At 41.9% G+C, this 258,798-nt stretch overlaps 4 protein-coding genes across 9 annotated transcripts; 2 read left to right on the top strand and 2 right to left on the bottom strand.

Moving 5' to 3' along the window:
* Positions 1-46,060: 46,060 nt before the first annotated feature.
* Positions 46,061-94,535, bottom strand: txndc16 (thioredoxin domain containing 16). 3 transcript variants are annotated; one of them, XM_035743419.2, is made up of 20 exons: positions 94,414-94,535; positions 94,004-94,206; positions 93,111-93,193; positions 92,547-92,620; positions 92,300-92,374; positions 90,570-90,691; positions 90,141-90,231; positions 83,622-83,784; positions 83,111-83,277; positions 82,495-82,555; positions 78,700-78,811; positions 78,204-78,350; positions 74,148-74,207; positions 73,529-73,703; positions 72,601-72,737; positions 72,435-72,519; positions 68,072-68,210; positions 59,224-59,399; positions 58,632-58,822; positions 46,061-47,359 (listed from the first exon to the last, which is right to left on the bottom strand). In XM_035743419.2, the coding sequence occupies exons 2-20, from the start codon at positions 94,158-94,160 to the stop codon at positions 47,103-47,105; spliced, it is 2,472 nt and encodes an 823-aa protein (XP_035599312.2). In that variant the 5' UTR covers positions 94,161-94,206; positions 94,414-94,535; the 3' UTR covers positions 46,061-47,102. The 3 variants fall into 3 exon arrangements, with proteins under 3 accessions (XP_035599312.2, XP_052366585.1, XP_052366586.1); XM_052510625.1 differs by having other exon boundaries at positions 94,004-94,534; XM_052510626.1 differs by lacking the exons at positions 90,141-90,231; positions 90,570-90,691 and having other exon boundaries at positions 94,004-94,534.
* Positions 94,536-94,868: 333 nt separating this feature from the next.
* On the top strand, positions 94,869-133,409 carry LOC118362800 (G protein-coupled receptor 137Ba-like). 2 transcript variants are annotated; one of them, XM_052510634.1, is made up of 7 exons: positions 94,869-95,586; positions 109,529-109,578; positions 110,812-111,064; positions 111,435-111,584; positions 117,522-117,647; positions 121,465-121,589; positions 126,205-133,409. In XM_052510634.1, the coding sequence occupies exons 1-7, from the start codon at positions 95,200-95,202 to the stop codon at positions 126,428-126,430; spliced, it is 1,317 nt and encodes a 438-aa protein (XP_052366594.1). In that variant the 5' UTR covers positions 94,869-95,199; the 3' UTR covers positions 126,431-133,409. The 2 variants fall into 2 exon arrangements, with proteins under 2 accessions (XP_052366594.1, XP_035599313.1); XM_035743420.2 differs by having other exon boundaries at positions 94,875-95,586; positions 126,202-133,409.
* An 8,183-nt stretch (positions 133,410-141,592) lies between these two features.
* On the top strand, positions 141,593-249,918 carry samd4a (sterile alpha motif domain containing 4A). 3 transcript variants are annotated; one of them, XR_008121519.1, is made up of 14 exons: positions 141,593-141,797; positions 142,857-143,474; positions 189,355-189,939; positions 195,750-196,088; positions 202,681-202,790; positions 203,362-203,448; positions 206,443-206,698; positions 207,174-207,259; positions 208,589-208,707; positions 211,709-211,931; positions 214,035-214,161; positions 216,098-216,181; positions 222,844-223,453; positions 249,791-249,918. XR_008121519.1 is itself a non-coding variant. In XM_035743421.2 (13 exons), exons 2-13 carry the CDS (start codon positions 143,279-143,281, stop codon positions 222,870-222,872), a joined length of 2,241 nt encoding a protein of 746 aa, XP_035599314.1. In that variant the 5' UTR covers positions 141,593-141,797; positions 142,857-143,278; the 3' UTR covers positions 222,873-227,884. The 3 variants fall into 3 exon arrangements, 2 of the variants coding, with proteins under 2 accessions (XP_035599314.1, XP_035599315.1); XM_035743421.2 differs by lacking the exon at positions 249,791-249,918 and having other exon boundaries at positions 222,844-227,884; XM_035743422.2 differs by lacking the exons at positions 195,750-196,088; positions 249,791-249,918 and having other exon boundaries at positions 222,844-227,884.
* Positions 233,855-257,051, bottom strand: LOC118362802 (GTP cyclohydrolase 1-like). The gene is made up of 6 exons (XM_035743423.2): positions 256,387-257,051; positions 249,871-249,980; positions 247,846-247,901; positions 236,078-236,109; positions 235,624-235,708; positions 233,855-234,111 (listed from the first exon to the last, which is right to left on the bottom strand). The coding sequence occupies exons 1-6, from the start codon at positions 256,748-256,750 to the stop codon at positions 233,985-233,987; spliced, it is 774 nt and encodes a 257-aa protein (XP_035599316.1). The 5' UTR covers positions 256,751-257,051; the 3' UTR covers positions 233,855-233,984.
* Between the last annotated feature and the right edge of the window lie 1,747 nt (positions 257,052-258,798).

Genomic DNA, 258,798 nt, shown 5'->3' with positions numbered 1-258,798 from the left:
ATACCTTCTTTTTATACATTTTTTGACTTATTTTGCTATGCATGAATGTGTTTCTATGGGCTAATAGCAGCAAGGTCAGAGTCAATGTTTCATCAAATACATCAAACTACATTTTAGGGGTCCTAAAATTCTAAATTAAATAGCTAAATGATCCATGGTATGATCATCTTAAAACAATTCAATGTTTGCTGTATTAGTTCTACTAAGCTATCAGCCAACAAGTTAATACATTTAGAGGGACATTTAACAAGTCCACGAGCTTCACAGCCACTGACTAGACAGTATGGTAGTTAGTAGTCAATGACCACCATGTTTAAATCTGAAATCCATTTTTGAAACCAGTAAGACAAGAGAGAAATGAATTGCATGTCCACTCATGGAGTTCACAAGAGTAATTCCAACAACTAAGCAAGTACATGCTTAGAGGGCATGTCACATGTCCAGTCATGATGACGGAATTTAACATGTGCAATGGAATTTACATTGGTGACGTATCACCCGTCTTTCTCATGTTGAATATAGATGCATCTAACATGGAGGTGAATTTCATTGGTTTACACCCCAGTACCTCCTCAATGGAATGCTTTTGACTCCTAATTAAACAGGGAACAAGCTTTAGGGAGGACTCTTGAGTCTGAGATAAGATCAGGCTCATGTCAGGACAGAACTCCCCTAGCTCCCATACTTCTCTCTCCTTTTGAGAGCGTCAGGTTTACGCAATAATGTATACTAGATGACTGATAGGGGGCGCTGTGCTGAAGCTAAACACGCTTCCATCTTGGTACTCCTCAGAGTAAAAAAAATATTTTGGAATCTATAGAAATGCATTTATTAATGTCTACATTAGTGTTTGCCATATGTATTCTATTACAGACACCTTAATGCCTACTTTTAAATTATATTATGTGAGCTAAACATACACATTTAAAATATATATAACCGATTACTAATGTTACTGTCCCCAGTACAACAAAAACATACTTAATAAATACATGTTATTTTGTCCTTGAAACATTTAATTGAAATACTGTAGAATTCCATTAATTCCTATGGAGGACTGCTCCTACTGGGGAGTGCCAATATGGCCGACCGGTGGCTTCAAAGCATCTCAATAGACAACAGAGGAAGTGGCAAGGGAACTAATGTGGGTTAGAGGGGAGGAGATGCTGTGTATTAATGTGGGAATAGCCTGAATTGTAACCTCTCCTCCCCTCTTGTCCCCTTTCCGTCTCCTCCTTTCCTCCTGAGAGGATGTCACTCTTCACCCAGTGGTCCAGTTGCCTTATTAATGGCTAAAGTAAACAGATATTTTTAACATGTTGTTCATGCATTATGATACATAAGGATATAGTAAGGATATAGTAATATAATATACTATATAATATAGTCATGATGAATGAGTAAATGCATGATGATTAATGAATTAATTCCTACTCATGTTAACATAATTGATTCCTTATTACAGACAGTAATAAGTGTGACAGTACCACTTCCTCAGGAGGTTATAATTCTTTACCCAGTGCTCCAGTGTTTTCTTGGGACGTGAGACAGTTTGTTTGTCTGTCCGGATAGACCTCTCAACTGTATCCTGTAGGACAGTTCAACCTCCCCTCAAGAGACAGTACTAATTTAGAATTTTATACGTCCCAAGACAAAACATGTCCTGAATTTGACATCTGATTTATGATCAGAGAAATCTTAAGTAGCTCACGCTCTCTTTAAGGAATACACAACAAACCAATAGGACAACATTCCACCAGGTAACATGACAGCACTCGTTCGTCGTTAGATTTGATGTATGGTTTGCCAAAACCACTGTGTAACAAAAAAATATATTACTGACCGAATAAGAATGGATTTGCTTTTATGCGCATTCCTCCAATCCTAGAATTGGGTGGGCTATAGGGTGGGGGTAAATACAGGGATAATGCTAGGAATAAATTACAGCATTTTTTTAAATGGGAGGACGCTATTGAGATAGAGGGCACACATAAAACAGCACTGTAGTCAGGGAGGAAGATAGCGAGATTGAGGGAACACGTACCCTCTATACCCTTGTCGGAAGATTAACAGGCATGTGAAAATACACAGATTGCGCATTCTGCGTGTGATCCAAGACTGCACAGGTAAAGACATGTGGCAATTCTATGCCAGAAATTATTTTTTTAGAGGGGAGTGGATGAAATTCAAAGGACTGTAGTGGCTCATTGAATTAAGGATGGGTGAGAGATGGGTCGAACAGCTTTGACATCAAAACTTAATCACATGCCTTCTGCTATCTATCATCGTGACTCCGACACTATACAGGCATTGTGGTGCCATTTGGGATGGAACACAAATCTTTATAAATAGGCTTTGTTGTCTTTCCAACTAATCTAGAATGATGAACGGTGGAGTTTTTATTCATATATTAATTTATTTTTCGTCATCAATGAGTATGTTTACATGCAAACTAATAATTAAATATTCATTTGGGGGGCATTGTTATTTTTTTTGCCTATTTGTCTTATCTCGTGTTTTTCATTTTGTGCTGTTTTGGTTACGGCCTTCGGAACAACTACCTGTGTCAGAAGACCTGAGTGAGGCCCCCTGAGTGGCACAGCGGTCTAAGGTACTGCAGAGCTTGAGGCGGCACTACAGATCCAGGTTCGATCCCGGGCTGTGTCGCAGCAGGCCGCGATCGGGAGAACCGTGAGGCGACACACAATTGGCCCAGCGCTGTCCGGGTTAGGGGAGGGTTTGGCCGGCCGGGATGTCCTTGTCTAGCAACTCCTGTGGCGGGCCAGGTGCATGCATGCGGACACCTTCACCAGTTGCACACTGTTTAATCAAATCCAATTGTATTAATCACATGCGTCGAACACAACAGGATACAACCTTACAGTGAAATGCTTACAAGCCCCTAACTGACAGTGCAGGTACTTTAACAAGTAGTTAAAGAGGAGCCGTAAAAAATAACAATATATATAGTAGGGTGCCAGTACAGAGTCAATGTGCAGGGGCACCGGTTAGTTGAGGTAGTATGTACAGTACATGTAGGTAGAGTTAATTAATTAATTAAGACTATGCATAGATGACAACAGAGAGTGGCAGTGGTGTGGGGGCAATGTGAATAGTCTGGGTAGCCATTTGACTAGATGTTCAGGATTCTTATGGCTTGGGGGTAGAAGCTGTTTAGAAGCCTTTTGGACCTAGACTTGGGTCAAACGTTTTGGGTAGCCTTCCACAAGCTTCCCATAATAAGTTGGGTGAATTTTGGCCCATTCCTCCTGACAGAGCTGGTGTAACTGAGTCAGGTTTGTAGGTCTCCTTGCTCGCACACACTTTTCTGTTCTGCCCACAAATGTTCTATAGGGTTGAGGTCGACTTTGTGATGGCCACTCCAATACCTTGACTTTGTTGTTCTTAAGCTATTTTGCCACAACTTTGGAAGTATACTTGGGGTCATTGTCCATTTGGAAGACCCATTTGCGACCAAGCTTTAACTACCTGACTGATGTCTTGAGATGTTGCTTCGGTATATCCACATAATTTTCCTTCCTCATGACGCCATCTATTTTGTGATGTGCACCAGTCCCTCCTGCAGCAAAGCACCCCCACAACATGATGCTGCCTCCACCGTGCTTCACGGTTAGGATGGTGTTCTTCGGCTTGCAAGCCTTCCCCTTTTTCCTCCAAACATAACGATGGACATTATGGCCAAACATTCATATAAAAAGTACAATCTTTGTCCCCATGTGCAGTTGCAAACCATAGTCTGGCTTTTTTATGGCGGCTTTGGAGCTGTGGCTTCTTCCTTGCTAAGCGGTCTTTCAGGTTATGTAGATATAGGACTCGTTTTACTGTGGATATAGATACTTTTGTACCTGTTTCCTCCAGCATCTTCACAAGGTCCTTTGCTGTTGTTCTGGGATTGATTTGCACTTTTCTCACCAAAATTCATCTCTAGGAGACAGAACGCATCTCCTTCCTGAGCGGTATGACGGCTGCGTGGTCCTATGGTGTTTATACTTACGTACTATTGTTTGTACAGATGAACGTGGTACCTTCAGGTGTTTGTAAATTGCTCCCAAAGATGAACCAGACTTGTGGAGGTCTACAATTTTGGCTTGTGGAGGTCTTGGCTGATTTATTTTTATTTCCCCATGATGACGCACTGAGTTTGTAGGTAGGCCTTGAAATACATCCACAGGTACACCTCCAATTGACTCAAATGATGTCAATTAGCCTCATTTTCTGGAATTTTCCAAGCTATTTAAAATTAAGGTCAACTTTGTGTTTGTAAACTTCTGACCCACTGGAATTGTGATTAAGTGAAATAATCTGTCCGTAAACAATTGTTGGGAAAATTACTTGCGTCATGCACAAAGTAGATGTCCTAACCGACTTGCCGAAACTATAGCTTGTGGAGTGGTTGAACAACTAGTTTTAATGACTCCAACCTAAAGTGTAAACTTTCGACTTCAACTGTAGGTAAAGGTAAAGTATGCATGGATAAGCCAGGCCTAATCTGTAACGGATATCGTCCTCCTCTTCTGAGGAGGAATAACGAGAAGGATCAGAGGACCAATTTGCAGCTTGGTAAGTGTTCATGATGTAATATTTAATGAATCAAACTGAACAGAACACTGGAACAAATCAGTAAACGTGAATAAACTAAAACAGTCCTGTCTGGCGACATACACAAAGACAGAAAATAACCACCCACAAAAGACAAACAGGCTAGCTAAATATGTTTTTTTTTCACCTTTATTTAACCAGGTAGGCTAGTTAAGAACAAGTTCTCATTTGCAACTTCAACCTGGCCAAGATAAAGCATAGCAGTGTGAACAGACAACACAGACACATGGAGTAAACAATTAACAAGTCAATAACACAGTAGAAAAAAAGGGGAGTCTATATACATTGTGTGCAAAAGGCATGAGGAGGTAGGCGAATAATTACAATTTTGCAAATTAACACTGGAGTGATAAATGATCAGATGGTCATGTACAGGTAGATATATTGGTGTGCAAAAGAGCAGAAAAGTAAATAAATAAAAACAGTATGGGGATGAGGTAGGTAAAAATGGGTGGGCTATTTACCGATAGACTATGTACAGCTGCAGCGATCGGTTAGCTGCTCAGATAGCAGATGTTTGAAGTTGGTGAGGGAGATAAAAGTCTCCAACTTCAGCGATTTTTGAAATTCGTTCCAGTCACAGGCAGCAGAGAACTGGAACAAAAGGTGGCCAAATGAGGTGTTGGCTTTAGGGATGATCAGTGAGATACACCTGCTGGAGCGCGTGCTACGGATGGGTGTTGCCATCGTGACCAGTGAACTGAGATAAGGCGGAGCTTTACCTAGCATGGACTTGTAGATGACCTGGAGCCAGTGGGTCTGGCGACGAATATGTAGCGAGGGCCAGCCGACGAGAGCATACAAGTCGCAGTGGTGGGTGGTATAAGGTGCTTTAGTGACAAAACGGATGCGACTGTGATAAACTGCATCCAGTTTGCTGAGTAGAGTGTTGGAAGCAATTTTGTAGATGACATCGCCGAAGTCGAGGATCGGTAGGATAGTCAGTTTTACTAGGGTAAGTTTGGCGGCGTGAGTGAAGGAGGCTTTGTTGCGGAATAGAAAGCCGACTCTTGATTTGATTTTCGATTGGAGATGTTTGATATGAGTCTGGAAGGAGAGTTTACAGTCTAGCCAGACACCTAGGTACTTATAGATGTCCACATATTCAAGGTCGGAACCATCCAGGGTGGTGATGCTGGTCAGGCGTGCGGGTGCAGGCAGCGAACAGTTGAAAAGCATGCATTTGGTTTTACTAGCATTTAAGAGCAGTTGGAGGCCACGGAAGGAGTGTTGTATGGCATTGAAGCTCGTTTGGAGGTTAGATAGCACAGTGTCCAAGGACGGGCCGGAAGTATACAGAATGGTGTCGTCTGCGTAGAGGTGGATCAGGGAATCGCCCGCAGCAAGAGCAACATCATTGATATATACAGAGAAAAGAGTCAGCCCGAGGATTGAACCCTGTGGCACCCCCATAGAGACTGCCAGAGGGCCGGACTGCATGCCCTCCGATTTGACACACTGAACTCTGTCTGCAAAGTAATTGGTGAACCAGGCAAGGCAGTTATCCGAAAAACTGAGGCTACTGAGTCTGCCGATAAGAATATGGTGATTGACAGAGTCGAAAGCCTTGGCAAGGTCGATGAAGACGGCTGCACAGTACTGTCTTTTATCGATGGCGGTTATGATATCGTTTAGTACCTTGAGCGTGGCTGAGGTGCACCCGTGCCCGGCTCGGAAACCAGATTGCACAGCGGAGAAGGTACGGTGGGATTCGAGATGGTCAGTGACCTGGCCTAACACAGACATAGAAAATCATAGACAAACTAACATAGACAACCCACCCAACTCACGCCCTGACCATACCAAAACAAAAGACAAAACAAAGGAACTAAGGTCAGAACGTGACGTAATCGCCCAACATCAGTGCCCAAACTCACTAATGCTCCTGTGGCTTCCACAGCCATTTAAGTCACATAATAGCCAGTGCTTTTTTAAAAATGAGTAAATAATGAATAGCTAGGCTACCTCTAACTTCCATCATGTGCACATTCAAATAGCCTTGTCCAACTAGGTCTACTATCCCCTCGTATACCTTAGCTGGCAAAAGTGATATTGTGGCAGATAGTAACCAATGCCAGCCATTGTTAACTATATAGGCTATGAAGCCTTGGCTACAGGTTAAACATATAATAATAATAATATAATAATAATAATATATGCCATTTAGCTGACGCTTTTATCCAAAGCGACTTACAGTCATGTGTGCATACATTTTACGTATGGGTGGTCCCGGGAATCGAACCCACTACCCTGGCGTTACAAGCGCCACGCCATGTTACAAGCACCATGCTCTACCAACTGAGCCACAGAAGGACCAAACAATATACAGCTCTATTTTTCTCCCCCATAATAACCATCAAGGAGAGTAAATAAAAGTGGTTTCCTTGAAAAGAGGAGAATGAGCTTTCCAAAAATGCTAAAAGTACTATTGTACTCCTAATATTCAATAGCACTCGCATTTGCCGACCGTTGTGCGAGAGCAGCAACACAGATGACTGAATAACATTGCACATGGGAAAAGAGCTTCTGATGGGATCAAAGCAAAAAAACATAAAAGTAAGAGAGAGAGTAAACGTGTTTGTTTCTAGTTGAGGTTACTTACAAGTCAAGTGTCTTGGCTTCCCATCAGTTCAAAAGATTGACAAATCACTGAAGTGACTGCCTGGGAGCTGAGTGGGAGAGCCAGGCAGATCAGTTCATTCAGACCATGCAACTGAAAGATGTAAATTCTGCCAAAGTGAGGACCGAATGAAATACAGTATGCATGCATGCATGCTTCGGATTGGGCAAAACTGGTCGAAAGGAGCTTCAAGTCAAATTAATGTATATTAGTCTCATGTGAAATTTGCGTCTTGTGACATTTGCTTCTTGTCAGTAATTTCTAATAGTTAGCGTTTTTTACACAGGGCATCTTGTCTCGTTATTGTAGTTGACAAGTATTTTTCGCCATAGCCATTGTTGATGAACTAAACAAACTGTACACATCATTCACTTTTGGGAAAACTCATCCAGTTACTTGGTAGATAGCGATCATCAGTTAAATTAAAGCAAAATGATGTACAAATATGAAAGCGCAATTGTAAACTATAAAGTATAAACCTTAATTTCTGAACGAGGTCCCAGAGGCAGAAGATTTTCGGTTGAACGTGGTCATGCATGGGACAGTCCTTGCACTTTGAAACCCACCCTGATGTATAGCACTGGCCACCGTGCCAAATAATGTGAAAAGAGTGGTCGCATACCTCTGCTCAGAAATTGCATGCATCAACAAATGGTTGCGTGCCACTTAATTGACTGTGTCATCGACTGAGAGATTGCTATAGGTCTGGCAGGCATCTTTTACATCAGTAGCAGTCAATATTTAATCGTCACTTTATTTAGTCTCATCTGAAAGATGGAAATTCTTGGGTTATCTTCACAAACCCTGGCTAACAAGTTGAATCAGCAATACAAAATATGATTTCATTATTTATTTACTAAATAATCACACAGAATTAAATCTACACAGAATGGATCATACATTGATTACAAATTGCATTTGTAATGCATTCTAAATTACCGGCCATTTGAAAAAGGAAAATGCAAAAATATTTACTCTGAGCTGCGCTTCTGTAGATTGGTCATAGATAGTAGGCCGGGTTGCCCAGCAGGGATCTCTTGTCCTTTGAAGAATGTCTCTGGTGGTAAACTGGATACTTGGTAGTAACGTCGTCATGCGGTAGGCCGTCTTCTCCTAGCCCAAGTCTACAGTTGCTGCGCTAACGCAATGGCTAGGAGGTATCACTTCTTTAGTGAATAAGGGTTCAAAATTCATACCAAGTTGCCATGCTATATGCTCATGCTATATTCTGGCTGGTATAGACGAAATTCATCCTTCCGGCGTGTAGGTCGTCACCTTCACATTGAAATTCGATGCTAATTTTGTTAGGTTCTTGCTGAGGTTGGCTTAGTTCTGTAGGTGGTCTTTATCCGTTAAACGTGGGGACTGAAATTCCTCACGTCCTTGGAACAGGAAGTTACATTTTCGTAAAGGGGTTTATATAGGGTTGGGAGAGAGGGCCGTGTTTCATAGTTTACAACCGATGTCTGTTCACATGTGGCGGGGCCACTGAGTTGAGCATAGTTCACTCACGAAAACCAATTCTCTCATTTAGAAGCTAAAATTACATTTCATCTTTTCACAAATAGTTTCATATTTAAAAACATTTAAATTGCACAACAATTCCATGTGAATCTGGTAACTAGAATGTGTAGACTTTCCAATATACAGTTTATGTTGTCCTATCATCAGTAATAATGTCTCAGACTGATCTGATTTGAGGAGGGTTGTTCTATGACATCAAATTCATGAAGTACCGACGTATATTTTCAACTGGTTGGATTACCGAAATACGGTTCCGTTTCCCACCTTTTGATGTTCCCAGACTCTCTATGTTAACAAAGGGACTTTCAATATCCATATCGGTAGAGTAGAGAGGGAAAAAAGGGGAAAGGTATTTATGGGGGTCATAAACCTCCCCCAACAGGCCAATGTCATGACACTGTCGAGCTCGATTTGCGATACGGCTTATGAAAAGGATGAGTCTAGTTCAGCGGTTCCAAAACTAGGGGTCACTGATTTGAAAATGGGGTTGTGGGAGAATTTCTAAAATCCTGGTAAAAATCATAGTGGTTGATGGTTTTTGCGACTGCACTTAACTTCTTGGATATAGGGGGCGCTATTTTAATTTTGGGATGAAAAACGTTCCCGTTTTAAACAAGATATTTTGTCACGAAAAGATGCTCGACTATGCATATAATTGACAGCTTTGGGAAGAAAACACTGATGTTTCAAAAACTGCAAAGATATTGTCTGTGAGTGCCACAGAGCTGATGTTACAGAAAAAACCCGGATAAAAATCCAATCAGGAAGTGCCGCATTTTTTAAAACCGCCTCATGCCAATGACTCCTTATATGGCTGTGAATGGGCCACGAATGAGCTTAGGCTTTCTGTTGCTTCCCCAAGGTGTCGACAGCATTGTGACGTATTTGTAGGCATATCATTGGAAGATTGACCATAAAGAGACTACATCTACCAGGTGGTCGCTTGGTGTCCTCCGTCGTAATTATTGCGTAATCTCCAGCTGCAGTATTTTTCCGTTTGCTTCTGATGAGAAGCCAACTTCCACCACTGATATATTATCGAATAGATATGTGAAAAACACCTTGAGGATTGATTCTAAACAACGTTTGCCATGTTTCTGTCGATATTATGGAACTAATTTGGAAAAAGGTTTGGCGTTGTAAGTGACTGCATTTTCCGGTCTTTTTCTTAGCCAAACGTGATGAACAAAACGGAGCTATTTCGTCTACACAAATAATATTTTGGGAAAAAATGAACATTTGCTATCTAACTAAGAGTCTCATCATTGAAAACATCCGAAGTTCTTCAAAGGTAAATTATTTTATTTGAATGCTTTTCTTGTTTTTGTGAAAATGTTGCCTGCTGAATGCTCGGCTTAATGCTATGCTAGGCTATCAATACTCTTACACAAATGCTTTTGTAGCTTTGGTTGAAAAGCATATTTTGAAACTCTGAGATGACAGTGTTGTTAACAAAAGGCTAAGCTTGTCTTTGAATATATTTATTTAATTTCATTTGCGATTTTCATGAATAGGAAACGTTGCGTTATGGTAATGAGCTTGAGGCTATGATTACGCTCCCGGATACGGGATTGCTCGTCGCTAGAGGTTAAAGAAACTTCCAAAGTTCTTGAAATGTTCCGTATGGTCTGACATTCATGTCTTTGCTTATTTGAGCTGTTCTTGCCATTATATGGTCTTGGTATTTTACTACATTAGGGCTATCTCCTGTATATCACCCCTACCTTGTCACAACACAATTGATTGGCTGTCATCAAGGCGAAGGGTGGCTACTTTGAAGAATCTAAAATCTAAAATATATTTTGATTTGTTTAACACTTTTTTGGTTACTACATGATTCCATATGTGTTAATTCATAGTTTTGAATGAGTAGGTGTGTGCAAACGTTTGACTGGTTTGTATGTATGTATTTATTTATGTATTTTATGATGTGTAGCCCAACGTGTGCAATGATGTGCCAAATCGGTGGTTTAGTGCATTTGTTATTGGGTAAGCATTAGAATAGGCTGCCTCAATATTTGCAGCCGTAGGTGGTAACATCTCTCTAGGAGCTGATCCGTTGTCAGTATTGTGAAATAATTATAATGTTAAGGAAAGATTTTAAAAGAGAAAGCTGATCCGAGAGCAGCGCTCCCTTTATTTCGATCCTATCAGTATCCACATATGCTCAGACATGACAGACACTTTAGACCCCAATAGACTTCTAGAATGCTGATGTAGATTACTGAAAATGTTCAAGATAAAGCTCATCTCATTTTCTCACACATTTCAAAACAAACAAACAAACAAGCATAGCTCAAAAACAAAGAACAAATGATAATTAACTTAGTTTTAATATGGCACCATATTCATGTCAATAAGAATGACACTCATGTTGTCTTCCATTGTGTAAAAACACTATGAAAGAATTAACACTCAACAACAAAAAACCCTAGAGTATTTAAATTGTAGTACATTTGACTAAATTACTCACTCAAAATGTACCAAGTATAATATATTATATATATATATAAAATATTTCAAAATTATCAAAAAATAATTTGACCAGAGGACAACATTCAAAGTATTTCAAAACCCACACAAAGTAGGTTTGATTTGATTGACAATGATTCTTACTTCTGTAAAAATTAGACTTTAAAATGTAGATAACCTCTCTCAATAAGATTTAGTACAGACTAGGCCTGACACAAAATGTTGAAATAGTGTTCTACTTTGACAATTCAGTGAATGCAACAAGTATGAGATAGACAGATAACAATAACAGAGACAATAAAAGATTTTTAGGATAAATTCAATGTTTACATTTAGCCTACAACATGTCATGGAACTTCTGGATGCACAGCTCCATCCTGCAAAGTGGCACAGAACACATGGAGCACCCAAATAAGGTTTCTACACATCTCCACTCTTTGCCCTGCATCCACAGCACACACCCTCTCTTCCGCCCTTCAAACTTCACCTGCTTTCAAATGAGTTACATCTCAGTCCGCCCTGGCGCCAGACTCTTGGCTCACCTCTTCCTGCCACTGTAGCCATATCACAAAGTGAAGGTATTTTGAATGCCTTCAGAGATCAGCGCCAGTGGCATTTGGGAAGGAGCCAATGTACGCATTTATGATGGCAATGTTGAGCATCCCCCAAAACACATGCTTCCACCATTTTCCACCTGTGTGTCCAACATTATAATAGCTCCACAATTGGTCAAGATGGTCAACCCAGCCATTGTCTTGTTGTAATCCATTACAAGCTCTGGAACAGATATAAGTTTCTACCACTTTTAAAAACAACTCCTTAACCCCTGTCACTGTCACTTTAGGCCTAGGCTGTGTGGTATAAGGGTGAATGGTGGGACTTGGTGCAGACACACTCCATGGAAACGTAAGCTCCCCTCTCAGGTGTGCTCTCCCATTTTCCCTCCCTCCTTCGCTCCCTCTGCTTCCTCCTCCTCTCTCTGTTCCTCTCCATCCTCTTCACTCTCCTCTTCCTCTCTCCCTCCACATTTCTATCCCTCCAATCATCTCTAACTCCTCTTATTCCCTGCCCTTTGTTGCTGAACCCTGACTGTCCACATCACTTCCTTCAATTTCACTGACCTAGAGGAACAGAATAAGAGGGAGAGGAGAGGAGCAATAAATAGGATGCAATTGTGGTCAGGAAGATAATCTCTCTCTCTCCCTCACACACTGTCTGTGTCTTCTTTCCTGTCTTTCTTTTTCTCAACTATATACACTCTAATAACAGGTTTCCATAATAAATTGTGTGATACAGTTACCCACCTCCCATTCCACACACACACCCTCTCTCCTCAACTCTTTCTTTCTTGCCTGACAGACTAACTACAGAGTTCACCAATGTTAGCTGATTAGTTACGAGGCTGGGCAATCGGTAGAAACAGGACAAAACAAGCAACTTGTTAGCTGGCTATGTAAAAAAAATATCAACTCATGAACTCCACAGGCAGCTACCCTAACACAACAGCTAAGCTTTCAAATAAATAGGAACACGAGGCAATATATAGCCTATGTTTTCACCTAGCAAACTTTACAAACCATAATCTAAGCCCAACAGATAAACACAAATTACTCTGGCCTTAATTTCGATGGCGAGTTAGCTGGTTGTCTGTAGCATAGGATGACCAGACGTCCCCGATTTCCGGGGACAGTCCCCGTTTTTGGTGGCCTGTCCCTGGCTGGAGCTGTCCCCGGAAATGTCCCCATTTTTAACTGTGCATTAAAAACAGACCGCAAAGTGAAATATTTTACTTGGCAAGAAAGACCGGGCAGCAGAGCCTACCGGTTGACATCTCAATCACGTTGTGCTTGTTTTGTCCAGCAGAGGGGGCTGCTCGCTATAGCAGCTTCATTCACTCTTCTTCTACTAACTAGTTGCTCACGATAGTTTTAGAGAAACTGCTGTGGAAAACTCAGCCAAAAGCTAGCAAGTGTCAAGTGAATGCACAACATCACCACAAACATCTTTTCAAGCCAGGTAAGTTACAATCGTGTGAGATACTAGCTAGTGATGTTATGTCACAATTTATTATATAGATAGATGATCTGCTCTAAGGTTTTAAATAGATTATGCTAGCTAATGTTAGCTATGTAGACTAAGTTAGCTAGCTACTGTTATAGCTAGGTTAAAAAACGTTCACATGTAAACATGCAGTGGACGGGCTATTTTCAAAATTTGATTGTATTAAACAAATGCACAATTAATTTTGAGAATATTTTTGTAGATTACAATCTTAATGGTTTGGCATTATAATAAGTAGTGTGAAAATATTGTTAGAAATGTTCATTGATAACATTAGCAGTGTCACGATCGTCGTAGTGAGGAGACCAAGGCGCAGCGTGATATGAATACATGTTCTATATTTAATGAAGAACACTGAAACAAACTTACAAAACAAACGAACATGACGCTATATAATCTAAATGTGCAGACACAGGCAACTAGGCATAGACAATAACCCACAAAATATCCAAAGAATATGGTTCCCAATTAGAGACAACGATAAACAGCAACCTCTAATTAAGAACCAATCTAGGCAACGATAGACATATAAACACCTATATAGTAAACAACCCTATAAACCTACAAAACCCCTAGACAGTACAAAAACACATACATCACCCATGTCACTCCCTGACCTAACCAAAACAATAAAGAAAACAAAGAATACTAAAGTCAGGGCGTGACAAGCAGTGGAGAGGAAGGAGAGGAGGAATACTGGATAGGAAGAAGAGTGAAGGAGACAGAGTAGGAAAGGTAAAGATATGATTACAGAGCCTGCCAATTTATTATTCCAAACAATATTTCTGAGATAAAATACAGAAATCATGTAAAGCTGCTGCCAATAGTAGTCAGATATGTAAGATATATGATGGCAGCACATCTGTGGAAACAAAATGGCTTGATTTTGTTGAATTGAATGGAGAAACAGCAGAGAAAATTGCAGCTGAGGTCCTGGTGGTCATCCAAAAATGTAACCTGGAAAACATTCTCAGTCGACAACAAATACCAACTTTGGAGGACTGAATAGGCTGAGGAGGGTCAATGTCCATACCAAAGTAAAAAATGCTCTGCAGGGGGAGGTGATTGGCTTAGGTTGTCCTGCTCACGTCATTCATAGCACGGCCAGAACAGCTTTGGATATGATGTCGAGTACCTGCTCACAAAGATATTTGGAATATGTTCATATTTTCACCGTCAGAGTAGAAAGACTGAAGGGCTTTTGTGAGTTTGTAGCCCAGGATTACCATAACATTTTAGGACACAGCAATGTTCACTGGATATCCATGCTCCCTGCTCTAGAAAGAGTGCTGAAAATGTGCCATTGAAATCCTTTTTTATTTCTGAAGACAAATGCCCTGTTGTCCTGTGAACAATGTTCGAAGATCCACTGACTGAACTTTGGCTGGCCTTTGTCCATGGAAACTTGACTGTATTCAGTGACACAATCAAGATGCTTGGAGGCCAGGACCACTGTGCTGTGGAGTCCGCTGCAATTCTGAGAAACGTTGAGGCAAAATTGACTGCAAAATTGACTGATGAAACTTCATTCCAGTTTTGGTCAGAGGACTTTGAGGGAGCTAGATGAAAATGGAGCCATGTCTAAAGAGAGCTTTCTCAAAACATCCCAATCATTCTTCACCATGGCTGTGAACTACTTGCAAGCATGGGGAAAGCACATAGATAATCTAAAAGATTTACATGGTCTCCTTTTAAAAAGGCAACCTCTGCGTGAAGGCAGCAGGCACACCCAATGTGACCATCAATGAGGATGCATTGTGTGACGAGGTTACTGGCCTGCAAGAGTTCCTAAAGGAGGATCACTTGAAGAATGGAAAACATCTGAGACACCACTCAGTCAAAGATGGAGCATGGTGGTTACCGACTTCAAAGAGAATGACATCCCACACACTAACCTGGCTAGATTAGCGTCTGTTGTCATGTGCTTACCTGGAAGTAATGCACCAGTCGAGAGAGTGTTCTCCCAAATAAATGCTCTATGGACAGCAGCAAGAAATAGGTTCACTGCTCCTACCATCAAGGCCATGCTTATTGTGAAGACAAGCTTAAACCTCCCCTGCCAGGAGTTCATGGAGAAGCTGGCCAAAGACAGAGCAATCCTGAAGAAAATACATTCTTCTGAGAAATATACAGATTAGGTTGGTATGTTATGTAGTTACCAATCTCATCAGCATCTGATTTCTTTATTATGTTAAGTATTTCACATATACTATTGTCTGTTTTTTTTCAATTTTGCTCATGTTCTCTTCTGCTGTTATTCTACCCAGACTACCAGGACCACTGAATACAACAACGTTTGTTAACAAGTTCATTTTGCGATATTGACACAGATATTTTTGTTAGAATAACAAGGCCATTCGCAGCCCTATAGTAATTCAAAGAATGGCCATCAACGTCCGTTATGTGTTCTAAAGAGTTAACAACGTTCTCTCTGCGTGGTGTTTTGGGAAACACATGCCACATATTTGGCTGTTGTAGGAAAGACGCATTGTTAAAGCACTCATAAGCCTAAATTCCATTCCTATCAGGAAAGCGGGCCCAAAGCCTAATTACACTTACAGTTAATAAAGTGTTACCAAACAAAGTTCACAGGAGGATTCCACCGAAGATGACCTTATAACCCTCTCTCCAGTCTCAGTCATTCTATAACAAAGGGAGGTTAGTCTCAGGGTACTTGCATTACATTTACTAATAAAGGCTTGTTGATTACAGGGTGTTGAGCAAGGAATTCATTAACTGCCAGAGCTTGAGGTTTCATTTTATTAAATGACCCTGTCTAAACAACCCTCCTCTCAGTTTCTGTTATTTCGAGGGGTGGAAAAATGTTAACACAAAACTCCCACTGAAACCCATCCGCTTCTGCTTGTTAGAGACGGCCGTAAACATGCAACAGACGTGAGGGCTTGGCTTCTGCTTTTGTCCGTACCATACCTCACATGCTCACCAGACAGTCCGTGTGCACCATCCCGCGCATGTTGATTTTGTCCACCCACACCAGACGCGATCAGGACACACAGGTTGAAATATCAAAATGAACTCTGAACCAACTATATTAATTTAGGGACATGTCGAAAAGCATTAAACATTTATGGCAATTTAGCTAGCAGGCTTGCTGTTGTTAAGATAATTTGTCCTGGGATGTAAATGTTGGGTTGTTACGTTCTGACCTTAGTTCCCGTATTATGTCTTTGTGTTAGTTTGGTCAGGGCGTGAGTTGGGGTGGGCAGTCTATGTTCTTTTTTACATTACATTTTACATTTACATTACATTTAAGTCATTTAGCAGACGCTCTTATCCAGAGCGACTTACAAATTGGTGCATTCACCTTATGACATCCAGTGGAACAGTCACTTTACAATAGTGCATCTAAATCTTAAAAGGGGGGGGGGGTGAGAAGGATTACTTATCCTATCCTAGGTATTCCTTAAAGAGGTGGGGTTTCAGGTGTCTCCGGAAGGTGGTGATTGACTCCGCTGTCCTGGCGTCGTGAGGGAGTTTGTTCCACCATTGGGGGGCCAGAGCAGCGAACAGTTTTGACTGGGCTGAGCGGGGTCTTTGTTCTATGTTCTATGTTGTGTTTATGTGTTTGGACTATTATGGTTCTCAATCAGAGGCAGGTGCCGTTCGTGGTCTCTGATTGAGAATCATACTTAGGTAGCCTGTTTTCCCCATTTTAGTGGTGGGTGATTGTTTTCTGTGTTTGTGTTTCCTCCATACAGAACTGTTTTGTTTTTCATTTCTGTCTTTCACTTTGTTATTTTGTATTTTCGTGTTCAGTGATTCTTCATTAAAAATGATGAACACTTACCAAGCTGCACATTGGTCCGATCTCTCATACTCCTCGTCGGAGGAGGACGAATCGCGTTACATGGGTTGTTTTTTTTACCTGAAATGCACAATGTCCTCTACTCTCTACAATTAATCCACACAGAAAAGGTTAAATCGATTTCGTTTCTAGTAATCTCTCCTCCTTCAGGCTACTTCTTCTTCTTTGAACTTTACATGACAGTTGGCAACAAAATTTAAGGTGGAATACCACCACCAACTGGACTGGAGTGTGGACCTCAGTTCATCTTTCAATCACCCACGTGGGTATATGCTCCTAAAAACCAATGAGGAGATGGGAGAGGCGGGATTTGCAGCATGTCAAGCGTCACAAATAGAACCAAGTTCTATTTTAGCACCATGTTACATGCTGACCACACTGCTCGCATCATGTGCGTTGAAGAATAAATGTACACATACATGTTATTCAATCATGGCACCCACACTGCTCGTATTTTCTCCACATGCCCAGATGTCTCGTGTAAAATGATGTCACTGGTTAAGATGCTATTGACTCACCCATGTCATCATACATCATGACTAATGGTTTATTCACATGATTACCAGAAACGCAAACACTTCATAATTAAAGAACGTACTCCCACACAGGACTCTTGATTTTCCCCCTGGGTAAATCAACTGACATATTGACATTTGACCCTTCAGTCCCTATCACCAGAGAGAAGAAGGGGAACGAGAGAGAGTTTACTCCATATCTGGCCATGAAAATAAGATCACGAAGTGAGGAATTTTTTAATGGAGATCAATGAGTGTTGAATTTGGTCAACAAAAAATGTAATTGCTAATTTGATACGTGAGGCTTATTTGATCTAATATAAGTTTTTTAATAGTTAAGTTGTTATGAATGCACTCATGTAAGTACAGGCTCATGGCCTTTCGGCAACTTTGAAAAATCCGACTTTATATCAGAGTTGTGCCTGTTGGTCACACGCATATCTGCCCTCTCATTGGCTAGAATGATCCCACCTAATCTCGTCTCCTCCTGCATGCCTTCCATCTTTGAGGATGGAATTTCCATGTATTTCCATTGTTTGAGTGGTCACTTGACTATCTTGTCAATATAATACATAATCTTTGCTATCGCCTCATGGCTATGACCTCAATCAGACAGTAGTGCGGTAACAGGACAATAACATTTGCCAACATCCTCTCTGTCTAAAGCGGTGCCGGATTCTCCCTGGAGGTAAGTATTAACACAATTCTTCTTTGTTTGTGTAGAAAAGTATAATGTTGAGAGCCTAGGGAGATGTCAGGGAAACGCAGGACAACAATGTTCTTAGTTTGCCATTTTTCGTACCAGGTGAAATAATCAGTTTCAAAAATATTTACAGTGAAAACTCGCACAATGGAAAAATGAAAAACAATAAAGAATAACTTTACCAAGTCAGCCTGAAAACATTTATAGTTTACACAGCACATTTGAATCTAGCTCATGAGTTAGCTTTGAGTTGGGACAGAGCTTTAACAACATTGTGCTGCTCAACGTCCTGGAGGTCTGAAATTAACTGGTTAAATAACAGAGTGAGGCTGCCTTTCCCTCCTTGGGACTATGCAGTCTTACAAACAGCAGAGGACTCAACTTCCCCTACAGTAGTAAACAGGTAAGTTCAACACAATTACACATAATCAATACAATAATAATTGACATTCAGGTAAGCATATCCAACATTACCAGACTGTAATAATTATGGAAATACCTTTAGTTGGCATAATTAATGACGTTTTACAGAAAGTGATTATGTCACCTTCCCTATAACCACGTCATCTAGGTCATGTCTAGATGGGATAAAGCTTTTGTCAAATTGACATCAAAAGTTGATTTATTTAGCATTTTAGTTAACCCTAACCCTTTTCATAACCATAACCTAATCTCCTAACCTGCTAAATGAATTTTCCTACCCTGCTGTGTAAGTTCTCCTAAACCTGTTACGTAAAGTACATTTTGTCAAAACCTCCTCGACAAAACCCTGCATCAGACCGGCGGCCATGCATTTAATATTCACGGTGGAGGCTACCAGGAAGTACAGTACCATTTGGTGTCACTTAGAAATGTCCTTGTTTTTAACATCGAATTGATCAGAAATACAGTGTAGACATTGTTAATGTTGTAAATGACTATTGTAGCTCAAAACGGCTGATTTTGAATGGAATATCTACATAGGCGTACAGAGGGCCATTATCAGCAACCAATACTCCTGTGTTCCAATGGCACATTGTGTTAGCTAATCCAAGTTTATCAATTTAAAAGGCCAATTGATCATTAGAAAACCCTTTTGCAATTGTGTTAGCACAACTGAAAACTGTTGTTCTGAATTAAAGAAGCAATAAAACTGCCCTTCTTTAGACGAGTTGAGTACCTGCAGCATCAGAATTTGTGGGCTCGATTACAGGCTCAAAATGTCCAGAAACAAAGCACTTTCTTCTGAAACTCGTCAGTCTATTCTTGTTCTGAGAAATGAAGGCTATTCCATGTGAGAAATTGCCAATAAACTGAAGATCTCGTACAACTACTCCCTCCATAGAACAGCGCAAACATTTACATTTACATTTAAGTCATTTAGCAGACGCTCTTATCCAGAGCGACTTACAAATTGGTGCATTCACCTTATGACATCCAGAGGAACAGCCACTTTACAATAGTGCATCTAAATCTTTTAAGGGGGGCAAACTGTCTCGAACCAGAATAGAAAGAGGAGTGGGAGGCCCCGGTGCACAACTGATCAAGAGGACAGTCTAGTTTGAGAAACAGATGCCTCACAAGTTCTCAACTGGCGGTTTCATTAGTACCCGCAAAACACCAGTCTCAGTCTCAGTGAAGAGGCGACTCCGGGCTGCTGGCCTTCTAGGCAGAATTACAAAGAAAAAGCCATATCTCAGGCTGGCCAATAAAAAGAAAAAATATTAAGATGGGCAAAAGAACACAAACACTGGACAGAGCAAGATTGGAAAAAAGTGTTATTATGGACAGACAAATCTAATTTTAAGGTGTTCGGATCACAAAGAAGAACATTCGTGAGATGCAGAAAAAATGAAAAGATGCTGGAGGAGTGCTTGACACCAAGGTGGTGGTAAAAGTGGGAGATTTGTACAGGGTGAAAGGGATCTTGGGATGGCGCTTAATTGGAGCCAATTCCCTCCTACAACAGGACAATGACCCAAAGCACAGCTCCAAACTATGCAAGAACTATTTAGGGTAGAAGCAGTCAGCTGGTATTCTGTCTATAATGGAGTGGCCAGCACGGTCACCGGATCTCAACCCCATTGAGCTGTTATGGGAGCAGCTTGACCTTGTGGTACGTAAGAAGTGCCCATCAAGCCAATCCAATTTGTGGGAGGTGCTTCAGGAAGCATGGGGTGAAATCTCTTAAGATTACCCTCAACAAATTGACAACTAGAATGCCAAAGGTCTGCAAGGCTGTAATTGCTGCAAATGGAGGATTCTTTGACGAAAGCAAAGTTTGAAGGAAACAATTATTATTTAAATGAAAAATAATTATTTATAACCTTGACTATAAGTCTTGACTATATTCCCTATTCATTTTGCAACCCTTTTTATGTTTGTTTTCATGGAAAACAAGGACATTTTTAAGTGACCCCAAACTTTTGAACGGTAGTGTATATGTTTACTATAGTGAAATACATTGGCTGTAAACTTTAACAAAATAATACATTTGGACTAAGCCTGTAATTGTGTCTGTGTGATTTTGTGACTGTGACCAGTAATATGAGTAGGATGTACCAATGTTGACAAACTAGGATGAACGGAGCTAGTGTGGTTCGTAAAGCTAAAGTAAAATGTAGCAATGTTACTACGAGCACACACAGAATGGAGCTGACGGCCATCCCTCAGGTAAGTATACAGGCGTTCGAGTCTAGGTTAAGGAATGGCGTGAATTAATGAATGATAGTGGTCGCATTCCCTTGCTCAGACGTTGCATGAATCAACCAATGGTTGAGTGCCACGTCATCGACTGTGCCGTCAGGCACCAGATTGCTATAACATAATATGTTACGTGGTTACCTGGTACGTAAAATACCTATCCAGGTGTAGTAAGATCTGGCATGCATCAGCAACGCCTGTGCAGAGGAACGTGCCCAGTGTTTGTGTATGTGTGCATGCCTGTAGGCGTGGGTTTTAAAGGAAATAGTCACAGTGCGATGTCGCAGAAAAGCCTCTTCATCACAGTTTGCCTCTCTAAAAAGCCTGTAAATCATCTAATTGGGCCTGAAATTACAGGGTTTGGGACAATTATAGGAGAGTAGAGGTGGGAAAAAAGTCACAGTGTAAATTATGAATAGTCATTGACTACTCCTTGGGGATTTATAGTAGCATTTGAACAGTCTCCAGGCTGCTTTAGCCATTAATATCTCTGACATTACATTTTGGAAGACGAAGGGAGGACAGCAGCTGGAAAACGTGGTTTTCCCAGGCTAAAGTGAGGTTAGCCACAGGAAGAATAACAGTACTAATGTCTCGTTCTGGAAATGACAGGGATTCTCCAGTCCAATATTCATCATCACAGTGAGTCAACATGGCTGTCTAGAGCAGGGGTGCACAGTTAGAATTTAAAGAGGTCCAGTGACTAACATTTTCTTCCCCAAAAGGCCCAAACCATTAAAATGTCTAATGTGCGCTATGATTTGGGGGCATATGTGTTCTTGTATATGGGTAGCTAATAAACAAAGTACTACATTTCAATAACATTTCAACAATATTCATTGCACATTTTTAATGCAGACACATTAAACATGAGGTAAAATAAATATGCAGCCAAATCGTAAGTGAAAGTATTTCAAGCAAAACAAGACAGCATCTTCCCCCAAAAAATAACATGTGCCTGTTTCTGAAAAAAATATTTTTTTACAAATAAGAAACCACAGGTCTAATATTTATCTTTAAGACTCTCTCCCACTTCACTTCTCCATCTCTCTTCTTTAGTGAGAGAAATGGGCTGTTGCTTGCCCTGCCAGTAATTTGAACCTTGGCTGGAATGGAGTCAGTCAGTGCCATTCTCATGCACATATGTGGTGAGTCTAGAACAGTACTCATTTTTAATGATGTCCATAGTGGAGAAAGAAGACTCACAACTGTATGTGGAGCCAAACATGGTCAAGGTGTGTAGTTCTACTTTGGTTAGACCAGGGAAAACAATCTCAGACACAGCCTGCAGCCAGAAAGGGTCATGATCAGTTAGTTGAAAGTGCTCTCTTAATGCAACATTTGCTTGCAGATCAATCAGTTCCATCTGTAGAGATCCAGCATGTGCCCACTTGAAGGTCTGTGTCACCTCTTTTGAAAATCCCCTGACATCTGTGACGAGGAATGGATTCTCAATTAGAAGAAGGAGCTGCTGTCCAAGGCTGAAGCTGTCAAAGCGATTACTGAAGTTTCCAATCAGCTTATCAATGAAGTCAACATGAGGAGAAACATCTCTCTCACCCTGAATCTGTTCCTGCAATTTTGGGAAGTGTGCACAGTCTCCTTGAAGATCTTCATCGAACACTTCCAGTTTGCTCTGGAAGGAGAGAACAGATGTCATCAAATCACAAACGGAATTGCTCTTGCCCTGTAGTTTCACGTTGTGCTCATTAAGGTGTGATGTGATGTTTACCAAAAAAGCAACAATATCCAATACTCTTGAGCTGTACTAGGAAAGCTGTTATTTCCTTTTGAATGGACCAAAAGCGTTCCAACACCCTATATTTACTGAGCCATCTTACGTTGTTGTGCAGCAGTAGGTAATTTGCATTTGCCTCAACTTCTTTCAGGAATTCTCTCAGCAGGCGATGTTGATGAGATGAGGACGCCCTGAGGAAGTTGATGAGTTTCATCATTGTATTCATCACTTCAGCATACTCTTCTGACAGATTGGTGCACATGACAGACTGATGAATGATGCAGTGGTACGCTGTGAGATCAGGGTTGTCCTCTTTCAGCCGTACCGCAGCTCCTCGCTCACTTCCTATCATGGCAAGGGCCCCGTCTGAGGTGGGAGAGACCACTTGTTTTAGACCTATCCCCCTCTTTCTCAACATCTCCTTTATGGCCATGAATATGTCCATTCCTCTTGTATGTGTCTCGAGTGGTACCTAACAGGTCTTCACATAATTCCTTCTTCCCTGTGTGGTAAAATCGAACATTCACCACAAGCTAGGCATTATCACTCACATTAGTAGATTCATCAACAGCTAATGCTATGCATGGTGCATTCCATATAGCTTCATCACGCTGTGTTAATACATCCTCTATTAGTATTTCACTCTTTCTTGTTGTATGTGACATTGGGATTTGCTTGATCTTTTCACACAGCTCGTCTTTTTGTTTTACCGTCAAGTAAAGTTTCAGCAACAGCATTCATGCACTCCATCACCACTCCCCTGTCAATAAATGGCTTTTGGTGTTGACCCAAAATCCACGCTATTTTTAGTGAACATTCGTTTGCATATTGTTGGGCAGTGAATGCATGGGAGAGGACTCTGGTGGACCAATTATACTAGGCTTTGAGTTTGTTTATTTTGCGTACCCTCACCTCAGACTGCTGTGGGTATGTTTGCTCAAAAGATCTGTGCTTTGTCTCGTAGTGGCGCTTCACATTGGCACTTTTTATCAGAGCCACAGTCTCTCAACATATCAGGCAGAGTGGTTTGACACTCGCTGCAGGAAGGATAAAAGCACATGTCTGTCCACTCCTCTTTGAAAGCCTGATTTTCTGTATCGACTTTCCTGACTTTTGACCACACCATTCTATAATTTATCCTCTCACTTCCGCCTTTACTTCTCTCGCTGTCTCTCTCTCTGACATTTTATTTATTTATTACCTTTATTTAACAAGGCAAGTCAGTTAAGAACAAATTCTTATTTTCAATTGACTGCCTAAGAACAGTGTGTTAACTGCCTTGTTCAGGGGCAGAACGACAGATTTTTACCTTGTCAGCTCCGGGATTTGATCTTGCAACCTTTCGGTTACTTATCCAACACTCTAACAACTAGGCTACCTGCCACCCCAGACATCAGTCTCCTAACAGGCATTGTAAACATTTGCTTGATTGGCTGAGTTTCAAGAAGTGATTTAAATAATGCACGTGATTGGACAGTATGGGGCGTTGTCTGGGACCTTCCCAGCTGCGCTGAGCCAGCGCATATGTGTACATTGAAAAAAAGGGTTGTTTCATCAGTATTTAATTTATCAATTATTTGTGAGAAATGTGTCGAGGTCCAGATAGAACCTTCACTCGGTCCGAATCCGGACCGAGGTCTGCCAATTGTGCACCTCTGGTCTAGGGGGAGACATTGGTTGCATCCCAATAATCTCTCCTTTCTCCCAAAATGTGCACTTGTTCAGTTGCCTTGATTGATTTGAAAGGAAATAACTGGTGTATGGAAACTGCATCTAGCCCGTCCAGGAATTGCTTGCTGTCAACTCCTGTCTTCCTACGTCCTTGTTTCCTCTATTGATTTCAAAGCGCATTGGAGGAGAGGATCCAAGGTCCCTCCCTCGGACATGAGCTTGGGAGGAATTGAGGAAAAAATAATGAAGAAAGCAAGGATTTGACAGTTAGTAAAGTTTTCAGACACAGCTCAAATCCTCTGTGATTAAGCCACACTGACCACACGGGCAGGAAGTGACATCATTTTATGTCTATTTGCACTTGTCCCCTATGAGCTCACTGAAATAATGTCCAGATTTCCATTTACTGTACCCACACAGCCACTAAGTCTCGAAGCAAGGCTCCTCACTAGGTACCCACCTGCATCCCTAGAAGTGGGAGTCGGTGACGTTTAAGATGAGGGAGGGCAAAAAAAATGAAGAGCATTGACTTATTTCTATTACAGCATATTGGATGACTGTCATTCATATTCCATTCACCCAGCTTAATGTAACATTGATAGGTTTAGGCTACTATACCCATCATAAGGTTTGTACATACTAGCCTATGATTGAAAGTTTACAACGTAGGTGCACATGACGAGAAAAACATTGGAGTACTCAAGGTGGCAGAACGTGACATTTCCAATACCGCCTTGCACACTCTTGTCTGCATCTAGGCCATCTAGGGTGTAATCATCAGTCCAACAGTTGCAAAAGAGTTCTATTGGACAAATGTAGGTATGTTTCTCTGTTTCATTCCGTTTGCTTCGGTTTAAGAAACATTTTTCAACAGAATCAGCGGAAGTCTATGGAAGGCCGTGAGAACCATGAGCCTCCTAGTTTTTGTACTGAAGTCAATGTACCTAGAGGAGAACAGAAGCTAGCTGTCCTCCGGCTACACTATGGTGCTACTCTACAGAGTGTTGTTGAGGCTACTGTAAACCATTGCCAAACAGTGTGTTTTACGCAATTATTTGTAAATATATTTAGCATAATTTTATCTAAAAAGGATAAGCTTAATGTTTCTTTAATATTTCTATTTTTATGAAATTCACTGAGGAGGATAGCCCTCCCCTTCCTCCTCTGAGGAACCTCCACTGATCCCTAGGTATTGTGTTCTCTTTCCCACAATTGCGTGCTGCTTACCCAATAAAAGATGTGCTATTAGACACACAAGTGCACACACAACTGGGCCTAAGAATGTCCTCTCAATCCTCATTCCTTAGTTTGAACCACAGATCTATAAAAAGCCCTATGATCTCCGAGGTGACATACTGTAGGATGGCCTGAGAGAAAACAAAGAAACTGGGGTGTCATAGCCTGACTAAGAGCTCTATTCAATCCGTATCGCTGAAGCATTACAGACCACTTGCTCCTACCTGACACGCAGGCGTCCCATCTAGACATCTGGAAATGCAAATGCGCTACGCTAAATGCTAATAGTACTAGTTAAAACTCAAACGTTCATTAAAATACACATGCAGGGTATTGAATTAAAGCTACACTCGTTGTGAATCCAGGCAACAAGTCAGATTTTTTAAATGCTTTTCGGCGAAAGCATGAGAAGCTATTATCTAATAGCATGTAACACCCCAAAAGACCCGCAGGGGACGTAAACAAAATAATTAGCATAGTCGGCGCTACACAAACCGCACAAATAAAATATAAAACATTCATTACCTTTGACCATCTTCTTTGTTGGCACTCCTAGATGTCCCATAATCACTATTGGCTCTTTTTTTCCGATTAAATCGGTCCATATATAGCCTAGATATCGATCTATGAAGACTGTGTGATAAACGAAAAAAAATAGCCTCTTATAACGTAACGTCGTTTTTTTTAATTAAAAAAGTTGACGATAAACTTTCACAAAACACTTCGAAATACTTTTGTAATGCAACTTTAGGTATTAGTAAACGTTAATAAGCGATCAAATTGATCACGAGGCGCTGTATATTCTATAGGGGTACGTCTAGAAATAATGTCCTGGTAAATCTCAACCAAAATATCCGGTCCGAGACCTGAAGAAATGGGCTGTCTCTTCTTCGTTTGACCAAGAAACAAAGCCTAGGCAAATGACAAGACTGTTGACATCGTGTGGAAGCTGTAGGAATTGCAATCTCGGCTCCAGGTAATTTGCTTCCCATAGACAATACATGCAAGTGGCGCATTGATATATTTTCCAATTTTCAGTGATCAGATTTTCCTGCGCTTTTCGATGAAACGCACGTTCTGTTATAGTCACAGCAGTGATTTAACCAGTTTTATAAACGTCTGAGTGTTTTCTATCCACACATACTAATCATATGCATATACTATATTCCTGGCATGAGCAGCAGGGCGCTGAAATGTTGCACGATTTTTAACAGAATGTTCGAAAAAGTAGGGGGTAGGAGTAACAGGTTACAGATTGTGCGATAGTAATTTAAAGGTAATTTCCAATTGAGCCGACATATGTAGTGTTTACCTTGACTGCAGTCTCCTTAAGCGTGGTAATATTGCCTTTAAATTCCAATCTCGCTGTAACACTGACCTTCCGCGATATGGATTAAATAGAGCCCTAATACTACTTACATGTCCAGTATGTTTCTCTAAATACCATAATGGACCATCACATTTACCATAAAATGCCCATTGAACCGATTCATCGCAGGCTCTTTTTACAAGTTCCTAACCAATTGTGCTATTTTGTGTGTTTTTTCGCATTGTTAAAATTATTTTGTACATAATGTATATGCTACTGTCTCTTGTGACCGCAAAGAGCTTATGGATATCAGAACAATGATTACTCAGCTCGAACTGGTCAAAGAACCAGAAACTTACTTACAAGCAGAAACTAAAGCAGAAAGCACCAGTGACTCGCTCAATATGGAAGTGGTCAGATGACGCAGATGCTACGCTAGAGGACTGTTTTGCTAGCACAGACTGGAATATGTTCCGGGATTCATCCAATGGCATTTAGGAGTGTACCACCTCAGTCACCGGCTTCATCAATAAGTGCATCGACAACGTCGTCCCCACAGTGACCGTACATTCATATACCAACCAGAAGCCATGGATTACAGGCAACACCCGCACCAAGCTAAAGGCTAGAGCTGACGTTTTCAAGGAGCGGGACACTAATCCGGACATTTATAAGAAATCCGCTATGCCCTCAGACGAACCATCAAATAGGCAAAGCATCAATAAAGGACTAAGATTTAATCCTACTACACTGGCTCTGACGCTCGTCGGATGTAGCAGAGCTTGCAAACTATTACAGACTACAAAGGGAAACCCAACCGGGAGCTGCCCAGTGACGTGAGCCTATCAGACAGGCTAAATGCCTTTTATGACCGCATCGAGGCAAGCAACACTGAAGCACGCATGAGAGCACCAGTTGTTCTGGACAACTGTGTGATCGCGCTCTCCGTAACCGATGTGAGCAAAACCTTAAAACAGGTCAACATTTACAAGGCCCCAGGGCCAGATGGATTACCAGGACGTGTACTCAGAACAAGCACAAACCAACTGGCAAGTGTTTTCACAGACATTTTCAACCTCTCAGAGTCTGTAATGCCTACATGTTTTAAGCGGACCAACAAACTCTACACCCATTTCAATTCGCATATCGCCACCGGAAGATCCATAGATGACGTAAAATGAATCACACTCCACACTGCCCTTTCACACCTGGACAAAAGGAACCCCTATGTGAGAATTCTGTTAATTGACTACAGCTCAGTGTTCAACACCATAGTGCACACAAAGCTCATCACTAAGCTATGGACCCTGGGACTAAACACCTCCTGCAACTGGATCCTGTACTTCCTGACTGGCCCCTCAGGGGTGCGTGCTCAGCCCCCTCCTGTACTCCCTGTTCACCCACAACTGCGTGGCCAAGCACGACTCCAACACCATCATTAAGTTTGCCGATGACACAATGGTGGTAGGCCTGATCACCGACAACAATGAGACAGACTTTAGGGAGGAGGTCAGAGACCTGTGGTGCCAGGACAACAACCTCTCCATCAACGTGAGCAAGTCAAAGGAAAAGGAAAGGAAAAGGAGGCCCGAACATGCCCCCATTCACATCGACGGGGCTGTAGTGGAGCGGGTCAAGAGTTTCAAGTTCCTTTGGTGTCCACATCACTGTCATGACATTGCCCTCTTTGGGTACAGCAAGCCCCATCCCCCTCTCCCTGCCTCCCCCTGCCTCCTTCAACTAGGCTGCTGTGGTCAGAGAGAGGTCGTAAATTCCTGAGGAGAAGACCCTGCCTCATGGCCACACAGTATACGAGACAGAGTGAATTTTCATAGAGAACAAAGGAATTTCTTCCACCTCACAGAACTTGAGGTCCAAACAAATTTCATGTTCCAGAAAAGGTATAAAAGATTGGTGAAGAATCCAATTACGAACTGGTCCGTTTGTTACAACTTGGGGAAGCTCATGGGAGACAGTGTGGCCACATTACCATAACGCTGTTTATATAATAGCCTCAGATATGAGGTTTACATCTAATTGTTGTATAAGATGAATAAGTGAGTATGATACTGTTTACACAATTTTACAATATGATTTTGGACTGTTTAATGAAGGAAACTCCAATTCCCTTTTGAGTTGAACTAAATCAGAGGATCAGGCATCCTGGGACAGCCCCTTTTCTGCAATTCCGAATAAAACCCAACTTTGAGAAATTATCACCAGACCGTGTTTCTCTCAATCATGGTAGTACAAAGGTTGCAGACCATTGCTGAATATTTTAACCATACCACGTGGTTAAACTATTAGACTACCGATACCGACAGAATAAGAACAAGTCTTTGATATTAATTACTAGTCTGCAGCTAGGAATTCGGTATCATTGAACGCGAAGAACGACAACCGCCGAAACATACATTCTATAACGAATGAATGAATGTCACTCTGAACAAACCACTCTAACCACAACAGACGACAGAGAGAGAGAGAGACAGACAATTCTACAAAAGAAACAAACTTTTCAACAGCGATGAAGACACACTGAGCGTAAATATATTGATTGATTGCAATTGTTCCCGAATGAGTGAGCGTTCATGTGTAAAGGATTAGCATTTCAATTGTTAGAATTATCAACTCTGTAGTGACTTCTCAGCTGACCTCCATTCCCCGTTTTGTCCACCATGTTTATGCATTTCTGTGAATTACTTAGTTCGTAATACATAAATGGTTTAAGACAATTGATGTATGGATGACTCATAGTGAAGACTGGGTTCGTGTAGATAACCAACAATTTGGAATCAGACTAACGTGGAACGAGACTAACGTGAGGTAAAGTAAATAATTAATTAATCAGAAGTCTTATTTGATCAGATATAAAATATCTGAAAAGTTATTTTAGGAAATGATAACTTTGTAATCTGAATATTTTCCTTGGTGCCCCGACTTCTTAGTTAATTACAGTTACATGATTAATCAGTTTGATCGCGTAATACTAATTACAGAGAATCTTTGATAAAAACTAAGTCTTCAATTTAATGATAGTAAAGACACGACATCACCAACAAACTATCATGGTCCAAACACATTGTTTAGAGGGCACGACAATACATTTTCCCTCCTCAGGAGACTAAAAACATTTGGCATGGGTCCCCAGATCCTCAAAAAGTTCTACAGCTGCACAATCGAGAGCATCCTGAACGGTTGAATAACCACCTGCTATGGCAATTGCTCGGCATCTGACTGTAAGGCACTAGCGAGGGTAGTGCGTACGGCCCAGTAAATCACTGGGTCCAAGCTTCCTGCAATCCAGAACTTATATACTAGGCAGTGTCAGAGGAAGGCCCCAAAAATTGTCAAAGACTCCAGTCACCCAAGTCATAGACTGTTCTCTCTGCTACCGCATGGCAAGCGGTACTGGAGCGCCAAGTCTAGGTCCAAAAGGCTCCTTATTTAAGTTTCCCTGCATTAAATTTCCCGGCCACTAGGAGTGCCGCCTCTGGATGAGTGTATTCCTATTTGTTTATGACCTTATACAGCTCATTGAGTGCGGTCTTAGTGCCAACATTGGTTTGTGGTGGTAAATAGATCGCTACGAAATATACAGATGAAAACTTTCTTTGTAAATAGTGTGGTCTACTGCTTATCATGAGATACTCTACCTCAGGCGGGCAAAACCTCGAGACTTCCTTAATATTAGATTTTGTGCACCAGCTGTTGTTTACAAATACACCACCCCTTGTCTTACCGGAGACAGCTGTTCTATCTTGCCGATGCAGCGTAAAACCCACCAGCTGTATGTTATCCATGTTGTTGTTCAGCCACGACTGAAACATAAGATATTAATTTTTAATGTCCCGTTGGTAGGATATTCGTGATAGTAGCTTGTCTATTTTGTTATCAAATGATTGTACATTGTCTAATAGGACTGATGGTAGTAGAGGCAGATTACCCAGTCGGAGTCGGATCCTTACAAGGCACCCAAACTACTTCCTTGATCTCTCCGTCTCTTTATCATGCAAATTACAGGGATTTGGGCCTTGTCAGGTGTCTGAAGTACAGTGGGGCAAAAAAGTATTTAGTCAGCCACCAATTGTGCAAGTTCTCCCACTTAAAAAGATGAGAGAGGCCTGTAATAGGTACACTTCAACTATGACAGACAAAATAAGAAAAAAAAAATCCAGAAAATCACATTGTAGGATTTTTAATTTATTTATTTGCAAATTATGGTGGAAAATAAGTATTTGGTCACCTACAAACAAGCAAGATTTCTGGCTCTCACAGACCTGTAACTTATTCTTTAAGAGGCTCCTCTGTCCTCCACTCATCACCTGTATTAATGGCACCTGTTTGATCTTGTTATCAGTATAAAAGACACCTGTCCACAACCTCATACAGTCACACTCCAAACTCTACTATGGCCAAGACCAAAGAGCTGTCAAAGGACACAAGAAACAAAATTGTAGACCTGCACCAGGCTGGGAAGACTGAATCTGCAATAGGTAAGCAGCTTGGTTTGAAGAAATCAACTATGGGAGCAATTATTAGGAAATGGAAGACATACAAGACCACTTATAATCTCCCTTGATCTGGGGCTCCACGCAAGATCTCACCCTGTGGGGTCAAAATGATCACAAGAACGGTGAGCAAAAATCCCAGAACCACACGGGGGGGCCTAGTGAATGACCTGCAGAGAGCTGGGACCAAAGTAACAACGCCTACCATCAGTAACACACTACGCCGCCAGGGACTCAAATCCTGCAGTACCAGACGTGTCCCCCTGCTTAAGCCAGTACATGTCCAGGCCCGTCTGAAGTTTGCTAGAGAGCACTTGGATGATCCAGAAGAAGATTGGGAGAATGTCATATGATGAAACCCAAATAGAACGTTTTGGTAAAAACTCAACTCGTCGTGTTTGGAGGACAATGAATGCTGAGTTGCATCCAAAGAACATCATACCTACTGTGAAGCATGGGGGTGGACATCATGCTTTGGGGCTGTTTTTCTGCAAAGGGACCAGGACGACTGATCCGTGTAAAGGAAAGAATGAATGGGGCCATCCATGGTGAGATTTTAAGTGAAAACCTCCTTCAACTTCAATTATGTGATGCCTTGGTTAGTGAACTCCCCCCAAAGTTGCCTTCGCATTACAATTTAATATACCCATACTCTTCCCAGTCCCTATGGTTAGCTTTCATTTGACCAGATGACGCAGACACTACTCAGCATTGATGCGACCTTTCTGTAAGTACAGCAGCCACCTCAATTTGACTGATGAAATAATCCCATTGGAAATGGATTGCTCCCCTCAAACTCCACCACAAATGTAATGGTCCATTTTAAAGCATAGTTCACCCCTCCCAATCGTTCATCATTTCATAGACCTTACGTGTGAAATTAAGTGTTATCCATTAGCCTCAAATGTTCAAGTACCTCTATCCCAGAGCACGTATTTTTAAAAGTCTTGTGCTCAAAGAGATGCTTCCCTCAAACTATAGATCAAATCACACAGACAAGCGCTATTACTCAATTTCATATGATCATTATATGATAGAGAGATACATAACACTGATGTAGTCTGTCACAGAGACCCGGCATCAAATCACCGCTCATCTGGTCTTCATTGGACGGGTCCGGGTGGAAATGAGATGTCCTGGAAATGGGTGTTAGACTATGTGGCCATGCATAGTACATGACAGTGTGTGTGTGAAAATAGAGTCATACTTTGAGCACATGTACAGTATGAACGAGAGAGAGAGAGAAAGAAAAAGAGTGCGTAAATGGGAGTCAGACTATGTACAATACATGAAAGAGTGTGTGTGTGTGTGTGTGTGTGTGTGTGTGTGTGTGTGTGTGTGTGTGTGTGTGTGTGTGTGTGTGTGTGTGTGTGTGTGTGTGTAACACAATCTTAGACTGTTTTCCTGCAATTCTGTCCAACACTCTGTTTTGCCAGTGTCTGATCTGGCTGTCATCTCTCATATCTGACTAGCCTCCACACAGAACCATCCAGAAGGTTTGGATTAGACAAAAGGGGCCTGGAGAGAGAAAAAAAAACACACACAGTCTTGGAAAACAATTCACTAAATGAGGGCATTGCAACAAAATGACAATAGAATCCAGGCATTGACCGACTCTTTAACGAACACCGATTGGAGTAAGAGGATCATAAGCAATGTTACCTATCAAAACAATGGCTGAAAATGGAGGTCCTTGATCTGAGCATACAAACCAAAAGGATAACTTATTTGCTATTTTTCCATTCCTTTGAAAAGGCAAATACTATCTTTAGAGCAGAGGCGTATTCCATTAGGAGAAGCAACAATGTGCCCATAGGAGCACTGTAAAACGTCTGGAAGACAGAGGGTTGCTGCCTGTCAGACAGAGCCTAAAAACAGTATCAAGAAAATGGTATTTCAGATAGCATTTCAGACCCAGACAGCATTTCAGACCCAGTGCCCCAGCAGAGAGGACAGACAATGTTGTGTGATAGATGCTGATCTTGGGTCACTTTTGTATTTTCCCCACTATTGGTTATGGTTATGATTGAAGAAGAGGAAGCTGGTCTTAGATCTAAGGGAAACTTTCCCCTAGAGCGCACTCAACAGGGTGGGTAATGTGTCATGTTGTATCCACTCAACACCTCCTCTGGTTTTACAGGCTCCTAGGTTAACACTCATAACTTTATGGGCTGCTTTCCCAGACTAAGCATGCTCGTGGACTAAAAACCTTTACTTAATCTGTGAAATGATTCAGAGTAGGGCAGAGAAAGCCTATCTAAATGCTTGCTTGCTGTATACATCATGTACTGTATACATGTGTGCCCCACAAAGGTGCGTGCTCAACGGTGCAGCCTATTTATTTCATGCTATCTTGGCTGAGCTCCTATGTCAAACACCGGGAAACGGACTCCAACATCTCAGAAGAGGTAAGGTCTTGTCTTTTTTGTTTAGCCAGTTGCTTGTAAATAGCTGGATGGCTATAGAGATTAGCCCTGAATCACTACGAGTGGTGAGGTGCAGACCAATTTATTGGATGCGTATGAAAGCTCCCCGAAGCATGAATACTCTGACTTCTGTGAAGGCCACATGTCAGTAAAGGCTGACCATGCTGAACCAGTCAGCCATGTCACAATATAGATTCAATGTTTGGAGGAAAAAGAGGATTTTACTAATCTAACATCTCATAAGAGGATTAATACCACAAGTGTGTGCGTGTAAGTGTAAGAGAGGAACCGAGCGTGGAGGCATGAATACTCAATAATTACCACTCGGCACTTCTACTTCTCTATACTTGGTGTAGCTCTGAGGTAAGACTGTTACAAATCGGTTACCTTGAACCATGATTGTGTTCGCATGTCCAAATCCCACAATCACATGCAGGCGGTTTTAGTCTTCATTAATCTCAGAAACTGACTGCGTAATTTCACAGAACAACCAGTGAGTCTACTGGACGAGGCCAGGTTTCTTTAAAGCCACAATCAGGAGTTTGTGTTTTCAACACAGCGGCAGCCCTGGCCGCAACTTGGTTTGAGGGATGGGGTCTTGAAAAATGGGTGGAAAACCCTCTTAAATGTTTAGACTGAACTATGGATGCAAGAAAGGACAGGATGAGATCTATATAAAAGTTCTTAACATATGTTGAAGGTACATCTGGATTGCATACAAAGACCCAACACCAAAAACATTGTAGAGTTATACAACCCTAAATTTGGGGTTATGATAGGTGAAGATTGTTGAACCATACATTTCAGTTCTTCAAGAGTCAATAAGATTATCAGGAATTAAAATGACCCTTCATTGCCCCAATGGAAATACATTTTAAAACTTTGTTAAGCTCAATGATTTTGAACACATTTTATCCACATGTTGTGGAATTGTGTTTTCAAAACCCTTGAAAGGAATGGGAATCTTACGGATTGTGGTTTAAATGGCAACTGTGTTTTGTACACACACACTTTAATGTGACGGTGATTGTTAAAGTTAATGTGAGTAACCAAATACATAGGTCATTTTCCTGCTGGTAATTGGCCCGACCCTTACATATCCTTTCCATAGCACAGACACTCTGGAATGGAAAGGAGAATGGTGGGGAAAACAGCCAGAACCAATAAGAGGACATTTATATGACACAAAATCTCAGAATGGATTGATACTTTTGATCATTAAATAGAGTACAAAACAAATGTGAGGAATGTGTACTCACCAGTACTCACCATTTGTTTTATATTCTATTTGATGATCTATCATTATTTTTTACTCACTGAGTAGTCTACATACGTACTTAAAATAAAATGCATGAGGTTTTGGAAAGACACAAAACACAGTAGAAATTAAAGAGGAAGTTCAGGATTTTGCAACTTGATGTTTTCTCAATCTGAAAGTAGTCTCCTGGGCCTGAAGAAACATTCATCCATGGTTTGGTTCTTTAAACAGCTGCTACAAACTTCAGCTGACTTTAGTTACCATTAGGTAACAATCAATTTGAAGTGAGTGGGGTGTGTGCATGTTATTTTTAATGGCCAAATAACCTTTAAGTAGCATCCAACCAAATTTCAAATCAAAAAGTATATTGGTCACGTACATAGATTTTTAGATGTCATCGCAGGTGCAGCAAAATGTTTATGATTCTAGCTCCAACAGCACAGTAATATCTAGAGGCAGGGGCACAACTTTCACTGGGGACAGGGGGGACATGACCCCCACACATTCTGAATATGCATTTTTGTCTCCCCCAGTTTTATCATTGCACTGTTATATAAAAAGTGGCAACAGTGTACTTTAGGACCATGCAGACATCTCAGAGCGGTTGGGTAGGCTGTTTGACGGTTTCAACCGGCTGGATTTAGGACTACACAGACACCAAAGGGTGTGTGAACAGAGGCAACTGTTGTCTGTGTGTTTTATGCTTTTTCTCCAAGCTGTAAAAGGAAGCAGAGCAGAAACTGTCTACTCTTTATTTGACTGATGTAGCTGGCAAAGTAACTGGGGTGGCAGGGTAGCCTAGTGGTTAGAGCATTGGACTAGTAACCAGAAGGTTGCAAGTTCAAACCCCCGAGCTGACAAGGCACAAATCTGTCATTCTGCCCCTGAACAGGTATTTAACCCACTGTTCCTAGGCAGTCATTGAAAATAAGAATTTGTTCTTAACTGACTTGCCTAGTTAAAAAAAGGTTTAAAAAAACTGCTGTTTGACTTAAAGTATTTATTTCTAGTGCTAAGCCAGTAGTGTAACTGACATTTCGACTGAAGTGAATAAACTATTTAGCTAGCAAGTAGCTACCACAGCCAGTTCATCTGTCAGGTAGCTGTTGTGTGGAAATGTTTTGCAGCCTTTGTTTTGTCCCATTTCAACAGAAGTAAATTCACTTGGCTAGTTTTCGCCGGTTGATGAAGCTACCATTAGAGCTAGCTAGCTCACAATCTTGAGCTATTATTTTTTACCTCAATCACACTAGACCTGAATCAAATAATGAAAGCAGCGGCCAAACATTGAAAACCGATATTCTGACAACGCAATGTACGTTTTTATTAGAGTCAGTATAGCGTTGTAACGTTAATGATCTGTCAGTTTCCCTTGGTAATTCCCTACTTTTCACACTGACACAGTTTATAAACAGCTCTACAGGCTTCACTGTCATGGTGCACAGTCAGTACACACCACTATGCCCATCATAAGAGGATCTTAAGAGGATCAGATGGTGACAGGTGTCCCAGCAGGGTCAGACATCCAGGGAAGACCAGTATACAGAGCTCAGGTGAATTTTGCAGTATATGAATGGATACAAAGTTCCACCTTGAGTTGATGGTAGGCTACAGTCTGGGATGTGGGAATAATGGTCATTACAATTATTGAACCATTGATTATATTATTGGATAATATAATGTATAAATAAACACCAAGGTAATTCTTTGTCATGCCTCATCTGAGCAGGATCAGATGGTGACAGGGGTCTCAGCAGGGTCAGGAAACCAGGGAAGGCCAGTCTGTGAGAGCGCTGAGGTAAACTTTTGCAGATGCAACAGTTTATTCTCTCTGTGCAGTAAACACAGGAAAGCCAGAAGCTTCAAAGATTGAAACTATTTTAAGGCAGTCTAACAAACCTCTAAAAATTGATTTCCAAACTGTATCAAAGTTTGATAGAGGCTTTCCCTGATGACACAAAACATGTCAAAACAAAAATGTGAGTTCGACCTGGGAGACACTATTGACAAGGATTAATGGATACAGATGTGTTTGAATGCCAAGTCATGCTCTTAAATCTCAGACATAATTTACTGCAGTTTAATACCATCCACAGAACATACTATACTGAACAAAAATATAAATGCAACATGTAAAGTGTTGGTCCCATGTTTCATGACCTGAAATAAAATACCCCAGAAAGGTTCCATATGCACAAAATGCTTATTTCTCTCAAGTTTTGTGTACCATTTTGTGTACCAACAGCTTGATCATTACACAGGTTCACCTTGGACTGGAGCCAATAAAAGGGCAATCTAAAATGTGCCGTTTGTCACAACACAATTCCACAGATGTCTCAAATGAGTGAGCATGCAATTGGCATGGTGACTGCAGGAATGGCCACCAGAGCCTATGGCAGATAATTTAAATGTTTTTCTTCTCTACCATAAGCCACCTCCAACTTCGTTTTAGAGAATTTGGCAGTATGTCCAACCGGCCTCATAATCGCAGACCACGTGTAACCACGCCAGCCCAGGACATCCACATCTAGCTTATTCACCTGCGGGTTCGTTTAAGACCAGCCACCCGGACAGCTGATGAAACTGAAGAGTATTTCTGTTTGTACAGTATGTATGTATGTATGTATGTATGTATTCGGAAAGTATTCAGACCACTTGACTAACATTTTGTTAAGTTACAGCCTTACTCTAAAATTGATTATATAATTTCCCCCCCTCATCAATCTACACAAAATAACACATAATGACAAAGCAAAAACTGTTTATAGAGTTGAAATCGGAAGTTTACATACACTTAGGTTGGAGTCATTAAACAAATTTTTCAGCCACTCACACATTTCTTGTTAACAAACTATAGTTTTGGCAAGTCGGTTAGCACATCTACTTTCTGCATGCCTTTAAACAGCTTGGAAAATTCCAGAAAATTATGTCATGGCTTTAGAAGCTTCTGATAGGCTAATTGACATCATTTGAGTCAATTGGAGGTGTACCTGTGGATGTATTTCAAGGCCTACCTTCAAACTCAGTGCCTCTTTGCTTGACATCATGGGAAAATCAAAAGAAAATCAGCCAAGACCCCAGAAACAAAATTGTAGACCTCCACAAGTCTGGTTCATCCTTGGGAGCAATTTCCAAACTCCTGAAGGTACCACGTTCATCTGTGCAAACAAGCGTACGCAAGTATAAACACCATGGGACCACACAGCCGTCATAGCCCTCAGGAAGGAGATGTCTCCTAGAGATGAAAGTACTTTGGTCGAAAAGTGCAAATCAATCCCAGAACAACAGCAAATGACCTTGTGAAGATGCTGGAGGAAACAGGTACAAAAGTGTCTATATCCACAGTAAAATTAGTCCCATATTGACATAACCTGAAAGGCAGCTCAGCAAGGAAGAAGCCACTGATCCAAAAGCAGACGGTTAACTTTAGCTAGCTATGACAATCGGTTTGTATTGCTAGTACTCTATGGATTGGGATTATAGTTTATTATTTAGCAAGCTAACTTTACATGTCTAAATAAAAGACCCCCAGTTAAAACTTGCTGCTAGCTAGCTAACGTTAGTTGAGGTTAGATGGCTGGCTTGCTAGCTAACATTAACTTACGTGTATGACCTGAGTTTAACGTTAGTGATGTTTTCTCAGAATGGAATTTTGTATTGCTAGTTACACCCTGTTAACTAGCTAACTATCTAATATTGAACCAATTTGGTTAACTTTAGCTAGCTATGACAAGCTTGCTGTTAGCTAGCTAGCTGACATTAGATGGCTGGCTGGCTTGCTAGCTAACATTACGTGTATGAACTGTGTGTAGGGATGTTCTCAGAATGCCATTTCGCATCAATTGTATAATAATGCTAAAATATTTGTATATGGAATTTGTCTTTCAGCATCAGTAGAACACGCCTGACTCTCCTCCACCAGTCATATTACCAGGACGCCACCCAGGACACAAACACTTTGGTGGAAAGCTGCTGCCATCCCATGTGACAATAGCAGCAGTGTGGCGTCTCCACAAGGAATCGATGGCAACACTTGGTATGTAAAGCATAAACATGTTTTGATTATTTAATTGATCTCCAACATGATTGGCACTACTTTTATCGATCTCACATTATTTCCTTCAAGAATCTGTGGAGAAAATAGCTGCCCTGCATGTCAAGAACTAAGCCCAGGACAGACCTGCGCTGGCAGTGCCAGAGGAACAACTATCAGGCCTTCAGATCTGCCGGAAGCTGTTAAATCAGCCAAGCTGAAGAAGCAAGAGCAGCATCTCCTGCTTGTTAATAGTGCGAGGTCTGTCTACCAGAATATGGTTGTTGACTGCAAGATCACCTATCAAGACCTACAGTTGTCTCTGGGGGGCCCTACTGAACCAGCAAGCAAAGACATCTGGATGCATTACAGCTTTGATTTTGCTCAACAAGTAAGCAACATTTCCTCCTTTATACTGATTAAGGACATAGATGGATAGATATACACCAAAAAAATGTTAGAATATACACTGCTCAAAAAAATAAAGGGAAAACTTAAACAACACAATGTAACTCCAACTCAATCACACTTCTGTGAAATCAAACTTTCCACTTAGGAAGCAACACTGATTGACAATAAATTCCACATGCTGTTGTGCAAATGGAATAGACAGGGTGGAAATTATAGGCATTTAGCAAGACACCCCCAATAAAGGAGTGGTTTTGCAGGTGGTGAGCAGACCACTTCTCAGTTCCTATGCTTCCTGGCTGATGTTTTGGTCACTTTTGAATGCTGGCGGTGCTTTCACTCTAGTGGTAGCATGAGACGGAGTCTACAACCCACACAAGTGGCTCAGGTAGTGCAGCTCATCCAGGATGGAACATCAATGCGAGCTGTGACAAGAAGGTTTGTTGTGTCTGTAAGCGTAGTGTCCAGAGCATGGAGGCGCTACCAGGAGACAGGCCAGTACATCGGGAGACGTGGAGGAGGCCGTAGGAGGGCAACAACCCAGCAGCAGGACCGCTTCCTCCGCCTTTGTGCAAGGAGGAGCAGGAGGAGCACTGCCAGAGCCCTACAAAATCACCTCCAGCAGGCCACAAATGTGCATGTGTCTGCTCAAACGGTCAGAAACAGACTCCATGAGGGTGGTATGAGGGCCTGATGTCCACAGGTGGGGGTTGTGCTTACAGCCCAACACCGTGCAGGACGTTTGGCATTTGCCAGAGAACACCAAGATTGGCAAATTCGCCACTGGCGCCCTGTGCTCTTCACAGATGAAAGCAGGTTCACACTGAGCACATGTGACAGACGTGACAGTCTGGCATTTCTTTGGGGGGCCGCACAGAGGTAGCCTGACTGCCATTAGGTCTGAGATCCTCAGACCCCTTGTGAGACCATATGCTGGTGCGGTTGGCCCTGGGTTCCTCCTAATGCAAGACAATGCTAGACCTCATGTGGCTGGATTATGTCAGAAGTTCCTGCAAGAGGAAGGCATTGATGCTATGGACTGGCCCGCCCGTTCCCCAGACCTGAATCCAATTGAGCACATCTGGGACATCATGTTTCGCTCCATCCGCCACGTTGCACCACAGACTGTCCAGGAGTTGGCGGATGCTTTAGTCCAGGTCTGGGAGGAGATCCCTCAGGAGACCATCCGCCACCTCATCAGGAGCATGCCCAGGCGTTTTAGGGAGGTCATACAGGTACGTGGAGGCCACACACATTACTGAGCCTCATTTTGACTTGTTTTAAGGACATTACATCAAAGTTGGATCAGCCTGTAGTGTGGTTGTCCACTTTAATTTTGAGTGTGACTCCAAATCCAGACCTCCATGGGTTGATAAATTTGATTTACATTGATAATTTGTGTGATTTTGTTGTCACATTCAACTATGTAAAGAAAAAAGTATTTAATAAGAATATTTCATTCATTCAGATCTAGGATGTGTTATTTTAGTGTTCCCTTTATTTTTTTGAGCAGTGTATTTTTGGCAAATTTCCTTCACTACATTCCGAAATAAAATAATGTACTTTTTACTCCATACATTTTCCCTGACACCCAAAAGTACTCGTTACCAGGTAAGTTGACTGAGAACACGTTCTCATTTACAGCAATGACCAGGGGAATAGTTACAGGGGAGAGGAGGGGGATGAATAAGCTAATTGTAAACTGGGGATTATTAGGTGACCGTGATGGTTTGAGGGCCAGATTGGGAATTTAGCCAAGACACCGGGGTTAACACCCCTACTCTTATGACAAGAGCCATGGGATCTTTAATGACCTCAGAGTCAGGACACCCGTTTTAACGTCCCATCCGAAAGACAGCACCCTACACAGGGCAGTGTCCCTAATCACTGCCCTGGGGCATTGGGATATTTTTAGACCAGAGGAAAGAGTGCCTTCTACTTGCCCTCCAACACCACATCCAGCAGCAGCTGGTCTCCCATCCAGGGACTGACCAGGACCAACCCTGCTAGGCTTCAGAATCAAGCCAGCAGTGGTATGCAGGGTGGTATGCTGCTGACATTGTGACAGAAATTGTCCAATTCACACATTAAATCAAGAGAACATCCCTGGTCATCCCTACTGCATCTTATCTGGCAGACTCGCTAAACTCAATTGCTTAGGTTGTAAATTCATGTCTTGAGTGTTGGAGTGTGCCCCTGGCTAGCCCGTCAAAAAAAATGGTGCCGTCTGGTTTGCTTAATATAAGGATTTTTTTTATTATTTATACTTTTACATTTTAGCAATTCCATGTACTTTTGATACTTTATTTTTAGAACCAAATACTTTGACTTTACCTCAAGTAGTATTTCACTGGGTGACTTTTACGGGAGTAATTTTCTATTAAGGTATCTTTACATTTACTCAAGTATGACAATGTAGTACTTTTTCCACCACTGGATGTGGCTAGGGGTTATAGTATTTCTTTCACATGACCCATCAATTTAGACAAGTGTGTCTGAATGTCATCTAATATTTATAAAATATTTTCATCTGGACACTTTATTATGTGGAACTTATCCTTATTGTAGGCTACTACTTTTACCACTTTTAGTCTTTACTACACTACTCATTGTTTAGCACATGACCTCACATGTGAATCCTTAAAGCAGTGGTTCTTAACCTTGGAGGTACTGAACCCCACCAGTTTCACATGATTTTTACAAATTCAAAACATAGGTATATATTTTACTGGTGCACAAAATTAACCGTGCATCAACATCACTGTGTTCAAAGAACAAAATCATCAAAACATGATTTTCACACAAACAAAAACATAATAATGAATATTTACTGCAAATCAGTGTGACTTCTGTTGTTGCCTTTCAGAGACCAGTTCAGAAATGCGCGGCAAAACCTTGGCAAGTGCCATTCTCATGTCATTTTCTGTTCCTTTTCTTCATTTTTATGTCCAGTATCCTCAAAGGATTGCTCGCAAAGGTATGTTGTAACAAACGGTATGAAAATCTCCAGAGTTTTCTTAGCAATAACAGGGTACGTTACCATTTGTTGACACCAAAACGTTGAAAGCGTTGTTGTTCTGAAGAGTTGCTGTTGAACCTGGCTCTGCTGAATTTCAATGATTTCATCTAGGTATTCATCATTGACATCTGTCTCAACACTAAACGTGAACGGCTGTCTCACTCATGCTGGATATGACTCTCTTGTAGGGAAGTATCCGTCGAGAGACTTTGCAAGCTCATCTAAGTGCGTGGCAATTGCTTGCTTCAGTTCCGCGGGTACAGAATTGTCTCAGATTCCAGATACATCTTCGATCTTACTTACACAGTCATCCAGCAGGGGAAAGTTTGCGAAGTTACCGTTCTCTGTTCGTCGTTTCCATAACGGTAGCTTTTTTTGAAAAGCTTTCAGGTTTTCCTCCGTTTTGATGATGTTGACTCCATCGCCCTGCATCTTTTGATTGAGAGCTGCGAAGAAAATCAGCCATGTACGCTAAAATGAGAATGAACTCAGAATTTTTGAAGCAATCTGCATGACAATGTTGGTGCTCTTGCAAAAACAGGGCTAATTCCACACGCACTGCAAAAACACGATTCAGCACCTGTCCCTGGGATAACCACCGAACGTTAGAATGGTACAGAAGTACCTCGAATTCAGAGCCCATTTCTTTACACAGCTCACTGAAGATGCGGTGCCTAAGAGCATTAGTTCGCACATAGTTCACGCATTCCACTACAATTTTTAATACTTCTGCCAGTTTTGGAGGCAAGGTTTTTGTTGCCAACGCATGCCTGTGCAGAATACAATGCGTAACAATGATGTGTGGTGCATCGGCTTTCACTAGCGCACCAAAACCAGACTTTCTTCCCAGCATGACTGGAGTTCCGTCCGAACAAACTGCAGAAACCATATCCCATGAAAGATTGTTGTCTTTGAAGAAGTCATCCACAAGTTTCTTCACATCGGCTGCCTTAGTTGTTGTTGCAAGAGGCTTACAAAATAAAAAAATCTTCATTTATCACGTCGTCTTTCACATAGCGCACGAATACAGCAAGCGGGCATAGATTGGAAACGCCTGTGGTCTCGTCGAGTTGAAGGTTGAATTTTGCCAGGCTTGAAATCAGATCTGCAACTACTTGAGCCAAAATGTCTTTGCTCATGTCCTCTATTCTGTCGCTGATGGTGTCATTTGAAAGAGGAATTTGGGATAACTTAACTTCAGCCTCTTTTCCCAGCATGATATTCGCCATCTTCAACACAGCTGGTTTTATGAGTGTTTCACCAATGGTTTGCCCTGCTTTGCGATCAGGTAAGTAACTTCGTACGATGCTGTGAGGATCGGTTTGTTGATGGGTACAAAGCCGAGAATAGGCAGAATAGCCTTTTCATCGAATCTGGCTCTTTTCACCTTGAATTCAGCGAGCGTTGCGTTCTTGTATTTTCCATCTCCATGCAGCTTAAGGAAGTGTTCTCTTAGTTTTGCCGGTGCTAGACTAGAATTGCTCAACTTGGCATTGCAAATCATGCAGTTAGGACGCTGACTCCCATCACGTTCCTTTATACATGTGAATCCATATTGTACATATTCGTCCGACCACTTTCTTTTTTTTTGCTCGACATAGCAAGTATGAAGGGATTAAAATATTAAGAAAGAAATCACAAGACGTACCATCACAACAGTCACAAGTCGACTACTGAACGCACCAAATTCCCTGAAACACAGATAGGCCAAGCGATGTAGCGTGATCACCTGCAGCCAATGATGGCCAAGCGGGGCGTGTCATCACGAATCATATGAGTCGGATGTGTGTCTTGACCTCCGCCGAACCCCTGAGACTGACTCACCGAACCCCTGGGGTTCGATCGAACCCAGGTTAAGAAACACTGCCTTAAAGAGATGGATGGGGCTAGCTTAAAAGGGTGTAGACAATGCTGAATAGGTGTAGACAATGGAGAGCTCTCCAATAGGTACCAAAAATTCCAAGGCCCTTTTCTCAAAAGTGAGTTTACAAGTTAATCTATTTTCAAAGCAGAATTACTTTCCCATTGCATTTTTGAGCAAGTGTGTGATATACCAATTTGTAGCTCTGAGTCTACTTTTATCCAATGTAAAAAAACACAATTTCTAATTTTGCAACATAAGACCGATTTGAGCCAGTTGGTCACATTTGTGCATCCATAGCTTTCTCAGTCATCATTATTCACGCTTCATTCGGGATTATCCTTAATCATGGTAGCATCCACATTCATGTGGAAGTGTTTAGAAACATTCTATTCTTAATTACAATAAGTGTCCCCAAAAGGACATATGTAGATTGTGTATAAATGCAGGAAATGAGCTTTAGTTGCCCTCCAAAAATTTGAGGGAGGACCCCCAGACAGGTTATGTCCCCCCCATTTCTAAAACCAAAGTTGTGCCAGTTTAAAAACATTATTGAAAAAATAATGATTGATTGTTCACTAGTGTAGTGAACGTGAGTGTTTAGAGAAAAAACGTACCTTACTTTCAGGGTGAGCAACCGTCTAACATCAAGTTGTAACATAATTAACTATTCCATTAAGTATAAATACAATCTGTGAATATATATACATTCTGTGAATATACAAACTCAGCAAAAAAAGAAATAGCCCTTTTTCAGGACTCTTTCTTTCAAAGATAAAAATCCAAATAACTTCACAGATCTTCATTGTAAATGATGTGATGGTCAGATTCGTATTTATCGTCGAAGGAATGAGCGTTACACCGAGGCGTGTACTCTGGAGCGGGATCGATTTGGAGGTGGATGGTCTTTCATGGTCTGGGGCGGTGTGTCACAGCATCATCGGACTGAGCTAGTTGTCATTGCAGGCAATCTCAACGCTGTGTGTTTACAGGGGAGACATCCTCCTCGCTCATGTGGTACCCTTCCTGCAGGCTCATCCTGACATGACCCTCCAGCATGACAATGCCACACTGCTCATTCTGTGCATGATTTCCTGCAAGACAGGAATGTCAGTGTTCTGCCATGGCCAGCGAAGAGCCTGGATCTCAATCCCATTGAGCACGTCTAGGACCTGTTTGGTCGGAGGGTGAGGGCCATTCCCCCCAGAGATATCTGGAAACTTGCAGGTGCTTTGGTGGAAGAGTGGGGTAACATCTCACAGCAAGAACTGGCAAATCTGGTGCAGTCCATGAGGATGAGATGTACTGCTGTACTTAAATGCAGCTGGTGGCCACAACAGATACTGCCTGTTACTTTTGATTTTGACCCCCCTTTTTTTTTTTGTTCAGGGACAAATATTTCCATTTCTGTTGGTCACATGTCTGTGGAACTTGTTCAGTTTGTCTCAGTTGTTGAATCTTGTTATGGTCATACAAATATTTACACATGTTAAGTTGGCTGAAAATAAACGCAGTTGACAGTAAGAGGACGTTTCTTTTTTTGCACATACATAATATCAGTCAAAAGTGTGGGCACCTCATTCCAGGGTTTTTCTTTATTTTTACTATTTTCTACACTATGAAATAACACATATGGAATTATGTATAAGTAACACCAAAGTGTTAAACAAATCAAAATATATTTTATATTTGAGATTCTTCAAAGTAGCCACCCTTTGCCTTGATGACAGCTTTGCACGCTTGGCATTCTCTCAAACAGCTTCACGAGGTAGTCACCTGGAATGCATTTCAATTATCCATATCTGCAGCACTCTACCAATCAAGCATTTATGATAGAGTGGCCAGATGAAAGCTAGTCCTCAGTAAAAGTCACATGAAAACCTGCTCCAGAGTGCTCAGCTGTGGCTGGGCCATTCAAGGACATTCAAAGACTTGTCCTGAAGCCACTCCTGCAATGGGGTAAAGTTTCACCTTCTAACAGAACAATGACCCTAAGTACACAGCCAAGACATTGCAGGAGTGGCTTCAGGACAAGTCTTTGAATGTCCTTGAGTGGCCCAGCCACAGCCCAGACTTGAACATCTCTGGAGACCTGAAAATAGCTGTGCAGCGACACTCCCCTTCCAACCTTAAAGAGCTTGACAGGATCTGCAGAGAAGAATGGGAGAAACTCCCCAAAATGCAGGTGTGCCAAGCTTGTAGTGTCATACTGTACCTAAGAAGACTGGAGGCTGTAATCGCTGCAAAAGGTGCTTCAACAAAGTACTGAGTAAAGGGTCTAAATATTTATGCTAATGTATTTTTTGTGTGTGGCTATAATGTCTAAAAACCTGTTTTTGCTTTGTCATTATGGGGTATTGTGTGTAGATTGATGAGGAATAAGGCTGTAATATAACAAAATGTGGAAAAAGACAAGGGATGTGAATACTTTCCCAATGCACTGTAAAACAGCTAAACCACATACTAGGAGGCTCAGTGGTTCTCACAGCCCATAAAGCCATCACTATCTAATAGCTTCAGTGTAGCTTATCTGTTAGAGGTGATTTTGATCAAAGCAGTCATTGGTTTCCTCCAGCTTTCAGAGGTCAGGGCTGCTGCTCTATCCCCCCTCATAGCTCAGAGTGGTGGTGAGATGTCTGTGGAGGCTTGGTGGTGGGTGACCCTTGGGGGTTGTTTGCTCCAGTTCGGGCTTGTCTTTCACCACCACCACTGCTGCTCTTCTCTTTCTCTCCCTCTGCTCTCTCAATCCGGTTTGTTTTTGTCTTAGCGCTCCTCTGGGAGGCATAGCCCGGTACTTCCTGGTCCATGACGGACAGGAAGTCGTAGAAGGGCATGGAGGGCATCCATTTCTCATCCACAATAACACCTGGGTGGGGGAGAGAGAGAAGAACAGAAGCAGAACCTGTTTAGAAAGCACCATACTCAAATAGTAGAATAACAGAAAAACCTGAAGGAACAGAAACAAGAAAAAGCTCAAGAAAAACAAGACAAATCTGTAAAACGGTAAAACTAACCCATTAAAAGACGTGCTAGAGGTTGTTTTTTGACAGAGCATACAGTAACCTTATAATATAACAAACTTATTCAGGCTGGTATAGGCAGACTATCACATTCCACCAATACAGTAGCCCATATATCCTATTTAAAAAAGGACTGAATACAAACAGATAATTTGGTTCCATTTCTACCTACCTACATACAGTTGAAGTCGGAAGTTTACATACACTTTGGTTGGAGTTATTAAAACTCGTTTTCAACCACTTCACAAATTTCTTGTTAAACAATAGTTTTGGCAAGTCGGTTAGGACATCTTAGTGCATGACAAGTAATTTTCCAACAATAGTTTACAGATTATTTCACTATCACAATTCCAGTGGGTCAGAAGTTTACATACACTAAGTTGACTGTGCCTTTAAACAGCTTGGAAAATTCCAGAAAATGTCATGGCTTTAGAAGCTTCTGATTGACACCATTTGAGTCAATTGGAGGTGTACCTGTGGATGTATTTCAAGGCCTATCTTCAAACTCAGTGCCTCTTTGCTTGACATCATGGGAAAATCCAAATAAATCAGCCAAGACTTCATATAAAAATGGGTAGACCTCCACAAATTTGGTTCATCATTGGGAGCAATTTCCAAAGGCCTGAAGGTTCATCTGTAAAAACAACAGTACTCGAGTATAAACACCATGGGACCACGCAGTTGTCATACCGCTCAGGAAGGAGACATGTTCGGTCTCCAAGAGATGAATGTACTTTGGTGAGAAAAGTGCAAATCAACTGCAAAGGACCTTGTGAACATGGTGGAAGAAAAAAGGTACAAAAGTATCTATATCCACAGTAAAATGAGACTTAAATCGACATAACCTGAAAGGTCGCTCAGCAAGGAAGAAGCCACTGCTCCAAAACCGCCATAAAAAAGCAGGAATACGGTTTGGAACTGCACATAGGGACAATGATCATACTTTTTGGAGAAATGTCCTCTGGTGTCGCTATTCGATATCTTCCCAATTAAGTAGCCTAGTTTTGTTTGGCTACTTGAAAATAACTATGGCCCATCATTCACAGCCCACCTCTTCCAATGCAGTGGAAAAGTGTGCATCGAATTCTACTATTTGATGAAGAGCTGAAATTAGTATAAAATCCTGGCATTTAAACCATACTCCATTTTTGAAAATGCACATACTATTCTATTTTCACATACTGAGAATGCATCATGCACGATTGTATTGTTTCCCCACATATATTTTCGAAATGTCGCATACTACTTTTCCACAGTCAAACGGCCTACTATTTAGGACACAAGTATGGGTGAAAAGTATGATGATCCCCATTATCTGTGTATAAGAATATACAGATGAAGGCCCTTATTTGGGGAGAGTGAATGTTTGTTCATACATACAGTACCAATCAAAAGTTGACGTACCTACTCATTCCAGGGTTTCTCTTTATTTTTTACTACTATCTACATTGTAGAATAACAGTGAAGACATCAACTAACAAATAACACATGGAATCATGTAGTAACCCAAAAAGTGTTTTATACATTTATTTTAGACTTCAAAGTATCCACCCTTTTCCTTGACAGCATTGCACATTCTTGGCATTCTCTCAACCACCTTCATGAGATAGTCACCTGGAATGCATTTAAATTAACAGATGTGTCTTCTTAAAAGTTAATTTGTGGAATTTCTGTCATTCTTAATGCGTTTGAGCCAATCAGTTGTGTTGTGACAAGGTAGGGTGGTATACAGAAGATAGCCCAATTTGGTAAAAAAAAAAAAGAGTCCATAATATGGCAAGAACAGCTCAAATAAGCAAAGAGAAATGACAGTCCATCATTACTTTAAGACATGAAGGTCAGCCAATCCAGAAAATTTCACAAACTTTCAACGTTTCTTCAAGTCGCAAAAACCATCAAGCACTATGATGAAACTGGCTATCACGAGGACCACCACAGGAAATGAAGACCCAGATCCTCTGCTGCAGAGGATTGCAGCCCAAATAAATGCATCACGGAGTTCAAGTAACAGACACATCAACATCAGCTGTTCAGAGGAGACTGTGTGAATCAGGCCTTCTTCGTCAAATTGCTGCAAAGAAAGGACACCAACAATAAGAATAGACTTGCTTGGCCAAGAGACACGAGCAATGGATAGACTGGTGGAAATCTGAGATTTTGGGGACTTTTGGTTCCAACCGCTATGTCTTTGAGACACAGAGTAGGTGAATGAATGATCTCTGCATGTATGGTTCCCAATGTGAAGCATGGAGGAGTAGGTGTGATGACGTGGGGATGCTTTGCTGGTGACATGGTCAGTGATTTCTTTTGAATTCAAGGCACACTTAACCAGCATGGCCACCACAGCATTCTGCAGTGCTACGCCATCCCATCTGGTTTGTGCTCAATGGAACTATAATTTATTTTTCAACAGGACAATGACCAAACACACCTCCAGGCTGTGTAAGTGATTTTTGACCAAGGAGAAGCGTGAGGGAGTGCTGCATCAAATTATCTGGCCTCCAGATAATCTCAATTGGGTTTAGGTCGGGTGATTACCCGACCTAAACCCAATTGAGATGGTTTGGGATAAGTTGGTCCGCAGAGTGAAAATCAGCCAACAAGTGCTCAGCATATGTGGGAACTCCTTTAAGACTGTTGGAAAAACATTCCTCATGAAGCTGGTTGAGAGAATGCCAAGAGTGTGCAAAGCCGTCAAAGGCAAGGGGTCTAAAATATATTTTGATTTTTTTCAAGTGAAATAATACCATGCTATTGTTTGAGAGTGTGCAGTTTTGAACATGAAAAGTTAAACAAATTAGGCACATTTGGGCAGTCTTGATACAATGTTTTGAACATAAATGCAATGTTTCATGCTGCCATCTAGTGGGCAAAATGTAATTTGCTGCTGGGCTGGAATAATACATTATGGCCTTTCTCTTGCATTTCAAAGATGGTACAAAAACAAAACTTTTTTTCTCTCTTTGTATTATCTTTCACCATATCTATTGTGTTATATTCTCCAACATTCCATTCACATTTCCACAAACTTCAAAGTGTTTCCTTTCAAATGGTACCAAGAATATGCATATCCTAGTTTCACGGCCTGTTAGATTTGGGTATGTCATTTTAGACGAAAATAGAAAAAAAAAGGGGTGGATCCACTTTTTTGGTTACTACATGATTCCATGTGTTATCTCATAGTTTTGACATCTTCACTATTATTTACAATGTAGAAAACAGTGAAAATAAAAAAAACTTGAATGAGTAGGTGTGTCCAAACTTGACTGGTACTGTATGTAGAATACTTAAGTACCTTTTTTCACTAAATAGATGGAGAAGGAACACCTGTGAGAAGGGGAACGGTTCTAGCCTATGTACCAGTCGGTTTCTGCCCTCCTGTGAACTACTTATGGAATTGTCATGCCAAATAGTCTGGCCTTTTGGCAATCTCATCATTCAATACTGTATAAGAGCTCAAATAAAATATTTAGCTGTGACTTATGTGGATGATGTTAAAAATATGTATTGGTCTGATGTGATTAACAAGGAGCATGCCGACGCTGCACTTGATGCATTTATGAAATTGCTTCTTCAAATATTGATAAAAATGCACCTGTTAAGAATCTGCCTGTTAGAACTGTTAAGGCTCCATGGATTGATGAGGAATTAAGTCTGGATGTACATCTGACTGGCTTACCTACTGCAAATTGAGAGATTATGTGACTAAACTCAACAAAAACAAGAATAAACTGTGTTATGAAGCCAAGATCAATGATATAAATAATTATGGAAAACAACTTGAGTAGTTTAAATTGAATTATGGGCAGAAAGACAAATTCAACTGCTTCTTTCATCAAATCAGATGGCTTATTCATCACACAACCATTTGATGTTGCCAATTATTTGAATGATTACTTCATTGGCAAAGTGGGCAAACTTAGGCAGGAAATGCCAACAATGAGCAGTGAGCCATCATGCATAAAAAAACTAATAATGAAAGAAAAGCATTACAAGTTTGAATTTTGTAAAGTTAGTGGGAGAGGTGAAAAATGATTTATCGATCAACAATGACAAACCTGCTGGCATTGACAACTTAGATGGAAAGCAACTGAGGATGGTAGCTGACTATTGCCAGTCCTTTATGTCATATCTTTAATCTGAGCCTAGAAGAAAGTCTTTGTCCTCAGGCCTGGAGGGAAGCCAAAGTAATTCTGCTATACCCAAGGGTGGTAAAGCGGCCTTTACTGGCTCTATCAGCAGCAGACCTATAAGCCTGCTGCCAGCTCTTAGCAAACTGTTGGAAATAAATTGTGTTTGACAAATTTTAACAGACTTTCAGCATGCTTATAGAGAAGGGCACCCAACATGTACTGTTCAGATGGCTGATGATTGGTTGAAATAAATTGATAAGAAGATTTGTGGGAGCTGTACTGTTAGATTTCAGTACAGCTTTTGAAGTAATTTGTTGAAAAGAACTTGTGTTATGGCTTTTCAACCTCTGAATCCATGATATGGCAGCGCTATCTAATAGAACTCAAAGGGTTTTCGTTAATGGAAGCTTCTCTAATGTCAAACCTGTAAAGTGTGGTGTACCGCAGGGCAGCTCTCTAGGCCCTCTACTCTTTTCTATTTTTACCAATGACCTGCCACTTGCATTAAACAAAAAATGTGTGTCCTTGTATGCTGATAAGTCAACCATATACACATCAGCAACCACAGCTAATGATGTCACAAACCTTTAACAAATAGTTTCAGTCCATTTTGGAATGGGTGGCCAGTAATAAACTAGTCCTGAACACCTCTAAAACTAAGAGCATTGTATTTGGTACAAATCATTCTACGTTCTAGACCTCAACTGAATCTGGTAATGAATGGTGTGGCTGTTGTGACAAGTTGAGGAGACTAAAATCTAAGGTATCGCCAAGTAATTTAAAAAATGTCATGGTCAAAACATATAGATTCAGTGGTTGCAGAGATGGGGAGAGGTCTGTCTGTGATATGTTTTTTTGACACCACACTACAATAACCAAGTTCTGCAGGCTCTAGTTTTGTCTAATCTTGATTATTGTCCAGTCATGTAGTCGAGTGCTCCAAGGAAAGACCTATTTAAGCTGCAGCTGGCCCAGAACAGAGCCGTCTTGCTCTTCATTGTAATCAGAGGGCTGATATAAATACTATCTATGCATGCCAGTCTCTCTTGGCTAAGAGTGGAGGAGAGAGTGACTGCATCACTCATTTTTATAAAGAAACATTGTGTTGAAAATCCAAAATTGTTTGCATAGTCAACTTACACACACCACACACACACACACACACACACACACACACACACACACACACACACACACACACACACACACACACACACACACACCACCAGGGGTCTTTTCACAGTCCCCAAATCCAGAACAAATTCAAGAAAGCGTACAGTATTACATAGAGCCATTATTGCATGGAACTCCGTTCCATCTCATATTGCTCAAATAAACAGCAAACCTGGTTTTTAAAAAAACAAAGCAAAACCTCAAGGCACAACACATCTCCCCTATTTGGTCTAGATAGTTTGTGTGTATGTATTGATATGTAGGCTACGTGTGTGCCTTTGACAAAACATTTTTTAATGTAGTTCTGTCCTTCTGAGATGTTCTGTATTATGTCATGTCTCAGGTTTTGTGTGGACCCCAGGAAGAGTAGCTGGTGCTTTTGTGACAGCTGATGGGCATCCTAATAAAATACCAAATATGCAGCTGGATTTTAGTGCAAGGTCACGGATAGGTTGCTGAACATAAGGAATAATTCCATGACAACATGTGGAACTTCAATTTAGAATTAGATTTTCCACTGGCGCTCCGAAATAGATACAGCCGAAGAAACAGTCTAAAATGACCAGCAGGATCAAACACCAGATCTGCAGTGCACAGTTAAAGGGATAGTTCACTTAACATGCAAATTGCATCACAGTTTATGCTCTGTACTGAAAGTTCTCCATCTTTAAAACTTGACTACTGACATGCACACTTTTTTAGGGTTGTATTAACAACAAATACTAAAATCGTCTTTGAGTGACCTATACCTTTAAGAGAGAAGGGTACAATTCATGTTAATAATAACACCACCACATTGTGTTCTAGAAAAGTGCTATATACACCCAAAGACACTTATGTGATAGCCTGTACACTTTTGTAGCACTAAAAGTAAGGGCTTGACCCTTCAGAGATAATACTCATGATCTATATATACAGTCAGATCCCAAATTATTGGCACCCTTGATAAAGAGGAGCAAAAAATACTGTTCAAAATAAATAATACAAATACTGAGCTATATTGATTGTATGGTCAAAAACATGGGAACATTATATTTTATACTAATTAAATTGCTCAGAGATTTTGTTCAATAAAATTTATTTTTTTAATCTAGAAAATATATTGGCACCCGTTTTCAATAATCTATAACCCTCCCCTTGCGGATAAGGGAACGGGGGATACCTAGTCAGTCAGTTGTACAACTGAATGCCATCAACTGAAATGTGTCTTCCGCAAGAATCAGAGAGGTGCGGGGGGCTGCCTTAAATCGACAACGTCTTTGGGGCCCAGGGAACAGTGTCAGCTCAGATAACAGACCTGGGTTCAAATACTACCAGGCACCTCATTTACCTTTCATTAAAATGTCAAAACAAGTATTCAGATAACCTTTATATGTAAAAACATATAAGCAGTTGAATATTGAAATGCATTTGAAAATAAAATGCCATGTATTTACAATTACTTCAAATACATACAGTATCGTTGGAAGTATTTGAAAGAGATTTTTAAAAATAATACTTGGTATGTATTTGAAAATAGTTCTGAATGTACATTATTTCAAATGAAACCAACAACTGCGTGGCCTAAGAGCTCGATTTTCATGTCATCTGACCATATCAGCATATAAAAACAATACCTCACATCTACTGTAAAATTTGGTGATGGATCTTTGATGTTATGGGACTATTTTGCCTCCACTGGTCTTGAGGCCCTTGTTAAGGTCAACGGCATCACGAACATTACCAAGTACCAGGACATTTTAGCCAAAAACCTTTATTTAAAAAAAAACTTTACTTGACAGGGCAAGTCAGTTAAGAACAAATTCTTATTTACAATGACGGCCTACCCCGGACGACGCTGGGCCAATTGTGAGCCGCCCTATGGGACTCCCAATCACAGCCTGGATTTGAACCAGGGACAGTAGTGACGCCTCTTGCACTGAAATGCAGTGCCTTAAGGCTCCCGAGTGGCGCAACGGTCTAACAATAACCCCAAGCACATCAAATGCTTACCTGACCACAAAAATCAACGTTTTGCAATGGTCATCTCAGTCTCCGGACTTGAACCACATTGACAACCTGTGGTTTGAATTGAAGAGAGCAGTTCAGAAGTGCAGACAAAGGATATCAATGACCAGGAAAGATTCTGTATGGAGGAATGGTCTAAGATCCCTCAAATATTCTCCAATTTCAAACATTTTAGAAAAAAAGCTCAGTGTCGTTATCCTTGCAAAGCTAGGGTGTTGGAGTATTGGAAACAGGTGAGCCAATAATTGTGGTGCCTATCTTTGAGATTTGTTTTATTATTTGTTAAACCAAAATCTAAGCAATTTGCATTAGTATAAAATATTCACTTTTGTTGTTGCATACAATATAGTTCAGTGTTATTTATTTTTGTATTTTTGCTCATCTTTATCAAGGGTGCCAATCATTTTGAACCAGACAGTAGCTTTGTCTCTCCAGACAGGAATATTGCATTATATACAACTTATGCTTTTACAGCAGTTACTTAATATGGGGCCATTTCCATCTTCCATTTCCATGCTTACAGAGCGTGACTAAGACACTTTGTGGCTGTCTCAAGGAAATGGACAATAAAGTAATCATCTTCATTGTGTGGTGAGTGGAATGCATAAGCCGTCAATGTGTAGAGAGGAGTAAACATGAGCCAAAAATCCACTCTACTGTCATTTCAGGCTTTAGTGGGATTAGTCGGCTGGTCTTTGACAGTAACCGTCTGAGCACATGACATTTACAACAATATAATGCTTGAATTACACAAAGTCAGGTTGTGTACATTATCACCTGGTCGACCATGAAAGGAGTCATTTTGTCACCTTGCCAATGGGTGCAGATCCTAGACGTGAGAGGCGTGGCATCAACCAGAGGGTTCCCGTTTCAAATCACAGGTCTGTCTGAAAAATGTGTTGGTTGCTGGTATCAAATCCTAGATGCCATCTCCTGCATTTGTGCCCTGCTCCAGGCTTTACTATGGCTGACCCTGGGCTCAAAACTCTTCTCGCTGTGTGTGTGTGTTTTTCAAAGAGTTGGGATGAAGCAGAGTCAAATTTTCAGCTCTGTGATAAAATGGACAATGATCATCGTGTGGAGAGTTGAATGCATTAGCAGTTAATGCGTAGCGAGAGAGGGGAGAAACATGAGCCAACACACTACTGTCAAACAGGCTTTGGTGGGATTGAGCTCATCTTTGTAAGTAACTGTAAAATGTCATGTACTTAGACAATGAGTCAATGCTTGAATTACACAGAGTAATGATGCAGGTTTTGTGCATTATTGCCTGTTTGACCGAAAGGTCAAATTTACAGTCGGAATTGATACAAGCCACTTTGTCAACCTGCCAATGGGTGTAGATCCTAGAGGTTAAATAGGTGTGCCAGCAACAAGAGGTACTGAAAAAAATCTACTGGTAGGGGTAGCTGGTATAAAATCCTGAAGGCCATCTCCTACTGTTGTTCCCTTGAGCAAGACATTTAACCTAAACTGCTCCATGGTCTCCTTACCATGACTGACCCTGTGCTCCAAACTCTCAAATGTGAGTGTGTCTAGAAGGGGTTGAAATAAAACAAGACATTCCCATATGATATGGCATTAGCCATCAATGCAGAGAGGAGAGAAATGTGAGCCAATGACCCACTCTACTGTCAATTCAGGCTTTAGTGGGATTGGGCTTGCCTTTGAAAGCAACTGTAAATGTCATATACTCAGACTGAGACAATGGGTCTGTTTGAATTACACATAAATGAGGAGAAGCCAAGATACATGCACAGGTTGTGTGCATTATCACCTGGTCGAGCTTGAAAGGAGTCATCTGCCATACTCTGAATGGGTTTGGATCCCTCTGGTAAAATGCAAGCAGTTTGGTGGGAAAGACCTCGGGATTTGTTCGGGAGGGTGAAATGTTACCAAACGTCCAGACATAAATGTATTGTATAGAGCAGACTGGTTCACAGTCTGTGGAATTGGGAGTAGTGTCAGCTCTAGACATTGCAGCGCTATCTGCAACAGTGTACAGAACTTCGGTGTATAGATTTTCTCAAAACGATATTTCCACATTTCGTAACTGAACAAAATGTTAATATGGATCAAACCCCAAATCAAAATGTAAGATGCAGTAAGCTTGGTATAGAAACACGAGTATCATAAGATGTCCTAACAGTAAATGTACCTTTCCGTCAAAGTTTAACAACCGTATTACTGAACCACTGTAATTGATGTTTATAGGGTTTCTGATTATGATAGATGAATAAAAACTCGAGTCAGCTCCAGAAAATAAAAAACATCAACACGGTCTAAACGTCGAACACTTCAAGTTGACGAATGATGTGCTTCTCCAGACAGACAAAGCGCAGGTGTTCATTAGTGCACGCAATGCAAAACATTAACATTTTGCAACAGTAAACAAAAAACAAGCGTTTATTGGACAACTCTAGGTAGGCCATCCCTGTTTCAGTCTGTTTTCTTCCATTGGATGCCTAATGAACACAAACCAGAAAGAGGGGGCATTAGCCTGAAAAGAACCCCAATCTATGGTGAGTGCTGTATGATGACAGGACTATAACTGGCAACCATCAGACACAATTAAGAGATACAGTTCCCTCCAGAGATAGAGGAAGTGGATTGGAAGCGTCTCAGGAAAACACCCTCCTTCCTCGACTGTACTTCCATCATTTCAGCTCCCTCTGTCACTAGAAGTGGAATAACTGAAAGAAAAACCTGACCAGTCAATGAGCCTCGTCTTTGGAGGTTTGTCGATGAGTTTGCATTTTGGGTAGAAACCAGCAAGGCATACACATATACAATACTAATCCGCCCACAAAACAAAAGCGATTGGATTAGCTCAAAAAGGCACTGGAGAAAGAGATTTGAATGAATGAATGAATAAATAGAGGTGATCTCATGAATGGTGGTGACAGATGGAGCTGTTTTTATTTTTTTATTTGACCTTTATTTAACCAGGCAAGTCAGTTAAGAACATATTCTTATTTTCAATGACGGCCTGGGAACAGTGGGTTAACTGCCTGTTCAGGGGCAGAATGACAGATTTGTACCTTGTCAGCTCGGGGGTTTGAACCTTCCGGTTACTAGTCCAACGCTCTAACCGCTAGGCTACGCTAGGCTACTATACTCAGACAGGACACCGCCACCTGAGATTACAGACTCTTGGCAAAGACTCAATTGACAAAAAAAGCACATAGAGTACGTGCACAGAATGGCTTGAATGACACAATCAGGAAAAAGACCATAAGATCGGACTACTCCATTATTCACTGACCCATACAGTAGAGAATGGGAAATGTATGTGATTATGTTGATTAATAGGTTGTGTTGACATGATTACATAGATTATGTGTGTGATCTGGAGCATGTGATGCAATGCACACTTCTGTGCATGAAGACAAAGTACCATCTCATCTCAACACAACCAGATATGCCTATATTTGCATATGTAGCACAACACTTCTATACACAAGTAATACTTATGGGCAGTGGTGAATGAAATAACTGATGTTGGGAATGTGCAAATAGGAGATGGTAGTCAGAGCCTTCAACTTGCAGCCATGGCAGCAGGGCTGTGCCCCCCTGAAAGGCCAGAAACTGCAGGTGCAAATGCAGCATTCGCCAATCATCATAGAGTGCACTTCCATATGTGGAAGCAAAGTACAAGTTTAAAGTTATTTTTCTTTAATTGTTCTTTTGTTCTTTGCTGATAAAATTATTTCTAACAGTGGTCATTTTGGTCACTGTGTAAATCAATGTGTAAATCAAGGAAACACTGGACCAACCAAAAGTACATTAACAACCCCCCCAATACCTGCAGGTGGTTCTTCACCATCCTCCACTCTCTGCAGCCACTGCAGAATGGCCTGTACCATGAAGGGTCTGCCAGTGGGGTAGTGGAAGACCTCTCCTCCTGTGGCCAGCTGGGAGACCACCAGGGCAGGAAGGAGGGGCAGGAAACCCAGGTATGCCTCCAGGACAGCCTTACCTGCAGGGGTACGACCCCTGGAACACACAAGATACCCCTCAACACAAAAATACACCCTGCATTCACTGGTTTTTCCATCCAACCATGACTCAGTCAATGAGCTGAGATTCAATTCAAAAGACAAAAATAAAACACAATCCGTGTTGAAAAGTGGGTCATTGGCAGAAAATAACAGAGTTGAAAAGACAATGGAGTTATAAAACCTCAATTCTGAATCATACTTTGCCTTGAAACAGTATATTGAAATGTTCCTCCCAAGTGGACGACAAGATAAAGAAAATGATGAACATTTAATGCTAATGCATTAAACCTTTCTGTTACATATATTGGCCTATGGCTGCTTTGCCCTGAACTGTGTGTTCCCGACACTCTGAAACCTACTGCAACCCTTCATTGACGTGGGACACGTAATACATACAGGTGGATCCAGCAGGGCAGGTAGGGGTTGAGCAGTCCTGTGTTCAGCAGACTCCTCATATCATCCAATACTCTCTTGTTCCCTTTCCTCCCACTCTCCTCTTCTCCCACAAAGAGCAGCAGAAGTTTTTTTTTTACCTCCAGATACAGGGGCAGGTTCTCCACTGTCAATTCTGGCTGGAAGGGGTACAGAGAGGGCAAAAAAAGGTGATCAATGATAAATACAGTGTGTTGCAAAAGTATTCATCCTCCTTGGATTTTATTTTGTTACAAAGTGGGAATAAAATGTGTGTCATTGTTTTGTCCACAATCTACACGAAATAGAATTTAAAAAAATATTAATAAAACTATATCACACACACACATACAGTTGATGTCGGAAGTTTACATACACCTTAGCCAAATACATTTAAACTCAGTTTTTCACCATTCCTGACATTTAATCCTAGTAAATATTCCGTTTTTAGGTCCTTCCTGAGCGGTATGACGGCTGCGTGGTCCCATGGTGTTTATACTTGCGTACTATTGTTTGTGCAGATGAACATGGTACCTTGAAGCGTTTGAAAATTGCTCCCAAGGATGAACCAGACTTGTGGAGGTCTACAATTTTGTTTCTGAGGTCTTGGCTGATTACTTTTTATTTTCCCATGATGTCAAGCAGAGGCACTGAGTTTGAAGGGAGGCCTTGAAATACATCCACAGGTACACCTCCAATTGACTCAAATGGTGTCAATCAGAAGCTTCTAAAGCCATGACATTTTCTGGAATTTCCCAAGCTGTTTAAAGGCACAGTCAACTAAGTGTATGTAAACTCCTGACCCACTGGAATTGTAATTAAGTGAAATAATCTGTCTGTAAACAATTGTTGGAAAAATGGCTTGTGTCATGCACAAAGTAGATGACCTAACCGACTTGCCAAAACTATCATTTGTTAATTAACAAGAAATTTGTGGAGTGGTGGAAAAATGAGTTTTAATGACACCAACCTAAGTGTATGTAAACTTCTGACTTCAACTGTACACACATATTAGTCGTTGCACAACTATTCAGCTCTTTTGTTTAGGCCTAAATTTTGGCTTATATGGAAAATGATAGAGGTTGAAATGATTTTTGAATGACAGAGCATTTCGAAAGCCTCAAAAGGTCAGCCATTGGTAGATGGGTAACAACAATAACAAATCAGACATTGAATATCACTTTTTTTTACTCCCTTTAACTCCCCAATTTCATGGTATCCAATTGGTAGTTAGTCTTGTCCCATCGCTGCAACTCCGGTACGGACTAGGGAGAGCCGTACGTCATCCGAAACACAACCCAACCAAGCTGCACTGCTTCAAGACAATGCCCACTTAACCTGGAAGCCAGCTGCATCAATGTGTCGGAGGAAACACTGTACACCTGGTGACCGTGGCAGCGTGCACTGCGCCCAGCCCGCCACAGGAGTCACTAGTGCACGATGGGACAAGGACATCCCTGCTAGCCAAACCCTCCCCTAACCCGGATGATGCTGGGCCAATTGTGTACCGTCTCATGGGTCTCCGGGTCACGGCCGGCTGCGACAGAGCCTGGACTCGAACCAAGAATCTCTAGTGGCCATAGACCACTGCGCCACTCAGGAGGCCCTGAATGTCTCTTTAAGCATGGTCAAGTTAATAATTGTGCTGTGGATTATGTTTTAAACTACCCAGACAAAGGTAGCCATCCTTCTTCACTGAACTGGATAGGAAGTGAACTGGATAGGAAGTAAACTGCTCACGGATGTTACAATGAGGCCATGGGTGATTTTAAAACAGAGTTCAATGGCAGAAAACTGTGGATGGATCAACATTGCAGTGACTTCACAATAAGTACATACATTTTTATTTATTTAACTAGGCAAGTCAGTTAAGAACAAATTCTTATTTTTACAGCCTAGGAACAGTGGGTTAACTGCCTTGTTCAGAGGTTTTAGATTTTTACCATGTCAGCTCGGGGATTTGATCTTGCAACCTTCCGGTTACTAGTCCAACGCTCTAACCACTAGGCTACCTGCCTACCCATGACAGAGTGAAAGGAAGAATACAAATATACAGGACATGCATCTTGTAAGCAACAAGGAACTAAAGTAATATTTTAAAAAAACAAAGGAATACACTTTCTGGCCTAAATGCAAAGCCTTATGGTTGGGGCAAATCCAACACATCACTGACTAACTGCAGCCTTATTTTCAAGCATGTTAGTGGCTGCTTCATGGGATGGGTATTCTTAACTTCAGCATATCCAGGATAAATAGAAACGGGATGGCACTAAGCAAAGGCAAAATCCGAGAGGAAAACCTGCTTCAGTCTCACTTACACTAGACACTGGGAGAGGAATTCACCTCTGCCGGACAATAAATCAAATCAAATTTTATTTGTCTCATACACTTATTTGTCACAATTCCAAAACTACTGTCTTATACACAGTGTAAGGGGATAAAGAATATGTACATAAAGATATATGAATGAGTGATGGTACAGAGCAGCATAGGCAAGATACAGTAGATGATATAGAGTACAGTATATACATATGAGATGAGTATGTAAACAAAGTGACATAGTTAAAGTGGCTAGTGATACATGTATTACATAAGGATGCAGTAGATGATAGAGTACAGTATATACATATGAGATGAATAATGTAGGGTATGTAACATTATATTAGGTAGCATTGTTTAAAGTGGCTAGTGATATTTTACATTTCCCATTATTAAAGTGGCTGGAGTTGAGTCAGTGTCAGTGTGTTGGCAGCAGCCACTCAATGTTAGTGGTGGCTGTTTAACAGTCTGATGGCCTTGAGATTGAAAAACAGCTTCTGTCTCTCGGTCCCAGCTTTGATGCACCTGTACTGACCTCGCCTTCTGGATGATAGCGGGGTGAACAGGCAGTGGCTCTGGTGGTTGTTGTCCTTGATGATCTTTATGGCCTTCCTGTAACATCGGGTGGTGTAGGTGTCCTGGAGGGCAGGTAGTTTGCCCCCGGTGATGCGTTGTGCAGACCTCACTACCCTCTGGAGAGCCTTACGGTTGTGGGCGGAGCAGTTGCCGTACCAGGCGGTGATACAGCCCGCCAGGATGCTCTCGATTGTGCATCTGTAGAAGTTTGTGAGTGCTTTTGGTGATAATCCGAATTTCTTCAGCCTCGAGCCTGCGCCTTCTTCACGATGCTGTCTGTGTGAGTGGACCAATTCAGTTTGTCTGTGATGTGTATGCAGAGGAACTTAAAACTTACTACCCTCTCCACTACTGTTCCATCGATGTGGATAGGGGGGTGTTCCCTCTGCTGTTTCCTGAAGTCCACAATCATCTCCTTAGTGTTGTTGACGTTGAGTGTGAGGTTATTTTCCTGACACCACACTCCGAGGGCCCTCACCTCCTCCCTGTAGGCCGTCTCGTCGTTGTTGGTAATCAAGCCTACCACTGTTGTGTCGTCCGCAAACTTGATGATTGAGTTGGAGGCGTGCGTGGCCACGCAGTCGTGGGTGAACAGGGAGTACAGGAGAGGGCTCAGAACGCACCCTTGTGGGGCCCCAGTGTTGAGGATGAGCGGGGTGGAGATGTTGTTGCCTACCCTCACCAGCTGGGGGCGGCCCGTCTGGAAGTCCAGTACCCAGTTGCACAGGGCGGGGTCGAGACCCAGGATCTCGAGCTTGATGACGAGCTTGGAGGGTACTATGGTGTTGAATGCCGAGCTGTAGTCGATGAACAGCATTCTCACATAGGTATTCCTCTTGTCCAGATGGGTTAGGGCAGTGTGGTTGAGATTGCATCGTCTGTGGACCTATTTGGGCGGTAAGCAAATTGGAGTGGGTCTAGGGTGTCAGGTAGGGTGAAGGTGATATGGTCCTTGACTAGTCTCTCAAAGCACTTCATGATGACGGAAGTGAGTGCTACGGGGCGGAAGTTGTTTAGCTCAGTTACCTTAGCTTTCTTAGGAACATGAACAATGGTGGCCCTCTTGAAGCATGTGGGAACAGCAGACTGGTATAGGGATTGATTGAATATGTCCGTAAACACACCGGCCAGCTGGTCTGCGCATGCTCTGAGGGCGCGGCTGGGGATGCCGTCTGGGCCTGCAGCCTTGCGAGGGTTAACACATTTAAATGTCTTTACTCACCTCTGCTGCAGTGAAGGAGAGTCCGCAGAAGGCCAAATCTACACTGGAATTGTTTACCAAGAAGCAATGGTGTAATGTACTTAAGTAAAAATACAAACAAAAAAAGGTTGTATCTGTACTTAATTTATATTGGACAACTTTTACTTCACTACATTCCTAAAGAATGTAATGTACTTTTTACTCCATACATTTTCCCTGGAACCCAAAAGTACTCATTACATTTTGAATGCTTAGCAGGACAGGAAAATGGTCCAATTTACACACTTATAAAGGGAACATCCCCAAGGTGTCTGATCTGACATACTCAAAAAACAAATGCTTCATTTGTAAATGATAGTGTGTCCCTGGCTATCCGAAAAGAAAAAGAAACTTGTGCTGTCTGGTTTGCTTAAGATGAGGAATTTGTAATGATTTATTACTTTTACTTTTGATGCTTAAGTATATTTTATAAATTACATTTACTTTTGATACTGATAGGTTTGGTTTCTGAGCTTTATATATTATTAATCATTAGGTTTAATAATGAAGGGAGCCATCGGTAAGCTTGGGAAGGGCTGAGTGCAGGGAAAACAATCACAAGTAGCAGTACTGATAAGGGGAGGAACCGTGTAAGGCCCATATCACTCAGCTCTCTGCAATAATGATGCAATGTTTAGTGATAAGGAGGAGACTCCACCTAAAGTGTTGCATGTATACTACCACGAGTAAAACCATGTTTTTGTCTAATGCAGCTGTATTGACCCTCTGGGCAGAATAAACTTTGTTTAAAGCTTTCTTAGGTTCCAATTTTCAGAGTACAAACTCAACAGACCCTAACAATACTTAAGTACATTTTAAACCAAATACTTTTACTCAAGTACCATTTTACTGGGTGACTCACTTTTACTCAAGTATAACAATTGAGTACTTTTTCCACCACTCCCAGGAAGACATTGCATTTTCCAAGTTAGTTTTGACTTAAATCTGATGGAAAATGGAAAGACTTGAAAATTGCCATAAAGCCACAATCCAACAACAACAATCCAGTTTTGAATTAAATAGACTTGAAAATTGAGAAATTGAAAATTGAGAGTCGACTCTGGGATGCTGGTCTTCTAGGCAGAGTTACAAAGAAAAGGCCATATCTCAGACTGGCCAATAAAAAGAAAAGATTAAGATGGCTAAAAGAACAGACACTGGACAGAGAAACTCTGCCTAGAAGGCCAGCATCCCAGAATTGCCTCTTCACTGTTGACATTGAGACTGGTGTTTTACGGGTACTATTTAATGAAGTTGCCAGTTGAGGACTTGTACATTAGTGTCTAGTTTGAGAAACGGACCCCTTGTCCCCTTGCTCATTTGTGCGCCGGGGAATGCCACTCCTCTTTCTAATCTAGTTAGAGCCAGTTTGCACTGTTCTGTGAAGGGAGTAGTACACAGCGTTGTACAAGATCTTCAGTATCTTGGCAATTTCTCACATGGAATCGCCTTCATTTCTCAGAACAAGAATAGAGTGACGAGTTTCAGAAGAAAGTTATTTGTTTGTGGCCATTTTGAGCCTGTAATCAAACCCACAAATGCTCAGACACTCTATTACTCTAAAGAAGGCCAGTTTTATTGCTTCTTTAACTTATTGGATATAGGGGGCGCTTTTTAATTTATGGATAAAAAAACGTTCCCATTTTAAACAAGAAATTTTGTCACGAAAAGATGCTTGACTATGCATATAATTGACAGCTTTGGAAAGAAAACTCTGACGTTTCCAAACCTGCAAAGATATTGTCTGTGAGTGCCACAGAACTAATGCTACCGGCGAAACCAAGATGACACTTCAAACAGGAAGTGAGCCAGATTTGAGGCGCTGTGTTCCAATGTCTCCTTATATGGCTGTGAATGCGCAAGGAATGAGCCTACACTTTCTGTCGTTTCCCCAAGGTGTCTGCAGCATTGTGACGTATTTGTAGGCATATCATTGAAGATTGACCATAAGAGACTACATTTACCAGGTGTCCGCCTGGTGTCCTCTGTCGAAATTGGTGCGTAAGCTCCAGCTGCATGTATTTTCCCCATGTGATTCAGAGGAGAAACAAAACTGCCACGAATGACTTATCATTGAATAGATGTGAAAAACACCTTGAGGCTTGATTCTAAACAATATTTGCCATGTTTGTCGATATTATGGAGTTAATTTGGAAAAAAGTTTGGCGTTTTGATGACTGAATTTTCAGGGGGTTTTCTCACCCAAACGTGATGAACAAAACGGAGCGATTTCTCCTCCACATCTTTTTGGAAAAACTGAACATTTGCTATCTAACTGAGTCTCCTCATTGAAAACATCCGAAGTTCTTCAAAGGTAAATGATTTTATTTGAATGCTTTTCTTGTTTTTTTTGTGAAAATGTTGCCTGCTGAATGCTAGGCTTAATGCTATGCTAGCTATCAATACTCTTACACAAATGCTTGTTTTGCTATGGTTGAAAAGCATATTTTGAAAATCTGAAATGACAGTGTTAACAAAAGGCTAAGCTTGAGAGCCAATATATTTATTTAATTTCATTTGCGATTTTCATGAATAGTTAACGCTGCGTTATGGTAATGAGCTTGAGGCTATAATTACGATCCCGGATACGGGATTGCTCGTCGCAACAGGTTAAATACATTTTCAGCTGTGCTATCACTTCAAAAGGGTTTTCTAATGAACAATTAGCTAATCAAGTTTATCATTTTAACCTCTTAAGCCCACCCAACACGCAGGCGCCCCATCTAGCAATCTGGAAATGCAAATGCACTACGCTAAATGCTAATAGCACTCGTTAAAACTCAAACGTTCATTAAAACACACATACTGGGTACTGAATTAAAGCTACACTCGTTGTGAATCCAGCCAACAAGTCAGATTTTTAAAATCCTTTTCGGCGAAAGCATGAGAAGCTATTATATGATAGCATCCAACACCCCGAAATACCTGAAGGGGACGTAAACAAAATAATTAGCATAGCCGGCGCTACACAAAATGCAGAAATAAAATATAAAACATTCATTACCTTTGACAAGCTTCTTTGTTGGCACTCCTAGATGTCCCATAAACATAACTATTGGGTCTTTTTTTCCCGATTAAATCGGTCCATATATACCCTAAATATCGATCTATGAAGTGTGATCCAGGAAAAAACAGTTTTAAAACGAAACGTCATTTTTTAAAAATTAGTCTACGATAAACTTTCACAAAACACTTCGAAATACTTTTGTAATCCAACTTTAGGTATTAGTAAACGTTAATAATCTATCAAATTGATCACGAGGCGATGTGTATTTAATAGCTCCACGTCTTCAAATCATGGTCGGAAATTTCTCTTCCAAAACTTCCTGTCGGAGACCGGAAGGAATGGTGTCTCTCTTACTCGTTTGACCAAGAAACAACGCCCAGGCAATTGACAAGACTGGTGACATCGAGTGGAAGCTGTAGGACTTGCAATCTCAGCCCCATATATGCTGTCCCATAGACAATACATGCGAGCAGATTAGGGCTTTCAGGAGGAACGGAAAATCTAGTACAGCTAATAAAGTATTTTTTTAATCAATTAGTATATTTGAGTTTAACCACAATATTTGTTGTATTATTTGTTCTGTCTTTTCTGGTGGATTAAACTGAAATTGCAACCAACTTTCTATGTCTTGTTTAAAACAATATTTTGTTTTCAAATAACCTGAAATGAACGGGAAAAAGGCCATTATTCAATATGGGGTTATTTACTAATTTGTAAATAAAGCCAGTTTGTTATTCTGCTTTTAGAGGGAGAGACACCCGCAAATTACCTCTAAATCTCACAGCATAATCTTTTAGTTGAGCAACCACTGTAGGATGGCCGGAAATACTCTGTTAAGTACTCGTAAATGAGATGCCATACTGGGAACGCTTTTGTAATCTTAACAAATGGTTTGTGTGTGTCAAAACATTTTCTGTGATGTGTCTCATATCTGGTAGTGAGAAATTGTTATTTCTTACGAATATGTGGTGGCAAATTGTAATCAAAGTGTTTCTACGTTTTTAATAAAATCAAATAAATATTTACACAGTAGCGGTTTCTGTTTTGTTCAGAGGAAGATGTTACACTCATCCTGGTTCATCAATTCAAATTATTACAATGACCAAAAATATTATATTTTAGAAGGACGCTGTACAGATGAACACACGTATAGACGGGCAGACAGACACCCTAGTATGAAAACACTGGCGTACCCCTTCATTTTTTAGGTCCATGTTTCTTAAATCCTGGTCCTGGGGACCCAAAGGGGTATACATTTTTGAACTACACACTTGATTCCACTAATAAAATCTTTGAATCAGGCCATCATATAGCCCCTCTCTTTCTCTGTCTGCACATACAGTATGTGTACATGTAAAGGATGTGAAATAGCTAGCTAGTTAGCGGTGCGCGCTAGTGGCGTTTCAATCGGTGACGTCACTTGCTCTGAGACCTTGAAGTAGTGGTTCCCATTGCTCTTTTTTTGTGGAGCGATGGGTAACGATGCTTCGTGGGTGTCAGTTGTTGATGTGTGCAGAGGGTCCCTGGTTCACGCCCGGGTATAGGGACAGTCTAAAGTTATACTGTTACACACACACACACACACACACGTTTTTCAAATAGGCTTTTTTAACTATATCCATTCAAATGTTTGATGGATTATTTTTGGGGGATGGAATTTCTATCAACCTGTGATACAAACACAGACTTACAAATGTATCCAGTAATGCTCTCTGGATGTGTGTAACCAGTTGGTCCGGCATGGAGAGGTTGAGAGAATGAGCCTCAGTTTGGCCTGTAGGTCCTCGTGACACCAGAATGGCAGGCAGCGTCACAGAATACTCCACAGCCCTGAGAACAGAAATACATTAGAATAACTTTTTCCCTCCCAGAAGGAACATCAATTTTCATTATATTACAAAAAAAGAAAATCACTCACACACACCTAGTGGTTAGAGTGTTGGACTAGTAACCGGAAGGTTGCAAGTTCAAACCCCAAAGCTGACAAGGTACAAATGTCGTTCTGCCCCCAAACAGGCAGTTAACCAACTGTTCATAGGCAGTCATTGAAAATAAGAAATGTGTTCTTAACTGACTTGCCTAGTTAAATAAAAGGTATAAATAAATACTGTGGTACAGACATCAAGCCATTTCTGGTACATACAGTACCTTCCCTCCAGAAGACCGAGAGATGTGGTTGGATATCTTTTGCAATTTCCAGAGGAGCCCACACACCCTAAATTTGCAATGGCCCTTAGAAGACCAAGGATGTATGCCTATACCCAAATAAGCACCCTATTACAGATAAATATTTGGTGAGGTTGGCATATCTATTTTACATTCATTGTAGTCTCTTGCCACAGTCGCCGTATGAGTGCCATGATTCGAAGTGAGACTAGTACATACATTTGTCATGACATCTGATATTTGCAGTCTAGTTGGATCTTTTGACTGGTGACCGAAAAGCATTTCCACGTTCTATCTCCGTACTGCTTGTTGTGACTTGGCTACCTGCTCAACTTTTTCACTTTTCAACTCCGAATAACTTATTTCATCAAACTCTGTATTTAACACAACAAGGTCCTCATTTTGTCTTTTTAATTCAATGCCTTAGATCTGCAGGGCCTCCTCTGGACCAAAAAATAAAAGCTAAGTAACATTATGCTTTCTGATTGCAGTTGCTGTACTCGTAATACAGTGCCTTCAGAAAGTATTCAGATACCTTGACTTTTTCCACATTACAGCCTTATTCTAAAATGTATTTATTTTTTTCTTAGCAAATCCACACACCCCCTCCCCAAATAACAAAGCAAAACAGGTTTTTAGAAATGTTTGCCAATTTAAAAACAAAACTTATTTACATAGGTTTTTAGACCCTTTACTATGATACTTGAAATTGAGCTCAGGTGCATCTTGTTTTTAATGAACATACTTGAGCTGCGTCGACAACTTGATTAGAGTCCACCGGTGGTAAATTGAATTGATTGGGCATGACCTGTCTATACAAAAAGGTCCCACAGTTGACAGTGCATGTCAGAGCAAAATCAAAGCCATTATGTAAAAGTAATTATCAGTAGAGCTCCAAGACTGTCGAGGAACAGATCTGGAGAAGGGTACCAAAATATTTATGCAGCATTGAAGGTCCCCTAGAAAACAGTGGATTCCATCAATCTTAAATGGAGAAGACCCTTCCTAGAGCTGGCTGCCTGGCCAAACTGAGCAATCGGGGAAGAAGGGCCTTGGTCAGGGAAATTACCAATTACCAGAAGGTCACTGACAGAGGTCTAGTTCCTCTGTGGAGCTGGGAGAATCTTCCAGAAGGACAACCATCTCTGCAGCTTTCCACCAAATCAGGCCTTTATGGTAGAGTGGCCAGACGGAAGCTGGTCCTCAGCCAAAGACGCGACAGCCCGCTTGGTGTTTGCCAAAAGGCACCTAAACACTCTCAGACCATGAGAAACAAGATTCTCTGGTCTGATAATAATAATATAATAATATATGCCATTTAGCTGACGCTTTTATCCAAAGCGACTTACAGTCATGTGTGCATACATTCTACGTATGGGTGGTCCCGGGAATCGAACCCACTACCCTGGCGTTACAAGCGCCATGCTCTACCAACTGAGCCACAGAAGGACCACTGATGAAACCAAGTTTGAACTCTCAGTCCTGAATGCCAGGAAATGTCTGGAGGAAACCTAGCACCATGTTTTTCAGGAGCAGTGACTGAGAGACTAGTCAGGATCGAGGGAGATGAACAGAGCAAATTATACAGATCCTTGATGAAAACAGGTGAATCTTCACCCCAACAGGACAACAACCCAAAGCACGCAGCCAAGATAATGCAGGAGTAGCTTCGAGACAAGCGTCTGAATGTCCTTGAGTGGCCCAGCCAGAGCCCGGACTTGAACCTGATCAAACATCTGTGGAGAGACCTGAAAATAGCTGTGCAGCAACACTCCTCATCCAAACTGACAGAGCTTGAGATGATCTGCAGAGAGGAATGGGAGAAACTCCAAATACAGGTGTGCCAAGCTTGTAGCATCATACCCAAGACAGTGAACGCTGCCAAAGGTGCAGCGTTAACAAAGTACTGAGTAAAGGGTCTTAATACTGATGTACATTTTATATTTCAGATTGTTAATACATTTGCAAGAAAGAAAAAAACAGTTTAAATAAGGCTGTAACGTAAAAAAGTGGGAAAAGGAGTCCGAATACTTTCCGAATGCACTGTACACAGGAGAACTATCGCCTTGTGGTGAGAATAGACGTGTTGCAAGCTCCGCTGCAGACACAAATTATTAGGCAAGGGCAATTTAAGTGTAGGAAAGAAGGATCCAGCATCTGTGCCACCAATAAATACAGGTAGTGTTAATTCCTCTGCACAGTCCCCGCAGCTAGACCGTATTCCCATGACTCCTGGAAAGACATGCTGGTCGGCATGCTCAACAGGTGTCGCTCATTCAGACGATAGACACATTCAACCGGTTTCCCCCACTAAGCAACTAGCCAGAGCCAGCCTTCTCAGGTCTGTATTAAGCGCAGGGGTGGGCAATTCCAGTCGTCGGGGGCCTCAGTGGTGTCTCAGCTTTGCCCCAGCTAACACACCTGACTCCAATCACCTAATCATGATATTCATTTTAGAATGCAACTTGATTAAAATCAGCTGTGTTTGCTAGGGATGGAGAAAGAAAAAGTGCTACACCAAATCAGGCCCCTGAGGATTGGAATTGCCCACCACTGCTAGTGGGGTCTGAAAACAAGTCATTGGAGACTCCATTACCCAAAATATTAGACTTAAAAATAATAATCTCGCAATCATACATTGTTTACCATGGAAAGATGGAGCCAAATACAGGACCATTCTGGAAGAAAACCTGATGGAGTCTGCAAAAGACCTGGGACGGAGATCTGTCTTCCAACAAGGCAATGATCCAAAACATAAAGCAAAATCTACAATGGAATGGTTCAAAAATAAACATATCCAGGTGTTAGAATGGCCAAGTCAAAGTCCAGACCTGAATCCAATTGAGAATCTGTGGAAAGAACTGAACTGCTGTTCAAATGCTCTCCATCCAACCTCACTGAGCTCGAGCTGTTTTGCAATGAGGAATGGGAAAACATTTCAGTCTCTCGATGTGCAAAACTGATAGACATACCCCAAGCGACTTACAGCTGTAATCGCAAGCAAAAGGTGGCGCTACAAAATATTAACTTAAGGGGGCTGAATAATTTTGCACGCCCAATTTCAGTTTTTGATTTGTTAAAGTTTGAAATATCCAATAAATGTCGTTCCACTTCATGATTGTGTCCCACTTGTTGATTCTTCACAAAAAAATATAGTTTTATATCTTTATGTTTGAAGCCTGAAATGTGGCAAAAGGTCGCAAAGTTCAAGGGGGCCGACTACTTTCGCAAGGCACTGTAACTTTATTGTTAATGCCAAGTGCAATATCAATATCTTCAATATGTTGGCTGGTTGTAAAAGTAAACTATTGTGGTGAGTGACATTCATCATGTGTCAACCTGACAAGATAACTCTTTAGGTCATAACTCAAATTAAATACGGCAAATGTTTAAATGGATGTTTAATGTCCCAGCGAAGAAAAAGCTGAAGGGTAGGGCTTTGAGGAGTCTTTACCAGAGTGTGGAGAGTGAAGAAATAAGTCACGTATCTACATTGCCCAAGATGACCGCTGCTGACCAAACCAGTTTCCATCTCCTTCACTTCCTTATTTGTATAATTTCAAAATTCTAATAAACATTCTCTACTAAAGAGGACAAACATTAGGTGTACAGATTTGTTGAATATGTGGTGTTTATGTTATTGTAGAATTACAGGATATTCCAAAAGGCACACGTATTAAACTCCAATACATACATAAGCAAAATCCATGGAGAAAAAAAAAAAATGCTAGGAGTATGATACACTTTGAGAAGACTGAAAAAAAAGTCCACACTTGGATAAATAAATACTACTTTTAGTTCTTATGTTCCTGCACCCAAACTAGCTTGTTGGGTGTGATAGATTCCTCCAGTATGATATACACACATGATTTTAAATTGGCACTGTACCATATTTCTGCTTGTCTGTCAGCAAACAACCCGACCATAGTCTCTCCTCTGAGTGCTTTTGCTGCTTCCTTGAACACTGGCACACCTGAGAGACACACTATGAGACGAGATAATTCCATTTTAATTCATGATTGTTTTATTTGTTAATGCCACACACATACGCTACCTGCGTCTGCTGTGGAGCTGAACAGGCCTAGTACTGTGACAGGGGCGATAGCTGCATGTCGCTGGTACAGGTCCCCCTCCAGGAATGATGTCACCTCATCAGGAGAGGACAGGAGGACAGGGGACACCAGACGACTCCTGGGTCACACACCAAAAGAAAAACACAGACATGGTGATGTGAAGTCCCCATGGTTTGACAGTCTTATCACATGTACGCAACCACTCAGACAGGGGTTTGATCCCTTTCTCCACCCCTTCCCACCAAACTTTCTCCCCCGCTCTTTCGCAAAAATGCTTTAAAATCTTTATGAAAGAAAACATGGCTGGGCACCCTTTATAACAGTGTTTCCCCCCCAAAAAAGTCACACACACACTCAACAAAGCACTCGTCTTCCAGATGAGGAAAAAATGCACCCGTTTTAAGAACAAATGGATAAATGTGCAGAAAAGGGTGACATTTGACAAAGGTAGGTAAACATGTAAACAAAGCATGAAGGTAACATGTAATAACACACTACCATGTCACTTTGTTATTATAATATGTAAATGAAGGCATTACGGTAACAAGTAAATTAAGCTAGAATTTGATTTATTTATTCTGAGCACCTTCAAAGTTCGACTGCCATTGTAACCTCACAGCAGCGATTCTCATCCTTTTTTCTCTCTACATAATGGCCTTTTAATAGAACATGTAAATGAAGGCATTACAGTAACATACATGTAAATGAAGGAAGTTCTAGCTTTAGTTGTTTGAGCCTTCCTTCGAGGGTAAACAATATATCTACTGTACACAACACATTTATAGCTGAACATTCTACAACTTTGAACCCACCTGAACTGGCCCCATATACCTAGTTTGAAGGAGATGTCCATAAATGCAATAGAATATTCTATATGTTCTATTTTACTTTAGTGGAGGTGTCACTCACAGCATGATGAACCTGTTCAGGCTCTCAGTACCCAGCATGCCTTGGTAGGGCTGGCTAGGCTCCTGTGGGCGGTACAGACGGACGGTGGGAAAGGAGCGGATTTTCTGAGCGCTGCACACGTCAGTCCACTCCCCACAATCCAGCACAGCCAGCTCCACGTCGCTGATGTCAGCGTCTTATAGATACATCCGGATAGACAGGACACGTTAGATACATGCATAAAGTCAACTGACACATTGATGTCAAATGGGTAGGCTACATATACAGTTCACCGTCACATTCCTTAAGATGCCAAATAGATACAATCAACAGATCTGGATATCAAATACATAAAGATATACAGACAAATGGCATAAGTATCCGACAGTCAGGCATATTGATCTGACGGACCAGATGAAAATAGTTCTATTGACCGAGCCTAAATTGTCTTATCGACCACAAGGTCTTTGTAGGACTCGTCTTATTGACAGAGCCCCCCAAAAAAAGGTCATATTGATTAACTGTCAAGATTATCAGGGAACTTACCTAAACCCTTTTGCTTCAAGTACAGTGATTTACAATAACATTGAAAAGGAGAACTGCTGAATCAACCATTCAAATGCATGTCTTAATGCATTACCTTCTAGGGATTCTGACACCTCTATGTAGGACTGCATGAAAGCCATGGAGACAGCATCCCCTGGTGGAGAAAAATAGAACGACTTACATTTCAATACAGAAATGTAGTGTAATCGTATCAGAATTGTAAAAGTAGTAAAATAAACATGTTATGGATTCCACATAATCTTAAATAACAGGACCGAGGGGTGTCTTTTACACTAGCCTGGGCACCTGTCATGCCAAACAAATGTTTGGTATGGCAAGGAGTTGACATGATAGCACAAACAAATCTGAAACCATGCTACTTGTACACTGATTGGCTTATACAGAACTGTGTGAGACTTTCTTTGCCATGGCAATTCTGAATTATAAAATACATTTGAAAATTATAATCAAAGGAAAACTAGTAGAATGATTTGCACCCGTCTCGGTGGACTAATCCATTGAGGAGGCCACGGGGATAGCACAGTCCATTTTAAGACGTGATACTGAAGAGGTATATGGTTATATTAAGTGAAAAATAAAATGGTGCAACACTAATAAATCCAATGTTATTCTATAACAAAATGTGCTTTCTACCACGTTGGATATAGTCGCTGTCTGGGGTTCTGAAACAATCTTCAGAAGAATTGCCGCCTTTCCCTACGTTGCTATGTGCATAATAGCAAAATTAACCGGCATATTGAGATTGAGAACAATGCAGCAGAGGCAACAGACGAGGAAACAGCCCTAGTCGGACGGGATTAGTTTTACTGGGGGTGGTCGGGTTATGCAAAAATGTGCACAAGCACAAACCACCACATTGGTCATTTTAGTCCTATTCGCATATGCCATGTCAGTCATTTGTACATGGCAGGAGTAATAATTCCAGACGGTTTAGCGAGTTCAGTGTAGCCCTGTTATAGCCTGTACTTTATTTCAAATGTTATTATCACTATTTACATTCTACCCCTCCTCAGCCTATGCTGGCGGCCAGCTCGAGTTTGAGAATGAGAGCAATACTGGGAAGTACAAGCTCAGAAACATAGCCATGGTCCGCTGGCATAGCCAACACCTGTCTGAGCAAGGTTATTATAGTTTTGGGATTTTATATTAGTTTTAAATTTCTAAATTTTAAAAAAATTCAGTATTACTTTTCAGACAGGTTGTGCTCATTTTTTATTTAGTTACATAAAACTATTTCTACACATACAGTGCATTCGGAAAGTATTCAAACCCACTGTTACACAACAGCCTTATTCTAAAATTGATTAAATGAATGTTTCCTCAATCTACACACAAAACCCCATAATGACAAACGGAAATATTTTTGGCAAATTTAAAAAAATAAAAATTACATTTACATAAGTATTCAGACCCTTTAGCACAGATTACAGCCTGGATGGTGCCAGGTTTCCTCCAGACGTGAAGCTTGGTATTCAAACCAAAGAGTTCAATCTTGGTTTCATCAGACCAGAGAATTGTTTCTCATGGTCTGAGAGTCCTTAGGTGCCTTTTACTGAGGAGTGGCTTCCGTCTGGCCACTCTACCATAAAGGTCTGATTGGTGAAGTGCTGCAGAGACGGTCATCCTTCTGGAAGGTTCTCCCATCTCCACAGAGGAACTCTGGAGCTCTGTCAGAGTGACCATTGGGTTCTTGGTCACCTCCCTGACAAAGGCCCTTCTCCCCCGATTGCTCGGTTTGTCCAGGCAGCCAGTTCTAGGAAGTTTCTTGGTGGTTCAAAACTTCATCCATTTAACAATGGAGGCCACTGTTCTTGGGGACCTTTAAAGCTACAGTAATGTTTTTGAAACTTTCCCCAGATCTGTGCACAACAACTCCTTCGACCTCATGGCTTGGTTTTAGCTCTGACGTGCAGGGTCAACTGTGGGACCTTAGATAAACAGCTGTGTGCCTTTCCAAATCATTACCACAGGTGGACTCCAATCAAGTTATCAAAACATCTAAAGGATGATCAATGCATAAAGGATGCACCAGAGCTCAATTTCAAGTCTCATAGCAAAGGGTCTGAATACTTATGTAAATAAAGGAATGTTAAAATTATACATTTGCTAACATTTCACTTTGTTATTATGGGGTAGTGTGTGGATGAGAAAAAAAAAAAAAGTTAATCAATTTCAGAATAAGTCTAACGTTAAAGGAGCTATTTGGGTTGTATAGTTTATTTAACTAGGCAAGTCAGTTAAGAACAAATTCTTATTTATGATGACTGCCTACCAAAAGGCCTTCTGCTGGGACAGGGGCTGGGATGAAAAATAAAAATAGGACAAAAACACATCATGACAAGAGAGAGACAACACTACATAAAGAGACCTAAGACAACATAGCATGGTAGCAACACAAAACATGGTAAACATTATTGGACACAGATAACAGCACAATGGGCAAGAAGGTAGAAACAACAATACATCACACAATGCAGCCACTGTCAGTATGAGTGTCATTGATTGAGTCTTTGAATGAAGAGATCTAGGCAGAGTTCCTCCGTCCAGTGTGTGTTCCTTTTGTCCATCTTAATCTTTATTTTTGTATTTATAATTTTTTTCAATTATTATTTTAAAATCGGCCAGTCGGAGATATGGCTTTTTCTTTGCAACTCTGCCTAGAAGGCCAGCATCCCGGAGTTGCCTATTCACTGTTGACGTTGAGACTGGTGTTTTGCAGGTACCATTTAATGAAGTTGTCAGTTGAGGACTTGTGAGGCATCAGTTTCTCAAACTAGACACTAATGTACTTGTCCCCTTGCTCAGTTGTGCACCGGGGCCTCCCATTCCCCTTTCTATTCTGGTTAGAGCTAGTTTGCGCTGTTCTGTGAAGGGACTAGTACACAGCGTTGTACCAGATCTTCAGTTTCTTGGCAATTACTCGCATGGAATAACCTTCATTTCTCAAAACAAGAATAGACTGACGAGTTTCAGAAGAAAGTTATTTGTTTCTCCAACACCTTCGTGGGAATTTGTGTTATAACGATGCACAGTAAGTGTATATTTTGTATTTGTAAAATCATTTTTGGGGTGCTAGGAATGTAGAATTTCTGACGTTCCAAAACCTTATGGCATGCGGTGGTTATTAACGCGTAGACAGAGTGTCGGTACAGTTGCGGACATTGCCCCCGCTGTGGTCAATTGTTCAAATGAGAGCATTATGGCTGTATGGCCTTCGGTTCGAGAGTTAAAGTTGAAATTATAAAAGTCAATCTCAATGTGACTTGGAATTAAAAAAGGGAATAGAGAAAAGACTGGTGCAAAATATATGGAAGGAAGGAAACACTCACACCCATGTTTAAACCAGTTGTGGAAAAACTACCCAATCATTATTAAGCTAAAGTCACCCAGTAAAATACTACTTGAGTAAAAGTCTAAAAGCACTTGGTTTTAAAATTTACTTGAGAAAATCCTTTCACATTCCTTATAATTAAGCAAACCAGACAGCAGTTTTTTTTTTATGTACGGATAGCCAGGGGCACACGCCAACACTCAGACATCATTTACAAAACAAAGCATTTGTGTTTAGTGAGTCTGCCAGATCGGAGGCAGTAAGATTGACCAGAAATGTTCTCTAGGTAAGTGTGTGAATGACCATTTTTACTGTCCTGCTAATCATTCGAAATGTACTTTTGGTTCTCAGGGGAAATGTATGGAGTAAAAAGTACAATATTTTATTTTGGTAATGTAGTGGAATAAAAGTTATCAAAAATATGAAATAGTAAAATAAGGTACAGAACCACAAAAAACAACTTACGTAATACTTTAAATTATTTTTTACACCTCTGGTTTAAACCAATCCAATGCTTTAACTTTAGTAGTACGTGTAAGAATCAAGTTGGCCACCAAGATAGATATTTTTAAACATCGACAAATATCCTGGCCACATTTACACGTCAGATTCCATAGTTTAAGTTGTCCATTTTATAATACAAATAAATCATATTTTAAGTGTCGTTGAATGTGCGTGCACGCGCACACACACACTTTAATTCTAGCCTCATTTCATCCTGTGGCCACAGGTGATAAATAAAATAACAGATTACACATTAAAACCTCACACAGAACGATATAAAAGCAACATACTCACATTTCACGTAAAACAGCACCACCGTGTAGTCACTCTCTGCCACTGCTCTGTGGAACGTGTCAGCAGTAAGTTCTGTGACAGCATCCATGTCCAGACTCTGGCCCCTGGCTCTGTACACAGACTCCGCCACCTCATCATCAAGCACATCTAGTGACAAAGAAGCAGTCAACCAATTGTACAGTGGGAGCAGAGTGCTATAAACATTTAATTTAATGCACACTCATAAACAACCCACTTCTATCTACACACCTGCCTAGGCAGGGGCTAGACACTTCTACAATGCCCCTTCTAATTTAATATAATGAAAAGTGTTTAGGGTTAATGAAAAAGAGCGCCCCCTGAAAGTGAAATTTTAAAATGTTTAGTGTCACCATTTAAATTCTGTGATCTGGTTTCTTGTTGGCATTACAACACATGTACAATTTGTTTATGATGTTGACCTGAAACAAGGAAAAGGAAATAATAAAAATATATCTACAATAAGACCCCTTCTTACCAAGAGTGGCCCAATTATCATCGTCCTCTTCCTCCTCCGGAGTGCTCTCATCTCTGAACAGGTCGATAACCTCCTCTAGATTGTTTAGAATCAGGTACTTGACCTCTGAACCCTGACAAACAGAGCATTTTGTTAGTGTCTAAGTGTGTGTGTGTGTATGTAACTTTTGAGCTGTGGAAAGAATTTCTCCGTGAAGGACAACAATCAATATACTTCTGTTGAAAATGAGGCCATTTTGATTGTACACTACAGTGGTAATAAACAGGACTTCTTTATACCACATACAGTGAGCGCCAAAAGTATTGGGAGAGTAGGCAGGTTCATGGGAGATTAATTTGTCGAAAGCATTTGTCATAAACATTTTATCCATTCGATGGTTGGATTTTTCTTTTGTCAAACTTTCTTTGCGACAAATGATAGAAAGTGTTTCTCGAATAAATTATGGTTGCTGAATGCTTTTGAAGGTACGCAGAGCACTGCACATTTAATTCTAAATGCTTAGTGTACTTCTAGAAAAATACATTTATTTTTGGGAGAAAAAATAATAATAATAAATAAATATATATATATATATATATACACACACAGTGCCTTGCGAAAGTAGTCGGCCCCCTTGAACTTTGCGACCTTTTGCCACATTTCAGGCTTCAAACATAAAGATATAAAACTGTATTTTTATGTGAAGAACCAACAACAAGTGGGACACAATCATGAAGTGGAACGACATTTATTGGATATTTCAAAATTTAACAAATCAAAAACTGAAAAATTGGGCGTGCAAAATTATTCAGCCCCTTCACTTTCAGTGCAGCAAACTCTCTCCAGAAGTTCAGTGAGGATCTCTGAATGATCCAATGTTGACCTAAATGACCAATGATGATAAATTGAATCCATCTGTGTGTAATCAAGTCTCTGTATATATGCACCTGCACTGTGATAGTCTCAGAGGTCCGTTAAAAGCGCAGAGAGCATCACGAAGAACAAGGAACACACCAGGCAGGTCCGAGCTACTGTTATGAAGAAGTTTAAAGACGGATTTGGATACAAAAAGATTTCCCAAGCTTTAAACATCCCAAGGAGCACTGTGCAAGCGATAATATTGAAATGGAAGGAGTATCAGACCACTGTAAATCTACCAAGACCTGGCCGTCCCTCTAAACTTTCAGCTCATACAAGGAGAAGACTGATCAGAGATGCAGCCAAGAGGCCCATGATCACTCTGGATGAACTGCAGAGATCTACAGCTGAGGTGGTAGACTCTGTCCATAGGACAACAATCAGTCGTATATTGCACAAATCTGGCCTTTATGGAAGAGTGGCAAGAAGAAAGCCATTTCTTAAAGATATCCATAAAAAGTGTTGTTTAAAGTTTGCCACAAGCCACCTGGGAGACACACCAAACATGTGGAAGAAGGTGCTCTGGTCAGATGAAACCAAAATTGAACTTTTTGGCAACAATTCAAAACGTTATGTTTGGCGTAAAAGCAACACAGCGCATCACCCTGAACACACCATCCCCACTGTCAAACATGGTGGTGGCAGCATCATGGTTTGGGCCTGCTTTTCTTCAGCAGGGACAGGGAAGATGGTTAAAATTGATGGGAAGATGAATGGAGCCAAATACAGGACCATTCTGGAAGAAAACCTGATGGAGTCTGCAAAAGACCTGAGACTGGGACGGAGATTTGTCTTCCAACAAGACAATGATCCAAAACATAAAGCAAAATCTACAATGGAATGGTTAAAAAATAAACATATCCAGGTGTTAGAATGGCCAAGTCAAAGTCCAGACCTGAATCCAATCGAGAATCTGTGGAAAGAACTGAAAACTGCTGTTCACAAATGCTCTCCATCCAACCTCACTGAGCTCGAGCTGTTTTGCAAGGAGGAATGGGAAAACATTTCAGTCTCTCGATGTGCAAAACTGATAGAGACATACCCCAAGCGACTTACAGCTGTAATCGCAGCAAAAGGTGGCGCTACAAAGTATTAACTTAAGGGGGCTGAATAATATAATTTTGCACACAATTTCAGTTTTTGATTTGTTAAAAAAAGGTTTGAAATATCCAATAAATGTCGTTCCACTTCATGATTGTGATCATGATCAACTTGTTGTTGATTCTTCACAAAAATAATAGTTTTATATCTTTGTTAGTAGCCTGAAATGTGGCAAACGGTCGCAAAGTTCTCTCTCTCATATATATATATATATATATGCAGGACAAGGACAGTGGCCCAAAAATCTGGACAGCTGGAGAGTTGCAGACCTTAGTTGAGTCTTGTGGTTAGAATATCTGCAAAACTACAATCAGATGCCACCTACATAACCACAAGTTGTTTGGGAGGGTTGCCATAAAAAAAGCCTTTGCAGTCATCAAACAAACTGAACTTGTTAGGACACATGGTATCATGGACTCCAAGTACCAGCAGATATTAAATCAAAACCTGACAGCCTCTGCTAGGAAGCTTAAACTGGGCCGTGGTTGGATCTTCCAGCAGGACAATGATCCAAAGCACACCTCAAAAACAGTTCACTGACGATAGAATCAAGGTTTTGCCATGGCCATCTGAGTCCCCTGACCTAAACTCCATAGTAAACCTGTGGAATGAGCTTAAGAGACTCCACAAGCATAGACCTCGGATCTGAAGAGATTCTGTATGGAGGAATGGTCTCAGATCCCTTGCCATGTGTTCTCTAACCTCAACGCATTTAAGAGAAGACTCATAGCTGTTCTTGGCAAAAGGAAGTAGCACAAAGTATTAAATGAAGGGGTGCCAATAATTGGGGCACACATTCGTTTATGATAAGATCCACCAGATAATTTTCTTTAAATGATTTTACTTAAAAAAAAAGTTAGATGTGTGAATATTTTGAATAAAAGACCAAGAGGATAAACAATACTTTTTTTTACAGCCCGTTTTGCTTATATTTACCAAGGGTGCCAATTAGTGGAGGGCCCTGTAAATAATGTATTGTGCAATTTGAGTCACTTATTTTAAATAAGAATAGAATACATTTCTAAACACTTCTACATGAATGTGGATGCTACCTTGATTACAGAACCCTGAATGAATAGTGAATAACAATGGGTAAGAAAATTAGACGCACAATTATCTCACCATTACAATAACAGGGGAAATTAGCATTTTTGGGGGGTATGATATTTGTGCTTCCATAGCTTTCGAACTCCTCATTATTCACAATTCATTCAGGATTATCCGTAATGGTAGCATCCACATTAATGTAGCAGTGTTTAGAAACATATTCTATTATTATTTACAACAAAAGTGAATCCAATGACAACACAATTTACCATTAATTCTACTGGGCACAAATTAATCTGAAACACAACCAAAACAAACAGTAAGTGCATCCAACAAGTTTGTAGAGTCACAACCTTGATGTAGTCATTGCATGCTAGGAATATGGGACCATATACAATAAGTTTTATTATTTTAATATACACAAGTGAATTTGGTCCCATGAAATGGGGTAGACTATGTATAAAAAGTGCTGTAATTTCTAAAACGGTTCACCCGATATGGTGAAAATCCCCTCAAATTAAAGCGGACAGTCTGCACTTCTACCTCATTGTCATTGTATCATTTAATTACAAAATGCTGGATGGAGTACAGAGCCAAAACAACAAAAAGTGTCACTGTCCCAATCCTTTTGGCACTCACTGTAACTAAGCATGGTGGTATAGCCATCACAAATAATATTTTGTTGGGAGAAATGGATTGCTTTCTATAAAGCAATTTGTGTAACTTGCTAAATAATAAAAAGGGACTCACCTCTCCTGGTAGTCTGTAAGCAGCATTGTATTCCAGTGGGATTTTTACATCAGGACTCTCTCTGCCACAGATCAGAAAGAATAGTCAGTTTACTCTTTGCTTGTGTTGTTGGAATAGATTACATGTCAATTCAATGGTCATGTCAAGTACATCTGAAAGGATTGAATAGGTACACACAACACAGGGTGGGGGTCCAGTGCCAAGCTCATCAGAACTACTACCATATTGCTCACTCTACAAATCCTTTCAGATCTTTATGAGTGCATAGGGGCTAAAGATCATGGACCAAGCCATATTGCAATAGGTAGGAACTACCAACCCATGATGACTATAACCAGGGTAATGTTAAATTAGGTAACACTGAAGCAAAACGTTTCAAAATCCCCCGTTTAAAAAGGGAACGACGTCGCACTGGATAAGCGAGTCTGCTAAATTACTAAAACGTAAAACATACAAACAAAAACAGGCATTTCTTATAAGACACACAGATAGTACCCCTACTACCAACCCGTTTAACTCAATTTCAGACTGTTTTCTTCCATTTCATAACAAATTAACACATCCCAACAAAAGGTAGGATGAGCCAGTATTGTCATGGCCCTCCACTGGTACTGACCTGTGGATGAGCACCAGGCCCACCTGGCCTCTCAGCCTCCAGGCTAGAGTTTGGGCAGTGACCCGGTCAAGGGCCACCGTGTGGGGCTGAGAGAAGAGGAAGAGCAGGGGCACCTGGAGGTGGCTGTGGACCATGTTCACCTCTGAGGGCTCCACTGAGGCCTCACTCTGATAGGGAGGGAGAGAAATTGTATAAACTTTTTTAATCCCAGACATGAACAATAACAAAAAGATGGAGCAAAATCACGAGAGATCCACCAACAAGGGATATATGTATTCTGCCTGTAGCCTAAGAATCGCTAATCAAACTGTTGTCTTAGCAAGAAGGCTGTTTTATTTGCTTGTTTTGAATTTTGAAGTTGTCTTTGAAGTGAATATATTGTTGACAATGGACGCAGACACTGTGGCAGGGACTGCCAGAAGGAGGGTGGCTCCAGTATTCACTCTGTCTGAAATCAACCACCAGCAAGGGAGTAGAGACTGATTTGAGACTGGACAACCTGGCTTCTCACCACCAGTGGGGCTTCCATCAGCTGGAGGAAGGTGTAGATGTGGAGGGTGGTGAGGGCTCTCCTTAGGGCCGTGTGTGGACAGGGGTCTGAGTGCTGGGATTGGGATGCACCCTTACAGTGCAGGAACCACAGACCTGCTGTCAGAGATGAAATATCCTCCACCCTGCAATGTAGCACAAGAGGAAGATGACACCAATAGTCGTAATATGCCGAATTGTAAATTGTGCCCTTTTGTGTGATCTGAAAGAAAGGTAAGTGTAAGCAATATTGGAATAAGTATATTTAGGCTATAAAAGTCTCAGGTATCCAAACATTCAGATATACACAAAATGTCTAGGGGTCATTTGGGAGCAAAAGTCTAAGCAATAGATCTATAGAAAGAGGATTCTAGTTACCTTGTCATGGTGTAGACCCATTTGGTCATACATTCCATGCATACCAAACAGGCATCTATCCAGGACTAGACGTCTGACTTTCACATTTCATACAGAAGAGGGAATGATATTTCAATAGCATATTATTTTATACACCGTATCATCACGGTCATGTTCAGTAGAGAGAAAACTGTTTGAAATTAGAGTGAAAGGGGATGTACATCCTGTATTTGGCCAATATTTCTCTTTTTCGTTAGACCTGGGTGGTATCTAGATTCATACCGACCTTGTTCCATCCCAGGATATTTGGTAATACAGACACTGAACACAAGGGGCACTATTTTCAAACCCCACTGAGGCTCTGTAATCTGAAGGTTAGCAATGCTAACAAGTATACGTATATTTCCATAGCTAAATGCTACTGAGCGCATTGCGAGCATCTTATTCAGTCTGAAACTACACTGCTCAAAAAAATAAAGGGAACACTTAAACAACAATGTACCTCCAAGTCAATCACACTTCTGTGAAATCAAACTGTCCACTTAGGAAGCAACACTGATTGACAATACATTTCATATGACGTTGTGCAAATGGAATAGACAACAGGTGGAAATTATAGGCAATTAGCAAGACACCCACAATAAAGGAGTGGTTCTGCAGGTGGGGACCACAGACCACTTCTCAGTTCCTACGCTTCCTGGCTGATGTTTTGGTCACTTTTGCTGGCGGTGCTTTCACTCTAGTGGTAGCATGAGACGAAGTCTACAACCCACACAAGTGGCTCAGGTAGTGCAGCTCATCCAGGATGGCACATCAATGCGAGCTGTGGCAAGAAGGTTTGCTGTGTCTGTCAGCGTAGTGTCCAGAGCATGGAGGCGCTACCAGGAGACAGGCCAGTACATCAGGAGACGTGGAGGAGGCCGTAGGAGGGCAACAACCCAGCAGCAGGACCGCTACCTCCGCCTTTGTGCAAGGAGGAGCGCTGCCAGAGCCCTGCAAAATGACCTCCAGCAGGACACACATGTGCATGAGTCTGCTCAAATGGTCAGAAACGGACTCCATGAGAGTGGGTGGGGGGGGTTGTGCTTAAAGCCAAACACAGTGCAGGACGTTTTTCATTTGTCAGAGAACACCAAGATTGGCAAATTCGCCACTGGCGCCCTGTGCTCTTCACAGACGAAAGCAGGTTCACACTGAGCACATGTGACAGAATCTGGAGACGCCGTGGAGAACGTTCTGCTGCCTGCAACATCCTCCAGCATGACCGGTTTGGCGGTGGGTCAGTCATGGTGTGGGGTGGCTTTTCTTTGGGGGGCCGCACAGCCATCCATGTGCTCGCCAGAGGTAGCCTGACTGCCATTAGGTATAGAGATGAGATCCTCAGACCCCTTGTGAACCATATGCTGGTGCGGTTGGCCCTGGGTTCTTCCTAATGCAAGACAATGCTAGACCTCATGTGGCTGGAGTGTGTCAGCAGTTCCTGCAAGAGGAAGGCATTGATGCTATGGACTGGCCCACCCGTTCCCCAGACCTGAATCCAATTGAGCACATCTGGGACATCATGTCTCGCTCCATCCACCAACGCCACTTTGCACCACAGACTGTCCAGGAGTTGGCGGTTTATTTAGTCCAGGTCTGGGAGGAGATCCCTCAGGAGACCATCCGCCACCTCATCAGGAGCATACCCAGGCGTTGTAGGGAGGTCATACAGGCACGTGGAGGCCACACACACACTACTGAGCCTCATTTTGATTTGTTTTAAGGTCTTTACGTCAAAGTTGGATCAGCCTGTAGTGCGATTTTGCTGTCAGCACATTCAACTATGTAAAGAAAAAAGTACTTCATAAGAATATTTCATTCATTCAGATCTAGGATGTTATCTTAGTGTTCCATTTATTTTTTTGAACAGTGTATTTGCAGGTTAGACATCCCAGCTCATCAAGTCATACAAGTAACTAAAAAAACTCTACTCATAAAAATAAATAGACAGCAAGGCTCTTGACCCATGAGGGGGTTCTCCGCTGTTACTAATCAAAGCTTGATTTTGAAAGAAGCTAACCAGTTAAATAATGTAACTACTAAGTCAGCAAACCAAATGCACAACAGCAGAGCATTTAGCAGATTTCAGACAGTTAACCCTTGTAGTTACAAGATATCTAGTTGGCAAACAGACTGCAACTATATACAATGGTTGCTCCACTAAACGTTTTGCAATTATTCTGCGGGAATTATAGAGGTAATTTGTGGTTTAGTACTTTACCCTGCGTCACCACTTCATTGCTCCAGACCAGCGCAAGGGGGAGTTGGACCGAAAAGTATCATCAGTGCTCATACTGTGTCTGACAATGAATGGGCGACAAACCTAAATAGAAAAACTGATAATTGTGCACGATTTCAGAATTACTTACCGGTACTAAAACTGTTGTTACTAAGGTTATTTTACACTTAAACCCACTCCCGACCAGTCATATTGTACAGTGTCTGAGTGGCGCAATGGTCTAAGACACTGCATACCGTGCAACCTGTACATAACCGTGCCGGCCTTAACTTAATCCTCGCTCAATTTAAGTTATTTGAAAATGAAAACTCAAAAATAGTAATTTTTTTAAACAAAGCGATTATTATAAAAGCCCATTGGATATTCTCACAGATATCTTAATAACCCTGTTATTAGCAGGACAATATATATTGGTCATGGATCCCGAGTGGGGCACAATGGGATTGCCTTGCAGTTCTCCAGCTGTATCCACTGAACGCGCGCAAGGTTCGAGGGGACGAGCAGCAGAGCTGCGCACAGAAGACCGACCTAGCCCACAGGGAAGGGAGGAGGAGGGAGGGGTGGACCCCCACCCTGGGTAGCACAGAGTAACAGGTTGATTACACCACTCCAGTCGCAAAATACATTTTGAAATCTATATTATTCAATTATTGAAAGTTTCCAATCGCGATATAAAGTCAAGAGAAGAAAAGGCCTGGAAGGAGAAGAGATGACTAGAAACAGTTCGGTTGACCGTTTTATGTGTGGATTAATTGGAGGAGTAGAGGACCTTGTGCATTTCAGGTAAAATAACAACTCAATGTTTATATCCCAGGACAAATTAGCTAGCAACAGAAGCTAGCTAAATAGGACAATTTAGCTAGCAAGTGCAAGCTAGCTAGCTTGCCATAAATGTTTAATGCTTTTCGACCTGTCCCCAAATTAATATAATTGGTTCAGAGTTTGTTTTGATATTTTAACATGTTTGTTGTGGGGGGACAAAATACAGTTATGCAATGGCACATGTGCACAGTTGGTTTGAGTTCCGTGCAACACTTTGAGGGGCATTGCACTAATAATTGTGCTGACTAAACATTCCCCCTGTTCTGTTCTTAGTGCCAGTCTGCACGTTCAAACTAATACAACGTAGATCAATTCAATTTTTCACTGAATCTCTGTTTGGGTATTGATTAGACTACAATTATACAATAAAAATGTTGTGCTCCTAGTGTAACCTTTATTTAACTAGGCAAGTCAGTTAAGAACAAATTCTTATTTTCAATGACAGCCTAGGAATAGTGGGTTAACTGCCTGTTCAGGGGCAGAACGACAGATTTGTACCTTGTCAGCTCTAGTAAGAAGTCTAGTAAGAACAAATTCTTACTTACAAGGACAGCCTACTCCTTCCTCCCCGTCTGGGAATTGAACCCCGGTCTCCCACGTGCCCAGTATGGGGATTCTTTAGCTAAATAGCCCAGTACTGTACTCCCGACCGTCACACTGTACAGCGCCATATTTTCAGAAACGGAAAGGAAGAGTTTTTTTCATAGAATAGAAACACCATAATATTACAATTTCTTAAAATCAGTCCCAAATACTATGTGCTTAAAAAAATGTTAAATTCTCTAGTACAGCCACTATTGAAGGCTATCAAATGCTTCTCAAAGATGCCCTCTGGTTGTCAAACTAGCACTAACTCGCATTAACGGTACCAGTGGTTCACGCTTAAATAACGTGCCATAGAATTCTGCAGCACCCTGCGCCACAGTACACTGCAACTTTTAACGGATGAACCACTGTAGATCACCTGGCGCACAACCGTGACTCCGCGTTTACACTAGGAAGCAGCATAGCATGGTGAAACATTGGATCCATTCATTTTCAATGGAAGGAAAGCGAGAGAAGCAGACTGAGCTGGGAGACCGATTAGCAATTCGAGCATAGGCGAGGGAGCTGAACAGGGCAGGATTAAAGTTTATTCAAATCCTCCGATGTGACGCGAGTGACCAATCAAAGCGCACCATAGCTTCCAACCTCAACAGCATTGTCAGCTAATCCAGTAAATAAACTCAGCAAAAAATAAATATACCTTTTTCAGGACCCTGTCATTCAAAGATAATTTGTAAAAATCCAAGTAACTTCACAGATGTTCATTGTAAATGGTTTAAACAGTTTCCCATGCTTGTTCAATGAACCATAAACAATTAATGAAATTGCACCTCTGGAACGGTCATTAAGACACTAACAGCTTACAGACGGTAGGTAGGCAATTAAGGTCACAGTTATGAAAACTTATGACACTAAAGAGGCCTTTCTACTGACTATGAAAAACACCAAAAGAAAGATGCCCAGGGTCCCTGCTCATCTGCGTGAATGTGCCTTGGGCATGCTGCAAGGAGGCATGAGGACTGCAGATGTGGCCAGGGCAATAAATTGCCATGTCTGTACTGTAAGACATCGAAGACAGCGCTACAGCTGATCGTCCTCACAGTGGCAGACCACGTGTAACACCTACACAGGATCAATACATTCAAACTTCACACCTGCGGGGCAGGTACAGGATGGTAACAACAACTGCCAGAGTTACACCAGGAATGTACAATCCCTCCATCAGTGCTCAGATAGCCCAGCCTCTCACCCGATTATGGACAGAGGGCTTGTAAGGCCTGCTGTGAGGCAGGCCAGACATCACCGGCAACAACGTCACCTATGGGCACAAACCCACCGTCGCTGGACCAGACAAGACTGGCAAAAAGTGCTCTCCACTGACAAGTAGTGTTTTTTTCTCACCAGGGGTGATGTTCGGATTTGCGTTTATCGTCAAAGGAATGAGCGTTACACCGAGGCCTGTAGTCTGGAGCGGGATCGATTTGGAGGTGGAGGGTCCGTCATGGTCTGGGGCGGTGTGTCATGGCATCTTCGGACTGAGCTTGTTGTCATTGCTGGCAATCTCAATGCTGTGCGTTACAGGGAAGACATCCTCCTCCCTCATGTGGTACCCTTCCTGCAGGCTCATCCTGACATGACCCTCCAGCATGACAATGCCACCAGGCATACTGCTTGTTCTGTGTGTGATTTCCTGCAAGACAGGAATGTCAGTGTTCTGCCATGGCCAGTGAAGAGTCTAGATCTCAATCCTATTGAGCACGTCTGGGACCTGTTGGATCAGAGGGTGAGGGCTAGGGACATTCCCCCCAGAAGCATCCGGGAAATTGCAGGTGCCTTGGTGGAAGAGTGGGGTAACACCTCACAGCAAGAACTGGCAAATCTGGTGCAGTCCATGAGGAGGAGATGCACTGCAGTACTTAATGCAGCTTGTGGCCACACCAGAAACTGACTTATTTTTTATTTTGACCCCCCCCTTTGTTCAAGGACATATTATTCCATTTCTGTTAGTCACATGTCTATGTTACTTGTTCAGTTTGTCTCAGTTGTTGAATCTTGTGATGTTCATACAAATACTTACATGTGCAGTTTGCTGAAAATAAACGCAGTTGACAGTGAGGCAGTGAGAGGACATTTCTTTTTTTTCTGAGTTTAAGTAGAACTACCTAGCACCCACATTAGGAGGAGTGACGCTTGTATAGTATAAACGGACAGTAAGTGACTCGGGTCTCTTGTCATTGTGTGCTTGTAAACAAACACCATGTGACTGGGAATTACCGGTGAGCGTCATAATGAAAAAGTTCAGGTGTTTCACTTAAAAATATTCCCATTCATAAAAACACTTTTCCAAATAATACACGGTCTACTGCACAAACCTATTTTCCTTTAAATTGTTTTGCCACACTGTTCCCTACTGAACACAACCCAGCATTATCTTGTGACTGGGGAGAGGTGGCCTCTCCCTGGGGTTCCCGAGGGGACTATGGATGGAAGAACACTGACCCCATGTTCGTCAGCACTGGGCCTCCTGTGGTCAGCACAAACTGGTACTTGACTCCGTACACAAATGCTGTCTCCATCAACGCTCGGTGCTCTGGATAGAATGACAGGGACGTGAAGGTTACACCGAATGACAAAACTCAGAGAAGTTGGTACAAAGTGTTAGGCTGTACGAAAATGGAACCAAGGGGTTGAATAGCGAAATCATTTTCTATAGCTTTGGATATAAAGAAATGTATGATATGAAAACTACATTCATCCTTGGCAACAAGTCAATAGTCAAATGGATTTCTCTTAAATCTAAAAACCCAGGCTGGGTGAAAGCAATATGCCCTCTGAGATGAGGAAACCTGAGACTAATTGAGATGCACCTTTTGTGGTTTCCTTCCTTATTATTAACCTTTTAAGGTAGTGTGGGAGACTGGACCTTACCTGGTAAGCCCAAGACCTGGACATGGCCTAGCACAATATCAGCCTTGCCTTTAGCTGCCCTCTCCACTGACTGTAGCTCAGCAATTGTATGGACGTACCTCACCTCGTCAAAAAGCACAGTGCTGAGGGAGGGACAGGTCACATACATACCATTACATTACATATATGGCCATTCAATAAATAAATTCCCTCGCCTAGCAGGTTACGGTAGACAAATGAGTGAAATGCATTCGTACATGTTCATGTTCCATTGTGCAACAGTAACCAAGATTTACTCAACCCTACAATAGTTCAAATTAATTTAAAAAGTCCCTTCATACAGTGCTTTCAATGGGTATTATTTATTGACTGTGTGTCACAAAATAGCACAATCAATAATAGAGACTCTGCAAGCAAAGTGTGTGGGAGGATCTATTCATTATGTACACACAAATGAAAAATGGTATGTCATTTGTTAGTGTACTCTATGTCATACATGTTCAATTAAAGAGCAACTGGCCCTAAAAACCAACTTATAATATATATATATATATTTTTATAAACAGCCTAGAAGCATTTATTATACTGTCAAAATTGACTAAAGTGTAAATAGGATAATATTGGTCATAAAGTCAGTCTCGTCCAAAACAGTTGTGAGAATTGTGGTTGTGACTGCATCACAACGTAAATGAAGGTTGGGTTAGTTTCAAACCTGCCCACAGCTGTCAGCACACAAGTAAACATCAATTCAGATGACCCAATCATAATGTGTTTGGTAAATTTGGGTTGCCTTTGGTTAATGAACCAAATCTAAAACGAGGCCAAATACAGAAGTGCAGTCACCCTTTAAAGTGACCGGTCATTTGTTGATACACTAATTTTATTTATTTAACTTTGGGTTTACTGCCTTGTTCAGGGGCAGAACTACAAGATTTTTACCGTCAGCTCAGGGATTCCATCTAACAACCTTTTGGTTACTGGCCCAACGCTCTAACCACTAGTTTACCTGCCGCCCCGGGTCTGTCATAGGTCTGTCAAAGCCTCTTCCTAGCAGTGAGGCTACAGTGCTTCTGCTGAAGCGAGGAGCTGCCTAAAGCCTAGCTCAAAGTATGGATTAGCTTAAATAACCCATCAGTTGTCTCCATTATTTGTTAATTGGAGACACCATCTACAAAGACACTGACTCGGCAGGCACCGACTGACTGAGTTGCAAGAGTTCCAAAGGTGAGAGTTGTACATCGATTGACCCCTAGGTGAGCTACTGCGCTCCCAGCTCAAGGTAGAAGTCGCCCCTAACCACAGATCTAGGATCAGATTACCCTACCCTTAAAGGGCCAACCTGCAGTTGAAACAAAGCGTTATCCCCGTCACTGTTTCAGTAAAAAGCTGAGAGATGGGTCTGGAGAAATGTAGTCACTGAAATTCAGTCATGAAAGGACAATTATTGTTTTAACCATATTTTGAAGCTATACAGCATTTTTTTATTTGATTTACAAACATTGGAATAGAAGCTTATTTTGATTTGTATGGATACAACAGTTAAAAACTAAGCTCATGAGGCATTTATAAGTCATATTCTTCAAGAATATAAGAATCAAATGGGTACGTACTGTATCATAAATGTTTACAAATGTCCAAAAATGGATGTAGCAAGCAACTGCTGATTGCCCCTTCAACCACTACAGAGGTTATACAATATCTAACCCTGTATCAGTGTTTAGGGGAAATGTTAACAAACTCTTTATACTCACAAGAGAACGTGAGACACTATGGCGTTCACGTCGAAGACTGTGTCTGTGTCGAAACTCTTCAGGACATTGCCACCCCTGCAAGACAACAAATAATATAATAGTTGTGTTCATTTGTGAGAAACATCTGTACATCTTAAACCATAAGATGCATTCTAAAATGACATTGTATTAGGTGTAATATGCATGTACTGTTAGCACAATATTTAATCAAGCTGCTTAAGATCCACAATGGATATACAATACACACCTGAACAAATAAACTTTTTTCATCAGCTTCTCTCCAGTGCAGTACTTTGCTATGTGTTCATTAGTACAATTTACCTGCAAACATGCATAGACAATGAAAACAATTCATTCTAAACAGATGTTTGTTTACTTTGCTCTTCACATAAGTGAACTTGTAGTGCAAAGTTGATCAAAAAGTGGTCAAAGAGAATACCTGAAGTCCGGGTCTCTCTAACAGGAGGCCTTTGGCAGCCAGCAATGCATACTACAGCCGACAACAATAGTCCTTTCAAAAACCCATACTATTTCTTATCGTAACAATAAGCCAGTGAGGATTTGTCTTACTTGTGGAATGAACAAAAGTTGCTCCAATTTGCAAGTAGAATCAACAACATGCTGTGTTCTCAAACAATCCAGTACTCCAGTGATGTCAAAATAAAACTTTATAAGACAGATATGAAAATATATCTAAATACCACTACAACCTCCCAAGGTTCCCATCAATATCTAATTTCTCCTTGTGTAACATTAACTCAGCAAAAGCCAGTGGTGCTTGGAGTAAATCAAGGGATAAAGATGTGGTTACCTTAGCAACTGAAATACCGTAATCTTCTAGAACATCTGCAGACTTCTCCAGCTGTTCAATGAAGAGACCTAAGGTTGGATTGACTTGTAATCAAAAAGAAAAATAAATTGAATTAGTCTGTGGGGTTAGAAGGCACCAACGTTAATAGTAAACAATTGTGTGAAATACATTATTCAACTGCACTTCAAAAAGGAAAACATACTGTAATGAAACAAGGAAATAGCACAAAGTAAACAAGCAGTGAACCCAATGACAAATGCCCTAACCAATAGTCACAATCCCAGTTATATATATATATGTATTTTTTTTTTTCAGGTATCCCCATGGGGAAGGTGGTATGGCAATTATTAACTAGGGTCATTACAATATATATGCCATTTAGCAGACGCTTTTATCCAAAGCGACTTACAGTCATGTGTGCATACATTCTACGTATGGGTGGTCCCGGGAATCGAACCCACTACCTTGGCGTTACAAGCGCCATGCTCTACCAACTGTGCTACAGAAGGACCACAGTATTTTATTAACCCATACCTAGGTAGGCTCATTACAATCTCAGAGCGAGTTAAGCCTATTAGAGCAGTGGCTAGCAGGTTTGCCTGCAGGCTGAGAGACCCTGGTTTGAGACAAGCAAGTGCAATTGTGTTGCACTATCGAGGGCCTCAAGGGTTCCATCCAACTCCTGACACCAATTTAGCAAATGGTGCTAGTGCAACACCCCTTGCAAGTCTTGAACCCGGGACTTCCAGACACGTTGGGGAGATTAATGTCCCTACCTGAGCAAGGGTCGTGAACTGCAATTGTTACGAGTATTCGGTGCAATATGTCCACCAGCAAGTCTACAGGGCATCTTGGGGGGCTCATATTTTTCCTCACCTGTTAATGTCACTTACCTTGTTTTCCAAAGTATATAAAATACATCTTTCCTGATTGCATTTTCTCGAAAAAATGGGCAGCTGTGTGTTCAATGAGTTTTGAGGCATTTCCAGTGGTGCATTGCTCACTTTTTGAGCAGAGCAAAAGTATGACGACACACATGAACCATGCCATGGTCGATGAAGGATCGAACCTAACAGTTCAATTGAACCGACAAAATCTAGTAGAAAAGAATGGACTAAGTTACATTCGCCGATGCAAGCTGGGCAAAAGTCTGTTATGGCATAACGCGTTGGCTACGTTAGTCAGCTAACGTTACCTAGCTAAAGTAGCCAGACAAAGGCCATTTTAAATTCCATGACCATGATATGGGCACTCTTAATACATTGCAGAAGCATTTTATATAACTAGCTTTTAGACAACTTACACGACCTGGTAAACGAGCAGTTTTTTTTCACTTCAATTATGTAGCTAAACTACCCAAATGAAAGAGGGATGCTAGAACATTTTTGCTGTTTCATCTTCCTGTGTCCCACCTAACTAGCCAATCAGAGTGATGGATTTTTAAAAGCAGTTGACAGCCAATCGAAAATTAAGGGGCCTGCGCCTTCAGAGCTGACATCATTGCAAGCCAATCACAAAGAAGGATTCTGGAGGGTTGGGTACCATACTACCCAATGTTGAAATAGTGGGTGGAGAGAAAACTCTATACAAGGCGACATGGACTGAAAAGGACACCATTGTGGTTCTAAAGCGAGGCATTTCAGTGATTTCAACACAATGTGTGATGGAAAGGGAGCCAAGATGGCGTTGGAAGAGAGCTAGTTCAAGGCTGCAGCTTATTGGTCAGTAGGCGGGCTCTAAAACTGCAGCTTCACTCAGCTGATCTCTCTCCCTTACTTCACGTCCCCTTTTTTTCCTGAGTTGTTTTTTTGCACAGATGAGCTGCTTTGCTGGAGGGTTTTCTTGTTTATCTGTTTTATACCTATAGCTGTTAAGTCATCCGTTCTGTCGTTAACCCTCGGATTTATGTCGGTAGGTGGTTAGTTAGTTAGTGTAATCAAGCTCGTGCATTTGTTTTTGAGTGGACATCAAAAAAAATAATTATACCAAATTCGTGGAAAATACATCAAAAACTGGATATTCTACTATATTAGAATAAAACATTAGATATGCTTATTTAAGTCGTTGTTGTTACACTTATCCGTTCGCTATGTTGTTGAAAGAAAACCAGGTCAGCTTAAGTGTTTTCACGTCTGTAACGGACTCAAGTGATGAACCGATTCGAGCTGCGGTTCCTCCGTCTGTGGAGCTCGGACTCACCATTGTTTATACCATCCTATATTCGCTACTCTTTGTGTTTGTTTACTTGCAACTTTGGCTCATTTTGCGTTATGAACACAAGCGCTTCAGCTACCAGAGTGTCTTTCTTTTTCTCTGTTTGCTGTGGTCAGCGCTAAGGACTACATTATTTTCATTCTACTTCAAGAACGTTGTCCAAGCAAACCAGTTGCAGCCTTTGCCTTACTGGCTGTTGTACTGTTTTCCAGTATGCCTCCAATTTTTCACTCTGTGTCTGCTCAATCTTTATTTTGCACAGGTAAGTGATGTTGATACATTTTCTTATGTTGCAAAGTCATGTTTTTCATGTACACACAATCTGTCATACGTCATTTTATTATAGGCCTATCAACTAAACATGTTTATCATGTTTTTTTGTACGTGTAATTTATCATGCTACATTTATGAGTAAAGAGTGTGTCTCCAGACAATATGCCTATAGGGCCATTTCCATGTAAAAGGACCCATGAGCACCAACATGTAAAGTTCACAGAGGCGCATGACAAATTGGGTGTCAAATGAAAGCTGAGTCTGTATTTTTGTGAAATTAAGGCAAATATACATTTTTCAACTGTTTTCCATCCCAAAAAATACAAATAAGAAACGGTTTTGAATTCTTGTCAGACAGAAGGAAAAGGAGTCTTGTAAAAAAAATACCACAAATTTTAAAAGATATTAGAAATACATCAAAACATATCTTGAAGATATTGTCTCATTTATCTCCCTCGTGAGGAGGGAGGATAATGAAAGTGCACAGAAGTAAAGGTAGACCTATCAATCAGTTCTAGTGTTTTTACTAATATCGACTTTGTTTATTAATTAGTAAGTGATTAAAATCGGTAACAAAATTTCCCGAAAAATTGCTAGCTACAATGGGAAGTCACAAGCCAAAGTTGGGCCATCTACTTTCCACTGGCATAGTACTGTCATGTTCAACCATTTTCTTTCTCTTTCTATCATCTGATGGTCAAAGCAAGAGTGTGAACAGTCTAGACAGCCCCTCTCTCTAATTAATGCCACCTCTCCCAGCTCTTTGGTCAGTCCGCCCTGGCCTTGATTCCAACATCCAAGGAACGTCTGGACCGGGCTTCATTTGGCCCAAACATCTATGTCAACATCTAACGTCTATGTTTCACAAGTATGGACAATAAAGTACAGTAGAGTAGAGCGCAGTACAGCACATGAAAGAAAAGTATAGTTCAGTACTGTACCATAAAGAAAAGTAGAATATAGTTCAGTACAGTAGTGTAGAATAGAGTGGAGTACAGTAGAGTTGAGTATACTATAATGTACTGTAATGAACTATACTTTACTTGACCTTCCTGTACTGAACCCTACTGTGCTGTACTCTACTCTACTGAGCTCTGCTGTGCTGTACTTTTTTAGTGGTGGAGCTCATTAAAATATTAGAAAGTGTGTAGAATAATACCCAAATATACAAAGGAGTATATTGCATATTTCTACCTTTGTCTACCTATTTAGGATACATCACTATCAACTGGAAAAATAGTCTCAAAACTAACCTATAGTCATTTGCAGGAAAATCCAGTTCAAAAGAGTAGGTCTCCTTTGCAGACTAAAACCAACCCTGCTATCATGACTATTCACCTGGTTCCCACAGCCTCAAACCCTATCTTGTTTGTCTAAATTTGACTCTTATCACATCTGAAAATAGTTTGATGCTTGCTTCCAATCAGCTCTTCTTCACACTGTAGGCTACAGCAGTCACTCTCATGCACCCTTTCTCTTGTCTTTGTTCCACTGTGTACTGACTCACTACGCACAGCAGCAACAACCCTCAAACCTGTAAGACAATCCCTACTGTGTCCCAGAGCAGTACTGGCATCCTCTATGTGGCATATGTCCATCGCTTGGAGAGGAGCAAAGAGTGTGTGAATATTTTTCTCTCCCCAAGTCTCAGCAAAGCGAAGCTTCTCTTGCTCGAGTGAAAGGCTGCAAGTGCACTGATACCGCCACAAGGTGGCATTTAAACATGGTAGCCAATCAGAAGCATAACATCACCCCTTTCTTTGTCCTGTACTATTCCAGTCAGACAAAAAGGGGTTTGTAGGCAGCGAGCAGTATAGGAGCAAAGCGCTCTAGCCTTCTGCCTCACATATAGCATAGATCATCTGAAGTCTCTCAAATGATTCTGCCAAATATAGACCCTTTCTTGTAAAGATGGATAAGGGTGGTCATAGTGTATTGGGGGGGTTGTTGTGTGAGGGAGATGGGGGAATCGCACCTGGAAGCATCCCATTACCTTTGGCAGTGACCTTCATCATCTGTTCAATGTATGTTCGTCGTGAGTTTATGAGGACAATCAGTGGGATATCCCTTGGTACCTGCTGTTGCAATTTTCAAATAACACATGCCCCAATTAGTTGATGATTTGTGTTTACAGTCTGTATGGTGCATCATGATGACAGTTCTGATGGAAATAGGTCATCTGTGGGTAACACTATAATATACCTAGGTAATTGTAGTAATTCAGTAAAGTTGGTGATTTGCTCATTTTTTCTTTGTTCTGACATTAGGGCCGGGACGATATCAGTATCGCGACAAGGAAACAAAACACGAAGTGTATTTAACTTCTTTAGGAAAACAGCCCCTAATGTCGGAAACACACTTCATTATGTTCTCATCCAGAGTCAGTTATTTATTTTCCTGGTTTTGAAGGACCAAAGAGTTAGGTCTGCTTCGTGTTTTCTTTTTTGCCATGGAAAAAATATTGCAGCACTGGTATCGTCACAGCCCTATCTGACATGGCATTCCATCAAGGGGAGGCTAGGTCTGGAGTTGTTGCCATAAGGTGTGTGTGTTGACTGTTTCACAGACAAGTCAGGTGTCAAGGCTTTTTTGTCCTCTTTTCCGATGACACAGCCATGCATGAGGTGTCATGTGCTTTTGTATTCCCCTTGTAAAAGTCTACCTACCTCCATCCATACTCCCTCTCCCTCCTCCCCTCCCACCTCATCCCAGGAGATGGGGGTGAAGTGATAAACAATTAATTTGTCAGATTACACTTTCAGCAACTCTCCTGGTTGCGTGGCAGAAACACATTATGGCTTGCTGTGCCTTGAATACCAACTGTTTACATTAAACAACCATTCCCCGATGCATGTGATCTGTGCAAATTGCTGTCTGACCTAATGCATGCATTGCCGGAGCCCTGCTGGCTGCTGTGTGATATTACAGTTAAACTGACATGTGATTTATGCAACAGTGAAAAGAGCAGAGAGAAAAAACAAGGGAGAGAGAGGGGGAGGCGAGAGAGAGACAGCAAAATGGTACCATCTTGACTAAAGACTCTTTGTCATCAAGGCGTGTCATTCTCTGCCCAAACTGGGAAATATTGATTCCAACTTTTAGGGGATTCACTCTTTTTCAAACACCTGAGAATAAACAAGTGTGTAACAAGTTAGCTGGTGTGTCCTTATAAAGATAATGCGTTCCGACTGGATATCGCTATGCAAGCCGGCGATATAAATTATCGGAGAGTGGAAGATTGAAGAAAAACAGGAGACTACTCGAACTCCAACACAGACAAGTGGTCTCATGAAGATTTCTGCACCACCATTGACTGATTGGAGCGGTGTTGAATGTAGTACTGTGTCGTAATGTTTAACTATCGAGGCCAGACTTAGCACAATGGCACAGTATTGGCAGCCAAAGCCCTATGAATTCTATAGACCTGACTGTGGGATACGCTCCGGGGTGAAGTTTACCCTACATTTTAAGATCAGCTTCCCCTCCCCAATCCAAATCTGGGGAAAACGCTAATTGACCCAAGATCTGCGTATTGGGGCAACTTCACCCTACATACACAGTGGAAGTAGGTGACCAGACCAGTCCAACAGAGCTCTTATTCACCAATATAATTTGTTTCCTTTCGGAATACCAGGATTCAGGAATGTTGTTTTGTTTCTTCCCCTGGACTTGCCTGAATGTGGTTATCAATGAAATCAAGAAATTGTCCGTCCTTCGGTTTTTCTTCCGTCGTGATTGCAAATGAAAAGCATTGATTACAATTTTATTACAATTCGTGAGGATGTGGATAGGATAGTTAGGCTAGCTACATCGGCCATATAGGTGCATGTCTCTGCTACCTCTTTGGTAGCCTCTGCTTATGCTCCCGAGAGTGGCATGAATGTGACTGCCTGGCCACAGGTGTTGCACAAACCTTTGTGTAACATTACACCCGTCATGTGCATGTGACCTGTGACTCAGACAGTATGGGCCATGTGTGGAGCGTCATCTGCATCTGACTCAACAACCTTTCCACCATGAGTTTCCTGTTCCTCTCAACCTAAATCTCCTTTCTTTCGAATGTCTATCTCTGTTGTTTTCTCCCTCCCAGTCTCGATCTTTCTCTCGCTCCCTCTTTTAGTCGCTCACTCTCTCTCTCTCTTGCTCTTTCTCTCCCAGTGTCTCTTTTTCTCTCTCTCTCTCCCCTCTGTGAGTGATGGACAGAAGGCTGGGAAACGGGGCCTGTCTGTTTGTCTCTGTTTGTCTGCCTCCGGTTGGACAAACAGGTTTTTCTTGGTAGCAAGAGGACCATGCATTGAAAACAGAGGCCCTACCAGGTCTCAGTGTTTTTGTCTGTCAGATTATTGTGTTCAAGTTCCAGTCAAATGGTTTTTACAGCCTGACCCCAAGTCATGAATGAAACTGGGTTAAGGCCAGTCGTGACGTTGTCAAAGCCAGCGCTAGACCCTGAGGACCCAATAGAATGGTGCATTCCTCTGACTTGAAGTCATGACCCTGCATATCTTCACAATACTGAACTCATATAACCTACGGTTCGAACTCTCCCATATAAACATCTGTCTGCTGAAATCTGCAATGCAGTCATTAGGGACAAAATGTTATGAAACAGAGTAAAATGGGGAGGTGCCTGAACTTCTCCAATAAGAACACTGTTTTTTTTGTTTGTTTTTAATGCAAAGTGTTGTGTGACAGTGTGCCCTACTGAACACAACCCAGATGTATTAACCCAATGGGCTTCCTTTCCTATTGCATCAGTGCCATAGTATCCTTCATTATGCTCAAAATATTTTTTTCTCATCTACTACTCTCAACTTTTGCCCTCAACTGAAAGCTTCTAAAGTTTAGATGTGTTCCTCTGTGTCTTAATTGGTAGAGCATGGCGCTTGCAACTTCAGGATTGTGTGTTCGATTCCCGCTGGGGCCACTCATACAGAAAATGTATTCATAAAGTCATTTTGGATAAAAGTGTCACCTAAATGGCATATATTAAACAATATTATTTATAAAGCTACAATCATAATAACTTTTTTTTAATAATACATTTTTGAGAAATCTGTGTAGACACATCTTCCAGATTTGATACCTCAGTATACATTCATCTTTACCCTAGTCAGTCCACTGTGATTGACTGAAGGATTACTTTACACTCATGGAAATTGGCATATATGGATAAGGCCAAATGTAAATGTTTCTAACAGAATAAATAGAAAATGCACTTTGGAGATTATGGGAAAATTATTAGACCAAAGATTACACTGTTGATTTTATGTGCATTTTACACTGTACTTATTGAAGCATTTTTCAATAACAAAATCTGAAAATACTCTGGATACATTCAGTAATATAATAAGAATATTCCTTGAAATTGTGGGGTAGTTGCAACATAAGAAAAAAACTATGGTTTCTCCAAGTGGCTACACATCTCTCCAAATGGCACAGTTCCTACGTAATTTTAATGCACTTTTATGACTCAAGGAAAGAAAGAACCTTAAAATATAAGGGGCTTTTTTTTTGCTCTACTAGCTTTGCTGTTGAGGAACTGAAACAAGCACATTGTAGTTTTTTTGTCGGGAACACAGCTCTGTATCCCCACCATAACATAATTGCTGTTGTTGTTTACTCAATGCAAAAACATTCCATTATAAATCTTAATCTGGGTCAGGTGGGCATAATTTCAACTATTGCCAACATGACTAGTTAAATTATAGAATACGATCTTTTTTATGGTATTTTACAGATCTTACAGTGTTAGGCTTTCACAAGGTACTTAACGGAGTCATGAGGGCATTCAAGTGCGTGTTCCGCGACTAACTTTCTTCACAATATGGCTCATTCTGTTCAGGACAACCCAGGGTATGACGCATGTCATTCTATTGACTGTACATCATTCATAGCGATCATAAATGTTTATACTATAAATTAAGTTAAAATTTTGAAATGTGAAATGCACATTTGTACTCACCGGTGTTTGGTTTGCTTGCATGACATCAAAGCGGTATTTATTATAATCCTCAACGTCTCATCTTTCAGAACACATCAACTCCTCTCGATTTACTGCATTGTACTCACTCAGATAGCAACAATGGGGATGGGGGCATCTTTTTGTTGCGCTTGGTACACACATTTAGAATGGCTCAGTTGAAACCCATACAGCCCTGTAAAGTGGACAGACTGAGCTCTGACATCATATATACAGCATATGTACAGCCACTGTGTTCCAATTGAGGCACATTTCAATGACCAAATCTGCCATTTTTAACCTGTGTACAAGATGACAGGGGCTGTGAGTGTAAAGGGCTATTCGGGATGCTTCTGCAGTTCTGAATGGGTTGTTCATCCTCATAGAGAGGGAAAAGGTCAACAGGAAATGATGTGTTAAGCCCCTGTAAATCTGCCAGAGAACCACCAAGACTGCCAGGGATAAAGAGGGTAATTTAGTTGAAGAAGCTTGTTTTTTTTTAGCTGAGTCATCAGACGAACGATTTACCAAGAGTGTGTATGTGGGCTTTCTCACAGTTAACCCATAGTTATATAAAAGTTATGCCAAGACTCCCTGCCTTGTGACACAATAGAAGATAGGGCAACGCTTGATAATCAGTTGAATATTTGAATCAGCTGTGTAGTGCTAGGGCCTAAAACAAAATGTGCATCCCTTTGGGTCCCGAGAATCGAGTTTGGGAAACCCTGAAAGGAGGCATTTTTCTGCCGAGGCGTAGGTAACTGTTTTGTGTTTGTATTACTATGCAATATATACATTTTTATATAATATATATTTTTAAAACTTTTTACCGCTTTTTCTCCCCAATTTTGTCATATCCAATTGGTAGTTACAGTCTTGCTGGAACTCCCGTACAGACTCGGGCCAATTGTGTGTCGCCTCATGGGTCTCCCGGTCGCGGCCGGCTGTGACACCGCCCGGGATCAAACCCAGATCTGTTGTGAGGCTTCAAGCAAGCACTGCAGTGCCTTAGACTGCTGCGCCACATGGGAGGCAAATGAAATGAAATAAATATATTCAAACACAAGCTTAGCCTTTTGTTAACAACACTGTCATCTCAGATTTTCAAAATATGCGTTACAGCCAACGCTAGCATTTGTGTAAGCATTTGTGTAAGTTTATCATGGCATAATGCTATGCTAGGCTCTGCTGGCAGCAGGCAACATTTTCACGAAAATAAGAAAAGCAACCAAATGAAATCATTTACCTTTGAAGAACTTCAGATGCTTTCACTCAGGAGACTCCCAGTTAGATAGCAAATGTTCCTTTTTTCCAAAAATATTATTTTTGTAGGCGAAATAGCTCCCGTTTGTTCATCATGCTTGGCTGAGAAATCGACCGGAAAATGCTACAACTATAACGCTGAACTTTTTTCAAAATTTGCTCCATAATATCGACAGAAACACGGCAAACGTTGTTTAGGATCCATCCTCAAGGTGTTTTTAACATATATATTCGATAATATATCCGTCGAGGCAATTGGTTTCTCATAAGAAGCGATTGGAAAAATGGCTACCTCAGTATTTTACGCAAGATTTTCTGTGGGAGACACCATGTGACCACTTGCTATATATGGTCCCTTACGGCTATTCTTCAATGGAAATGCGTAAAAAGACATCACAATGCTGCAGACACCTTGGGGAATACGTGGAAAAAGTAAGCTCATTCGTAGCTCATTCACAGCCATATAAGGAATCATTGGCATGAGGCGGTTTTAAAAAATGCAGCACTTCCTGGTTGGATTTTTATCTGGGTTTCGCCTGTAACATCAGTTCTGTGGCACTCAGACAATATCTTTGCAGTTTTGGAAACGTCAGTGTGTTTTCTATCCAAAGCTGTCAATTATACGCATAGTCGAACATCTTTTCGTGACAATATCTTGTTAGGGTAGCCTAGTGGTTAGAGCGTTGGACAAATCTGTCGTTCTGCCCCTGAACAGGCAGTTAACCCACTGTTCCTAGGCCGTCATTGAAAATAAGAATTTGTTCTTAAACTTGCCTAGTTAAATAAAGGTAAAATGTAAAAATGTTAAATTTTTACAAATTAATAGCGCCCCCTAATGCATAACTGGTTTTAATATTCAGGATCATGCCAAGACCAAGATTTATACCATGACAATGATCCCATGATCCAGACCCAGTGAGTTGAGACCATGACAAGTTAAAGGCCGAATTTATGTGGTTGTAAGAAACTTAAGTAGAGTAAACTGAGTAAGAAGGATAACCTCATACAATTCAATGAAAATGAAATTCACCTGAGGTCCTGGTACTGCTTGATCTGTGGCAGCGTCCTGAAGTACGGAGTCAGGTGTTGTTGCCAGCCATAGCTTTCCACCAGCACTGTACCATCCTCCTGTCCAACCAGCTGTGGTATGTGAGATCAATAAAAGTAGTTCCAATCATGTTGGAGGTCAGGAAGACACGCCTGGAGCCGGTGATCAAGGCACCTCCTTGCCATCCCCAGAGTCTCTGTAGGGTCTGGAGATCTGCACAATTGCAACAAGATTTTACAATCTCCAAGCAAATTCTTCCGTTTTTCAAATTAAAACAATGGCTAAGTAGCTAGTTAGCTGGCCTCTCAGTTATCTTAGCACACCAACTGACTAGCCAGTCTTAAAACTGTGGATCGATTATATTTATAATCAATACTAAATAAGCTAACAAAATAAATGAATAAAAAAAGACGTAATAATACTTAAAAACAATACACATTTACAGGAGCTCTCTGCCTAGGCTGCTACTATGGCGCTCATAGATCCATCAAGGTGTTCCACGATTTAAAAAAAAGGTTGTGTACCACTGTTCTAGAGTTAGAACACTTTCCTGAATCCTGACATCTCTCTAACCTCCCTGCTGTCTGTTTTGTATTGAACTTCTGTTTATCGGAGTTAGTCTCATTGAGAAAAAAAAATCTGTTTTTCAAGAGTGACTGACCACTCTCCCCACCCAATTCTCTTATGACCCAATTACAATTCTGTTTTTCACTAACATCCTAGAAGCAGTGCTTTCTCATGGATCTTCGCAGGATGTTTTAGTTTCCGATGAGACATCCAAGAAAAAATCCCTACCACCAATGTTTCCTCTAATCTTTTTTGGAATTGAGCAAATTTCAGGTAATTTTAACATTTGCCAAGTAGGATACTGTAGCTGTTTGATCATAATGTAGGCCTACCAGAGTGGCCTACTGTAACGCTCCGGGTGTCGTGGGTGTGGAGTCAGACGCAGGAAACAGAGAGTGCAATACTGTGCTCTTTAATGCACTCACGCAACACTGGGTGCTCAAGACGAAAACAGTACAGCAGAATACACGACCAGGAACAAACACGTTCCTCTACTACATAACCGAAGGTCACAATAATTAATCCCGCACAAAGAAACAGGCGGGCCGGCTGTCTAATAAAGCCCAACTAATGACTCACTAACAGGTGCTAACAATAAACATACAAGGAGGGGGAGGAAAGACAATCAGTGGCAGCTAATAGGCCGGCGACGACGACCGCCGAGCGCCACCCGGCCAGGAAGGGGAGCCTCCCTCGGTCGGACTCGTGACACCTACCATCAAAAACAATGGAGAAAATGCACCCCATAACATTTTAACATGGAAATAGCTATTCTATCATTCAGCCTACAGTAGCAGCCAATGTGTGGTGTTCAATGTACAGTAGACCTACATTCCATGAGACTTTTGAAAAAAACATGCTGGGCTTGACATTAACCTGTTTGTCCACTTGTCCTTCAGACAAGGAGGTGACTGAAAATGTTGTTGTTGTTTAATGGAAGAAACCACTTTACAAAATAAAATGCATTATTATTCCCATACAATTATTTTACAGAGAATCAGACAAATTATGCTACCCTCTGCCTTTTGGTTATTCAAAACAATATCTTTACCTGACTCACTTTTCAAAGATGTCTAGAAATGAATGTTTTTTTTTCTCTTGTAGGAAGCAATGACTCCCCTATTGCTGACTGCAAATGATCTGTAACAGGGCTAATCAATATTTAACTAGCAAAGGATATGAACAAAATGTGCATCTACTAACGACCACAGCTGAAAACACAGTCCAGTTCAAAGTAAAGGGTACAGATCCATATATGGCAATTTTCATTTGCATATAGGCTCACTGCAGCTCTGATTGGTTATGCAGAATTGGTCTACGGGCTGAGTCATACACAATAGAATCCTCCTCCGATGCGTTAAGCCTTTTGTTTCGGTATGTTGCATTGAAAGTGACTAATATTGCATTGATTTGATCACAATGTCCACGATTAAGGGAAATGTTGTTAGTGTTGACTAACATGGAAAACTCGAGAAAGTTGAGTGAAGTTCAGTGAAGTTCAATCTCATGCTTCTCTCCATGGGCTGATATTTCCTCTGCGCACGTGCACAGCTTAGAGGGGACATTGCCTACCATCTATGCTAAGAATCAGGTGACTTAGATTGACTGACAGACATTAACAAACCAATACCCAGTGTTGTAGACAAGTAATCCAAGCCCAGGAGTCTAAGAATTTATTATCAAACTGAAATACAAACTCAATGTTGCTCCTTTTCGCAATTGTTTCACTCTCAAAATTGAGTAGTGAACAAAATTCAGTGTGGATTCCCGGGTAGCTAGTCGAATAGGGGACAAGCAGGAATGACTAACAAAGGTGTCATGCCATAGGGAGCATGTTTAAAAAATGTGTCCTGTTCAGATTTGTCCTGTTAAAAAAATATATATATATTTTGGGGGGTTTCTCTGTAATAATACTAGCCACCTAGCAATTTTACGAAGTTGACTTTAGCTTGCCCACGTAGGTTCCCAATCTCCCAACCTCATAACTAGCTACCAGTAAGCCATTTCAGGTTACCAATGATGTTAGAGTGGCAAGCTTGTCTAACTATCTTAGCTAGCATGCCTGCCTGCTGGCAAGGTTGGTAGACATGGTAGAAGCAAGCCATTGTTTAATGTACTGAATAAGACTCCCATTCCTTTCAATCGTTCACCCAGATTTTAGCAGAGTTGTAGAGAAGCATATTTAGTTTCGTTAAAATTTTTAAAATAAACACCAGTCAGGAGGATACAAACTGCTCGAGGTATGCTTAGATATGCAGAAAAATCAACATTTTTGACATGGAATTTAAGCATAATGATTATGGCTCTAGCGTGCAGGAAAAGGGTGTTTACATTAGTATTTTTTTGCCAATTTAAGGACATGGCCTAGCCCCGCCGAGTCATCCTCACGTACTTTGTGCCCCCACAGATTTTTAGGGTGCATAACGCCCTGATTACTAACCCTCCTTTCCCAGCTCTGTTGTCTGCCTCCCCATCAGCCCTCTCTCTATCTGTCCCAGTCCAGCCTTAGTCTGCAATCAGATTAGCCTCAGGCTTTCTGCCTGGTTTGTTGACTGGCTGGCAGGCTGGAGAGACTGGGAAACCTCCACTACACAGGTGTTAATCCTTCCCCAAACCCCCCTCAACACACTGACATCTGACTGACACAGACATGAAGAGGAAAATTCAGATGCACACACACACACACTTACACAGACATGTACAGGAACATTCAGATACAGACCCATAAACTAGTACACGTTCTCTGAACTGGGTAATATTTCAACACATTATTACATTGCACACACACAACACACAATGCATGCTCATGAGCTCTGAACCTGATCATTTGCAAGGTATGTATTTTAGAGCACACAACATTTTAGGTCCACACACACACACAAACGCTTAACGATGCCCTCTCCAATAAATAACTGTCAGCATCAGGTGATGTGTAGAGTTCAGTGCCATGGAATCCGAACCCTCTCGTTCTCTCCCAAAGGTGTCAGGGAATTTCGACACAGACTGAATTTCACAGTTGTTCCCTAAGTGGACTAGCTCAGCACGTACCCACTCTTCTACCCTTTCCACATTTTGGAACTTCCTTCAGCCCTGGTCCTAGCTTCCATTTTTAGGGAATTCTGTTGAGCCAAGCTGTACTTCAGGGTGTTTTGTGCCCCTATTTGACTATTTTCACACTATTGTGCTGATCCGAGTTTGCACTATTGTGCTGACTCTGTTTTTGCTTCATATTATACTTTCCAGCATGGTTTCAGTAACTATGGTGGATGTGTGCAAGCCAGCGAAGTATAGCTTGGCTCGGCTTAGTATTGTGAAAAGAGTATTTGAGGTACCATTGCAAGAAGAGTTCAGTTTCTGTTTGTGCTGGGCATTCCCATAACAAATCGGGACAGTAATGTAGACACTGGACACCCCTATAAGTGTTAGAATATAAATGCCAGACAAACTATTTTTGTGCACTTTTTTTGTACAGAAGTCCGTTTGTAGATTCTAATTAGAATCACGGTCCCTTGCAAGAGGATGAGAATCTAGAGAAACACACACGTATACACAATGAAGAGAGTACAGATGGACTATCCAAATAAAGTGTTACCTGTTTGTTTTATACTTAGAGTGTGTGAATATTGAAGCCTTCAAGGTGTGTGTGTTTGTGTGTGTGGCTTCTTGATTCGCAGTGGCCGTTGATTCACTCAAAATGTGTCAAATATCTAGTAAGGCGTGTCACTCAACTGTCCATAGTGTCAATGACAAGCACTCTCCCTCTTCTTTGCTCAAAACATGATTTTTCTCTCTCATTCTCTCTATATTGCTCTCGCGCACACACACACACACACACACAGAGATATAGCTCTGCCAGGGGAAGAAGTGTTGGGAACCCATTGTACAGGCACTTCACTACTAAGTCAGATATCAAAGATCCCCCAGACAGAGCTCCGCTAGGGTGACCAGTGATACTGATAATAACAGCGTGAAATGGCCTGCTTTGAAGACCATTGATATGGGAGAAGTATCTGTGAGAGAATGTTTTCTGGATCTCTTTCATCATGATGGCTGCCTTTTCTGTGGCAGTGTCCTTTTTGATTATGTTTTGTTAGAATCTCTGTTAGAGATTCAGGGCAACATTGTCATAATGCAAAATGTTTGTGCATAGCGCAAAAATGATGAAACTATAAAAATGTCACCCCCAGAATTTTAAAGGCTGCTATTTTGTCACATGGCACAGTCCGAGACAGCCACATTCGACTAGAAATACACATAGAGGACATTTTCCTTGCCTTGTTAACATTATCCTCATGTTGTGTAAACTGCTGTATCGAGGAATGTGTTAATAGGCCCCATGATGGCTCTGTCCTCTACTCTTTTTGCTCTGGGACTGTTTCATCAGTGAAGATTAGAAAGAACGGAAGGGACACAGCGGTTCAGAGGTGGAGGAGAGTAAAGAGCAGAGGGAAGAGGAGAAGAGTCTATCTCCCCCGCTGCTCCCCCTTCTCTTCATCTGGCTTCTAGCCAGCCCCACAAATTTAGCCAAGATTTTAGGCCTATCTGGGCACGCCTCAGTTGTAGACGCTGACTGATAATTTCTCAACAAGCCTCTGTGGCAGAATGCCAAGGCACTGTCACTAGAGACCTTAACCCCATCGGCGTCTGCGTCCCCCGACGGTCAGTCCACAGACGTTGCAGAACGGTTGGGGTCTCCTTTGTCCCCAGAATTGTACCCTTTTCACACTATTGTGCTGTCCCAAACTGTACTGGCTTGGATATTTTCTTTTGTCGATGTCAGCAACTTAGGTGGACCGTGGCTGTGTAATCAGGGCAGCTCAGTACAGCTTGGTTGGGCTCGGCTCTGTTCAGCTCGGTAGTGTGAAAAGTATTTTGAAGACCTAATACTGATTGCATGTATTCAATGCTTTACCCCCTTTCGTAGCCCTCCAGCAGTGCACCCACCTTTGATTCATGTTGGCGTCTATTTCTATCTGTTTTGAGTGACACTGCTGCCACCACATGCTTTTCTGTGCTCCTCAGCAATATCAATGTGTGAATGTTTAATGATGAGTAAACTGTTATTAACAATGTGTCCCTTCTCTGTCTCCCCAGGTAATGTTTAAAGCCAAAGCAAAATATTCTCCGGAGCTCAACAAATACAAGTTAGTGGAATTTTTGCTGACTACGTGTCTGGGTTAGTCTAACTGAGTTTATACTGATTGGGGTGAGGCGAGGGACAATGCAGGGGAGAGAATGTTGGGCAGGAGGGCATCAAATGGCCAATAACCCAAATGAAAGCTGGTGTATGGGAATGGACAGTGTTTTCTTAAAACGATGCCATGAGAGTTGAAATGCCATGGCTGTTTGAAAAGACACACAATAAAGTCTTATGGTGGGACCTTGTCAAACCCCCCCCAAACCTCCGAAATGTACCGGTCATCTGTAACGAGGTGTCGTTTTAATGTCATATGTTGAACAATGTTGAACATCCTTTTACTCTCCGTCCGTCTATAATGCTGAACTATTATGGACTACTGAGTTCCTCACACTGGGCACCATCATGTAAGATAGTGTATTATTAATGGGGTACCAGTACTTTCACTGTCATCTGTTACTAAGTGAAAAGGGTTGATGCATTGCAGTTGCTACCATTTCTTCCAATTGCAAATGACTCAATGGGAATAACATAACATGAAAACGACACTCTAGTACGTTCTTACTAGAATGGGATCAATCAAACCTTTGGTGACAACATGGCTCTCGTTCAGATACACAGAGCCCTAGTTACAAAACCAAGTTGGCCAAGCTCTGTACAGTATCAATGATTGACTTTCACTGTATGCCTAGAGTGTGTTATTGTAGATACAGTGGAATGGACTGTCCAGTAACCTTGATGAAGTCTAATAATGCCTCTGAGCTTCGTCTCAGCTGTCTCCACCCTTGACTGTTTGATGTGGATGGGGGAAGGTGGTGTCTGAATTTCTGGACAAATAAACACTTTGATCACCCAGCCGATTAATGTCTGATGCGAAATGAAAAGCTGCAACCTCAAATCCCCAAATCCACCACACACCCTCCTCCCCCCTTTCCATCCCAGTCCTCTACAATCCCCAGCACCACACACATAGGCACACACACATGCACAAATGCACACACACGCACATTCACAAACACAACCCATACACACATCCTGCAAGGGGGAGGGGGTAAAGGAAGAGAGGAGTAAAACAGGTGGAGAAGGGGGAACTGGGAAGATTGACTGAGCCAATGCAGTAGAATGGAATGAGGATTTGGGTGTTTTAAGCTTTATTAATTTATTGTTGTATAGAATTATTGTAATGTTGTGTATTGGAAGCTAGTTCTTGTACCACCTATAATTGTGTTTTTTTCCGCAGGCTGCCCATGCGTCTGGCGTTCATCTTTGCCAGCCTTTTCTTCCTCGTAGTAAACCTGACATGCGCCATGCTGGTGCAGGGGGGCATAGGGGGTGGCATGGGGGGCGAGGCGGGCGAGGCAGAGGTGCGGCAGGTGGTGCTGGCCCGGGTGCTGGTCAACGACAGCCTCTTCGTACTCTGCGCCATCTCGCTGGCTGTGTGCATTTTCAAGATTGCCAAGATGTCCTCGTCCAACGTCTACCTCGAATCCAAGGTACTGGGTGGTCCATCAATCAAGCATTAAATCAATCAATTAGCCAATAAGTCACTTAACCAATTAGCCAACTAACCAATCAGTTACTTAATCAATCAATTAATTGATTAATCATCTATATCATCCCTTAGTGCTCTAGAGGTGCACCATACGGCAGGTAGCCTAGCGGGTAAGAGCATTGGGCCAGTAACTGAAAGGTTGCTGTTTTGAATCCTGTGTCGACTAGGTGAAAAATCTGTCTGTGCCCTTGAGCAAGCCACTTCACCCTAATTGCTCCTGAAAGCCGCTCTGGACAAGTGTCTGCTAAATGACTAAAATCCAAAAAATGTAATACAATATCTCTCTCACCCTCTCCCTACCTACTCTGTAGGGTACGTCAGTGTGCCAAGCTACTGTCATAGGTGCTGCAGTCATCCTGCTCTACATGTCCAGGGCCAGCTATAACCTGGTGGTGGTGGCTCTCTCTCCAGAGAACCGTCCCAGCGCCTTTAACTACAGCTGGTACAATGTCTCTGACCAGGTAGGATAGCCGTGGGTAGGAATACACACACACAAGCGTAAAATGTTGACGATGATCATGAAGATTGTTAGTGTTACGTCACTGAGAGGACTAGGGGCGTGTGGGTCAGGCCTGTTAAACCTTCAGTGAACTCTGCTGTCCTAGATATTCAACGCTTGCTGTTCTGCCAGCCAAACACTCACCCCAGGTGTCTGACATAATTAATCATCTATTATAGGGCTGATCAGTCTGCAAACACTGTGTGTGTGTCTGTATGATGTCTGCAACTAATCCGCAGTCACATCCATTCTGCGTTAGTTGCATAGATGATAGTTCACACACACTTTTTGGGGTTTTCTCTGTCTCAACTGTGCACACGAGTATGCCCAATTTAAGTGTCGATGTGTGTACAATGTGGATATGTATGTGCCCGTCTGTGTGTGTTCTGCTTTTACATGACTCTGTGTGTGTGTCTGTGCGCACGTACGCTCCGATAAGCGTTTGTGTTTGTGTGTGTGCATGTGTTGTTTGTGCCTGTGAACACTAAGCTCTTTTATATGACTCTATATTTAAGTGTATATGCCACTTATACAACAGTTGCCAAATAAACAACACTAAAGCACACATGTACTGATAGAAATAACATGTTTTCAATTGTAATTTCATTTTGATAACTGAATTCATACTTTTTCATCTATCCAAAAAATCCAGTTGTTTCATCTTTAAGGACGAGCACTATATGTACGTATGAGTCCCTCTGTGTGTATCTGTGCATACATCTCATGTTTACGACCATTCTCCATAGTCTCCCTTCTAAATTGACACTTTGCTTGAGTTCAATCCGTCCAGAAGACATTGATGACAGAGCCATTCTATGCAGATCTGTTTGCTGAGTGGCTGAGAGCAATGTGGCTTCTGCAGAAACAATCCATTTGAGGGGATTTGGGAGGATATGGGCTCTGTGGGGGAAAGGTCTTCATTTGTCTATAAATAACCCGGCAAGGCCAGGCGAGGAGAGGGGGGGGATCACAGCAAATTACTGCCTGGTGCTAGTGACCTAGATCTGGTCTCAAACCCTGAGACAGACGGCCCTGTACTGGAGGTTTTCCTAGTTCCCTAGGCTAGTCTTGGGCCACTGTGTGTGTTTGGGTGACTGTCTGTCTTTGTTTATTGGTTTAAATGTGTCTTGTTGAGTAAGTGTGTCACAAATACATACACTCGCAGACCCACACTCACACTCACGTGTCTTTGTTTCTGTTTCTATGTCTACAATCTTATCTATCTAATCTATCCATGTCGGTTTGTGTTTGTATTTGGGATTATCTGAGAAATTATCTTAAAGTATGTTTCTGTCTCAGTTGAGGGCTGACCCCAGTTAGTCGAATGGTCTATTGGTTGGTTGATAGGTTGTTGGTTGGCCAAGATTTTTTTCTGTTGAGTAGTCCCAAACAATACCTGACAAAAATATAAATGCAACATGCAACAATTTGAATGATTTTACTGAGTTACAGTTCATATAAGGAAATCAGTCAATTGAAATAAATTAATTTGGCCCTAATCTATGGATTTCACATGACTGGGCAGGGGTGCAGCCATGGGGAGCCAGGCCCAGCTAATCAGAATGAGTTTTTCCCCACAAAAGGGCTTTAATACAGACAGAAATACTCCTCAGTTTCATCAGCTGTCCGGATCGCTGGTCTCGGACGATCTCGCAGGTGAAGAACCTGGATGTGGAGGGCCTTGGCTGGCATGGTTACACGTGATCTGCGATTGTGAGGCTCATTGGACATACTGCCAAGTTCTCTAATTATGGCTTAGGGTAGAGAAATTTGCACGCAACAGCAGTGGTGAACATTCATGCAGTCAGCATGCCAATTGCACACTCCCTCAACTTGAGACATCTGTGGCATTGTGTTGTGTGGCAAAACTGCACATTTTATTTTCCCAGCACGAGGTGCACCTGTGTAATGATCATGCTGTTGAATCAACTTCTTGATATACCACACCTATCAGGTGGATGGATTATCTTGCCAAATGAGAAATGCTCACTAACAGGGATGTAAACAAATTTGTGCACAGAATTTGAGAGAAACATTTCTGGGATATTTTATTTCAGCTCATAGGACCAACACTTTATATGTTGAGTTTATATTTGTTCAGTATATATACAGAGCATTCGGAAAGTATTCAGACACATTGACTTTTTCCACATTTTGTTACGTTACAGCCTTATTTTCTAAAATTGATACAATTATTTTACCCCCTCATCAGTCTACAGTCGTGTCTAAAGCTTCAGTGCTTTTAGATATTTTGTCAGATGTTACTATGGAATACTGAAGTATAATTACAAGCATTTCATAAGCGTCAAAGGCTTTTATTGACAATTACATGAAGTTGATGCAAAGAGTCAATATTTGCAGTGTTGACCCTTCTTTTTCAAGACCTCTGCAATCCGCTCTGGCATGCTGTCAGTTAACTTCTGGGCCACATCCTGACTGATGTGTCAGCCCGTTCTTGCATGGATGCTTGGAGTTTGTCAGAATTTGTGTGTTTTTGTTTGTCCACCCGCCTCTTGAGGATTGACCACAAGTTCTCAATGGTCTGGAGAGTTTCCTGGCCATGGACCCAAAATATCGATGTTTTGTTCCCCGAGCCACTTAGTTTTATGGCAAGGTGCTCCATCATGCTGGAAAAGGCATTGTTCGTCACCGAACTGTTCCTGGATGGTTGGGAGAAGTTGCTCTCTGAGGATGTGTTGGTACCATTCTTTATTCATGGCTGTGTTCTTAGGCAAAATTGTGAGTGAGCACACTCCCTTGGCTGAGAAGCAACCCCACACATGAATGGTCTCAGGATGCTTTAATGTTGACATGACACAAGACTGATGGTAGCGCTCACCTTGTCTTCTCCGGACAAGCTTTTTTCCGGATGCCCCAAACAATCGGAAAGGGGATTCATCAGAGAAAATTACTTTACGCCAGTCCTCAGCAGTCCAATCCCTGTACCTTTTGCAGAATATCAGTCTGCCCCTGATGTTTTTCCTAGAGAGAAGTGGCTTCTTTGCTGCCCTTCTTCACACCAGGCCATCCTCAAAGTCTTTGCCTCACTGTGCGTGCAGATGCACTCACACCTGCCTGCAGATGCACTCACACCTGCCTTGCTGCCATTCGTGAGCAAGCTCTGTACTGGTGGTGCCCCGATCCCGCAGCGTAAATCAACTTTAGGGCGCCCTGAAGCCTTCACAACAATTGAACCGCTCTCCTTGAAGTTCTTGATGATCCGATAAATGGTTGATTTAGGTGCAATCTTACTGGCAGCAATATCCTTGCCTGTGAAGCCCTTTTTGTGCAAAGCAATGATGACGGCACCTGTTTCCTTGCAGGTAACCATGAAAGAGGGGAAGAACAATGATTCCAAGCACCACCCTCCTTTTGAAGCTTCCAGTCTGTTATTCGAACTCAATCAGCATGACAGAGTGATCTCCAGCCTTGTCCTCATCAACACCCACGCCTGTGTTAACGAGAGAATCACTGATATGATGTCAGCTGGTCCTTTTATGGCAGGGCTGAAATGCAGTGGAAATGTTTTTTCGGGATTCAGTTCATTTGCATGGCAAAGAGGGACTTTGCAATTAATTGCAATTCATCTGATCACTCTTCATAACATTCAGGAATATATGCAAATTGCCATCATGCAAACTGAGCCAGGAGACTTTGTGAAAATTAATATTTGTGTCATTCTCAAAACTTTTGGTCACAACTGTATATACCAGTCAAAAGTTTGAACAGACCTAATCATCCCAAATAGGGCTATCTTCTGTGTACCACCCCTACTGTACCTTGTCACAACACAACTGATTGGCTCAAACACATTAACCTCATAGTCTACCAATACCGGATCCGGGCTCGTGACTACGGCTTAGCATAACGCACAATGCGAAAAAATATTCCTAAAAATATTTAACCTCCACACATTAACAAGTAAAATAGCTCAAATGAAAGATAAACAAGTTGTTTATCTACCCAGCAAGTCAGATTTCTAAAATGTTTTACGGCGAAATTTATGTCAAACCACCACCACAGACATAGCTCATTTGCATAGCCAAGTAGGAAAAAATATGCAATCAACAAACGCAGGATTAAAAGAAAAATCATTTCACTAACCTTTTGAAATCTTCATCAGATGACAGTAATATAACATGTTACACAGTACATTCATTTTGTTTTCAATAATCTGCAATATATATTGTGGTCCTTCTGTGGCTCAGTTGGTAGAGCATGGCGCTTGTAACGCCAGGGTAGTGGGTTTGATTCCCGGGACCACCCATACGTAGAATGTATGCACACATGACTGTAAGTCGCTTTGGATAAAAGCGTCAGCTAAATGGCATATTTTTTTTTATTTATTTTTTATTTTTTTATTTATTTTTTTTTTTTTTATATTCATAAATCTCTGTTTACAATGATGCATCGTTCAAAAAATGCTACTAAAATGTCAGGAGAAATGCCGATAGCTCCGGCAGATAACGTCAGCTAACAAGGAATACACATCATAAACTTTGACTAAATATGCATGTTTTACATATGTATAGGAAGATACACTTCTTCTAAATGCAATCGCTGTGTTACATTTATTTTTAACGTTACAGGTTGCGTTCACTAGGCTATACTAGGAGTCGGCGCTCCAAAATTAGCATTATCGCTCCTCTATCTTGGAGTCGACAGAAACCCAAATTTACCACATAAATATTCCCTTACCTTTGCTGTTCTTCCATCAAAAGACCTGGAAGGGATTATACTTACCAAACCAGCGTTTAGTTTTCAAGTCTGCGTCTTTCGGTTCTCAAAATAGCCACATTTCGGTCGAAAATGTAGGCAAAACGTCGAAATTACATATTATATGTTGAGTAAACTTGTCAAACTATGTTCATAATTAAGCTTTAACATGTTATAAAGGTGCACAGAAATCGTGACGACGAACAGAAACACACACGTCGTTTAATCGATCCTGAAGAAAATACATCACCCTTGCCAGAGCGCGCGTAACAGTCAACTTTTTTTTCGCTTGGCCGAGAGGTTTTGGCTCACTCAAACTCCCGTGAGCGCGCGATTCTCACAATGAGAAGCCCCATTGAAAGCAGGCTTCGCGCTGAACACGTACAGACTGTTCCCAGAGCGGTAGCTGTTTGGGAAGTGCGTGTGAGATGACGTCAAAGTTGGGCCAACTTTTTCCATGACAAGAGAGCATTTGGGAGAATGCATGCCCTGAGATTTCTGCTTTACATAGAGACAAAATTTAAACGGTTTTAGAAGCTTTAGAGTGTTTTCTATTCGATAATATTTATTTTTATTTATATTTATATGCATATATTAGCAATTTTTGGGAAAAATATTTTCAGTTTACTATGGGCACGCACTTTCTCCAACAGGGGCAGTATAGAGCAAGAGTTGTAATTAAGAAGGAAATAAATTCCACAAATTAACTTTTAACAATGCATACCTGTTAATTGAAATGCATTACAGGTGACTACCTCATGAAGCTGGTTGAGAGAATACCAAGCATGTGCAAAGCTGTCATCAAGGCAAAGGGTGGCTACTTTGAGGAATCCAAAATCTAAAATGTATTTTGATTTGTTAAACACTTGTTTACTACATGATTCCATATGTGTTATTTCATAGTTTTGATGTCTTCACTACTATTATACAATGTAAAAAATAAAAACCCTTGAATGAGTAGATGTGTCCAAACTTTTGACTGGTACTGTATATGTATAGTTTAAACTAGAGATATGTTTTTTGCATTGGAATGCATCTCAATCCACCACATCCACCGATCGTCTGTAGCTTCCGAACTGTCTGGCCTACAAACTATTATGTGCACTTGTGTGTGTCTCCATGTGTGTATTTTTTCTGTGTTTCATTTCTCTAATTGTTGGATCTGTGTGTGTTTTCCCTCCAGGCAGACATAGAGAAGATCAGTGGAGAGGCTTACATCATCTTTGGGATCATCCTCTTTTTCTGGGAGCTGCTACCCACCAGTCTGGTCGTGGTCTTCTTTAGGGTACAGAGGCCCAATCAGAACCTAGTAAGACCATTTACTTCCTGATGGTATTTTTTATTTATTTTTTATTTAACCTTTATTTAACCAGGTAGGCTAGTTGAGAACAAGTTCTCATTTGCAACTGCGACCTGGCCAAGATAACGCATAGCAATTTGACACATACAACAACACAGAGTTACACATGGAATAAACAAAACATTGTCAATAATACAGTAGAACAAAAGAAAACAAAAAGTCTATTTACAGTGAGTGCAAATGAGGTAAGATAAGGGAGTTAAGGCAATAAATAGGCCATGGTGGCGAAGTAATTAAAATATAGCAATTAAACACTGGAATGGAAGATGTGCAGAAGATGAAAGTACAAGTAGCGATACTGGGGTGCAAAGGAGCAAGTTAAATGAATAAATACAATATGGGGATGAGGGAGGTAGATACATGGGCTGTTTACAGATGGGCTATGTACAGGTGCAGTGATCTGTGAGCTGCTCTGACAGCTGGTGAGGAAGTTATGAGTCTCCAGCTTCAGAGATTTTTGCAGTTCGTTCCAGTCATTGGCAGCAGAGAACTGGAAGGAAAGACGACCAAAGGAGGAATTGGCTTTGGGGGTGACCAGTGAGATATACCTGCTGGAGCGCGTGCTACAATTGTATACCAGTCAATCAAGGAGCTAAGGCCTAAAACTAATATCTAACATTTTTTCAAACTTATGGGTGACTCACGATATATACTGTATCTCGATTTGTTTTATGTTTTCTCTAAATAAGCTTTGTTGTACAATTGAAGGTAAAATTTACTGCATTTAAAACAGCAAGCAATAATCTAATGAATTCAGAGCTTGTGAAATTATACCTTGGCTGAATATATGCGGGGTTGGCAGGTAGCCTAGGTTAGAGCATTGGGCCAGTAATCTAAAGGTTGCTAGACCGAATCCCTGAGCTGACAAGGTCAAATCTGTCGTACTGACCCTGAACAGTTAACCCACTGTTCCTAGCTAGTCATTGTAAATTAGAATTTGTTCTTAACTGACTTGCCTAGTTACATTTTAAAAAATAAAGAAAGTATGCCTTCCACAACCATAAGACCCAATAATGATGTAATTATTTGATCAACATAGTTGTACCTGCTTTTTTTGTTGTTGCAATAATCACTGATCTGGCTTTCAGGTCTGTCTATAAAAATGCCCTTCATGTTACACATTTAATCAGAACCATGCATAATGCACATTCACTAATAATGTAGCAGGCATTATAGAAAATGAACACCGGTCTCATAAACAATCTCTCAAGCACAAACCCACATGCTAGAGAGTAGCCAGCTAATATTTATATTTCAAGGATAGCCAACTTGGATCTAGGTTTAATTACACAAACTCTGAATTCAGGTAACAAGGCAAAACAGTTGAATTGTTGTGAACAACCTTCTGTCCCTCTCCAACTGTTTGAACAGCATGCTAGCCTGTCCTCTGTGTTCAGATGTTGAAATCACTACCTTATTTGACAATTCCTTATATCATTGTTTTATGCTTATTGCGCATTTATAAAACACAGACTAAACTGCTAGTATATCTTGATCTGACTAAAATGCCGCTAGTGATACGTGATCAAATGCAAATAGCGAGTTAAAACCGTTTGTCGAGGCCTCCCGAGCGGCGCAGTGGTCAAAGGCACTGCATCACAGTGCCTGCTGTGCCACTGGAGACACTGGTTTGAGTCCAGGCTCTATCGCAGCCGGCCGCGACATGGAGACCCATGGGGCGGCGCACAATTGGCCCAGCGTCATCCGGGTTAGGGGAGGGTTTGGCCAGCAGGGAGATGCGAAGCGAGAGGTTTCACTCTCGCAAAAATCTGTCAATAATAAGCCCAATGCGCTTATTTTGAATTGTCCCAAAGGTCTGCCTTCCTGCCTTTGGGACAATGACTCCCATTGTTAGGGCAGAGACATGAGCATATCATCATTATATACAGATCTCTGGTGTAAATGGGAAGGTGCACAGTACAGAAGGAGCGAGACCAAAAAGACAATGTGAACAAGCTGACATAAACGTTCATAAAATTTAAAATTATTTTCAAAAACTTGATTCTGCGAGACAGGCATTTGGAATATCGCGCAAAAACATACATTCAAATGAATTGGATATATTGCCCAGCCCTAAAAGGAGCTCACATGAATCATATGTGTTTGAATGCACATTAGTAAAATATTTGCCTACCTCAGTACATCTATACTGAGCAAATACATAAACACAACATGTAAAGTATTGGTCCCATGTTTCATGAGCTGAAATAAAAGATCCCAGAAATTACTCTCAAATGTTGTGCACACATTTGTTTACATCCCTGTTAGTGAGCATCTCATTTGCCAAAATAATCGATCCACCTGACAGGTGTTGCATATCAAGAAGCTGATTAAACATCATGATCATTACACAGTTGCAGCTTGTGCTGAGAACAATAAAAGGCCACTCTAAAATATGCAGTTTTGTCACACAACACAATGCCATAGATGTCTCAAGTTTTGAGTGACTGTTGCAATTGACATGCTGACTGCAGTGTCCAGAGCAGTTGCCAGAGAATGTAATGTTCATTTCTCTGCAATAAGCCACCTCCAATGTCGTTTTAGAGAAATTGGCAGTCTGTCCAACAGGCCTCACAACCGCCGGCCTCACAACCGCCGACCACATTTAATCACACCAGCCCAGGACCTTCACATCCAGCTCCTTCACCTGCGGGATTGTCTGAGACTAGACAGCTGATAAAACTGTGGGTTTGCACAACCAAATAATTTCTGCACAAACTGTCAGAAAACATCCAAGTGAAGCTCATCTGTGTGCTCGTCATCCTCTCCAGGGTCTTGACCTGACTGCTGTTCGGCGTTCTTTGGGTAAATGCTCACCTTCAATGGCCACTGGCACGCTGGAAAAGTGTGCTTTTACGAATGAATCCCATTTTCAACTGTACCAGGCAGATGGCAGACGTATGGTGTCATGTGGGCGTGCGGTTTGCTGATGTCAGAGTGCCCCATGGCAATTTGAATGCACAGAGCTACCGTGACGAGATCCTGAGGGCAATTGTCATGCCATTCATCACCTCATGTTTCAGTATGATAATGCCCCAAGGATCTGTATGCAATTGCTGAAAGATGAAAATGTCCCAGTTCTTCCATGGCCTGCATACTCACCAGACATGTCACCCATTGAGCATATTTTGGGATGTTCTGGATTTACGTGTACAACAGCACGTTCCAATTGCTGCCAATATCCAGCAACTTCACACAGCCATTGAAGAGGAGTGGGACAACATTCCACAGGCAACAGCCTGATAAACTCTGTGAAGGGCTGCATGAAATGGTGGTCACACCAGATACTGACTGGTTTTCTGATCCACGCCCCTAACTTTTTTTTAAGGTATCTGTGACCAGTCATGTGAAATCCATAGATTAGAGCCTAATGAATTAATTTAAATTGACTGATGTCCTTAAATGAACTGTTACACAGTACAATCTTTGAAATTGTTGCGTTTATATTTTTGCTCATTGTAAATTGACATTCATTTATCAGACAGGTGGAAGGTACAACCACACTGACTTTGAAACACAAAGGAGGACAGTTTAGTCATTTAGCAGTGCTACTTTTTCCTACTGGTCCACCGTGGGAATCGAACCCACAACCCTGGCAATGCAAGCGCCACATGAGACCCATTGGAAATGATTTGGTCCCACAATACATGTACTTACAAGAATATTTCCTGTCTTATTACTATGGTATAAGTTCATGTAAAGTCTTTAAGCATGTTTTTTGTGTCATATATTACTTATTAAGTTGTGAGTGTGTCCTTTTCCCCAGGCACCAGGAGGAATGATCAACAGTCACAGCTTCAGTTCCAAGGCCTATTTTTTTGATAACCCCCGGAGGTACGACAGCGATGATGACCTGTCCAGGAGCAACAACTCCAGAGCAGATCGACCGAAGTGGGTAACAGGATACTCTATCACTTATAACATCCTATATTGTAAATTCTGTCACCTATAACATCCTGTATCCCCTGTACACAGTCACCTATATTGCTTCCTATATTGTCCGTATACAGTCACCTAAAACCATACTGTATTGCCATCATTTACCCCTCACAGTCACCGATATCATCCTATATCCCGTGTACACAATGCTAACATCCTACATTCCAGCTATACAGTCGCTTATAGCATCATATTTCCCCTGTACAAAGTCATCTATAACAACCTACAGTGCCTTCAGAAAGTATTCCTACCCCTTGACTTATTCCACATTTTTGTTGTGTTACAGCCTGAATTCAAAATTGATTAAATAAATAAAAATCTCAGCCATCTACGCACAATACCCCATAATGACAAAGTGAAAACCATGTTTTTAGTATTTACACCTGAGTCAATACATTTAATACATTTTTAGCACACACTCTTATTCAGAGCGAGTTACAGTAGTGAGTACATACATTTTCATATTTGTTTGTACAATACATGTTAGAATCATATTTGGCAGTGATTACAGCTAACATCCTACAGCTTTGCACACCTGGATTGTACAATATTTGCACATTATTCTTTGAAAACTCTTAAAGCTCTGTCAAATTGGTTGTTGATCATTGCTAGACAGCCATTTTCAAGTCTTGCCATAGATTTTCAAGACAGATTCATTCAAAACTGTAACTAGGCCACTCAGGTACATTCAATGTCCTCTTGGTTAGCAGCTCCAGTGTATATCTGGCCTTGTCCTGCTGAAAGGTTCATTTGTCTCCCAGTGTCTGTTGGAAAGCAGAACCAGGGTTTCCTCTAGGATTTTGCCTGTACTTAACTCTATTCCATTTAATTTGATCAGCAACAACAAAATACCTAGTCCTTCCCAATGACACACATACCCATAACATGATGCATCCACCACCATGCTTGAAAATGTGAAGAGTGATACTCTGCGATTTGTTGGATTTGTCCCAAACATAACGCTTTGTATTCAGGACATAAATGTAATTTCTTTGCCATTTAAAAAAAACATGTTTTGCTTTATTGCAAACAAGATGCATGTTCACTCTGTCATTTAGGTAAGTTTTGTGGAGTAACTACAATGTTGTTGATCCATCCTCAGTTATCACCACCATTAAACTTATTCAAGTCTGTAACTGTTTTAAAGTCACCATTGGCCTCATTGTGAAATCCATGAGCGGTATCCTTCCTCTCCGGCAACTGAGTTAGAAGGCACTCTGTGATTTGATGCCTGTATCTTTGTAGTGACTGGGTGTATTGATACACCATCCAAAGTGTAATTAATGCTCAAAGGGATATTCAATATCTGCTTTTCTTTTACCTATCTACAAATAGGGGCATTGGAAAAACTTCCTGCTCTTTGTGATTGAATCTGTGTTTCAAATTCACTGCTCGACTGAGGGACCTTACATATAATTGTATGTGTGGGGTACAGAGATGAGGTAGTCATTCAAAAATCATGTTAAATACTATTATTGTCAATACAACTTATTTTGTGAATTAAGCTATTTTTTTCCTCCTGAACTTATTTAGGCTTGCCATAACAAAGTGGTTGAATACTTTTTGACTTAAACCATTTCAGCCTTTCATTTTTTGTTAATTTGTAAATATTTCTAGAAACATAATTCCACTATTTTGTGTAAGCCAGTGACACATAACCTCAATTTAATACATTTAAAATTAAGCCTGTAACACAGGGGTGTCAAAGTCAAATGGACGGAGGGCCAAATAAAAAATTTAGCTACAAGCCGAGGGCCGGACTGTTCGAATGTTCATTGAAAAATTTTTAAATGACGCATATAGTCTAGTGAACCTAATTGAACCTACTGAAAACCTAACAAATATATTCCAATATGATCAGATAAATAAAGCAATATTTTCTTATGGCTCTGTCAGTAATCTTTAATTTTCAACAGACACAAAAGACAAATTTCCTTTATATAAAAATCCCCATAACATGAACATTAAATGAAAGAAACCGGTATTCAAGGCACCATCAGTAGCCTATATTTTCTATTTTAGCAAAAGTGGGCTAAATTTACTTCAAAGAAAAAAACAATAATAGCAATTTTCTATCATCCACTCAACTGAAATATTTTTAAAATATAATTGGATTGAAATACAATAAAATAAAGTGCAAAAATCTATTAATCAAAAACAACACTTTGTTTAAGGAGAAGTAACATGCAGTGAAAACAAATATTAAACTTTAACTTTTAAACTTGAACTGAGTAAAAACTCTAAATATGTGATTGCACAGTAATGTTCACTTGTTTGAGGTTGAGGGTGATACTTGGTGGTGTCCCATCTTTTCCACAAGTTCATCAATGTTCGGGGTAAGGCTCTGAGCTGAGGAAATCCTCAGAATTGAGTGGAGGTGTTCAGCAGTAAGTCGACTTCTGTGTGATGTTTTGTTCAAGTTCATCAAAGAAAACAGTTGTTCACACAGGTATGTGCTGCCAAACATAGACAACGTTTGAGCAGCCTGGATGCGCAGCTGGGGCATTGTGTCGGGGAGGAAACGGGCGAACTCCGCAGCACCCACTGCCGCATATTTTGCCCTCAGTGCATCATTGCATTGGAGGTCAATCAACTCCATTTGGAGGTTTGGTGGTGAGCTTTCCACGTCAACAGCAAATGGGTTACCGAGCAGTTCCAACCTGCTTTTTTGTGCTTCAAAGTCAGCAAATCGGCGTCGAAAGTCAGCGGCAAGCATACCTATTTTATCAGCCAACTGTGCGCTCGGGAACGCACTGGTAGAGAGCTTCTCTTTCATGGTCTGGCAGCTGGGAAAGTGGCTCAAATTTTCTTTCCGCATCTGCGTCTCCCACAGAGTCAGTTTGGTTTTAAATGCCTTCACTGTACTGTACATATCAGAGATGACACGATCCCGACCCTGCAGCTGCAAGTTCATTGCATTCAGATGACTCGTAATGTCACACAGAAAAGCCATTTCACACAGAAACATTTCGTCTCGGAGTTGTGTTGTGTCTTTCCCTTTGCTGTCCAAGAACAGACAAATCTCCTCACGAAGCTCGAAACATCTTTGAAGCACCTTTCCCTGGCTTAGCCATCGCACCTCTGTGTGATAAGGCAAATCACCATGCTCCGTTTCTAACTCCGTCAGAAATGCCTTGAACTGGCGGTGATTCAAACCTTTGGCTCTGATAAAGTTAACTGTGCGCGTGATGATGCTCATTACATGCTCCATTTTCAAGGCTTTACCGCACAACGCTTCCTGGTGTATGATACAATGATAAGCTGTCAGCTCACCTGTCGCGTTTTCCTCTTGCATCTTTTCCCGTATCTTCGCCACCAGTCCGCTCCTGTGTCCACACATCGCAGGTGCTCCGTCGGTTGTCAAACCCACGAGTTTTTCCCAAGGCAGCTCCATCTCATTTACACATCTTGACACCTCTTCATACAAAGCATGCCCCGTAGTTGTGCCATGCATAGGACGTAAAGCCAAAAACTCCTCTGTCACGCTTAGGCTGGAGTCCACTCCGCGGATGAAAATTGACAACTGGGCAATGTCAGAAATGTCGGTGCTCTCATCCACAGCCAAGGAATATGCAATGAAATCTTTTCCCTTTTTCACAAGCTGCTCTTTTAGATTGATGGACAACTGGTCTACTCTCTCGGCAATGGTGTTTCTGCTCAGACTCACATTTAAAAAGAGTTGCCTTTTTTCTGGGCAAACTTCGTCACAAACTTTAATCATGCAGTTTTTGATGAAATCCCCTCCGTAAATGGCCGGGCTGATTTAGCGATCTCTTCTGCCAAAATAAAACTGGCCTTGACAGCAGCCTGGCCTTGTGATTTGGCTTTTTTGAACAGAGCCTGTCGAGATTTGAGGCCTCGTTTTAATTCCTCTGCCTTTTGTAGCCTTTGTTCCATGTCCATATTCTTGTTTTTGTCCGCGTGTTTCGTTTCATAATGTCGTCTCAGATTATACTCTTTCAGTACCGCCACACTTTCTCCACACAGAAGACACACAGGTTTTCCAGCTACCTCCGTGAACAAATACTCCGACTCCCACCTTGTTTGAAACCCCGGTTCTCAGTGTCCACCTTCCGTTTTGCCATTTTTGATGGGTATCTGAAAGTTAATTTTACTGTGATGCTGACAACTGCTGTGCCAATAAATATTGAAATGAAGCAGCCTACTGCTCGGTGCGTCACCGTTGCATTGTGGGAAATGTAGTATTGGTGCGTGTAAAAGATCTGCGGGCTGCCGGCTTGCTGCGGTCTGCGGGCCGGTTCTAATAATAAATCAAGATCATCCCAGGGGCCGTAAAAAACCTTCTCGCGGGCCGGATGTGGCCCGCGGGCCTTGACTCTGACATATGTGCTGTAACACAACAAAATCTGGAAAAGGTCAAGGGGTGTGAATACTTTCTCAAAGCACTGTATATGCACCACAGTCATATATAACTTCCTATATTCCCTTTACACAGTCGCCCATACAGTCACATATAACATTCTACATCCCCCAGTCAACCTAACGTCTTATATCCCCCATATAGATACAATGCTGATTTAAGCCTGTCCCTTCCATTCCACAGTAGTTTCCTGTCCTCGACGCCCCAGTTGGACCCCAGCTGGTACAACTCCACCCAGAGGAACGGCAGCCTTACGGGGATCCCCCATCTCCCCACCGGCTCCCAGACCTCCACTGCACCCCTTCTCCTAGCCTACGGCAACATCCAGTCCAACCAGCACCATAACTACTATTCCACCCCCCAGAACTACTATTCTACCCCCCAGAATCACTACTGCACCCCTCAGAACTAACCACCCCCGCCGTCCCCAGTAGATACCCCTGAAAGTAATCCAGAAAACACTCAGGAAAGGGGCGCTCCTGATCTTCAGCTACATGGCTACGACCCTCTGGGTTACCCTGGCGATCCTGTGACTGGCGCTGTGTGGCCACGCCTCCCTCATTCCAGCTTTCGACCCGGTCCCACCCCACCAGGGCTACTTAACTACCCGTCTTGTTGTAGGCATGGTGACTACCATTGGGATTTCTAGGGCCAGACGAGGGGAGATCATTTGAGGTCAGTGGTGGTTAGGGAATGGTCAGCTGAGTGATATTCTGTTTATTAAAAAAGCTTTCCAACATGTCTATTACCACAGTCCTGAAACAGAGGTCTGCTACCCAACCCGAGCCCAACGGCCCCCGACATTACACATCGGGTTAGGGCCAGGTATGGTCTCTTTTTTTCATCAATAACTAGAGAACGGGCAGGGCTCGGGTATCACTAGATTGATCACTAACATTTTGAAGCTGAACCATTTGTGTGTTCTCTGCTGCGCAGTACAGTCATATTTAACTAAGTTCTTCAACCACATTACATATAAAACAGGAGAGATTATTTCACAGAAAATAATAATGTTCCTTGAGTTTTTTAGGAGTTTAGAGTGATGAAAAGTAGCCCAAGCAGAGCCATTGCTATGGTTACTCAGACTCAGAGCCACCATGAGCTGAGCGGATGCAGAGCGAGCGAGTGACAGACGGAGGAGCAGCTAATGGATTTACAAACTGAGGAAGTTATTTCTGATTTTGGGTTTTTGACAGGGCATTAAATTTGGCAGAAGCAATTGGGCCTGGGTAGTGTAGGGCCTGAACATTGTGGGCATGGGTAGGGCTCGGGCTTTACACTCTTGTCCGTGCAGGGCTCTTCCTGGAACATTGTACTATTCCTAAGAAGTGTTTGTAAGGAAAGGATTGTGCTTCTCAGCTTTTCCACACACACACTCTATGTTTGTCGGACATCAAACAGAAAAGTTAGTCCTCTATCTCTTTCAAGGACCAGACAAGTACATGGACCAGCACCCCAAATTTCCTATTTTGCTTTGGTCCAGTGGGCAGTTCTCCCCGCTACCCCTTGCACACAGACTCCCCTCCATGAGTCTGGAGGTGACATTTGCACTTGAAAAAATCCCCTCACTTCACATTCTGAGGACAAGACTCTGGCTTTAATGTAGACTTGGATCTTTATACAATCTCAGACTTTGTGTTCCTTCCCTGGACCATGTCTCATTTCCCTGTAAAGACCAGTTGTTATCTGAGCAATGAGACATCCATGACCATGTCCTTCTAAACCAGCACCAAATGGGGCTAGAATCATGGGCATTGTTCTCAGTATTCGAGCCCAATGTGCACTGGGACACTGTGGGAAGGGTTAATACTTTGTGTGTTTGAATCTTTCACACTGTCAAAGACTGTGTGGCAGAGGAAGGCCACTTTTGCCAAAGAGGGCACAGATCGAGAGTTGGGCGTAAAATGTAGTCTCGAGCCTCCAGCTTTCCTAGCTCCTTGGGAACTCCGTTTCGACGAGAGGCCCATAATGGAGCATAGACTGTGGGGAAACAATACGTTTCTGAATGAATTTTCTGATCTGGACCCAGTAAAGTGAATGTACGGCCTAAGTGTGGATCGGCGGAGTGATCAGATCAAAATGTTTGTGGTCCAGTTTTATAGTACAGTAGGCTACTCCTGGCAAAGCCCCAGCAAGGTCCCAGCTCAGTTTGTGTTTTCTTTACAACTCTAATGGTCATTGTCACCAGACAGCACAAAAATATCTGGGACCAGGCTAACCGGTGACAGAGAGGGATAGATGGGCTTAAAGACGCCCTCCCTCTCTTTCTATATCTTGACTATAATAGTAGCTGTATCCATGTGGTAGTTTACAGCATCAAGATCACCATCATTAGCCTGGACCCAGATCTGTTTGTTTTGTCTTGCCAGCAACTCTGGTCATAGTCACCCCATTGGCCATAAGAGTTGGCAAAAATAGCACAAACAGATCTGAGACCAGGCTACACCACCATACAAGGACACCAGAAAATGTGCCATTACATGTTACTGTTAGTTTTTTTCCCTTGTGGAAAACGTCTTGCACAAAATGCTGTATATATCAAAAATTATTATTAAGCTTTATGACCACCTACTTATTTCATTTTTAACTGGATTCTATGTTTGTTTTTTATACTCCATGGCTACTAGTTTGGACTTTTCCATGTCGAGATAGTGGTACGGCCCAGGTGTACAGGGCGAGTATGTGTGTGAATGTGTTTGCTAAACATGCTTATATGCACAGAAAGTGTTTAGGTAGGAGGTAAGAAAACTGTTGATCGTCTTTCCCAAGAGCGGACTCGGAAGAGGAAGCCGGGATGAATGCACAAAAAGGTTTATTGATCAGAGAATTGGGGAGTGCAGAACCGGGGTAGCTCAGATGAGTTGCAAAAACCAGGAGTGTAGAGTGAGGTTGGAGTTGGTTGAGTAGAACAGGGGAAGGGGTCCTGAGGGGAATCCAAGGTAATAGTGGTGAGTGATATCCAGAGCAACGTGGTGAGATGTGGAACAGGAGCCAGAGAGGTAACTGCAAGGAGAGGACAAAAAAATGGTGTACGGGAGGAAAACGAGCAAAGCAGAGTAACAGGATCTTGAGAATAGACAAAAGGCTAGAGTGATAACGGACAGAGCAGAGATTACGATCTGGCCGAGTGGAGGTGGCAGGGATGAGTATATGTCGAGGTCTTGATTATGGGATGATTTGCAGCTGGTAGGGATCAGCTCTGACTCCAGCACACCTGTTTCCAACCACACAATCACACCAAGGGAGAGTGTACACAGGGGGAGAACTGAAGGTTAGGAAGACACCGGATGAACACCAGAGGGTGTAGTGGGCACAGATGTGACACTTTCCTTTGTTTGTTACTGTTGAACAGAGTTTTGTGTTTGCAAAAACCTGTTCAGAGAGGGCAAGAGGAATTGCTCTCTACACATTTGATATGCCTTCTAATCATATTTTAATATTTTGTTTTGTTTTATTTTGCCATTGTTTTCTTGATTCCTTTCTTCTATGAATGTCTGAGATCAAGTGTTGTCGTTGTTGACGTTATACGAGTTATGTCAATTAATATCTGCTGACGAATGCAATCATATTTTAAGTATATTCTTTTTTTTAAATATTTTTATTTACCCCCCTTTTCTCCCCGATTTCGCTCCAACTCCAACCGAGGTCAGCTTGCAGGCTCCCAGCCCACCACAAGGAGCTGAGATGATGAGCCAAGTAAAGCCCCCCCTGCGCCAATTGTGCGCCGCCCTGTGGGACTCATGATCACGGCCGGTTGTGACACAGCCCGGGATCGAACCTGGGTCTGTAGTGACACCTCAAGCACTGCGATGCAGTGCCTTTAGACCGCTGTGCCACTCGGGAGGCTTTGTATGTATATTCTATGCTATTTTCTCCCAACATCTCTGTGTTTGGGACTGTCATTGCATCAAATGGCTGATGTCACCTTTTGACCTTTGGTGCTGTGGTGGTCATACAGGAAATGTCCAGTTCGACAGGAAGTGAAAACATATAACCCACAGAGAATGATAGAGGCCTCTAGTGGCCAAAAGGCTGTTTTAGCATGGGCACCGCCATTGAGGGCTTCCCCCATTTTAATGTAGGCAATTGGGTGGGACTTCCATCTTCATTAGCTGATCCTTCCTGATGACCCGGTTGGAGTCATTTCCAACTGGGTCATTAGGAGGGATTAGCCAATTGAAAATGTACTATTTTAAAAGATAGCCTTAATGGAGCTGCTGTCTATTACCCTAGAATGGCACAGATACACATATGAGTCCTCTATTTATCTCTATAGTATACCCGCAGGTTGAACTTCCTCTCACCCTCCCAGGGCCATAAGCCAATTCCGGCCAGCCAGGGGAACTGCTTTAAAGATTTTTATTGTATTTTATTCCCCCTTTTCCTTAAAAAAATAATTTTAGAGGTGGATTCTGCAGGGTAATGGATTTGGGTGTAGGAACAAACAGATGGTTGTCTTTCCTTTAATTTGCTTTGGAGTCTCAAACTAACTTACATATGTGTGTGATGGTTGCAGCAAATCTCTGTCAGTAAGCAAAAGCGAGCAAACAGCTATAATCAATGGGAAAATACTGGCAAATGTTGATATTTTCACCCTTATATCCAAGAACATACATCTCTGGCATGATTGCAAATTATCCTTACTTAAAGAGATAGTCAGATGAAATTGTGGATAACATTTTGTATGTCTTTGCGTCCAGTATGAAGGGAGTTAGAGGTATTTTTGTGAGCCAATGCTAGCTAGCGTTAGTTCAATAGACTATTGCTATAACGTTAGTTAGCAATTACGCTATCGCTAGTCAGCAACTTCCTTCAAACTGAACACAGAGACACAAAAATGGTATGCATGGGTTCATCTGACTCTGGGGAAGTAGATAAAGGGCTTATTTGCAAAAATATTCAACTATCTGTTTAACAGCAACTTATGTTCAAATGTATGAGTTGAAAGTATTGTATTTTTTTGCTGATTTTGTTTCTGTGAAATCTACTGCTATATAAGCTCTTGTGTCTAGCAAAGAGCAGGTTTAGCCTTTTATAATAATTATAATTTGTCTCAAATTCTTTATTGGTGGCCAATGAATGTAACATATTTACCCATCTTTCATAGATCACTAAAGATGTTTGCAAGCACTACCCTGTTAAAATAAAGCTTTTCATCTGAACACACAAGGTATAACAAAAGTCCTCTGCAGAACTAGAGGCTGCATTCAAGGGCATGATAGAGCCCCACTGTGGAGAATAATAATACCCCAAAAACCTAGCGGTCAAACAGGGAAATGGTTCCATTTGTTTTCCACCCTTCATTTTTCCCATAGGGGATTTTAGAAACACTTAAAATAAGGGCTGTGTTTCATGTAGGCTTACCCTGGCGTGAAGTTTTTATAACCATGTAAATCTCTCAGACAAGGTGACTTTCGTCAATATATTTGGCTCTATTTACTCTGATTCGAAAATGCTATCAAAGTAGACATCATGAAAAACTACAAATCCCTGCAAACTCCCAATTTATTCATTACTACATTTAGCTAACATTAGATAGTGTCACGTCTACTCCCGCTATAGATAGTTAATCCAGATATCCTTACCTTTGCCTCGATTTTGGCGGCCTCATCCAGATCATCATGGCATTTGTAGTTTTTTTTAGGATAGCCACATTAGCAGCTAATTAGTATTTCTATTTGGGGAGGTAAATACAGACGAATCTATTGATAAAAGTCACCTTGTCCTGAAGAGATTTACACAGTTATCAACACATAATGCCAGGGTAAGCCTACAAGAAACACAGACTTTATTTTAAGTGTTTCTAAAATGGTGGAAAATGATTGGAACCATTTCCCTGTTTGACCCCGAGGTTTTATGGATATTATGACTCACATTGTGGTACTCTATACATGGCAAAATAACAAAGAGGGGGCGTATTTATCAAAACATGCAATGAACACCATTTTAAATAGTTTTGCAACAGAAAATGGACATTTGCATTTCTTATTTGTTGTCCAGGTAGTCTCTCCCTGTTTCATTGTGTTTTGAACACAATGAACACAGTCCAGTTCTCTGAAGGCTCAAGAACCCTCTGGTTAACAATGTGACTGCAATTGATAAATCAAACATAAATATGAATCGCCCACTTTCTTTGATGGTGCAAACCATAACCAGTGCGTTAAGAGTTGGTTTGCATTCCTAAGTCCTGACGAACATTATCAGCTCACAGAGGTTTCTCTGGTCTGTGAACGACAATGTCGAAATTGAGTTTTGTGTCTTGGCCGAACCCTCGACTACGATTCAATTATATGTGTTTTAAAGCGGATCAGGTTTGAGCTCCTGTGTGTTTTGACAAGACTGTTCAATCCACTGTATTCCCACTCATCTCTGATTTAAGATGTATGATCAAGATTTGGCTTCACAGATTCGCATCTAATCATGCAACTGATGTTGATTTCACAGTTGATCCATAATCAACACCCTTCTGCCTTTACCAATATTCACGAGGATGCTCATGCATGTGGTCAAAACGGTCAGTGTGAGGAGTTATCAAAGCCAGTGTTTTGCCTCACTTGGAACAGAGGAAACCAGCAGAGGAAACCTGCAGCAGATAGGCAGTGAAATCCATTATGAAAGCGTTGTTTGTGTACTGGTGATGGCGCATGTAAAGTATATAATCCTTGATGTGCTGGAGGAGGATTGGAAATGACAATGATAAATGTGTATCATTTCAAAGGCTACTGACCTTGATAGGGAAAAGATAGCCGCACATTCATCTCTTCTTTATTTTACTAACATTTTGGCTAAAAAGCCTTCATCAGAGTATTTCACCCTGATTTAAGAGACATATGAAACCATGAAACTGATTGCCACTCAGAGATTAGCCTAAAGATTGGAAGGTTGGGGGTTCAATCCCTGGGTGAGTCATAACCAAAGAAGACTCAACACCTCTTTGCTTGGCACTCAGCATAAGGCCGTGCGATAGACCAGCTTCTTGACCATGGGGTGTACTTGTACATTAAGCAGCCTCATGCTACAGGAATAGGAGATTGGGCAAGCTATTTACTCTTACAGCAAGAAGAGATGAGTGTGCGACTTAATTTTTATTTGTATAGTATCTTTCGCTAGTCTGCACCTCACCAAAAGGGTGTGTGTTCTTTATGTTTTACTTAACAGATTGTGTACAGACCTATATTTATTTCAGTTATAGAAAATAATCTCTAAATCAAATTACATTCAGTTACTTTACAGCCAATCTGCCATTGAGAAAGATTGGATAAGCACTTTGAAAGGCCCTGAGAAGTGTACACATTCTATCAATGATTGGTCAACACGTTTTACATGTGTATGCAAAATATTTCATGTGAGTAACATTCACCATTCACCAATAAATTGATTATGAAAAGCTATTGCAAGAAAAATGGTGCAAAGTATTTTTTACCCTGATACAGTATCAAAGTGCCATGTAGCTGAAACGGTATTGGTTACGGTCCATGTTCCTTTATTTGTTTTGTTGCATCCCTTGTAAGTCACTTGTCAGGACTTTCACATTTCAGTGTACACATTGGAGGACGGAAACTAGTTGTCCTCCGGCTACACCATGGTGCTACCCTACGGTGCTGTGGAGGTTACTGTAGGCCTTCATTGCAAAACAGTGCGTTTTAATCAATGATTTGGTGACTTGAATATATTTTTATTATATTTTTATTTTGTTTGAGGAGAATGGTCCTCCCCTTCCTCATCTGAGAAGTCTCCACTGACCTACTGTCACCTACAATGGTCACAGTATAACCACACTATTACCTCACAAACTAAAATAGATCTTTGTATCACAACAATATGTTTCTGAGCAGTCAAATATCCCTCCCCCAACACACACACACACACACACAGAGTTAAGGGAACTTTCCGGTTCACTCACTTAACACAGCCCATGCAGCCCATTATCCTAGATATGTTGCGGAAAGTAATCCTAAAGTCCTGACGATGAATTTAATTCATTTGGGGTAACAGACATACAACATGTACAATGTGGACCCAGAGGATATCACTTGAAAGCATTAAAATGCTTGTTTCCAAAGGGGTCCTCGATGGTAAAAACAATAACACATAATGATTAAAAGGCAAGACAAAATTACAAACAACCATAATTACATTAATTTATATTGACATTCTAAAAACTGGCACTATTAATTGCACTTCTCCCTAACCTTAAAAATCAAGTGGGAGCATGACCGAGTCGAGACCCGTCCAAAGGGACGGAAGGACAGCCCCACCACTGTGTACCCCGAACCGACAGTCGGCAGGGCCAAAGGATCGCATACCCGTGGAGAGACGGCTGGGGTAGAGCCGACCCGCCACCTCAGGTAGATGGAGACCAAAGGAGGTTTTTTGATTGTGGCGCCTGGGGGCACCTTGCCTGTAATTGCCCTTCTCGAGAGAAGTCGATGCCATCAGCAAGCCCCGGAAGCGAGGTTGGCCACGCAGTGAACTACGTCACCTCCTGTTGGGCGCACCACAAATCAACGGCACCCATGGTCCCGGTGAAGGTTGACGGACACGACACGGAAGCTCTATTAGATTCCGGAAGAAATGCTAATAACCACGAGCTTGCTGAACCAGGGGACCAAACGTGGTAGGGAGATGTCCATTTCCTGTGTCCTCAGTGACACACAGCGGTATCCAACTGTATGGGCCAATATCGTGATGCCACAAGGGTGCTGCCAAATGGTAGTGGGTGCCGTACCGGAGTTGCCGGTACCCCTCCTCGTGGGACTAGATTGACCTGCTGTTCGCGGCACTGTGGAGGCATGATCTGAGGAAAAAGGTATGAGTCGGCTGAATACGGCCTGTCGCCTGTGCGGCCCGGAACCAAGCGGTTGACAAACCTGTATCTACAAGTCCGGAGTCTTGCAACTGAGATCATTTATAGCAAAGACACACATAGCCAGACAGCTTTGGCCATAATTTATCGTTCAGCTTTGTCTCCTAAACTATGTTCTTTTCTGAAAGACAGAACCTAAACAAATCCTCACATCAACAGGCATATAATCAAATCCATCCTATCTTGACAAGATCACAGAGACACACAAACATTGTGGAGCCAAGAGATACACGCTTGACCTCTCCCCTCTCTCCGGCCCAAGCAAATTAGTCTTGACAGAGAACACATACTGCAACCCCGCCACAGTATTATACAAAAATAAACATTCTGATGAGAAGTAACTTATAAACATATGATGACTATAAAACATCTTACCTATGTTACCAACTAATTCTGATTATTCCCCAACAGCTGCCACAGCCCAAGTGATAGCGGTGGATGGACAGCTACTTCCAGGGCTGAATGACTGGTGATAAACCCATTTCCAAATCAAGAATAACCTTTTGTATCAGGTGTCACACCAACAGGGGGAACTTCAAGAGGTAGTGTTGCTGCCCCGATGGTATGTGGAAACCGGTTTTCAGCTGGCCCACATCCACCTGTTGGGGGCACACCTGGGAATGGAGAAGACCCAGGAACAGATCAGAGCCCGGTTCCACTAGCCTGGGATGAGTAGGGCCGTGGAAGACTATTGTCGCAGCTGCCATGAGGCAGAACTTTTTTCTTGAGTTTTACAGCTAATTTTCTGTAATTCTATTTTTGTTATGCCATGACTCTTCATGTGTTCAAATCCTACCTGTGGAGAGGAGGGGGGGCGACCTCCAGGGGTTGGGGCACCTACCTCCATATCACGCAAGTCTCACCGACGTTGATTTTACGCGTGGTGTATCTGGGCCATTATATTTCTCATGTTTTCTGAAACTAAAGTTTCAGACCCACTCATCACACCACAAATAGGTCTATGTAACCAACTAAACTTCTGTTTCACTTGCCAGGTAAAGAGGACTTTGATAAGTTCTATACCCACAAGATGGCGACCAAACCTCAGAGGCTTTTCGGAGTTTTCATCCATTGAGGTAAATTAACACTGAGGTAGACCTTTGTCCACTGCATACTAGTATACTGTCGTTATTTTAATTAAGAAGTACACTTTTACTGGATATTATAAACATGCTTGTTTGGAAGTTGGAAGAGATGTGCACCAAAAATATCTTCCAAAATGAACTGCACTGGAAAAATCACAGAACATAGGCCCGATGTTGGCCTGATCAAAATTTTTTTTTGTAATTGTATTATTCAGAACAAACATACTGTTCAGCAAACAATATGCAGTGTTGGGGAGTAGTGAACTATTATAATAATAATAATAAATTCCATTTAGCAGATGCTTTTATCCAAAATGACTTACAGCACAATTGGCCCAGCATCATCCGGGTTTAAAAAAAACATATTTAGGCTTGCTATAACAAAAGGGATGAATATTTATTAACTCAAGACATTTCAGCTTTTCATTTATGTATGAATTTGTATATATTTCGAAAAATATTTTTCCAATATGACATTATGGTGTAGGCCGGTGACACAACATCTCAGGCTGTAACACAGCAACATGTAGAAAAGTCAAGGGGTGTAAATACAGTACTTTCTGAAGGAACTGTACAGGTAGTTCAATTGGGAATTTAACTACATTTTAGAGTAGCTTGGTGGTAGTTCAACTAAATTCAAATCCAGGTAGTGTTTTTAGTAGTTAATTGTGTTTTTTGCCCTCTAGTTGTGTAGCTAGATATTGGAACAACACACTACTTTTTTCTGCAAAAAAAACAATAAAATATGGGTGAAGTAGGCAATCATTTCCTTTCTTTTTCGGCTTCAGGCCTGCCTAATTCTCACTTGAAACAGATTTTGTTTTTAATAGGCTAAATTACACATTCTGTTAACATATGACCTAATCTCCTCTTGCAATTTGTAGTCTGACATTTCAGATTTACATACATTGATTCATCAAGTAAAACCTTCATAAAACATACATTTGAAGTCAGAAGTTTTCATACACTTAGGTTGGAGTCATTAAAACTTGTTTTTCAACCACTCCACAAATTTCTCTTAACAAACTATAGTTTTGGCAAGTTGGTTAGGACATCTGCTTTGTGCATGATACAAGTAATTTTTCCAACAATTGTTTTCAGACATATTATTTCACTTATAATTCACTGTATCACAATTCCAGTGTGTCAGAAGTTTACATACATAGTTGACTGTGCCTTCAAACAGCTTGGAAAATTCCAGAAAATTATGTCATGGCTTTAGAAGCTTCTGATAGGCTAATTGACATAATTTTAGTCAATTGGAGGTGTACGTGTGGATGTATTTCAAGGCCTACCTTCAATCTCAGTGCCTCTTTGCTGCTTGCTATCATGGAAAAATCAAAAGAAATCACCCAAGACGTCAGAAAACAATTGTAGACCTCCACAAGTCTAGTTCATCCTTGGGAGCAATTTCCAAATGCCTGAAGGTACCACGTTCATCTGTCAAACAAAAGTACGCAAGTATAAACACCATGGGAGTACGCAGCCGTCATACCGCTCAGGAAGGAGATGCGTTCTGTCTTCTACAGATGAAGGTACTTTGGTCGAAAAGTGCAAATCAATCCCAGAACAACAGCAAAGGACCTTGTGAAGATGCTGGAGGAAACAGGTACAAAAGTATCTATATCCACAGTCAAACGAGTCCTATATCGACAACCTGAAAGGCCGCTCAGCAAGGAAGAAGCCACTGCTCCAAAACCAACCATAAAAAAGCCAGACTACGGTTTACAACTGCACATGGAGACAAAGATCGTACTTTTTGGAGAAATGTCCTCTGGTCTGATGAAACAAAAATAGAACTGTTTGGCCATAATGACCATTGTTATGTTTGGAGGAAAAAGGGGGAAGCTTGCAAGCCGAAGAACACCATCCCAACCGTGAAGCATGGGGGTGGCAGAATCATGTTGTGGGGGTGCTTTGCTGCAGGATGGACTGATGCACTTCACAAAATAGATGGCATCACGAGGGAGGAAAATGATATGGATAAGCAACATCTCAAGACATCAGTCAGGAAGTTAAAGCTTGGTTGCAAATGGGTCTTCCAAATGGACAATGACCCCAAGTATACTTCTAAAGTTGTGGCAAAATGGCTTATGGACAACAAAGTCAAGGTATTGGAGTGGCCATCACAAAGCTCTGACCTCATTCCCATAGAATATTTGTGGGCAGAACTGAAAAAGCATGTGCAAGCAAAGAGGCCTACAAACCTGACCAGCTCTGTCAGGAGGAATGAGCCAAAATTCTCCCAACTTATTGTGGGATGCTTGTGGAAAGCTGCCCGAAACGTTTGACCCAAGTTAAACAGTTTAATGGCAATGCTACCAAATACCAATTGAGTGTATGGAAACTTCTGACTGACTGGAATGTGATGAATGAAATAAAAGTTAAATAAATAATTCTCTCTACTATTATTCTGACATTTCACATTCTTAAAATAAAGGGGTGATCCTAACTGACCTAAGACAATGAATTTTTACTAGGATTAAATGTCAGGAATTGTGAAAAACTGAATTTAAATGTATTTGGCTAAGGTGTATGTAAACTTCCGACTTCAACTGTATGATCATTTTTCACAAAGTAGTTTGGATGTAGTGATCTATTTTTTCAAAGTAACTTTAGTTTATTTAACTATCTTTTTGGGGGGGAAACTTTAATGTAGCCTAACTTATTTTGTTGAGAAGTAATTGGTAGTTTGGTGTGCTATCTTTTTAGAGTAGCTTTGCCAAAACGTATTATTGCCACCCGAAACAATTACCTTGATATTTCAACCAGAACAAATGCATTCCATGATCCTATAAGTATTAAATTCAAATGAATCTGGTCATTTATGACCAGAGTGCCCCTAAAAATGAAGTCTATATATACATTGCATTTGGAAAGTATTCAAACCCCTTCCCTTTTTCCAAATGTATTTACATTACAGCCTTATTCTGAAATGTGTTAAATAATTGTTCCCCCTCATCAATCTACACACAATACCCCATAATGACAAAGCAAAACCGGTTATTCAATTTTTTTTGCAAGTGTATTAAAAAATAAAAACAGAAATACCTTATTTTCATAAGTATTCAGACCCCTTGCTCTGAGACTCTAACTTGAACACATCCTGTTTCCATTGATCATCCTTGAGATGTTTCTACAACTTGATTGGAGTCAACCTGTGGCAAATTCAATTGATTGGACATGATTTGGAAAGGCACACATCTGTCCATAAGGTCCCACAGTTGACAGTGCATGTCAGATCCCAAAGCAAGCCATGAGGTCAAAGGAATTGTCCATAGAGCTATGAGATAGGATTGTGTTGAGGCACCGATCTGGGGAAGGGTACCAAACAATGTCTGCAGTATTGAAGGTCCCCAAGAACCCAGTGGCCTCCATCATTCTTAAATGGAAGAAGTTTGGAACCACCAAGACTCTTCCTAGAGCTGGCAGCCCGGCCAAAATGAGAAATCGGGGGAGAAGGGCCTTGGTCAGAGAGGTGACCAAGAACCAGATGGTCTCTCTGACAGAGCTCCAGAGTTCCTCTTTGGTGATGGACAACCTTGCAGCACTCCACCAATCAGACCTTTGTGGTAGAGTGGCCAGACTGGAGCCACTCTTCAGTAAAATTCACATGACAGCCCCCTGGAAGTTTGTCAAAAGGCACCTAAAGGACTTTCAGTCCATGAGAAACAAGAGTCTCTGGTCTGATGAAACCAAGATTGAACTCTTTGGCCTGAATGCCAAGTGTCACATCTGGAGGAAACCTGGCACCATCCCTACAGTGAAACATGGTGGTGGAACCTGCTCTAGAGCGCTCAGGACCTCAGACAAGACAACGACCCTAAGGACACAGCCAAGACAACGCAAGAGTGGCTTCGGGACATCCCTACAGAATGCCCTTGAATGGCCCAGCCAGAGCCCGTACTTGAAACCGATTTGAATTTCTCTGGAGAGACCTGAAAATAGCTGTGCAGCGACGCTTCCCATCCAACCTGACAGAGCTTGAGAGGATCTGCAGAGAAGAAACTCCCCAAATACAGGTGTGCCAAGCTTGTAGCATCATACCCAAGAAGACTCGAGGCCAAAGGTGATTCAACAAAGTACTGAGTAAAGGGTCTGAATACTTATGTAAATGTGACATTTCAGTTTAAATTTGTAAAAAATTTGCAAACATCTCTAAAAACCTGTTTTTGCTTTGTCATTATGGGGTATTGTGTGTAGATTGATAAAAAAAAATGTAAATTTAAAACAGCGATTTTTAGAATAAGGTGTCTGAATACTTTCTGAATGCACTGTAGTTCTCATGCTATAATGGTTCAACACCTGCTTTTTGCAACTGTAACTGTAATTGTTGTTCTTTCAATCCAATTTGCGATGGCTTGAGCTTTTGACTGATTCAGGAGAACTGTCCACTTTCCAACAAACCCAATAGACCTCTCCTTGTGCTCTGTTTCAACACATGAGCTAATTACCATTGGACAGCATCTAGAATCTAAGCATCCGTCTGTGGATTATGAGTCCTTGTCACAACCCCCCTTCTTTAATATGCTTCCTTTCAGATGACACCCCTCTCAAGAAGCTGAAGTTCTTCATTGTTATCCCACTGTGGTTGGACGTCTACCCCCCTTCCACTTATAGTCAATATTGAGCACACTCAGCTGAAGGCAACGGTGCATTGTGTGACAAAAGGACACTGCTGTTAAACAATGGCCCGATAATATATTTGAGGTCCCGCTGATGTTTCAGTGGTGTGCCTTGCCAGTCAGCCTTCCCTAAAGAGGCCCAATTAAGGATATATTTTTCCCAATCATTATTTTTTTTTTTACACAACTATTCTTTTACTTTTGTTCTAACGTAACATCTGTGCACATTTAGATGCATTCATGGATGTATTAGAGAATTTAAAAAATACAACAGAAAACTGTCAATGCTAAAAAAAACATCAAGGTTTACACATAAAACATAAAATACCAATTGTATTTCCGGGAAGATTGGTAACATCACGCATCACAGAAGCATTTAATTCTTATTTTGCCCAATGATACTGTAACTCAAAACATTGTATCAGCTGCTGTATTGCTATAACATGATACAATGCATCACTGTTTATGTTACTATCATTGAAACAATGTTAATAATATATATTTTGCATTTGAATTGAAACAGACCAGAATGTAGGGTGGTTGAGGCCCTCTTGCTGTATGGAACGCACACATTGGAACTAAATGTACAATAAATAACTTCAGGGACAGGGAGGCACACTGGTGTCGTTGATATAATCTTTCTCTTCATCCTGTATTTGTAATGTAAACACTGCCAAATTATCAACTCCGACAAAAAGGTATCTTTCACCACGTATTCATCTTTTATCGACCTGCTTTTTGCAAATGTAGGTGAAAGTGTTGCACTGATAAGTGAACGGGACAAACTGAGGCAACTCCCGCCCCTGTTTCATATACACACACAACTTCACTCTTGTTTTGATTTTGTCCTCTTTGCTTTGGAAAACACCCCCCCCTCCCCCTCCCTTTGTAAAACATGTTAATGCCTCTGTCGTCTCGGTTGCTGGTAGGCTACGTGATCTGTCCCTAACCCCATGATCTATTTTTGTGCTTCCTTGTGCTGCCAAGCCCCTGACGTAATGCTTCGTGTTAATTATTCGCATGTGGAAAGCAAAGCCGAGTCTCTCCTCTGGTAAAACAAGAGGAGCCTAACTGCCGGAGGAAAAGTTAGTCAAGATGGCAAAACGCACAGATGCAGAGTGAAGGGGCACCGCTGCCCACAGTTTCAAACTTTGTTGCGCACCCGTCTTGCGATCCACACCACCGATGCAGTTGTGCAAGGAAGTGAGTAACGTTTTACACATTTTCTTTGCCACTTTTTTTTTTTAAACCAAAGTTCTGGAATATGTTTTTGTCGATTATTTTCTCTGAACTAAGCTCGCTGAGTTGTCTGTCCAGTAGGCTACACTGTTAGTAGAGAAAATATGCTAACTTAGCCTACTGTATCACCGTTTTTTAAACTTTTTAATAGGTGTCCAGCTGGACGTTTAATTTGCGGGGAAATAGTTAACGCTCGGGCCTGGCTCTGTTGAGTTTATGGAAACTACACTGAATGTGTATTGCATTACAGTGTAACATAGCTATGCAATTGGGCACATTTTGCGAATGTGCAAAACTGCGCTTTGAGACTCTTCAATTATTTAATGTAGATCCCTATTAATTATCCTCGCTCCGAATCGCATCACCTCCACATTTTTACAAAAGATCCAGCCTATCCTCGGTGCTCATGTAGGGCCATGTTTGCCCCAGTGCTGATGAAGCAAAGTGACCGTTTTGGAGACCTGTTAGTGCTGACATGGACCTATTTTAATGCAATATTTTGAAAAATAATGCAGTCTTTTCACTCAGGGTACTTTCAGTTTCGCGTAGTTGGCAGTCTACCGATTATACAGTCTGCAGGCTATTTTCGAAGCAATGTGTGGTGGAAAGCAATCATTTATGCTTTATCATAAAGCTTACAGCAGGGACCCTTTGAACATAGCTGCATGTAACATTATAACGTAAGGGACCGGCGCTTTTCTCTTTGGAAATATCCTACCAGTCGGGATGTTGCGCCAATTACTACTGAGAGAGGGCTACTTTTAAATGAGAAGTATGAGGCATACAAGCTTTGTGTCAGTAGGCAATGGGTGTCACTAATCTCCTGGTTTCAATGTAAAATGTTTTTTTTAAATAACAGTCTATTTAAAGTCTGCAAGAGAGCAGTGTTGGTCACATTTCCTCTGCATTTGGAGTCCACCGTCGGTAAAGACTTTACTAGATGGATTTTGGACACCAAGCTGTGTGTGTGTTACTGACAGACCATGTGTGACAGTGTCTCCCAACCATTTATTTTCATTTCAGATATAAATGGGATCCCTGTGGAAAATGCCAACAAAAGTAATGCTGGTGTGACAGCGCAGAGTGCAGGAGGAAAGCCGACTCTCCTGTCTGAATGTTAAAAACCCCTTGTGCAGATGAACCTAGGAGAGTACCTTGCCACCACTCCCCTCAAGCTGAAACTACAGTACACCTGCTTTTCTAAAAGCCTGGATGATGCTACGCCACTTGAACTAAGCACAACCGCTCTAATCCCTCCTGCTCAAAGTACATATTTCTGCTCCACTCAACATCAACAACAAAAACAGACCAAAAGAAGAGCACATCCAACACATGCTTTGACCAAAGTTTAACCACTAGAGCACCAATTTAACTCAATTCTCTCGTGACACCAGGAAGGTCACTAACTAGTTTCCACGTTCGGCCTGGTGCCTGTGCCTCAGACCATGATGTTTCGCGACCAGGTGGGCATCCTGGGAAGCTGGTTTAAGGGGTGGAACGAGTGTGAGCAGACGGTGGCTCTGCTGTCACTGCTGAAGCGGGTGTCGCAGACCCAGGCTCGTTTCCTGCAGCTGTGTCTGGAGCACAGTCTGGCTGATTGCACCGAGCTTCACGTGTTGGAGGGAGAGGCCAATAACCCAGGTAGGCACACCGACACACACCATCTCCATCTTGACTGTCCATCTAAGTTGATAATGGTGATGCTCTGTTGAAGTTGGCCGGAGAGAATTAGTGCTTTTGGCACTGGTGCTGGTGCTTTTGGCACTGGTGCCAATTCCCAAATACACAAACACACATTTGAAGGTATTAACCTCCTTAGTCCTTCCACAGACAGCGAAGGGTTAACCGTGCCCATTGCCAGAGTCTGTGTAATATGGCATGGCAACGATGAAGTCATAGCATTAGCTGGCCTGGCATCTTTGAATAGGACACCAGATCATACACGATTCCAGTGTTCTACTGTGGGGTTAAATCGGTTAGGGGTGGTGGTGGTCTGGTTTGTTGCATCAGGCTGGTATGTGGTCATGGAAACAAACACCCTGGCAACCAAACCGGCTCATGAAAAATAGTGGAGCTCTGGCTAGTGATGATGAGAAAAAACTGTGTGTGTGTACTGATCCAATATCTACAGCTGTATAGCCAGGTCCACATCTGTCGGTCGGCACTGCCTTAATACACATTGAGAAACCGTCTAAAGATGGATATGTTATCATTTTCCCCTACACAACACGCATACACACACCGCAACATGGGATTCCCATCAGAGTTTCTAGTGGGCAGTGGCTCTCTCTCTCTCAGCCTCTCTTTGCACTATAACTCCCAGTTATATTGAGGATGTTTTAATGCAGCACAGCCCCTGTTATTGTTCAATATAAATTTGGAAACATTAATAACGGACTGTATAAAGTTCTGAGGTGGATCATTCCCAAGCCCTAGTTGGATGTACACTGTCAGAGATCAAAGGATGCTTTAAAAAAAAAAATCCAAAGCGACTTATAGTCGTGCTTATATTTTATGTATGGGTTGCCCTGGGGATCAAACCCACAATCCTGGTGTTTCTTTGTCTACACTGATATCAAGTGTATGGTTGTCTGAATCACATTGTTATGTTCATTGTAATCTCTTCAGAACGCAGAAGTGTGGATGGCGGGTTAAATACATTTAAAAAGTCTCAGGCAGATTTAAGATGCATAAATTCAAGTCTTTGATGTCCATTTTATTGTTGTGAGAAGGTTGGAAAAATATGCATATTTGTGGTAGAAATTTATGTATGTGGCCCTCACAGGGTTAATTTGTAGCTGGAAGATCTAAGTTGAGTGGAAAGGCGCAGCTGTTTGGAATGTACTGTACTAATAAAAGGAATCCAGAATTACCTACTTATTTCACTGCATGAAGAGACTGCTTTGTTCCCTGAACAAAGTGATGCAACTTATTTGCTGCTTGTCACAGCAAGTCAAGAGTCAAAAGACTGATCAGTGTGTGACTACGGTAAGGGAGAGGGGGATTAATTTTAGTCACTGGATGAGGTCGCACTTTATTTGGATAAACCATTTGTAGATGGTCTAAAGATGGTCATACTATCTGTTGATGAGCAACTGCTTGCTAAGATAACTGTTAGTTTTACAATAAGAGTTAGGGTAAGGGTTAAAGTTAGGACAGGGTTTTCCAAACTCTGTCCTTGGGACCCCAAGGGGTGCGCATTTTTTTTTTTTTTGCACTAGCTCTACACAGCTGATTCAAATAAGCAACTAATCATCAAGCTTCGATCATTTGAATCAGCTGTGTAATGTTTAGGCAAAAACCAAAACGTGCACCCCTTGGGGTCCCGAGGACAGAGTTTGGAAAACCCTGGGTTAGGGTAAGGTTTAAGGTTAGGGCTAGCAGATAGTCTGTAGCGCATCAACAGACTAACAATCCAAATAAAGTTTTACCTTCATTTCATCATTGAATTTCTACGTAAGATTATCAGACCTATTGTTGTGCTGATCAAATCTGGAAGTTACCTCGGTTCAAGTAATTTTACCTAAATGTTTTTTTTTTCTGTGCTGTGGCACTGCTCAGTCCTGATGTGTTTTTCTATTATTTTCTAGTTCTCCTAACCCTCTCTCTTCCCTCCCTCCTTCATGCTCAATCTTTTTCTCAATCTCCCTCCCGGTGTGATAAGCACAGCAGACCTATTTTTCTTATTGAAAAAGAGAATGCAACACATACACGTTCCATTATCCCATTATCCACCACTGTCATGTTTAGCCTATTATCCACCACTGTCATGTTTAGCCTATTACTATCTAGGCTAATATCAGTGTCTATATGTCAAGGAATATCCACTTCAAAATGAACAGGTGCTCTGTTGGTCAGGACTAAGCAGCAATGCTAAGAACACCATAGTCACCTTTTATGGGCAAAATGGAGGGCTGTCGTATTTGAGATTGTCATTTCACCATTCTAGTACCTCTGGGGACGAGTAGCTGGATTGGTTGAGTGTTGGTAGCGCCGCTTGCTCATTCAACAGTAGGGGAGACGAGGATGATGATTCAGTGTGGCACAGCTATGATGGCATAGCCACCTCAGGGAGCTGTCAAGTAGCATCATGAGGACTTGTCAGGAACTGGTCGTGTCTGATCTTATTCTAGCCTCGTTCCAGATCTGTATGTGCTGTCTTGTTAACTCCTATGCTATGGTCATTGTGATTCCAACGACAGAATGGCAAGACAGCACAAACAGACCTGGGACCAGGCTCATCTCTTTGCACCTTTCTCAATAGTTTGGTTCACTGCATGTTGGAGCCTAATAATAGTCTGCTGCTGGTCACCTCATTTCAGATGTCATGTAGGGTTGGGCGATTTATATCAAATCCATTTGAATGTAAGTTTTAGCGCGATTTTCCCAAATGCCTGTATCGCAAGAATTAAGGTTTTTATGCGTGTTTATCTTTTTGGCCTCGTCTCCTTCGCTCCTTCTGTGCTGTGTGCACTGTGCACCTTACCACTTGCACACAGACACCAAGCCCCTCCCTCTGCCACTCACAACAAACCTAAAATAATCACTTCTTCCTCTCTGACAATAAGTAGTTTAAACACACTATTTGCATTTGAGCCAACAGAATTGGTCATATGGACACCAAAACGCATTGAGACATTATTTTACTGTAATAGTAGAGAACAACCTTTCTAATGATACACTTTTTATGTTTGAACTCCGAAAATGTAGAACAGAGCAGACCCTAAAACGTGAGTAATAATAAACATGATTGTGGAAAATGTATGCTCCCTTTCTGTCACGAGCGTCATTGCGTACCACATACCTCTAGCAGCATTTTAGCCACAGACTTATGCGCTAGCTGTCTGTTTTATACATTTGCAATGAGCATAAAAAATTACATTTATATGAGGAATTGGAAACCTGTTCTGAAATATGATAAATTAGAATCTTTTCCACAAAGGCCACTTGATTTCCACATTTTAAACAAAGTGAACATGCTATGTTGTTCAAGTGGACTGGAGGATGTATTCAAAACAGTTCTACCTTGTTAGCAAGCAAATAGATCCAATTTGGCTAGACTTGAAATATAAAGATCAGCTGGCTACTTTACTAGCAGGTGGGCTTGTGCTTGAGATTGTTTATGAGATCTGTGTTAATTGTCTATAGTATCTGCTATAAGAAATTGGTCATTAGTGGATGTGCATGGTTCTGGTTAAATTTGTAACAAAAATGCCATTTTATAGACTTACTTATTGCAAAAAAGCAGAAAATATTTGGTTTATATTTAGCCTAGGTATAATTTTATATAAGCCCTGATTTCTGTTTTAGATGCAGTCACCTTTAGTTGTGCAACAAAGCTTATTTAGAGATGTATTTTTTTATTTACTAGCCAATCTCCCATGTTTGAAAAAAAAGAGATTTTTAGGCCATATCGCCCAGGCCAAACATCATGCTTCCCTGCGTTCACCGCTGATGAAAAACCATTGACGGAAAACATTCCTTGCTGTAGTCGTAAATGGGTTCCGATGATGGGGATATTGTCTAGGAATGTGGGCATGGAACATAGTTGGGAAGTAACAGCAGAGGATATAATAGGGCTTTCCAAACGAAGAACAAAGAAATGGTGAAGGATATGATGATGAAGGAAAATAATATGAAGTTATGTTAGGAACTCTTTAATGTCTTGTATTTTAGGGGTGCCCTTTTTGTCTACCTGGGACAATTTACCAGGGTAATAGTGTATTGCACTGCACGAGTGAACAGCTTCAAATCATTGCTACTGCAAACCCCTAAAGTTCCAGTGGGCAAACAGGATATTGTTTTTTATAAAATGAACTTTGATACAAGCTACATGTCATCCAAGATAGACATATACGGGATAGATTAGTAGAAAACATAATAGTGGCTGAAGTGGAATTTGAAGCTGAACCTCCAACCTCATCACCCCTGCTCAGAAACTACTACACTACTACAACCAGACACCCCCATTCTTCAGTGACCAACACTCCAGATTTGCTCAGGTCTCCACAGTCTCAACCTTCCTCTTCTTCTTCTTCCAGCTGCTTTTCTGAAGAGGAAAAGTCTCACCCCCCCGTCCTGTCTCATCCTGTCTAGCAGAAGAGAAAAGAGCCCTTGTCTCTCGTTTGGGTGTTGAACTATTTCATTGCACCCACGCATGAGCAAACAGTTTATTTCTGGCCACTCAGCTCCGTATTCCGTGAACTCATACGGAACCACAGGAATGGTGGGACTGAGGACCTGCCAAAAAAAAATCCCTCCTAGTCTCCCTCGGAACAGTCGGAATCAAACGCCACTTTTTCCCCCTTCCCAACACTAACGGCAAACACAGTCTTGACTTCACTGAAAGAAAGAAACGGTGACTGAGGAAGCTTTTGAAACTCCTCTGACTTCATTAGGGACCATACTTCCACTAGGGTGAGGCTGAATTAAGGTACTTGTACCGACGTCAAGTCAGATTTTGAATGAGCGTCATAGTTTCTAATTCTAGTACAAAATAGGTCATTGATTTTAATTAATCTCCCTACACACGCATCATTATTTTGTTTTCAAGCTAAGGCTTGTGCAAGGCTAGTTCTTTATTCCAGCTTTGAGCAGGGGTTGGAACCAGTTCAGGAAACAGAACGGAACCTGTAACGAAAGTAATTCATACTGTTCCGGAACATAACTGTTATTTTAAAAGCAGGGGAACTGGTTAATAGCATTATTTTACGTTCCAGGCATTGTTTTCCTAGTCCCACAACAAAATGCAAGAAAGCGCCTATGCAAAGCCTTCACTCCGTCACTCAAACATATTCCAGTGTCTAACCTGCAAGCTGAAAATCTTTTCCTGTGCGTGTTTAGGCAAGTTAAGTTAAGGATACTATAGCTCACTTATCACATTTCATGTTGGATTTATTAACTACAAAAATGTAAGACGTGTTTTCTGTTCTGGTGCCGCTCTGCACACACAAGTTTGTTAGCTAGCTAGCTCAAAGAACATATAAAGTTCCTCAATAGAAGCCGTTCCTCCTACTGTCGGTATAATTCTGTGGGCCTAATTCCGGTAATGCATGTACATAACAAGATGCCCAGCGCTTCAAGCCTCCTCCTGAACCCTCTCACTCTCTTCCCCACACGCAACATTTCAGTCACATCTTGCGCCATAGGCTACACTTCTCTGTCCGTCATGCATGTAAACAACTAGCTTGCTTGCTCTAGCCACACTGGTGGTGAAGTCATTTAATGAGCTAAATGTAAAAACCTGTTGATGTCACGGGTTAAAAAAACAACAATATACAGTTTTTTGGTGTTCGAACCGGTTCAGAATTTATTTTTGGGATTTGAAAGTTGTTGGTTGCAAACCCTGGCTTTGAGTGCCATGTAGAGTTTTGTATTGCATGGTTTATGCAGCCAAGTGTTATAACTGAAGCAGTGCTTAGTGCTGTGGACTAATTTGATGAGTTATCACCAGTGGACAGGTATGGATTTCGGGAGACCTAATTTCTCGAGAATTCAACACAGCAGTCTGCAGTGAGTGATGTGTTAACCCACAATCCAACACAGCTCCATTTTGCAGCAGATTGTCAGAGACGGTCTATGTGATTCTCCCTCCCACTATATTTCGGCCCCAAACCCTTTCGATTTAAACCTTGAGCTGCTGACGCAAAGCTTCTTGTGGAACAAGACTAATGGAAGTTACGGTTTCGGAAACCTTCCAAGTCACTCTATCCCCTTTTTAGCAGTTGTGTGGTTTGACCAAAGGTGTGAATGGATGCTCCGTCAGCACTTGGTGCCTGAGACTGCGGCATGTAATATTCAGGCTCCACCCTCTGTCTGGACAGGTGAAACACATTGTTAACCTCATTGATGAATAGGCAGCAGACCACAAACCATTTGGTGTTTCCCTATATAGTTCCTACCCTCCCTTCCTCCTGAGGCAGCTGGCCATTTTTGGAGGCATTAAACAGTGCATGTCATTGTATACAGAGGCTTGGGCGCCATCCAGTCCCAACAGTGTGCAGGCACTGCTGAGGCATCAAGAAGACAAGGGAACACAAAGCACTAGGCACAGCACGCATGACATGGGGTTGGCCAGGGACAGGACTGTATAACAGCCTTATGGGGCCCACTATACAGTATGTGATGGAGACATTAGTGCCATCAATGTAAATTCAAGCGATTTGATGAAGTTGGACAAACTGGGATAAACAATTTTAGTGGTGGATTTAGCACTTGGAAAGACGTGCTTGTCACAGACTACACCCACCCCCACAAGAATCTGTCTCTCACTGCATCGCTGCCAGCCACATCCTTCTCACTGAAAGGTGTCAGCCTAGACCAAGCGCCCCTATAGGCCATGACTCCTCCCTGACAGAGCTGATTGGCTGACACAGGGTCACTCTTGTGCTGTGCCAGGATGACATCAGCAGGCGAGTCCAAGCCCACGGCAGCTGTTTCCCGTGTGATGAACACAAGAGGGAACTTTGACTCCGGTAGCTTGTTAGTGACCTAGTGGTTCCTTCCAGAGACTGGAGGAGGAGTAAGTGTTGCTTCCTTCCCTCTCATAGCCCTAGCCTACATTTGAACCAGGACCCCTCTGAACACGTCAGACAATCTCAAAGCATTGTTACCTATCGCTCCACAACAGTTGCAACCCTTGAAGAGCAAAGGAAACAACTACTTCAAGGTCTGAGCGAGTGACACCACCAATTGAAACGCTACTAGCGTAACTGGCTAGCCATTTCACACCAGTTCCACTCACCCCTTTTGACCTTAGCAACCACTGATCTGGGTCAACAGCATCAATGTAACAATATTGTTTCTGTCCCTTTCCTTGCAGCAACCTGGTCTGGAACCAGGGACCCTCTGCACACAACAGAAAGTGTCCCCAGCGAGAAACTATTTGTCATTCAAAAACGTGGACCTAACAAGAGTCACTAACCACAACCAAAACGTAACAGGTCAAGTTTTAAGAAGGGTTCTGAAAGACACATGGGGTGTCCACTAAAAGTTGAATAACAACAACAGCTTGGATCTAAAAGACACCCACCATGAGAGCCCACTAAATTTGCCAAGATGCAAACAGAAGAGAAACCCACACCAAAGAAGAGCAAATCCAAACAGGGAAGGTCCGATAAAGGATTGCTTTTCTAGAAATTAAATAGGGAGAGCCAACTAAGTGTCAACATCTCTCAAGACAACTGGCGCACTGTGCCAGCCACTGTTAAATATCACCTGGGCCAGCACAGGTGACACACCTTCTGCCTAACGCGATGGACAACCAGCACAGGTGTAACACATACTGACTAATGAGGTGACACTAATCTGTGCGCCCCACATGCTAACATGCTCCAACAGATTTGTTTTTGTTTAAGGTGGTGTCCTGCAACAATGTCTCTCAGCAAGCTCAAAGGAACTCTGACATTATATCCAAACATGAGCTCATTCGAACTTAAAACCTCTTAGCGTCACCTGAGACGTCTGCGTCCCACCCAGCCATCAGGAAATGCAAATGCGCTACGCCAAATGCTAATAGCACCCTTTAAAACTCAAACGTTCATTAAAACACACTTGCAGGGTACTGAATTAAAGCTACACTCGTTGTGAATCTAGCCAACAAGTCAGATTTTTAAAATGCTTTTCGGCGAAAGCATGAGAAGCTATTATCTGATAGCATGCAACACCCCGAAATACCTGAAGGGGACCGAAACAAAATAATTAGCGTAGCCGGTTCTACACAAAACGCAGAAATAAAATATAAAACATTCATTACCTTTGACGAACTTCTTTGTTGGCACTCCTATATGTCCCATAAACATCACTATTGGGTCTTTTTTTCCGATTAAATCGGTCCATATATACCCAAAATATCCATCTATGAAAACTGTGTGATCCAGAAAAAAACACAGTTTCAAAACGCAACGTCATTTTTTTAAATTAAAAAAGTTGCCTATAAACTTTCACAAAACACTTCAAAATGCTTTTGTAATCCAATTTTAGGTATTAGTAAACGTTAATAATCTATCAAATTGATCACTGGGCGATGTGTATTCAATAGCTCCATGTCTTCAAATCATGGTCGGAAATCTCTCTTCCAAAACATCCTGTCGTAGACAGGATGGTATCGGGTCTCTCTTCTTCGTTTGACCAAGGAACAACCTCCAGGCAATTGCCAAGACTGGCGACATCGTGTGGAAGCTGTAGGACTTGTAATCTCGGAGCCATCTATTTTGCTGTGCCATAGACAATACATGCAAGTGGCGCATTGATATTTTTTCCACTTTTTGGTGATCAGTTTTCCTTGGGCTTTTCGACGAAACACACATTCTGTTATAGTCACAGCTGTGATTTAACCAGTTTTAGAAACACACATACTAGTCATATGCATATACTATATTCCTGGCATGAGTAGCAGGACGCTGAAATGTTGCGCGATTTTTAACAGAATGTTTGAAAAAGTAAGCCAAAGGCTTAAGAGGATATTATTAAACCAAGAGATTATTGAACAACTTCCCACGCTGCAAACACAAAAGGGACCCATTCATCCCAGTCTTTCTCAAACTCAACTCGGTAAGCTCTCAACATAGACTTTAAAGTCTGATAAAATCTCTCAAGCACCTTGAGATTCTGGGTGGTAGGCACTAGAGGGGCAATGGTTAACACCCAATTGCAATAGCACTTGCTGGAAGATTTTTGACATGAAATTCAAACTTTGTTCTGATGGCACTATCTGCGGAAGTCCAAACGTTGAAAATAATTTAACCTGGGCCTTAAAAGTAGCGGTGTGTAGGTAACCCCTCCCCAAAAAAGACATTACAACCAATAATGTACACTACCATTCAAAAATGTGGGGTCACTTAGAAATGTCCTTGTTTTTGAAAGAAAAGCTCTTTTTTTTGTCCATTTAAAATAACATAAAATGGATCCGAAATACAATGTTAGACATTGTTAATGTTGTAAATGACTATTGTAGCTGGAAACAACAGATAAAAAAAAATGTTTTATGGAATATCTACGTCGGCGTACAGAGGCCCATTATCAGCAACCATCACTCCTGTGTTCCAATGGTACGTTGTGTTAGCTAATCCAAGTTTATCATTTTAAAAGGCTAATTCATCATTAGAATCCCCTTTTGCAATTTATGTTAGCACAGCTGAAAACTGTTGTGCTGATTTTAAAGAAGCAATAAAACTGGCCTTCTTTAGACTTGTTGAGTATCTGGGGCATCTGCATTTGTGGGTTCGATTACAGCCTCAAAATGCCAGAAACAAAGCCCTTTCTTCTGAAACTCATCAGTCTATTCTTGTTTTGAGAAATGAAGGCGAGAAATTGCCAAGAAACTTGAAGGGGCGACTTCGGGATGCTGGCCTTCTCGGCAGAGTTGCAAATAAAAAGCCATATCTCAGGCTGGCCAATAAAAATAAAAGATTAAGATGGGCAAAAGAACACGGACACTGGACACACAAACTCTGCCTAGAAAGCCAGCATCCCGGATTCTCCTCTTCACTGTTAACGTTGAGACTGGTGTTTTGCGGGTCCGATTTAATGAAACTGCCAGTTGAGGACTTGTGAGGCGTCTGTTTCTCAAACTAGACACACTAATGTACTTGTCCTCTTGCTCAGTTGTGAACTGGGGCCTTCCACTCCTCATTTTATTCTGGTTAGGGCCAGTTTGCGCTGTTCTGTGAAGGGAGTACACAGCGCTGTACGAGATCTTCATATACAACATTAACAATGTCTACACTGTATTTCTGTTAACTTCTGATGCTATTTTAATTGACAAAATGTGCTTTTCTTTCAAAAACAAGGACATTTCTAAGTGACCCCACATTTTTGAATGGTAGTGTATGTGTTGTGATAATTCTGTTTTCTGTTAATTCATATGCCTTGCGACCTTGAGATGTGTATGTGTATGCGCCTAAAGGCTGAGACAATAAGAAGAACGTGTCATAATAATTTCAACCACACCTTTGTTTTATTTATTTTTATTTATTTCACCTTTATTTAACCAGGTAGGCAAGTTGAGAACAAGTTCTCATTTACAATTGCGACCTATCACAAAATCGGATAGCAACCTCTGTCTGGTGAAGTCCACAATACAGCTTAGTCTAATACAGTGACAATTAAAATATACCAAAAACTATTTAAACTAAATATGATGTGGCTGTCCATGGTACTGATTTCTGTTTGCGCCCTAGGCAACCTGGCTAAATACTTGCCTAACTTCCATTTAATTGGCAACGTTAGCTAGTTAACATTAGCCTTCTACATCTAGCTACTGTACATATTCAACTTCCATCCTCTCAGGCCAGGGGCACAACAATGTATGGTATGTATGTATGTATGGTTGGATCTGAGTTGCCGTTATAATCATAGGCCAGTACGGAGAATTAAGTAAAACCACAAGTCCAAAGGAGGACAACACAACGAGATGCAACAATTCAAGTCGTTTCTGTTAATGACATATGCTCTCAAAGCTGATTGGCAATTTCTTTAATATATATATTTTTTGTCATGTGAGGCCAAATGCTTGCTGGCTTCCCTTGCATTCAATGCTATGGGCGGCAGCAATGCCATACTCGTTCGGACCAGACAGTATAAGGTAGATGGCCTAGAGACAGAGGGGCGCTGTTTCGCTTGCTCGGATGCTTTCTCCTGTGAGATCCATTCAACGTCTTGCGAATTGGAGGAACATTTTGAAACATAGCGAGACAAAAGATAACTTATTTGTAAATAAAATGTGGGGAAGCCTGGCTTCCCTTGGTGTCCAAGAACACACGCCACTGTGCCTTAACAATACTAGGAGCTGTGATTTTCGTCAGTGGAACAATTGGCAGCGCACATGATGGTCAAGAGATTGGTTACCACTCTTTGCTTTGGACAAAGGACCAACACAATCTACCAGAACCCTGCTTGTCAAAAGCAGGAATAGGCTGTAAAGGTGCAACCGGGAACAGCTTGATTCGGTTTCTGTCCACTGGCAAACGCAACAGGATTTACAGTAAGCCACAACACCTTGTTTCAGACCAGGCCTGAAGAAGTTCATCACAATACGATCATACGTCTTCTTGACCCCAAGATGGCCTGCCATACTACCCTCGTGAGCCAACCTCTGTATTTCTTGTCGAAATGTAACTGGAATAACAATTTGAGATGCACTGGGCCAATTGTCTTGCCCAAATGCCATTTTCTCATTAGAGCACCATCTCGGTCAAAGTAACCCCCACAAACTTTGTCAAACTCTGTTCCTTCAGCGGTCCTACAAAGAGGTGAGGTGAACTCGGGAGGTTTACCGAATCCGAGCTGGAGTTGTGCTGAAATGTGACGTGTGTGTGTGAAGGTCTGATTGTCTAGTGCAGGGATGACCAACTGGCCAGTTCAATGGATGTGGGTACGCAGACCCACGAGCCACTGCGGCCCCCATGATGAGTTCAGATTTTTTTTGTGTGGCCCTTCTCATATCAAAGTTGCCTAGCCCTGGACTGGTGGCTAGTCTATTTGAGGTGTTCAAACAAAGTTAAAAACAAGGTACCCTTTTTCTGTGCTGGTGTGTTCTCTACAGAAACTAGCACTGCTGCAAAGACCTCGTACTGTTTATATATCATCTGCAACTAGATGTGTGCTACCTTTGCCAAATTTGACTGTCACGTGAAAGACGAGCACCTAATTAAACGTGGCTTGCTCTTGGTTATGCTACTAATATTTAGCTTGACAAATATAATTATTGTGTGCAATAATAGTGTTACATGGTTTTTAAATGACTACCTCATCTCTGACATGAATTATCTATTTGAGCATGGTGAAGTTAATAATTACACTTTGGATGGTGTATCAATACACCATGCCCCTACAAATATACAGGCATCCTTACCCAGCACAGGGATTTCACCATGAGGCCAATAGTGAGTTTAAAACAGAATTTTATGGCTGTGATAAGAGAACTGAGTATGGATCAACAACATTGTAGTTACCCCACAAATCTAATGTAAATGACAGAGTGAAAGAAGGAATTCTGTACATAATAAAAATATTCTAAAACATATATTCTGTTTGCAATAAGGCACTAAAGTAATACTGCAACAAAAAATGTGGCAAAGCAATTCAATTTTTGTCCTGAATAGAAATTGTTCGGGGCATTTCCAATACAACACACTACTGAGTACCACACTCCATATTTTCAAGCATGGTGGTGGCTGCATCATGTTATGGGTATGCTTGTAATCATTAAGAACTAGAGTTTTTCAGGATAAAAAAAACGTAATGGAGCTAAGCTCAAGCAAAATCCTAGAGGAAAACCTGGTTGTCTACCTTCCACCAGACACTGGGAGATGAATGAACCTTTCAGCAGGACAATAACCTAAAACACAGGCCAACTATACACTGTAGTTGTTTCCCACAAAGACCATGAATGTTCCTGAGTGGCCTAGTTAGTTTTAAATGGTTGTGTAGCAGTAATCAACAACCAATTTGACAGAGCTTGAATAATTTATAAAAGAATAATGGGCAAATATTGTACAATCCAGGTGTGCAAAGCTCTTCGAGACTTCCCAGAAAGACTCACAGCTGTAATCTCGGCTAAAGGTGATTCTTACATGTAATTGACTCCGAGGTGTGAATACTTATGTAATTAGATATTCCTGTATTTCATTTTCAATAATGTTTTCACTGTCATTATGGGGTATTGTCTGTAGATAATTATTTATAAATATATATACAGTATCAGTCAACATTTTGGACACATGCTCATTCAAGGGTTTTTATTTTCTACATTGTTTAATAATAGTGAAGAGAAGCTATGAAATAACACATGGAATCATGTAGTATTTAGATTCTTCAAAGTAGCCACCCTTTGCCTCTTGACAGCTTTGCACACTTTTGGCATTTTCTCATCTAGCTTCATGAGGAATGCTTTTACAACAGTCTTGAAGGAGTTCCCACATATGCTGAGCACTTGTTGGCTGCTTTTCCTTCACTCTGCGGTCCAACTCATCCCAAACCATCTCGATTGGGTTGAGGTCTGGTGATTGTGGAGGCCAGGTCATCTAATGCAGCACTCCACTCTCTTTCTAGGTCAAATAGCCCTTACACAGCCTGTATGTTTGTTTTGGCTCATTGTCCTGTTGAAAAACAAATAATAGTCCAACTAAGCACAAACCAGATGTGATGGCGTATCGCTGCCGAATGCTGTGGTAGCTATGCTGGTTGTGTGCCTTGAATTTTAAAGAAATCACAGTATCACCAGCAAAGCCCCCCCCCACACATACACAATCACACCACCTCCTCCATGCTTCACGGTGGGAACTACACATTCGGAGATTATCCATTCACCTACTCCTACTCCCAAAAATACAGATTTCCGATTGTTATGAAAACTTGAAATCGGCCCTAATTAATCGGCCATTCCGATTAATCGGTCAAGCTCTAGTCAAATCAAATCAAATGTATTTATATAGCCCTTCGTACATCAGCTGATATCTCAAAGTGCTGTACAGAAACCCAGCCTAAAACCCCAAACAGCAAACAATGCAGGTGTAAAAGCACGGTGGCTAGGAAAAACTCCCTAGAAAGGCCAAAACCTAGGAAGAAACCTAGAGAGGAACCGGGCTATGTGGGGTGGCCAGTCCTCTTCTGGCTGTGCCGGGTGGAGATTATAACAGAACATGGCCAAGATGTTCAAATGTTCATAAATGACCAGCATGGTTGAATAATAGTAAGGCAGTTGAACAGTTGAAACTGGAGCAGCAGCATGGCCAGGTGGACTGGGGACAGCAAGGAGTCATCATGTCAGGTAGTCCTGGGACATGGTCCTAGGGCCCAGGCCAGTTGAAACTGGAGCAGCAGCATGGCCAGGTGGACTGGGGACAGCAAGGAGTCATCATGTCAGGTAGTCCTGGGGCATGGTCCTAGGGCTCAGGTCCTCCAAGAGAGAGAAAGAAAGAGAGAAGGAGAGAATTAGAGAACGCACACTTAGATTCACACAGGACACCGAATAGGACAGGAGAAGTACTCCAGATATAACAAACTGACCCTAGCCCCCCGACACATAAACTACTGCAGCATAAATACTGGAGGCTGAGACAGGAGGGGTCAGGAGACACTGTGGCCCCATCCGAGGACACCCCCGGACAGGGCCAAACAGGAAGGATATAACCCCACCCACTTTGCCAAAGCACAGCCCCCACACCACTAGAGGGATATCTTCAACCACCAACTTACCATCCTGAGACAAGGCCGAGTATAGCCCACAAAGATCTCCGCCACAGTGTATATAGAGGTGTATATATCCATATCCTCTAGTGTATATATCCATAAAAATCCTGATTGATAATTTCGACTTGCGAAGGAAAGCTGCCTGCCTGTCTCTTATCCCGACTCACGACACGTTCATTACTATGCGTTTGTCTCTCCGACATTGTTTCAATATTCAAATTCAGACGGCAAGGTTTATACAAATTTCCGTTGTTGAAAACTAAATTTTAGTCTAAAAGATGCTTTTTATAGTGGAGATCATCTTCATAAATTGCCTGGCTGGGCTGATGAGACCGTGGATTGCAGTCTGATGGAACAGAGTAAATAGGCATTTTAACCTCATAGATTTAGCCGATGGTAACTTGTGGAATAGACATCGCCTGGAATGCGGTTTTAACCAATCAGCATTCAGGATTAGACCCACCAGTTGTATAATTGTAATTATAAACTGGGTGGTTCCAGCCCTGAATGCTGATTGGTATGACAATTTTTATTTTTTATTTTTACTGCTCTACGGCTAAGGGCTGTTCTTATGCACGACGCAATGCGGAGCCCTTAGCCGTGTGAAAAATAATGTGATGGGGTTAAATGAAGAACGTGAAATGCAGTTTTAAAGCTAGCTTCCTGCAATTGTACATATTTAGCCATGGGTGGAGAGTTATGCAGCTTTTTATTTATTTAATTTCCTGCAATTCTACACTTTTTTTCCCATGGCTTGTGCTGTGTTCTTATGCTGGTTTTAGTCATTTTAAGTTTACACTGAAATTGTGTTAATTTTTTGGAGTGGCGGCAACAATTTTTCACACTCTGCTAAATTAATACAGGGGAACCACTGGGTAATGCCACAGTAGCCAGCCCTTGAAAGGGAACATCTGTCAAAGACGGCTCATAATAATGTCTGGAACGGAGCTATTGGAATGGCATCAAACCATGTGTTTGATGTATTTGATACCGTTCCACTGATTCCGCTCCAGCTGTTACCATGAGCCCATCCTCCCCAATTAAGGTACCACCAACCTCCTGTGGTGTGCACACACACACACACACACACACACACACAGACCTGCGTGGTTATCTAACCTCAGCGGCGGAATCCGACTACTTGAACTTTCTCTGTTCTCAGCAGGTACGGAAATCGAGCTTTCTTCCAGAGAGGAAAATAATGATAATTCTTCTCCAAATGATTGAGGAAGGGAGCTAGTCGGGGTACAGAGTGTAGGCGGAATGGGCCCCAGCCATTTCCTTAAATAGAGCTCTGGGGCTTCTCCAATTGGACCAGACTTCAGGCTCACATTCCAGGCATAGCTGCGACTATGACATTCTGAGCCACACAAGTATGTAGTCCGCCAAACGGGCAGCTTCCAACAGGTACTGTAGAATAGAATTGCAGTCAGGGAGTGCGGCTCCCCCCTATCTTATTGATTTTACAGTCACCGCACAGACTTGTTTGGTTACTATGGCTCAGCTCTAGACCCTCCTCCACATTGCCAGGGGGTTTCATTTTTAAATGTTTTATTGAACTGTATTTTTTCAGGGGAACCCGTTGAGACCAGGGTCTCATTCACAATTGTGCCCTTTGAACAGCAATACGACAATTTGAAATGATCACTAAAAATAAAATAAAATAAACTACACATTACAGAATCAACACTACAGCTTCAGACACCACAAATACAATTATACAACACATTCAACATTAAAGTCCTAAATTACCCTAGATCCACCAGAGTCAAGATCTAGTTTTGTAGTCTATTCCAAAAGATGGGGGACACTAAAACTGAAGGCAGATTTACCTAGATTGGTTTGCAACCTTGAGAGTTAACCATCCCTGTGAAACTGGCTTGGTATGTCATATTTTAACAGTGAAGTCAGGTAGGTTGGATTATTTTTTTTCCCAGCAGAGCTTTGTAAACTAAATGGAGTAATGACGTGATCTATGCAACTTTTAGTGGTGACGGTGGACAGGAGTGGGGAGAGCAGAGGATATGATACCCCACAAGACATGCCACAAGTCTCTTCACAGTCCCAAAGTCCAGTCCGGAACAGACTATGGGAGGCACACAGTACTACATAGAGCCATGACTACATGGAACTCTATTCCACATCAAGTAACTGACTCGGGCAGTTAAATTTGATTTAAAAAACAGATAAAATAAACACCTTATGGAACAGCAGGGACTGTGAAGCAACACAAACATTGGCACACACACACACACACACGATAACATATGCACTATACATACACATGGATTTGGTACTGTAGATAGTGGTGGAGTAGGTGCCTGAGGGCACACAGTGTGTTGTGAATGTAATGTTTTAAAATTGTATTAACTGTCTTAATTTTGCTGGACCCCAGGAAGAGTAGCCTCTGCTTTGCCAGCAGCTAATGGGGATCCATAATAAATACAAATGAGTTGACTGTCTCTTTCTCAAATTGTTTCTTGATTCCTTGCATCCTCTCGCCGCCTTTCTGAAAATGCACTGGAGAAGAAGTCGTAGCCCTTTACACTTGTACCCCTATAAGAGTTGAAAATGTACAGAAATGCTATAAATGACAGAGCTCAGGCTCTTTGCTTCACAGCACTGTATGGGTTTTGACTGAAAGCCGTACTGAATTTGAGCACGTGACAAGAAGTTGCCTCCATCCCTCCCGCTATAAGTAGGCAACTTTTGCAAAAAAAAATGTTTGTCTAAGTGGGAAATTATGTAAATTAAGAGGACTCTCTATTGTGAAAGATGAGACGTTGAGGATTCTAATTAATACCGCTTTGATGTCTTTCATGCAAGCCAAATTTCCAAATGTACACTTCACATTTTCATATCATAAAACTCATGTTATATACGGTGTCAGCATTTATCACTGTTTGATTTACAGTTCCAAGGTGACATGGCATGTATGTTGTTCTGAAAACAATGAGCCTATTTTTGTCTATTGTGAAGAAAATTCGCTGCGGAGAATGCACCTGAATGCACGCCTTTCTATGCACACCAAAATTACGATCTGTTTCACTGAATTGCCCTGTGAAAGCCTAACACAATAAGATCATATTTGATAATGTAGCTAGTCATGTTGGCAATAAAATAAGCTTTCAAATGATGCCCACCTGACCCTGATTGCGATTTTATAATGGGACGTTTTTGGATTGTGTAAACAGTAATTGTGTGATGGTGGGGATGCAGGGCTGTGTTCCAAACAAAACAACTACAGGTGTGCTTGCTATAGCTAGGAGAACTAAAAAAGAAAAACACCGTTATAGCAGAGGCGCAGGTAGAAGTTGCTGTGCGGCTGGGCCTGAGTAAAAGTGACTGGGGCAACATTTTCCAGCAAAGTACCCAGACATCAGTGGTGTAGTTGTGGAGCATGGAGAAGTGGGTAATACACTACATTGGCCAAAGATTTCCCTGTCTGGTAAATGAAAGGCACCGTGTGTGTGAAAAATTTGAGTTACCTAAAATTAATGTAAATGCAAAATACATCCACCATGGTATCCAGAATGAAATAATAGACCTAGCCCTTTTGGTTGATATGTTAGGCAAAGGGACCAGATAAGTGCAGCGGTAAGAAAAGGAACTGCTTTTTGTGGTGGGGCAATACCTGAGAACAGGATACTCTGAGTTATTAACTTCACAGCAGCTGAAGGCTTGGATGCTAGTCGCTGCTGATTCATCTCTGTATTGTGCGTTATGCTAGAGGATATTTATGGTTTACAAAAAAAGGTTTAGGCTACATTAAATTCCATACATCATGGTTTCCACATTACTATTGTTGTAGGACTTTACTAGGCTGAAGTCTTTGCAGGCCTAGGCTATTTTGTCTATTAGGGGAAATGGTGATCGCTACCGGATCGAGTCGGGGCCCTGCCCTAAAGCTCTTCTAGTGAGAAGCAAAATAAAGCGGCTAGGCTAAACTGTAGAACTCATGAGACTTGGGAATACATGTACAATTCTCGTTATGAATGTGAATTCAGGAGTCGGAGAACAGAGTGGAGTGCGGAGCTGTCCGGTGCTGAAACCTTTGATCCGGCTTTGGATTACCTGCCTGTGTGGTGCTGAATAATATACGCAAATGCTATGGTTTCACTCACACTTTTCAAACCCATACTGCCAAATATTTCACGGGAATTGTGTAGGCTACTTTGTACATGATTTCTCTTGTACTACATAATTGATATGGTGTATACCTCCAACACACTACTTTGATAAGATTCGGTGAGTGAGTAAATGCAATGTGCACTGAAAGAAAGTGGGTATACAGTGTACACCTGCGTATAACCTCTGCTATACCAATGCCCAACATATTTAAGTGAAAATTGGTGTAATCACATTGCATATTGCATAAAATGCAAATGAATTACTTAAAAATCATACATACATACATGTGATTTTCTGGATTTTTGTTTTAAATTCCGTCTCTCACAGTTGAAGTGTACCTATGATAAAAATTAGACCTACATGCTTCGTAAGTAGGAAACACTGCCGATTTTAGCATGTTATCAAATATTGTTCTCCCCACTGTATGTGGTGTCATTACGTCATATACAGTTGAAGTTATACATACATGCATGCATTCCAGAAAATGTCATGGCTTTGAAGCTTCTGATAGGCTAATTGACATCATTTGAGTCAATTGGAGATGTACCTGTGGATGTTTTTCAAGGCCTACCTTCAAACTCAGTGCCTTTTTGCTTGACATCATGGGAAAATCAAAAGAAATCAGCCAAGACCTCAGAAAAATAATTGTAGACCTCCATAAGTCTGGTTCATCCTTAGGAGCAATTTCCAAACATCTGAAGGTACCATGTTCATCTGTACAAAAAATAGTACGCAAGTATAAACACCATGGGACCACGCAGCCATCATACCGCTCAGGAAGGAGACTCGTTCTGTCTCCTAGAGATGAAGGTACTTTGGAGCGATAAGTGCAAATCAATCCCAGAACAACAGCAAAGGACATTGTGGATATTTATTTTGTACCTGTTTCCTCCAGATCAACATCCACAGTCAAACGAGTCCTACTTCGACATAACCTGAAAGGCCACTCAGGCAAGTAAGAAGCCACATACTCCAAAACTGCCATTAAAAAAGCCAGACTACCGTTTGCAACTTCACATGGGAACAAAGATTGGGATTTTGGGAGAAATGTCCTCTGGTCTGATGAAACAAAATAGAACTCTTTGGCCATAATGACCATCGTTATGTTTGGAGGAAAAAGGGGGAGGCTTGCAAGCCAAACAACACCATCCCAACTGTGAAGCACGGGGGTGGGAAGCATCATGTTGTGGGGTGCTTTGCTGCAGGAGGGGCTGGTGCACTTCACAAAATAGATGGTGTCATGAGGAGGAACATTATGTGGACATATTGAAGCAACATCTCAAGACATCAGTTAGTTAAAGTTAAAGCTTGGTCTTCCAAATGGACAATGACCCCAAGTATACTTCCAAAGTTGTGGCACAATGGCTTCTGGACAACAAAGTCAAGGTATTGGAGTGACCAACAAAAAGCCCTGACCTCAATCCTATAGACAATTTGGGGCAGAACTGAAAAAGCGTGTGTGAGCAAGGAGGCCTACAAACCTGACTCAGTTACACCAGGTCTGTCAGGAGGAATGGGCCAAAATTCACCCAACTTATTGTGGGAAGCTTGTGAAAGTTTACCCGGAACGTTTGACCCAAGTTAAACGCAATGCTACCAAATACTAATTGAGTGTATGTAAACTTCTGACCGACTGGAATGTGATGAAAGAAATAACAGCTGAAATAATTAATTCTCTACTATTATTCTGACATTTCACATTCTTAAAATAAAGGGGTGATCGTAACTGACAGGGAATTTTTGCTAGGATTAAATGTCAGGAATTGTGAAAAATGTAGTTGAAATGTATTTGGCTAAGGTGTATGTAAACTTCCGACTTCAACTGTACCTACGTTATATAGGTTTGCACATCAGCTTTTACATCAGTTTTGCACATCAGGGTGTTAAAATAGATATCGGCCGATTCCGATATATTGTGCTTCCCTCGTTACGAGCCTCAGAAATTGCAGCCCAAATAAATGCTTCATAGAGTTCAAATAAGATACATCTGTTCAGAGGAGACTGTGTGAATCAGGCTTTCATGGCTGAAGTGCTGCAAAGAAACCACTACTTAAGGACACCATTAACAAGAAGAGACTTGTTTGGGCCCAGAAACATGAGCAATGGACATTAGATCGGTGGAAATCTGTCCTTTGGTCTGTTGAGTCCAAATTTGAGAATTTAGTTTCTAAATGCCATGTGGGGGTGCTTTGCTGGTGATTCTTTAGAATTCCAAGCACACTATTTTTTTAAATGTATTTAACCTTTATTTAACTAGGCAAGTTAGTTAAGAACAAATTTCTTATTTTCAATGACTGCCTACCCTGGCCAAACCTGGACTATGCTGGTCCAATTGTGCTCCGCCCTATGGGACATCCAATCACGGCTGGGTGTGATACAGCCTGGATTCGAGCCAGGGACTGTAGTGACACCTCTTGCACTGAGATGCAGTGCCCTAGACTGCTGTGCCACTCGAGTCTTTAACCAGCATTGCTACCACAGCATTCTGCAGAGATACGCCATTCCATCTGGTTTGCGCTTAGTGGGACTACCTTTTTTGTTTTTCAACAGGACGATGACCCAACTGTGTAAAGGCTATTTGACCAAGAAGGAAAGTGATGGAGTGCTGCATCAGATGATCTGTCCTCCACAATCACCCGACCTCATCCCAATTGTGACTGACCACCTTAATTCGGTCTTGTGTAGCAAGTTGTGTTTTTTACATTGTATAAAAGCAGAGACTGAGTGCTATAAAATGGTATATCATACACTGCATTTGAGGAACAACGGGAAAATAATTCTGCTTTGAAAGTTGATAAACTTGCAACCTCACTTTTGAGAAAATGGCCATTTGAATGTTTTGGTACCTACTGGAAAGCTCTTCTTTGTCTACCCCCATTCAGCATTGTTCATACCCTCTTAAGCTTTAGCCCCCACCCAAACTCTGACCATTTTACTCGCCCAAGCAAGATTGTAACTCTGCTGCTGGCAAGAATTTAATTGTGCTTCTTTGCTGAAGTTTACTGGCACTGTCCATATTCAACGGGTGTTGAGCATTTGTGAATTCATCAGTTATTCTGCACACTTAAATGAGTGCTCTGAAATTGGAGTAGATGGCCAGACTGAATTTCCGAATGCACCCGAAATGGTAACTTGCATAGTGGAGTCTTTTGTTAAGACGGGTAGCTAGCTAGCTAGGTAAACAATGAACCGTAATCCCAACTCATGGAACATTTTTGGCTAAATTTGAATTGACCCACTTCTCCAGGCACACTAATGGACATGTGCATAGCATCATATGCATTGTCACTGTCTGGAAAAGCACTCTAGTCAGAAATGTTACAGGGGAAAGGATGTAGCACACTTTTACGTAGCAATGGCGCGTTTCCGTTTCCTGTGTGGAAAGCGCGCCGTGAAAGTTTGTAGATCGTGACTGGATGAACAATAGGAGACCACACTCACGGAGACGCACACACACGGAGACACACGCACAGAGAATGCACTCACTCACTTGCACACAGAGAGAGGATGCAGGCCTGCCGGCTCAAGGGCTACTGACAGAAGCAGGTGTTTCCCACTTTGTTGTATGTCCAGCTGAGCTCAATAGATAGCCAGACGCTACTACTTCCGACACCCGGAACAGGATTAGAGGTCATAAATATAAATGGAACTTCAAGAAGGGAAACACACACTTGCAGTGACGGCGCCAACACACGTACACTCTTAATTTGGCTCGACTGTTCTCTTAACAAGAGGCGGATAAGAGTTAAGTTACTTCACTTATTCCTTTTAGCTCCCAGTGGAACAAAGAGCCTCAACAGTGATGCATATATGAGAATAACTTTTTAGCGTGTTCATTTGAGCACCCTAATTATTTATTATGTTATGTGGATGCAGCCAACATATAGAAGGTTATAATGCTGTGGAAAGGTATGCATCCCGTCCCCATTGTGTGACTAAGGTAGCTATGCCTTATGGCTTCCTGCTTGGCTTATGAGCCCTTCCACACAGCCAAGCACGTACCATCAACGTGCCTGTTTCCGTTGTTGAATGATTGAATGACACGTGCGTCTTGCTGCAAGGCAGTGCTTGAAGAGCTGTCATGTTTCTCTCTCGCTCTCTCTCTCTTGGTCTCCCTCTTTGCTCCCCTTCCTCACAATCTCTACCTCGATTTCACAAATGGTTGGCCTCTCTCGCTTCTCGCTCTCTCTTTGTGTGTGTTATATAGAAAGGGCCCTGTCCAGCTAATCATAACCTTTGTGACAGATGGGTTGGTCAGTGCTGAGGCCTTCAGCCTAGCTGCCTGGGCCAGGGCTGCTCCTCTTCTCTCTGTTCTCTTGCTCTTTCTCACTTCCTTTCTCTCCCTTTTTTGTTCACCCTTTCTCGTTTCTACCGTAGTCTTTCCGTCCCTCCAGCTCTATCTTGTTCTCTCTCCTGTCCCTCTTTAACCCCTTTCATTCTGTCTTCCCCTCTCCCATGTCTTCTTGCTCTCCATCACCCTTTCCCACCCCCTCCTTCCTCACCTGGATGTGAGGCCCTGGTTTTGGACGGACGGGGGGGGCTGTCTGAGTCCTATGATGGGCGCACACACGTTTGTGTGTGTGTGTGTGTATAATAAAAAATATATAAGGAGGAGCACTGCCAGAGCCCTGTCAAATGACCTCCAGCAGGCCACAAATGTGCATGTGTCTGCTCAAACGGTCAGAAACAGTCAGAAACAGACTCCATGAGGGTGGTAATGAGGGCCCGACGTCCACAGGTGGGGGTTGTGCTTTTACAGCCCAACACCGTGCAGGATGTTTTTCAATTGCCAGAGAACACCAAGATTGGCAAATTCGCCACTGGCGCCCTGTGGTCTTCACAGATGAAAGCAGGTTCACACTGAGCACATGTGACAGACGTGACAGTCTGGAGACACAGTGGAGAACGTTCTGCTGCCTGCAACATCCTCCAGCATGACCGGTTTGGCGGTGGGTCAGTCGTGGGGTGGTATTTCTTTGGGGGGCCGCACAGCCCTCCATGTGCTCGCCAGAGGTATCCTGACTGCCATTAGGTACTGAGATGAGATCCTCAGACCCCTTGTGAAACCATATGCTGGTGCGGTTGGCCCTGGGTTCCTCCTAATGCAAGACAATGCTAGTTAAGTGTTCAGACCACCTATGCTATGAGACTCGAAATTGAGCTCAGGTGTATCCTGTTTCCATTGATCATCCTTGATCGTTTCTTCAAGTAGACGGGAGTCCACCTGTGGTAAATTGTGGTACTGTGGCAAAAATTGATTGGATATGGTTTGGAAAAGACACACACCTGTCTATATAAGGTCCCACAGTTGATAGCTTGGTTTTTAACATGCACTGAGGTGAAAGGAATTGTCTGTAAAGCTCCGATACAGGATTGTGTCGAGGCACAGATCTTTGCTCCAGCATTGAAGGTCCCCAAGAACACAGTGGCCTCCATCATTCTTAAATGGAAGAAGTTTGGAAACACCAAGACTCTTCCTACAGCTGGCCGCCTGGCCAAACTGATGAATCGAGGAAGAAGGGCCTTGGTCAGGGAAGTGACCAAGAACCTGATGGTCACTCTGACAGAGCTCCAGAGTTCCTCTGTGGAGGTGAGAGAACCTTCCAGAAGGACAACCATCTCTGCAGCACTCCACCAATTAGGCCTTTATGGTAGTGGCCAGACGGAAAAAGGTAAAAGGTAGTACATGGTCTGATGAAACAAAGACTGAACTCTTTGGCCTGAATGCCAAGTGTCACCTTTGGAGGAAACCAGGCACCATCCCGATGCCACCATGCCATCATGCTGTGGGGATGTTTTTCCAGAGGCAGGGACTGGGATACTAGTCAGGTATGAGGGAAAGATGAACAGATCAAAGTACAGAGAGATCCTTGATGAAAACCTGCTCCAGAGCGCTCAACCTCAGACTGGGGTGAAGGTTTACCTTCCAACAGGACAACGCCCCTAAGCACATAGCCAAGGCAATACAGGAGTGGTTTCGGGACAAGGCTTTGAATGTCCTTGAGTGGCCTAGCCAGAGCCTGAACTTGAACCAGAGTTTAACATCTCTGGGGAGACCTGAAAATAGCTGTGCAGTGACACTCCCCATTCAACCTGACAGAGCTTGAGAGGATAAGCAGATAAGAATGGGAGAAACTCACCAAATACAGGTGTGCCAAGCTTGTATTATCATACCCAATATGATTTTGAGGCTGTAATTGCTGCCCAAAGGTGCTTCAACAAAGTGCTGAGTAAAGGGTCTGAATACTTATGTAAATGTGTTTTAATTTTTCCCTAAACCAGTTTTTGCTTTGTCTTTCTGGGGTATTGTGTGTAGATTGATGAGACAAAAATGTGATCCATTTTAGAATAAGGCTGTAACAAAATGTGGAAAAAGTCAAAAAGATCTGATTTACTTTCCGAATGCACTATATATAGTCTATATACTGTAATGTTAATACATGAAGAAACTTGTGACATTGTGCTGCCAAGTCTATCACAACAAACCTTTCCCCCAAAAGTATACACGTCTTCTTTGTTTTATTGTTCTGTAAAATGTGTAGACATTTTCATTGTGAATTTGGGGAAGAAGATTATAAGTGTTCTCCTCTCTCTCTCTCTCTCTCTCTCTCTCTCTCTCTCTCTCTCTCTCTCCTGACCCACAGTTATGACATAGTGTGTGTCCTCTCTGGCCAGCTGTGTTTTTTGAAGGCGTCCTGTTTCAATTGCCAGACAATGATGACTAATTCTGTATAAGGTTTTCCTTTGTTTTGGGGCCTTTTACACAAGTCAAGTATTCTGCTAAAGTGCAGTCTCTTTCCAATGTTCGATAGCATTCCATCTTTCTCTGACCTTCAACCTCACTTTGCCAATTGTCGATGTATGCATTCTTATTAATCACCTCCAGCTGTCTAAATGTTGCCCTTGGGGTCAGATAGTTCATGTTAACGTCAACCTAGTGTTGGGGCCAGTTTTGTTAAGGGGTCACTCTCTGGGCAGAGACGTCTGACCAAAATGCTCTGTGCTTGTATGACCCTTCATTTGATTGGGCAGGTGCACCCACAATTTGCATGCCCTTTTTCAGTGGGCAGTAGAAGAGTAACCCTTCCAAGTTCTGCCCTGCATGTGTGATTTTTAGAATTTCTTTGTACATTTACAATGTTTTTGCAAAATTCCTGGTGTTTTTCTGTGGGTGTTTTGTCCCATGATGTATATTTTGACTGTAATAGTGGACCTGATATTTCACTGCCATACAGAAGGATTGGTTGAATAATGGAGTCAAATATTTTAAGCCAGATTTTAATAGGGGGGTTACATTTGCATTTTGTAGACCTGCCAACCTGCACGTATTTTGCTTACCATGCACGCAATTTGAGGTCAAATTACACTGGTACAAAAAAAAAACGGCCCAAAAATGCACCAACATAGACTTCTAGTTGGCACATTGTAGTTTTTGAATCAACTGTTTGAAGCTGGGAGCTGAGCCAAACCACTAGATTTCCACTTCCTCGTCCGTCAGTTGACACCACTGATGTGTGACACGGAACACAAACCGGCTGCGCGTGTGCGGCCATCGTGCATAAGTGTATTTTGTCCCCCGCACCAAACGCGATAACGACAGGAAGATTAAAATATTAAAAAAAAAAACAATTATATTAATTTGGGGACAGGTCAAAAGCATTAAACATTTATGGCAATTTAGCTAGCAAGCTTGCTGTTGCTAGCTAATTTGTCATATTTAACTAGCTTGCACTTGCTAGCTAATTTGTCCTATTTAGCTGGCTTGCTGTTGCTAGCATGCTTTTGCGGCACAGTCGATAGCGCGCTGGATTTCGGGCTAGAAGGTCGAGGGTTCGGAGTCCTGCCCCCTGCTGTTTCTTTACAATACCTTGGATTTATCGAACATATGCATCAAATTGTACACGTAGACTTGACAGAAAGTAGCTAAATGTGGATGTTGAATTTTTGTTGCACACACATATCCAGTAAAAAAAATGTGGGATAACACAATAAAAACAGTTTGACTGTAGAATTTATTTACATGTTTTATTCATTTATTTGCCAAGTATATTATTTATTCGATGAGAGTCTAATATAATTTCTCTCAAATGCAGTTTTGGAGCAAAATGTAATAATAAATAGTCAAGAGTAGACTCTTTCAACAATGAGACCAATGTTGAGGAATGTGTTCTTGATCGCGCTGTTTGGCCGGGACCAGCCCCGCCGACAGCGCAGGTCTGTGTAGGTCCAGAGAAGGTTAAAGTCCCGAAAGCAGGCAGGGGAGTTCCACCGTCTCATTCGAGCATCGACTGTTTGGAGACCAAAGCCAGTTCACCTGCTGCAGATGGTTGGAGCCAGGTTCGCCCGGATGGATACCAACTACCGGGAGTCCATCAGCCCAGTTAAACGCCTGGCGATTTTGTCTCAGGTAAGCTAAATTCAAGTACATTTTAAATCCTTTGATACCATAATTGATTGATATTTGATACATTGTTTTCATGTGCAACCAAGCTAGCTTAAAGGGCTCTCTAGCCTTTATAGTCCATATTTGACATCAGATGTACTTTTACAGAATGTTCATTAGGACTATACCATTTCCCAAAGTTGGTTTATAATCCCTTTTTAATTGTGCAATGTTACCAAATGAAAAGAAAGTTGTGGTGCCTTCTGCCCTGTTGAAGGTAGGCTAGTCTTCCCCAGGACCCATTGTTGTTCAAGACAGTTAGTCATTACATTATTGGACTGGCATACACTCTTAGAGAAAAAGGTTCCAAGTGTCCTTCTGCTTTCCACATAGGATAACCCTTTTTGGTTCCAGGTATAACCCTTTGGGGAAAAGGTTATACATGGAACCCAATAGGGTTTTACCTGGAACCAAAAGGGTACAACCTGGAACCAAAAAGGGTTCTCCTATGGGGACAGCCGGAGAAGCTTTTTTAAGTAGATAGTACCATTATTTCTAAGAGTAGAGTTGGCCTGGGCTACAGTTTACTGATATAGTTAGACTGAATTGTACTGTTTCAAGGCTGTTAATGATGGTTGAGTATTACAATATAATTAGTAGAGAATGATAAACAGTAATGAGGTAGCTATACGAGTAGATATAATATGTGGGTGGAATTCAAGTTACACACAATACTGATAATTATTTTGAATTATATTTTAGATTCTTGGCGACAGGACTCCTACAGGACCATCGGATTCAGCTTCCGAGTTGCACGGTCCACGGTGGCAGGCATTGTCCCCTCTGTGGCACAAGCCATTTGGGACTGTCTGGTTGGTGAATACATGACTGTCCCCAAGGAGGAAGACTGGAGGGCCATCGCTGCTGAGTTCCTGGAGAGGTGAAATTTCCCCAATTGTCTTGGCTCCCATTGACGGGAAACCTGTAGTAATCCAGGCTCCACCGTGCTCAGGTTCGCAATTCTACAACTATAAAGGGTACATATTCAGTTGTACTCTTGGCTGTAGTAGATGCCATCTATTTCCGTGTTGTCAATGTTAGTGCTTACGGCAAGGGAAGTGATGGCAGGACCCTCCGGACTCTGCCTTCGGCCAGGCACTTCAGGATGGCACCCTGGAGATTCCACCACCTGCATCACTCCCTGGGGCTGAAGACCTGGGACCTGTTCCCCTCGTCTTTGTCGGCGACGTGGCCTTCCCTTTGAGACCCTACCTCATGAGGCCCTAGGCTGGACGCCAGTTGCCATTGCCAAAGCCTGTAAGGATCTTTAACAAACAACTGTCCAGGGCAAGGTTAGTTGTTGAATCTGCCTTTGGGACTCTGGCAGCCCAGTGGAGAATGTATCGGGGAGTGCTTGGTCTCAGCCCCTCAAATGTTGATGCATGCGTGAAGGCCACGTGTTCTCCACAACTACCTGCGGAGGTCATTCCAGGAGCTCTGGATGGAGATGGGCACGGCAAATGGTCACCTACCTAATGTCACCAGGGCAGGTGCCAACAACACCCCCAGACAGGCACTCCAGGTGAGGGAGAAGCTGACCACCTACTTCTCATCGCCAGCAGGTGAAGTCACATGGCACTATACCGTGGAGTGAAACTGCTCCTTTAAGAGCCCCGTAACACACAGGTTATTTGAAGAACCATCTACCGTTGTCCATAAAATTGCATTTTTTTCCCCCAGATTACTTTATGTATCATCGTCTCTCTTCATTTGGAAGTTATATTTAAGTGAAATTTGGGAGTAAAGACCACACCTTAACCCCTTCCCTCTCCCATTATCATCAGTATTATACACACCTTGCATGGTACATCAGATGAGCGGGAGCATTAATTAAGGTTATACGACATACAGTTAGTATGATAAAGGGTAACGTAGGGTCCATATAAATAGTACAGTTTACCACCTGTTCACTGGCCTGACAAAATACAGGTGAAAAAAAAAACGTATTAGGAAGAGTTTTTACTTTCTTCTTGTCTTAGGTCTGCAAAGGTGTAGGGAAGAAATAAGCAGAGTAAGTCTAAATGAGATATTAATAAACAATTTAATAAGTATTCAAGTACAGGAAAGAACATGGCAGGTATGTGTGTTGTAAAAATATATATTTTTAAATTAATTATTGAAAGAGGCGTGTGTAGCCTGTAATCTGTAAGAGAACAACAAGAGCATGTATTTTTGGCACAATTGCCAAAACTTCAGACATGGTCATAGAGAGAGAGCGGGCAGGGCACTGGAGATCTGAGGTACAGAGAGGAGTGGTGTGTGTCTCCGTCTCTGGGGCCATAACACAGCTAAACAAACAAATAGCCCCTGGACGTCATGGACCAGTCGATGGAACATAACTTCAAACAGTTCCAACACCCTGGTTTAAGTGGTTTTAAATTAAATAAATATATTCACCTTCAGTCTTGTGAGAGACCAACAAGAGAATCTGGGAGTTCAATTCAGAAATCTATGTAACACTAATAATGAATACTATCCTAAGACTTTATAAAGAAATTACTTTATGAATTGACTGAATTTAAACGGAACTGAAAAGAAAGGTACAATGAGGGAGGTCAAAACAACAACCAGACAACTCCTCTCCTAATTCCTGTCCTTACTGTGAGCTGGTCGGCTAAATGGACTCCATCTCTGAAAGGGAAAAGAAAAACAACACATACAAGCTTAACATAATATAACACCATAAAAGGTGAGATTTATGTTAACTAAATATTAGTGGCATAAATATTAGAACAGTGTGGTAAAGTTTAATACTTGCTGTTTACTCATGGAATGTGTGTTTCAGATAAAAAGATGACATGCAAATATTTAGACAGCAAACTGTTGTTTTAGGATATTTTCTAACCCAAAAACAGCTATACATTTGCCTCATTAATACTTTGATCTGAAATACCAATTAGCCTACATGTAAAAATCACTGTCGCAACACCTGTTATGTGGAGAGAAAAAAAACGTACCATTAAACTCTGCTTCGAAAAGCAGCTGATACATTTTATCCTTGACTGCTGCTTTTCTTTGCTGAGGCAGCCTCTTCAGTGTTGGCACCAGGCTCATGGCAAAGAGGGTCTCTTCATCCTCCTTCCTATGAGCATCAGGTTGAGCTGCATCCCTCTCGACGGCTTGGAGGAGCCTCTGCTGAAATGAGTTGAGTGGATCTGGGGGCTGGTACCTCCGATGATGCCTGATGTGACGTTGTTTCTCTCGGTTTCTCTCCACGGCCACATCCTGTTCAACGAGGACCTCAGTGAGGTTCATAATAATCTCAGGTGGTCCTAGATCCAGAGGTGCTTCCTCCATTTCATTATCCTCCATGGCTGCACCGGTGGTGGTCATACTTGTGGATGATGTAGACGTTGTAGAGGGTTTCACTGCACCGGTGGAGGCGATGGTCGCACTTGTAGATGACGTTGAGGGTCTTGATGCACCGGTGGCGACAACACTTGTAGAGGGTCTGGCTGTAAAATTGCCACTCGTTGCCCTAGGCACAATACATGGATCCAGAAAAGAAAATGTGGCAGAAGTGCCAAGGCTGCTGGCCTGAAGCTGCTGACCCAGACCTCTTCTTCTCTTTCTCTCTGAGAAACCTGTCCCTGAGTCCTCTCCACTTCCTCCTACAGTCTTCTTCTGTATAGACATGAACATAAGCCAAACCATTACCTAGCATAATTATCGTTATAGATAGCTATCATGGACATGTCACCTACTGTACACACACACACGGTTATCTGACCAAATTATCAGGGGTACAGTAGTATCTACCATTTCTATTACTATTTCTGACATACACACTTCAGCGTCATTACGATGAAAGTAGTTAGCTACAGCGTTTAGTCTACTACGCCTCGATCACACCTACAGTATAATTTCGAAAAATGGTATGCATCATCTGGATATGTGTGCAATAAAAGTTCAACATTCACCTTCTGCTACCTTTTCCGTCAAGCCATCTATTCATACAATATGATGCTTATGTTTGGCAAATCCGACACATGCACGACACAGAACACACTGCAATTGCCTCTGCAACCCAATGCAGCATTCAAATTGGAAATTAACGTACTTCTGGTGTACCAAAATGCATTAAAGCTGTCTGTGTGATCAAGGTATAAGCGATAGCACATGCTATGATCTACGCAATGGTGGTAGTAGTAGGAGCAAGCGCTTTGACGAGCAAGGAAACATGCTGCGTTACAGTAGTTCAGTGCGTGCCGCTGAGTGAATGGAATAGGGGGCTGTTCCGCTAATACCGTCCTTCACAGAAAGTTAGACTGTTAAAGAGTAGTAGGCCTATGTTAATTAATCAGTTCTCGATCTGTCCGCTTGATATAGCTGTATGTCAACATGAGGCTACTAATGATGTGATAGGCATGTTGAATGAATGGTACCCTAGTAGTCAGACCTAACTTGATGGATTAGGTCGGGATGGAGATCTGTAATAAAATCGTATAGGCCTAGTTCAGTCAGTTGATTCAGATTCCAAATAGCCTACACTAAACTAGACTACTACATTGCATCCATTAACTTAATTATTCAACATTTTCACACCAAACAAAATTAAAAATCCAGTTTACGTTTTCACTAGACTATCCAAAATAAGATTAATTAGAATAATCTTTACCCCTAAATTTAACCTAGAAGAATTTGAGTCCACCTCAATTTTATTTATGATCAAACACGAGACTTCTGTGTAGGCTTATTTGGCTACATTGTTTGATATAATTTAAGACACTGGGTTACAGGAAATGGCAGAGATTTTTTTTTAAATCTTCCTGACCCCTCGAACTCCCACCGACCCAACCTTAGGCCTACGTCAGAAAATCTTAAGGAGGCCCTGAGTGTACATTTTAAATGTGTTTCTAGTTAGCTACTGATGAGCAGCCTATTACCAACTACCTATAACAGTTTATAGCCTACCATTTCTACTGAGTCAGTCTTCTGCCGACATGATTTTTAAATTAAAAAGGTGCATTTGCCTAAGATTTAAGCAGTGTGGGTGTCGTACAAGCACCGTCGTGGGGCCGGTGAAACCGCGCTGAAGTGGTACTCATACAAATTCTTTAAGGTTGGCAGGTCTGCAAAGGGCTTTTAGCAATGCTTTCACTGACGCCGCATTCAAGGAAGAACAGTCTGTCTGCACTGTCCTAAGTGGCAAAGTAGCTAGCTAGCTACCATCTACCAAAATGGTTCTCACAGATGTAGACTGGTACAGCAACGACACAGAATGTACTACATACATTACATACTTCCCCTTCCGGGAACTCTCCCTAAACAACCGTAGGCCTACATCAGCACCACCTTGTCAGAAAATCCTAGGGTGAGCCCCGGGCAATGTTCCCACTGCACAGCTCCCCCAGGACTGCTGCGCAGAAGAAATAGCAGCCCGTCCGGAGATGCACGAGATTTGAATTTGGCTCAACTTTAATAGAGTTTTCCTAGTTGGTTTACACTATCAACATTTCCCACTACTGTGGGAATTGTGATCAAATCAACATATTAGTCCTTTTCAATGCAACATACCGATACAAATCTATGCAAAACTTACCGGTAGTCCATGATTTTGTTTTACACAGAGAGCATTGGAGGAGGACTCTTGCATTGACATGCATGAGCAGTCGAGAGTAGATGTGCTTGTTTTGAAAAAAAAATAATTCTGATTGCTGGGCCTATTCCCTCCCAGGCCCACCCATGGCTCTGCCCCTGCCCATTTATGTGAAATCCATAGATTACTGCCCAATGGTATGCATTTATAAATGTTTTGATGGTAGGCCACTCTGGTAGGCCTACATTATGTTCAAATAGCCACAGTAGCCTACTTAGCCACTGTTAAAACTGTAAAGCGGGTACAGCCTCAGTGTTCACAAGTTGTGGAATGACTGTAAATGCATTAATATGTTCAGATGGAATGTCAGTTATGGAGCAGTCTGGCACACTGTCGCCTAGCACAGAGCTGTATGTGAATCTCCCCAATGAGTCACCCCTTGTTCTACCATTAACAATATATAGACTAAGACCTTTGCAGATCTGAAGTAGGTTTTTCCAAATATATGCGTTTCCTTCTGTCTTTGTAGTCCACCTCAACGCCAGTCCAACACCAGCGGGCACATTGTCTCCGCTCGCAGATCACTACTTAAACCAGACAAAGTAAATATGCTGACATTTTAAAATTTCAATCTGAAGTGATCAAAGATGCATACATACAGGATGTTAGGCCAGCAACACTTTATTTCTTTATGAAGGAGAGAACGGACATACAAATCCGTGCTGTTCATTTGATTTGTTTACATATGGTTGTATTGTTCTTACATGTGTAACAGATGTAAATCGTACTCTCCTTGCGTTGTGTTTTCTTCTCCAAATAAATCACAGCCAGTGGTCCCAGTTGAGCATAATTTTTTTCTGTTGCTGTTGTTAAAATGGGAAACGGCACATTTAGTTGTGCAGGGCTTAACGATATTGATGGCTGTTGATGGCATACACCGATGTAATGGGTTTATGTGACCATTACATCGGTGTATGCTAGCTAACACACTTATTTACAGCAATCCTATGCCAAAGCACATCCCAGAAAGCCCCTCAATTCCTAACAGGTACCATATACCCACACATGTATAAATCAGTAATATACAGCAAACTTGTACACATTGTAAAATATAAAACCATATTCAGAACGTGACCTACCCCTTGCATCACATTTTCATACTGGGAAGACAAAGTGGGGCCAATCACAACACACCTTATTGTCAGAGTTGAACCAACCAATAAGAATGCTTGAACATTAAATACACATTTCTTTAGAGGTAAGTGGAAATATAACCAACCCTGTTACACATGCACATTGCTTTACTTGTGTTGCTTTCATATGCACATTTGATTTGCTTAAGGTTGTTTTCATTAACCTGCACTTTTACCTCGGTCATATGGTACCTATTTGAATGTTTATGCACACAAAGTGCATAGTGCTGTTAATTTTATTTGTTTGTTGGGTTTCAATATAAAACTTGGTGAAATGATTTGTCTATCAGTGCCATTTGAACATTTCCAGCGCATTTTAACAATAACGCGATAATACTGATAACCGTGACAATTTTGGTCACTATAATCGTGATATGAAATGTTCATGTCGTTTCATCTGTATATGCATATATTGGAAGTTTACGATGGATGTTACCTGTAGTGCATGACTGTTTTTAGTCCAGTAGTTTAGACCATATGATCTCAACGAGGAACTGTGTCTTACCAGCGGTGGTTTGGGGATGCAGCAGTGTCTTGGTCCCGGCTCGGAAACGGCACATTCTTGAGCTAGGACCTGTGGTATGCTAACGCATTCCACTCTGCTGAGCTATAGTCCACTCGGGAAGGAAGGGATATGGGTGTGGGGCCTTTTTCTGTTTTTCTTTCCTTTTTATTTCTCCCCCATAACTTGTCGTTCTTTCTTTCTTCTTTTGGAGAATGTTTTGACCCGCCCCCCTCTTCTTCGTTTTCCTTACATTTGTTTCCAAATTGCCTTTTCCAAACTGGTTAAGTGTTTTTTTTTTTTTTTTTCTCTGTCTGTGGTTGATGGGGGTGGGGGGTTACATGAAAAGTACAGATAAACCCCTTTCTCTTTGGGTCAATTTTCCCTCTAAATTGTGTGCATGCATGGGTGCACAGCTCCCTTCAGAATGCTGCGCAGATGAAATATCAGCCTGCATAGAGAAACATGAGATTGAACTTCTCAACTTTTTAGAGTTTTCCCCTTTTAGTTAAGACAATCAACGCTTCGCTCTACTGTGGGAATTATGCTCAAATCAATGCGATATTAGCCGCTTTCAATGGAACATACCGAAACAAAACAAACTGCGAGAGATTCTTGTAGGCAAAGCACATGGGCTCCCGCGTGGAGCAGCAGTCTAAGGCACTGCATCTCAGTGCAAGAGGCGTCACTACAGTCCCTGGGTCGAATCCAGGCTGTATCACATCCGGCCGCTATTAGGAGTCCCATAGTGCGGCACACAATTGGTACAGCATTGTCAGTCATTGTAAATAAGAATTTGTTCTTAATTTCTTATGGCTGCAATCCCGTTAACAGGAGCGATATGACAACAGCCAGTCAGTGTAGGGCGCCATTTTCAAAACATCAATCTCATAATTAACATTCTTCAAACATGTATCTCATACCATTTTAAAGCTATTCTCGTTTTTAATCCCGCCACAGTGTCTGATTTCAAATATGCTTTACAGCAAAAGCACCAAACTATTATTAGGTCACCACATATCGCCACAGAATAACACAGCCATTTTTTCCCCCCAGCCAAAGAGAGGAGTTTCAAAAAGCAGAGAGAGATCAAATGAATCACTAACCTTTAATCTTCATCAGATGACACTAAAAGGACATCATGTTACACAATACATGTATGTTTTGTTTGATAAGGTTCATATTTATCAAAATATGAGTTTACATTTGGTGCGTTACTACATTCACTAGTTCCAAAAACATCCAGTGATTTTGCATAGCCACATCATTCGACAGAAATACTCATCATAAATGTAGATGATAATACAAGTTATACACATGGAATTATAGATATACCTCTCCTTAATGCGGTTGCATTGCTGTGTCTGATTTCAAAAAAACTTTACGGAATAAGCCAGCCATGCAAATATCTGAGACTGTGCTCAGAAACATTTGTCACAATAGCTGCCATGTTGACGTCAACATAAACAAGGAATTACATGATAAATATTCCCTTTGATGATCTACATCAGAAAGCACTCCAGGAATTCCAGGTCCACAATAAATGTTTGTTTTGTTCGAAGATGTCCGTTATTTATGTCCAAATACCTTCTTTTGTTAGCGCATTTGGTATACATATCCAAACGCTCATTCTGGTCAGCGTTTATATCGGACAAAAACTTCAAAAAGTTATATACGGGTCGAAGAAACATTTCAAACAATGTACAGAATCAATCATTTTGATGTGAACATATACCTTCAATAAAGTTCCAACCGGACTATTCCTTCTTGTCTTCATGAGCCATGGAACGCAGGTGACTACCATGAGGATTAAGCATGATCAGAAAATGGCTGCCTGCCAGACACCTGACTGATTCTGCTATCATTCACTCCCACAACACCATAAAGTCTCATTATAATTTCTATTGATGGTCGACACCTAGTGGAACCCCTAAGCAGTGCAACATCATTAATATCTCAAGGGGATTTCGTTGGGGACTCTGGTGAATACATACAAAGCTCAGATTTCTCACTTCCTGTTTTGATTTCTCCTCTGGATTTTGCTTGCCATATGAGTTATGTTATACTCACAGACATCATTCAAACAGTTTTAGAAACTTTTGTTTTCTATCCAATACTAATAATAATATACACATATTAGCAACTGAGACTGAGGAGTAGGCCATTTTACTTTCTGCAACTTATTCATCCAAGTTACTCAATACTGCCCCCCAGCCATAAGAAGTTTTAACTGACTTGCCTAGTTAAATAAAAAATGTAGGCTTACATTGAACACCACACGGTGCTGTTTCTGTAGACTGAATGACAGAACAGCTATTTCTGTGTTATGGGATGCATTTTCTCCATTGTTTTTGATGGTAGGCTACTCTGGTAGGCCTACATTATGATCAAATAGCCACAGTAGCCTACTTGGCCACTGTTAAAACTAATTTAAAGCTTTCTCACTTAAAGCTGTCTCACTGTTCACAGGAAACACGCACTGGAAGTTGCACAGAATGTTCAAGTTTGCGCCCAGCAGACCTGAAATTTGCTCAGTGCTGAATTTTTTTGGGGGGAACATTTGTTCTGGACTACTTTTCGTTGCCCTTCCCCCCTTCTCTCAGTCCATTGGCTGGATTTAAACTCCTCCCATTGCTCTTTTGAGCGAGCTGGCGTTAGCCGCTGCTAACTCTTCCCGTGGCGCTTTTCTACAAGCTGGGCCATCATCGTAACTGGTCACTGGCATTCATTCAGTAACATTAGCATACACCCCCGGGGGCTAACTGCACCTAACGGCTAACCCTCACTTTGTGAAGGCAAGCATTACAAAAACCCACTGTGTAGAGCGGAAGGAGTCGCGTGTTGACGCAACACACTATAAAAAGGCCCCCAGTAGCGCCTGGGCCCTGTTTGTTTTGCTAACAGGATAAATACAGGACAGTAGGCTTAGGCCCTATAAACCCGGCTCTCTGCTCCGTCATGAGGTAAACTTCAGATGGAAAACAGGCAGAGCTGAGTGGATGGGGCCGAGACTGGTGGTGTGTGTGACTCTCTCATCTTAGCCAGTTAGAGAAATCACTTTTGTAATTCATTTTCCACAATGACTCAACATTGTTCCTAGACTAATTTGGGAGGATAGACATGAAGAAGTGGTTGTCTGTCTTCGGTCTGTATAGAAGTTGTGCTTCCCAAGCTGCTGAATTGGCATCCAAGCCCAACTGTCAGTTGGTGTGTCAAAGTTTGATTTAATTAAAAGGAGACACTTGGCTAGTCCAGAATGGGCCTGGTGCGCACACCCAGTGACAACCTCGTCTCTCTCTCGTGCACGCTTTCTCTCGCTCTCCTCCAACAAGTCAGTTCTCAAATTTCTGCCCTGCTAGAGCTGCCCCAGTCAACTGTGCTGTTATTGTGAAGTGGAAACGTCTAGGAGCAACAACGGATCAGCCGCAAAGTGGAAGGCCACACAAGCTCACAGAACGGGCCGCCGAGTGATGAAGTGCGTAGCGCGTAAAAATCGTCTTTCCTCGGTTGCAACACTCACCACAGAGTTTCAAACTGCCTTTTGAAAGCAACATCAGCACAATAACTGTTTGTCAGGAGCTTCATGATATGGGAAATCTTAACGCATACAATGAGATATTGGACTATTCGGTGCTTCCAACTTTGTGGCAACAGTTTGGGGAAGGCCCTTTCCTGTTTCAGCATGACAATGCCCTCGCGCACAAAGTGAGAGCCATACAGAAATGGTTTGTCGATCAGTGTGGAAGAACTTGACAGGCCTGCACAGAGCCCTGATCTCATCCCGATCATTGAATATTCCATGTTTGTCTGTTTTATTTGGTTGTCACTCTCATTTTGTCTGATATTGCACAGATTTGCAGCGGATCTCCTTGAACATTGGTGTGGGAGTAACAATCCCTGTATAGCTGACCTGGGATGCAACCCCTGTCCACAACCGCACTTCATACCCACAAAGCAGCGTCCATTATCCTACCTAAACCATGGTCTAGGTTGTGCTCGGAAAACTGTACTTTAGGTCTCAGGGTGGGTGACATCACACGATGGCTACTAGAGCTTTGTCTCACTTACTCTTTCCTTGAATACTTGCATCCTATCTTATCCTCTTCCTATCTCCTGTATTGTATCACAACTGTATTGGAGAAGGTACAAGGGCCCTCCCCTCTGACCTTCTTCTCCTATGGGTTTTTAGGAGAGGAATTGAGGAAGGATGACTTAAGAGCCTGTCAACTAGTTCACATATGCTACTACACTCATTGACTTACTCTTTCTCCGCATCAACCTCAGCAGCCAGCAAAGCAGCAATCTAGCACCCACAGAATTGATTTTGTTGGTATTTAATTCTGCTACATTGACTCAGATTATACAGCCGTTGGCTGAGTAATACTGTGGGCGGCGTAGGATGAGGTGAAAGTGGTGTGACTAGGGCGGAGGTGAGCTGCAGGTGAGTACTAGTAGCCACTGTGATGTCATCCCCCTAAGACTTGAAGTAGTGTCTCCTCCTGTCTAACATTTTAATACTGTAAGCGACTCCGCTGCGGGAAGATCTTCTCCTACAATTTTGTGCAGATTTGCTTCATTCTGCTACACTCACTGTCCTCCTAATTAGTATGGCTCAGCTATTCCACATTGTGCCAGCGAATTGAAGGTGAACATTGCCAAATGCGTCAGTTTAATCAGGCCAATATGCACCTATAACTTACTTAATTAAACCCTGGCTGTTGATACAGTAGTTTACCTAGGCAATAGATAGCAAAGCAGGGTGTCCCCGATTCCCAATGGCAAGTTCACTTTCTCATCCATAAACACATCTCAAGTGCAAATACTGTTCAGCAGCTCAAATCAGCAGGATGTGGGGCATTTGTATTAGGAGGGATGTCTACCATGGATCGCTAAAACAAGGATTATGATCCCACTTTCTCAATTTAAATATTATGGTGACACCTATACATTTGTCAGCAAAGCACGCGTTATTTGTGTAGCCTATTATCGTTTAGACATGAAGTTGAAATAAAAACCTCCACTCCAGGCTTCCGTCAACTGAATGAGTAAAAAATAAAGAATTTACAGGGGGCAGTTTGGGGGAAAAAAACTAATCCCGTGTGAATTGTCCTCTGGAAAAACGCTGATGCTTGGATAATATATATTTTTTTTAACCTTTTGTTTAACTAGGCAAGTCAGTTAAGAACAAATTCTTATTTTCAATGACGGCATGGAACAGTGGGTTAACTGCCTGTTCAGGGGCAGAACGACAGATTTGTACCTTGTCAGCTCAGGGGTTTGAACTTGCAACCTTCCGGTTACTAGTCCAACGCTCTAACCACTAGGCTACGCTGCCGCCCCCATGCTACTAGTCCTGACTGAATAGGGCTAGATAATATGGCAAAGAATGGGTTTATTGCACTGAAATATTCTAGTTCCTACACATCACCTTCTATATTCAAACAAAATAAGCCTTTTGTAAATTGATAAGCAAATGGGCAGCATCATACTCATGCCAGTCCTCTCTAGAAAACACAATTAGTATTCCTAGTTGGACTCTGCAATAATGAGGTAGTGTGTATGTGAATGCGCAGCCATTTCAACGTGTTTTGGGAGTCGACAAGAGTCCGGGTCAAAAATCCTGGAGTCGATCACCCCTTGTATGAGGGCTTGGTATCATAGAAATATAATCTATAGACAGGACTTTTTTGATGAGTGACATAACTATGGTGGTTGATCAAGTCACAGTAAGGCATTGAGTAAAAGTTGTCATTTTGTCTGTCTGCTGCTCTGTCTCTTTCGGTCTGTTGCTCTCACTATGTCCATCTGCCTGCCTGCTTGCCTGTGTCCTGACCCATACCTTTCTTCACTCTGTGCTCAATCATAATTAATTGTTGAGGGAAAAAATGTATATTTTAGGCAAAAGGGAAGGCTGTTGGCAGGGGAGTGTGTGTGTGTGTGTGTGTGTGTGTGTGTGTGTGTGGAGAAATAGACCAAACTATGGCCCAATGCAGGACCCTTAGAAAGTTACAACAGTGTTTTTTTGCTGGGCAGGGGAGCAATGCAAAGTTCAGGGTCAGTGCGGGTCGGGATAGAGGGGGGTGAGAGAGAGGGGCGGGTGGCGCGAGGGAGAGACACAGACTTCAGAACTCTCCCAACTCCTTCATTGCTGCATTCCTCTGGGTTCACTAGCGTCGTGTTTCCCAAGCCTCGCGGCCCCACTTTGACCTCTGAACTCTGTGAACTGACATCTTGACAGGCAAAGTCTGGGCATGTTTTCCATCTCTGTTGTAGAGGAAGTGTTCTCATCCTCTTTGAGACTCATCCATCTGTTGACTCTTGTACTTCAAAACGCCCGGGGTGCGTCTCAATAGTATTTGGTTGCGTCTCCTTGTCTTACAGTTGTACTCCAACTGTAATGATGTATCATATGCAGGAGTGGATACCACTAGAGTGAAATGCCTTTCTTGCAAACTCAAACTCCAACAATTAAATAATCAATAACAATGTATTACTAGAAAAAAAACACTATGAAATACACAATAAAGTTAGCATACTATATACAGCAAAAAAAGGTAAGTTCCAATACCATATATACAATGTGCAGGGATACTGGAGTGATGGAGGTAGATATGGGTAAGGGGAATAGGCAAAATTATAAACAGAGTAGTAGCAGCTTGAACAGTGGCTTGCGAAAGTATTCACCCAACTTGGCTTTTTCCCTATTTTGTTGCCTTACAACCTGGAATTAAAATGGATTTTGGGGGGGGGGGGGTTGTAAATCATTTGATTTACACAACATGCCTACCACTTTGAAGATGCAAAATATTTTTTATTGTTAAACAAACAAGAAATAAGACAAAAAAACAACTTGAGCGTGCATAACTATTCACCCCCCCCAAAGGCAATACTTTGTAGAGCCACCTTTTGCAGCAATTACAGCTGCACGTCTCTTGGGGTATGTCTCTAAGCTTGGCACATCTAGCCACTGGAATTTTTGCCCATTGTTCAAAGCAAAACTGCTCCAGCTCCTTCAAGTTGGATGGGTTCCACTGATGTACAGCAATCTTTAAGTCATACCACGGATTGAGGTCTGGGTTTTGACTAAGCCATTCCAAGACATTTAAATGTTTCCCCTTAAACCAATCGAGTGTTGCTTTAGCAGTATGCTTGGTGTCATTGTCCTGCTGGAAGGTGAACCTTCGTCTGAAACAAACTGAAATAGGTTTTCCTCAAGAATTTCCCTGTATTTAACGATATCCATCACTCCTTCAATTCTAACCAGTCCCTGCCGAGGGAAAAACATCCCTACAGCATGATGCTGCCACCACCATGCTTCACTGTGGGGATGGGGTTCTCGGAGTGATGATAGGTGTTGGATTTGCGCCAGACATAGCGTTTTCCTTCATGGCCAAAAAGCTCAATTTTAGTCTTATCTGACCAGAGTACCTTCCATATGTTTGGGGAGTCTCCCACATGCCTTGGCAAACACCAAATGTGTTTGCTTATTTTTTTTCTTTAAGCAATGGCTTTTTTCTGGCCACTCTTCTGTAAAGCCCAGCTCTGTGGAGTGTACGGCTTAAAGTGGTCCTATGGACCTCTCTGCTGTGGAGCTATGCAGCTACTTCAGGGTTATCTTTGGTCTCTTTGTTGCCTCTGATGAATGCCCTCCTTGCCCGGTCTGTGAGTTTTGGTGGGCAGCCCTCTCTTGGCAGGTTTGTTGTGGTGCCATATTCTTTTTAAAAAATTACGGATTAAATGGTGCTCTGTGGGATGTTAAGTTTCTGATATTTTTTATAACCCAACCCTGATCTGTACTTCTCCACAACTTTGTCCCTGACCTGTTTGGAGAGCTCCTTGGTCTTGATGGTGGCACTTGCTTGGTGGTGCCCCTTGCTTAGTGGTGTTTCAGACTCTGGGGCCTTTCAGAACAGGTGTGTGTATATATACTGAGATCATGTGACACTTAGATTGCACACAGGTGGACTTTATTGAACTAATTATGTGACTTCTGAAGGTAATTGTTTGCACCAGATCTTATTTAGGGGCTTCATAGCAAAGGGGGTGAATACATATGCACGCACCACTTTTCCATCTAAAATTTTTTGAAGCAAGTTATTTTTTTCACTTCACCAATTCGGACTATTTTGTGTATGTCCATTACATGAAATCCAAATAAAAATACATTTAAATTACAGGTTGTAATGCAAAAAGTAGGAAAAACGCCAAGGGGCATGAATTATTTTGCAAGGCACTGTATGTGAGCGTGTGTGTGGAGTCAGTATAAATGTGTGTTTATTATGTGTGAGTTAGCAAATGATGGAGTGACAGTGTGTGTGAGTGTGTAGGGCCCTGTGAGTGTGCATAGAGAGAGTGCAAAAATGTATATAGAAGGTAAATCAAGATAGTTTGTGGAGCTACTGTATTTTGTTAGCTATTTATCAGTTGTATTGGTTGGGGATAGAAGCTGTTCAAGAGCCTGTTGGTGTCAGACTTGATGCACCGGTATCTCTTGCCATGCGGCAGGGGAGAAAATGGTCAATTACTTGGGTGGTTGGAGTCTTTAATGATTTTCCTGGCCTTCTTTTCACACCACCTGATATAGAGGTCCTGGTTGGCAGGGAGCTTGGCCACAGTGAGGAACTGGGCTGTCCGCACAACCCTCTGTAGTAGAGGGTGACCGATTTTATGATTTTTCAACGTTGATACCGACTATTGGAGGACCAAAAAAAGCAGGTGCCGATTTAATCGGACAATTTAAATAATATACACATTTTTTAAACAAATGTTTCATTTATTTATTTATTTGTAATAATGACAATTTCAACAATACTGAATGAACACTTTTCTTTTATCTTAATATAATACATCAATAAAATCAATTTAGCCTCAAATAAATAATGAAACATGTTCAATTTGGTTTAAATAATGCAAAAACAAATTGAATGTAAAATTGCAATATGTGCCATGTAAAAAAGCTAACGTTTAAGTTCCTCGCTCAGGACATGAGAACATGTTAATAAAGCTTGATCAACGTCACTCTCCCTCCCGGCTAGACAAGGAATGGATGAATGGCACTGACACTCGGAGTCAGAGGGTGGAAGACTTGCCACCACAAACTGTTTTTGTCTCACCTATATTTGGAAGTAGGGAGGATGTAAAGGGGGATAGAGCAGGGGGGCGGCAAGAGGAACGTGGAAGGAGGAAGAGAGAGTCCCAAAGATGACTAGGCTATTGTATAAGCTGCCTGCTGCTCCAATTCAAAACTGAACCTTGAGGGAGGGGGAGGAGTGAGTGAAAAGCGGGCTAAAGGGAGTCAAGAGGGAAGAAAAGAGTGTGTGGAGCCTTGTAGGCAGTAGGACAGCCATAGAGTGGGGGGAATAGTGAAAGCAAGAGCGAGGGAAAGAGAGCAGGCCTCAGTCCAAGTCAAATGGAGGGCTCTAAATTTAGGATAAAGGTGTTACTGTGGGTCATGAGAATAAACTGGGCATTTAGCCCAGAGCCATAGGCAGTAGGCACAGCTCTGGGGCGGGCACCACTATATTTGTGTTTATTAAGGATCCCCATTAGCTTCTACACTACACATAAAACAAAAGATAAAACAGTACATCATATAACATTGTTACGCCACTACATCAAATCACATTTTATTAGTACAACAGGTGCAGACCTTACAGTGAAGTGCTTACTTACGAGCCCCTAACAAAGAGTGCAGTTAAAAAAAAATATAAAAAAATATGGATAAGAATAAGAGATGAAAAGTAACAAGTAATTAAAGAGCAGCAGTAAAAAATAACAATATATACAGGGGGGGGTGCCGGTACAGAGTCAATGTGCAGGGGCACTGGTTATTCGAGGTAGTATGTACATGTAGGTAGAGTTATTAAAGTGACTATGCATAGATGACAACAGAGAGTGGCAGTGGTGTGGAGGGTGAAGGGGGGCAATGCAAAGAGTCTGGGTAGCCATTTGACTAGATGTTCAGGAGTTGTATGGCTTGGGGGTAGAAGCTGTTTGGAAGCCTCTTGGACCTCGACTTGGTGCTATGGTACCGCTTATCGTGCGGTAGCAGAGAGAACAGTCTATGACTAGGGTGGCTGGAGTCTTTGACAATTTTTAGGCCCTTCCTCTGACACTGCCTGGTATAGAGGTCCTGGATGGCAGGGAGCTTGGCCCCAGTGATGTGTACTGGGCCGTTCGCACTACCCTCTGTAGTGCCTTGCGGTCGGAGGCCGAGCAGTTGCCATACCAGGCAGTGATGCAACCAGTCAGAATGCTCAATGCTCGATGGTGCAGCTGTAGAACCTTTTGAGGATCTGAGGACATGCATACAGTACCAGTCAAAAGTTTATTATTATTCGGGGCATTGTGCAAGGTGTCAGAAACACGATGGCATCACACAGTTGCTGCAGATTGGACGGCGGTACATTCATGATGTGAACATTCAACGTTCCATCTCATCCCAAAGATGCTCTATTGGATTGAGATCTGGGACTGCGTAGGCCACTCAAGTGAACTGAGCTCATGTTCCAGGTGATATTTTTACACTCCTCAATTGTCCAGTGTTGCTGATCGTGTGCCCACCGGAGCCGCTTCTTTCTTGTTTTTGTCTGATAGTAATGGAACCTCCAGTGTGGTCGTCTGCTGCAACAGCCCATCCGTGACAAGGATCAACGAGTTGTGCATTTTGTGTTGCCATTCTGCACACCGCTGTTGTACTGCACCTTTATTTGTCTGTTTGTGGCCCGCCTGTTAGCTTGCATGATTCTTCCTGATAAACTCAGTCAATCAGTGTAATCGTTGACATTATTCTCGGAAGCTACCCGTAACATATCCCAGTCCGCGTGATCAAAATCTTGAAGCGTGGATTCTGATTGGTCAGACCACCGTTGATAGTCCTTAGCACGGGTGCTTCCTGTTTGAGTTTCTGCCTGTAGGAAGGGAGGAGCAAAATGGAGTCATGATCAGATTTGCGGAAAGGAGGGCGGGGGAGGGCCCTGTAGGCATCCTGGAACTTGGAGTAGCAGAGGTCGAGTGTTTTTAGCAGCGCGAGTACTACAGTTGATGTGTTGATAGAACTTCAGCAGATTTTTTTCTCAAATTTGCTTTGTTAAAATCCACAGTTACAATAAAGGCGGCCTCAGGATATGTGGTTTTTGCATAAAGTCCAGTGAAGTTCTTTGAGGGCCGTCGTGGTATCGGCTTGAAGGGGGATATACATGGCTGTGACTAACTGAAGATAATTCTCTTGGGAGATAATACGGTCGGCATTTGAGGTATTCTAGGTCGGGTGAACATACAGGAACTCATGTCCTTTTGTTATCATGATCATATCGTTCATTCCAGCGGGAGATGGATCGGCAGACTTTTTTTCTGGCTGAAAATGAGGCGACAGCCGGCACTAATGGAAAACACTGCACATTTGCTATCTGTAAATTCAAAAAGTCACACCATTCTGAATAAGCCATTGTTATGTGTTACTGTAGATTCCTATATTAACCGTTCTTCTCTTTTTCTCTTCCTTCTCTCTCTTCCTCCCCCAGTGGTGATCAGCCAGTGGCAGGGTGAGCCCAAAGAGCGCGTCATCTCCCTGGTCCTCACCCACCTGCCCCTGCTCAAGCCGGGCAACGTCGAAGCCAAGGGCGAGTACATGCGCCTCCTCCCCCGTATCCTGGCACACACCATCGAGCACGGCCGCCATCTGGAAGAGTCGCGCCAGCTCCTCTCCTACGCCCTCATCCACCCGGCCACCTCACTGGACGACCGAGCCGCCCTTGCCCTCTGGCTCAATCACCTGGAGGAACGCGCTGCTGCCCGGGCCGACTCGTTGGAACGGCTGCCCCCCTCCCCAGCCTCGCACCATCAGACGCCCCCCTCAACGCTCTCCTCGTCGGGTTCCAGTTTGGGTTCCTCTGTGGGCCACCTGGGTCACCTGTATCACCACCAGCGCTACGGCTCAGACGATCGGCTCAACGGCTGGCAGGGGTCGAGGGACTCTGGGTTGGGCAGCGGATGGCAGCAGCAGGGGCAGGGAGGGTGTGAGAATGGTGGGCACCTGGCTCTCTACCCGTCCTCGTCTGTACCTGGGAGTATCAACACGGTGGGCACGGGCGGCAGCAGCAACACCAGTGAGTGGCTCTTCTTTTTCGACTTCCTGCTTTTTATAGCGAAGTCCCAATTATCTGACATGGCTTCCTTTCTTCCTTTCCTCTCCTGGTTTACTTTCTATCTGGAGCAGCACTGATCTGAAAGGAGTCCAATCAATCAATCAAATGTATTAATTAAGCTCTGTTTACATGAACAGTTGTCCCAATGTTGTCATAGTAGTAACTAACATAAAATGGGCATAAAACTGCCTGAGCAGTCCCCACATCCGGTTTATGTATCCCTGAAAACCAAATACATCTGGTTGTCCATGACCCCGCTGAGGGTGTCACAGTATTAACCTGGCCTGGACCAGTAAAGAGTTAGGTTAGGTTTGAAGACCTACCCAGGCCTTTCACCGTCAGGTGTGGTGAATTAAAGGGGACCAGGAAAGGAAAGTGTTGTGTTATGATGTGTTATGATGTGGCCTCCTCCACTTCTTGTTGTTTTGGATTAAAAGACTCACTCTTAGCAGCTCACTCAGTAGTTTGCATGTGCTTAGTCAGGGTTCCTGATGCTGATGAGTGCAGTCTTTATTAAACGGATTTGTCAGGACACTCTGAAATTATAGTTTACAATGTCACTTTACACCTCCTTTAGTTGTGTTAGTAACCTTTTCAAATAAAGTGGCGCCAAAGTCTCAAGAGTCTAGATGCCCCCCCCCCACACACACACACACACACAGTTTTCATGTTGTCATTGCAGACCTTAGAGAGCTATTTATAACTTTTAAGGAATGTCCAGATCAACTAGCCCATGTCAGCTAGGTTTTTTTGCCCATAGGTTTTGTTGTAATGTTTGAGTCACTCAAATATCACATATAAGATATGGCTAAATCGAATTGCAGGAAATTAGCTTTAAAATGGCAAATAAAGTGGGGTGTAAACAGTTTGTGCTTATACCCATAGAAATAGACACGAGGGGGGTGTTCTCCAGTGCTGGAAGGGGGGTCTGAGTGAAAATGTTTTGGAACCACTGTTCTAGAGCACCCTCAGCCGGAACCAATGCTATAAGGCCCGTCACACAGGTAAACTCCAAAGAAACCCAAGTCAGCCAGCCACTAGCCACCTGACAAATAGCTGGAAAATGTCTACCCGCTGCGTTGAAGTCTAAAGTGGTAGGTGGGTGTGTAGGCCCTATCGCCCAGCACTCCAAAGCTATTCAGATTTAACATATCTGTGGTTAGAGCAGGATATTTCCAGTTGAAGAATGCAAGGGTCTTTTTTTCTCAGATGAAGAAGACAGCTGGAGATATAAATAAGGACACATTTAAAGCTCTGGGCCCTGCGCAAGATCCTCTTATTTTTTTACTGTGCTTGGGAGTTTCAGAAGTCCATAGCACAAATGAGCGATTTTACAACTCTACTCTAGAGTTGCCCTCCTTTTAGCCAATGGTCAGTCACCACAGGATTAAGGCACTTAATGGTCAATTCAACGTCTGCATTGGCCATGCAGCATTTATGGTGATACGGAAGTCGGGGATTTCATACTTCTTACGCTGTGCGGAGCAGCGCAGAGCTGTTGTGAAGGAAGTTGTCAAGGGAGAGAGTTTGTGTTTATACCGGTCCTCCCGACCCCATCTACCATCAACCAATTATGTCAAGGCAGAGCTATACGGAGCCCTCCACATTGTTGCAAAATTCTGATGCGCACGACGATGTGGTACTGAGCTCAATTTGGCTCTTTGCATCACACCCTCCAAACGGAGCCTCCGACCACATTTTCAGAATCAAGCATAAATTGTCTCAATGTGTTTGAATTGAGGTTGCATTCGGCAGTGCACAACTTTCTGGAATGTTCAGATAGAGATATGTTATGTAGAACAAACATGCTTCTCTGATATGTAGAATAAGGAATCATGTCAGCTCTATTCGGACATTTCTATCTGCAACCTCCCTCAATGTTTGCTTACTGAGTGTGACACTAGTAATCTTCAAATTAATTGACTGTCAGCCAGAGCAGTTTATTATGGTGGTTAGGTTAGAAGAGATTTAGTGGCTAAATGAGCTCGCTAAGGTTTTTCTTCTTATGCCCAAATTAAGTAATTCTCTCTATTTTGATTGTATATTTAATAATTTATACCAGTTAAGTCATAGGGATGTTAAAGGCTACTCAGGAAGTGTTTAGGAATGATATTTTATTGTTCAATATAGTTTATAAACCAAGGAATTGTTGATTATGGCAAAAATGGAAATTGTGTGTTGAAAAATATGGAAATTTGACCCATAGAATGATCATTCTCTATTTTTATGACTGGACCATAGTACTCTATTGGCATATTCATAGGGTCTGCCAACCATAGACTACTAGAGAATGATCTTTCAATGGGTCAAGTCTTCATATTTTTCAACAATGCAATATTTCTACACACCCTCCATGTGTCTCTGTCTCCGTCTCACCCCACCACACCCCACATGCGTACCTCCCTATCGCCATCCCAGGCACCACGTCCCATCTCTTACCCATGTAAGGTAGCCTTTGTGGAGAGTCTGTATTTAAGGAAAATGGCTAATATTTAGGGACTGGAACTTGTAATGTTAGCTGGCCACCTATTTTAAACTAGCCCGTAAAGTCCTATACATAGCCAGGCTAACACAGTTAGTGGTGCCGCATATAGGGGGAGAAAGAGACTGACAGGCGACACACACACAGACACCGGCCGAACAGTGGGCACAAAGCTCTCTCCAGTACATCTTATTTTTTTTCCCTTCGAAGCCAGCGTGCCCGCTCCGTCTACTGGGCATTTCCATCTAAATTGGAGTTCATAGGAGCATGTCAAATTGGGCGTTCAATGAAAGCGAAGTGTGACTTTTTATACATTTTGTTGTTACAAAGTGGGATTAAAATTGATTTAATTGTCTTTTTTTTTGTCAACGATCTACACAAAATACTCAGTCAAAGATTTGAACATTTGTATACATTTTTTTTATGAAAAGCGAAACGGGTCTATTATGATTGTTTCAGATTTGGTCTGTTTTGGACCAACCATATAATGGTCTTGTTTGAGGGTGGAACTCATTACCATAATAGCCACTGTGTAGAATAGTACCCAATTATGCAAAAGAAGGGTATTGCATATTTCTACATGTGTGTACCTATTCAGCATAATTCACCATGAATGTACTTATATTAATATCCATAATTATACATTTCTGTGTAGATCAGGGACGCATGATGTAATTCCATTACCGTCAATCCTTCACCAGAAGTAAATCCACTTCAGCAACTGTAGTTCAATATCCCAAATACATGTTTTCATCCTTGAGCATGCAGCATGCTTTTACCTCTCACTAGAGCCCCATCACTACCAGGCTACTTGCCTCATGTCATAGCTGACACCCCATTCTTTCTGCAGACATTTTTGGATTCTTAATTCGGAGCAGATATTTTATAACAGAAATTTAAGAACTGAGGGAGATTTTACTGTAATTCTTTAACCTGTTGCGACGAGCAATCCCGTATCCGGGAGCGTAATTATAGCCTCAAGCTCATTACCATAACGCAACGTTAACTATTCATGAAAATCGCAAATTAAATTAAATAAATATATTGGCTCACAAGCTTAGCCTTTTGTTAACAACACTGTCATCTCAGATTTTCAAAAAATGCTTTTCAACCATAGCTACACAAGCATTTGTGTAAGAGTATTGATAGCTAGCATAGCATTAAGCCTCGCATTCAACAGGCAACATTTTCACAAAAACAAGAAAAGCATTCAAATAAAATAATTTACCTTTGAAGAACTTCGGATGTTTTCAATGAGGAGACTCTCAGTTAGATAGCAAATGTTCAGTTTTTCCAAAAAGATTATTTGTGTAGGAGAAATCGTTCCGTTTTGTTCATCACGTTTGGCTATGAAAAACCCCGAAAATTCAGTCATTACAACGCAAACTTTTTTCCAAATTAACTCCATAATATCGACAAACATGGCAAACATTGTTTAGAATCAATCCTCAAGGTGTTTTTCAAATCAAAAATCAAATCAAATTTGATTTGTCACATACACATGGTTAGCAGATGTTAATGCGAGTGTAGCGAAATGCTTGTGCTTCTAGTTCCGACAATGCAGTAATAACCAACAAGTAATCTAACTAACAATTCCAAAACGACTGTCTTATACACTGTAAGGGGATAAAGAATATGTACATAAAGATATATGAATGAGTGATGGTACAGAGCAGCATAGGCAAGATACAGTAGATGGTATCGAGTACAGTATATACATATGAGATGAGTATGTAAACAAAGTGGCATAGTTAAAGTGGCTAGTGATACATGTATTTACATAAGGATGCAGTAGATGATATAGAGTACAGTGTATATACGTATACATATGAGATTAATAATGTAGGGTATGTAAACATTATATTAGGTAGCATTGTTTAAAGTGGCTAGTGATATATTTTACATCATTTCCCATCAATTCCCATTATTAAAGTGGCTGGAGTTGAGTCGGTGTGTTTGCAGCAGCCACTCAATGTTAGTGGTGGCTGTTTAACAGTCTGATGGCCTTGAGATAGAAGCTGTTTTTCAGTCTCTCGGTCCCAGCTTTGATGCACCTGTACTGACCTCACCTTCTGGATGATAGCGGGGTGAACAGGCAGTGGCTCGGGTGGTTGTTGTCCTTGATGATCTGTATGGCCTTCCTATGACATCGGGTGGTGTAGGTGTCCTGGAGGGCAGGTTATTTTCCTGACACCACACTCCAAGGGCCCTCACCTCCTCCCTGTAGGCCGTCTCGTCGTTGTTGGTAATCAAGCCTACCACTGTTGTGTCGTCCACAAACTTGATGATTGAGTTGGAGGCGTGCGTGGCCACGCAGTCGTGGGTGAACAGGGAGTACAGGAGAGGGAACACATTGGAACACAGCGCCTCAAAAATCTGGCTCACTTCCTGTATGAAATTTCATCTTGGTTTCGCCTGTAGCATTAGTTCTGTGGCACTCACAGACAATATCTTTGCAGTTTTGGAAACGTCAGTGTTTTCTTTCCAAAGCTGTCAATTATATGCATAGTCGAGCATCTTTTCATGACAAAATATCTTGTTTAAAACGAACGTTTTTCATCCAAAAATGAAATACTGCCCCCAGAGGTTCAAGAGGTTAACCAAGCATTGCATCTGCACAGTTCTTCCAGTAAATGTGTTTTTGTGACATTTTCAGTGTAAATTGTTCAAAGTAGTCATTGTGCATAGAGTTGGAAATCAATGGTTTTTGTTTGGCATACAATTTAAAGTGAAACATCTGAATCCGCATAATTCCGTTACTGTGGAATTGTCCTACTCCAAGCTACTTCTGGAATGTTCTGTGACTCCATACAATGTTTACCTGTTGTGTAGGTGTAAAAGCAGGGGAAAATGTCTCTCTCCCCCTCTCTCTTGCCTGCTTGTTTTTCCGACAAATAAAATAAATAGGACAAGTTGTGTTTTCTGTGACCCAACTGTGCTCAGCGGCCTCTTCAAGGCGGACCTTCGGTTACTGGCCCAATGCTTTAACCACTAGGCTACCTGCCACCCCTACTTCCCTCTGGTACAGAAAGACAGAAGCCTTTGGCTGGGAGAACAGTGTGTTGTGAATGGACATTATAATCATCAGTAAATTGGTTACAGTAGTAAAGTTGAGCTGGGGGCTAAAACTCAGGTCTGGTCTGGGCCTCACTATTGCCTGTCTGTCCATGTCCCTACTAGCTCTCAAACTAACACAGTGTGTTATCATGGTAGTATCCTAGCAGAACTGAGCCCCTTTCTAACTGTCTGGGCCTCCCCACCCCCCCTGTCTCTTGTGTGTGTCTTGCAGTCCTGTTTGGCGGCGGCGGAGGGCAGCACAGTCCCCTGAAGCGTTCGGTGTCCCTTACCCCCCCGATGAGTGATGGCTCCTTGGCCGGTTCCTCCTCCTTGGGTTTGGGTCATGGCTGGCTCTCCCAGGAGGACCTGCGCGGGCCCCGGGGAGGAGGAGGGCTGGGGCTGGCCCCCACCGACCCCCACCACGCACCCCTCTCCCCCCAGAGCAGCGTAGCGTCTTCGGGTAGTGGCGGCAGCGAGCACCTGGAGGACGCAGGTCTAGGAGGAGGAGGATGCTGTGGAGGAAGCTTGTACCGCAGGAGCACATTTCATAAGGAGGGCAGCGGCATGGGGGGTGAGTTCAGTACTCCACCGCTCTCATGCGTAGCGGACAGGGTAGCATGGAGGAGGCATGGGGGCTAGGGGGGTAGAGGGTGTTCAAGACAGGATGTCCCTCATCAACTGTTTTTGAGTTGACCGCGTCTGGCCCCCAAATGTGTTTGATAGTTCGTTAGATATTTAGTGTAGTGATCCAGTCATTGATAAACAATTCCACGTCTATCAATGTCAGTTGAAACAGAGATTTGTGTCCTGGTCTGAGACGGTTAAAGTGTTTTCTAGAATGTCCTCTCCAGCAGTTGTGGTCGGTGCTGTTTAAGATTAAGGAGGACGTTATTATTGGATGACTGTCATTCATATTCCATTCACCCAGCTCAATGAAACATCGACAGGTTTATACTACTAAACTCAGCAAAAAAAAAATGTCCTCTCACTGTCAACTGTGTTTATTTTCAGCAAACTTAACATGTATAAATATTTGTATGAACGTAACAAGATCCAACAACAGACATAAACAGAACAAGTTCCACAGACATGTGACTAACAAATGGAATAATGTGTCCCTGAACAAAGCGGGTGTCAAAATCAAAGTAACTGTATCTGGTGTCAGTATCTGGTGTGGCCACCAGCTGCATTAAGTATTGCAGTGCATCTCCTCCTCATGGACTGCACCAGATTTGCCAGTTCTTGCTGTGAGGTGTTACCCCACTCTTCCACCAAGGCACCTGCAAGTTCCCGGACATTTTGGGGGGGAATGGCCCTAGCCCTCACCGTCTGATCCAACAGGTCCCAGACGTGCTCAATGAAATCCGGGGTCTTCGCTGACCATGGCAGAACACTGATATTCCTGTCTTGCAAGAAATCATGCACAGAACGAGCAGTATGGCTGGTGGCATTGTCATGCTGGAGGGTCATGTCAGGATGAGCCTGCAGGAAGGGTACCACATGAGGGAGGAGGATGTCTTCCCTGTAAGGCACAGCGTTGAGATTGCCTGCAACAACAACAAGCTCAGTCCGATGATGCTGTGACACACCGCCCCAGACCATGATGGACCGGATCGATCCTGCTCCAGAGTACAGGCCTCGGTGTAACGTTCATTCCCTCAACGATAAACGCGAATCTGACCATCACCCCTGGTGAGACAAAACCGCGACTCGTCAGTGAAGAGCAGATTATGCCAGTCCTTTCTGGTCCAGCGACGGTGAGTTTATGCCCATAGGCGACGTTGTTGATGTCTGGTGAGGACCTGCCCTACAACAGGCCTACAACCCCTCAGTCCAGCCTCTCTCGGCCTATGATGGACAGTCTGAGCACTGATGGAGGGATTGGGCGTTCCTGGTGTAACTCGGGCAGTTGTTGTTGCCATCCTGTACCTGTCCCGCAGGTGTGATGCTCGGATGTACCGATCCTGTGCAGGTGTTGTTACACATGGTCTGCCACTGCGAGGCCGATCAGCTGTCCGTCCTGTCTCCCTGTAGCGCTGTCTTAGGCATCTCACAGTACGGACATTGCAATTTATTGCCCTGGCCACATCTGCAGTCCTAATGCTTCCTTGCAGCATGCCTAAAGCACGTTCACACAGATGAGCAGAGACCCTGGGAATCTTTCTTTTGTTGTTTTTCATAGTCAGTAGAAAGGCCTCTTTGGTGTCATACGTTTTCATAACTTTGACCTTAATTGCCTACCGTCTGTAAGCCTTAGTCTTAAAGACTGTTCCACAAGTGCATGTTCATCAATTGTTTATGGTTCATTGAACAAGAATGGGAAACAGTGTTTAAACCCTTTACAATGAAGACCTGTGAAGTTATTTGGATTTTTACCAATTATCTTTGAAAGACAGGGTCCTGAAAAAGGAACATTTCTTTTTTTTTACTGAGTTTACATGATACCTGAATTTGCCCTGTACCCATCATGAGGTTGCTACAACCTGGCCTGCACATGAAAGTTTATAATGTAGTTGCACAGGTTTGAGAGACACATTGTAGGAATCAAGGTAACAGACACATTCAATACCAGATTCAATACTGCCTTGCACACTCTTGCCTGCATCTGATCTGGTGTGCAATCATTAGTCCAAACAGTTTCAGTTCCGTTTTGCAACTTAAACAAGAGTTTCTGGTATTGGACAAATTCAGATAGGGCCCTGCCCATTTTCTTCCGTTTGCTTCCGTGTTAAGAAATGTTTTGCGACAGAATTAGCCGAATTAATACACCCCTGATCACCGGCACACACACATTTCACAGCAAGGCTATATACAGGGGGTACCGGTACAGAGTCTATGTGTGGGGGAACTGGCTAGTCGAGGTAATTTAGGTAATATGTACATGTACAGTAGGTAGAGGTAAAGTGACAATGCATAGATAATAAACAAGGAGTAGCAGAAGTGTAAAAATGGGGGTGAGGGGGACAATGCAAATAGTCTATGGTAGCCATTAATTTAGCTGTTGGTTAGCTGTTCAGGAGTCTTATGGCTTGGGGGTAGAAGCTGTTAAGAGCCTTTTGGACCTAGACTTGGCGCTCTGCTACCGCTTGCTGTGCGGTAGCAGAGAGAACAGTCTGACTAGGGTGGCTGGAGTCTTTGGCAATTTTTTGGGGCCTTCCTCTGACACCACCTGGTATAGAGGTCCTGGATTGCGGGAAGCTTGGCCGTATGCACTACACTCGGGTCATCCTTTCCTGTAGTCCACAATCATCTTTGTTGTCTTGATCACGTTGAGGGAGAGGTTGTTATCCTGCCACCACACTGCCAGGTCTCTGACCTCCCTATAGGCTGTCTCATCGTTGTCAGTGATCAGGCCTACCACTGTTGTCGTCGGCAAACTTAATGATGGTGTTGGAGTCATGCTTGGCCATGCAGTCATGGGTGAACAGGGAGTATAGGAGGGGACTGAGCACGCACCCCCTAATCTATGGATTACACATGACTGAGAATACAGATATTAATCTGTTGGTCACAGATACCTTAAAAAAAATGTAGGCGCGTGGATCAGAAAACCAGTCAGTATCTGTCTGGTGTGTGCCTCATGCAGAGTGACACATTTCCATCACGTTTAGTTGATTAGGCTGTTTATTTTGGCCTGTGTAATGTTGCCTACTCCTCAATGGCTATGCAAAGTTGCTGAATTTAGGCGGGAACTGTAACACGCTGTCGTATACGTAGATTCAGAACATCCCATACATGCTCAATGGGTGACATGTCTAGTGAGGCCATGGAAGAACTGGGAAATGTTCAGCTTCCAAGCCATGGGACTGTGAATTATCATGCTGAAACATGAGGTGATTGCAGCGGATGAATGGCACGACAATAGACCTCAGGATCTCATCACGGTATCTCTGTGCATTGAGCAATCCCGTATTCGGGAGCGTAATCATAGCCTCAAGCTCATTACCATAACGCAACGTTAACTATTCATGAAAATCGCAAATGAAATGAAAGAAATATATTCACTCACAAGCTTAGCCTGTCATCTCAGATTTTCAAAATATGCTTTTCAACCATAGCTACACAAGCATTTGTGTAAGAGTATTGATAGCTAGCATAGCATTAAGCCTAGCATTCAGCAGGCAACATTTTCACAAAAACAAGAAAAGCATTCAAATAAAATAATTTACCTTTGAAGAACTTCAGATGTTTTCAATGAGGAGACTCTCAGTTAGATAGCAAATGTTCAGTTTTTCCAAAAAGATTAAAAAATCGCTCCGGTTTGTTCACGTTTGGCTAAGAAAAAAAAATGAAAATTCAGTCATTACAACGCCAAACTTTTTTCCAAATTAACTCAATATCTACAGAAACATGGCAAACGTTGTTTATAATCAATCCTCAAGGTGTTTTTCAAATATCTATTTGATAATATATCAACCGGGCTTTTTTCAGTAAGACCGGGTGGAAAAAAAACTCTTGTCTTTTGCGCGAGAAATTCACAGAGCCATCAGGTGGACACTGACGCAATGTTGTCGCTCAGGCTCATTTTTCAAAATAAAAGCCTGAAACTATGTCTTGTGATACTAGACACATTAAGGAAGCCATAGAAAAAGGAATCTCGTTGATGTCCCATTCACTGCTCAATAGGGAAGCATAGGAAGGGACTCTTATTTAGAAACCACTGCGTTCCTGATTGGATTTTTCTCATTCTTTTGCCTGCAATATCTGTTCTGTTATACTCACAGACAATGTCTTTACAGTTTTGGAAACTTTAGTGTTTTCTATCATAAGCTGTCAATTATATGCATATTCTATTTTCTGGTCCTGAAACTGTTTACTTTGGGAACGTTATTTAAAAATAAAAAAAAGACCCCTAGATTCAACAAGTTAAGTAAGCGCAGGGTGCATTGGCCAATTTAATTGAAAGCTTTGGCCTGCTTATATAAAGTGGGTACTACTTGTTTGCTGAAATGGATGCAAGAGTAAAGTTCATAACATGGCTCGATCACTTTCACGAGGTGCGGAATCACCCTATTCTCATTTCAGATACAAAAATATATAAACATAGCCTACATAGCCTGCTCTTGTAATTTCTTTAGACCGGTCAGAAGGGTTGCTTGAATGTAGAGGGGAGACGTTGTTGTGGTGTTTCTTTGCGTTTCCGTCTTGCTCTTGTATACTGGGGTGACGTCGGCGTAAATATGTCAACATACACAGAGTGTTCAAAACATCTTTCCAGGACATAACTTTCACCTGCATTCTGTATTGATTTCACTTGTTAAATCCATCCAGGAGACCGGTTAAAGAAGGAATTGCCTTGAGACTATTACCATTCAGAGTATGAATGGGCAAGACAAAAGACTTGTCTTTTGAAAGGGGGGTTTACATTTGAGTTATTTAGCTTATCCAGAGCGACTTGCAGTGATGAGTGGATACATTTTTGTACTTGGTAGTAGGTGCGCACCGGTTTGAGTGTGTCAAGAACTGCAATGCTGCTGGGGTTTTCACGCTCAACAGTTTTCCGTGTGAATCAAGAATGGTCCACCAGCCAACTTGACACAACTGTGGGAAGCAATGGAGTCAACATGGGCCAGCGTCCCTGTGGAACACTTTCAACACCTTGTGGAGTGCATTCCCTAATGAATTGAGGCTGTTCTGAGGGCAAAGGGGCAACTCAATTTTTGGAAGATGTTCCTAATGTTTTGTACAGGTGTTGGCAACTGCAAAAATAATTCTCGTTGAGCGTGGCGACATACTGTTAACGTTTTATTCACAAATCTCACAACGAATTCTGTTTTATCAAACCCACCAATCGCCATTGGACAGAACTAAGTTCCCTGCTGCGCCTCACAAATGGACAGTTTGAAATGTGCCAATTCAGATTTGAACTTTGATTACAACGTGAGCATTGGCACTAGTTGTTTTAATGGAATATTCTGAAATGTTTTTTTCAGTTCAGATTTACTCAACAAACATAGGCCTACAATGCAGCGTAGGCATAGCCTATAGACCTAGTGTTTTTCATTTTGTTCCTTTTTTAAAATGTATTCATTCGGGTTCACAGTGCAGACTGAACCAAGGTTCCCATACCTAACGGTTCGGTACGAATACTGTACCTGGTGACTTCTGGGCCAAGTATTGATTGGTTGGTTTGGTTGGCCCCCGCATCTTGTCTGTGCAAGCACTTGAGTGAATGGGGCAATAGGAAACAAGACCCCCGTTGCTTGGTATTTTAAGTTATTATGCACCACCACCGCTCATGTTAAGGGCTCCAATATGGCTTGACTAGCGACGACAGAGTACTGTCAGGACAGGAGCGTACATGCTCTTATCGGTCTCTGATGTTGCCTATATGTGGCTTTCTATAAGACCCTGTTGCATGCGCAGTCTCAGGACACAGATACAGTGACATCTGGTTCCTAGTGTACCCCGTATAACCTTGAACCATTACCAATATGCACAAGTAGTCCTAAGCATCTGGGCTCCTATTCAGACTGTATCTCTGACTAGGAGTGCCGATCTAATCCATATACTCTTACTCATTACAGTCTAAAAGGCAAAACTGCTCCTATATCAGCACTCCTACTTCGAAACTTTGTGAACACGAGCATGAATGGTACAACCAGCTAACAGTGGAGGTTTCTGGTATTGTTTGCCTTTGCTTGGGGTCAATGTTTTTGCCCTTTTCTAGTAGAAAGAAAGAAGGCCATTTTAGGCTTTGTTTAGAGCCTGGTGTTTGAATCTAAGTGTGACGTACACCGTTAAAGTACTGTGTTACCAATACATTATGCTGTGACAATGAAATGTGATTTAAAGCAGTAAAATAAAATACCTCTAAGGTAATTGACATTCACACTCACCACATAACATACAAAGCAAATGATAGAACCAAAACTCCTTAGCTAGCGACCGACATCTGAGGAGGTCTAAAAAGGGTCATGGTCTCAGTGTTTTACATCACGGCTTTGACTTGAAGGATAAGAGTTGAAGGGATAAGTCCCTATGGGCCCAGGTCCAAAGTAATCCACTAAATAGGGAATAGGATGATATTTGGGACGGAGTCTGAGACACTAGGAGAGTTTTAATGGTGAGAGGGAATGTCAGAAAGGACACTCATATCAGTGTCGTTACATTGACTTACTACAGCTGTGCCTAAGACATTTGTCTGATGTGTGTGCCTACAGATGTGCCGGCCTGGCTGAAAAGCCTCCGTCTCCACAAGTATGCGGCTCTATTCTCCACCATGACGTACGACGAGATGATGTCACTGACCGAACAACAGCTGGAATCACAGGTCAGTAGCAACAAGGAATACCTAAGGAAACTTACTAGGAGCATAAAGGCAATTTTAAGGAATTGTTACGGTAGTGAAAGTCTGTCTCCAGTTTCTAGTACTGTACTTTTGTCGTCTTCCTCAAAGAGCTGATAGACAAGAACCGGTATTGTAAGAGTTGTAACAGGGTATTATAAAGGCTCATTCATGCTTATAACAAGTTATAAAGTAGTATTATTTTTTTAATGGGAGGCTGTAAGTAAAGTGATTTCAGAAATGTTCAGTTGAACACGTTGATTAATTACCCTTTTCATTATGTATTGGGGCGGCAGCGTAGCCTAGTGGTTAGAGCGTTGGACTAGTAACCGGAAGGTTGCGAGTTCAACCCCCGAGCTGTCGTTCTGCCCCTGAACAGGCAGTTAACCCACTGTTCCCAGGCCGTCATTGAAAATAAGAATATGTTCTTAACTGACTTGCCTGGTTAAATAAAGGTAAAATAAAAAATAAAAATAAATGTATTTCTTTAACTTGTCATTGGTGTGTGTTTATGGTGAAGGAATGTTGAGAGTGAAATTATATTCATTTTCTGCAGAATGTCACCAAAGGGGCGCGCCACAAGATAGTCATCAGCATCCACAAACTGAAGGAGCGCCAGAACATGCTGCGCTGCCTAGAGAAGGTCAGTGGTGCAAGCTGTCAACTTCTTAGGTTGAGTAAGTTGTCACGAAGCTTCTACAATGTTTTGCTATGAGGCCCAATCCCAAATCAACCCCTGAAACCTTCTCCCTATGCACTTATTGAAATCTAAGAACATTTGATAGGTATAAGTAATATGGTTAAGTGAGCAATATTACCGTATTGCTTACACCTGTCAAATCCTCTCAGATCTGTGACAGTCAGGGTCAATTTGGGATTGGGCCTGAGTGAAATAGGCAGACAATTGGGGTCAGCATTTCACTTCCTGTCTAAAGGATCGGTCAACTGAAGTTTGGGCAGTTGCTCTTTTTTCTCTCTTTGTCTGTGCTGGAGTGGAAAAGACTTGACAGGTAAAAACAATACAGTATGTCTGAACCTGACTAGCTGTCTAGTCATGAGGAAGAGGGCCAAGTGAGAGACCTTGTATCCTTCCATTTCTCTTCGAGAGGGAGGTAAAAGAATTGAGGAAACGAGGCTGGAGGAAGCAAAGATTACACTGCTAGTAATGTTTTTAGACACAGCCACGGTAGCTCTTCATTTGATGGCTTGCTCACCTGTCAGTTATTTTAGATCAGTACAGATGAAGAGGACACAGGTAGAGAAAATACACTTTTTCAACTAGAGAGAGTCCACTTATCCAGGATTAACTTCAGGCGCCGACAGAGATGGCTGCCTCGCTTCGCGTTCCTAGGAAACTATGCAGTTTTTTGTTTTTTTACGTGTTATTTCTTACATTGGTACCCCAGGTCATCTTAGGTTTCATTACATACAGTCGAGAAGAACTACTGAATATAAGAGCAGCGTCAACTCACCATCAGTACGACCAAGAATATGACTTTCCCGGAGCGGATCCTGTGTTCTGCCTTCCACCCAGGACAACGGACTGGATCCCAGGGACAACCCTTTCTTTCTAAAAAATTATCTGCCGAAATTGTTGCCACCCCTATGAGATGTTGTTGCCACCCCCTGCCACCCCCTGAGATTCCCAAAGATTGGAAAGCAGCTGCGGTCATCCCCCTCTTCAAAGGGGTGGATACTCTTGACCCAAACTGCTACAGACTTATATCTATCCTACCATGCCTTTCTAAGGTCTTCGAAAGCCAAGTCAACAAACAGATTACCGACCATTTAGAATCTCACCATACCTTCTCTGCAATCTGGTTTCAGAGCTGGTCATGGGTGCACCTCAGCCACGCTCAAGGTCCTAAACAATATCTTAACCGCCATCGATAAGAAACATTACTGTGCAGCCGTATTCATTGATCTGGCCAAGGCTTTCGACTCTGTCAATCACCACATCCTCATCGGCAGACTCGACAGCCTTGGTTTCTCAAATGATTGCCTCGCCTGGTTCACCAACTACTTCTCTGATAGAGTTCAGTGTGTCAAATCGAATGGTCTGCTGTCCGGACCTCTGGCAGTCTCTATGGGGGTGCCACAGGGTTCAATTCTTGGGCCGACTCTCTTCTCTGTATACATCAATGAAGTCGCTCTTGCTGCTGGTGAGTCTCTGATCCACCTCTACGCAGACAACACCATTCTGTATACTTCTGGCCCTTCTTTGGACACTGTGTTAACAACCCTCCAGGCAAGCTTCAATGCCATACAACTCTCCTTCCGTGGCCTCCAATTGCTCTTAAATACAAGTAAAACTAAATGCATGCTCTTCAACCGATCTGCACCTGCCCGCCCGTCCAACATCACTACTCTGGACGGCTCTGACTTAGAATACGTGGACAACTACAAATATTTAGGTGTCTGGTTAGACTGTAAACTCTCCTTCCAGACCCATATCAAACATCTCCAATCCAAAGTTAAATCTAGAATTGGCTTCCTATTTCGCAACAAAGCATCCTTCACTCATCCTGCCAAACATACCCTTGTAAAACTGACCATCCTACCAATCCTCGACTTTGGCGATGTCATTTACAAAATAGCCTCCAATTACCTACTCAAAAAATTGGATGCAGTCTATCACAGTGCAATCAGTTTTGTCACCAAAGCCCCATATACTACCCACCATTGCGACCTGTACGCTCTCGTTGGCTGGCCCTCGCTTCATACTCGTCGCCAAACCCACTGGCTCCATGTCATCTACAAGACCCTGCTAGGTAAAGTCCCCCCTTATCTCAGCTCGCTGGTCACCATAGCATCTCCCACCTGTAGCACACGCTCCAGCAGGTATATCTCTCTAGTCACCCCCAAAACCAATTCTTGCTTTGGCTGCCTCTCCTTCCAGTTCTCTGCTGCCAATGACTGGAACGAACTACAAAAATCTCTGAAACTGGAAACACTTATCTCCCTCACTAGCTTTAAGCACCAACTGTCAGAGCAGCTCACAGATTACTGCACCTGTCATAGCCCACCTATAATTTAGCCCAAACAACTACCTCTTTCCCTACTGTATTTCATTAATTAATTCATTTTGCTCCTTTGCACCCCATTATTTTTATTTCTACTTTGCACGTTCTTCCACTGCAAATCTACCATTCCAGTGTTTTACTTGCTATATTGTATGCCACCATGGCCATTTTTTGCCTTTACCTCTCTTATCTCACCTCATTTGCTCACATCGTATATAGACTTGTTTATACTGTATGTTTGTTTAGTTTTACTCCATGTTTAACTCTGTGTCGTTGTATGTGTCGAACTGCTTTGCTTTATCTTGGCCAGGTCGCAATTGTAAATGAGAACTTGTTCTCAACTTGCCTACCTGGTTAAATAAAGGTGAAATAAAAATAAATAAATAAAATGAAATTATAGCTCATGCTGACTAATTTCCTTTCTCCCTTCTCTCTGCTATATCTCCTCCTCCCCTGCTCTCCTCTCTTTCACTCCATCTTTACTGTACCCCTTTGTGACCTTCCCTCTCTTGCTCCCATTCCTTAATTCTCTCTCCTTCTATCACTTTGTTCCCTCCTCCTTCCTTTTCTCTCTCACATTCTCTTTCCCTTTAATTTTCTCTCTCCTTTCCCAGGACGTGTTGGAAGGGAGTAACCTGCGCGCCCCTCTTGCCGAGCTCCACCAGATGATCCTGACGCCCATCAAGGCTGTGGCCAGCGACGAGTCGTTGCCCTCCTCGACCACACAGCAACCCCTGTTGAGCCTTGAGGGGAAGAGCAGGGCCGCCTCGGGCTCTCACCTGGCCCCCGGAGGAGGGGAAGGGGAGACGGGGGTTACCCTTATCGCCGAGGGGGACATCCCCGGCCAGTTCACTCGCGTCATGGGCAAAGGTAGAGGATCTAGTCCCATAGATTGGGAAGTTAAGTTGTCGTAACGTTGTCACTCGCATGTCACATTTGTGTGATACACTGCACAGAAAGAAACCAAACACCTGGTGTCACAATGTGGTCACTATTTAACTTCAAAACCATTTTCATATTTTTCATTAGTCCACCATATGGTCCCAAATATTGTAATTTAGCCTAATAGGAAGCCTGTGTTGGGTTTCTTGACTTCCCATAGTCTTCCCTTCCTCTCCCTAACCACCTCAGTGCTATGTACTGAACAAACAGTGGACATTTTGGAAGAAATATGGAATATGGAAATCAGTGTGGCCACGTTTCCACTTGCTCAAACCCTGTGTCCTTAAATCCCCCTGCTTTGGGGAAAGTAATTCACCCGCTCTCTTTCTTTCATTTTCTACCCTCTTCTCTCTCCTCTCATTTTTCGTCCTCCCTTTCCCCCCTCTCTCTCCCCTCTCTCCAGTTTGCACACAGCTCCTGGTGTCCAGGCCAGATGAAGAGAACATCAGCTCCTATATGCAGCTCATTGACAAGTGCCTTCTGCATGAGGTACACAGAGAGAGAGAGAGAATACTTTTCTTAATACAGTTCTTCAGACCCTTATTTATATAATGGGTGAATGTTTCACATTAGAGCAGCAGTTGTCATCTACATTTCAAGGGGAAACTGACTCTGCCTTTGTGTGTGTGTTCATAACCTCACATTATTTTAGACATATATTACATTCTGTTTCAGCTCAAGTGTGAAAGTTGGATATTGGAAATTGTAAAAAATACAAAGGTATACTGAACAAAAATGTAAATGCAACACGCAGCCATTTCAACGCTTTTACTGTGTTACAGTTCATATAAGGGAATTAGTCAATTGAAATAAATTCATTAGGCCCTAATCTATGGATTTCACATGACTGGGCAAGGGCAGAGCCATGGGTGGGCCTGGGAGGGGATAGACCCACCCACTTGGGCGCCGGGAGCAAGCCCAGACAATCAGAATGTGTTTTTCTCCACAAAAGGGCTTTATTACAGACAGAAATACTCTTCAGTTTCATCAGCTGTCCGAGTGACTGGTCTCATACGATCCCGCAGGTGAAGAAGCTGGATGTGGAGGTCCTGGGTTGGCATGGTAGCCTAGTGGTTAGAGCATTGGACTAGTAACCAGAAGGTTGCAAGTTCAAACCCCCGAGCTGACAAGGTACAAATCTGTCGTTCTGCCCCTGAACAGGCAGTTAACCCACTGTTCCTAGGCCGTCATTAAAAATAAGAATCTGACTTGCCTAGTTAAATAAAGGTTAAAAAAAAATAATAATAATAATGGTTACACATGGCCTGTGGTTATGAGGCCGGTTTGGACGTACTGTCAAATTCTCTAAAACAACTTATGGTAGAGAAATGAACATTCAAATCTCTGGCAACAGCTGTGGTGTACATTCCTGCAGTCAGCATCCCGATTGCATGCTCCCTCAACTTGAGACATCTGTGGCATTGTGTTGTGTGACAAAACTGCACATTTTAGAGTGGCCTTTTATTGTCACCATAGGTTGTTTGTACTGTGTAATGATCATGCTGTTTAATCAACTTCTTGATATGCCACACCTGTCAGGTGGATGGATTATCTTGGCAAAGGAGAAATACTCATTAACAGGGATGTAAACAAATGTGTGCTCTATTTTAAAGAAATAAACTTATTGTGTATATGGAGAATTTCTGGGATGTTTTATTTCGGCTCATGGGACAAACACTACATGTTGCGTTTATATTTTTGTTCAGTATATTTCTAGTGTAGTGGGGCCATAAAAAAATCTAAATAAACAAAGCTAAGTCATGGTCTTTCTCCTATTCTTTGGCCCTGCAACCTCTCCTTTCCCCTCTCCTCCCTCAGGCGTTCACTGAGACACAGAAGAAGCGGCTGTTGTCATGGAAACAGCAGGTGCAGAAGCTGTTCCGCTCGTTTCCCAGGAAGACTCTCCTGGACATGGCGGGCTACCGGGCGCAGAGGAGGTAGATTAGACCCCAACACACACACACACACACACACACACACACACACACACACACACACACACACAAAAGGATACACATAGACAGAAATATGTATACACTACCGTTCAAAAGTTTAGGGTCATTGTTTTTGAAAGAAAACCACCTTTTTTGTCCATTAAAAGAACATCAAATTGATCAGAAATACATTGTTAATGTTGTAAATGACTATTGTAGCTGGAAACAGCAGATTTTTTATGGAATATCTACACCGGTGTACAGAGGCCATTATCAGCAACCGGCACTCCTGTGTTCCAAATGGCACGTTGTGTTAGCTAATCCAAGTTTATCATTTTAACAGGCTAATTGATCATCAGAAAACCATTTTGCAATTATATTAAGCACAGCTGAAAACTGTCGTCCTGATTTTTAAAGAAGCAATAAAACTGTCCTTCTTTAGACTCGTTGAGTATCTGGAGCATAAGCATTTATGATTTCGATTACAGGCTCAAAATGCCCAGAAACAAATAACTTTCTTCTGAAACTCGTCACTCTATTCTTGTTCTGAGAAATTAAGGCTATTCTATGTGAGAAATTGCCAAGAAACTGAAGATCTGGTCCACTGCTGTGTACTACTCCCTTCACAGAACAGCACAAATGGGCTCTAACCAGAATAGAAAGAGGAGTGGGAGGCCCCGGTGCACAACTGAGCAAGAGGACAAGTACATTGGAGTGTCTAGTTTGAGACTGGCAGCTTCATTAAATAGTACCCGCAAAACACCAGTCTCAACAGTGAATGGGAGACTCTGGGATGCTGGCCTTCTAGGCAGAGTTGCAAATAAAAAGTCATATCTCAGGCTGGCCAATAAAAAGAAAAGATTAAGATGGGTAAAAGTACACAGACACTGGACAGAGAAACTCTGCTTAGAGAGCCAGCATCCCGGAGTCTCTTCTTCACTTTTGAACGGTAGTGTATATACAAAAAAAGTATGTGAACCCTTTGGAATTACCTGGATTTCTGCATAAATTGGTTTTCAAATATTTCTTGTCTATATTGAATGCATCATTTAAACATTCATAGTGTAGGTTGGAAAACGTATGTGAACCCCTAGGCTAATGACTTCTCCAAAAGCTAATTGGAGTCAGGAGATACCTAACCTGGATTCCAATCAATGAGACGAGATTTGAGTTGTTGGTTAGAGCTGCCCTGCCCTATTAAAAAACACTCACATAATTTGAGTTTTCTATTCACAAGAAGCATTGCCTGATGTGAATCATGCCCTGAACAATAGAGATCTCAGAAGAATTGTTGACTTACATAAAGCTGGAAAGGGTTACAGAATTGTCTCGAAAAGCCTTGATGTTCATCAGTCTACGGTAAGACAAATGGTCTATAAATGGAGAAAGTTCAGCACTGTTGCTACTCTCCCTAGGTGTGTCTGTCCTACGAAGATGCCTGAAAGACCACAGCGCAGAATGTTCAATGAGGTTAAGAAGAATCCTAGAGTGTCAGCTAAAGACTTACAGAAATCTCTGGAACATGCTAGCATCTCTGTTGACAAGTCTACGATACATAAAACACTAAACAAGAATGCTGTTCATGGGAGGACACCACAGAAGAAGCAACTGCTGTCAAAAAAAAACATTGCTGCACGTATGAAGTTTGCAAAAGAGCACCAGGATCTTCCACAGCGCTACTGGCAAAATATTCTGTGGACAGATTAAACTACAGTTGAGTTGTTTGGAAGGAACACAACACTATGTGTGGAGAAAAAAGGCACAGCACACCAACATCAAAACCTCCTCCCAAACTGTAAAGTAGCTTGCTATCATCGACAGAAAAATGAATTCCCATGTTTATCAAAACATTTTTCAGGAGAATGTAAGGCTCTCTGTCCTCCAATTGAAGCTTAACAGAAGTTGTATGATGCAACAGGACAACGACCCAAAACACAGAAGTAAATCAACAAAATAATTGATTCAAAATAAGAAAATATGCCTTCTGGAGTGGCCCAGTCAGAGTCCTGACCTAAACCCGATTTGAGATGCTGTGGCATGACCTTGAGTGGTTCACACCAGACATCCCATGAATATTGCGGAACTTAAACAGTTTTGTAAAGAGGAATTGTCCAAAATTCCTCCTGACCATTGTGCAGATCTTTTATTTTTATTTTTTATTGCTACCAAAGGAGGGTCAACCAGTTATAAATCCAAGGATTCACATACTTTTTCCAGCCTGCACTGTGAATGTTTACACTGTGTGTTCAATACAGTCATGAAAACATATGATTGTTTGTGTGTTATTAGTTTAAGCAGACTGTGTTTGTCTATTGTTGTGACTTTGATGCAGAAATCCAGGTAATTCCAAAGGGTTCACATACTTTTTCTTGCCACTGTATAATGATATATACAGTGAGGCAAAAAAGTATTTTGTCAGCGACCAATTGTGCAAGTTCTCTCACTTAAAAAGATGAGAGGCCTGTAATTTTCATCATAGGTACACTTCAACTATGACAGACAAAATGAGAAAAATATATATATATATATATATATATATATATATATACACAGAGACGGACTAACCTCTCCTCCTGCTCTTGACACCATCTGTTCTGTCTCACCCACATCTGACTCCTTTTTTTCCTCTCTATCTGGATTTAATCATTCTGGATGTGTGTCTGTTTTCAGCGTCACTTTTTATTACCAACACTTATTATTATCACCACCTCCAAGTTTTACTCAACGACTTCCTCGGCTAAATGTTTAAAAGGTCAAATAATGTAGCTACAGAGCCTGTTCTCGAGTGGCAATTACTCCCCCTGTTCTTGACTCATATACAACTCCACTCCGGAGATCAGGGTTCCCTGCGACCACGCTTTCTCCAACTTTCCCATCTCCTCAGTCAATCAAATGTATTTTATAAAGCCCCTTTTAAACTAGCAGTTGTCACAAAGTGCTTTACCTCCTTTTTATTTCTTTAAAAAAAAAAGATGATCCAAGTGCTATTTCTCTCTCCGTGCAGCAGCAGCAGTAGCCGGGGCTTCGGCCAGTCCAACTCTCTCCCCACGGCGGGCTGCGTGGGGGGCAGCAGTAGCATGTCGGCCCGCCGAAGCCTGCGCCAGTTCCAGATGCCCTCACGGAGCTTGCCCGGCGCCAGGCTTGGCCTGCTGGGCACCGCCGGCCTCCTGGGACCCACGCCGCGCAGCGCCAGCAGCACCTCCACCGGTCTCAAGCAGGGACGACAGGTGGGGACACTTCTGACTGTAAACTTCTCCTAGGCACTTAGCCACTACCCCTAGCCTATGCAATTGATGTAGAGTTCTTCTTTTGTGATGTTACATTGCAGAGTCTCCCTTTTAGGCAGGGACGGTATATCCCCGATCCCCAAACGCCCGATCTAACCTTATCTTACTTAGCCCCTCGCATCTGCCCACGTCGGCGTCCTCAACTCAAATATTTTCACAAGTGTCCGATTAACATTAATGTGTAGTGTCTAAAGTCTGAGTCAACCTCACATTTCCAGATTTTGGCCATTCATTTAGATCTGAAAGGATTTTTAAGGTTATGTTATATTGCTGAGTAAGCCTACCTTTTTAATGGGAGGACATCCCTATCAGCTTCAATCACAATTTGGTTCACTACAGTAGTGGAAAATGGGTAGTGATATAAAGGGTAGTGATACAAAGGGGACCTACATGCAGAAACAACAACGTTATTGTATTCTCATACTGAAGAGGTGCTGCGTATATGCCTATATACAGCGGGAAAAAGGGAGAAAACCACTACTTGGTCAAGTGTCTGGATTCTGGAATCATCCCATCACACAGAGAAATAATCAAACTCCTTAACAATACCCTCTTTCAGATCTGTCCCGAACTATCATTCCCTGTGAATTACATAGTTGTAAAGACAGTCATAGAAACAAATACAACCATAAGGGGGAAAACGCAACAGCGGAGGGAAAGAAAGGCAGCGTCAGTGGCGTGTCGGGTGAAGTGGCTGGAACTTGTAGGCGGATCCCGCATTCCACAGACCCTACATCACTAGTGCTCATTGGAACAGTTCTCCACTCCACAGCAGGGATAACCTGGCACACATCTGCTATGCTCCCATTCTGCATTTCTTTATGCATCCATACAATGGGAGGAAATTCCAAACCGCTTCCTCCACAGTCCACACACTTTCTCCGGCCGACCATTTTTTGGGACTAAATAAAAAAGTATGGAATGTGCGTATTAAAAGAAAGGAGGTAGGAAGGGGAGGAGGGGGGAGAGAGACCAGGGTGAGTCATTGTTAGGGCGGTGGTGGTGTAGGGGGAGGGGTGACGGAGAGCAGAGGGGAAAGGGAGGAGAAGGAGAGAGAGCAAGTGAGCTAGTCAGAGGCAGTGAGAACAGTGCACAGGCATTTCCTGTTTTTCCCTGGCTCTCTGTATGGGAGGGCCGGGAAAGGGGGACAGCGAGACAGAGGGAGTGGGGAGAGAGAGAGTGGTGAGTGGTGGAGGGGAGTAGAGGGAGAGAGAGAAGGTTGAATGTATAATAGGCAGGTTACAGAGAGGTATCCGCACGGCTAAAGTGTCAGTAGTTTGAGGTTAAACGGGGGGAGAGAAAAATATAGGGGAGGAGATAGGGAGAACCAGAAAAGGTTGACTTTATAATGGCTCAGTAGTTCTAGGCTAGAGTGAAAACACCTGGTGTGCCCTCCCCTAGTTTTTACACACTTTTATAAAGCCACCCCCGGGTGTGTATTTAGTTATGTGATAGTCCTAATTAATACAATTTTGCGGAAATTAATGTGAGTCCATTTTGATCAGAGTGTAACCAAAATGTATATTGCTCATGATTGAAATTGTAAACCAAAAGGTCGGACTATTGGCCTATAAGTCATGCTGAAGTATTGTGAAATGTCATTTTTAAATATAAATTAAATTGTACTTATTGAGTGAGGTGCTCTCAGTAGTTTGTCTAATGTAGGGGTCTCAAACTGCAATTTGAGGGGGCCAAGGTGGGGGGGTGGGTATTTCAAGTATCGCCAACAATGTGCAGAACTGTATATCATGATATTATTTTGCCGTCATAGGGACATTAATAGATTTCCCAACATTGTCTGTTAGTGGTTAGATTTGTTGCACCCGTTTTTGGAATTGTGCCAGTTTATATGTTCTAATGATCCAAAGATATATGACCTCTAGCCTCCTAGTGAGCACAAAACTTTGAAAAGTCATGGTTTCAACATATTTTCAACAAAAAAATAAGTATTTTCAACCAAGCACAACGTCTTTTAAACATATTGTGCTCATAGGGCTATCAGTCTGTTGTGGTTGTCTGTGTGACTATCAGTTTGTTCAACAGGGTTTATGGTTTGCCAACCCCGGAGGCAGTAATAGCATGCCCAGCCGAACCCACAGCTCAGTGCAGAGGACCCGCTCCTTGCCTGTCCACACCACGCCACACACCATGGTCATGTTTCAGCAGTCTGGTAAGAAATCACACACACGTGCACACTCAGTTACACGGTTACACGATACATACACCTGTACAAGGTGTCCTTTCTATCTTTCTGTTCCTCTCTTTCTTTATCTTAGCCTCTCCTTTCTCTCTTCCTCTTTTTTTCTTTTCCCTCTCTCTCCTTTTTGTATTGCCATCTCTTAATCTTTTATAAGCTCTCAGCAGCCTAACATCCTCAGTGCTACCTTCCTCAGTGTTAGCCTGGAGACAGATGCTGTAATGCCACAGGGCATTACACACACTGCTCTCATCTGCATACCAATGCAGGACAACAGCCTGAGGTAAAGATCCCATTCAAGTCCAATGTTCTGCTCTGTAATGGCTGGATCCTTAATTCTATTTTCAGCCGTAGCCGCGGGATAAACTGGACATCAATGTGACAGCGGGGATTTCCTTCTCCGGCCTGTCTTTCATAGGGAACCAAAGAGTATTCCCCCTTTTTTAGAATGGAGAGGAAGGAGGAGGGAGGGCGGTTTCAGGGGGAAAGAGCCGTATGTGAGGAAGGGAATGAGGGAAGAGTCAGTGGACTGTTACAATGAGCCTCTTTGTGCTGGGTGGCTGAGCAGCCCTGGCACCCTTTCTCTCTTTCCCTCCTTCGTTTTCTCCCTCACTTCTACAGCTCTGCAGAGTCATACACACTGCACATGCACTCGGGGGTGGCTGGAGTTGGAGCCGGGCCAGAGTATGTAGCTGCCTGGAAAGCTAGGCCTGGACTCGCCCTCTCTCAATCTCTGTCTCTCTCTCTCTCCCCTATTTCTCAAACTGACGCTAGACAGATTAAATGATTGATTAAAACAGAGACTATACAGGGAGAATGATGGGATGAAGTAAGGGGAGTGTGTGTGGAGGGGCCAGGATTTGAGGCCTAAAAATAGCCAGTGGCTGACTGTTCTGTCTATCCAGCCAGTGCGACGGCAAGTGCATAACTCTGCTCTTCTCTCTACCCACAAGGGATTTTCACAGCCGCCCGGGCTGCGTTGACTCCCCTTAAGGCAGGCAGGAGCAGCTTAAGGCTAACCGATGGCCTAGATATCCCATTGTGATAGCTAGCTAAGGAGCTCACAACTGAGCTGAGGGGGCTGCTAGGCTAACAAGTTAGCAACTTGTCTCAGACAGTTTTTCTTTGGGGGGGTGAGTTTATGGGTCCCCCTTGTGGCGGAACGGGTGACTTTGAACTTGAAGTACACATACACTCACACATGCGCAACAAACCACCCCAATTTGAGTAACCCAAATGACTGGGTATTGTATTTAAGGGGTGTAATGTGTAGACAGTTGGTTAATTGGCGGTGTAGTGTAATCAGATTAAGCACGGCACACGCAGTGTGGTTGAATGGAGGTCATTGTTACGACGCCCGCCCCGCACAAAACTGGGATTTGGAGCCCATGATAATTCATTCCTTTGTCTGCTGCCATTTCGGTGTGGTGGTGTTAGGAAAGGTTAAAGTATTGGGATCGAGACATTTTGATGAACTTCATTTCAACTCTTTTTTGTGCTCAATGGGAATAGTAGACTCTGATGTGGTATTTTGTGGTTTGTAGAGGACTGTGAAAAAATACATCATTATTTTGATTGTAAAGTCTTTGAGCTATTTTCACAGTGGTTATGTTGATGTTGGAACGTTCTGGGGGTCTTTACCTGGCCTTTTTATGTATGGGTATACACACATTTATCATACTCTTTCAGTTGTTTGTTTAGCTTTTTATTTTAGCTGAGCTTTCACAGTGGTTGAGGGTATGTTGTAACATTGGTGGTGTTCTCCAGGTAGTTGGTTGTGTGTATGTTGATGTCATGTTGCAGAGCTCTCCTCGTAGTTAGTTCTGTGTACGTTGTTGTAATTTTGCAGTGTTGTTCTCGCCTGTTGGTTGTGTGTATGTTGTTGTAACATTGTGGTGGTGTTCTCCAGATCTCCAAGTGCCAGTGACGGAACCAGACATCAACAACCGGCTGGAGTCTCTGTGTTTGAGTATGACAGAGCATGCCCTGGGAGGTAGGAGCACCACAACCATCCATGAACACACACATACGAATTCACACACACCAGTTAATACTGGACTTCTTAGTCAATACACACATGCACACGGTACTGTATCTGATGTACCACTTGGTTTATTCACACGTGCACACATGCACAGAAAGAAACTTGTACGCACGCTCACTCACACACACACACACACACACACACACACACACACACACACACACACACACACACACACACACACACACACACACACACCCTTTGCCCTCAGAACAGCCTTAATTCGTCGGGGCATGGACTCTACAAGGTGTCAAAAGCATTCCACAGGGATGTTGGTTCATTTTGAGGCCAATGCTTCCCACAGTTGTCAAGTTGGCTGGATGTCCTTTGGGTGGTGGATAATTCTTGATACATACAGTAAACTGTTGAGCATGAAAAATCCAGCAGCGGTGCAGTTCTTGTTACAAACGCGCCTGGCACCTACTACCATACCTTGTTCAAAGGCACTTAAGTCTTTTGTCTTGCCCATTCACCCTCTGAATGGCACACATACACGATCCTTGTCTCAAGGCTTAAAAATCCTTATTTGACCTGTCTGCTTCCCTTCATCTACACTGATTGAAGTGGATTTAACAAATGACATCAATAAGGGATCATACCTTTTACCTGGATTCACCTGGTCAGCCTATGTCATAGAAAGAGCAGGTTTTCTTAATGTTTTATATAATCGGTGTATACATGCGCAAATAAACAGACAAAAGGGGTCAACTTTGGAATTCCCTCTATACACGCACAAACAAACAGACAAAAGGAGTGTCAACATTTGGAATTCCCTCTACCCAGAAACTGTTGAACCTCTTTTCAATTTTTGCCTAAAATGACATACCCAAATCGAACTGCCTGTAGCTCAGGCCCTGAAGCAAGTATATGCATATTCTTGATACCATTTGAAAAGGAACACTTTGAAGTTTGTGGAAATGTAAATTAATGTAGGATAATATAACACATTAGATCTGATCAAATATAATACAAAGGAAAAAAAACATGTGTTTAAAACAACATTCGGGAACATTCATATGTCTTGTCAGAATGTAACCGTAATACTAATGAAGTCAGCAACATGCAGTGAATACATCCAGAGTCTCAACTCCCCAAAGATGATGGCTTACCTGTAGCCAGACCTGGGTTCATATATTATTCTAAATCATTTCAAATGCTTTAGCTGTGCTTGCTTGAACCTGCAATGGAACAGGCCCTCCAGGAAGGCTAAAGCAATTGCTCAAAGTATTTGAAATATTTCAAATAGTATTTGAGCCCATGTTTGGCTTGTAGCCAGGGTGTGTCTCCACAATTAATCCACACGAGGATAGACGGGTGGAGTGGACAGGAGAGGAAGGGAGATGGATAATCGCAGTAATCATTCCCATGTGAAGTGGAGTTTAGTTTTAAATAAAGGGGCTGTTTTCTCTCTCCCCGGCCTCACCAGCACAGAGGCAGAGACAGTGGCCCTCAGTGCTCGGCGCAGAGCTAGGATGGACAAGCACCGCTTTGTGTAGGTGGACACACACATAGGCCCAGAGCAGAGGTGGTTAGCTGAGGATTGCCAGTCCCAGACTGGACCCTTCCTTTCTACTGTAACCCTCTGCCCCTCCTTTTTCTCTCTCTCTCTATAACATACTGAATCCACAGAATATAAATTAGAACCAAAGTACTCATTGTGAATGGAATAACCCCCGTGCCCTTATTTACAAATCGAGTAAATACTGTCCAATAGAAATCTGTCAGCTCTAAAAATGATCAAACTCTCTTTTCTTTTAACCAATTTGACAGAAAGCTGCCAAGTCATTTCCCTAATATTGACATGCTTCCAGACGTTACCCTGTTAAGCAGTTCTGTAGATCTGAAAGGATTGGATATCCATTATGGTGAACATTTCATCAAGCCTATGACAGGGAAAGGTGGCACTATTAGCATATCGCTAATTGCCTCCAGATCTCCAAATGTGCCACAGGGGGTAAGGGTTAGGGGTTGGTGCATTGTTAACATGGGCCAACATAACTCTCTTATGGAACCCTATTCCAGTTATAGTCCACAACTTTTGACCAGTGCCGATAGAGCTCTAGGGAAAGGGGTCCATTTGGAATGTCATGAGACCCTCGACCACACACAGGAACTCCAATAATAGTATATTGTTGTATGTAATGCACCCTGGTCCATAGGACAGGCTCATTGTCCACCCTCCCTCCCAGAAGCCTGGATGGGATGAGAGAGCCAAGCCTATGAGTTCGTAGCTTCAACCCTGCAGGACACACACCAATTGATTAATGGACTGCTGAATGTAGAATTTTTTTTTGTGTGCGTTTGCTCTTCAGAATGATGTCTATCTCTAAGCTACCCAAGAAAGGGCTGAAAATAGCCCATAATAATATATGTAGCCTTAAAAATAAGGTTCATGAAATCAATAACTTGCTAACATCAGATAACATATATTTGCCTTTTCTGAGACTCGCGTAGATAATTCATTTGATGATACAGCAGTGCAATAAAAGGATATAACATTGATAGAAGAGACACATAAATGCTTATGGGGAGGTGTTGCTGTATATATTCAGGGCCATATCCCTGTCATACTTAGAGAATATCTTATGTCAAGTGTTATTGAAGTGTTGTGGTTGCAGGTTCACTTGGCATATCTAAAGCCTTTTCTTTTGTGGAGTTGCTATAGGCCACCAAGTGATAAGTCAGTATCTAAATAATAAACTCAGCACAGACGGTACGCAATTATGGTCATAGTTCTGAAAACTTATGACACTAAAGAGGCCTTTCTACTGACTGAAGGAAAGGAAAGATTCCCAGGGTCCCTGCTCATCTGCATGAACGTGCCTTGGTCATGCTGCAAGGAGGCATGAGGACTGTAGATGTGGCCAGGGCAATAAATTGCAATGCCAGTAATGTGAGATGCCTTAGACAGCGCTACAGGGAGACAGGATGGACAGCTGATCGTCCTCGTATTGGCAGACCATGTGTAACAACACCTGCACAGGATCTGTACATCCGAGCATCACACCTGCAGGACAGGTACAGGATGACAACAACTGCCCGAGTTACACCAGGAATGCACAATCCCTCCATCAGTGCTCAGCGGCAAGTGTGTCCTGTGGGCACAAATCCACCATCACAGGGCCAGACAGGACTGGCAAAAAGTGCTCTTCGCTGACGAGTCGTAGTCTTGTCTCACCAGGGGTGATAGTCGGATTTGCGTTTATCTTCGAAGGAATGAGCGTTACACCGAGGCCTGTACTCTGGAGCGGGATTGATTTGGAGGTGGAGGGTCTGTCATGGTCTGGGGCAGTGTGGCACAGCATCATCAGACTGAGCTTGTTGTCATTGCTGGCAATCTCAGCACTGTGCGTTACAGGAAGACATCCTCCTCCCTCATGTGGTACCCTTCCTACAGGAACTTGCAGGTGCCTTGGTGGAAGAGTGGGGTAACATCTCACAGCAAGAACTGGCAAATCTGGTGCAGTCCATGAGGAGGAGATGCACTGCAGTACTTAATGCAGCTGGTGGCCACATCAGATACTGACTGTTACTTTGATTTTGACCCCCTCTTTGTTCAGGGACACATTATTCCATTTCTGTTAGTCACATGTCTGTGGAACTTGTTCAGTTTATGTCTGTTGTTGAATCTTTTATGTTCATACAAATATTTACACATTTTAAGTTTGCTGAAAATAAATGCAGTTGACAGTGTGAGGATATTTATTTTTTTGCTGAGTTTGTGTGAAATGCTTGATAAGTGAATGTGATGTAAACAGAGGTCTGCTTTCTTGGGGACCGGAATATTGACTGGTTTTCATCAAGTTGTCCGCTCAAGAGAAAGCTTCTCACTGTAACCAGTGCCTGTAATCTGGTTCAGGTTATTAATCAACCTACCAGGATGTTTACAAACACTACAGGAACAAGATCGTCCACATTTTTACTAATACTGTAGAACTTTGTTCTAAAGCTGTATCCGTAGTGGCTATATCCAGGAAAGACAAAGTTCCAATAGCTGGGCCTAAAATAGTGTATAAGAGATCATACAAAAGATTTTGCAGTGATTCCTATGTGGATGATGTTATAAAAAGGTATTGGTCTGATGTGTTTAATGGGGAGCATCCAGATGCTGCACTTGATGGATTTATGAAATTGCTTCTTCCAATTATTGTTAAACATGCACATGTTAAGAAACTGACTGTTAAACCTGTTCAGGCTTCATGGATTGATGAGGAATTGAACAATTGTATTGTTGAAAGAGATGGGGCAAAAGGAGTGGCTAATATGTCTGGCTGCACATCTGACTGGCTTACATACTGCAAATTGAGAAATGATGTGACTAAACTCAACAAGAATAAACTGTATTATGAAGCCAAGATCAATGATATAAAGAATTATGGAAAACAACTTGAGTAGTTTAAATGGATTATGGGCAGAAAGACAAATTCAACTCTTTCATCGAATCAGATTGCTTATTCATCACACAACCATTTGATGTTGCCACTTATTTTAATGATTACTTAATTGGCAAAGTGGGCAAACTTAGGCAGGAAATGCCAACAATAAACATACAAATTATGAAATAAAAGCATTGCAAGTTTGAATTTTGTAAAGTCCGTGTGGGAGAGGTGGGGAAATGATTTATCGATCAATACTGACAATCCTGGCATTGACAACTTCGATGGAAAGCGACTGAGGATGGTAGCTGACTATTGCCAGTCCTTTATGTCATATCTTTAATCTGAGCCTAGAGGAAAGTCTTTGTCCTCAGGCCTGGAGGGAAGACAAAGTAATTCCACTACCTAAGAGTAGTAAAGTGGCCTTTATTGGTTCTAACAGCAGACCTATAAGCTTGCTGCCAGCTCTTAACAAACTGTTGGGAAAAAATGTGTTTGACCAAATACAATTCTATTTCTCTGTAAACAAATTAACAACAGACTTTCAGCATGCTTATAGAGTTGGGCACTCAACATGCACTCAGCACTGACACAAATGACTGATGATTGGGGAGCTATGTTGTTAGATTTCAATACAGCCTTTGATATTATTGACCATAACCTATTGTTGAGAACGTGTTATGGCTTTTCAATCTCTGCCATATTGTGGATTTAGAGCTATCTATCTAATATAACTCTTAGGGTTTACTTTAATGGTAGCTTCTCTAATGTCAAACCTGTAAAGCGTGGTGTAACGCAGGGCAGTGCTCTCGGCCCTCTACTCTTTTTCACCAATGACCTGCCACTGGCATTAAACACAGCATGTGTGTCCATGTATGCTGATGATTCAACCAGCAACCACCGCTAATGCAGCCACTGCATTAGCGGTGGCCAAAGGGTTGCAGCCAAAGGGTTGCAGTCTGTTTTGGAATAGGTGGTCAGTCATAAACTGGTCTTGAACATCTCTAAAACTAAGAGCATTGTATTTGGTACAAATCATTCCTTAAGTTCTAGACCTCTGAATCTAGTAATAAATGGTGTGGCTGTTGAACAAGTTGTGGAGACTAAATTACTTGGTGATACTTTAGATTGTAAACTGTCATGGTCAAAACGTATAGATTCAATGGTTGTAAAGATGGGGAGAAGTCTGGCCGTAATATATTATATATATATTACCTTTATTTTACTAGACAAGTCAGTTAAGAAAATTCTTATTTTCAATGACGGCCTAGGAGAACGACAGATTTGTACCTTGTCAGCTCGGGGATTCGAACTTGCACCCTTTCGGTTAGTAGTCCAACGCTCTAACCATTTGCAGCCCCAAGAGATGCTCTGCTTTTTTGACACCACACTCCAAAAAGCAAGGTCTGCGGGCTCTAGTTTTAGTCGTGTGGTCCAGTGCTGCAAGGAAAGACCTAGTTAAAAGCTGCAGCTGGCCCAGAACAGCACGTACTGCTCTTCATTGTAATCAGAGGACTGATTATAAATATGCATGCCTGTCTCTCTTGGCTAAGAGTTGAGGCGAGACAGACTGCATCACTTATTTTTATAAGAGACATTAAATCCCAAATAGTTTGTATAGTCAACTTACACAGTTCTGACACACACCTATCCCACCAGACATGCCACCAGGGTACTTTTCACAGTCCCCAAATCCAGAATATAGTCAAGAAAGCGTACAGTATTATATAGAGCCCTTATTGCATGGAACTTCCTTCCATCTCATTTTGCTCAAATAAACGGCAAACCTTGTTTCAAAAAACAGATAAAGCAACACCTCGTGGCACAACGCCTCTCCCCTATTATTTGACCTAGATAGTTTGTGTGTATGTATTAATATGTAGAGACTACATGTGCCTTAAAAAAAATGTATGTAGTTCTGTCCTTGGTGTTTTTGTCTGTTGATATTATGTATTATGTTTCATGTTTTGTGTGGAGCCCAGGAAGAGTAGCTGCTGCTTTTGCAATAAAATACAAATGACCAAAATAACAATACATAGGATTTATATAGGGCTCCGGTCAAAGGTAGTGCACTATGTAGGGAATAGGGTGTCATTTAGGACATAACCCAGGTCCTCTTTGTTTGTCCAGCTAGGCCAGATGCAACAGTTTTTTGTTTTGAAACATTCTGTCTGTATTTGTCCAGTTATTCCTATCTGATGGTTTGTCCTATGTCCCTCCCTCCTGTGTGTCTAGATGGAGTTGACCGCACATCCACCATCTGAGAGTAGGACCTGAAGGAGACCCGGGGACATCTGGTCCCACACACACACACCACACACACACACACACACACACCACAGCCAACGAGAGAGGTCAACCAGGGTGGTTGCTGGGCTGCAAATCATGCCACGGCGAGCCAATCCGCAAAAACTGCTAACAAACGGCTAACGCAGTAGCACATTGGCATGTTACCATCACAACAAAACACGGCTACGCCCCCAGCACACTCATAAGTACCTGGGCTTCAGTGATGGATGAGAAATGCAGTGCAAACTCCTTTCCCCACCCAGTATAACTACCCACAACAGTGCCGGGGGAGTGCCCTCTGCTGAGCTGGGGGAGATATAGCAACGCTGGGGGTCAGCATCGGCCAACAACCGATTGGCAGACCCTGGACCCATTTGAAGGGGGAGTAGTGCATTATAGGTACTGTAGTATATCATGCTATAAGAGTCAAGACTGTAGACTTTCCTTCTCCGTCCCCAGACCAGTAAGGGAGTTCCCACACCAGTTCGCACCAGTCAGCATTTCTACCGGTCGTACCATATGACGTCTCACTGAGTCAAAAACAAACACAAGACAAGTAAGTAAATAATCAAAGTGGGACACATTGTGAGAGAAGCCTCGGCATTCATCTCACTGTTTGGGAGAGTTTTAGGGAGGACGTTTTTCCAAAAGACCCCTATGCTTCTGTATAGGTGACAGAAAAAAAGCATTTTTACATGTATGTATTGTTTACATATGATGTTACTATGGTACCGAAACATTTATACATTTCAGCTATGAATGTTATCTCTTATATTTTATTTTTTTAAATACATTTTGGGAAAGTAGTAGCATACTACCGTACTAGTCGCTTAATAGACTAACGTCCCACAGTAGCTATCATAGTTTACATCCAACATTATCATAGTTTTTTTTGCTTGTTGTTTCTTTCTTTCGCTTACCAGCAGCCAAGCTGTGTGAAAATGAAAACGCTAAAAGGAGAGCGGGATGAAGTGGAAGTGTGTAGAAGGAAAAACAGAGAAATGAGAAGAGATGGGAGGAGGGGAAATAAAAGTGGGGAGACACAGGATGGTCTGTGCCAAGTGATTTAGAAGGAGAAGAGGACGTTAGTGATGATGGATCCATGTCAGAGGCAGGGACTTTGATTTGAAACAACAGAAATTGTGTAGTAGTAGCGTTGTGAAGTTCTGGGTAAATGTTATAGACAGGCCAATATATATATAATCTTTTAGAATTCTTTAATCTTTGTCCCTGCAGACTATGCATTGCAAGTTTATGCTGTTAATTTGCTTGGGCTGTGTCTGGATTTGGGAGTGAGGTTTCTTTAACAGGTGCACAATGTTGTGTGACCTATTCTCTAATTAGGGCTAGTCAGTGTGGGTCAGTAGTATTTTCAATGTGTATCATTGTGAAATAGAATGAGGATTACATGTGTGTTTTCAGTCCAGGGTAGGTACTATAGCGTTGTATGCTATATGCTCTCATTTTACTAGGAAGTAAGAGATGGTCAAAGATGTTTTGAATCGAGGAGAAAAGATGTACACAGAGGACAGGAGAATCAGGAAGTAGCTTTGGCAGATGTAAACCAGGAGGTTGCTGAGGAGGTCTCCTTTCCCTCAAGCAGCATAGAAACACCAACCCATGAAGGGTTTAAAAATAGTTTAAATTCCCAAGAATACTCTCTTTTTAGTACTTACCTCCACCTAGTGGCAAAATGCAGTTAGACAGCCAGGCACTTGGAATTAGGCTTTTTATACTTCAATTTCTTGTTTGTTTTTTTGTCTTGATATTTGTCTTAACCCTAACCCTTGGTTCATTGTTGTCTGCATGACATGCTATAAGGGTAGGTTCATGGTAAAATAAGCTCTTTAAAGCTGAATTAGGCTCTGTTTTTATTAGCCACTGTCATCCTGTAAGTGGGTGTTTTATGCATGGAAGATCACGCTAATGTATTGTGCCTGAATGGGCATCCTGATTTGGTGTGGTGTTTTGTGAGGGTTTTTGCGCAACTTTTTGGGTTAGTTTATTTTTGAATTCTTGTGTGTCTCGTTTTCTTGTTCTGCACTTGGTGTTGTGATGTTTTACTACAGCTAATCCATCAATAACAATGCCAATAGGTGCAGTAATAGAAATGGCAAGTATGTGCAATAGACGTTCATCAGTGGGGAGAGGCAAGTGGTTTGGAGAGGAAAGGTTAAGAGTTTTGTAGTTCAGAAAAAGGGACTTGACTTATTGTGGAGGTGAACTTGTAGTGAGATGAAACCAGCTTCATGCCAAATGCACCGTTGCTCGGCAATGGAGAACGAGAACACCACTTCCTCTGCCAAAGTAACTACAGCCCACTCTCAAGTGCGCATTGAACTTAAGCTCTCAGACTGAGCCATCTTGTCATAAAGTAGGGTTGACCCCAGTCAAACCTTTAACCTGTTATTGTCAAAATGTCATTGATGCTTGTAGTAATGTTTCATAGTCAGTCAAATATCACTGCTTCAGGAAGTGTGCTCACTAAAAATGCATGGCCTTAAATGGGACGGTGACAGGAAAATTCAATAAAGCATGAATTGGCATGGACCCTTTGGCACGGTTTGGTTTAGTGGCAGCATTACAGTATTGGTATACTGATGCAACATGCATCAGTGGATATACAGTACATGGTAGTTAGATCCACTTGCCACTGCCACATAAATTGATACTATTAGCAGATTCAAATTATTTATTATTTTTTTTCTATTGTTGCAGAGGTGATTTATTGTATTCATTTAGATGTATTATTTAAAGTACCACATGTATTAACTTGCTATGGCTGGTGACCATAAGTACATCTCAAATATTAACATAGTTATTTTTGTTTTGAACTACAGTATAATCGCACATTTTTATATTTAATAGTGGAGTAGAGAGACACTCTGTGTCTTGTTTTGGATTCGTTTTTTTTTCTTCTGACTGACGGTTTGGGAACGCTTGTTATCCTGGTTGGCCAAATGTCTGAACGTGGCCACCAGCAGAACAAACATGATAGGGGGCGACGACCCTTTTGAAATATTGCCAAATAGAACAGGCCACGGTAACCCTTGATAGACTGAGATGGAGAGTCATCTGGGGTTATTTCTGTGGGATAAGGCCCTTTACTACTTTGGTCCACTTCGGCTATGAGCATCGGAGGTCCAGGGATAGCCCTTTGGGAATGGGTAACCAGTGCTTACCAAGCTAACCACCATCTGCATGGCTAGTGATGACATCACAGTGGATGGCTAAGATATGTAGCCTATCCAAAAGACTGGCAACAACTGCAGGGCAGAGGGTAGCACATTCTAGGGTGGGACTTACACACTCACTACTGCCCATGAGGTTATGTGAATGTAGTGTACACTACAGTATGTAGTGAGCGATGGAGCAGAGGGAGTAAACAGAAGAGCTGTGAATGTCATTGATATATTACTGCAACTGCGTGTGTGAAGTAGCCAGATGACGAGTAGATCGGACTTTGACTCCTCCGGAAGCTGTTCACCTTATGTAACACAAAAAAAAGGGGGTTTTATTTGTATTTTCCAAAGCGCATCCAACCCCGATGAGGCTGGGATGAGAGAGATCCTCTGTACACACTGCAGTATTAACAGTTCGATGATAACCTTGATATTCCAAATATATTATTATTTAATGGTTTTTTTACTGACATTTTTGTTGGTCATAGACACTCTGCACATTAGTCAAATATCGCATCATTATTCGATGGCGAGACTTTTTTTTTTTTTTTTGTAAACTCGAAGGCACCCATACTGTAACAAAAGTTCTACAGCTTTACTGTGCTCTGTTTGTTTTCTTTTTGTTATCAAAGAGCCGATGTCCTGTATTGACTGCAGGCTTACAAATATATTTGAAAAAATATTATCCTATGTTTAAGAAAAAACTCAAAAGCTCCCCAAAAAAAGGTAATTTATATTATAGAAATGCACGAGGCTGGGAAGGCAGTTCATTTTTTTTTTACTCAACATTTACCCAAAATGTAAATGTGTTGACAGTCAAAATGGTGGCATCCTCCAAACTGCATACTAGGTCCTCTAGGACATTTTAAAATGTATCTTTTGGCGTCACGTTGTAGACAAAAACAATATGGAACACTTCTTTCTGGCCTCGTGTTGTCAGTGTATTTTTTTTGTTTCTGTAGGTACTTTTCAATGCTGATATGAAGTTAGGAATTATACCTGTCTGTACAACAAACAGATGTATATGTTTTGTGTGTGTTTGCACGTGTGTCTTGTTGTAACTGTAAAATACTTATTCTCAAATGTACCAGAAATGCTGCGACTTGGCATGGCCCAATCAAAAGAAGGCTGTAGTTTTTCTTCCTTTGTTCAGGCATCGGAGGATCACTGCCTCTCAGCTGTATGTGTGTGTTATACAGTATCAAGGGATTGTATGGTCACTATGCCCACAGTTCAGTAACACATGAGGGCTGACATTCAAAGAGACCTGAGGTCCACTGTACACTACATAGATCAGTCTCTCTGTAGAGCCAGCCATTTAGAACTGGGCCAGTATTTAAAAAGAGTCTGAGTAGTCGTGCTTTTTACATGCCTTCTAGATCATAATGATAAAAATTATATGGACAGGGGGGGACCTGATCCCAGAGTTACTTTTTTAATTCGGGCCCTGACGCCATGCCAAAAGCCTGTCTCAGGTTCTGTGTTCCTGTAGCTACTTGCCTCGGGCAGGGTTTGGGTCTGGCTTGTGAGAGGAAGTGTGGATGCTCATCTGTTCTAAATGGATCTATGGATCTCTTGTGTAAATGTATGTATTTTCATTTTTGTCTATGAGAGATTGTGGTTGCTGTCTATTCAGAATGGGAGCGCTGCGAGTGAGTGAGCGAAAGATACTGAATGAATCGACTGAATGCTTTGTTTTGTGGGGTCTGTGTTCAAATGCTTGACATCTTTATTATAACCACAGACAAAAATGTATTAAAGAAAAACTTTGTGGATAAAAAGTTTTTTTTAAAATTCCAATGAAAGGGTCATGTCTTGTATTCTGGGAGGCCACACAATAGCAGGATATGATTCTACTGGCTACTCCTCCAAAAAGCACACCAATCAGAGGAACTGAAGCACTTTCATAAAACCTGTTGCCAAGAGGCAGGCTCCAGTCAAGGAGGGTACCGCCTTGTTTCACAAAACCAGCTAAAATAAAGTTGTCAACCCCCATTTTGTAACCCCAATGCAAGTGCACACTATGTGAGGTCCGGCCACCCGACACCCTGCTCGCTCGACCCTCTCCTCCCTTCCTCAGACCATCTCTGGAGACCATCTCACTTCCCTCAACTCATCCCTGAGCACTGGCTGTGTTCCCTCAGACTTCAAAGTTGCCAGAGTCACTCCCCTCCTCAAGAAACCAACACTCGACAACTCTGACATCAGAAATTACAGACTGGTATCCCTTTTCTTTCCAAAACACTTGAGCGTGCAGTCTCTGACCAACTCTCTCGCTATCTCTCAGAACGATCTTCTTAACCCTAACCAGTCAGGCTTCAAGATGGGTCACTGCTCTTCTCTGTGTCACGGAGACTCTCCACACTGCCAAAGCTGACTCTCTCGTCTGTTCTCATCCTCCAAGATCTATCTGCTTCCTTCACCACTGTGAACCGTCAGATCCTCCTCTCCACCCTCTCAGGGCTGGGCGTCTCAGCCTCTGCACTCTTGGATTGCATCCTACCTGGCAGGCCGCTCCTGCCAGGCATTGTAGGGAGGATCTGTGTCTGCACCACGTACTGTACTCACAACTGGTGTCCCCCAGGGCTCGTTTCTAGGCCCTTCTCTCTATACACAAAGCTATTCTGCTCAGTCATATCCCCACCAGGTCTCTCTCATGATTGCTATGCGGATGAGACTCAACTACTTCTCTCCTTCCCCCATTCTAACACCCATGTGGCGACACGCATCTCTGCTTGCCTGGCAGATATCTCAGTTTGGATGTCGGCCCACCACCTCAAACTCAGCCTCGACAAGATGGGGCGGCAGGGTAGCCTAGTGGTTAGAGTGTTGGACTAGTAACCGGAAAGTTGCAAGTTCAAACCCCCGAGCTGACATGAAAATAAGAATTTGTTCTTAACTGACTTGCCTAGTTGAATAAAGGTAAAATAAAAAACAAAATAAAAAAAGATGGCGCTGCTCTTCCGCCAGGGTAAGGCCTGCCCGCTCAAAGACCTCTCCATCATTATTGACAATTCCAGTGTCCCCCTCCCAGAGTACAAAGAACCTTGGCTTGACCCTGGACAACACCCACTCTGTTCTGCCACCTCTGGTCTCTTGGCAGCTCCCGCTCAGCCCAGTCCAAGCTCTTCTCTGTCCTGTCACCAGCTTCCCCCTGAAGCTAGGACAGCAGAGTCCCTGCCCATCATCTGAAAGCATCTGAAATAATCCCACAGCACCCCCTTCTCACCCTGGCCCCTCCCTAAATAAATAATGCCTAACACTCTGGGGGTTTCACCCCCCCCCCTACTAGCTCTGACTTTGATAGCTATTTTGAGGAAAATGTACTTATGTACATTATGTTCCACCTAACTATTTTAAGATGAATGCACTAAGTCACTCTGGATAAGAGTGTCTGCTAAATGACAAATGCAGATCTGGGTGTCCTTAATACTAGGTTCATAACCAAGCGGGAAGGTGTTAATTACCAGTTGTGAAGTTGTTTTGAACTGGGAAATACCATCAAACATGGAGGTCATAAGAAGGCAAATGATTGTTTTGCTCTTTTGCCCATATCCAGAGCTGCTTTCACTTAAATCAAAAGGAAGATAAATTTTGTATCAATAATTTGTATTTTGTTCCACAACTGCTGAAGCTGCTGCCATCTGCTTTCTTTTTGTTGACAATTTAGAGGGGCAAGTAAGCATGGGGATGATAGACAAGTTTACCACTAGTGGCGTGGCGGTGCGTTCAAGCGGATTTTTCCCAGTCGTATGCTGGTATATGGTGCCAACATTCTGCGATCAATCAGGTATTTTAAATAATCTACACTTTAACTGTGGGCACAATCAGAAAGTAGAACGGGACATATGTTAGTGCCAGGTATAAACAGGCTTTTACAAAGAAGAGCACAATAGCCAGGTTCATAGTTCTTACACATTTAATTATTTAAAACACTTTCAAATGACCACAGTAAGAAGTGTAACCTAAATGAGAAGGAGCCCAAAGTACAGGTCCTCCTAAAGAAGACCACAGAGACAATGTAGGAGCTGTCTGACTAGCACGCACCTTCTCCCACCCCTGACAGATACAACCCCAATGGCCAAATCAGATTGGTTAAAACCTATTAATTTCAGAGTATTATATATTTCCAATAAATATATAACTATAACACTTGCATCTCACATAACGTCCATCCTTCTTTAAAGTATTTATCGTAACGTTTCCATCCACCGTTTGAGAGTAAAGTCATACTGTATGAAAATAACAACAGGTGTGATGGAAAGTATCGGTATTAATGTCGAACATTTGTTCATGGTGGGATCATTTTGTCGCTAAAAAAAAGAAATTATGCGACAAATGCGGTGGAAAGCCTTTATGTGCAAATATTTATTTTTTTAAACCATATCGAAGTAAACTTGAGACATGCGATGACATCTGGTGTACTACGACATGGAAAAACATTTGAGTTTATAGGCAGATTAAATCGTTTTGATGAACTTTCATGACGGTTGTGATGGGATGGACAATGATGAGCTTCATGCACATGCCCATCAAGAGTTTTATTTGAATGCTGGCTACATGAACAAAACTTGTCTGCCAATTAACAAATAAAAATGCTATTGCTCTTATCCATATTGCATCATATAACCTACCCTGTCCACGTTGTCAGCGAACTCTTCTAGACCGGAGAGCATGCCAGTGTTGCCAACTAAATTTCAGGGTAAATTTGCTAGAGGCAGGTTGATTTGTTGCTAAATGACGTTGTGTAGTCATTGCTTGAACGTAAAACTGCATCATTACGTAGAATACGCAAAAACGTTACTCAAATTGACTGGCCATCTCGGCAAAAAAAATATGATTTGTTCAGTTCCAGACTCAGACTATTTTCTGTACAATTTTGATTGAGACATGTTGATTGATGTTGTAAGTTCTGTTCAAGATCAAACATTCGTGACCAACTATATTAATTGGGTTTGGCTCGTCGAACCCGTACTACACTGCTGCTGCAGTCGGCCAACAATGATTTGCAATTGGCTGAAATTGCTGCTGCTGCTGCCTGTGCACGAGCTGAGCGTCTGCTGCACATTTGCAGCCAGGCATGTGTGTTGTGACTAAGTGTGTGACAGAGAAAACAGTTTTTGTGTCATTTAGAGGGAAAATGCGTGCATTTTCAAAAGTTGCTAAAAGTTCCAAATACATTTTTAAAGGTAGCTAAATTTGTTAAGTGCTGGTTGGAAAAGAAAGTTGCCAGGTTCCTCTGGTAAATTGCTCAATCGATCATCACTGGAGCATGCGCCAAAACCAGAAGGCGCATATTGGTTATTAACGCAACAGTTTGTGACAAAACCATCAGTAGAGAGTTACAAATGAAATGGTACATGGGAATTTAAACGCCAAAGTTATTTTAATGTGCACGGTCATCACGCACAGCTTTTTACATTTATTATCTACAACAAGTCAATTTCTTGGAAACATCTCTGCTGTGATTTTTGAATATTCACATAAAAATATTTCGCCAATTGGATGGAAACCTAGCTACTGAACATTTTTCAAATTTTACTATATTTTAATATCCCTGCTGAAGAGAGAATAGCCTAATATTAGAGAATGCACTCACAGATATGCAAATGCAACATACAGTATACGTGACATTGCACTGTAATCAAATGCAGCATATTTTGACACTTAAGAAGTCTAATAGAAATCTGCAACATTTATACACTGACATACATAGATATATTCAGAGTTGACATTATAAGGTTAACAGAGGTGATGTGTTCCTTTACCAAGAGGTGAGACTCCTACCTCTAGTCTCTTCGAATTCATCGGGTGGAAGTGAATTCTCCTCCCCAAAAAAAGTAAGGCTTCTCAAAATAGAGGTCAGCGGAATATATACTGGGCTGGCCCTCAACAATTTTAGAAAATACACTTATAGATTACACACAAAATTAAAAACGCACACAGACCTACATGACTTACAGATACGAAGCTAGTGGTGCCCAATAGAGACCCAAACTGAATTCTGAAATGCACACTTGTGGGATACAGAGAGAGCCACATTTGTCAATCTGTACCTTTTGCGCTATTGTGATACCTACAATAGTGTGACTATTGGCGAATAATGTACAGTGTCCATATAAGGCCAGCCTCTGACAACTCCTCCTGACCGGGCTTGTCCTATTATGGACACCGTTTGGTGCCATCTAAATCATCCTTCATTGCACTATCCAGTTATTGTAACTGCACCTTTGGAAACTTTGGTCACAGCAATCAAAACTAACAGCAACATTACATCACATCATTTGAACTCCAGTTAACATGTTCATTAACCCATCATTGTTGGTTTCCTGAAGTTGAAGGGTGCAGTATACAGTACCTGGAGCAGTAGCTACCAAATTTGTATGAGTGTATGTTGCTCCCCCTTTGTGTATTAGTTAATGACAAGTACAGTAGACCGGGACTGGTCCTTCTGATAGGCTGCCAGATAGACCTAAGAGTTAATTGTTTGACGAATGGGTTTGAAGCATTTGGCTTGAGCGGGAATATGATGCCATGTGAAAAGGGCACTTACCACACTTGAATAGGTTTGGTATAAGGCAAGATTAAATACATATGATTATAGTAATCCGTAAATTGACATTTAAAGGCAATGTTCCTGCTTTATAGCGGAGACGACATTCACGGTAAACACTGCATACAATGAGTGTAAAAAAATTAAGAACACCTTCCTATTGAGTTTGAGTTTATTTTTATGGGACAGTGCACATTGATCAACGTTTCTGTAAAAGTGCCGGTTTTAGCCAACTGGCTAATTTTCAACCGCAGTCCCTGGGCAGGTTTTTAAAAACAATTACAATACAGACAGTCAATGAGCAGTGAGCACACGCAGAGCGAGTTGAGTTGAGTGCACCCCCCTCCCTCAGAACAGCCTTAATTCGTCAGGGCATGACTCTACAAGGTGTCGAAAGCATTCCACAGGGATGCTGGCCCATGTTGACTCCAATGCTTCCCACAGTTGTGTCAAGTTGTCTGGATGTCCTTTGGGTGGTGGACCATTCTTAGAACTGTCAAGCGTGAAAAGCCCAGCAGCGTTGTCGTTCTTGACACAACAAAACCGGTGTGCCTGGCACCTACTGCCATACCCTGTTCAAAGGCACTTAAATCTTGTCTTGCCCATTCAATGTCTGAATGCCACACATTCTCAATTGTCTCGAGGCTTAAAAATAATGATTTGTCTTCTTCCCTTCATCTACACTGATTGAAGTAGATTTAACAAGTGACATCGATAAGGGATCATATCTTAACTGGATTCACCGGGTCAGTCTGTCGTGGAAAAAGCAGTTCTTAAAGTTGTTTTTTACACTCAGTGTATGTTGGCTCAAACGCAAAATTACCTTAATTTATATAGCGGAATCTATAATGCTTCCACTTTACAGATATGTCAGTTTTGGAATAAAACCCTATGGTCCTAGCTTACATGGATAAAAATATATTGCAAAAATATATCAGAATAAAATTAAAAAACAAGATTAATAAATTGTTTTTAATATTAGGATGTTCCTATGTAGGTATAAGTATCTTTACTGTAATTGGTAGTTCAATCTTATTAAAAGTAAATAAAAAAATAAAAGGACAAAATTAAGCAACCATAAAAACACTGGCTCAATGATTAGTGTTTTTTAGGTTAAGCCTGCCACCTGGCAGACAGCATTAAGTAATACATGGCTATGTCATGTGACCATATGATGATTTGGAAGGGGGTGGAGGAATAAAACACACACACACAACGCACACACACCCACCAAGCCCGGACTCTAGGCTTTGTACAGAAATTGCTGTGTGCCGGCTGCTGCTCCAACCAGGCGACAGGGAGAGTGGATCCGAGTTGGGCTGTGCAGCAGGTTTGTCGGCTGGTAGTCCCTCTCAGCTCCTGATGAGGGTGAGGAACTCGTCCCGTGTCTTGGGGTCCTCCCGGAACACCCCCAGCATGGTGCTGGTCACAGTCTTGCTGTTCATCTTCTGCACCCCCCTCATCACCATGCACATGTGACTATGCAGGAAGAATGGAGGAGAGACTAAATGCATCATTATACATTGGTGTTATATATACAGTGGCAAGAAAAAGTATGTGAACCCTTTGGAAATACCTGGATTTTCTTCACACAGTGTTGTGTGTTCCTTCCAAACAATGCAACTTTAGTTTAATCTGTCCACAGAGAACGGCTACTCCTAGGGAGAGTAGCAACAGTGCTGAACTTTCTCAATTTTTAGACAATTTGTCTTACCGTGGACGGATGAACATCAAGGCTTTTAGAGATACTTTTGTAACGCTTTCTAGCTTTATGCAAGTCAACAATACTAAATCTTAAGTCTTCTGTGATCTCTTTTGTTCAAGGCATGGTTCACATCAGGCAATGCTTACTGTGAACAGCAAACTCAAATGTTGTGAGTGTTTTCTATAGGGCAAAGCAGCTCTAACCAACATCTCCAATCTCATCTCATTGATTGGACTCCAGGTTTTTCTTTTCTTTTTTTCCACCTTTATTCAACCAGGTAGGCTAGTTGAGAACAAGTTCTCATTTGCAACTGTGACCTGGCCAAGAAAGCAAAGCAGTGTGACACAGACAACAACACAGAGTTACACATGGAGTAAGCAATAAACAAGCCAATAACACAAACAAATCAATGACACAGTAGAAAAAAGAAAGTCTATATACAGTGTCTGCAAAAGGCATGAGGAGGTAGGCAATAATAGGCCATAGGAGCGAATAGTTACAATTTAGCAGATTGACACTGGAGTGATAAATGAGCAGATGATGATGGGCAAGTAGAGATACTGGTGTGCAAAAGAGCATAAAAGTAGATAAAATAAAAACAGTATGGGGATGAGGTAGATAGTCCATCTGTAAATAGCCCACCTAATCTATGTACAGCTGCAGCGATCGGTTAGCTGCTCAGATAGTTGATGTTTAAAGTTGGTGAGGGAAATAAGGTTAGTTGACTCCTGACTCCAATTAGCTTTTGGAGAGGTTATTAGCCTAGGGTTTCACATACTTTTTCCAACCTACACTGAATGAAATACAATAATGTGTGTGTTATTAGTTTAAGCACAATGTTGGTCTATTGTTGTGACTTAGATCCGATCAAATTTGATAACCAATTTATGCAGAAATCCAGGTAATTTCAAAGGGTTAAAATACTTTTTCTTTTAGCTGTAGTTATTAGATGTGGGTGTATGATAAATGTCATGTTAGTGACGCATTGAAGATTGTCCAGATATGACCTTGCACAATATATTTGGTTTCAATTATGTGTGTTTGTGTTTTGACTGACATTATTGCATTGGCAATAAGGTACTTTTGCCTCTGTGGATAGACTTGACTGGACAGATATTGCCCAGAAACTACCTCATTGGGAAGAGAAAGGGCATATTTGTTTTCCTAAGGATTTGTTCATATGAATGTGTATACACCATACAGCTAACATTCAAGCCACATTTTTCCATAGTCTTTAATGTATGGGGCTTTTAATATCAGTGGTGAGGGAAAAGAGAGAGACATACGTTGCCTCAATGACGACGCCCACCCCGGCAGGCTGCAGAGCTTCAGTGATCGCCACAGCAATTTGTTTGGTCAACCGCTCTTGAACTGAAAGAGAACAGACAGATAAACACGGTCCAAGTCAGAGAGCAAAGTCAAACACGATATCTGACATGATCGACCATGACATGGCAGGTTACCGTTTGTTCTAAGTAACAACACTTACCAGGCTGTCAACCAACTGACCATCTCGAAAAAGGACAATGTGGGAATAAAAATAATGCACGATTTGAATTTGAATGCAATTAATAAATTGTTACTGTGGTATTTACAGTGTAAGAATACACGAATGACAGACAAGTCCTAAAAAAAAAAAATACGCAAATATTGTCTTTGAGACAGAATAAAAACTCTCGTTCACTTTATTGTCCATCAACTCTCGAAAGTATAAATTGATTGTTATATGTCTGGAAATACCTTGCAGTCGACGGCTGTAGATTTCAACAATCCTGGGGAGAGATTAGGGGAAAAGGCATTGGGAAAAAACTTTCATTACATGAGAACACCCAAGTGGTAAGATTTACAGTGAGGCAAATAGGCTTACATTGTCAAAGAGGGATTACACATTCTTCAGGGACAAAGTGGAAACTAGAAAGAGACATCTCTTCACAACAGAGGTCACACTTTACAGTGTCACTCAAATAGGTTGATTTGTATTGGTTTGGACAGGGTGAAGTTTCTAAGAGCTGTTGTAATTTGTTTGTTTAAAGAACAGACTCAATCAAATCCATCCAATTTTTGCATACACAATACACTGGGAAATCTTTCAGTAATAGGAATTTATCTGCTACAGTGTTTCTGCAGGACCCATAATAAATGTTGTGATTTAATATGAATATTGGGTTAAAAAAAAAGTGTTATTTTTATTGTGTACCTTCTGCAATGAGTCTTTGGTTTAAATAAGCCAACTTTGCCTTCAGAAAGAATTCACACCCATTTACTTATTCCACATATTGTGTTACAGCCTGAATTCAAAATTGATAAATGCATTTTTTATATTGATAAATACATCCCCCTCAACCATCTACACACACACAATACCCCATAATGACAAAGTGAAAACATGTTTGTAGATTTTGTTTCGCAAATGTATTAGAAATAACATACAGAAATATCACATAAGTATTCACACCCCTGAGTCAATACTTTGTAGAGGCACCTTTGGCAGTGATTACAGCTGTGTCTTTATGTCTAAGAACTTCCCACACCTGGATTGTGCAACATTTGCCCATGATCCTTTTCAAAATTATTCAAGCTCTGTCACATTGGTTGTTGATAGACAACCATTTTTCAGATTTTGTCATAGATTTAATTCAAAACTAATTTGGCCACTACGTAATGTTCACCGTCTTCTTGGTAAGCAACTCCAGTGTAGGTTTGGCCTTGTGTTTTAGGTTATTGTCCTGCTGAAAGATTAATTAATCTTCCAGTGTTTGGTGGAAAGTAGACACAACCAGGTTTTAGCTCCATTCCATTTCTTTTTTATCCTGAAAAACTCCCTAGTCCTTAAAGATTACAAGCATATGCATAACATGATGCAACCACCACTATGCTTGAAAATATGGAGAGTGGAACTCCGTAATGTGCTATATTGGATTTGCCCCAAACATAACACTTTGTATTCAGGACAAAAAGTTAATTGCTTTGCCAATTTTTTTGCACTATTTCTTTAGTGCCTTGTTGCAAATAGGGCACGTTTTGGAATATTTGTATTATGTCCAGGCTTCTTTCTTGTCATTGTCAATTAGGTTAGCATTGTGGAGTAACTACAATGTTGTTGATGCATCCTCAGTTCTCCCACCACAGCCATTAAAACGCTGTAACTGTTTCAAAGTCACCATTGGCCTCATGGTGAAATCCTTGAGCGGTTGAAAACCAGTGTGAAATGGCTAGCTAGTAAGTGAGGTGCGCGCTAGTAGCGTTTCAAATCGGTGACGTCACTTGCTGAGACCTTGAAGTAGTTGCCAAGCCAAGGGAAACTTTTGTGGCGCGATGGGTAATGGTGCTTTGAGTGTGACTGTTGTCTATGTGTGCTGGTTCGGGGCGAGGAGAAGGACGGAAGCAAAACTGTTACATTGATGCTGTTGACCCAGATCACTGGTTTCTGCGGAAAAGGAGGGTGAGTAACTGGTGTGAAATGGCTGGCTAGTTAGCGGGGTGCGCGCTAGTAACATTTCAATCGGTGACGTCACTCACTCTGAGACATTGAAGTAGTTGTTTCCCTTGCTCTGCAAGGGCTGCTGCTTTTGTGGAGCAATAGGTTTGTGCCCAGGTAGGGGCGAGGAGAGAAATGGAAGCAATACTGTTATCTTCCTCTACGGCAACGGAGTTAGGAAAGACGCCTGTGTCTTTGTAGTGACTAGGTGTATTGATACCCCATCCAAAGTGTAATTGATAACATCCTCATGCTCAAAGGGATATTCAATGTCTGCTATTAATTATTTATTTTTGTATCTACTAAATAGGTGCCCTTATTTGTGAGGCATTGGAAAATCTCCATGGTCTTTGAGGTTAAATGTGTGTTTGAAATTCACTGATCAACTGAGGGACCTTACAGATAATTGTATGTGTGGGGAACAGAGATGAGGTAGTTATTCAAATATCATGTTAAACGCTATTATTTCACACAGCGTCAATCCAAGCAATTTATTATGTATCGGCTGTATTACATCTGGCCGTGATTGGGAGTCCCATAGGGTGGCGGACAATTGGCCCAGCATCGCCTGGGTTTGGCAGGGATACGCCGTCATTGTAAATAAGAATTTGTTCTTAACTGACTTGCCTTTTAAAAGGTTAAAATAAATGTGACTTGTTAAGCACATTTTTACTCCTGAACTTATTTAGGCTTGCCCTAACAAAGGGGTTAAATAGTTGACTCAAGACGTTTCAGCTTTTCATTTTTAATTAATGTAATTTTGTATTTATTTTATTTTTTACTAAATGTAATAAATGTTAAATTCAGGCTGTAACAACAAAATGTGGAATAAGTCAAGGGGTGTGAATACTTTCTGAAGCCACTGTGCATACAGATGTAGGGACTTAATTTTAGCCAGTTTACTACAGCAGGAAATGTGAATTATATATATTTTTTAAATTGTAGTGGTTGATACATTTTTCGTATGAGGAAATCAAGTCTGACATTTTAAAGTAGAAATTACAAACTTTAGAAACCTTGAATAGACTACAAGTTTTAATTTCCTGCTGAGGGATCAAATTCTGGTGATTTTCAAGGAGAGTGTGTGGTATTCTGTGGCAGTCACACTGACAACCAGTTGTAAGTTCCAACCTCCAGTGAGTCAATCTGAGTAGCAGAGCAGTGGATCACGCTAGCCTCATCATAGCCTGACATCCCCTTTGACCCAATGCTCTTTTACAAACATATGACCTCTCCTATCCCTGCAGTTCCATCACTTGGCTCAGCAAAATGCCACAGAACAAGAGGATTACGAAGACTTTCAAATGGGCAGATGCATCGATATGAAGGGATAAAACTGTTGCATCCATCTCAAGCACATTTTGGGTGCAACGCCTTTCAGAGCTCAATTCTTATAAAATTGTATATGTCACATGCTTCGTAGACAACAGGTGTAGACTAACAGTGACATGCTTTCTTGCAGGTCCATATCCAACAATGCAGAGTTATATTTTTTTTATAAAAATATAGCCACACGAGGAATAAACACAGTGAATAACGAATAAAAATAACATGGCTATACACTGAGTGTACAAAACATTAGGAACACGTAATCTTTCCATTCCAGACTGACCAGATGAAAGCTATGATCCCTTATTGATGCCACTTGTTTAAATCTACTTCAAACAGTGCAGATGAAAGGGAGGAGACAGGTTAAAGACGGATTTTTAAGCCTTGAGACATGGTATGTATGTATGTATGTATGTATTTATGTATGCATGCATGCTTGCCATTGAGGGTTAATGTGCAAAAGGCCAGCATCCCGGAGTTGCCTTTTCACTGTTGACGTTGAGACTGGTGTTTTGCGGGTACTATTTAATGAAACTGCCAGTTGAGGACTTGTGAGGTGTCTCTTTCTCAAACTAGACACACTAATGTACTTGTCCTCTTGCTCAGTTGTGAACCGGGCCCTCCCACTCCTCATTCTATTCTGGTTAGAGCCAATTTGCGCTGTTCTGTGAAGGGAGTAGTACACAGCGTTGTACGAGATCTTCAGTTGCTTGGCAATTTCTCATATGGAATAGCCTTAATTTCTCAGAACAAGAATTTATAGTCATTTACAACATTAACAGTGTATTTCTGATCAATTTGATGTTATTTTAAAAATGGGCAAACATTTTTTGCTTTTCTTTAAAAAACAAGGACATTTCTAAGTGACCCCAAACTTCTGAACGGTAGTGTATGTGTTTGGGTGTCAGTGTAAGTATGTGTGAGTCAGTGGAGGCTGGTGGGGAGAACTATAGGAGGATGGACTCATTGTAATGTCTGGAATAGAATAAAGTGCAAAAGAGTCAATGCAGGTAGTCCAGGGAGCCATTTGTTTAGGTATTTAGCAGTCTTGTTTAGAAGTCTTGTGGCTTGGGGGTAGAAACGGTTCAGGGTCCTGTTGGTTCCAGACTTGGTGCATTGGTATTGCTTGCCATGCGGTAGCAGAAAGAACAGTCTGTGGCTTGGGTGGCTGGAGTCTGACCATTTTTTGGGCCTTTCTAACACCTAAGCTAAGGCCCTAACATTTAAAAAAATATACAGTATGTTTTTACCTGGCCTTATTTCTATTACAGCATATTGGATGACTGATTCATATTCCACTCATACAGCGATAGGTTTAGGTTTCTACATGATACTTGAATTTTCCCTATACCCATCATGAGGTTGCTACAACCTAGCTTACAAATGAAAGTTTACAACAAAAGAGAAAATATTTTAGTGATCAAGGTGACATACAGCGACATATTCAATAATGCCTTGCACAAACTCACCTGCATTTAGCTGATCTAGGGTGTAATCATTAGTCCAAACAGATGAAAATGCAGTTGTGTTTATCCCCGTTTCGTTCCGTTTGCTTCATTTTAAGAAACGTTTTTCAAAAGAATTAGCAGAATGAATACACCCCTAATAGTCTACTTTAATAGCTGCCACATACAAACAGTATGATCACTTTGCTCGTCGTATAATTCCTTCTCACATCTATTCGCTAGTCTGTGACCAGGCAAAAAAAAAATAATAATAATCCAAGCCAAACCGCTAAATAGTTCACCATATTAGCTAACATCATAGTAAATATACAGTTTAAGTCAGAAGTTTACATATACTTTGGTTGGAGTCATTAAAACTAATTTTTCAGTGGGCCAGAAGTTTACATACACTAAATTGACTGTGCCTTTAAACAGCTTGGAAAATTCCAGAAAAATATGTTATGGCTTTAGAAGCTTCTGATTGACATAATTTGAGTCAATTGGAGGTGTACCTGTGGATTTATTTCAAGGCCTGGGAAAATCAAAAAGAAATCAGCCAACACCTCAGAAAATAAATTGTAGACCTCCACAAGACTGGTTCATCCTCGGGAGCAATTTCGCAAGTATAAACACCATGAGACCACGCAGCTGTCATACCACTCAGGAAGGAGACGCGTTCTGTCTTCTAGAGATATGAACGTACTTTGGTGTGAAAATTGCAAATCAATCCAAGAACAAACAGCAAAGGACCTTGTGAAGATGCTGGAGGAAACAGGTGCAAAAGTATCTATATCCACAGTAAAACGAGTCCTATATCGACATAACCTGAAAAGGCCTCTCAGCAAGGAAGCCACTGCTCCAAAACCGCCATAAAAAAAAGCCAGACTACGGTTTGCAACTGCACATGGGGACAGAGATTGTACTTTTTGGAGAACTGTCCTCTGGTCTGATGAAACAAAAATAGAACTGTTTGGCCATAATGGCCATCATTATGTTTGGAAGAAAAAAGGGGGAGGCTTCCAAGCCAAAGAACACCACCCCAACCGTGAAGCACTGGGGTGGCCACATCCTGTTGTGGGGGTGCTTTGCTGCAAGAGGGGCTGGTGCACATCACAAAATAGATGGCATCATGAGGAGGAAAATGACGTGGATATATTGAGGCAATATCTCAAGACATCAGTCAGGAAGTTAAAGCTTGGTCGCAAATGGGTCTTCCAAATGGACAATGACCCCAAGCATACTTCCAAAGTTGTGGGAAAATGGCTTAAGGACAACAAAGTCAAGGTATTAGAGTGGCCATCACAAAGCCCTGACCTCAATCCCATAGAAGATTTGTGGGCAGAACTGAAAAAGCGTGTGCGAGAAAGGAGGCCTACAAACCTGACTCAGTTACACCAGCTCTGTCAGGAAGAATGGGCCAAAATTCACCCAAGCTTGTGGAAGGCTACCCGAAACATTTGACCCAAATTAAACCATTTAAAGGCAATGCTACCAAATACTAATTGAGTGTGTATGTAAACTTCTGACCCACTGGGAATGTGAAGAAATAAATAAAAGCTGAAATAAATCATTCTCTCTACAATTATTCTGACATTTCACATTCTTAAAATAAAGTGGTGATCCTAACTGACCTAAAACAGGGAATTTTTACTGGGATTAAAAAAAGGGATTTGTGAAACTGAGTTTAAATGTATTTAGCTAAGGTGTATGTAAACTTCCCACTTTAACTGTAGCTACTAGAACTAACGTGTTAGTAAACCCGCTACAATCATGCAGTATAGTGTACAGCAAGTTACACTGGCGAGCCCGGGTTGCTATAAATTAATAAAACCAAAAGCTTACCTCGACTTGGAAGAGTTCCAGTGTTGGATAGTCATAGGTAGCTAGCTAACATAGCATCCCGATCTGTTTGAGCAAGTGAAACTAGATAGCTGCATTCGCTAGCTAAGTAACATTAAAGCTGCAATATAACTTTTTGGGCGACAACCAAATTCACATAGAAGTGCGTGTTATTCACTGAACAAAAATACTAATACGCTAAATTACTTAGTACATATAAAAAAGTCCAATTGAAATATATTTATTAGGCCCTAATCTATGGATTTCACATTACTGGAAATAAACATATGCATCAGATGGTCACAGATACTTAAAAAATAAAGTAGGGGCGTGGATGAGAAAACCAGTCAGTATCTGGTGTGACCACCATTTGGCTCATGCAGCGCGACATCTACTTCACAATAGAGTTGATCAGGCTGTCGATTGTGTCCCTTGAAATGTTGTCCCACTTCTCTTCAATGGCTATGCAAAGTTGCTGGATATTGGCAGGAACTGGAACACGCTGTCGTACACGTCAATCCAGAGCATCCCAAAATATGCTCAATGGTCGACATGTCTGGTGAGTATGCAGGCCATGGAAGAACTGGGGCATTTTTAGCTTCCAGGAAATGTGTACAGATGGCGGCGGATGAATGGCACGACAATGGGACTCAGGATCTCGACGCGGTTTCTCTGTGCATTCAAATTGCCATCGGTAAAATGCAAATGTGTTCGTTGTCCGTAGCTTGCAACAACACATCATCAGTAGGGTAAAACTAACCTGTCTCACGACGGTCTAAACACAGCTCACGTTCCCTATTAGTGGGTGAACAATCCAACGCTTGGTGAATTCTGCTTCACAATGATAGGAAGAGCCGACATCGAAGGATGCTCTGCCTGCCATAACTCCACCGCCACCATGGGGCACTCTGTTCACAGCATTGACATCAGCAAACCCCTCGCCTGCATGACGCCACATCTGCCGGTACAGTTGAAACTGGGATTAATCCGTGAAGAGCACACTTCTCCAGCGTGCCAGTGCTCATTGAAGTTGGTTACGACGCTAAACTTCAGTCAGGTCAAGACGCTGGTGAGGACAAGCATGCAGATTACCTTCCCTGAGACGGTTTCTGAAAGTTTGTGTAAACCCACAGTTTCATCAGCTGACCAAGTGGCTGGTCTTAGACAATCCCTTAGGTGAAGCCGGAACTGACATGGTCTACGGTTGTGAGGCCCATTGGACGTACTGCCAAATTCTCTAAAACTATGTTTGAGGCGATTTATGGTAGAGAGATTAACATGTAATTCCTTGGCAACAGCTCTGATGTACATTCCTGCAGTCAGCATGACAATTGCACACTCCCTCAAAACATCTGTGGCATTGTGTTGTGTGACAAAACAGTACATTTTAGAGAGGCCTTTTATTATCACGCTGTTTAATCAGCTTCTTGATATATCACACCTGTCAGGTGGATGGATAATCTTGGCCAAGTAGAAATATCAGGGTTGTAAACATATTTGTGCACAAAATTCGAGAAATAAGCTTTTTGTGCGTTTGGAACATTTCTGGGATCATTTATTTCAGCTTATGAAACATGGGACCAACACTTTACATGTTGCATTTATATTTTTGCCCAGTATAGATCTGTCATTATCATTGAAAGCAAGTCTAAGAAGGGTTAGAGCTGTTCTATGAGCGCTATTTCTATTGCTTCCCATTCTGAAGTTTTTTTTGTCTTTTACTGTCGTACTCCGAAAGTAATTGCAATTGCGCACACATTGATGTCAGACATGCACCTACTGTACCCTAATGCTCTGTTGCCGATGACTGGGATGAATGCAGGAGCAGATTTCAGCAGCAGGACAAGACACCCTTATATCAGTCAGAGGGTATGTAGGTGATAGGCCTATCTGGCTTATATAATGATGGTCATAATGCTTCTTGACAGTGTCAAAAAGTGCATTTTCTTAGTCCAAGTAAAGTGACACAGGATGGTCATAATGCTTCATGACAGAGTCATAAAGTGTATTTTCTACAAGTTATTTAAAAAAAATGCAGAATATAACAAAGGATTTAAGAAACGAAAGGAAACTTCTTGGCAGGGCAAAAAATATTTGAATAAATGTGGGTTTTGACACTTATGTATGCGTCATAACCAGCCATACAATAACGCAAAATGTCATAACAGGGATAAATATGGGTTATGAGTGGTATGACCATATTATGACAAGTTGTCAGCTATTATAACATGGTTATGACTCCAGAGTGGCGCAGTAATCTAAGGCACTGCATTGCGGTGCTAGAGGTGTCACTACAGACCCTGGTTCGATCCCAGGCTGTAACACAACCGGCTGTGATCGGGAGACCCATAGGGTGGCTCACAATTGGCCCAGCGTCATGATAGTAGGGGAGGGTTTGACCGGGGTAGGCCTTCGATAGGGTGGACAACTTGTCATGTTCATGCTGCAAGAGCTCTGATAGGTTGGAGAACGTCCTCTGGAAGTTGTCATAATTACTGTGTAAGTTTATGGAATGGAGTGAGAACCATGAGCCTCCTAAGGTTTTGTATTGAAGTCAATCTACCCAGAGCAGGACAGAAACGAGCTGTCCTCCGGCTACACGCAGAAAGTACTGTAGACCTTCATTGCAAAACAGTGTGTTTTAATAAAATTATACTAACATATTCACGTCCCCAAATCATTTATCTAAAAAAGATAACTTTAATGTTTCACTATTTAACATTTTCAGAAATTGGTCTTGGATGAATTTGCTGATGTGATCCATGACCAGCCTTTCAAAGTATTTAATGGTATGGGCAATAATGCTATGGGGTGATAGTTTAGACAGGTTACCTTGGCGTTCTTGGCCACAGGCACTATGGTGGTCTGCTTGAAACATGTAGGTATTACAGACTGGGGGTTGAAAATGTCAGTTTAGCCACTTGCCAACTGATCAGTGCATGCTCCGAGTACGCGTCCTGGTAATCCGTCTGCAGCCTTGAGAATGTTAACCTGTTTAAAAGTCTTACTCACGTCGGCTGCGGTGAGCGTGATCACACAGTCGTCCGTAACAGGTGGTGCGCTCATGCATGGTTCAGTGTTGCTTGCCTCAAAGCGAGCATAGAAGGCATTTAGCTCGTCTGGGAAGCGCATGGCTGGGTTTCCCTTAGTAATCCGTGATAGTTAGCAAGCCCTGCCACATCAGACGAGTGTCAGGTATAGTATGATAGTGGGATTTCTTATAAGCGTCCATGTCAATGTCCCACTCCTTGAAAGCGGCAGCTCTAGCCTATAGCTCATGGCGGATGTTGCCTGAAATCCATGGCTTCTGGTTGGGGTATGTACGTATCGTCATTGTGGAGACGACATCGTCGAAGCACTTAATGTAGCCAGTGACTGATGTGGCGCACTTCTCAATGCCATCGGATGAATCCCAGAGCATATTCCAGTCTGTGCAAGCAAAACAGTCCTGAAGCTTAGCATTCACCCAATCAGATCACTTCCAAATTGAGCGTGTCACTGGTACAGCCTTTTGGGGTTTTTTGCTTGTAAGTAGGAATCAGGATGATAAGAGTTAGGGTCAAATGGAGGATGAGTTTTGTATGAGTCTCTGTTTGTAGAGTAAAGGTGATCTGGAGTTTTTTCCCCCTCTAGTTGCACAGGTGACATGGTAGAAATGAAGTCAAATGGATGAGTTTTCCTGCATTAAAATAACTGGCAACTAGGAGCGCTGCCTCTGGATGAGCATTTTCTTGTTGACTTATGGCCCTATATAGCTCGTTGAGTGCTGTCTTAGTGCTTAGCATCGGTTTGTGGTGGTAAATAGACAGCTACGAAAAATATAAATAAACTCTGGGTAAATAGTATGGTCTACAGCTAATCATGAGTTATAACTCCTTGATATTAGAGATCGCGAACCAGCTTTTGTTAATGGACCGTTGGGGGAGTTGCAGCGATGAGACAAGATTGTAATTGGAACTCAATTGGATATCACAATTATTATTATTTTTTATAAAAAGACACACCCCAACCACCCTTGAGTTTACGAGACACTGCCGTTCTGTCTTGCCGATGCATAGAAAAACTAGCTAGCTTTATAATAACCATGTCCTCGTTCAGCCACAGTTCTTCAGGTCCCGTTGATAGGATACTTTTGAACAGAGCTCGTCTAGTTTGTTCTACAGTGATTCGCAGATAGAGTAGGGGTGGTTTATTCACTCTCTGCTTTCATCAGAGTGCCCCCACGTCGGCCTCTATATGGAACGTCTTTTCCTCTTTCGAGTGTCTGGGATTAGTAGAATTCTTCATCCAAATCAGAGGTTAGTGATCACATTTCTGAAGTCCAGAAGCTCTTTTCGGTCATAGGAAACAATGGCGGAAACATTATGTACAAAAAAAAGTTAAGATTAGCACAATATTTTTGGTCAGGAGCCCGTAAAACAGTTTACCGCTATACCTGCCAGTGCCATTACCTGAAGTGTACTCTCCAAAATAAAAGTTACTCTTTCAAAAATAAAAGTATTGCTGGTATTGTGTTTTGTATGGTGAGCACTGGTGTATCAGCATGTGTGCCTGCGTAGCTGCGTGTGGCATAGACACCATGGCCACATGGGTGTAGAAGGGAAGTAATATAATAATAATAATATATGCCATTTAACAGACGCTTTTATCCAAAGCGACTTACAGTCATGTGTGCATACATTCTACGTATGGGTGGTCCCGGGGATCGAACCCACTACCCTGGCGTTACAAGCGCCATGCTCTACCAACTGAGCTACAGAAGTAAGAGTATGTATTAGTGAAAGGGGCTAAGCCTCAGGTATTGGGTCAGATGGGATCAGAATCCTCTCGTCACATACACACTCCTAATCAGCTTAAGGTTCCACCCTGAATGGCCTCTCCACTTAAATAGCCTCACAGCAAACACTACGGCTATGCTACACGAACGCTACACTGTAGAAGCTAATGTATAGCTAACCCACTAAACCCAGGTCCAGCTCTCTGGGCTACAACATGAGTCAGCCTCTTAGTTCATCAAAGTGTTGTAGTTCCTATTATCTAATAGGTGACCATATTGTACTGTATTGCCTGAAGGACTGTCTAGGAACAGATTACATATTTGTACATGATACTGCACACATGGATTGAGTCTAGGTAATCCCGATCCCTCCAATTTCCCAATATCCAACCCTACTGTTAGGATTTTTTTGTCATAGGTCATACCTTCGTGCGGTTCCCTGGTATACCGGCAAGAACATCAATAGCTAACGATATCCACACTGAAGAAGGCTGTTAAGTCGAAAGTCTCAGTACACTATCCCCTTTGTTCAAAATAATTTTTACTGCAATTGAAAAATTAAGTAGCTTTTTGCAACATCCATTACATTTTATTTAATATCACAATAGCAAATACACTATTACACTTTCCATACACTTACCTGGCCAGCTTGCTGAGACCCAGCACCCTCTTATTGGGGAGGTAGCCTATATGGACCTGGGGGAGAGAAGAGAGACCAATTCTGCCATTAATGATGGCCAACTTCCGCATTATAGCATATTCACAACAACAGACAGTAAATCATGTTGTCCCAAATTCTGCACTGACAAACAGACCCAACTGGCATGATATGTACAGTATATCTCAGTGTTTGAAGTGGGCTGGATATGAATCAATGGATTCCACCCCATGTCTTCTGTGTATAAGAAGACTGTTAGCCCGCTGAGCTATAGCCTAGGCATTAGGGAGCGAACACATGTGAGCGAACACATTTCTCCTCAACAAGTTCTCATCACGTGATGAAGGCAAGCTGAACATTTCCTTTCCACCTTGATGGGCTGCTGCGTGGGAAAGATAAGAATCATAAGAAGCAAAGGCAAAAGGCAACATTTATCTAAAGGCCATCGGAGAAGTGAAGGGGAGGTAAGGGAGTCACGTCTGCACCATGGATAAATAAGCAGCAGATGAAAGCCCTGAAGAGGATTGAGCTCGACTCTCCTCCCCATCCAGCTGGTGAGCCTGCTACTGCAGGCTAAATACCCCCTCCATACCCCCTCCCTCCCTCCACCCATTCCCCACCCACCCTCCACTCAAATGTCAGCAGCAATGTGCTGAAACAGGCAGAGAGAGAAAGGGCATGAATGCAAGGATTTCCCCTCCTACTCTTTTCTCCCTCTTTTTGCTAGGTAGTGATAAAATGCATTTCTGAACAGGGTGAATTTAAAAAATGAAGAAAAATCTTCACTTTGAAAAAAAGGGATTCACGTTTGATTAAAAGTGGGGATCAGATATGGGCATCATGGTTTTTCAAAGGTATGTGGTGTAAAAGTAGGCCTAACAGCATAGCTCAATGAAAACAAATACCACCTTGTTGTTAGGTGATAAGAGACACTAAAAGCGTTAAAAGACGACTGACTGGACGTGCTAAAAAAATATTTTTAATCTTAGCCCTGAGCTTGGGGGGGAGAAATCGGTGAGTCATTATAGCGCTCGGCGATCGGCTCAGATAGATGCGCGGGGAAATATATAAGTGTGTTGATAAGAGGCGACTAGCACTTGTGATGACAACAGGGAGCTATCAGCGGGGAAATTAGGTGGACGGGAGTAATGTGGCCTTCTGACAGCCAGCCGCTGACAAACAAACACACACCACAAAGACAAAAACGACCTGTGTGTGTGTGTGTCCAGAGAGAGAGCTACCGCTATCATCACGGCACATTTGCACCGTGAAAAGGATATGAAAGGATCAATGGCCTCCCTCTTTGGTCTTAAATGGCAAACACCTGCAGGGTAAGATTAGGGGAGAATAGAGGGGAAGATGCTAGGTCTACAGTACTAAAATGTCAAAACAGGAGAATTTACAAAGGCAACCGTGTCTCACTTGAAGCCCCACTGACAGGATTTCAGTTAATTTGGGATGTGTTCCAAATGGCATCCTATTGCCAATATAGTACAAACAGTGTATTATACAGGGAATAGGGTGCCATTTGGAATGCCACTTTGGTCAGTGCCGGTTGCCATTTTTTCTTACCAGTAGTTTAATCACAGCTGGGCTCAATTACAGGCTCAGTGGACAAAGGCCTTATCAGTGCCCCTGAGGATGTTTCTACATGGGGCACTTATTTGGGGTGTTTAGCAGTGGGGTATTATGTGTGAGAGTACAGTAGCCCATTCATTTAATTTCAAATTGTGGCATCACCTCAGCCACAGAATTAGGCCTACAACTTCAACCTCGCACACAAAAATGCATAAAAATCAACCATGCAAGCCATGGTAATATAGAAAGTAGGCCTACTCATTGTTGTGAACAAGATTGTCTGAGAAGCACTTTCGCTGAGTTAAACATGTGTATAAACCCGCATTTTTATTGTGTTGATTCAATGCAGGATCCAACCTAGAAGAAATTCCCCATAATTGGAGATTGTGCATCATGGACTGGTGTGGGTCTGGGGTGCAAATAGGTTACCCTTCCAAAGATGGGCACCAGGTGGTGCTCGCACATGGAGAACATGTCAATGTCCTTTACGATCACCATCTCGTCGTGGTCCTCGTCAAAGATTGCGTCATTCAGCACGTCTGCGGAAGCAAAGAGAAAAAGAGAGTGAGACGGATAAGTGCAAGACCCATCGAGTCGACGCCATACAGCTCCGAGACACTTAACAAGACGCGCAACAGACGAGACCAGACAGCCCTCGGCAACCTAATCATTCACTCTACCTCCATTCCATAAGCCTGCTGTTTTTATCTGGCAAACATTGTAATTATATCTCGACTCCCATATAGCCCTACCGCTCTTCCTGTTTGTCATTTTATTTCATTTTCTCTCCTAGCGGAGCTCATATCATTGTTCAAATAAATCCATGGGTTTTTATCTGTTTGTGACGATGCGCCCTCCCTTCTCCCTGACGGAGGTTTTTAATTTCCTGGCCGCCTATCTACAGAGGTTGGGTTGAAATGGGAGGTAAGTTTCCATGGTAACATGGTGAGTGAGTGGACTGTCTGACTTGTTGCTCTAGGGTCCTGCCTTGTTGATGTGGTTTTGCCACTTGTCTGTACAAGCAGCAGCCGGTTTGGGCGCTATGGCGATGAGATCACTAGCTAAACAACAACAGTAGTTTCACCATTGATAAGTCAGACAAGGCCTATATGCTGATTGGATGAGAGCATCTGCTAAATTAACTAAATGTTAATGTATAGCAGGGGTACACAATTACTATGAGAAAGTCCACATCACTAAGGACTTAGTCCACACACCCCCACATAGTCTTCTCCCTCGCAAATGCACCACCCTCGACCGCAAAGCGCTTACAGAGGGTGTTGCGGACAACCCAGTACATCACGGGGGACAAACTCCCTGCCACCAAGGACCTCTATATCTGGTGGTGTCAGAGGAAGGCCCGAAAATTTGCCAAAGACTCCAGCCACCCAAACCACAGACTGCTCACTCTGCTCTGGTACGGTTTCCCGGACAGTAGCATCGGCTCTCGGACCAACATGCTCCGAGACAGCTTTTACCCCCAAGCCATAAGACTGCTAAACAGCCATAGGACTGCTAAATAGCCATAGGACTGCTAAATAGCCATAGGACTGCTAAATAGCCATAGGACTGCTAAATAGCCATAGGACTGCTAAATAGTTCATTAGATGGTTAGCCGGACTATCTGCATTGACCCCATCTTGCACGGACCCTATGTCCACTCACAAGACTATAAACAGTGTGTATATACACACACACGCCACGCTGACAATTTCACACACACGCTGCTACTCAGTTTATTTATTATTATATCATCATCATCATCAATCCTGCCTAGTCACTTTACCCTGCCTTCATGTACATATCTACTTCATACATTGATCTGGCACTGATACTCCCTGTATATAGCTTCATTCTTGTGTACATTATTCCTCGTGTTACTATTTTTATAATAATCACAGACAAGCTGCAAAACCACAACAAGGTAGGACCCTAAAGCAACAAGTCAGACCCTCTGCTCACTCACCATGTTACCATGGTAACTTTACCTCCCACTCCAACCCAACCTCAGTAGATAGGCTGCCAGGAAATTAAAAACCTTGCTTTTGCATCCATGGGAAGGGCTCGTAAGCAAGCATTTCATAGTAAAGTCTACACCCGTTGTATTCTGCGCATGTGACAAATTAAATGAGATTTGACTGAATTCCTAATAAAACGAATATATATATTTTTTTACATTTTATTTTGGGACCCGCAGTCTGTATTGACTCTGCTCTTAAATGTAATGTAAATGCTCTGGGTCCGGATCTGGATCCCGGTCCATCAGTTGAGTATGGCTGATGTATAGGATAAGAATTATTAGAATATCAAGTGCAGTTTCACTAGACTGGTTAAAAAACAAAATGAACAAATGCTGATTTCACATCACTGTTAGAATATTATGATTTCTTTATTGACAATTGGAGGTAACAGTCTTTCATAGATTCACTGCTCTCTGACACGTTCAGTAGGTTAGAATAAAGTCATTAAGAACATTAATGATAATATTTGAACGTGCTTAAAGGAACAGTGCTACTATTTGGGTTTTCCACTCAAGCAGTACTCCAAATGTCTCCCTCCAATGTGTTTTTTTGGTAAAGCTCTACTGATGAAATCGAGCACCATCCCCAGTTCATCTCACCAACCTAAGGGCAGCAGATGTTCAGAGAGCAGTTGCCCCTCACCAGTCTGGTTCCCTACACTCCACACACACACACTACACACACACGTGACTGGGCCACAGCAAAAGAACAGGAAATCAAATCAGCATCAACTCATCTCAGACAAAAACCACACAGTCACTATGGCTACATTACAAATTGTCAGGATGTCAAGCGCTGGTGGCCAATCTGCTTTCTATCCCCATCTCCCTTTTTCTCTCTCCTCTCTCCCTTCCTCCCTCACTACCCTTCTCTCAATCCCCTGTAGCAGTGCTGTCCTCCCCCTGCCCCTTCGCATCAACACCTAAATGAGAAAGAAACACCTTAATGATTGGTTGACAAATAGTGCATCCCACAATGCAGGTGACGGCTGCATGGTGCACTTGGTGAGAAGCAACTGCACCAACTCGAAGGAGACTTCATCAAAAACTGCAAGTCTGACAAATTTATACCTATAAAGCACTTTGAAAGGCGGTGACCAACGATTGTCAACGACTTGACAAAAGTGAGTCGCTCGAACGTGACATATGCATATTGCTTTACTGCCTTCAAATGCAGCTATGAAGGATATGCCATTCAGGTTTTTCTTGGAATCTCATGTGTTGATAGCATCATACATAAACATGAATGGCATCTCTTCCTATGAATACCTTCTTCCTAATGCATAATAAGCACATAGCATAATGCATAAATGAGAAGTAACATGAACCCACTTCATAATGCATTTATTGCAAAATATATAATGCATGACATAGGTGCTAATAACTGCTCATAAACATCTAGATAAGCACATAATAAGCAACTAGATAAGGAATTATACAGCCTAGTCATAATGCCCTATGAACAAAATGTTATAATACACTATATTAAAATAGTAAGGACAATGAGCCTCATAGGGCTAGATTTCATTCCACTACGAACCCGTCTTGCGCAACAAACACGAGTCATTATTTTTATTAACAGAAATGACAAAGTCTGGGTCAGCATCGAGGGATTTTAGTGGAAATTCTGTGAATAAGTGAGAATGTGTAGAAACTAAGTGTGTGTGTGAGTGAAAGAGACTGTCCACTGTTGGAGTTAGAAGACCCTATAAAAGTAAGACCTACCAGTTCAGCTCTGCATTATTCACACTGACATCCTGTACGCCCTGGGCACTCATAAAACGAGTCACTTATTTGCTCACACAAACAGACACACACATGCGCACACACACACACGAAACACACATGGCATGTGCAAGCAACCACACAGTCTCACACTCACACATACACAAAAGTATGTGGACACCTGCTCGTCGAACATGTCATTCCAAAATCATGGGCATTAATATGGAGTTGGTCCCCCCTTTGCTGCGATAACAGCTTCCACTCTTCTGGGAAGGCTTTCCACTAGATGTTGGAACATTGCTGCGAGGACTTGCTTTCATTCAGCCACAAGAACATTAGTGAGGTCGGGCACTGATGTTGGGTGATTTGGAACGCCGACAGCGAGCCATGCCCATTCAACCCAAAGGTGTTCGATGGGGTTGAGGTCAGGGCTCTGTGCAGGCCAATCAAGTTCTTCCACACCGATCTCGACAAACCATTTCTGTATGGACCTCACTTTGTGCATGGTGGCATTGTAATGCTGAAACGGAAAGGGCCTTCCCCTCCAACTGTTGCCACAAAGTTGGAAGCACAGAATCATCTAGAATGTATGCTGTGGCGTTAATATTTCCTGTCACAGGAACTAAGGGGCCTAGCCCGAACCATGAAAAACAGCCCCAGACCATTATTTCTCCTCCACCAAATTTTACAGTTGGCACTATGCCTTCTCCTGACATCCGCCAAACCCAGATTTGTCCGTCGGACTACCAGATGGTGAAGTGATGGTGAAGTGTGATTCATCACTCCAGAGAACACGTCTCCACTGCTCAACCCATTTCATGAAGCTCCCGACAAACAGTTATTGTGCTGACGTTGCATCCAGAGGCAGTTTGGAACTTGGTAGTGAGCGTTGCAACCAATGTGTTGTTCGTAACATCAGGCCAGGAAGAAATGTATTAAACCTAATTTCATCACAAATACACTTGACTCTTCAATTCTTTGGTAAGGCGATTTTTACACGCTACAGCTCTCTGAGGTTCCGTTCTGTGAGCCTGTGTCGCCTACGATTTTGCGACTGAGCCGTTGTTGCTCCTAGAAGTTTCTACTTCACAATAACAGCACTTTCAGTTGACCATGGCAGCTTTAGCAGGGAATACATTTGATAACCTAACTTGTTGGAAAGGTGGCACTCTTCGGTACGGCCATTCTACTGCCAATGTTTGTCTATGGAGATTGCATGGCTGTGTGCTCGATGTCACACACCTGTCAGCAACAGGTATGGGTGAAATTGCCAAATTCACTCATTTGAAGGGGTGTCCACATACTTTTGTAGTGTATATCCATATATCCACTGGCTCACTGTGACAAGGCGAATATGACACCTATTGCGGTTTTCCGCAATCTGATTAAGCCTATTCCTGGACTAAAAAGCACTTGGAATGAAGATTCTTCTTTGAGAATCTCCTTTGTTTTTCATCCAGGCTTAGTCTGGGTTTGTGAAACTGGCCATAGAAGTTAGTCAGCTCTTCAAAAATCTTCAATACATTACACATTTAAACAAAGTGGTGGTGCAGAATAAGAGCTAATCCAAAAAGGGAGAGAATACTACTCGCTTCAGTGCTCCTGAACACGCAACCGTGACTCATCGTGACGCTTCACTTTTTGCTGGATTTACTGTTTGGTTTGGCCCCACGTTTCCATACCACAACACCTCAAACAGTGGGGAAAGAGCATTGAGTCCATATAAACCAGACAGGGCCCAAGCATTCTCAAGTTATCCAAGATGCATGTTTTTCAGCTAGAGAAGATGAGTGTCACTAACACATTCTCTCCGTATGTCTCCTCAAACATATTACACAGAACCTCAAAGTGCTCCCCGCGAAACCAACTCCAGATGGGTTTTTGGTGGGGGGAGGGCGGAGTTAATAATACTGCGAGGGGCAGCTCCCCAGCTCCACCACTAAAACAGTCCCAACCATGGAGAACAGAACCAATAAAGTCTGGTAAGGATGACCAGGGGACTTGTTGAGCCTTGATATGCAAGGTAACTGTTTCCTAAGGATGGACAGAAATAGCGGTATTGTGTAGAAAGAAGGGTATCACAGACAAATGAGGGAAAAGTGCATCAACAGAGAATATTAGAAACAACATTTATTGTAGGGTTACTTGTCTATGAATGTACGCTGAACATAGATTGTGCATCCTTCTTTCTTGATGTACTATTTTGTACTCAACTGCTCTAAATCACATACTATGGTCATTTGAGAGAAGCCTGTCTCCAATGCCAATAATGATTTCAAATGTTGTACTGCACAGCTCTAAATAAGAATCTGTAGCTCTTATACTGAACATTGTTTTACAAAAAAACAATCAAGTTAATTGAATGTGCGGCTAAGCATCTTCTAAAACACCTGACCATAGACTACGGATGTAAGAAGTGTGTATACATACAGTATCAATCAAAAGTTTGGACACCTACTCATTCAAGGGTTTTGTCCAGCTGGTTTGCGCTTAGCTCTTGTTTTTCAACAGGACAACGACCCAACACACTTCCAGGCTGTGTAAGGGATACTTGATCAAGAAGATGAGTAATTGAGTGCCGCATCAGATTACCTGGCCTCCACAATCACCCGACCACAACCCAATTGAGATGGTTTGGGATTCATTGGACCGCAAAGTGAAGGAAAAGCAGCCAAAAAGTGCTCAGCATATGTGGGAACTCCTTAAAGACTGTTGAAAAAGCATTCCAGGTGAAGCTGGTTGAGAGAATGCCAAGTGTGTGCAAAGTTGTCATCAAGGCAAAGGGTGGCCACTTTGAAGAATCTCAAATATAAAATATATTTTGATTTGTTTAACACTTTGTTGGTTACTACATGATTCCATGTGTTATTTCATAGTGTTGATCTCTTCACTATTATTATACAATGTATAAAAGAGTAAAAATAAAGAAACACCCATGAATGAGTAGGTGTGTCCAAACTTTTGACTGGTACAGTAATATATATATATATATATTAATAACAGTTATATCAGCATAATAAATAGCATATTTCTCCTTCCAAAACAGATTTCTTGATTGGAGTTCAGTAGCCTAAGTAAATCACATCTAAATGTGTCTATATTTCAGGTAAATTAAAAGGTTTAGTTTTAAGGTCACTTTCTTTCTTACAACATAGGAAAGTGTTGACAACTTGGGGAAAGGGACATTCCGACTGACTCACCTATGATTTTCTCCTGGTAGCCCTTGGTGAAGAACTGCATGGCAGTCGCGGCTCTCCACGGAGTTTTTAGAAGTCCCTGTCTTTGCGGGTCCTCCCCGAGCCCCCGGAGAATAGTGGTGTAGGCAGCCGCAAGACAAGGCAAGTTGATCTCGTTGTCTTCCATACTTCGGGTGCGCTCATGCTTCCAGCCCTCTACCACCGAGGACCCTGTGTGCGAACTCGACTCACCGGCCGTCCCCGTCCCTTGAGCTAGGCCTACCAAGATCTGGTTGTCTTTTTTTACCAAGTGTCCATTAATAGAACTTTCGTTCGTAGTCGGTTTACTGTCCGCTTCATTATCGTGACACTGTTTTGAGCGCTCCATAGTTCAGAATTGACGTGAGGTCTTTTCACTAATGGAGGATGCGCTTTCCAGTGTTTTTCGCTTAATGGACGCAGCTTTGTTTTTGAACGCCCCACCTGCAGAGTACACTGCCGTCACCTGAATGCATCAAAGTACATGAAGCACTCACTCTCAGACGGTTGGTACCCCATGGCTTTATATCGATATAATCCTCGTGCATTTCTATTGGTCGAGCATTTTGTGTACGTCACGTTCTGTCAGTTGTATGTAGTAAGCCAATGGAGAACATTGCCTGTCTACTCAAACTCCTTTCTCCGGCCAAATGCTACGCCACGCCCACGGATGTTAGTTTCTTCTCTGGAATGAGTCTGGCTCTGAGTACCCCCCTGATGGTTTTGAGAATGAAAATGTATTCTAGACCGTCTGATTGGTCTCAGAAACCAATGGGATGGGCGTTTTGAAAATTCGTCATTGGCTTTGGTACTCTGATTGGTTAGGGATGATCCAATAACTGATGACTGTTTTGGCCAACGCCTCTCATTTTGAGGTCACCATAAACCACTTCAATTATGGCAGTCTCTAACAAGATTTCCATCCAACCTTTTTATGCTAGCAAAGTACATGTCAGATAAAACAAAATGTAATGAAAGGCCTGATGTTAACAGAACATTTGTCAGTAAACTTTCCAAATGTTGACAAGGTGATCTTTTTGTGGCAGTAAAAATGAATTATGCGAGAAATGTGGTGGAAACGCTTTTATGAGCAAATATGTATATAATAACAAAGTAAACTTGGGAGTCATGTGATGATATGTTTTGTGTGGTCCTCCCACTATGACTTGTCAAGAGAGCATACAGTTTATTAGGCTACAGATTAAATAAATTATGAACTTCACAGGGTGGTGAAAGTGCAAGGTGATGAGCTCGATGCTCCTTTCCAATAAATATCGAGGGTCTTATTCTGGTGACATGTTCGTCAATGCTTGGCTTTCATTTGACAAATAAAAATAATCTACCGCTTTTGTCCATAATCTCCTTTCGGCTATATCCGCACTGTATCTGTGAGCTGTTGGCTGGAGCGCACCTGCCAATACCAGTGTGCACACTCCCTGTATAACAACATTTTTCATGAGATGTTTTAACTTGTATTTTATATTCAGTACATGGGAATTTAACCAAAGGTATTTTTATGTGCACTAAGTCATCCCGCACAGCCTTTTATCCGCAACAAGTCAATTTGATGTAAAAACATCTCTGATGGAAAACATGTTTTTATGCAGAATTTAGAATATTCGCATGAACATCTGTCACCAATCAGGCTGAAGTATGTAGCAAATGAAAAAGCAGTGGAGAATTCAGTTTGAGTCGTCAGGCAATTCAGAACACTCAAATTCTGTATGGGTCAGAATATGCCACAGTTGGAGGATATACACTATTCAGTGAATTTACTACGCAATATGCCACCATGTGGCCTTAATAGAAATCTACTGAAGTAAAAGTCTGAAAGTATTTGGTTTTAAATATACTTAAGTATCAAAAGTAAAAGTATAAATTATTTCATATCCTTATTAAGCAACCCAGATGGCACCATTTTCTTGTTTTTTTATTCATGGATAGCCAGGGACACACTCCATCATTTAAAAACAAAACATGTGTTTTTAGTGAGTACACCGTATCAGAGGCAGTAGAGATGACCAGGGACGTTCTCTTGATAAAGTGTGTGAATTGGACATTTTTCCTGTCCCGCTCAGCATTCAAAATGTAATCAGTGCTTTGGGTTGTCAGGGAAAATGTTTGTAGTAAAAAGTGCATATTTTCTTTAGGAATGTAGTAAAGTAGCAGTTACCCCAAAAAACAACTTCAGTACTTTTAAGTATTTTTACTTAAGTACTTTACACCACTTCTAAATTTCAGTGTTTTTCCTCAATAGTTTTTCATAAAAAATTAAAAGTTAGGAAATCCCAGTGAATCACAGACTACCACAATTCAGCTATTGCACTCTAACAAAAGACAGGGTAACACATCTGTTGTAGCCTACAATGAATAAATAACTTCAACTTATTATCAGTG

The sequence above is a fragment of the Oncorhynchus keta genome, unplaced genomic scaffold (assembly GCF_023373465.1).
Source record: "Oncorhynchus keta strain PuntledgeMale-10-30-2019 unplaced genomic scaffold, Oket_V2 Un_contig_5916_pilon_pilon, whole genome shotgun sequence".
In the NCBI taxonomy this organism is placed as follows: Eukaryota; Metazoa; Chordata; class Actinopteri; order Salmoniformes; family Salmonidae; genus Oncorhynchus; species Oncorhynchus keta.
Note: the sequence above shows the minus strand (reverse complement) of the source record. Positions and strands in the feature narration are given on the sequence as shown.

Excerpts from the sequence above, each read along its gene's own strand:
- txndc16 (XM_035743419.2), bottom strand. The coding sequence starts at position 94,160 with ATGGCATGGTTCATGTGTGTCGTCATACTTTTGCTCTGCTCAAAAAGT. Across the intron at positions 74,208-78,203 it reads GGTGCTGTTTTACGTGAAAT|GGGATGCTGTCTCCATGGCT; the intron begins GTGAGTATGTTG and ends TTTCTCCACCAG. Across the intron at positions 58,823-59,223 it reads CTGCCCTGCTGGATCCACCT|GGGTCGTACCCCTGCAGGTA; the intron begins GTATGTATTACG and ends TGTGTGTTCCAG.
- LOC118362800 (XM_035743420.2), top strand. The coding sequence starts at position 95,200 with ATGTTGTTGAAAGAAAACCAGGTCAGCTTAAGTGTTTTCACGTCTGTA. Across the intron at positions 95,587-109,528 it reads TCAATCTTTATTTTGCACAG|GTAATGTTTAAAGCCAAAGC; the intron begins GTAAGTGATGTT and ends CTGTCTCCCCAG. Across the intron at positions 111,585-117,521 it reads GGTACAATGTCTCTGACCAG|GCAGACATAGAGAAGATCAG; the intron begins GTAGGATAGCCG and ends TTTTCCCTCCAG.
- samd4a (XM_035743421.2), top strand. The coding sequence starts at position 143,279 with ATGATGTTTCGCGACCAGGTGGGCATCCTGGGAAGCTGGTTTAAGGGG. Across the intron at positions 143,475-189,354 it reads GGGAGAGGCCAATAACCCAG|TGGTGATCAGCCAGTGGCAG; the intron begins GTAGGCACACCG and ends TTCCTCCCCCAG. Across the intron at positions 211,932-214,034 it reads GTCTCAAGCAGGGACGACAG|GGTTTATGGTTTGCCAACCC; the intron begins GTGGGGACACTT and ends TTTGTTCAACAG.
- LOC118362802 (XM_035743423.2), bottom strand. The coding sequence starts at position 256,750 with ATGGAGCGCTCAAAACAGTGTCACGATAATGAAGCGGACAGTAAACCG. Across the intron at positions 249,981-256,386 it reads CTACCAGGAGAAAATCATAG|ACGTGCTGAATGACGCAATC; the intron begins GTGAGTCAGTCG and ends TTGCTTCCGCAG. Across the intron at positions 235,709-236,077 it reads CTACAGCCGTCGACTGCAAG|TTCAAGAGCGGTTGACCAAA; the intron begins GTATTTCCAGAC and ends GTTCTCTTTCAG.